The sequence below is a fragment of the Somniosus microcephalus genome, chromosome 4 (assembly GCF_052327205.1).
Source record: "Somniosus microcephalus isolate GS21.2 chromosome 4, FLI_Smic_1.0, whole genome shotgun sequence".
NCBI lineage: Eukaryota > Metazoa > Chordata > Chondrichthyes > Squaliformes > Somniosidae > Somniosus > Somniosus microcephalus.
This window is the reverse complement of record NC_140990.1, coordinates 66,084,374-66,372,731: the sequence shown is the minus strand read 5'-3', so window position 1 is coordinate 66,372,731 and position 288,358 is coordinate 66,084,374. Positions and strand designations below refer to the sequence as shown.

Here is a 288,358-nt window from a genome sequence, read left to right as displayed (position 1 = left end):
GTGACACCCAATCAATGGACCATTTGCACTGTGACACCAAATCTAGAGACCACTTATACAATGAGACCTAATTGATGAAACATTTACACTGAGACACTAAGTCCTGTGACCACTTTCGATCTGATGCCAAACCCAGGGCTAATTTATGATGGGACTATTTGCACTGCAGCACTAAATTCAGGGCCAAAATGTACAGACCCAGGGTTAGAATCCCCATGTACAGTCCCAGGGTTAGAATCTCCATGTACAGTCCCAGGGTTAGAATCCCCATGTACAGTCCCAGGGTTAGAATCCCCATGTACAGTCCCAGGGTTAGAATCCTCATGTACATTCCCAGGGTTAGAATCCCCATGTACAGTCCCAGGGTTAGAATCCCCATGCACAGTCCCAGGGTTAGAATCCCCATGTACAGTCCCAGGGTTAGAATCCCCATGTACAGTCCCAGGGTTGGAATCCCCATGTACAGACCCAGGGTTAAAATCCCCATGTACTGTCCCAGGGTTAGAATCCCCATGTACAGTCCCAGGGTTAGAATCCCCATGTACAGTTCCAGGGTTAGAATCCCCATGTACATCCCAAGGTAAGAATCCCCATGTACAGTCCCAGGGTTAGAATCCCCATGTACAGTCACAGGGTTAGAATCCCCATGTACAGTCCCAGGGTTAGAATCCCCATGTACAGTCCCAGGGTTAGAATCCCCATGTACAGTCCCAGGGTTAGAATCCCCATGTACAGTCCCAGGGTTAGAATCCCCATGGACTGTCCCAGGGTTAGAATCCCTATGTACAGTCCCAGGGTTAGAATCCCCATGTACAGTCCCAGGGTTAGAATCCCCATGTACAGTCCCAGGTTTTGAATCCCCATGTAGAGTCCCAGGGTTAGAATCCCCATGTACAGTCCCAAGGTTAGAATCCCCATGTACAGACCCAGGGTTAGAATCCCCATGTACAGTCCCAGGTTTAGAATCCCCATGTACAGTCGCAGGGTTAGAATCCCAATGTACAGTCCCAGGGTGAGAATCCCCATGTACAGTCCCAGGGTTAGAATCCTCATGTACAGTCCCAGGGTTGAATCCCCAAGTACAGTCCCAGGGTTAGAATCCCCATGTACAGTCCCAGGGTTAGAATCCCCATATACAGCCCCAGGGTTAGAATTCCCATGTACAGTCCCAGGGTTAGAATCCCCATATACAGCCCGAGGGATAGAATCTCCATGTACAGTCCCAGGGTTAGAATCCCCATGTACAGTCCCAGGTTTAGAAACCCCATGTACAGTCCCAGGGTTAGAATCCCCATGTACAGTCCCAGGGTTAGAATCCCCATGTACAGTCCCAGGGTTAGAATCCCCATGTAAAGTCCCAGGGTTAGAATCCCCATATACAGCCCCAGGGTTAGAATCCCCATGTACGGTCCCAGGGTTAGAATCTCCATGTACAGTCCTAGGGTTAGAATCCCCATGTACAGTCCCAGCGTTAGAATCCCCATGTACAGTCCCGGGGTTAGAATCCCCATGTACAGTCCCAGGGTTAGTGTCCCCATGTACAGTCCCAGGGTTAGAATCCCCATGTGCAGTCCCGGGGTTAGAATCCCCATGTACAGTCGCAGGGTTAGAATCCCCATGTACAGTCCCAGGGCTGGAATCCCCATGTACAGTCCCAGGGTTAGAATCCCCATGTACAGTCCCAGGCTTAGAATCCCCATGTACAGTCCCAGGGTTAGAATCCTCATGTACATTCCCAGGGCTAGAATCCCCATGTACAGTCCTAGTGTTGGAATCACCATGTACAGTCACAGGTTTAGAATCCCCATGTACAGTCCCAGGGTTAGAATCCCCATGTACAGTCCCAGGATTAGAATCCCCATGTACAGTCCTAGGGTTAGAATCCCCATGTACAGCCCCAGGGTTGGAATCCCCATGTACAGTCCCAGGGTTAGAATCCCCATGTACAGTCCCAGGGTTAGAATCCCCATGTACAGTCCCAGGATTGGAATCCCCATGTACAGTCCCAGGGTTGGAATCCCCATGTACAGCCCGTGGGTTAGAATCCCCATGTACAGTCCCAGGTTTAGAATCCCCATGTACAGTCCCAGGGCTGGAATCCCCATGTACAGTCCCAGGGTTAGAATCCCCATGTACAGTCCCAGGCTTAGAATCCCCATGTACAGTCCCAGGGTTAGAATCCCCATGTCCAGTCCCAGGGTTAGGATCCCCATGTACAGTCTCGGGGTTAGAATCCCCATGTACAGTCCCAGGGTTAGAATCCCCATGTACAGTCCCAGGTTTAGAATCCCCATGTCCAGTCCCAGGGTTAGAATCCCCATGTCCAGTCCGAGGGTTAGAATCCCCATGTACAACCCCAGGGTTAGAATCCCCATGTACAGTCCCAGGGTTACAATCCCCATGTACAATCCCAGGGTTGGAATCCCCATATACAGTCCCAGGGTTAGAATCCCCATGTACAGCCCCAGTGTTAGAATCCCCATGTACAATCCCAGGGTTGGAATCCCCATATACAGTCCCAGGGTTAGAATCCCCATGTACAGTCCCAGGGTCAGAATCCCCATGTCCAGTCCCAGGGTTGGAATCCCCATGTACAGTCCTGGGGTTAGAATCTCCATGTACAGTCCCAGGGTTAGTAACCCCATGTACAGTCCCAGGGCTGGAATCCCCATGTACAGTCCCAGGGTTAGAAGCCCCATGTACAGTCCCAGGTTTGGAATCCCCATGTGCAGTCCCAGGGTTAGAATCCCCATGTACAGTGTCAGGGCTGAATCCCCATGTACAGTCCCAGGGCTGGAATCCATGCGTTGGCAATGAGCTTGGGTCCCAGCACATGCTCATGGTAAAACCCAGGTCAAGGGCAGGCCCACTGTGCCCACTCTGAACCCGGTTTGCTGCTCTCTCTGTGCCCAGCACTGCCTGCACCCCCGGTGCACAGAAGTGGTATTTCAGCCTCAGTGTTATAAGTTTCACCGGTTGCAGGCTGGAGAGAGGAATAATTCAAACTGACCCAGAGCTGTGTGATTGGTTCAGTGTGTATATCTCTGACGGGCCCTTTTAAATTTGAGTGGTCAGGTATTCAAATTCCCATAAACTCTAATCCCAGATATAAAAAAGGGGAGAGCTGTGTTTAAATCAGAATTCCCTTGGAGATTCTCTGAGCAAAGGAACTGGTCAGCTTGAAATTCAAATCAGAAAAAACAGTGAGAAATTTCCAATTAGCAGATTTTGACCATAGAATCAATGGTTACAGCACAGAAGGAGGCCATTCGGCCCGTCGAGCCTGGGCTGAAACAGCATGGCTCATCAGGACGGGGATTGAACCCGCGACATTGGTGTTATTAGCACCATGCTCGAACCATCTGAGCAAACTGACCAATATCAACTCCCACAGGGATGGGGAATTCTAGAATAAGGAGGAACCGGTCACGATTTGATAGGTATTAAAGTATTCCAGGGGCCCTTACATTTGGGATCTTTCTTTTTGTCCACTCGAGGAGTTAGATAACAGACTTCCTCCTGTGAATGTAGAGCTGGATTATTGGGCCGTGATGTGTTTCCTTGTTGATCTTCTGTTAAATACATTTCCTGAGTTAATTTAAATATAAACCAGGTTCTGAGGCGTGATGTTCTATTCACTCATCGAAGGTGAGAGAGATACTGTGGGTCACACGCTAAGTCCAGTGGCTGAAAGTGATTAACAGACTGGGTTTGTGTTTAGTGATCCCGGGCGTGTTACCGATACCTTCCCTGGACACCAAGGCTGGGAGAGGCACTCTGGAATGTATGGGGAGCTGGGACTTGTCCACGAGAGTAACCGAAGGTATGAGAACTGAAATAATCTAGCGTTAGAAAGGTGAAAAGGCCCAAATCTGCAGCAGTCGGTAACAGGACATCAATTAGTCTCCTGTTCTCTTGGAGACGTCAAGGACTCGGCACACTGTGTGTTGGAAACAAAGCTGATTTATTTGGCATATATCCAGAAGATTAAACTCCAGCCCAGTTAGGGAGTTATTAACATCAGAAACAAACCCCAATTATCAGAATGATCATGGTTCAATCCTGATGGCAGGGGAGTCCAGAACCACGGGTCACCGTCTAAAGATACGGGGTAAGCCATTTAGGACAGAGATGAGGAGGAATTTCTTCACCCAGAGAGTGGTGAACCTGTGGAATTCTCTACCACAAAAGGCAGTTGAGACCAATTCATTAAATATATTCAAGAAGGAGTTAGATATATTTCTTAAGGCTAAAGGGATCAAGGGATATGGGGAGAAAGCAGGGACAGGGTACTGAATTTGGATGATCAGCCATGATCTCATTAAATGGCGGAGCAGGCTCGAGGGGATGAACAGCCTACTCCTGCTCCTATCTTCTATGTTTCTATGTCCTGAATGTGATTAACAGCAGCAATAACAGCAGAATCCAACCCCTGCAGTCAGTTGTGAAGTCGCTTGTGTGTCAGTAGGCTGGATGACTGAGTGAATCTCTTTCCACACACGGAGCAGTTGAATGGTCTCCCCCAGTATGAACTCGCTGGTGTGCCAGCAGCCCATTTTTCCTTTGAAAGGTCTTCTCACAGTCAGAACATTTAAATGGTCTCTTATCAGTGTGAACAGGTTGGTGTGAAGTGAGGTTGGCTGATGAAGTGAATCCCTTCCCACACACAGAGCAAGTGAACGGCCTCTCCCCAGTGTGAACTCGTTGGTGTGTCAGCAGATCCCTTGTGCTTTTGAAGCTCTTCTCACAGTCAGAACATTCTAAAGGTCTCTTTTTGGTGTGAACAAGTTGGTGTGCAGTGAGGTTGGCAGACTCTGTGAATCCCTTCCCACACACGGAACAGGTGAACGGCCTCTCCCCGCTGTGACTCCGTTGGTGTGCCAGCAAGCTGAATGAACGAGCAAATCCCTTTGCACACACGGAGCAGGTGAATGGCCTTTCCTCTGTGTGAGTGCATTGGTGTGCCAGCAAAGAATTTCTGCTTTTAAAGCTCTTCTCACAGTCAGAGCATTTAAAAGATCCATTATCAGTGTGAACAAGCTGGTGTGTAGTTAGGTGGGATGAACGAGTGAATCCCTTCCCATACACAGAGCAGGTGAATGGCCTCTCCCTGGTGTGAATGCGCTGGTGTTCAGTGAGGTTCCATGAACGAGTGAATTCCTTCCCACACACAGAGCAGGTGAACGGCCTCTCCCCAGTGTGACTGCGCCAATGAATTTCCAGCTCAGATGGGCAAGAGAATCCATTCCCACAGTCGCCACATTTCCACGGTTTCTCCGTGGTGCGGGTGTCCTTGTGTCTCTCCAGGTTGGACAATCGGTTGAAGCCTCGTCTGCACACAGGACACATATATGGTTACTCCCCGCTGTGAAAATTTTCCTCACATAACAGATTCTACAAACAAATACCAATTACGATATTCATACAATATTATAGTTGTGTAGTAAAGTTCTTCTGACAGGCAGTGTCCACCAACTGAGCAGACCGATAGTTAGCAGATCTGGGAGGCACCACAAGATGTTCCACCTTGACTGCAGCAGTCAGCTTTCTTATCCCCGGGGTTCGGACTCTCAACCAAGCTGCTAACTGCCCCTCTATTAAGGCCCGAAAAGTAGAGCCTGCGTGATTCTTGTTACATCTGTCAATCAGATACAAAGCTTCAATTCAAGAGTTTCTGGGCAGTTAGCCTTTTAATTCAGAATTTGGCAGCCTCTATGGAAACATACAATAGCAAAATACTGCGAATGCTGGAAATCTGAAATGACAACAGAAAATGCTGGAAACATTCAGCAGGTCATGTGTATGAAATAAAGAAAATCTGTCTTGTGCTTAGAATTTAATTCTAAATCTAATTTAATCGTGACAATATTTTCATTTTAAATCCTAACTTCTAAAACCCTCTTTCCCACACTCGGTCCTTCCCTATAAACTGTCCCTGTGTAATATTTCTCAGTTTAGGCGAAGGACGTTCCCTGACTAGTCTCCATTTCTCCTCCATTTACAGACGCTCCCTGACTAGTCACTATTTCTCCTCCATTTACAGACGCTCCCTGACCAGTTTCCATTTCTCCTCCATTTACAGACACTCCCTGACTAGTCTCCATTTCTCCTTCATTTACAGATGCTCCCTGTCCAGTCTCCATTTCTCCTCCATTTACAGATGCTCCCTGACCAGGACAGCTAATGTAGTACCATTATTCAAGAAGGGTAGTAGGGATAAACCAGGGAATTACAGGCCAGTGAGCCTAACATCAGTGGTTGGGAAATTATTGGAAAAAATTCTGAGGGACAGAATTAGTCTCCACTTGGAGAGGCAAGGATTAATCAGAGATAGTCAGCATGGCTTTGTCAGGGGGAGATCATGTCCAACCAATTTGATTGAATTTTTCGAGGGGGTGACTAGGTGTGTGGATGAGGGTAGTGCAGTTGATGTAGTCTATATGGACTTCAGTAAGGCTTTTGACAAAGTCCCACATCGGAGACTAGTCAAGAAGGTAAGAGCCCATGGGATCCAGGGCAATTTGGCACATTGGATCCCAAATTGGCTTAGTGGCAGGAGGCAGAGGGTGATAGTCGAAGGTTGTTTTTGTGACTGGAAGCTTGTGTCCAGTGGTGTACTGCAGGGATCGGTGCTGGGTCCTTTGCTGTTTGTAGTGTACATTAATGATTTAGATATGAATGTAGTAGGTATGATCAGTAAGTTCGCAGATGACACGAAAATTGGTGGAGTGGTAAATAGTGAAGAAGGAAGTCTCAGGCTACAGGACAATATAGATGGGATGGTTAGATGGGCAGAACAGTGGCAAGTGGAATTTAACCCTGAAAAGTTTGAGGTGATTCATTTTGGGAGGACTAACCAGGCAAGGGAATACACAATGAATGGTAGGACCCTAGGAAAGACAGAGGATCAGAGGGACCTTGGTGTGCATGTACATAGATCCCTGAAGGCAGCAGGACAGGTAGATAAGGTGGTTAAAAAAGCATATGGGATACTTGACTTCATTAGCCGAGGCATAGAATATAAGAGCAGGGAGGTTATGATGGAGCTGTACAAAACGCTGGTTAGGCCACAGCTGGAATACTGTGTGCAGTTCTGGTCACCACACTATAGGAAGGATGTGATGGCATTGGAGAGGGTGCAGAGGAGATTCACCAGGATGTTACCTGGGCAGGAGTGCTTCAGCTGTGAAGAGAGACTGGACAGGCTGGGGTTGTTTTCCTTGGAGCAGAGAAAGCTGAGGGGGGACCTGATTGAGGTGTACAAAATTATGAGGGGCATAGATAGGGTAGATAGAAAGGAACATTTCCCCTTAGTAGAGGGGTCAATAACCAGGAGGCATAGATTCAAGGTAAGGGGCAGGAGGTTTAGAGGGGATTTGAGGGAAAACTTTTTCACCCAGTGGGTGGTTGGAATCTGGAACTCCCTGCCTGAAAGGGTGGTAGAGGCAGGAACCCTCACAACATTCAAGAAGCATTTAGATGAGCACTTGAAACGCCATAGCATACAAGGCTACGGACCAAGTGCTGGAAACTGGGATTAGATTAGACAGGGCCTGATGGCCGGCATGGACACGATGGGCCGAAGGGCCTCTTTCTGTGCTGTATAACTCTATGACTCTATGAGTCACCATTTTTCCTCCATTTCCAGACACTCCCTGACCAGTCACCATTTCTCCTCCATTTACAGATGCTCCCTGACCAGTCCCCATTTCTCCTCCATTAATAGACACTCCCTGACCAGTCCCCATTTCTCCTCCATTTACAGATGCTCCCTGACCAGTCCCCATTTCTCCTCCATTTACAGACGCTCGCTGACTCGCTAGGGATTTCCCAGCACTTCCTGGTTGTCCCGGAGTTTGTGTCTTAAACTGGCGGGTAGTTGTGGGGAGGCGGATAATGTTGAGTGTTTTAATAATGGGGCCTGGGGCCGCACTCGGGGTGTGAGCAGCCCGCGTACCCCTGGGGTTCATGAACCCGCTCCCTGAGCTCGGGGTGTGAGCGGCCCGCGTCCCCCCGGGGTTCATGAACCCGCTCCCTGAGCTCGGGGTGTGAGCGGCCCGCGTCCCCCCGGGGTTCATGCACCCGCTCCCTGAGCTCGGGGTGTGAGCAGCCCGCGTCCCCCCGGGGTTCATGAACCCACTCCCTGAGCTCGGGGTGTGAGCGGCCCGCGTCCCCCCGGGGTTCGTGAACCCGCTCCCTTAGCTCTCTCACCTGATGTGTCAGCAGCTGCTGCCAAGGTCCGCGCATGCTCAGCTCACCTTCTGTTGTTCAGGTTTAACGGTCAAGCCCCGCCCCTCGCACACTCTGATTGGTTGGAGGACCCGCCGCCAGCTTGGTCCTCCAGCCCCGCCCCGCTCTTCCTATTGGCCGGAGCTCCCGTCAATCACCCGGGCAATGTGAGCTGAGCATGCGCGGACCTTGGCAGCAGCCGCTGACACATCAGGTGAGAGATCTCCTCTGACCTTCCCCTCTCTGACCCCGAACGATCAGTCCTCAGCAAAGGCCTGAGCTTCATCCCCTAACGCCCCCACCTCAATGAATTTCGAGCTCGTCAAGTTGTTGAGCTCTTTTTCTGCCGCCTTCGTCTCCGTGCCCACTTCTTTGGCCAGGATTCTTCCCCCCGCACGACTGACCCTTTCTCCCGCTTGCAGAATTCCCATTCTACCTGGACCCCTCCCCCTGGCCTCTTACCCTCTCTAGATCTTTTCATCGCTAACTGCTGCCGTGACATCGGCCGTCTCCATTTCTCTGCCCCCCTCACTCCAACCTACCTCCCTCTGAACTTGCAGCACTCCATTCTCTTAGATCCAACCCTGACATTGTCATTAAACCCGCTGACAAGGGTGGTGCAGTTGTTGTTTGGCGAACTGACCTCTACCTAGCGGAAGCTGAACATCAACTCTCCGACGCCTCCTCCTACCTCCACCTGGACCATGACCCCACTGCCGAACATCAAACCACCGTTTTCAAGACTGTCACTGACCTCATCTCCTCTGGAGAGCTGTCCCCCACGGCCACCAACCTCATAGTTCCCCAACCCCGCAAAGCCCGCTTCTACCTCCCTCCCAAGATCCACAAACAAGACTGCCCTGGTAGATCCATCATTTCAGCCTGTTCTTGCCCCACCGAACTTATCTCTTCCTATCTCGACTCTATCTTTTCTCCCCTTGTCCAGTCTCTTCCCACCTACATCCGCGACTCTTCGGACGCCCTCCGCCACTTTAACAGTTTCCAGTTTCCTGGCCCCAACCGCTTCCTTTTCACCATGGACGTACAATCCCTCTACACCTCCATCCCCCACCAGGATGGCCTGAGGGCGCTCCGCTTCTTCCTTGAACAGAGGCCCGACCAGTCCCCATCCACCACCACCCTCCTCCGCCTGGCTGAACTTGTTCTCACATTGAACAACTTCTCCTTTAACTCCACTCATTTCCTCCAAATCAAAGGTGTTGCTATGGGTACCCGCATGGGTCCTAGCTATGCCTGCCTTTTTGTGGGATATGTGGAACACTCTTTGTTCCAGTCCTACTCAGGTCCCCTCCCTCACCTCTTTTTCCGATACATTGATGACTGTATCGGTGACGTTTCCTGCTCTCGCCCTGAACTAGACAATTTCATTCACTTTGCCTCCAATTTTCACCCTTCCCTCACCTTCACATGGTCCATCTCTGACTCTTCCCTTCCCTTCCTCGACTTCTCCGTCTCCATCTCTGGGGATAGGTTATCGACCAATATTCACTACAAGCCCACTGACTCCCACAGCTACCTGGACTACACTTCCTCCCACCCGCCTCCTGTAAGGACTCTATTCCATTCTCCCAGTTTCTCCGTCTCTGCCGTATCTGCTCCGACGATGCCACCTTCCACACCAGTGCTTCCGACATGTCTTCCTTTTTCCGCAACCGAGGATTACCCTCTACCGTGGTTGACACGGCCCTCGACCATGCCCGTTCTATCTCCCGCACTTCTGCCCTCACCCCAGCCCCTCCCTCCCGGAACCATGATAGGGTTCCCCTTGTCCTCACCTTTCACCCCACCAGCCTGCACATCCAATGGATCATCCTCCGCCATTTCCACTACCTCCAAAGTGATCCCACCACCAAATGCATCTTCCCCTCCCCTCCCCTTTCAGCATTCCGTAGGGACCGCTCCCTCTGAGACACCCTAGTCCACTCCTCTATCACCCCCAACAGCCCTTCCCCTTTGCCTGGCACCTTCCCGTGCAAGCGCAGGAGATGTAACACCTGCCCTTACACCTCCCCCCTTCCCACTGTCCAGGGCCCCAAACACCCCTTCCAGGTGAAACAGCAATTTACTTGTGTAAGCGGGGGGGCTTCTTTTAACTGGTTTATGGTAATTCACCTGGCCAGCAGCCTTTGCCTCTGAGCTCTGACCAATTCCAACCTTTTACCTGGTTTATGGTAATTCACCTGGTCAGCAGGCTTTTGCTGCTGCACTCTAAAAACCAATTTACAAACAGCGGTTTCGAATCGCTACCCTTCCTTCAGTTCTGAGTGGAGGAACTTATAATTAATGATATTAAAACAGAACAAGTGGTTTGGATGAGAGCAAAAAATCAAGCTTTATTAACTAAAAGAAACCATAATCACAATATCAAACTATCCCACATGAGCACAGTAAAATTGTAAAACTATACAGCAAGGGGGGTTGCAGACGGCGAAAACGAGGGATACAATGGCTACAATGTTATTTAAACAATCTTAGCAATTCCCTTAAATCACCATCCCAAACTCCTGCTAGGTTGCCTTGCCGAGGAGTCAGAACACCCTGCTCACCTGTGGTCCAGCAAAGTAAAAAGAGAGAGAGAGAGATAGCTTCTCAGCAGCTATCTTTTATACCTGGTGAGGTCCTGCCGTTCTGCCCTGCAAGGGCTGTGTGCAAAATTCCCCGCCCAAAGGGTCCAATACACAAGAGAAAGCTGTGATTGGCTAACTCAGAGTGGTTGGACTGGGTTAATGTGTCTTCCGGAGCTCCCTGGGCTGAAACAAAAGGGAAATACAACTGCTCTATTGTCCAGAATGCTAGGTGATTTAAGCCCATTCAGTTCTTAAAACGGTTCCCATTCAAGATCCAAAAGTCTCTTCCACAGTTTAGATGTATCCACTCAATATACAAACAAATGCTAATAGCATTCAATTGCTTTGTAAACAAAGCATTGTCCTGTGGTAACGTTTTGTCTCCATTGAACCTTACTTCCAGACACAGAAAGCCCCTTTGTCTTCGGCCATGTGGTATGACAGCCATTTTTATCCCTGGAAATTTAAAAGCACAACACCCAGGGATTCTTTAATCAAAAAAATTAATCTTCAGAACTGTAAATTATTGCGAATTCTTACACTTGTACTTCTTGCAATCTAGTATACTGTATTCGCTGCTCACGATGTGGACTCCTCTACATTGGGGAGACCAAACGTAGATTGGGTGACCGCTTTGCAGAACACCTCCGTTCAGTCCGTAAGGGTGACCCCGAGCTTCCGGTCGCCTGTCATTTTAATTCACTGCTCCATTCCCACTCGGACCTCACCGTCCTTGGCCTCTTGCATTGTTCCATGGAAGCTCAACGTAAACTCGATTAGGCACTTTGCAGCCTTCCGGACTCAATATCGAGTTCAACAATTTCAGATCATAACCTCGGCCCCTATTATATTTTTACTTATTTTTTTTCCCACCCCTTTGTTTTGGATCTTCCCTTCCCCCCACGGCAGCTGTCGCTCATCCTGCCAGTACACTTCACACCTAATCTTGCTGTCTTTTGTCTCCACTTGTCCTATTACCATCTCGTCTGGTTTTGAATACCTCTTAATGTCTCTTTTACTTCTTTTACTTCTTTTGTTCTATCGCAGCCCTGCCTTCGATCTATTTTATTTCCTTTCCAGTTTGAAAAAGGGTTAGACCCGAAACGTTAACTCTAATTTCTCTCCACAGATGTTGCCTGGCCTGCTGAGTTTTTCCAGCATTTTCTGTTGTTATTTCGGATTTCCAGCATCTGCAGTATTTTGCTATCGTCAAGAGAGCTCAGGGAGCGGGTTCATGAACCCCGGGGGGACGCGGGCTGCACACACCCCGAGTGCGGCCCCAGGCCCCATTATTAAAACACTCAACATTATCCGCCCGCCCACAACTACCCGCCAGTTTAAGACACAATCTCCGCGACAACCAGGAAGTGCTGAGAAATCCCCAGGCAGCGTCTGTAAATGGAGGAGAAATGGAGACTTGCCAGGGAGCGTCTGTAAATGGAGGAGAAATGGTGACTGGTCAGGGAGCGTCTGTTAATGGAAGAGAAATGGTGACTGGTCAGGGAGCGTCTGTAAATGAGGGTGAAATGGTGACTGGTCAGGGAGCATCTGTAAATGGAGGAGAAATGGAGACTGGTCAGGGAACTGTAGTGTATGTGCCTTTAAGAGCCCCATGTGTACTGTAATGCTGGTAATGGCCACTCGGGCTATATAAGCCTGTATATTGTGTTGTATCAGTTAGTTCCCCTCCAGACTTTGTTTAGTAAACACCTATGAAACCAACTCCTGTCTTCAGTGTCTCTATCAACACACAGACACAACAGTGGCGACGAATTGGAAACGGACTTACCTGCAATTCGGCAGCACCTCAAGGACATCGATTCCTCTGGCGTCCAAAGTTGAAGAAAAATTAAGAAAAAGAAAAAGCTGTGGTTTCACCAGCGAGCCAAGCTGGTGGCAGGTACTGCAATAATCCTTCCTGGGCGTCGGGCTGGGGCTCCAGCGGCTGGCTCTACAGCTAGGCCAAGCAGCGAAAGCGGAGGCAAGCAGTAACAGACGGGGAGGGAGCAATCAGACGGCCGGCGCTGCAAGCAGGTCGGCGTTCAGACCTAGAGAGAGAGTCCGGCAGGAACGAGTCTCCAACTGTAAATAAATAAATAAAAAGAACGGAAACCGCGGGAAACAGCGTTGTCATCGGCAGCAGCGGCGGGGAAGCGCGGGAAGTGCCATATCTTTTCTGCAGAAAAGAATGAAAAGCGCGGAAAGCGCCATTTTATTTCTAGGATGCCTAAGTCTGGCAATATTGATGCTTTTGATAACGAGAGAGAGGATTGGACCACATATGTGGAAAGAGTGGAAGTATATTGCACCGCAAATGGAATAGAAGATGAAAAAAAATCTTCAGTACTGCTAAATCTAATGGGCGCAAAGACATACGGGCTGTTACGAAATTTAATCACTCCAGCCAAACCAAAGGACAAGAATTTTAAAGAAATTGTTGATACCCTACAAGAGCACTTAAACCCAACTGCTGATAGCAGAACGATTCAAATTATTCAAGAGAAATCAACACAAGAATGAAAGTAACACTGATTACCTCACCGAATTAAGAAAGCTATCAAAACACTGCCAATTCAGGGCAGGACTAGCAGATTATCTTCGAGACAAATTCGTCTGCGGTCTCTTAAGTGAAGGAACACAAAAAAGGCTGCTTTCTGAAAAAGATTTAACACTGGACAAGGCTTTCAGTATGGCTGTATCATACGAAGCAGCCACAAGAGGAGCTGCAGAGATACAACAAAAGACACAGGACTTCGGCACCCATGAAATGACACAGGGTTTCGAGAGATGTTATCGCTGTGGCAGATCCACCCATGACCAGAGGGACTGCTGGTTCAAGGACAAAGCATGCAAGCAATGCGGAAAGATTGGACACATTGCATGGGTATGCCGATCTGGACAAAAAAATCCACAGACAGGAAAAAAAAAATCAATAAAGAAAAGAACAGAAAGGTACAAATGGTGACGGACAGTAGCTCCGAAGACCAGAAGAGCGATAGCGACTTCAAAAACAAGAGACTAAGCTGTCTCAAATTACATAATGTAATTGCCAAAGATGATTACCAGACCATTTGGGTTACCCTCACGATAGCAGGGTCCATAGTTAAAATGGAGCTAGATACAGGATCAGCTCTGACCGTCATAAATCGACGGGATTACAAGCGGCTATTTCCGCATATACCTTTAAAAGACACATCCATTATCTTGAAAACATATACGGGGCAGAAAGTATACCCCAAAGGAAAAATAAGAGTGCCTGTTGTATACAACGGCAAGGAAATACAAAAGTTGTATTTATACATCCTACAAGATGGTGGTCCACCGCTGTTGGGACGTGAATGGATCAGGAAAATACATTTAGACTGGCACTCCATTCAGGCACTGACGGTGACCAGTAAGAAAAATAACAATGATGACGTCATACCTGAACGATTAAAAGACATCTTGGCCAACGCCAAAGAAGTGTTTCAAGAGAAACTAGGAACCTGAAAGGCATCACCGCCTCAATAAAAGTGGAAGATGCAGCAATTCCCAAGTTTTTTAAGGCAAGACCGGTGCCATATGCAATTCGTCCAGCAGTCGAAGCAGAGCTGGAGAATTTGGAAAAGGCAGGCGTATTATCCAAAGTAGATTGGAGTGAGTGGGCAACACCCATCGTGCCAGTCATGAAGAAAGCATTGAATAATGATAAATCTGAAGAGCAGAGAAAAATTCGCATCTGTGGAGACTTCAAGGTGACTGTAAACCCGGTCCTTCACATGGTACAGTATCCTCTTCCGAGGATAGAAGATATTTTTGCCTCACTATCCAGAGGGAAATGTTTCACCAAAATTGACTTGGCACAGGCATATCTACAGATGGAGGTCGAGGAGGCCTCTAAAAAGTATCTCACGATAAACACACACAAAGGCCTGTACCAGTACAATCGACTGGTTTTCGGAGTAGCATCAGTTCCAGCTATCTGGCAAAGAGCTATGGAGCAAGTCCTGCAAGGGATTCCGGGGACTCAATGCTACCTAGACGACATCCTTGTAACAGGAGAAAATGACAACGAGCACCTTGCCAATTTGGAGCAGGTGCTCACTAGGCTGAGAGAACGGGGCCTACGAGCAAATCGCCCCAAGTGCGAATTTTTCCAAAATCAAATATCATATTGTGGCCACATAATTAATAAGGAAGGGTTGCATAAGTCACCTGAAAAAATTGAAGCGGTCGGAAAAGCCCCAGCACCTGAAAATGTTTCACAATTAAGGTCATTACTGGGATTAATAAATTACGATCATAAATTTTTACCGAACTTATCAACTCTTCTACACCCTCTTAATGAACAGCTACAAACAGGAATAATTTGGAAATGGAGCGAAGACTGTAAACGTGCCTTCCATAAATGCAAAGACTTAATCACATCCAAAGAAGTTTTGGCTCATTACAACCCATCACTGCCAATCAGACTGGCGTGCGATGCATCCCCTTATGGCGTGGGAGCAGTATTACCGCCTAAATTCCCTGATGGCTCAGAACGGCCGATAGCTTTTGCGTCACGCTCACTGAACTCAGCTGAGCGTAACTATGCCCAAATCGACAGGGAAGCACTCAGCCTGGTATGGGGAGTGAAGAAATTCAACCATTACCTACACGGACAAAAATTTACCTTGTTGACTGACCATCAACACCTCATCTGCATATTCAACCCTAAAAAGGGTGTTCCAATTATGACAGCGCAAAGGCTACAGAGGTGGTCCCTTTTTCTAGGGGCACACCAATACAACATAGAATACAAAGGATCAAAACAGCATGGGAATGCTGACGGGTTATCGCGCATACCGTTGCCAACGGTAGAAGAAGCACCTACCGTAGACCCAGTGGAGATTTTCCACTCTACCATAGTTGAATGCCTACCAGTAACAAATTCTGCCATTGAAAGTGAAACTAGAAATGACCCGACTCTCTCACGAGTCTACGATTTAACAGTGAAGGGATGGCCAGCACATGGCGAACCACTGTTGCCAGCATTCTTGCAAAGAAGAGAACAGCTGTCAGTGTGCCGAGGAACCTTGATGTGTGGAACCAGAGTGGTGATTCCACCCAAACTCCAGGATAAAGTTCTAAAGGCGCTTCACGAGGGGCATCTGGGTGGAGTGAAAATGAAGAACCTAGCCAGGGCGTTTGTATGGTGGCCAGGTATCGATGGAGACATCGAAGAAATGACCAAGAGCTGCCTAGGATGCCAGAAGGTCCAAAACGCTCCACCCCAAGCCCCTCTACATCCATGGGAGTGGCCCTCATCTCCCTGGCAAAGGGTACACATCGACTTTGCTGGTCCATTTATGGACTCAATGTTCTTAATTGCGGTTGATGCACACTCCAAGTGGCCGGAGGTAATAAAGATGTCCTCCACCACCACGGAAAAAACCATCACAGTATTAAGGACCATCTTTGCCAGGAATGGGCTGCCGGAACAGATCTGTTCAGATAATGGACCGCAATTTGTGTCCGAAGAATTCAGGAAGTTCTTAAAAAACAATGGGGTTAAGCATTACATATCCGCCCCATACCATCCCGCCACCAATGGGTTGGCTGAAAGGTTTGTCCAGACCTTCAAGAAGGCCATAAAGGCCATGGGTAATGAAGACATAAAACTTCAGCACAAGGTGGATAACTTCTTGTTCGCATACAGGAATGCAACACATATGGTTACAAACCAAACTCCCGCCATGATGTTCTTCAATAGAAGCCTAAGATGCTGGCTGGATTTGATCAAGTCCAACATCAGAAGGGACGTGGAGAACCGACAATTTCAAGGCATGAATGAAAGGCCAACTAGAACCTTCCAGATAGGTCAACAAGTTTTGGCCCGGGACTACCGTACCGAGAAATGGCAGCCTGGAACTATCTGCACACGACTAGGACCGCTGATGTATACCGTGGACATCGGAGAAAGCATAATAAGGCACCATGCTGACCAAATCATAGAGTCATCCGAAAAGGGACAACCTACACCACAACTCTATACGCCTAACAATGAAGTAGAGATACCCATATCTACCTCCGATCCGGGGATACTGGAACCCGATGAACCCGACACTGGCATTCAAGCCGAATCAGCCTTGCCAAAAGAACCTACTACACCACCAGAAACTACTACACCACCGAGGCGTTATCCGGACCGAGTCAGGAAGCCTCCAGAGAGACTGACTTATAATTAATTAACTGCAACAATACGTAGATTATTTTTCTTGTAACATGTAATTAATAATTACTTAAAATATTATGTACTGGTTGGCTAAAAGGGGAGGAATTGTAGTGTATGTGCCTTTAAGAGCCCCATGTGTACTGTAATGCCGGTAATGGCCACTCGGGCTATATAAGCCTGTATATTGTGTTGTATCAGTTAGTTCCCCTCCAGACTTTGTTTAGTAAACACCTATGAAACCAACTCCTGTCTTCAGTGTCTCTATCAACACACAGACACAACAGGAACGTCTGTAAATGTAGGAGAAATGGTGACTGGTCAGGGAGCGTCCGTAAATGAATGAAGTAGAAATGGTGACTGGTCAGGGAGCGTCTGTAAATGGAGCAGAAATGGTGACTGGTCAGGGAGCGTCTGTAAATGGAGCAGAAATGGTGACTGGTCAGGGAGCGTCTGTAAATGGAGGAGAAATGGTGACTGGTCAGGGATCATCTGTAAATGGAGGAGAAATGGTGACTGGTCAGGGAGCGTCTGTAAATGGAGGAGAAATGGTGACTGGTCAGGGAGCGTCTGTAAATGGAGGAGAAATGGAGACTGGTCAGGAAGCGTCTGTAAATGGAGAAATGGAGACTGGTCAGGGAACATCTGTAAATGTAGGAGAAATGGTGACTGGTCAGGGAGCATCCGTAAATGAATGAAGTAGAAATGGTGACTGGTCAGGGAGCATCTGTAAATGGAGCAGAAATGGTGACTGGTCAGGGAGCATCTGTAAATGGAGCAGAAATGGTGACTGGTCAGGGAGCGTCTGTAAATGGAGCAGAAATGGTGACTGGCCAGGGAGCGTTTGTAAATGGAGCAGAAATGGTGACTGGTCAGGGAGCATCTGTAAATGGAGGAGAAATGGTGACTGGTCAGGGATCGTCTGTAAATGGAGGAGAAATGGTGACTGGTCAGGGAGTGTCTGTAACTGGAGGAGAAATGGTGACTGGTCAGGGAGCGTCTGTAAATGGAGGAGAAATGGCGACTGGTCAGGGAGCATCTGTAAATGAAGGAGAAATGGACTGGTCAGGGAGCGTCTGTAAATGGAGGAGAAATGGAGACTGGTCAGGGAGCAATAACATCATAAGTATTAAAATAGAAAGGGATTGTCGTCTTGGATAAAATAGGAGATCTGAAATTAGATGGCGCTCCATGTCCAGATGATATCCGCCCAAGGGTGTTTAAAGAGATGGGACGGTGCTCTGTGAACCCCTTGCCCTTATCATCAACAGATCCATAGAGTCAGGGATTGTTCCCTGAGATTGGAAGGTAGCTCACGTCATTCCCATTTTCAAAACAGGGAGAATTAGAGCCTGGAACTATAGGCCCATCAGTGTGATCTCGATCAGAGGGAAGATGCTTGAAGAGATCCTGAGAGATGCTGTTTATGGTCACTGGGACAGGGAAGGATCCATTAGAAATACTCACACAGCTTCTGGAAAGGAAGATCGCGTCCCACAAACTTGCCTTAGTCAGACGTGGGACTTGCCTGTTTACTCTGCTTGATGGATCAATATAAGATACGGTAGAGGACGGAGAATCTGCTCATCTTAAAGTTGTTGACGCTCAACTCTTGGACCTATTAATTAAATAATAAGGCAAGGCGTTAGCTGGAATCTAGCACCCCACTTCTCTCTGCTCCTCTACTCCTCTTAAAGGTTTACTATTTAGACTTTTTAATTGAATTGGGATGTGGACATCGCTGGCAAGGCCAGCATTTATTGCCCATCCCCAGTTGCCATTGAGAAGCTGGTCTTGAGCTGCCTTCTTGAATCGCTACAGTCCGTGTGGTGAAGGTGCTCCCACAGTGCTGTTATAGAGGGAGTTCCAGGATTTGGAACCAGCGACGATGAAGGAACGGCGATATATTTACAAGTCAGGATGGTGTGTGTAACTTGGAGGGGAACTTGCAGGTGGTGGTGTTCCCATGTGCCTGCTGTCCTTGTCCTTCGAGGTGGAACAGGTCGCGGGTTTGGGAGGTGCTGTCGAAGAAGCCTTGGTACAGTGCATCATGTAGATGGTACACCCTGCAGCCACGGTACGCTGGTGGTGGAGGGAGTGAATGTTTAAGGTGGTGGATGGGGAGCCGATCAAGCAGACTGCTTTGTCCTGGATGGTGTTGACCCTCTTGAGTGTTGTTGGAGCTGCACTCATCCAGGCAAGTGGAGAGTATTTCCATCAGGCTCCTGACTTGTGCCTTGTAGATGGTAGAAAGGCTTTGTGGAGTCAGGAGGTGAGACACTTGCCGCAGAATACCCAGCCTCTGACCTGCTCTTGTAGCCACAGTATTTATGTGGCTGGTCCAGTTACGTTTCTGGTCAATGGTAACCCCCCAGGATGTTGATGGTGGGAGATTCAGTGATGGTAATGCCGTTGAATAGCAAGGGTCAGTGGTTAGACTCTATCTTGTTAGAGATAGTCAATGCCTGGCACTTGTGTGGCACAAATGTTACCTGCCACTTATCAGCCCAAACCTGAATGTCATCCAGGTCTTGCTGCATGCAGGCACGAACTACTTCATTAACTGAGGAGTTGTGAATGGAATTGATCACTGTGCGAACATCCCCACTTCTGATCTTATGGTAAGGGAAGGACATTGGTGAAACAGCTGAAGGTGGTTAAGCCTCGGACACTGCCTTGAGGCAAACCTGCAGTGATGTCCTGGGGCTGAGATGATTGAGCGCCAACAACCACAACTCTCTTCCTTTGTGCTAGGTGTAACTCCAGCCAGTGGAGATTTTTCCGCCAGATTCCCATTGGTTTAATTTTTACTAGGGCTCCTTGAGCCACACTCAGTCAAATGCTGCCTTGATGTCAAGAGCAGTCACTCTCACCTCACCTCTGGAATTCAGCTCTTCTGTCTATGTTTGGATCAAGTCTGTAATGAGGTCTGGAGCCGAGTGGTTGTGGTGGAACCCAAACTGAACATCAGTGAGCAGGTTATTGGTGTGTAAGTGCCGCTTGATAGCACTGTCGATGACACCTTCCATCACTTTGCTGATGATTGAGAGCAGAGTGATGGGGCAGTAATTGGCCAGATTGGATTTGTCCTGCTTTTTGTGGAGAGGACATACCTTGGCAATTTTCCACATTGTCTAAAGTCTCCTCCTTTGTCTCGGTGTCAGTTTTTGACTGATTCTGCTCGAGTGAAGCTCCTTGGAAGGTTTTACTACGTTATAGGCACTATGTAAATGAAAGTTGTTGTTGCTGTGCTACCATTGGCTTCAGCTTTGCCAGACAGAATCAGCCAGCGCCTGCGGCTGTGCTGCTCCCCATGGTCGAAATGTTGGCAGCTCGTTGTATCGGCTCACAAACTCAGAATTAGCAATGTACTGGAGGGCAGACAGTGACTGGGGCCGAACCCTACCATCACACAGCACCTTCAGTATAGGCTCACAGCTCAGAATTACCACTTGGTGAGGTACTGGAGGGCAGACAGTGACTGGGGCCGAACCCCACCATCACACAGCACCTTCAGTATAGGCTCACTGCTCAGAATTATCACTTGGTGAGGTACTGGAGGGCAGACAGTGACTGGGGCCGAACCCCACCATCACACAGCACCTTCAGTATAGGCTCACAGCTCAGAATTACCACTTGGTGAGGTACTGGAGGGCAGACAGTGACTGGGGCCTAACCCCACCATCACACAGCACCTTCAGTATAGGCTCACAGCTCAGAATTACCACTCGGTGAGGTACTGGAGGGCAAAAAGTGACTGGGGCCAAACCCCACCATCACACAGCACCTTCAGTATAGGCTCACAGCTCAGAATTACCACTCGGTGAGGTACTGGAGGGCAGACAGTGACTGGGGCCGAACCCCACCATCACACAGCACCTTCAGTGTAGGCTCACAGCTCAGAATTACCACTTGGTGAGGTACTGGGGGACAGACAGTGACTGGGGCAGAACCCCACCATCACACAGCACCTTCAGGAGTGAACTACAGACCTGTTAGCCTCACATCAGTAGTTTGGAAAATGCTGGAATCTATTATAAAGGATGCAATAACTGGGCACTTAGTAACTAATAGTAAGATTGGGCACAGTCGACATGGATTTATGAAAGGAAAGTCCTTTTTGACAAACCTGTTGGAGTTCTTTGAGGATGTAACTAGTGGAGTAGACAAAGGGGAACCGGTAGATGTGGTGTATTTGGATTTTCAGAAGGGCTTCGATAAGGTCCCACACAAGAGGTTGGTGAACAAAATTAGGGCACATGGAATTGGGGGTAATATACTGGCATGGATTGAGAATTGGTTAACAGACAGATAACAAAGAGTAGGAATAAACGGGTCTTTTTCAGGATGGCAGGTTGTGACTAGTGGGGTACTGCAAGGATCAGTGCTTGGGCCCCAGCTATTCACAATCTATATCAATGATGTAACATTTCCAAATTTCCTGATTATACAAAGCTAGGTGGCAGTGGCAGTTGTGAAGAGGATGTGAAGAGGCTTCAAGGGGATCTTGACAGGCTCATTGAGTGGGCGAGAACATGGCAGATGGAATATAATGTGGATAAATGTGAAGTTATCCACTTTGGCAGAAAAAACAGAAAGGCAGAGTATTTCCTAAATGGTGAAAGATTGGGGAATGCAGATGCTCAAAGGGACCTGGGTGTCCTTGTACATGAGTCACTGAAAGTGAATGTGCAGGTGCAGCAAACCATTAGGAAGGCAAATGGTATGCTGGTCTTCATTACAAGAGGATTTGTATACAGGAGTAAAGAAGTCTTACTCCAATTATATAGGGCCTTGGTGAGACCACACCTGGAGTACTGTGTACAATTTTGGTCTCCTTACCTAAGGAAGGATATACTTGCCATAGAGGGAGTGCAATGAAGGTTCATGAGATTGATTCCTGGGATGGCAGGACTGTCATATGAGAAGAAATTGAGTAAACTAGGCCTGTATTCTCTTGAATTCAGAAGAATGAGAGGGGATCTCATTGAAGCATACTAAATTATTACAGGGCTTGATAGGATGGATGCTGGGAGAATGTTTCCCTTGGCTGGGGAGTCTAGAACCAGGGGCCACAGCCTCAATATAAAGGGTAGGCCATTTAGGACTGAGATGAGAAGAAATTTCTTCACACAGAGGGTGGTGAATCTTTGGAATTCTCTACCCCAGAGTGCTGTGGAGGCTCAGTCATTGGGTATATTCAAAACAGAAGTCGATAGATTCCTGACTAGTAAGGGCATCAAGGGATATGGCGATAGGGCCGGTGAATGGAATTGAGGCAGAAGATCAGCCATGATCTCATTGAATGGTGGAGCAGGCTCGAAGGGCTGAATTGCCAACTCCTGCTCCTATTTCTTATGTTCTTATGTTCCTAAATGGAGAAAAATCTGAGCCTGCGATAAATGGGGATTTCAAACAGCGAGGATGAGGCGATGAGAGAGGGTGTGTGTCGAGGGTTTTATAGGCTGAGGGTCCATTGAAAATGTCAAAACTGAGTGTAGTAGATTTTTGTTAGGCAAGAGTACTAAAGGTTACAGAACCGTGGCGGGTAAATGGAGTTAAGATACAGACCAGCCATGATCTAATAGAATGGTGGAACAGGCTTGAGGGGCTCAATGGCCTACTCCTGTTACTATGTTGCTACCTACAGTGATGACATTTGTAAACTTCTTTTACAGGGTGTTAGAAGGGGAGGATTTGTAGACAGGAAACTCAAACCAAACATCATGTCAAGATCTGACAGAGTCACTCGATTCATCAGGACCTGAATATCATCGGCGTTTGAATGTGGATGGAAAAATGTTTGTCTGTTCTGTCTGTGGGAAAAGATTTCAAACATCAGTGTGACTGGAAAAGCACCGAGACACACGCCCGAGAGTGTTCCTGTGCACTGACTGTGGAAAGAGGATTAACCAGTTACACAGCCTGAAAAAACATCGCACCATTCACAGTGGGGAGAAACCATACACGTGTTCTGTGTGTGGACGAGGCTTCAACCGATCGTCCAACCTGGAGAGGCACAAGGGCACCCGCACCACGGAGAAACCCTGGAAATGTGGGGACTGTGGGAAGGGATTCAATTCCCTGTCCAAGTTGGAATCCCATTGGCGCACTCACACCAGGGAGAGGCCATTCATCTGCTCCATGTGTGGGAGGGGATTCACTCAGTCACCCCACCTGCTGAGACACCAGCAAGTTCACACTGGGGAGAGGCCGTTCACCTGCTCCATGTGTGGGAGGGGATTCACTCAGTCACCCCACCTGCTGAGACACCAGCAAGTTCACACTGGGGAGAGGCCGTTCACCTGCTCCGTGTGTGCGAAGGGATTCACTCAGTCATCCCACCTCACTGATCATCAACTTGTTCACACTGATGAGAGACCTTTTAAATGTTCTGACTGTAAGAAGAAATTTAAAAGCAAAAGGAAACTGATACAACACCAATGCACTCACACTAGGGATTGGCTGTTCAGCTGCTCCATGTGTGGGAAGGGATTCCCTCTGTCATCCCACCTGGTGAGACACCAGCGAGTTCACACTGGAGAAAGGCCATTCACCTGCTCCGTGTGTGGGAAGGGATTCACTCGTTCATCCAATCTGCTGACACATCAGCGACTTCACAAGTGACTACAGGGGTTGGATTCTGTTGTTTAAGATGATTAAAGGAGTTATTGCTGCTGTTAATCACATCCAGGACTGAACCATGTTCATTGTGACAGTGGGGGTTTGTTTCTGCTGATGTTAATTACCCCTATAACTGCGCTGGAGTTCAATATTCTGGATAGATGTCAAATAAGCCAGCTTTGTTTTAAACATATTGTTGTAGATTTTCTTCTTTCCCACCTGAGTGTTTAGCATCACCTGGCTGGAGTGCAGAAAGGACAATCTGGAGGAGGATCGTACGGTGGGAACAGAACTCCAGCCTGGACACAGTCCTTCAGGGCCACACTGAGAGGGGCAAATGGCACTTTGGTCTTTCTCGTCTCTCTTCACTGACAGCAAAGTCCCCATGTGGGTTAATCGCGAGGCCTGTAAGAAATGTGTCCCAGCCGCTCCCTTCCATGGTTCAGAGCTCCTAGACACGGAACAGAAGGCTCCTTTACAACTGTGTTTAGAGTTGGGAAGAACAACGGTGAATGCTGGAAATGTGCTGTCAAATCAGAGATTGGTGTCAAACTGAGATCTGTTCATGACTGAAAGTGAAACGGCAGGTTTAAGTTTCCAGTCTAAAAATGACTGGTAATTATTCTATGTAGATTTGACGTGTTTGTGTGACAGTCCTGAGTCTACCATTTTAATGCAGGCATTAATCCATTTAAAATACACCCTTTGAAAATAAATTGGTTAAAGTCCCCATTAAAATAGCAGATGGAGGAGTTCACAGGAGCCTGTTAACTGCTGGTACAATTATACAACAGACTTTTGATCTCCAAATAAAGAAGGACCTGCAGTGTGTTTCCGGGAATTCTCTGTTTTATTGATGTGTGTGTGTTAGTCACCAGGATAGCTAAAAATACACGACCCGGAACATCCACGGGGCTGCGATCCCGACAGTTACTCTGGGATCACTCCTGCTGTGGAACTCCACCACTGACCCTGCTGAAGGTTGTAGGCTCAGGGAGTGGGGCCTCCAGGAGTGGACGGTAAGAAAGCTGGGTTTCAGTATCCTGACAAATATATGGTGAGGATCCAGAGGAATCCTTACTAAGGAACTGTGTGGGGTTTTACCAGCCAGCGTATCTTCTATGTTTCTATGTTTCTAACATAGAATCTAACGGCACAGAAGGAGGTGATTCGGCCCATCGTGTATGTGCCGGCTCTTTGAAAGAGCTGTCCAATTTAGTCCCAAATCCCAGCTTTATCCCCAGAACTCTGCAAACTAGTCCTCTTCAAGTACATGTCCAATTACTGTTTGAAAGTTCCTGTGGAACCTGATTCCAACATCCATTCAGATGGTGCGTTCCAGATCTTAACAACCCTCTGTGTGAAAACAATTCTCCTCATTTCCCCTCTAGTTCTTTTAGCAATTATTTTAAATCTGTGACCTTTGGTTACCGACCCACTTGCCAGAGTGAACAGTTTCTCCCTACTTGCTCAATCAAAACCCCCTCGTAATTTTGAACACCTCTATTAGGTCTCCTCTTAACTTTCTCTGCTCTAAGGGGAACAATCCCAGCTTCTCCAATCTCTCCACATAACTGAAGTCCCTCATCCCTGGTACCATCCTGGTCAACCTCCTCTGTACCCTCTCCAAGGCCTTGACATCCTTCCTAAAGTGTGGTGCCCAGAACTGTACACAAGACTCCAGCTGAGGTCAAAACCCTGCAGCTGTACAAAACCTTGGTTAGACCACACCTGGAGTACTGTGAGCAGTTCTGGGCACCACACCTTAGGAAGGATATATTGGCCTTGGAGGGAGTGCAGCGTAGGTTTACCAGAATGATACTCAGACTTCAAGGGTTAAGTTACGGGGAGAGATTACACAAATTAGGGTTGTATTCCCTAGAATTTTGAAGGTTAAGGGGTGATCTGATCGAAGTTTTCAGGATATTAAGGGGAACAGATAGGGTAGATAGAGAGAAACTATTTCTGCTGGTTGGGGATTCTAGGACTGGGGGCACAGTCTAAAAATTAGAGCCAGACCTTTCAGGAGTGAAATTAGGAAACACTTCTACACACAACGGGTGGTAGAAGTTTGGAACTCTCTTCTGCAAACGGCAATTGATGCGAGATCAATTGTTAATTTTAAATCTGAGATTGATAGGTTTTTGTTACCTAAAGGTATTAAGGGATATGGGCCAAAGGCGGGTGTATGGAGTTAGGTCGCAGATCAGCCATGATCTCATTGAAAGGCGGAACAGGCTCGAGGGGCTGAATGGCCTCCTCCTGTCCTATGTTCCTAACTAGTGATTTGTAAAGGTTTAGTGTAACTTCCTTGTTTTTATATTCAATGGCCCCATTTACAAAGCCAAGTATCCCATACGCTTTCTGAACCGCCTCACCAACTTGCCGTGGCACTTTCAAAGATTTGTGAATATGGACCCCCAGGTCCCTCTGCTCTTGCACCCCCTCAAAATAGTCCCATTTAGATTATACGGCCTCTCCCTGTTGTTTCTCCCAAAGTGCATCACTTCACACTTATCCTCATTTAATTTCATCCGCCTTGTGTCTGCTCATTTCACAGTCTGTCTCTATCCTCCTGAAGTCTGCTACTACTATGCTCACTATTTACTACATTGCCAAGTTTTGTATCATCTGTAAACTTCAAACTTGTACACCTATACCCAAGTCCAGGTCAGTTATATATAACAAGAAAAGCAATGGTCCTAATCCCAACCCCTGGGGGAACCCACTGCATACTTCCCTCCGGTCAGAAAAACATCCCTCAGCACTGCTCACTGCCTCCTCTCCCTTAGCCAATTATATACCCAAATTACCATCAGCCCTTTAATTCCCTGTGCTTCTATTTTCCGAGTAAGTCTCTTATGTGGTACTTTATCAAATGCCTTTTAAAAGTCCATATATCCAACATCTACTGCACTACCTTCATTAACCCTCTGTTACTTCATCAAAAACTCAATCAGGTTAGTCCCATATCCAAGGAGATGTGGTTGGAGCTTCTGCTATCTCCACCCTAGCTTCCCTCAGCAATCTAGGATGCATCCCATCTGGACCGGTGACTTGTTAACTTTCAGTGATGACAACCTATTTAGCACCTCCTTTCTATCAATTTTTATCCAATTTCTCTACTCCCCCCTCCTCTACTGCGAGATTAACTTCATCCTCTTCTTTTGTGAAGACAGATGCTAAGTACTCATTCAGTACCTCAGCCACGCCCTCTGCCTCCATATGATGAGCTCCTATTTGGTCCCTAATCGGCCCCACCATTCCTTTAACTATCCTTTTACTTTTCATACGTTTATAAAAGATTTTTGGGTTCCCTTTTACGTTACCCACTAATCTTTTCTTGTACTCTCTCCCTTGTGTCAGCTGTGGCTCAGTGGGTAGCACACTCGCCTCTGAGTCAGAAGGTTGTGGGTTCTAGTCCCACTCCAGGGACTTGAGCACATAAAGCTAGGCTGACAATCCAGTGCAGTGCTGAGGGAGTGCTGCACTCTCAGAGGTGCCGTCTTTCTGATGAGACTTTAAACTGAGGTCCCATCTGCTCTCTCAGGTAGATGTAAAAGATCCCATGGCACTATTTTGAAGAAGAGTAGGGGAGTTATCCCCGGTGTCCGGGCCAATATTTATCCCTCAACCAACATAACAAGAACAGATTATCTGGTTATTATCACATTGCTGTTTGTGGGAGCTTGCTGAGCACAAATTGGCTGCCGTGTTTCCCACATTACAACAGTGACTCCACTTCAATAAGTACTTCATTGGCTGTAAAGAGCTTTGAGATGTCCGGTGGTTGTGAAAGGCGCTATATAAATGCAAGTCTTTCTTTCATATATCCTTTTTCAATTTCCCCCCACTCTCTGTATTCTTCTGGTTTTTGACTGTATTCTGTACCTGTTTATAATGTTGGAGAATGGCCTCAGGCTCAAATGAGATCCCGCGGCCCGGTCTGTGTTCCGCCGGACGGCAGCGGTGAGGCTTTTTCTCTGTGACAGGCCCAGGTTACGTGCTGCCATCTTGGTGGAGGAAAGACAGACCGGTTCCAGCTGCAACAGGGCGCATGCGTGGCCATCTTGGGCAGTAACAGGGAGTGGGCGGGGCTTCAGGGTCCCAGTGACCAGGAGAGACAATCATTGACTCATTGATTTTATTCTCACTCTGCACACAGCGGGTGTAGAACTGAACTCAACCAGAGTAGAGGGAGGGGGAAACTGGGAGTGGAGGAAAGAAATGTTGGAGATGGTGCGATGGGTTTGGATTTCAGCACAGGGAGGAGGAAGAGTGTGTGGGACGGGGATTTACAGCATTGGGGGAACAAGAGAGGAAGGAATGTTCCATAGAAACTAGAATTGTCTGTTCTGGATTTCTATCCTGCACTTACAGTGATGACTTTTGTAAACTCAATTTTACAGGGTATTAGAAGGGGAGGATTTGCAGATGGGAAACTCAAACCAAACATCACAACAAGATCTGACAGTCACTTCACTCGTCAGGTGCTGAATATCATCGGCTTTTGAATGTGGAAGGACACATCTACTGCACTACCTTCATCAACCTTCTGTTACTTCATCAAAGAACTCAATCAGGTTAGTCAGACATGATTTACCTTCAACAAATCCACACTGGCTGCCCCTTATTAACCCATGCTTCTCCAAGTGAGAATTAATTTTGTCCTTGACAATGGTCACTAGTCATTCACCCACCACTGACATTAGACTGATTGGCCTGTAGTTACCAGGCTTATCCCTCTCCCCTTTTTTGAACAGGGTGTAACATTTGCAATCCTCCAGTCTTCTGTCACCACTCCCATATATCTGAGGGAGATTGAAAGATTGTTGTCGGAGCTTCTGCTATCTCCACCCTAGCTTCCCTCAGCAATCTAGGATGCATCGCATCTGGACCGGGTGACTTGTTAACTTTGAGTGATGACAACCTATTTAGCACCTCCTTTCTATCCATTTTATCCAATTTCTCTACTCCCCCCTCCTCTACTGTGACATTAACTTCATCCTCTTCTTTTGTGAAGACAGATGCTAAGTACTCATTCAGCACCTGAGCCACGCCCTCTGCCTCCGTATGATCATAATACAGTCAAGCAGAGTCAGCATGGTTTTATGAAAGGGAAATCATGTTTGACAAATTTGCTGGGGTTCTTTGAGGATGTAATGAGCAGGGTGGATAAAGGGGAACCAGTGGATGTGGTGCATTTGGATTTCCAGAAGGCATTCGCTAAGGTGCCACATAAAAGGTTACTGCACACGATAAGAGCTCATGGGGTTGGGGGTAATATATTAGCATGGATAGAGGATTGGCTAACTAACAGAAAACAGAGAGTCGGGATAAATGGGTCATTTTCAGATTGGCAAACTGTAAGAAAAATAAAAAAGCAAATTATTATTTAAATGGAGAGAGATTACAAAATGCTACAGTACAGAGGGACCGGGGGGTCCTTGTTCATGAAACACAAAAAGTTAGCATGCAGGTGCAGCAAGTAATCAGGAAGGCAAATGAAATGTTGGCCTTTATTGCAAGGGGGCTGGAGCATAAAAGCAGGGAAATCCTGCTACAACTGTACAGGGTATTGGTGAGACCACACCTGGAGTACTGCGTACAGTTTTGGTCTCCTTATTTAAGGAAGGATATACTTGCATTGGAGGCAGTTCAGAGACGATTCACGAGGTTGATTCTTGAGATGAGAGGGTTGACTTATGAAGAAAGGTTGAGCAGATTGGGCCTGTACTCATTGGAGTTTAGAAGAATGAGAGGTGATCTTATTGAAACATGTAAGATACTGAGGGGCTCGACAAGGTAGATGCAGAGAGGATGTTTCCCCTCGTGGGGAAATCTAGAACTTGGGGGCACAGTTTCAGAATAAAGGGTCGCCCTTTTAAAACTGAGATGAGGAATTTCTTCTCTCAGAGGGTCGTAAATCTGTGGAATTCTCTGCCCCAGAGAGCTGTGGAGGCTGGGTCATTGAATATATTTAAGGTGGAGAGAGAGAGATTTTTGAACAATAAGGGAGTGAAGGGTTATGGGGAGTGGGCAGGGAAATGGAGCTGAGCCCAAGATCAGATCAGCCATGATCTCATTAAATGGCGGAGCAGGCTCGAGGGGCCAAATGGCCGACTCCTGCTCTTATTTCTTATGTTCTTATGATGAGATCCTATTTGGTCGCTAATCGGCCCCACCATTCCTTTAACTATCCTTTTACTTTTCACATGTTTATAGAAGATTTTTAGGTTCTCTTTTATGTTATCGGCTAATCTTTTCTCACATTGTCTCTTTGCCCTTCTTACATCCTATTTCATTTCCCCCGCACTCTCTGTATTCTGCCTGGTTTTTGACTGTATTCTGTACCTGACATTTGTCATAAACCTCCTTTTTCTGTTTTATTCTAACCTCGATATCCTTTGTCATCCAGGGAGCTCGAGCTTTGGACGCTCCATCTTTCCTCCTTATGGGAATATGCTTGGTTTGTACCCGGTGTCAAATTTTGTTTTATAACGTGAAGTGCGTTGGGACATTTTACTACATTAAAGACGCTATATAAATACAAGTTGTTGTTGTCTGAAACTAACAAATTCCACAGAGGATAAATAACAGTATTTTTACTCCCAAATATTAAATATTTTGTTCCGTGAGGTTTAACTGCCTTTATTGATGAATTAAAAAAGTCTCTACTAAAATCTGAGCCAGTGTGTTGTGAAACAAAGAGCCTTGTGTCCAATAAGGGGAATAAAAGCCCACAGCCTCCCCTGGCCCCGGGCCCTGAACAAGGGACTTGAATAGAGGCCCGACCAGTCCCCATCCACCACCACCCTCCTCCGCCTGGCTGAACGTGTTCTCACATTGAACAACTTCTCCTTTAACTGCTCTCATTTCCTCCAAATCAAAGGTGTTGCTATGGGTACCCGCATGGGTCCTAGCTATGCCTGCCTTTTCGTGGGATATGTGGAACACTCTTTGTTCCAATCCTACTCAGGTCCCCTCCCTCACCTCTTTTTCCGATACATTGATGACTGTATCGGTGTCATTTCCTGCTCTCGCCCTGAATTAGACAATTTCATTCACTTTGCCTCCAATTTCCACCCTGCACTCACCTTCACATGGTCCATCTCTGACTCTTCCCTTCCCTTCCTCGACTTCTCCGTCTCCATCTCTGGGGATAGGTTATCGACCAATATTCACTAAAAGCCCACTGGCTCCCACAGCTACCTGGACTACACTTCCTCCATCCCCGCCTCCTGTAAGGACTCTATTCCATTCTCCCAGTTTCTCCGACTCCGCCGCATCTGCTCCGACGATGCCACCTTCCACCCCAGTGCTTCCGACATGTCTTCCTTTTTCCGCAACCGAGGATTCCCCTCTACCGTGGTTGACACGGCCCTCGACTGTGTCCGTTCTATCTCCCGCACTTCTGCCCTCACCCCTGCCCCTCCCTCCCGGAACCACAATAGGGTTCCCCTTGTTCTCACCTTTCACCCTACCAGCCTCCACATTCAACGGATCATCCTCCGCCACTTCCGCCACCTCCAAAGTGATCCCACCACCAAACGCATCTTCCCCCCTGTAATGTATGTACCTTTAAGGGGGGGAACTACTTTTTACAGCTCATGTATACTGTAGTACCGGCAGTGACCACAGCTGTATATAACATTGAGTAGTAATCTGTACAGATCAGTTGCAGTCTGAGCCACGTTGAGTAAACACCGTTTGTACCATTCTCCGCAGTCTGTGTCTGATTATACACGGACGTAACATTGGCGACGAGGCAGGTTCGAACCTACCTGCAACTCTGCATCACCTCCCGGGGATTCGTTCCTGAAGATCAGTGGATTGGAGGTCAAGGCCAGAGACTCGGGCGTCGACCAAGGGCAACCGCCCAGTCATCCAGCAGAGACTCGAGAATTGCGGGGGAGGCTGTCGAGAGCCAGGCTTGGCTTTGCAGTCGAGGTGGTCCAGCAAAACGGGCTGGCAACAGGTAGTGCGCAGACCCTTCCCGGACAGTGGCGGGTTAGAGCCCGACCGAGCGGCACAGCAAAGGGCCAAGCAGCGTTGACAGGGGAGAGAGAGAGAGGGCAGAGCGCACAGGGCACAGCCAGTGTTCAGGGGCCGAGCAGCATCGGAGAGAGGGAGAGAGAGACCCGCAGAAACCCGCGAGGCACCGCCATTGCCACGGGAACCGGCAGCAGCGGGGGAGGAAGGAAAGCGCAGGAGATGCCATTTTAAGCCATTGGGAGACGCCATTTTAAACCACACCCAAAATGCCGAAGAGTGGCAGTATCACCGCATTTGACAATGAAGTCGAAGATTGGACTACATATGTCGAGCGAATAGAGGTGTACTGCAAGTCAAATGAGGTGTCAGATGACAAGAAAGCATCGGTATTGTTGAATTTAATGGGTGCAAAGACATATGGGTTATTGCGAAATCTAGTAACCCCAACGAAGCCAATAGAAAAGAGTTTTGAAGATATAGTAACGATACTAAAGGAACATTTAAACCCCACACCGCTGCTGATAGCAGAAAGATTCAAGTTTCACAAACGGAACCAGCATAAGGATGAAAGCAATGCTGATTATTTAACAGAACTGCGCAAACTATCGAAACACTGCCAGTTTGGAGCGGGACTGGCAGATACCTTAAGGGACAAGTTTGTGTGTGGGCTTCAAAGTGAAGGAACCCAGAAACAGCTTTTATCTGAAAAGGATCTTACGCTGAAAAAGGCTTTCAGCATTATATGAAGCATCATATGAAGCAGCAGCACGGGGCGCTGCAGAGATACAACAGAGACTGCAAGAATATGGCACAAACGAAATGTCATATGGAACAGAGAAGTGCTATCGCTGTGGCAGAACAACGCATGACCAGAATGATTGCTGGTTCAAAGACAAAGTGTGCAGACAGTGTGGAAAAGTAGGACACATAGCACGAGTCTGCAGGTCGGGAAAGAAAACCAGCAATAAGAAACCGACCAAAGGAAAGTACAAGAAGGTACATAAGATAACGGAGAATAGTTCAGACGAACAAAAGAGTGATAACGACTCCAAAAGCAGGGAACTGAGTTGTCTGAAACTACATAATGTGATCACAAAAGAGGATGACCGAACCATTTGGGTCACTCTCAAGATAGCAGGAGTCCAGGTAAAGATGGAATTGGACACAGGATCAGCCCTATCTGCACTGTGGGATTTCTGTGATCTGTGATCTGTGACTACAAGTGGCTATTCTCACACATACCCTTGAGAGACACAAAAATTATTTTGAAGATGTACACGGGGCAAAAAGTCTACCCCAAAGGAAAAATAAGGGTGACCGTTATATATAACGGTAAGGAAACACCAAAACTAGACCTGTATGTATTGCAAGATGGAGGACCACCATTACTGGGACGTGAATGGATCCGGAAAATACAACTGGATTGGCATTCCATACAGGCACTGACTGTGGCTGACAAAAAGGATGACGACGTCACACCTGGGTGACTGTCAAAGATCCTAACTGGCACGAAAGAAGTGTTCCAGCAAGGACTCGGAACACTAAAAGGCATGACAGCGATGATTAAAATTGAAGAAGACGCAAGTCCAAAATTTTTTAAGGCCAGACCGGTACCTTATGCGATCCGCCCAGCCGTCGAAGCAGAGCTGGAGAGTCTGGAACGTTCAGGTGTACTGTCCAAGGTAGACTGGAGCGAGTGGGCTACACCCATCGTTCCTGTGATGAAAAAGTTGTTGAGCAGCACGCCTGGGGAACCAAGGAAGGTTTGCATCTGTGGGGGCTTTAAGGTAACAGTGAATGCGATCCTTCACACCGTACAATATCCACTTCCATGGATAGAAGATATTTTCGCCTCGCTATCTGGAGGGAAACGCTTCACTAAGATTGATCTGGCCCAGGCGTATCTGCAAATGGAGGTAGAAGAAGCATCAAAAAAATACCTCACAATCAACACCCATAAAGGTCTCTACCAATACAACCGGCTGGTATTCGGGGTAGCATCAGCTCCGGCTATTTGGCAGAGGGCAATGGAACAAGTCCTGCAAGAGATCCCAGGGACCCAGTGTTATTTGGATGACATCCTGGTCACGGACGAAAATGACAGTGATCACCTTGCCAACCTGGAGCAGGTGCTCACTAGATTGCAGGAATATGGACTCCGAGCAAACCGCCCCAAATGCGAGTTTTTTAGAAAACAGATCTCGTATTGTGGCCACGTTATCGATAAAGAGGGGTTACATAAGTCCCCAGACAAGATTGAGGCAGTAGTCAAGGCTCCAGCACCGGAAAATGTGTCACAAATGAGGTCGTTCCTCGGGCTGGTAAACTACTACCATAAGTTCTTGCCAAAATTGTCTGCAATACTACACCCACTGAACACCCTACTGCAAACTGGGGTGCCATGGAAGTGGAGTGACGAATGTAGACGAGCTTTGCAGAAGAGCAAAACACTAATCACATCGAAAGAGGTATTGGCCCATTACAACCCGGCATTACCAATTCGGTTGGCATGTGATGCGTCACCCTACGGCATTGGAGCGGTGCTGTCGCACAAATTCTCGGATGGCTCAGAGAGGCCAATAGCCTTTGCGTCACGATCTCTAACCTCAGCCGAGCGTAACTATGCCCAGATTGACAGGGAGGCCCTCAGCCTAGTGTGGGGAGTGAAAAAGTTCAATCACTATCTGCACGGGCAGAAATTCACCTTGCTGACTGATCACCAGCCTCTTGTCTCAATTTTTAGTCCAGAGAAGGGCGTTCCGGTGATGACTGCGCAACGACTGCAAAGATGGTCACTTTTTCTAGGGGCGCACCACTGTGAGATTGAATATAAGGGCACAAAACAGCATGGAAATGCTGATGTGCTATCACGCCTACCACTGCCTGCTGCGGAGGAAGCACCAGCAGTGGATCCTGTCGAAATATTCCATTCGACTATAGTTGAACTAACGCTTGTATCGAAAAGGAAACCCGAAATGACCCGACACTGTCTCGGGTATATGATTTGACGGTGAAGGGATGGCCAGCACATGGCGACTCACTGTTGCCAGCATTCTCGACAAGGAGAGAACAGCTGTCAGTGTGCCGGGGGACCTTGATGTGTGGATCCCGAGTGGTAATTCCACCCAAGTTAAGGGATAGAATGCTCAATGAGCTTCATGAGCGTCATCTGAGAGGGGTAAAAATGAAAAGCCTAGCCAGGGCTTATGTGTGGTGGCCGGGAATCGATAAACAAATCGAGGACCTGACCAAGAGCTGCTCAGGATGCCAGAAAGTCCAAAATGCACCACCACAGGCCCCTCTACACCCATGGGAGTGGCCCTCATCTCCATGGCAACGGGTGCATATTGATTTTGCTGGTCCATTCATGGACTCAATGTTTTTAATAGCCGTGGATGCGCACTCGAAATGGCCTGATGTCATCAAAATGTCCTCCACCACCATGGAGAAAACTATTGCAGTCCTACAGACCATTTTTGCCAGGAATGGCTTGCCAGAACAGATTTGCTCCGACAACGGACCACAGTTTGTGTCCGAAGAGTTCCGGAGGTTCTTGAAAAAGAATGGGGTAAGGCATTACACATCCGCCCCGTATCATCCAGCCACAAATGGATTGGCTGAGAGGTTCGTACAAACCTTTAAGAAGGCAATAAAGGCTATGTACAATGACAACATTCCGCTGCAGCACAAGGTGGACAATTTCCTGTTCGCCTACCGGAATGCGACACATGCAGTCACCAATCAGGCCCCAGCCATGATATTCTTTAACCGAAGGTTAAGATCTCGCCTGGATTTGCTCAGACCAACCGTATAAAGAGATGTTGAGAGTAAGCAATTCCAGCACATCCCTGAGAAGCCAACAAGGAGCTTCAATGTAGGGCAACCAGTCTTGGCCCGCGACTACCGAACAGAAAAATGGCAGCCAGGAACGATATGCACACGGCAGGGCCCCCTAATGTACACAGTGGATGTTGGGGAGAGCATCGTGAGACGCCATGCTGACCAGATCCTAGAGTCACAGGAACAAGTCAACCCCATGCCTCGCCCATACGTACCTGGTGATGAACCCAACGTAAAGGTAGCATCTACCCCAGAAACAGTAGCATCAGAAGTTGATGAACCAACCGACGACAGGGGGCCAGAATCGCCTCCGCACCAAGAGCATGACACTCGGGAAAGGCGCTATCCAGAAAGGATCAGGAAGCCTCCTCAAAGACTGAATTTATAAATAGACTATTTTCAGCTAATGTTGCATGTTAAAAGTGTTAATTGTAATTAGTTTGATATTTAATTGTTAAATGAGTGTTATGGTACTGTTAATCTAAAAGGGGAGGAATCGTAATGTCCCCCGCTTTAAGGGGGGGAACTACTTTTTACAGCTCATGTATACTGTAGTACTGGCAGTGACCACACCTGTATATAACGTTGAGTAGTAATCTGTACAGATCAGTTGCATTCTGAGCCACGTTGAGTAAACACCGTTTGTACCATTCTCCGCAGTCTATGTCTGATTATACACGGACGTAACACCCCCCCTCCCCTTTCAGCATTCCATAGGGATCGCTCCCTCCGAGACACCCTAGTCCACTCCTCTATCACACCCAGCACCCCTTCCCCTTTGCCTGGCACATTCCCGTGCAAGCGCAGGAGATGTAACACCTGCCCTTATACCTCTCCCCTTCCCACTGTCCAGGGCCCCAAACACCCCTTCCAGGTGAAACAGCGATTTACTTGTACTTCTTGTAATCTAGTATATTGTATTCGCAGCTCACGATGCGGTCTCCTCTACACTGGGGAGACCAAACGCAGATTGTGTAGTGTATGTAACTGTTCTACCTTTAAGAGAACTATTGTATGTAACCGTTCACCTTTAAGAGAACTATTTTAGGTGTGGCACTACTTTATCTTGGCTGCTGTATACTGTAATACCGACGGTGACCACACCGGTATATAAGTGCTGTGTCAGGATTTATTGGGCAGATTCGCCCGGACCTTCGAATAGTAAAGTCCTGTTAAAGTTACTCTTGTAGTCTGTGTATTACTTCACTATACAACCCACAGACTTTACAGTGGCGATGAGTTCGATCTTACCCTGCGTGCAGCAATACTTCCGAAGCAGTTAACGAAGCGTCGAGAAGAGGCAACCGCCCTCGTCGTTCTGCTGAGAGAAAACTCGAGTCTGCACAGCAAGAAAGAAGGAAGACTTCAGACACGAAGCCTTCCATCAGCAACAGGCACGGATTGTCCCTTCTGCCACAGTGGTGCTTGAGCCGAGCAGCACGAGAAGCAAGTCGGCCACGGTGACTGTGAGTAAAGGGAAAATAAATAAAATCAACGAAGGAGAAGGGTGGTGAACTCGACCACGGTCTGGGGGGAAAGGAGCCGGACAGAAGTCGGGCCCAGAGGCGCTGAGACGGGGGCAGCGTGGAGCACGGAAGCCACGGTACAAGCGGGCTGGGAGATGCAACGGCATCGTGAGACAGCTAGACCGCGACCGGCGAAAAAGGCTGGGCAGCAACCGAGGCCACGAAGCGCTGCGACCGGGACCGTAAGGCGCGGGAAGATATAAAAACAAATAATCCGCGGAGAACTCAGCCGCAGCCGGGGAGGAAAGCACCGGACTGCGAGAGGCTGGGAGGCGAGTACAAATAAAATTTTTTTTTAAAAAGGGCTGGGCAGTGACCGAGGCCACGAAGCGCTGCGACCGGGATCGTAAGGTGCGGGAAGGTATAAAAATAAATAAATCAGGGAGAACTTAGCCGCAGCCGGGGAGGGAAGCACCGGACTGCGAGAGGGCTGGGAGGCGCGATTGGGAGCCCGAGAGAGCGGGAGAGACAGAGCCCGAGCGAGGAAGACTGAGCGAGATCCAGCCCAGCGGCTGAAACTGTTCGCCGTCAACGGGGTGTACCCAGCGCCGGTTGCCCTGCCGAGAGAAGGGAGCAAGGAATGCGCTGAAGCCGACGCGCAGGCTGCGAACCCCGAAAGCCAGCGGCCGTCGCCCGAGGGAAAAGCTTACCCCTCCCGCCAGGGGAAGAAACGCGGGAAGCCGCCAGTAAGTGGAGAAGAAGACAGAAGCGGGAACCGCCATTTTGAAAGTGGGCGGGGAAAGAAGATAAGCGCGGGAAACCGCGGGAAGCCACCAGTAGGCGGAGAAGAAGACAGAAGCGGGAACCGCCATTTTGAAAAGGGGCGGGGAAAGAAGATAAGCGCGGGAAACCGCCATCTTGAAAAAAAAAGTTAAAGAAATATTTCGTTGTTGTTTATCAGGGAGTGTGAAGATGCCTAAACATGGCAACATCAACGATTTCGATTCCGAGGTAGAAGATTGGGCCACGTATGTAGAACGCATTGAGATATATTGCGAGGCCAATAAAATAGAAGGTATATAACCTTGCTAAACTCGATGGGGGCGAAGACATACGGGCTATTGAAGCATCTTCTAGCACCAGCTAAACCGGCGGATCAAACTTTCGATAATATTGTTGCTGTTCTGAAGGATCACTTGAACCCCACACCGCTGATGTTGGCGGAACGATTCAAATTTTATGCGAGAACGCAACGGAAAGAGGAAAGCAACGCGGAATACTTGGTCGAACTGCGTAGACTAGCAAAATACTGCCAGTTTGGAGGAAATCTGACAGAGGCATTGCGAGACAAGTTTGTGTGCGGGTTGTCGAAGGAAGGAACGCAAAAGCGACTGCTCGAAGAGAACGACCTCACACTTGATAGGGCTGTCCTTATTGCAGCATCGCACGAAGCCGCCGCGAAAGGAACTGCGGAAATGCAGCTAAAGGCAGTGGTACTCAGTGTGGATCAAATTACTTCGGGTACAACGAAATGTTATCGTTGTGGGAAGACAACACACGACCAGAACCAATGCTGGTTTAAAAACCAGGAATGTAGAAAATGTGGCAAACTGGGTCACATCGCTAAAGTATGCCGTTCAGGGAAGAAGACCAACAACCAAAAAAAGCCATCACAGGAAAAGTACAACAAAGTACACAAGGTGGCTGAGAAGAGTTCAGATGAACATAATTCAGATTCAGACCCAAACGGCCAGGAACTGGGTAGTCTGAGAATTCACAATGTGAGTAAGGAAGCTGACCTACAAACTATCTGGGTCATGCTAAAAATAGCCGGAGTCCAAGTGAAAATGGAATTGGACACTGGATCAGCCCTATCAGTCATAAATCGAAGGGATTACAACCGGCTATTCTCACATATACCCTTGAGAGATACCAAGTTCGTATTGCAGACATACACGGGGCATAAAGTATACCCCTTGGGAAAGATAAGAGTCAAGGTGAGAGACAGGGGCAAAGAACACCCAGGAATGGACTTATATGTACTACCTGAGGGAGGACCACCACTTCTAGGGCGGGAGTGGATCAAGAAAATAGACATGGAATGGCACTACCTAAAGGCAATAACGAGTGAGGACTCGGGGCAGACAATCAGCTCAGACTCTGAAACGGATGACGATAAGACCAGCCCAAGTATGAAAGACAAGTCTAAAATGGACTTGCTGACTAAGGTTGGAAAAACAAAGGCGTGCATAAATGCTTATGCTCCAGAGGAGAACAAAAGTTCAGAACAGAATTCCACTGAACAACAACAACATAATTTGACAGAGAATTCTGGGTCTGTTCAGTTTACAGACATATACATTACGGAGGAACACCGAGCTCGAACTCAACTTTATGTCAGATTACGACAGCAATTAGAACAATTGAGTTGCCGTCTCGAGCAAGAGATGAAAGCCATGAAAAAGTTCTATGACACCGAATGGGAGAATCTGGAAAGACAACAGAAGCAGCTGAGGGAGAAAAGGGAGCAGGAACACACAAACCGTCTGCGCGAGGAGGCCAAACGAATCAAAGCTGATTCGGCTTCTGAAGGTGTGTGCTCTAATCTGGTGGAACAAGATGTGCAGCAACTGAAGGCGATTGTTAGCAGGTTGCAGGCAGAAAAGGCTGATTTGGTCGACATGACTTCCGAGCTCCTACTGAAGTTGGGTGCAGCATCACCGGACGATTCATTTGTGGAAATTCGAATGGTGGGGGCTGCGGATGATGGCGAAGTAGAAACAGCAAAGGAGCCCCAGGACAAGGTTATAAACAGCCCTGCAGCTAATGGGAAATGGAGGATGGCAGAAGAGTTAACAGTCAGCCAACTCCTCCAGGGCAAGGTTATAAACAGCCCTGCAGCTAATGGGAAAGGGATGATGGCAGAAGAGTCAACAGTCAGCCAACTCCTTCATATGTTGAGGGATAAGACTCTACAATGGAAAAAACATAAACACGAGCCTCAATTGTCAAAGGGAAGGGGTTCGGAGCTCTCAAAAGTTATTGGAAGAGCTGAGGTGGCAACACAGACTGAGAAGACTGCAGCAGAACAGCCTTTGGATGCCGAAAGTACGCTGACGCACGTCAAGGTAGAACAACAGAATGCTGAAACAGCTGCTCCAGTAGAGGGATTGAATAATACAATCAATCAATCTCCGAATGAAGTTGAAGTATTGAAATCACAAATGACGTCATTAGTAAAAGACTTGCAGGAAGCCCAGAAAAAGCTGGATGAAGCTGAACACCTGAAGAAGTCTCTTCAGGAAAGATGTCTGGATTTGGAACAACAGCTGGCTAATGTCCAGCTGGGTATGGAGGAAATAGAAGGCCCTCTCGCTGGCCTAGCTCAGGATGACACCGTATATTACCATGACCTGTTGGACGACATCGAATATTACGATGATCTGTTCTGCCCAGCTTGTGATGAAAACTCCCAAAGTGCAGAAACCATGAAGAATCACAAAAAGTCTAAGGAACATCGGGAGATGGTGGCGCTACTACGGAAAAAGGAGGACGAGAAGGAGGAACTGTGCATGCAGCTGGCAGCTGACAGTGGAGCCCAGAAGGACGAGAAGGAGGAACTGTGCATGCAGCTGGCAGCTGACAATGGAGCCCAGAGAGTCTCCAAGAAGCAGAAAAGGAAAAGACGAAGCAGAAGATGATGATCATCTGGACCATCATCATCACTACTAGATCACGCACGGGGTTCCTGCGAACGGAGCCAAATCAGTTTGGAAGTAGAAAACTTCCCAAGGTACTCAAGTTTTTACAAGCCAACAATGCTGGTTCAGAAGGACGGAAGTTCAAGCTGTTAAGTCCAGTGAAGGACTATTGGATGAGTCACTCCAGCAACGTGAACCGACTACACCACGGGGAACTGCTACACCACTGAGGCGTTGTCAGGACCGAGTCAAGAAGCACGGAAGGCGCATCCACCGAGATTGAATCTGTGAACTGTTTTCCGCAGAGACTGAATCTATGAACTGTTTCCCGCAGAGACTGAATCTGTGAACTGTTTCCGCAGAAACTACATCTGTGAACTGTTTAACATAAAGTTGGATATATGTTAGGATGTTATGTTTAATGGGGAATAAGTATGTTGTAAGCTAAAAAGGGAGGATTGTAGTGTATGTAACTGTTCTACCTTTAAGAGAACTATTGTATGTAACCGTTCACCTTTAAGAGAACTATTTTAGGTGTGGCACTGCTTTATCTTGGCTGCTGTATACTGTAATACTGACGGTGACCACACCGGTATATAAGTGCTGTGTCAGGATTTATTGGGCAGATTCGCCCGGACCTTCGAATAGTAAAGTCCTGTTAAAGTTACTCTTGTAGTCTGTGTATTACTTCGCTATACAACCCACAGACTTTACAGATTGGGTGACCGCTTTGCGGAACACCTCCGTTCAGTCCGTAAGTGTGACCCCGAGCTTCCGGTCACCTGTCATTTTAATTCACCGCTTCATTCCCACTCGGACCTCACCGTGCTCGGCCTCTTGCATTGTTCCACGGAAACCCAGCGTAAGCTCGAGGAACAGCACCTCATCTTCCGATTAGACACTTTACAGCCTTCCGGACTCAATATCGAGTTCAACAATTTCAGATCATAACCTCGGCCCCTATTACATTTTTACTTATTTTTTATTTTTTTTATCCACACCTTTGTTTTGGTTTCCCCCCCCCCCCCACTTTCCTTTTTGTTCTCTCTCTCCCACATGGCAGCTGTCTCCCATTCTGCCAGAACATTTCACACCTAATCTAGAGCTGCCTTTTGTCTCCACTGGCCTATCACCATCTCGTCTCATTTTGGAAACCTCTTAATGTCTCTTCACTTTTGTTCTCTCCCAGCCCGGCCTCTTAATCTATATCATTCCCTGTGCCTCTTTAGTCTTGACAAAGTGTTTCGACCCGAAACGTTGACTCTGTTTTCTCTCCACGGATGTTGCCTGGCCTGCTGAGTTTTTCCAGCATTTTCTGTTGTTATAATGGACTGGAGAAACTCGCTGCCCTGCGGATCAGACAATCAGCCGGTGCTAGTCCCGCCCCTCAGGCTCCCCAATTGGTTGGAGGACCCACCGCCGGCTCGCTCCTCCAGCCCCGCCCCGCTCGCTCCCTATTGGTCCGGAGCTCCCGTAAATCACCTGGGCAGTGTGAGCTGAGCATGCGCGGAACTTGGCAGCTGCCATTGACATATCAGGTGAGAGAGCTCAGGAGCGGGTTCATGAACCCCGGGGGGACGCGGGCCGCTCACACCCCGAGCTCAGGGAGCGGGTTCGTGAACCCCGGGGGGACGCGGGCCGCTCACACCCCGAGCTCAGGGAGCGGGTTCATGAGCCCTGGGGTGACGCGGGCTGCTCACACCCCGAGCTCAGGGAGCGGGTTAATGAACCCCAGGGTGACGCGGGCTGCTCACACCCCGAGTGCAGCCCCAGCCAGGCCCCATTATTAAAACACTCAACATTATCCGCTTCACAAACACCCAGAGTGGGCCTCAGGCCACGAACAAGAGCCTCCGGGCCGGGCGTTTGCCCCAAGCTGGGCGGCAGCTGCGGGGCTTTCTCCCGGTGACAGGCCTGGGTTAATGGCCGCCATCTTGAGAGGCTCAGGGGGCAGTAGGGCGCATGCGCTGCCCCCTTGGCCAGGAACCAGGAGGAGAGAATCTTGTCAATTTCTATCCTGGTCTCACGGTGATGGCTTTTGTAAATTCCTTTTACAGGCTGTGAGAAGGGCAGCATTTACACACCGCAAACTCAAACCAAACATCACATCAAGATCTGACAGAGTCACTCGATTCATCAGGACCTGAATATCATCGGTCTTTGAATGTGGAAGGAGAAATGTTTGTCTGTTCTTTCTGTGGGAAAAGATTTCAAACATCAGTGTGACTGGAAAAGCAGCGAGACACACACACCCGAGTGAGAGTGTTCCAGTGCACTGACTGTGGAAAGAGCTTTAACCAGTTACACAGCCTGAAAAAACATCGCACCGTTCACAGCGGGGAGAAACCGTACATGTGTTCTGTGTGTGGACGAAGCTTCAACTGATCGTCCAACCTGGAGAGACACAAGGACACCCACACCACGGAGAAACCGTGGAAATGTGGGGACTGTGCGAAGGGATTCAATTACCCTTCCCAACTGGAAATTCATCAACGCAGTCATACTGTGGAGAGGCCGTTCACTTGCTCCGTATGTGGGAAGAGATTCAGTCGCTCGTCCATTCTCCAGATACATCAGTGAGTTCACAATGACAAGAGACCATTCAGTTGCACTCACTGTGGGAAGAGATTCAAGCAGTCATCCATCCTCATTCTACATCAGCGAGTTCACACTGGGGAGAGGACATTCACCTGCACCGTGTGTGGGGAGGGCTTCAGTCGATCATCCCACTTGCTGACACACCAGCAAGTTCACACCGGGGAGAGGTCATTCACCTGCTCCGTGTGTGAGAAGGGATTCAGTCTATCATGCAACCTGCTGAAACATCAGCGAGTTCACAAGTGACTGCAAGGGTTGGATTCTGCTTTCACCTGCTCCGTGTGTGAGAAGGGATTCGCCCATTCTTCCGAGCTTCTGACACACCAGCGAAATCACACTGGGGAGAGGCCTTTCACCTGCTCAGTGTGTGAGAAGGGATTTGATCATTCATCCAACCTGCTGACACACCAGCAAATTCACACTGGGGAGAGGCCGTTCCCCTGCTCCTTGTGTGGGAAGGGATTTAATCGTTCATCCTACCTGCTGACACACCAGCGTGTTCACACTGGGGAGAGGGCATTCACCTGCTCCGTGTGTGAGAAGGGATTCAGTCTATCATGCAACCTGCGGAAACATCAGCGAGTTCACAAGTGACTGCAAGGGTTGGATTCTGCTGTTATTGCTGCTGTTAATCACATCCAGGACTGAACCATGTTCATTCTGACAGTTGGGTTTGTTTCTGCTGATGTTAATAACCCCTATAACTGGGCTGGAGTTTAATATTCTGGATATATGGCTGATTGACTTGTTGGGGCTGCAGTGTTCGTTTAAGAACCGCTCTCTGATCTTTCCTCTTAATTTATCATGAGAGTCCTTGAATTGAGTTGAGGAGCAAAAAGAATATGATCACGCTATTGGGGGTATTGTATAGTCATCCAAATAGTGAGAGGGAGGTAGAGGAGCAAATCTTCAGGGAAATTGCAGAGATATGCAAGAGCTAGAGAGTGGTGATATTGGGGGACTTTAATTACCCAACTATCGATTGGGATAATGCTAGGGTAAAGGGAAAGGAGGGGGAGGAATTTCTGAATTGTGTTCAGGAGAATTTCCTTCACCAGTATGTTCTTGGCCCAACTAGGAAGGAGGCATTGCTGGATCTGGTGCTGGGGAATGAGGTGGGCCAGGTCGACCAAGTGTCTGTGGGAGAACACTTGGGTACGAGTGGTCATCGTATCATAAGATTTAGATTAGCAATGGAGAGGAGCAAGGAACAATCTACAGTGGAACTTCTAAACTGGAATAGGGCTAACTTCAATGGGATGCAAAAGGATCTAGCCAGGGTAAAATGGAACCAAAGACTGACAGGAAAAACTATAACGGAACAATGGGTGATCTTTAAGGAGGAGATGTTCCAACTACAGCCTAGGTACATTCCAACAAGAGGGAAGGGTAAGGGAACCAAAGCAAGGGCTCCGTGGATGATGAGGGAGATAGAGAAGATGATGAAACAAAAAAAGAGGGTGTATGATACATTTCAGGTGAATTCTTCAAGGGAGAAGCAGACCAAATACAAAAAGTTGAGGGGATGTGAAGATGAAAATAAGATTGGCAAAGAGAGAATATTAGAGTAGAATGGCAGTTAACATAAAAGGAAACTAAAAATCTTCTACCGGCATGTAAACAGTAAGCGGGTAGTAAGAGGCAGGGTGGGGCCTATTAGAGACAAAGAAGGTGATATATGCTTAGAGGTGCAGGGCAAGGCTAGAATGCTCAACGAGTACTTTGTATCGGTGTTTACTAAGGAGGTGGATGCTGACAAAATATCGGTAGAAGTGGAAATGGTAGAAGCAATGGAAGAGGTGAAAATTGACAGACAGGATGTACTAGAAAGGCTGGGTATGCTTAGAGTGGACAAGTCGCTTGGTCCAAATGGCTTGCATCCCAGGTTGCTAAGGGAATTGGGAGAGGAGATAGTGGAAGTGCTTGCCATAATTTTCCAATCTTCCCTAGATAGAAACATAAACATAGAAACATAGAAGATAGGAGCAGGAGTAGGCCATTCGGCCCTTCGAGCCTGCTCCGCCATTCAATTAGATCATGGCTGATCATCCAAATTCAGTACCCTGTCCCTGCCTTCTCCCCATATCCCTTGACCCCTTTAGCCTCAAGAAATATATCCAACTCTTTCTTGAATATATTTAATGAACTGGCCTCCGCCGCCCTCTGTGGCAGAGAATTCCACAGGTTCACCACTCTCTGGGTGAAGAAATTCCTCCTCATTTCAGTCCTAAATGGCTTACCCCTTATCCTTAGACTATGACCCCTGGTTCTGGACTCCCCGGCCATCAGAAACATCCATCCTGCATCTAGTCTGTCCAGACCTGACAGAATTTTATAGGTTTCGATTAGATCCCCTCTCAATCTTCTAAACTCCAGTGAGTATAAGCCCAATCGACACAATCTCTCCTCATACGTCATTCCTGCCATCCCAGGTATCAGCCTGGTGAATCTTCGCTGCACTCCCTCCATGGCAAGAACGTCCTTCCTCAGGAAAGGTGACCAAAACTGCACACAATACTCAAGGTGTGGTCTCACCAAGGCCCTGTACAACTGTAGCAAGACATCCTCGTTCCTGTACTCGAACCCTCTTGCTACGGAGGCCAACATACCATTTGCCTTCTAAATCGCCTGCTGCACCTGCATGCTTACCTTCAGCGACTGGTGTACAAGGACACCCAGGTCTCTTTGCACTTCCCCTTCTCCCAATCTATTGCCATTCAAATAATAATCTGCCTTCCTGTTTTTGCCACCAAAGTGGATAACCTCACATTTATCCACATTATAGTGCATTTGCCATGTTTCTGCCCAATCACCCAACCTGTCCAAATCGTACTGGAGTTTCACAACATCCTCCTCACAGCTTACTCTCCCACCCAGCTTTGTGTCGTCTGCAAATTTGGAGATATTACATCCAATTCCCTCGTCCAGATCATTAATATATATTGTGAACAGCTGGGGTCCTAGGACCAATCCTTGCGGTACCCCACTAGTCACTGCCTGCCACTCGGAAAACGACCCGTTTATTCCAACTCTTTGCTTTCTGTCCGCCAACCAGTTCTCTATCCTAGTCAATACCTTGCCCCCAATCTCATGTGCCTTAATTTCGCACGCTAATCTCTTATGTGGGACCTTATCGAAAGCCTTCTGAATGTCCAAATACACCACATCCACTGGTTCTCCCTTATCTATTTTACCAGTTACATCCTCAAAAAATTCCAGTAGATGAGTCAAGCATGATTTACCTTTTGTAAATCCATGTTGACTTTGTCCGATCCTGTCACTGCTTTCCAAGTGCTCTGCTATTACATCTTTTATAATAGACTCTAGCATTTTCCCCACTACCGATGTCAGGCTTACCGGTCTATAATTCCCCGCTTTTTCTCTACCACCTTTTTTGAATAGTGGGGTAACATTAGCTACCCTCCAATCCATGGGTACCATTCCAGAGTCTATCGAGTTCTGGAAGATGACCAGCAATGCATCTACTACCTAATTAATCCCTTTGTCCTCCTTTGTTGAATCCTAAACTGCCCCCAATCCTCAGGTTTACTGCTTTTTCTGGCCAATTTATATGTCCTCTCCTTGGATCTTATGCTATCCCTAATTTCCCTTGTTAGCCACGGTTGAGTTGCCTTTTTTGTTTTATTTTTATGCCAAACTGGGATGAACAAATTCTTTAGCTCATCCATTCGGTCTTTGAATGTTTGCCATTGCCTATCCACCGTCAACCATTTGAGTGCCATTCCCCAATCAATCCGACCCAACTCGCTCCTCAGACCATCGTAGTTTCCTTTATTTAAATTGAGGACCCTAGTCTCTGAGTCGACTACTTCATTCTCCATCTTAATGAAGAATTCGATCATAATGGGCCAGAAATTCCAGAACGGGGCTTGCAGCGCGTGCAAGCCCCGTATTTGCACTTACCCCGCGCTCCTGCCGATCAGCTTCTGGGACGCCTGAACTTGGAGAAATAGAAAGCACATTCCCGGGCAGCGTATGACGTCACGCCGCCCAGGAGTGCAGCCAGCGCGGACCCAGGAGCGTGCAGTGTAAGTGAGACATGCCCCTTGAGGTCTCAGTTTCACTGGACACGCCCCCAATGTTTCTGTCAAGCTGCTTTGCTTTTTTACATGCAAAGCAGCAGTTTAAATAGGTTTTTGGAAGTTTTTTGAAGATTTTGGTAACTTTTATAAACTTTTTAAAATGTTTACATTATTTTGAGTAATCTGAAGTAGTTTTAAAGAGAATTAAAGCAATTTAAAGATTTTTAAAAGCCCTAAAAGAATGTTTTTAATTCCATTTATTTATTTAGCAATGTCGTCGTCATACGTGTCTTCACACTGTTCCCTTTGGGGAACTGTATGAAGTGGTGGAAGGATTTATGGCCGTGATTAACGCTCATTCCGTGACCGTAACCATCTTTGAACCAGCCATTAGGGCGGTTAGTCCTATGGTGGGAGGGTTTTACGGGCTCCCACAAGCTATACAAGGAGGGGGGGCCACCCACACCCACGGACGCAAATATCCCACTGGATGTCAACCCAGAATTTACAGCCGGAGCTCCGACTCCACTTGCCGGGACTGTCTGGAGTGGGGTTCGAAACCCTACCCTGATCTGGCCCAGCGGCGGGGATCCTACCGCTATGACAAACGCCCAATCCGATTAGCAACGTGAAATGGCAGCATAGGGCTCCAGTCACGGGGAGGGAAAAGGCGCAGGAAACATATGGGTGTCACCTTTTGTGCGGAGTGGGCCTTTTGCGTAGCAGTAAGCATCCCCGCCGCTGGGCCAGAAGGAGTAGGGTTTTGAACCCCACTCCAGACAGTCCCGGCAAGTGGAGTCGGAGCTCCAACTTTAAATTCTGGGTGGACATCCAGCGGGATACTTGCGTCCGTGGGTGTTGGTGGCCCCCCCCCCCTCAGATGGGTTGTGGGAACCCGTAAAACCCTCCCGCCATAGGACTAACCACCCTAATGGCTGGTTCAAAGATGGTTACGGTCACGGAATGAGCGTTAATCCCGGCCATAAATCCTTCCACCACTTCATACAGTTCCCCAAAGGGAACAGTGTGAGGATACGTCCGATGATGACCTCTTGCGCAATGCGCCTCCTTGGACCCTCAGTCGCAGATGCGAGGGGGCAAGTCGTGCAAGTGTTAAATTTTTTATTTTATTGACATGTAAAATATTGGCCCAATAATTCCCTTCCAAATGCGCTAGTACGGTCGGGGTACTTACGCATCTGGCCGGATGAAATGCCGGTTTTCAGCATGCACAGTGCATGTGGGGAAAACCGGCATTTCCTGTCCTCTGAACGAAGGGGTTCAGAGGCAGAACGCGTGCGACTGCACATGCAGCGCGTGCGCAGTATAATTCGCCGCTTTCATTAATGCTTTCAGTGAGGTCCAGTCATTACAACTTACACATGAAAAAAGCATGGGTACAGTTGCTACAGAGGCTGCGGAGGAAGATATTTCTTATCGTGGAGCTTCTGAAAGTATGTATGTCTGTATATATTCCTTTGCGTGTTATGTATATATTCCTTTACTTATGTGTATGAATGTATTATTTAATTATGACTTTCAGAGAAAGTAACTTATTGGAAAATCATAATTAAAAACATACATTCATAGTAAAGGAATATAAAACATACATACATATACGTAAAGGAATATATGTGGACATACATACATAACTCATTCTCACATTCCATTCACACAGCCACAATTGCTCCTTCTACCTACCGTTCTGAAAACCCTTTAAAAAAAAAAAAATGTTAACTTTAAAACGTACTTAAAATTTCTTAAAATAACTTCCCTCCCTTTCCCAAACAAAAATATTGCATTTCAAAAGCTTCACGATAAAATATATCTTCCTCTGCAGCCAATGAACCACTTTACACTTGCTTTTTTTCAGTGTAACTTCTAAGGACTTAACCTCACGGATTTCATGAATGAAATCCACGAAGTTCACTGCGCAAGCGCTGCCTGTGCAGTCGCACGCGCTCGAGGTCTGGAAATGCCGGCGTTCCCCACATGCGCTGTTCATGCTGAACGCCGGCATTTCCAACAGCCAGAAGCGTGAGTAAGCCGACCGTACTCACGCTTCTGGCCTGGAATTTCTGGCCCATTATGATCGCTCCGACCCAAGGGGCCTCATACAACAAGATTGCTAATTAATCCTTTCTCGTAGGGTAGGTGCCTAGGATTGGAAGGCGGCAAATGTGACACCATTGTTCAAGAAAGGGTGTAAGGACAATCCTAGTAGTCACAGTTTAACATCAGTGGTGGGTAGAGTTTTAGAAACAATAATCAATGAAAAAGTTAACGGGCATTTGAAGAGGTTTAAGCTAATTAAGGAGAGCCAACATGGGTTTGTAAAAGGAAGATCGTGTTTGACTAATCTGATTACATTTTTTGATTAAGTAACAGAGAGGATTGATGAAGGGAATGCAATGGATGTTGTCTTTTTTTGTTGTCTTGTTGCCTCTTTGAAAAAGTGTAACATCCCCACCGACACCTGGGAATCCCTGGCCCAAGACCGCACAAAGTGGAGGAGAAGCATCCGGGAAGGCGCCGAACACCTCGAGTCTCTTCGCCGGGAGTAAGCGGAAGCCAAGCGCAGGTAGCGCAAGGAGCGCACGTCAGCCCAAGCACCCCACCCACCCGCCCCTTCAACCACCGTCTGCCCCACCTGTGACAGAGACTGTAGGTCCCGCATTGGACTCATCAGTCACCTGAGAACTCATTTTAAATGTGGAAGCAAGTCATCCTCGGTTCCGAGGGACTGCCTAAGAAGAAGGATGTTGTCTACATGGATTTTCGGAAGGCGTTTGACAAAGTACCACATAGAAGGCTGGTTAACAAAATTGAGGCTCATAGAAAGGTGGGTCAGTGGCAGCTTGGATAAGGAATTGGCTTAAGGACAGAAAACAGCAAGTTGTGGTAAATGGCTGTTTTGCAGACTGGAGGATTTTCTGTTACTAACTCGCACCTCAGGCCCCGCCCAGTCTGGTTTAATTGCTAAATGTTTTCTAACTCGGGTTCAGGCCTGTCATTCTGAGGGAAACAAGGCCTCATTTATTGGTGTGTCCCACCTGAGTGGCTGTTAATGGCTTTAATAAACTGGCAGCAAGGTTTTTTGTAAAGGAGGAAAGAGGTGAAAAACGCCACTAGCGATGCCTCAAAACTCACGGACAGAGAAATCCACTTCATCAGCGCCCCTGCCACAGGACTCAATATCCACCCCCTCCACCGCTGGTGCACTGTGTCTGCAGTATGTACGGTCTACAAGATGACCACAGTCAGGCCGTGTGGAGTCAAGGGCCAGGCAGCAGAATGGATGGAAAATCGCTAAAAAAACTTCCCTTAACTCCAACCCTCTGATTTCTATTTTGCAGCCATCTTTCCATCCATTCTGCTGCCTGGCCCTTCACTCCACACTGCCTGACCTTGGTCATCTTCTAGATCTTACAAACTGCTATGGATAGCAAGCTGGTTACAAAACAGAAAACAGAGAGTAGGGGTTAAGAGTGGCAAAAGGTGGGAAATGGTGTTCCACAGGGATTGGTGCTGGGACCACTGTTGTTCACCATTTACAGAAACGATTTGGACTCAGGGATCAGAGGTACAAGTCCAAAATTTGTCGATGACACCAAATTGGGAGGTAGAGTTAATACTGAGGAAGACTGTGACAACATGCAAGAAAACATTAATAAACTTGCAGAATGGGAGGGTAATTAGCAAATTAATTTTAAGATAGGTGGTGCATTTTGGTAGGAAGAATAAGGAGGCCACAAACTACTTGGAAAATAGGAATCTAAATGGGGTAGAGGAGCAAAGGGATCTCGGGGTCCAGATACACAAATCACTAAATGTAGCGATGCAGGTTAATGAGGCCATAACAGGAGCAAACAATGGACTGGGGATCATTTCTAGAGGGATAGAATTAAAAAGCAGAAAAGTTATGTTAAACTTGTATAGGACATTGGTTAGACCACACTTGGCGTACAGTGCACAGTTCTGGTCACCATATTATAAAAAGGATATAGAGGCAATAGAGAAGGTGGAAAAAGGCTTTGCAAGGATGATCCCAGAACTGAGAGGATATACTTATCAGGAAAGGCTGAACAGGCTGGGGCTCTTTTCTCTAGAATAAAGAGAAGGCCGATGGGTGACCTGATCGAGGTCTTTAAGATTATTGTTGTGTCCATGTGTTAATGGAGACACGGAATGCAGGAGTTGGTTTAACAGGTGTTTACTGAACAAAGTCTGGAGGTGAACTAAAAGATACAAGACACTATACAGGCTTATATAGCCCGAGTGGTCACAACCGGTATTACAGTAAACAGGGGCTCTTAAAGGTACATACACTACAATTCCTCCCCTTTTAGATAATTAGTACATAACATTTTAAGTAATCATTAATTAACATGTTTACAAGAACAATAACCTACACATTTGCTGCAGTTAATCAATTATAAGTCAGTCTCTCTGGAGGCATCCTGACTCGGTCCGGATAACGCCTCGGTGGTGTAGTAGTTTTCGGTGGTGTAGTAGGTTCTTTTGGCAAGGTCAATTCGGCTTGAATGCCAGTGTCGGGTTCATCTGGTTCCAGTATCACCGGATCGGAGGTAGATACTATGGGTATCTCTGCTTCATCATTAGGCATATAGAGTTGTGGCGTAGGTTGTCCCTTTTCGGATGACTCTATGATCTGGTCAGCATGGCGCCTTATTATGCTTTCTCCAATGTCCACGGTATACATCAGTGGTCCTAGTCATGTGCAAATAGTTCCAGGCTGCCATTTCTCGGTACGGTAGTCCCGGGCCAAAACTTGTTGACCTATCTGGAAGGTTCTAGTTGGCCTTTCATTCATGCCTTGAAATTGTCGGTTCTCTACGTCCCTTCTGATGTTTGGCTTGATCAAATCCAGCCGGCATCTTAGTCTTCTATCGAAAAACATCATGGCGGGAGTTTGGTTTGTAACCACATGTGTTGCATTCCTGTATGCAAACAAGAAGTTATCTACCTTATGTTGTAGATTTATGTCTTCATTACCCATGGCCTTTATGGCCATCTTGAAGGTCTGGACAAACCTTTCAGCTAATCCATTGGTGGCGGGATGGTATGGGGTGGACGTGTAGTGCTTAACCCCATTGTTTTTTAAGAACTTCCTGAATTCTTCGGACACAAATTGCGGTCCATTATCAGAACAGATCTGTTCAGGCAGCCCATTCCTGGCAAATATGGTCCTTAATACTGTGATGGTTTTTTCCGTGGTGGTGGAGGACATCTTTATTACCTCCGGCCACTAGGAGTGTGCATCAACCGCGATTAAAAACATTGAGTCCATAAATGGACCAGCAAAGTCGATGTGTACCCTTTGCCATGGAGATGAGGGCCACTCCCATGGATGTAGAGGGGCTTGTGGTGGGGCATTTTGGATCTTCTGGCATCCGAGACAGCTCTTGGTCATTTCTTCGATGTCTCCATTGATACCTGGCCACCACACAAACGCCCTGGCTAGGTTCTTCATTTTCACTCCACCCAGATGCCCCTCGTGAAGCTCCTTTAGCACTTTATCCTGGAGTTTGGGTGGAATCACCACTCTGGATCCACACATCAAGGTTCCTCGGCACACTGACAGCTGTTCTCTTCTTTGCGAGAATGCTGGAAACAGTGGTTCACCATGTGCTGGCCATCCCTTCACTGTTAAATCGTAGACTCGTGAGAGAGCTGGGTCATTTCTCATTTCCTTTTCAATGGCAGAATTTGTTACTGGTAGACATTCCACTATGGTTAAGTGGAACATCTCCACTGGGTCCACTGTAGGTGCCTCTTCTACCATTGGCAACGGTAGGTGCGATAAACCGTCAGCATTCCCATGCTGTTTTGATCCTTTGTATTCTATGTCATATTGGTGTGCCCCTAGGAAAAGGGACCACCTCTGTAGCCTTTGCGCTGTCATAATGGGAACACCCTTTTTAGGGTTGAATATGGAGACGAGGGGTTGATGGTCAGTCACAAAGGTAAATATTTGTCCGTGTAGGTAATGGTTGAATTTCTTCACTCCCCATACCAGGCTGAGTGCTTCCCTGTCGATCTGGGCATAGTTACGCTCAGCTGAGTTCAATGAGCGTGATGCAAAAGCTATCGGCCGCTCCGAGCCATCAGGGAATCTATGCGATAATACCGCTCCTACGCCGTAAGGGGATGCATCGCACGCCAGTCTGATTGGCAGTGATGGGTTGTAGTGAGCCAAAACTTCCTTGGACGTGATCAAGCCTTTGCTTTTATGGAAGGCATGTTTACAATCTTCGCTCCATTTCCAAATTACTCCCGTTTGTAGCAGTGCGTTAAGTGGGTACAGAACAGTTGACAAGTTTGGTAAAAATTTATGATAGTAATTTATCAATCCCAGGAACGACCTTAGTTGTGAGACATTTCCAGGTGCTGGGGCTTTTATGACCGCTTCAATTTTTTCAGCTGACTTATGCAACCCTTCTTCGTTAATTATATGGTCACAATATGATATTTGTTTCTGGAAAAATTTGCACTTGGGGCGATTTGCTCGTAGGCCCCGTTCTCTCAGCCTAGTGAGCACCTGCTCCAAATTGGCAAGGTGCTCATTGTCATTTTCTCCTGTTACAAGGATGTCGTCTAGGTAGCATTGAGTCCCCGGAATCCCTTGCAGGACTTGCTCCATAGCTCTTTGCCAGATAGCTGGAACTGATGCTACTCCGAAAACCAGTCGATTGTACTGGTACAGGCCTTTGTGTGTGTTTATCGTGAGATACTTTTTAGAGGCCTCCTCGACCTCCATCTGTAGATATGCCTGTGCCAAGTCAATTTTGGTGAAACGTTTCCCTCCGGATAGTGAGGCGAAAATATCTTCTATCCTCGGGAGAGGATACTGTACCGTGTGAAGGACCGGGTTTACAGTCACCTTGAAGTCCCCACAGATGCGAATTTTTCTCTGTTCTTCAGATTTATCATTATTCAATGTTTTCTTCATGACCGGGATGATGGGTGTTGCCCACTCGCTCCAATCTATCTTGGATAACACGCCTGCCTTTTCCAAATTCTCCAGCTCTGCCTCAACTGCTGGACGAATTGCGTATGGCACCGGCCTTGCCTTAAAAAACTTGGGAATTGCCGCATCTTCCACTTTTATTGAGGCGGTGATGCCTTTCAAGGTTCCAAGTTCCTGTTGAAACACTTCTTTGGCATTGGCCAAGATGTCTTTTAATCGTTCAGGTATGACGTCATCATCATTTTTTTTCTTACTGGTCACCGTCAGTGCCTGAATGGAGTGCCAGTCTAAACGTATCTTCCTGATCCATTCACGTCCCAACAGCGGTGGACCACCATCTTGCAGAACGTATAAATACAACTTCTGTATTTCCTTGCCGTTGTATACAACAGGCACCCTTATTTTCCCTCTGGGGTATACTTTCTGCCCCGTATATGTCTTCCAGATAATGGATGTGTCTTTCAAAGGTATATGCGGAAATAGCCGCTCATAATCCCGTCGACTTATGGCGGTCAGAGCTGATCCTGTATCTAGCTCCATTTTAACTGGGGACCCCGCTATCGTGAGGGTAACCCAAATGGTCTGGTAATCTTCTTTGGCAATTACATTATGTAATTTGAGACAGCTTAGTCTCTTGTTTCCGGAGTCACTATCGCTCTTCTGGTCTTCGGAGCTACTGTCCGTCATCATTTGTACCTTTCTGTACTTTTCCTTATTGATTTTTTTTCTGTCAGTGGATTCTTTGTTTACAGATCGGCATACACGTGCAATGTGTCCCATCTTTCCGCATTGCCTGCATGCTTTGTCCTTGAACCAGCAGTCCCTCTGGTCATGGGTGGATCTGCCGCAGCGATAACATCTCTCGAAACCCCGTGTCATTTCATGGGTGCCGAAGTCCTGTGGCTTTTGCTGTATCTCTGCAGCTCCTCTTGCGGCTGCTTCGTATGATACAGCCACACTGAAAGCCTTGTCCAGTGTCAAATCTTTCTCAGAAAGTAGCCTTTTCTGTGTTCCTTCACTTAGGAGACCGCAGACGAATTTGTCTCGCAGAGAATCTGCCTGTCCTGCCCCGAAATGGCAGTGCTTTGACAGCTTTCTTAATTCGGTGAGGTAATCAGCGTTACTTTCATTCTTGTGCTGATTCCTCCTGAAGAATTTGAATCGTTCCGCTATCAGCAGCGGTGTTGGGTTTAAGTGCTCCTGTAGGGTCTCAACAATCTCCTTAAAATTCTTGTCCATCGGTTTGGCTGGAGTGATTACGTTTCGGAACAGCCCGTATGTCCTTGCGCCCATCAGATTTAGAAGTACCGATGCCTTTTTATCATCCTCTACTTCATTCGCTGTGCAATATACCTCCACTCTTTCCACATATGTGGTCCAATCCTCTATATCACTATCGAAAGCAGTAATATTGCCAGTCTTAGGCATCCTGAAAATCAAAAATGGCTCCTCCCGTGCTTTCCCGCCACTGCCGCTGCTGACAACGCTGTTCTCCGCGGTTTTTTATTTACACAGATATTTTTAATAGTTGGAGACTCATTCCCGCCGGACTCTCTGGGACTTTTCCCTCCCTCTGCTTGGTCCGAACGCCGACCTGCTTTGCAGCGCCGGCCGTCTCCCGAGTGCTCCACCCTCCGTCTCTGTTTGCCTCCGCCTTCTGACTCGCTGCTCGGCCCCGCTGCAGAGCCACCCGATCGAGCTCCAGCCCGCCGCCCAGGAAGGATTAGTGCAGTACCTGCCACCAGCCTGGCTAGCTGGTGAAACCACAGGTTTTTTTTTTCTTTTTTTTTTTCTTCGACCTTCGTCTGAGGAATCGATCTCCTTGAGGTGCTGCCGAATTGCAGGTAAGTCCATTTCCAATTCGTCGCCACTGTTGTGTCCGTGTGTTAATGGAGACACGGAATGCAGGAGTTGGTTTAACAGGTGTTTACTGAACAAAGTCTGGAGGTGAACTAAAAGATACAAGGCACTATACAGGCTTATATAGCCTGAGTGGTCACTACCGGTATTACAGTACACAGGGGCTCTTAAAGGTACATACACTACAATTATGAAAAGGTTGTATCGGGTGGACCTGGAGAAAACGTTTCCACTTGTGGGGGAGTCCAAAACTACAGGTCATAAATATAACACAGTCTCTAATAAATCCAATGGGGAATTCAGGAGAAACTTCTTTACCCAAAGAGAGATAAGAATGAAGAAATAAGAAAAAAGGAACAGAGAGCGGTGAGTGCGGCAGACCTGTGGGAGACTCGGCAGAGTGGTGAGTTTAAAAGAGCGCCAGAGACCAGGTAGGCCCCAGAGCGGCGGCGGAAATCTCGGAGGAGCGGTGATATAAAGAGGCCCCAGAGACCAGGTAGGCCCCAGAGCGTACTAATCTCCGAACTCAGAGGGAGGGAGAGAAGTAAAAAGTAATTGAAGTGTGATGTCACCAGAAAGCAGGTAAGTGATTGGTTGGGAGTATTTCTCTCTTTTTAAACTTTAACTCTGTGGTTTATAGTTTTTAAGGTTTCTGTGGTGTAGCGGGGACTGTTGGTAAACCAGGGCCCTTAAATATACCATTTAACTGTAGTGTAATTGGTGGGATTGATTTGATTTAATTTAATTTCAATTAATTAAAGGGTAAGTCATGACATGAGAGCCCGGCCCCATGGTATGCTCCTCCTGTGCTATGTGGGAACTCAGGGACACTTCCTGTGTCCCTGACAACTATGTGTGCAGGAAGTGTGTCCAGCTGCAGCTACTGGCAGACCGCATTGTGGCGCTGGAGCTGCGATTGGATACATACTGGATCATTCGCGATGCTGAGGACATCGTGGATATCACGTTTAAGCAGTTGGTCACACCGCAGGCAAAGGTTGGACAGGCAGAAAGGGAAGGGGTGACCAACAGACAGAGTAGTAGGCGCAGGCAGGTAGTTCAGGGGTCCCCTGTGGACATCCCCCTCTCAAACAGATATACCACTTTGAATACTGTTCGGGGGGATGGCTTATCAGAGGAAGGCAGCAGCAGCCAACTTCCTGGCACCAGGGGTGGCTTTGCTGCACAGGACAGGAGGAAAAAGAGGGGTAGAGCTACAGGAATAGGGGATTCTATTGTAAAGGGAATAGATAGGCGTTTCTGCAGCCGCAAACAAGACTCCAGGATGGTGTGTTGCCTCCCTGGTGTAAGGGTCAAGGATGTCTCAGAGTGGCTGCAGAACATTTTGGAAGGGGAGGGTGAACAGCCAGTTGTCATGGTGCATATAGTTACCAACGATATAGGTAAAAAACGGGATGAGGTCCTAAAAGCTGAAAATAGGGCGTTAGGAGGTAAATTTAAAAATAGGACCTCAAAGGTAGTAATCTCAGGATTGCTACCAGTGCCACGTGCTAGTCAGAGTAGAAATAGAAGGATATTTCAGATGAATATGTGGCTAGAGGAATGGTGCAAGGGGGAGGGATTCAAATTCCTGGGACATTGGAACCAGTTCTGGGGGAGGTGGGACCAGTTCAAGCCGGACGGTTTGCACCTGGGCAGGGCCGGGACTGATGTCCTAGGGGGAGTGCTTGCAAGTACTCTGGGGTGGGTTTAAACTAAAATGGCAGGGGGTTGGGAACCTGAGTAGGGAGACAGAGGAAAGGGAAACAAGGATAAAAGCAAAAGATAGGAAGGAGAAAAACAAGTGGCAGTCAGAGAAATCAATGGTTTAAATCAAACATGGCCACAGTAAATAATAATTCTAATAGGTCTAAGAGCGTTAAAAAAAACAAGCCTGAAGGCTTTGTGTCTTAATGCGAGGAGCATTCGTAATAAGGTGGATGAATTAGCTGCGCAAATAGAGGTAAACGAAGATGATTTGATTGGGATTACGGAAACATGGCTCCAGGGTGGCCAAGGCTGGGAACTCAACATCCAGAGGTATTCAATATTCAGGAAAGATAGGCAAAAAGGAAAGGGAGGTGGGTAGCATTGCTGGTTAAAGGGATTAACACAATTGTAAGGAAGGATATTTGCTCTGATGATGTGGAATCTGTATGGGTAGAACTGAGAAATGCCAAGGGGCAGAAAACGTTAGTGGAACTGGTATATAGACCTCCAAACAGTAATGCGGAGGTTGGGGATGGCATTAAAAGGGAAATTAGAGAAGTGTGCAATAAGGGCACAGCAGTCATCATGGGTGGCTTTAATCTACATATAGATTGGGCTAACCAAATTAGTTACAATACTGTGGAGGAGGAATTCCTGGAGTGTTTACGGGATGGTTTCCTGGACCAATATGTCAAGGAACCAGCCAGAGATCAGGCTATCTTAGACTGGGTATTATGTAACGAGAAAGGATTAATTAGCAATCTTGTTGTACGAGACCCCTTGGGTCGGAGTGATCGTAATATGATAGAATTCTTCATTAAGATGGAGAATGAAGTAGTTGACTCAGTGACTAGGGTCCTGAATTGAAATAAAGGAAACTACGATGGTCTGAGGTGCGAATTGGGTAGGATTGATTGGGGAATCTCACTCAAAGGGTTGATGGTGGATAGGCAATGGCAAACATTCAAAGACCGCATGGATGAACTACAGAATTTGTTCATCCCAGTTTGGCATAAAAATAAAACAAAAAAGGTGACTCAACCGTGGCTAACAAGGGAAATTAGGGATAGCATAAGATCCAAGGAGAGGACATATAAATTGGCAAAAAAGCAGTAAACCTGAGGATTGGGAGCAGTTTAGGATTCAACAAAGGAGGACAAAGGGATTAATTAAGAAGGGGAAAATAGAATATGAGAGTAAGCTTGCAGGGAACATAAAAGCTGACTGTAAAAGCTTTTACAGATATGTGAAGAGAAAAGATTGGTGAAGTCAAGCATAGGTCCCTTGCAGTCAGAATCAGGGGAATTTATAATGGGGAACAAAGAAATGGCAGACCAATTAAATACATATTTTGGTTCTGTCTTCACAAAGGAGGACACAAATAACCTCCCAGAGATATCGGGGAACATAGGGTCTGATGAAAGGGAGGAACTGAAAGAGATCAGTATTTGTAGGGAAATGGTGTTAGGGAAATTGATGGGATTGAAGGCCGATAAATCCCCAGGGCCTGATAATCTACATCCTAGGGTATTAAGGAAGTGGCCCTAGAAATAGTAAATGCATTGCTGATCATCTCCCAACATTTGATGGAATCTGGAACAGTACCCATGGATTGGAGGGTAGCTAATGTTACCCCACTATTCAAAAAAGGTGGTAGAGAGAAAACGGGGAATTATAGACCGGTAAGCCTGACATCGGTAGTGGGGAAAATGCTAGAGTCCATTATAAAAGATGTAATAGCAGAGCACTTGGAAAATAGTGACAGGATCGGACAAAGTCAATATGGATTTACAAAAGGTAAATCGTGCTTGACTAATCTACTGGAATTTTTTGAGGATGTAACTGGTAAAATAGATAAGGGAGAACCAGTGGATGTGGTGTATTTGGACTTTCAGAAGGCTTTCGATAAAGTCCCGCATAAGAGATTAGCGTGTAAAATTAAGGCACATGATATTGGGGGCAAGCTACTGACTTGGATAGAGAACTGGTTGGCAGAAAGAAAGCAAAGAGTTGGAATAAACGGGTCTTTTTCCGAGTGGCAGGCAGTGACTAGTGGGGTACCGCAAGGATCAGTCCTTGGACCCCAGCTATTAACAATATATATTAATGATCTAGACAAGGGAACTAGATGTAATATCTCCAAATTTGCAGATGACACAAAGCCGGGTGGGCGTGTGTGCTGTGAGGAGGATGCCGAGAAACTCCAGGATGATTTGGACAGGTTGGGTGATTGGGCAGAAGCATGGCAGATGCAATATAACGTGGATAAATGTGAGGTTATCCACTTTGGTGGCAAAAACAGCAAGGCAGATTATTATCTGAATGGCAATAGATTGGGAGAAGGGGAAGTGCAACGAGACCTGGGTGTCCTTGTGCACCAGTCACTGAAGGTAAGCATGCAGGTGCAGCAGGCGGTTAAGAAGGCAAATGATATGTTGGCCTTCATAGCGAGAAGGTTTGAGTACAGGAACAAGGATGTCTTGCTGCAGTTGTACAGGGCCTTGGTGAGACCATATCTTGAGTATTGTGTGCAGTTTTGGTTGCCTTATCTGAGGAAGGACGTTCTTGCCATGGAGGGAGTGCAGCGAAGATTCACCAGGCTGATAGCTGGGATGGCAGGAATGACATATGAGGAGAGATTGGGTCGACTGGGCTTATACTCGCTGGAGTTTAGAAGAATGAGAGGTGATCTCAATGAAACTTATAAAATTCTGAGAGGACTAGACAGACTAGATGCAGGAAGGATGTTCCCGATGGTCGGGGAATCCAGAACCAGAGGTCACAGTCTAAAGATATGGGGTAGGCCTTTTAGGACAGAAATGAGGAGGAATTTCTTCACCCAGAGAGTGGTGAACCTGTGGAATTCTCTACCACAGAAGGCAGTAGAGGCCAATACATTAAATATATTCAAGAAGGAGTTAGATATATTTCTTAAGGCTAAAGGGATCAAGGGGTATGGGGAGAAAGCAGGGACCGGGTACTGAATTTGGATGATCAGCCATGACCGCATTGAATGGCGGAGCAGGCTCGAGGGGCCGAATGGCCAACTCCTGCTCCTATCTTCTATGTTTCTATATTTCTATGTGGAACGTGCTACCACAAGGTGTAGTTGAGACAAATAGCACAGATACATTCATGGGGAAGCTAGATAAGCACATGAGGGAGATAGGAATAGAAGGATATGCCAATAGGGTTAGATGAAGAGTGGTGGGAGGAGACTCGTGTGGAGCAGAAACACCGGCATTGACCAGTTGGGCCAAATGGCCTTTTCCTATGCTGTAGACTCTGTAATTCTATGTAATTCTGTGTAACTGTGTCTTCTGACGAAGCTGGAAAAGCTTTTGCTATTATTACCATAATTGAGCACCATCTTCATTTCCAAAGATCTCTGAGCTTCTCTAATGGCTGCTTTTGCCTCCCTCAATTGTGGGTGATATTTGTCCCTATTCTCCTGTAAACTGTATTCATCTTGTTCCAAACTGGGTTCAATGTAAGACAGTTCGGGGAGTCAGGAGACTTTCACCCCTAGACCTACGCTGGCCGGTAAAACCCCAGACGGTTCCTCAGTAAGGATTCCTCTGGTTCCTCGGTGTATATTTGTCAGGATACCGAAACCCAGCTTTCTTACCGTCCACTCCTGGAGGCCCCACTCCCTGAACCTACAGCCTTCAGCAGGGTCAGTGGTGGAGTTCCACAGCGGGAGTGATCCCAGCGTAACTGTCGGGATCGCACCCCCGTGGATGTTCCGGGTCGTGTATTTTCAGTTATCCTGGTGTCTAACACACACATCAATAAAACAGGGAATTCCTGGAAACACGCTGCAGGTCCTTCTTTATCTGGAGATCAAATGTCTGTTGTATAATTGTACCAGCAGTTAACAGGCTCCTGTGAACTCCTCCATCTGCTATTTTAATGCAGACTTTAACCAATTTATATTAAACAGATTTATTTCAAATGAATTAATGCCTGCCTTAAAATGGTAGAGTCAGGACTGTCACACAAACATGTTAAATCTTCATAGAATAATTACCAGTCATTTTTTGACTGGAAACTTAAACCTGCCATTTCACGTTCAGTCAGGAACAGATCACAGTTTGACACCAATCTCTGATTTGACAGCACGTTTCCAGCATTCACCGTTGTTCTTCCTGACTCTAAACACAGTTGTAAAGGATCCTTCTGTTCCATGCCTAGGAGCTCTGACCCATGGCAGAGAGCGGCTGGGACACGTTTCTCACATGCCTCGAGATTAACCCGCATGGGGACTTTGCTGTCAGTGAAGAGAGACGAGAAAGACCAAAGTGCTGTTTGCCCCTCTCAGTGTGGCCCTGAAGGACTGTGTCCAGGCTGAAGTTCTGTTCCCGCTGTACGATCCTCCCCCAGATTGTCCTTTCTGAGCTCCAGCCAGGTGATGCTATACACCCAGATGGGAAAGATGATAAACTACAACAATGTGTTAAAAGAAAAGCTGATTTATCCAGAATATTAAACTCCAGCCCAGTTACAGGGTTTATTGACATCAGCAGAAACAAACACAAACTGTCAGAATGAACATGTTTCAGTTCTGGAAGTGTTTAACAACAGCAGAATCCAACCCCTGCAGTCACATGTGAACTTGCTGGTGTGTCAGTAGGCTGGATGATCGATTAAATCCCTTCCCACAAACAGAGCAAGTGAACGGCCTCTCCCCAGTGTGAGTCCATTGGTGTGTCAGCAGATCTTTTGCACGTTTAAAGCTCTTCCCACAGTCAGAACATTTAAAAGGTCTCTTATTGGTGTGAACAAGTTGGTGAGCCAGTAGATGTGGTGACTGAGTGAATCCCTTCCCACACAATGAGCAGGTGAATGGCCTCTCCCCAGTGTGAACTCGCTGGTGTGTCACAAGGCCGGATGACTCAGTGAATCCCTTCCCACACTCGGAGCAGGTGAATGGCCTCTCCCCAGTGTGAACTCGCTGGTGGACGGTGAGTTCAGATGACCGCCTGAACCCAGTCCCGCAGTGAGACCACCTGAACGGTATCTCATCAGTGTGAACACGTTGATGGCACATCAGTTCCCTAGAACTTTTGTAGCTCTTCCCGCAGTTCAGGCATTTAAAAGGTCTCTCATCAGTGTGATCTCGCCTGTGCTTCAGCAGATTGGATGACTGAGTGAATTCCTTCCCACATTCGGGGCAGGTGAACGGCCTCTCCCCAGTGTGAACTCGCTGGTGTGTCAGCAGGTCGTGTGATCGCCCGAACCTCTTCCCGCAGTGAGAGCAGCTGAACGGTGTGTAACCGGCGTGAATGTACTGGTGCTCCATCAGTGCCTCAGGGTGTTTAAAGCTCTTCTCACAGTTGGAGCATTTAAAGTCTCTCTCATCAGTGTGAACCCGTTGGTGTCTCAGCAGGGCAGAGAAATGAGTGAATCCCTTCCCACACACAGAGCAGGTGAACAGCTTCTCCTTGGTGTGAATGCACTGGTGTGTCAGCAGGGCAGATGACTAAGTGAATCTCTTCCCACACACGGAGCAGGTGAACGGCCTCTCCTCGGTGTGACTGCGCCGATGAGTTTCCAGCTCGGACGGGCAATTGAATCCTTTCCTACAGTCCCAACATTTCCACGGTTTCTCCCCAGTGTGAGTGCACTTGTGTCTCGACAGGCTAGATGATCGACTGAAGCCTCGTCCACACACAGAACACGTGTATGGTTTCTCCCCGCTGTGAACGGTGCATTTTACTTCCATGTTCAAACAACAATGATATTCAGGACCTGATGAATCGAGTGACTTTGTCAGATCTTGATTCGATGTTTGGCTTGAGCTTCCTGTCCACAAATTCTTCACTCCTCATACCCTGTAAGATGAAATTAAAACAGGAAAAAGAGAGCGTGAGAGAGAACCCACAAAAAAAATAAAGGCAGTCTGTGAAATTGAGCTCAATGAATCTGGTCATTTGTGGGGCCGGCAGCAGAAAACGTGACCATGAAAGCTGCCAGATTGTCACAAAATCCCAACTGGTTCACTGATGTCCTTCAGGGAAGGGAATCCGCCACCTGGTCTGGGCCTACACACGACTCTAGCCTCTATGGGAGGAGAGAGGTGGGAGAGAAAGGGAGGGAAGGAGAGGGACTTTATATATCTGCAACTCGACAAGAACTTTGACAGAACCTCCTAAACCCGCGACCTCTACCACCTTGAAGGACAAGGCACATGGGAACACCATCACCTCCAAGTTCCCCACCAAGGCACACACCATCATGACTTGGACATCTATCGCTGTTCCTTCATTGTCGCTGGGTGAAAATCCTGGATCTCCTTACCTGGCAGCATTGTGGGAATACCTTCACCACACGGACTGCACTGGTTCAAGAAGAAGGCTCACCACCACCTTCTCAACGGGAAACTGGGGATTGGCAACATATGCTGGCCTTGCCAGTGACGCCCACAACACACGAATGAATTCAAAAAATCTGCATATGTAAACTGATCCAGAGACATGAATTCAAATCCCACCATGGAAGCTGTGGAATTTAAATTCAGTTAATGAAATAAATCTGGAATAAAAAGCTAGTATCTGTAATGGTAACCATGAAACTATCGAGTTGTTGTAAAAACCCATCTGGTTCATTAATGTCCTTTAGGGGAGGAAATCTGCTGTCCTTAGCCAGTCTGGCCTATATGTGACTCCAGACCCACAGCAACTCGGTTAACTCTGAACTGCCCTCTGTGGTTCAAGAAAGTGACTCACCATCACCTCCTCAAGGGCAATTAGGGATCAGCAATAAATGTTGGCCATGCCAGCGATGCCCACATCCCATGAATTAATTTTTTAAAAACGGGATTAAAACCTCTACAGAAATACTTGTTCCTAAAACAATAGTCTTTTACATTGTAGGGACAGTGTCTGTTTAACAACCGAATCTCCCCCAGAATCCACCTCCCTTGACAGTCCCACATTGGAAATTGTTGGGTCCTCCTGGGCTCAGAAGTACTGGGGGTTAAACCCAGCAGCTTCTCTTCCATCTCCACTCCAGCACAAACTGAAGCAACAAAAAGACCTACACAGATGGCCAGGGACCGACTTCCGCATCCAGCACCCACCCTCATACAAGCCAGCTCTGGATTGGCGGCTCTGCTGTGTCGATCCAGTTGTGGTTTCTCCTGTCTGGTCACTTCCTGCATGCTCAGCTCACACTGCCCAGGTGATTGATGGGAGCTCCCGACCAATAGGAAGAGGGGGCGGGGCTGGAGGAGTGGCTGCGGGTCCTCCAACCAATTGGAGTGTATGAGGGGCAGGGCTTGACCTTTAAACCGGAACAACAGAAGGTGAGCTGAGCATGCGCGGACCTTGGCAGCAGCCACTGACACATCAGGTGAGAGAGCTCAGGGAGCAGGTTCATGAACCCCGGGGGGCACGGGCTGCTCACACCCCGAGCTCAGGGAGTGGGTTAATGAACCCTGGGGGGACACGGGCTGCTCACACCCCGAGCTCAGGAAGCGGATTAATGAACACCAGGGGAGGCTGCGAGATTCTCTGCAGGTCAGCTCTGCTCGGTGCTGTGTGAACGGGCTGCTCCACACCCCGGCTGCTCATGGGGAATGCCAGTGCGGAGGGCCCAGTGCAGAAGACCCAGGGTGGAAGACTCAGAGGAGAGTGTCCTAGGCGGGAGGCCCAGCACGGAGGACCCTGTACGGATAACCGTAGCTGTCATAAAGACAGCGCGGGTTTGATTGACAGCTGGTTGATGGCTGATGCCATATCCGGGGGCGGGATCTGACGCCATCTTGGCCATGCTTCAGACTACTGGCAGACACAGTGTCAGGACTGAATAAATGGCTCTCCTCAACAACTGCTTGTGAGACTCGTACTTACGTTATTAAGATAACATTACATGGTACCAGGATTTATAGAACTCACGATAAGGACATACTACAACAATGGAAGGAATAAAGCCTCTGGCTAACCTGCAACTAGAAGGAAATGTGGATGAAAATTGGCGTGTCTTCAAGCAACGCTTTCTTCTCTACCTCACAGCGATTGACGCTTCGACTAGCTTTGTTGCTAACAGTGGCTGGCTCGCAGGCAATCAAGCTGTTTAACACATTTACGTTTGCAGCCGAAGATGATAAAAATGATCTGGACAAGGTGATAGAACGGTTCGACGAATACTGCACTCCAAAAAAGAATGAAACATATGAGAGATTCGTGTTTTGCTCCCGCGTGCAAAAGCAAGGAGAAGCCTTTGATGTTTTTTTGATGGACTTGAAAATAAAAGCACAAACATGCAACTTTAAGGACCTGAAGGAATCGATGATACACGATCAAGTCATTTTTGGAATACTCGACAAGAAGGTGAGGGAGAGAATGCTTAGAAACATAGAAACATAGAAGATAGGAGCAGGAGTAGGCCATTCGGCCCTGCTCTGCCATTCAACGAGATCATGGCTGATCTTCCAAACCCTAGCACCCGGTCCCTACACCGACAGCCATCCCACCCAAACCCTATCCCCGTAACCCCGCGTATTTAATCCCCCCTAACACTAAGGGCCAATTTTTATCATGGCCAAGCAACCTAACCCGCACATCTTTGGACTGTGGGAGGAAACTGGAGCACCCGGAGGAAACTCACGCAAACATGGGGAGAATGTGCAAACTCCACACAGGCAGTCACCCGAGGCCGGATTTGAACCCGGGTCCCTGGCGCTGTGAGGCAACAGTGCTAACCACTATGCCACCGAGACAATGACCGAAATTTGGATGCAGCACTGAAAATTTGTCTGGCTAGTGAACTCTCCGCCATGCACACGAAAACTTTCGAAGGGAGCAGCACAGCAGAAGGGGGCACCCTGGGGCTGAAAAACCTGCCGGTGGATGTGGTACACAAAAGGGACACAAGAGGGCCCACGGAGTTCAAGACGATGATGCCTTATGAATGGAGATGGTGCAGTAATAAACACGTGGCCAGACAGTGTCCTGCTTATGGGAAGAACTGCGCAAAATGTAAAGGCAGGACTCACTTTGCCAAGATGTGTTTTTTGGAAGAGAAAACTGAAGGTAAAAAGACAGTGCATGCTATTGCGATGGAAGAGACAGGAGCAGAGACTTTGTTTGTTGGAATGGTGCAAAATGAGTCAAAACAGGGCAAAAATGCTAATGAAGTGCACTCTGTAGGACCAAAGACTGAAGTTTGGATAGCTCCCTTGCTGGTAAATGGCACCATTGTTCCCTTTAAGCTAGATACAGGTGCTAAGGCAAACCTCATAAGTTGGAGTGATGCACGGAATCTCAAAGTGCGACCTAAAATACTGAACAAGACAGTGTCTTTGAAGGCATACAATGGACAAAGCATTGAAACAAAAGGAACGTGTAGGCTGAATGTTAAGGTAAAAAATCACATTCACCCTTTGACCTTTGTTATAGTGCCTGAAGGACATGAGTCACTGTTGGGGGATAAGGCCTGTGTGGATTTGGGCTTGGTAAAACGAATCTATACTATCAATGAACGGAACTGTGTGCAGAGTGCCCCCCAAGATAGTACAAATCTGACTCATGAGACTTTAGCACACAAATATGCAGATGTCTTTCAGGGTTTCGGAGCACTGCCCTTTACATACTCCATCAAACTGAGAGAGGATGCACAACCTGTGATTCACACGCCCAGGAGAGTTCCACTGGCTCTCCGTGAAAAACTGAGGAAAGAGCTAGACCGCATGGAGGGACTAGCTGTCATAAAGAAGATTGAGGAACCAACTGACTGGGTAAATTCCATGGTCTGCGTTAATTCAAAGAAAACTGATAAATTGCGTGTCTGCATGGATCCCAAGGACCTTAACGCCAATATCAAAAGAGAGCACTACCAAATTCCAAAGAGAGAGGAAATAGTCAGCGAAATGACAGAAGCGAAAGTCTTCTCCAAAATGGATGCCTTGCATGGTTTCTGGCAGTTGAAACTTGATGAAGAAAGTGCTGAGCTGTGCACTTTTAACACCCCGTTTGGTCGATACTCCTACCAGCGTCTGCCCTTTGGTATTAGCTCCACCCCAGAAATCTTTCACAGAGCAATGGAGCAAATCATCGAGGGCCTGGAGGGAGTGCGGGTGTACATGGATGATCTGGTAGTTTGGGGCTCCACTCAGGGGGAGCACGACACCAGACTGGAGAAAACACTTCAGAGGATACAGCAGTATGGACTCAAACAAAATAAAGACAAATGTCAGTTCAGTGTCAATGAAATCACATTCCTCGGAGACAAGATCTCTACAGAGGGGATTCAGCCAGACAAGTCAAAGGTAAAGGCTATACATGACATGGAGAAACCAAAGGACAAGAAAGGGGTTCAGCGGGCCCTTGGCATGGTTAACTACCTAGGAAAATTCATTCCAAATCTAGCAGTGAAAACTGTTCATCTGAGAAAACTGCTGCACCAAGAGACAGAGTTCCAATGGGGACATGAACATGAGAGAGAATGGAAGGGGCTGCTACACATTCTAGCAAGTGAACCCCTACTGAAGTTCTTCTGCCCTAAAAAGAGGACAAAAGTGTCCACAGATGCCTCTAAGGATGGATTAGGGGCTGTCCTTCTACAGGAAGATGAAGGAGAATGGCAACCAGTGGCATATTCGTCACGCTCCATGACGGCTACAGAGTGCCGGTACGCGCAAATCGAGAAGGAGTGCCTTGGCTTGGCATTTGGGTGTGAAAAATGTCATACCTACATCTATGGTCTTCCCAAGGCTATCCTAGAAATGGACCATAAGCCACTGCTAGGGATCGCAAAGAAGAATCTGTGTGACATGTCACCATGGATACAACGCCTGATGATGAGACTTCAACATTACGATTTTGAGCTAACATACGTGCCAGGGACACAAATGTTCATTGCAGACATACTATCCAGGGCTGCACCTTACGACACACAAAACAGTGAATCAGAAGAGGATGTGGCTCTTCATGTGGATATGGTCTACGCAGCATTGCCCGCCACACAGGAACAATTATCAGTGATAGTCACAGAGACATCTAAGGACCCAGTCCTGAGTAAAGTAATGAGAAATCTTCAAGAGGGCTGGAAGAAAGGGTCATGTAAACAATATTATCACATTCAGTCTGAGCTCTCTGTGGTCAATGGACTATTGCTTAAGTGTGACAGGATAGTAGTGCCCACCTCTATGCGATGAGAAATGCTCAACAGGATACATGAAGGGCACCTGGGTGCAGAAAAGTCGAAAAGGAGAGCACATGAGGCACTCTACTGGCCAAACATGAACTCTGATATTGACCAGTTGATCAGCAAGTGTGCTACATGTCAGGAGTATCACTACAAGCAAACAAAAGAGCCCCTCATTACCACAGAGCTCCCATCACAACCTTGGGAAAAGGTCGGAACTGATATATTTCACTATGAAGGAAAAGACTATTTGTTAGTTATTGATTATTATTCCAATTATCCGGAGATTGCTCTCTTGTCCAGTACCACATCAAGAGCTGTGATAACTCACCTGAAGTCAATCTTTGCCAGGCAGGGCATCCCTCTAACCCTGGTCTCTGATAATGGCCCTCCCTATGCCAGTCATGAGTTCCAGTCATTTGCTTCAGAGTATGAGTTTATTCATGTAACCTCCAGTCTGCTCTATCCTCAGGCTAATGGAAAAGCGGAGAAGGGGGTACAGATTGTGAAAAGACTATTAAAGAAAGCAGCACACAGCAACACTGACCCATATCTGGCCCTGATGTTGTACAGGGTGGGCCCGCTAGCAAGTGGCAAGTCTCCAGCTGAGCTCTTACTGGGTCGGAAAATCCGTACACAACTTCCCAGTTATGTCACACCTGACCACAGAGATGAGGTGTGGGCAGGCAAGGCTCGGAAGCTACAACAGAAACAAAAACTCTTCATGACCGCACAGCCACTACACTAGTGCCTCTACAGGAGAAGGATATAGTTCGCATTGAAGGGCCTGTGGCATGGCCTACAAGAGCCACCGTTCTACAACAGGTCACCCCCAGGTCATACAGTGTCATGACAGAGAACGGCAATGTGTTTCGCAGAAACAGGAGGCACCTACTGAAAACCACAGAGACCTTTCAGCCTCAGGAGGACAGAGAGGATGACGAGGTGAGGGAAACGCCACAAAGAGACGAGATGAGGGAAATGCCACAAAGCGACGAAGGACACAATAGTGATAATGTGGCAAGGGACCTGTGTGGTACAGACATGAGCTTAAGGGCAACAACTGGGGTGGTTCAGCAAACACCCGTTCAGCCATGCAGGTCACAGTGCACCAGAAAGCCTGTAGTTAAACTTGACCTGTAGACAGGGAGTGATAAGACTGTAAACAGTTAATGGACTCATGGGTGTGGGTAAGGTTTATACCTACCTGCAATTAGTTCAATGGTGTAGTTACACTGACTGGTTCTATATGATGTTAACATGTGTTATGTTATGTTATGTTGTTACTGTGTTATGTCTTCATTGAAGGGGGAAGATGTACGGATAACCGTAGCTGTCGTAAAGACAGCGCGGGTTTGATTGACAGCTGGTTGACGGCTGATGTCATATCTGGGGGCGGGGTCCGACGCCATCTTGGCCATGCTTCAGACTGTACTGGCAGACACAGTGTCAGGACTGAATAAATGGCTCTCCTCAACAACTGCTTGTGAGACTCGTAATTACGTTATTAAGATAACATTACAGACCCCAGGCGGGGGGCCTGGGATGGAGCGGCTGGTTGACAGAAGCGGAGTCGGGAGATGCTGTGGGTGAGCATGCTGTACAGTTTCTACAGGTCGAAGAACAGTCTCGGCCCGAATGAGTTCCAGCGGCCCCGCCTGTGCTCCATCTGGTGGCAGCTGTGAGGCTTTGTTTTGGTGATGGGATCGGGTTTGTGCGCTGCCATTTGGTGGAGGAAAGACAGACTGTTCCTATCTATAGTATGGTGCTTGAACAGCCATAAGATGGGAAAAGAGAACAGGATAAAAGGAAAAAAGGAAAATAAAAGACAAAACAAGGTGTATCAGCAAGGAATAACGAATGTCTTGATGGCTGGGTCCTGTGAGTGATAACAGCAAGAAGAAGGGAATTTGAGTAGTCGTTTTCCTCTTTTACGGGATTTGAGAAAGTGGTCGGCTTCTTTTCTGCGGAAAGGTTGAAGACTGTGGATAAGGATTATGACATTATATGGTTGGATAACATCAAGTGAAGACGAGGAGTTATCAGAGTGCCCATAGGACTGGTGCTGAACTGGTATTACTTGTTTTTGAAGAAGTTTCGGCTTCTGGTTAAAAGTAGTTTACTTGAAGTCTTAAGTGATTTTTTTTTATATGGTTGTGGGATTTTCTATATTGTGGTGTTATTTAGTGTTAAAGCCTTCCTTAATTGAATGAACGAACGCTCTAGTGAACGCACGCACGCATACACAATGGAACTTACGTTTGACCGAATGAAGGGCCCGCTCTCCAGGATGGGGGTCACTCGGTGAGTGTGAGGCCTGCCGGACAGATGAATGAACGCACGCATGCACACAGGTAGACAAATGATATGCACGCTTACACATTGGAACTTACGTTCGACCGAATGAATGGCCCTTGCTCCCCAGGTGAAAGTCGGCTTGGTGAGCGTGAAGCCTGCCGGACAAATGAACGAACACATAGGCATGCACGCAGATAGAAACGGCACACATGTACGCAGTCATGCACAATGGAACTTACGCTTGAGCGAATGAACGGACGAATGGAGGAATGAATGACTGAATGATTGAACAATGCCAGTTGGACTGGCGTGTACGGATTCTTGGTTTATTAAATAGTTGCAGTTTGTACTGTAAAGATTATTGATTTACCTGTAAAATTTATTGTTGTATTTATATTGTTGACCATAATTGGTCAATGAATGCAATGGATTTACTATGTAACTGTTGAGTTGTATAAGTACTGGTGTACTTGAATGTTTAAATTTCAATAAAAGGACAACAGGTTATACCAAGCAAAAATGAAGAGTTACTAGATTGCCAGTAGGACTGGTATGTATTGTTTTTTACTATGGGTACCTGTATTGTTGACACTGGTTTTGTCTGCAAAAATTTATTATTGTATTTGTACTGTTAATCCTAAAGCTGTTTCTTCTAAGGCTTAGCCTTATTGTGGTTAATGAATGTAATCGATTTATCATGTAATTGATGAATTGTAACAAGTACTACCAGATTTAAATAAAAGATTAATGAACCCTGGGGGGACATGGGCTGCACACACCCCGAGTGCGGCCCCAGCCCCATTATTAAAACACTCAACATTATCCGCCCGCCGCTTCCCGGTTTCTCCCGATTCGCTCAGCAAAGGGGCTCCGCGCCAAACTCCGGGACAGACAGGAAATCAGGGAGCGTCTGTAAATGGAGGAGAAATGGAGACTGGTCAGGGAGCGTCTGTAAATGGAGGAGAAATGGAGACTGGTCAGGGAGTGTCTGTAAATGGAGGAGAAATGGAGACTGGTCAGGGAGTGTCTGTAAATGGAGGAGAAATGGAGAATGGTCAGGGAGCGTCTGTAAATGGAGGAGAAATGGATACTGGCCAGGGAGCGTCTGTAAATGGAGGAGAAATGGTGACTGGTCAGGGAGCAACTGTAAATGGAGGAGAAATGGAGACTGGTCAGGGAGTGTCTGTAAATGGAGGAGAAATGGTGATATTGGGCAGGGAGCATCTGTAAATGGAGGAGAAATAGTGACTGGTCAGGGAGCGTCTGTAAATGAGGAGAAATGGTGACAGATCAGGGAGCGTCTGTAAATGTAGGAGAAATGCTGACTGGTCAGTGAGTGTCTGTAAATGGAGGAGAAATGGAAAGTGGTCAAGGAGCATCTGTAAATGGAGGAGAAATGGTGGTGAGTCAGGGAGTATCTGTATATGAAGGAGAAATGATGACTGGTTAGCGAGTGTCTGTAAATGAAGGAGAAATGGTGACTAGTCAGAGAGCGTCTGTAAATAAAGGAGAAATTATTCCTTATTTTGGGGCTTGGTTTGTGTGAATAAATATATCACTAATTTAAATTAGACTCTTTTCCGTGACCCAGCTCCTGTAAATACTGGCTGGAAAGGGGCCGGACTCTCAGGAGGCTCGACACCGCTGGCTGCTCCTGCATAAGTGATCTCCCATCAGATTAATGTGTGTCTGCTGTGTGTGTGTTTAACAAAGTGCCCGAAGCAGTTCATAAGGTGGGGAACCAGTGAGTGTAGAACTAAACCCAGCCAGAGTCAGCACCTTCAGGGGAGGAGAGGGAGGGGAACCAATGAGTGTAGAACTGAACTCAGCCAGAGTCAACACCTTCAGGGGAGGAGAGGGAGGGGAACCAGTGAGTGTAGAACTGAACCCAGCCAGAGTCAGCACTGTTGTGTCTGTGTATAATAAGACACAGACTGCAGGAGGACGGTACAACAGGTGTTTACTTAATGTGGCTCACCCTGGAACTGATCTGTACAGATTACTACTCAGTGCTATATACAGGTGTGGTCACTGCCGGTACTGCAGTATACATGAGCTGTAAAAGATAGTTCCCCCCTTAAAGGTATATACATTACAATTCCTCCCCTTTTAGATTAACAGTACCATAACATTCATGTAACAATTAAATATCAAACTAATTACAATTAACACTTTTAACATGCAACATTAGCTGAAAATAGTCTATTTATATATTCAGTCTTTGGGGAGGCTTCCTGATCCTTTCTGGATAGCGCCTTTCCCGAGTGTCTTGCTCTTGGTGCGGAGGCGATTCGGGCCCCCTGTCGTCGGTTGGTTCATCAGCTTCCGATGCTACTGTTTCTGGGGTAGATGCGACCTGTACGTCGGGTTCATCACCAGGTACGTATGGGCGAGGCATGGGGTTGACTTGTTCCTGTGACTCTAGGATCTGGTCAGCATGGCATCTCACGATGCTCTCCCCAACATCCACTGTGTACATTAGGGGGCCCTGCCATGTGCATCTCAATCCTGGCTGCCATTTTTCTGTTCGGTAGTCGCGGGCCAAGACTGGTTGTCCTACATTGAAGCTCCTTGTTGGCTTCTCATGGATGTGCTGGAATTGCTTACTCTCAACATCTCTTCATACGTTTGGTCTGAGCAAATCCAGGCGAGATCTTAACCTTCGGTTAAAGAACATCATGGCTGGGGCCTGGTTGGTGACTGCATGTGTCGCATTCCGGTAGGCGAACAGGAAATTGTCCACCTTGTGCTGCAGTGGAATGTTGTCATTGTACATAGCCTTTATTGCCTTCTTAAAGGTTTGTACGAACCTCTCAGCCAATCCATTTGTGGCTGGATGATACGGGGCGGATGTGTAATGCCTTACCCCATTCTTTTTCAAGAACCTCCGGAACTCTTCGGACACAAACTGTGGTCCGTTGTCGGAGCAAATCTGTTCTGGCAAGCCATTCCTGTCAAAAATGGTCCGTAGGACTGCAATAGTTTTCTCCGTGGTGGTGGAGGACATTTTGATGACCTCAGGCCATTTCGAGTGCGCATCCACGGCTATTAAAAACATTGAGTCCATGAATGGACCAGCAAAATCAATATGCACCCGTTTCCATGGAGATGAGGGCCACTTCCATGGGTGTAGAGGGGCCTGTGGTGGTGCATTTTGGACTTTCTGGCATCCTGAGCAGCTCTTGGCCAGGTCCTCGATTTGTTTATCAATTCCCAGCCACCACACATAAGCCCTGGCTAGGCTTTTCATTTTTACCCCTCCCAGATGACCCTCATGAAGCTCATTGAACACTCTATCCCTTAATTTGGGTGGAATTACCACTCGGGATCCACACATCAAGGTCCCCCGGCATACTGACAGCTGTTCTCTCCTTGTCGAGAATGCTGGCAACAGTGAGTCACCATGTGCTGGCCATCCCTTCACCGTCAAATCATATACCCGAGACAGTGTCGGGTCATTTCGGGTTTCCTTTTCGATACAAGCGTTAGTTACTGGTAGGTATTCAACTATAGTCAAATGGAATATTTCGACAGGATCCACTGCTGGTGCTTCCTCCGCAGTAGGCAGTGGCAGGCGTGATAGCCCATCACCATTTCCATGCACTTTCGTGCCCTTATATTCAATCTCATAGTGGTGCGCCCCTAGAAAAAGTGACCATCTTTGTAGTCGTTGCGCAGTCATCACCGGAACGCCCTTCTTCGGATTAACAATGGAGACAAGAGGCTGGTGATCAGTCAGCAAGGTGAATTTCTGCCCGTGCAGATAGTGATTGAACTTTTTCACTCCCCACATCAGGCTGAGGGCCTCCCTGTCAATCTGGGCATAGTTACGCTCGGCTGAGGTTAGTGATCGTGACGCAAAGGCTATTGGCCTCTCTGAGCCGTCCGAGAATTTGTGCGACAGCACCGCTCCAATGCCGTAGGGTGACGCATCACATGCCAACCGAATTGGCAATGCCGGGTTGTAATGGGCCAATACCTCTTTTGATGTGATTCGAGTTTTGCTCTTCTGGAAAGCTCATCTACATTCGTCACTCCACTTCCATGGCACCCCAGTTTGCGGTAGGGTGTTCAGTGGGTGTAGTATTGTAGAGAAATTTGGCAAGAACTTATGGTAGTAGTTTACCAGCCCGAGGAACGACCTCAGTTGTGACACATTTTCCGGTGCTGGAGCCTTGACTACTGCCTCAATCTTCTCTTGGGACTCATGTAACCCCTCTTTATTGATAACGTGGCCACAATACGAGATCTGTTTCCTAAAAAACTCGCATTTGGGGCGGTTAGCTCGGAGTCCATATTCCTGCAATCTAGTGAGCACCTGCTCCAGGTTGGCAAGGTGATCACTGTCATTTTCACCTGTGACCAGGATGTCGTCCAAATAACACTGGGTCCCTGGGATCCCTTGCAGGACTTGTTCCATTGCCCTCTGCCAAATAGCCGGAGCTGATGCTACCCCGAATCCAAGCCGATTGTATTGGTAGAGACATTTATGGGTGTTGATTGTGAGGTATTTTTTTGATGCTTCTTCTACCTCCATTTGCAGATACGCCTGGGCCAGATCAATCTTAGTGAAGCGTTTCCCTCCAGATAGCGAGGCGAAAATATTTTCAATCCGCTGAAGTGGATATTGTACGGTGTGAAGGACCGGGTTCACTGTTACCTTAAAGTCCCTACAGATGCGAACCTTCCTTGGTTCCCCAGGCGTGCTGCTCAACGACTTTTTCATCACAGGGATGATGGGTATAGCCCACTCGCTCCAGTCTACCTTGGACAGTACACCTGAATGTTCCAGACTCTCCAGCTCTGCTTCGACGGCTGGGTGGATCGCATAAGGTACCGGTCTGGCCTTAAAAAATTTTGGGCTTGCGTTTTCTTCAATTTTAATCGTCGCTGTCATGCCTTTTAGTGTTCCGAGTCCTTGCTGGAACATTTCTTTCGCGTCAGTTAGGATCTTTGACAGTCACCCAGGTGTGACGTCGTCATCCTTTTTGTCAGCCACAGTCAGTGCCTGTATGGAATGCCAATCCAGTTGTATTTTCCGGATCCATTCACATCCCAGTAATGGTGGTCCTCCATCTTGCAATACATACAGGTCTAGTTTTGGTGTTTCCTTACCGTTATATATAACGGATACCTTTATTTTTCCTTTGGGGTAGACTTTTTGCCCCGTGTACATCTTCAAAATAATTTTTGTGTCTCTCAAGGGTATGTGTGAGAATAGCCGCTTGTAGTCCCGTCGGTTTATGACTGTTAGGGCTGATCCTGTGTCCAATTCCATCTTTACCTGGACTCCTGCTATCTTGAGTGACCCAAATGGTTCGGTGATCCTCCGTTGTGATCACATTATGTAGTTTCAGACAACTCAGTTCCCTGCTTTCGGAGTCGTTATCACTCTTTTATTCGTCTGAACTATTCTCCGTCATCTTATGTACCTTCTTGTACTTTCCTTTGGTAGGTTTCTTATTGCTGGTTTTCTTTCCCGCACTGCAGACTCGTGCTATGTGTCCTACTTTTCCACACTGTCTGCACACTTTGTCTTTGAACCAGCAATCATTCTGGTCATGTGTTGTTCTGCCGCAGCGATAGCACTTCTCTGTTCTATATGACATTTTGTTTGTGCCATATTCTTGCAGTCTCTGTTGTATCTCTGCAGTGCCCCGTGCTGCTGCTTCATATGATACCGCAGTGCTGAAAGCCTTTTCCAGCGTAAGGTCCTTTTCAGATAAAAGCCATTTCTGGGTTCCTTCACTTTGAAACCCACACGCAAACTTGTCCCTTAAGGTATCTGCCAGTCCCGCTCCAAACTCGCAGCGTTACGATAGTTTGTGCAGTTCTGTTAAATAATCAGCATTGCTTTCATCCTTATGCTGGTTCCGTTTGTGAAACTTGAATCTTTCTGCTATCAGCAGCGGTGTGGGGTTTAAATGTTCCTGTAGTATCGTTGCTATGTCTTCAAAACTCTTTTCCATTGGCTTCGTTGGGGTTACTAGATTTCGTAATAACCCATACGTCTTTGCACCCATTGATGCGCTATCAATTACTCATAAAAGATGGAGAGTTAGGAGAGTAACTAAAGGCTTTAATTAGCAAAGAACAGAGCATGCCTCTCGTGGTTGACTGGGTTCCAAGAAGGCAGGGGGCTGCAGGGCAATCACCTTTATACCTGGGCCTGTGGGTGGAGCCAGGGGCGGAGCCAGCAGAGACATGCTGAGGCATGCATAGGTACAACAGTGTGCAACAACAACAACGGTGAACAACAATAACAGTGGTTTACCACATTCACCCCTTGTTTAAAATTGAGTCCGGCGGGGTGAAGTGTACTAAAGGTTTGTGTAAGTAAGTCGATCAGGTGGCCTTGTATGCCGTCCTGATCGTCGTGGTGGCGGCGGTGATGGTGCAGCATCCAACATTGAATCTGGCGTCTCATTGAGTGGTTGGGTGGTCAATGACGGGTCCTGGGGCTGCGGCATGCCGTCTAGCGGGGTTGGGTTGTGGGTAGTGGTGGCTGGCAATGGTAATGTTTCAGGGGCACCCGAAGGTGCGAGATCTCGTGTGGGGGCTGTGTCCTCCCGCCCGTTCGGGTACGCTACGTAAGCGTACAGGGGGTAGGCGTGGGTAGTGGTGGGTGGCGAGGGAGGTGTTTTGGGAGCACCCGAAGGTGCGAGGTCTCGTATGGAGACTGTGTCCTCCCGCCCGTCCGGGTACACCACGTAAGCATACTGAGGGTTGGCATGGAGGAGGCTCACCCTCTCGACTAGGGGGTCCGTCTTATGGGACCTCACGTGCTTCCGCAGTAGGACGGGTCCTGGAGAAGTCAGCCATGTCGGTAACGAGATCCCCGATGTGGACTTCCTGGGGAAGGAGAACATTCTCTCGTGAGGGGTAGCATTGGTGGCTGTACAGAGCAGTGACCGAATGGAATGGAGCGCCGCAGGGAGGACTTCCTGCCAGCGAGAGGTCGGAAGGCCCTTAGATTTCAAGTTTAAAAGGACTGCCTTCCAGACCGTCGCATTCTCCCTTTCCACCTGGCCATTCCCCCGGGGGTTGTAGCTGGTGGTCCTGCTTGTAGCAATACCTCTCGAGAGCAGGTACTGCCGAAGTTCGTCGCTCATAAAGGATGAGCCACTGTCGCTATGAATATAGCTAGGGAAACCGAACAAGGCGAAGAGGTCATTCAGACATTTAATGACCGTGGTACTGGTCATGTCTGAGCAAGGGATGGCAAACGGGAAACGGGAGTACTCGTCAATTATGTTGAGGAAGTACACATTGCGGTCGGAGGAGGGGAGGGGCCCTTTAAAATCGACGCTCAGCCATTCAAAGGGGCGCGTGGCTTTGATCAGGCTTGCTCTGTCTGGCCTATAAAAATGCGGTTTGCACTCGGCACAGATTTGGCAGTTCCTGGTCATGGTCCTGGCCTCCTTGATGGAGTAGGGCAGGTTACGGGATTTGATGAAGTGAAAAAACCTGGTGACCCCCGGGTGGCAGAGGTCATTGTGGAGGGTCTTCAGTCTATCGACCTGCGCGTTGGCGCATGTACCACGTGATAGGGCATCCGGGGGCTCATTGAGTTTCCCGGGCCGGTACAAGATATCGTAATTGTAGGTGGAGAGTTCGATTCTCCACCTCAAGATCTTGTCGTTCTTGATTTTGCCCCTCTGCTTATTATTAAACATAAAAGCTACTGAACGCTGGTCAGTGAGCAGGGTAAATCATTTTCCGGCCAGGTAATGCCTCCAATGTCGCACAGCTTCCACAATGGCCTGGGCCTCCTTTTCGACAGAGGAGTGTCGAATCTCGGGGCCCTGGAGGGTCCTTGAGAAAAAGGCCACGGGTCTCCCCGCCTGGTTAAGGGTTGCAGCTAGGGCAAAGTCGGATGCGTCGCTCTCCACTTGGAAAGTGATGGACTCATCCACTGCGTGCATCGTGGCCCTCGCAATCTCTCTTTTTATGAGAGTGAAGGCTGCACAGGCCTCTGCTGCCGGGGGAAGGAGGTGGACTTGATGAGGGGTCTGGCTTTGTCCGCATAGTTGGGCACCCACTGAGCATAGTACGAGAAAAACCCTAAGCATCTCTTCAGTGCTTTTTGGCAGTGGGGGACAGGGAGCTCCATAAGGGGGCGCATCCTGTCGGGGTCGGGGCCGATGACTCCCTTCTCCACTACACAGCCAAGAATGGCAAGGCGCTTGGTATGAAACATACATTTGTCCTTGTTGTATGTTAGGTTCAGCCGTTGGGCCGTACGGAGGAATTTCTCCAGATTAACATCATGGCCCTGCTGGTCGCAGCCGCAGATGGTGACGTTGTCCAGATAGGGGAAAGTGGCCTGGAGCGCGTTCTGGTCAACCATCCGGTCCATCTCCCGTTGGAAGACTGAAACCCCGTTGGTGACGCCGAAGGGAACTCTGAGGAAGTGGTAGAGACGACCGTCAGCTTCAAAAGCTGTGTACTGGTGGTCCTCAGCCCTGATGGGGATCTGGTGGTATGCCGACTTCAGATCAATCGTCGAGAACACCCGGTATTGTGCTATCTGATTGACCATGTCAGATATGTGGGGGAGTGGGTATGCATCTAGCTGGGTGTAGCGATTGATCGTCTGGCTGTAGTCAATAACTAGGCGCTGTTTTTCACCAGTCTTCACTACCACCACTTGTGCTCGCCACGGGCTGGTGCTACTTTCAATAATCCCTTCCTTCAGGAGTCTCGCTACCGCGGATTTAATGAAGCTCCTATCCCCGGTACTGTAACGCCTGCTTTTGGTAGCGATGGGCTTACAGTCGCGGGTGAGGTTAGCGAACAAGGAAGGGGGGGGACTTTAAGGGTGGAGAGGCTGCAAATGGTGCGCGGCGGGCGATTTAAAAGCTGCTGGCTGCAGACTGTGAGTGGGGGGAGGGGTCCATCGTACGCTAATGTGACACTCTTAAGGTGGCACTGAAAATCCAACCCCAGTAGAACGGCAGCGCAGAGATGGGGTAGGACCAGGAGTTTAAAGTTTTTGTATTCTGTGCCCCTTACTGAAAGGGTCACTACACAGTAGCCACCGACGTCCGCTGACTGGGCTTTGGAAGCCAAAGAGATCCGATGGCGCGTCGGCAGGACCGGGAGAGAGTAACTGCGCACCGTGTCGGGGTGGATAAAGCTCTCCGTGCTCCCGCTGTCAAAAAGGCAGGTAGTGGCGCGGCCGTTTACCGTAATGTCCATCATGGACCTGGACAGTTGATGAGGGAGAGATTGGTCCAGCGTCACGGAGGCCAGCGTATGGTCGAGCGAGTCGATGTGGTCGTCAGATGAGGCGGTGGTTGAGTCCGGGTCCCCCGTGGTTGAAGTTGGAGACGTCCAAGATGGCGGACAAAATGGCGGCGCCCATGATCCCGATCCCCACGCGGCTGGGGGAGCCCAAGATGGCGGACAAGATGGCTGCCCCCACGGTTCACACGCGGCGCTGCTGGCGTTAGCGGTTTTACCTTTGCAGGCACTGACATAGTGTCCTTTCTTCCCGCAGCCGGAGCAGGTAGCATTTCTCGCCGGGCAGCGTGCTCTGGGGTGTTTTGCCTGGCCACAAAAATAACATTTCTGTGCCTTGGACATTGCAGCAGCAGTTGAAGGTGGCGGTCCCATGACCCAAGGTTGTGGCGTCCATGTTGCGGAGCGGTTAGGGGAGAAGGCGTCCATATTCCTGTGGGCCGCGTCGAGCGAGAGGGACACTGCCTTTCTTAGGTCCATTTCTCCCTTTTCCAACAGTCTCTGCCGGGAGTAGTCGGACCTTAGGCCCGCAACGAAAGCATCTCGGGTCAGTCCCTCCGTGTGTGCTGCGGCTGATACTTCTTTGCAATCGCAGCCTCGGCCGAGTATCCGTAGTGCCCATAGGAAGGCCTCCACCGATTCCCCGGGCTGCTGTCTGCGGGACCTTAAGAGGTGCTTGGCATAGACCGTATTTACCGGGCGTGCGTATTGCCCTTTTAGCAGATCGATAGCCGCCATGTAGGTCGTCGCGTCCTGGAATATTGTATAAACTTGGTGGCTCACCTTTGAGATCAGGATTTCCAGCTTGTTTTCGTCCAGGGTCACAGTTGAGGCTTGCAGGTAGGCCTCGAAGCAACGCAGCCAATGAGCGAATTTGGTAGCCGAACCCGATTCTTGGGGGTCTAGGTCCAGGCATGTTGGTCTGAGGGCTCGCAGCAGCTCCTGCTGCTCAGCATTTGTTGTCGACATTTTGTTTTTGCTAATAAAATTGATGTGCTATCAATTACTCATAAAAGATGGAGAGTTAGGAGAGTAACTAAAGGCTTTTATTAGCAAAGAACAGAGCATGCCTCTCGTGGTTGACTGGGTTCCAAGAAGGCAGGGGGCTGCAGGGCAATCACCTTTATACCTGGGCCTGTGGGTGGAGCCAGGGGCGGAGCCAGCAGAGACATGCTGAGGCATGCATAGGTACAACAGTGTGCAACAACAACAACAACGGTGAACAACAATAACAGTGGTTTACCACACCCATTAAATTTAACAATACCGACGCTTTCTTGTCATCTGACACCTCATTTGCCTTGCAGTATACCTCTATTCGTTCGACATATGTGGTCCAATCTTCGACTTCATTGTCAAACGCGGTGATACTGCCACTCTTCGGCATTTTGGGTGTGGTTTAAAATGGCGTCTCCCAATGGCTTAAAATGGTGTCTCCCACGCTTTCCTTCCTCCCCCGCTGCTGCCAACGCCGCTCCCGGCGATTCTCATGGCAATGGCGGCGCCCTGTAGGTTTCACGCGCTTCTCCTGCACTGCTGCCAACGCCGCTCCCGGCGATTCTCGTGGCAATGGCGGCGCCCTGTAGGTTTCACGCGCTTCTCCTGCACTGCTGCCAACGCCGCTCTCGGCAGTCCTCGTGGCAATGGTGGCGCCTCACGGGTTTCTGCGCGTCTCTCTCTCCCTCTCTTCGACGCTGCTCGGCCCCTGACCACCGGCTGCGCCCTGTGCGCTCTGCCCTCTCTCTCTCTCCCCCGTCGACGCTGCTCGGTCCTTTGCTGTGCCACTCGGTCGGGCTCTAGCCTGCTGCTGTCCGGGAAGGGTCTGCGCACTACCTGTTGCCAGCCCATTTCGCTGGACCACCTCGACTGGAAAGCCAAGCCTGGCTCTCGACAGCCTCCCCCGCAATTCTCAAATCTCTGCTGGATGACTGGGCGGTTGTCCGTGGTCGACGCCCGAGTCTCTGGCCTTGACCTCCAATCCACTGATCTCCAGGAACGAATCCCCGGGAGGTGATGCAGAGTTGCTGGTAGGTTCGAACTTGCCTTGTCGCCAATGTTGTGTCTGTGTATAATAAGACACAGACTGCAGGAGAACGGTACAACAGGTGTTTACTTAACATGGCTCACCCTGGAACTGATCTGTACAGATTACTACTCAGTGCTATATACAGGTGTGGTCACTGCCGGTACTGCAGTATACATGAGCTGTAAAAGATAGTTCCCCCCTTAAAGGTATATACATTACAAGCACCTACAGAGGAGGAGAGGGAGGGGAACCAGTGATTGTAGAACTGAACCCATCCAGAGTCAGCACCTTCAGGGGAGGAGAGAGAGGGGAACCAGTGAGTGTAGAACTGAACCCAGCCAGAGTCAGCACCTTCAGGGGAGGAGAGGGTGGGGAATCAGTGAGTGTAGAACTGAACCCAGCCAGAGTCAGCACCTTCAGGGGAGGAGAGGGAATGGAACCAGTGAGTGTAGAACTGAACTCAGCCAGAGTCAGCACCTTCAGGGGAGGAGAGAGAGGGGAACCAGTGAGTGTAGAACTGAACCCAGCCAGAGTCAGCACCTTCAGGGGAGGAGAGGGAGGGAAACCAGTGAGTGTAGAACTGAACCCAGCCAGAGTCAGCACCTTCAGGGGAGGAGAGGGAGGGGAACCAGTGAGTGTAGAACTGAACCCAGCCAGATTCAGCACCTTCAGGGTAGGAGAGGGAGGGGAACCAGTGAGTGTAGAACTGAACCCAGCCAGAGTCAGCACCTTCAGGGGAGGAGAGAGAGGGGAACCAGCGAGTGTAGAACTGAACCCAGCCAGAGTCGGCACTTTCAGGGGAGGAGAGAGAGGGGAACCAGTGAGTGTAGAAATGAACCCAGCCAGAGTCGGCACCTTCAGGGGAGGAAGAAAAATGTGTGCAGAGGAAAAAATGTTGGAGATTGTGCGATGGGTTTGGATTTCAGCACAGGGAGGAGGGACAGTGTGTGGGACGGGGATTTACAGCTTTTGGGGAACAAGAGAGGAAAGAATGTTCCAGAGAAACTAGAATTGTCTGTTCTGAATTTCTATCCTGTACTTAGAGATGACTTTTGTAAACTCCTTTTACAGGGTATTAGAAGGGGAGGATTTGCAGACGGGGAACTCAAACCAAACATCACATCAAGATCTGACAGAGACACTCAATTCATCAGGACCTGAATATCATCGCCCTTTGAATGTGGAAGGAGAAATGTTTGTCTGTTCTGTCTGTGGGGAAAGATTTCAATCATCAGTGTGACTGGAAAAGCACCGAGACACACACACCCGAGTGAGAGTGTTCCAGTGCACTGACTGTGGAAAGAGCTTTAACCAGTTACACAGCCTGAAAAAACATCGCACCGTTCACAGCGGGGAGAAACCGTACACGTGTTCTGTGCGTGGACAAGGCTTCAACTGATCGTCCAACCTGGAGAGACACAAGGACACCCTCACCATGGAGAAACCGTGGAAATGTGGGGACTGTAGGAAAGGATTCAATTACCCATCCCAGCTGGAATCTCATTGACGCAGCGCACAGGGGAGAGACCATTCACCTGCTCCGTGTGTGGAAAGGGATTCCATTACCCATCTGAACTGGAAACTCATCGAAGCAGTCACACCGGGGAGAGACCATTCACCTGCTCCATTGGTGGGAAGGGATTCACTAAATTATGCCACCTTCTGACACACTGGCGTATTCACATTGGGGAGAGGCCATTGACCTGTTCCGTGTGTGGGAACGGATTCACTAACTCCTCCAGCCTCACTACACACCAACTTGTTCACTCTAATAAGAGATTGTTTAAATGTTCTGACTGTGAGAAGAGCTTTAAAAGCAGAACGCATCTGATGCAACACCAACGCACTCACACTGGGGAGAGGCCATTCACCTGCTCCGTGTGTAGGAAGGGATTCACTCAGTCATCCACCCTCGCTGTACATCAACTTGTTCACACTGATAAGAGACCATTTAATTGTGCTGACTGTGAGCAGAGCTTTAAAAGCAGACGGGATCTGCTGAAACACCAACGCACTCACACTGGGGAGAAGCCATTCACCTGCTCCATGTGTGGGAAGGGATTCACTCGTTAATCCCATCATCTGACACACCGGCATATTCACACTGGGGAGAGGCCATTTCCCTGCTCCGTGTGTGGGAAGGGATTCACTCAGTCATCTAACCTGCTGAAACACCAGCGAGTTCACAAGTGATTGCAGGGGTTGGATGCTTCATGGGACAGTGCAGAAGGAGCTTTACTCTGTATCTAACCCGCACTGTACCTGCTCTGGGAGTGTTTGATGGGAGTGTGTAGAGGGAGCTTTACTCTGTATCTAACCCATGCTGTACCTGCCCTGGGAGTGTTTGATAGGGCAATGTAGAGGGAGCTTTATTCTCCACCTAACCTGTGCTGTACCAGTCCTGGAAGTGTTTGATGGGGCGGTGTCGAGGGAGCTTTACTCTGTATCTAACCCATGCTGTACCTGCTCTGGAGTGTTTGATGGGAGTGTGTCTAGGGAGCTTTACTCTGTATCCAACCTATGCTGTACCTGCCCTGGGAGTGTTTGATGGGACAGTGTAGAGGGAGCTTTACTCTGTATCTAACCCATGCTGTACCTGCCCTGGGAGTGTTTGATGGGACAGTGTAGAGGGAGCTTTACTCTGTATCTAACGCATGCAGTACCTGCTCTGGGAGTGTTTAATAGGGCAATGTAGAGGGAGCTTTACTCTCCACCTAACCTGTGCTTTACCAGTCCTGGAAGTGTTTGATGGGGCAGTGTCGAGGGAGCCTTACACTGTATCTAACCCATGCTGTACCTGCTCTGGGAGTGTTTGATGGGAGTGTGTCTAGGGAGCTTCACTGTGTATCTAACCTATGCTGTACCTGCCCTGGGAGTGTTTGATGGGACAGTGTAGAGGGAGCTTTACTCTGTATCTAACCCGTGCTGTACCTGCCCTGGGAGTGTTTGATGGGACAGTGTAGAGGGAGCTTTACTCTGTATCTAACCTGTGCTTTACCTATCCTGGGAGTGTTTGATGGGACAGTGTAGAGGGAGCTTTACTCTGTATCTAACACGTGTTGTACCTGCCCTGGCAGTGTTTGATGGGACGGTGTAGAGGGAGCTTAGCTCTGTATCTAACCTGTGCTGTACCTATCCTGGGAGTGTTTGATGGGACATAAGAACATAAGAACATAAGAAATAGGAGCAGGAGTAGGCCAATCGGCCCCTCGGGCCTGCTCCGCCATTCAATAAGATCATGGCTGATCTGATCCTAACCGCCAATCTACTATCACAGAACCATCTCCGGAATCTAACAGAATTAGACACACAAAATAGGAGCAGGATCAGGCTACACGGCCCCTGGGCCCGCTCCGCTACCCACAGGGCCATGTCCGATCCGAACCTAGACTCATGTCCAAATTCCTGCCTGCTCCCCGTAACCCTTAATTCCCTTTACTTCTAGGAAACTGTCTATTTCTGTTTTAAATTTATGTAATGATGTAGCTTCTACAGCTTTTTGAGGCAGCATATTCCATGGACCTACCACCCTCTGAGTGAAGTAGTTTCTCCTCATCTCAGTTTTGAAAGAGCAGCCCCTTATTCTAAGACTATGCCCCCTAGTTCTAGTTTCACCCATCATCGGGAACATCCTCCCCGCATCCACCCGATCCAACACCTTCACAATCTTATATGTTTCAATAAGATCGCCTCTCATTCTTCTGAACTCCAATGAGTAGAGTCCCAATCTACTCAACCTCTCCTCATATGTCCATCCCCTCATCCCCGGGATTAACCGAGTGAACCTTCTTTGTACTGACTCAAGAGCAAGTATGTCCTTTCTTAAGTATGGACACCAAAACTGTATGCAGTATTCCAGGTGTGGTCTCACCAATATCTTGTACAACTGAAGCAATACCTCCCTATTTTTATATTCTATCCCCCTAGCAATGAAAGCCAACATTCCATTGGCCTTCTTAATCACTTGCTGCACCTGCATACTAACCTTTTGAGTTTCGTGCACCAGGACCCCCAGATCCCTTTGTACTTCAGTACTTTCCAGTTTCTTGCCATTAAGATAATAACTTGCTCTACGATTTTTCCTGCCAAAGTGCATAACCTCACACTTTCCAGTATTGTATTCCATCTGCCAAATCTCTGCCCACTTACTTAGCCTGTCTATGTCCCCTTGCAGGTTTTTTATGTCCTCCTCACTCACGACTTTCCCTCCCATCTTAGTGTCATCTGCAAACTTTGATATGTTACACTCGGTCCCCTCCTCCAAATCGTTAATATAGATTGTAAAGAGTTGGGGTCCCAGCACTGACCCCTGCAGAACACCACTAGTTACTGATTGCCAGTCTGAGAATGAACCATTTATCCCAACTCGCTGCCTTCTGTTAGATAGCCAATCCTCTATCCATGCCAGAATATTACCCCCAATCCCGTGATTTATTAACTTAAGCAATAATCTTTTGTGTGGCACCTTGTCAAATGCCTTTTGGAAGTCTAAATACACTACGTCCACTGGTTCCCCTTTATCCACCCTATATGTTACTTCCTCAAAGAACTCCAGCAAATTTGTCAAACATGACTTCCTTCATAAAACCATGCTGGCTTTGTCCTATTAAATTATGATTATCCAAATGTCCTGTTACAGTCTCCTTAATAATGGACTCCAAAATTTTACCTACCACAGGTGTTAGGCTAACCAGTCTATAGTTTCCAGCCTTCTGTCTACTGCCCTTTTTAAATAAGGGTGTTACATTAGCAGTTTTCCAGTCTGCTGGGACCTTTGCTGAGTCCAGGGAGTTTTGGAAAATTATTACTAATGCATCCACAATCCCTGCCGCCACTTCCCTCAAGACCCTAGGATGAAGCCATCAGGTCCAGGTGATTTATCCGCCTTGAGTCCCATTATTTTACCGAGTACCACTTCCTTAGTGATTTTGATCGTGTTTAGCTCCTCCTCCCCATAGCCCCCTGTTTGTCCAGTGTTGGGATATTCTTAGTGTCCTCTACTGTAAAGACTGATGTAAAATATTCATTCAGTGTTTTTGCCATCTCCATATTTCCCACCATTAATTTCCCGGTCTCATCCTCTAAGGGACCAACATTTACTTTAGCCACCCTTTTTCTTTTTATATAACTATAAAAACTCTTACTATCTGTTTTTATATCTTTTGCTAATTTACTTTCATAATCTATCTTCCCTTTCTTAATCAATCTTTTTGTTATTTCTTGCTGTCTTTTAAAGTTTTCCCAATCCTCTATCCTCCCACTAGATTTGGCTACCTTATATGCCCTTGTTTTTAGTCGAATACTATCCTTAATTTCTTTACATAGCTACGGATGGCTGTCTTTTCTTTTACACCCTTTTCTTCTCAGTGGAATATATTTTTTTTGGAAGTTGTAAAATAACTCCTTAAATGTACACCACTGATCATGTATCGTCTTACCCTTTAATCTATTTTCCCAATCGACTCTACTCAATTCCGCTCTCATACCTTCATAGTCTCCTTTATTCAAACTTAGCACGCTTGTTTGAGATCCAACCTTCTCACCCTCTAATTGAATATGGAATTCAACCATGTTATGGTCTCTCATTCCAAGGGGATCCTTTACCAGGACATTTTTAATTTATCCTGTCTCGTTACACAGGACCAGATCTAAGGTTGCTTGCCCCCTGGTCGGTTCAGTTACATACTGCTCAAGAAACCCATCCCTAATACACTCAATGAACTCATCCTCAAGGCAGCCCTGCCCAATTTGATTTGTCCAATTAATATGATAGTTAAAATCCCCCATAATTATAGATGTTCCCTTATTACAAGCCTCAACTATTTCCTGATTGATACTCCATCCAACAGAGTTGCAACTGTTCGGAGGCCTATAGACTACGCCCACTAGTGTTTTTTTCCCCTTATTATTCCTTATCTCCACCCAAACTGTTTCATTATCCTGATCTTTTGACCCAATATCATTTTTTGTATTACAGTGATTCCTTCCTTTATTAACATAGCCACCACACCTCTCCTTCCTTCCTGCCTGTCCTTCCTGATCATTAAATAACCTGGTATGTTTAATTCCCAGGCATTGTCACCCTGCAGCCATGTTTCTGTAATGGCCACAAGATCATACCCATATGTAGTTATTTGTGCCATTAACTCGTCTATTTTGTTACGAATGCTACGTGCATTCAGATAGAGAACTTTCAAATATGTTTTGTGACACTTAGTTCCTGCTTTTGCCCTTTTTATTACTTTACCTTTTACTCCATACCTTCTGCCCCTTCCTGACATGCTCTGGTTTTTAATTTCCCCACTGCTACCTAAGTCTATGACCTTCTCTGTTGTCATTTTTATTATTTGCTCTCTAGGAACCTCCCCCCCACTAGTTAGTTTAAAGCCCTCTCTACAGCCCTAGTTATATGATCCGCCAGGACTCTAGTCCCAGCACTGGCCAAGTGAAGCCCGTCCCAACGGAACAGCTCCCTCCTGCCCCAGTACTGGTGCCAGTTTCCCAGGAAGCAAAACCCATTTCTCCCACACCAGTCTTTGAGCCACGCATTTAACTCTCTAATTTTATTTGTCCTAGCCAAATTCGCTCGTGGCTCAGGTAATAATCCAGAGATTATTACCCTTGAGGTTCTGTTTTTTAATTTGACCCCAAGCTGCTCATACTCCTTTAACAGAACCGGCTTCCTAGTCCTATCTACGTCGTTTGTACCAACATGGACCACGACAACTGGATCCACCCCCTCCCACTGCAAGTTTCTTTCCAGCCCAGAGGAGATGTCCTTAACCCTGGCACCGGGTAGGCAACACAGCCTTCGGGACTCTTGCTCTCGGCTGTAGAGAGCTCTATCTATCCCCCTAATAATACTATCCCCTACCACTACAACATTTCTATTTACTCCCCCCTCTTGAATGGCCCCCCATTCCACGGTGCTGTGGCCAGGTTGCTCATCCTCCCTGCAGTCCCTGCTCCTGTCCCCACAGGGAGTAAGAACCTCGAACCTGTGCAGAGGGAGCTTTACTCTGTATCTAACCCGTGCTGTACCTGCCCTAGGAGTGTTTGATGGGACAGTGTAGAGGGAGCTTTACTCTGTATCTAACCCATGCTGTACCTGCCCTGGGAGTGTTTGATGGGACAGTGTAGAGGGAGCTTTACTCTGTATCTAACCCATGCTGTACCTGCCCTGGGAATGTTTGATGGGACAGTGTAGAGGGAGCTTTACTCTGTATCTAACCTGTGCTGTACCTATCCTGGGAGTGTTTGATGGGACAGTGCAGAGGGAGCTTTACTCTGTATCTAACCCGTGCTGTACCTGCCCTGGGAGTGTTTGATGGGACAGTGTAGAGGGAGCTTTACTCTGTATCTAACCCAGACAGTACCTGCCCTGGGAGTGTTTGATGGGTTGGTGTAGAGGGAGCTTTACTCTGTATCTAACCCGTGCTGTACCTGCCCTGGGAGTGTTTGATGGGGCAGTGTAGAGGGAGCTTTACTCTGTATCTAACGCGTGCTGTACCTGCCCTGGGAGTGTTTCATGGGACAGTGCAGAGGGAGCTTTACTCTGTATCTAACGCGTGCTGTACCTGCCCTGGGAGTGTTTGATGGGACAGTGTAGAGGGAGCTTTACTCTGTATCTAACCCAGACAGTACCTGCCCTGGGAGTGTTTGATCGGTCAGTGTAGAGGGAGCTTTACTCTGTATCTAACCCGTGCTGTACCTGCCCTGGGAGTGTTTGATGGGGCAGTGTAGAGGGAGCTTTACTCTGTATCTAACCTGTGCTGTACCTGCCCTGGGAGTGTTTGATTGGATAGTGTAGAGGGAGCTTTACTCTGTATCTAACCCATGCTGTACCTGCCCTGGGAGTGTTTGATGGGACAGTGTAGAGGGAGCTTTACTCTGTATCTAACCCATGCTGTACCTGCCCTGGGAGTGTTTCCACCATTTTCTGTTTCAGTTTCAGATTTCTAGCGGCTGCTGTATTTTGCCTTTGCCCCATTTACTAACCTGTTTATTCACACTGAAGTCACTTACAGTCCTCTTCACAGTTGGACATGGTCCCTTTTTGGTGTCATCTCAAGATTTTGATCTTGTGCCCCATAAACCCGAGCCCAGATCATTTCTCTCCATTGACAGGAGCCGTTGTCCCAACAACCGCCCGCTCAGTCCTCCGGGCAAATTCAAACTAAACATCACATCGAGATCTAACAGAGTCACTCCATTCATCAGGACCTGAATATCATCGGCCTTTGAATGTGGAAGGAGAAATGTTTGCCTGTTCTGTCTGTGGGAAAAGATTTCAAACATCAGTGTGATTGGAAAAGCACCGAGACACACACACCCGAGTGAGAGTGTTCCAGTGCACTGACTGTGGAAAGAGCTTTAACCAGTTACACAGCCTGAAAAAACATCGCACCATTCACAGCAGGGAGAAACCGTACTCGTGTTCTGTTTGTGGACGAGGCTTCAACTGATCGTCCAACCTGGAGAGACTCAATGACACCCGCATCACGGAGAAACCGTGGAAATGTGGGGACTGTGGGAAGGGATTCCATTACCCATCCCAACTGGAAACTCATCGACACAGTCACACTGGGGAGAGGCCAATCACCTGCTCCGTGTGTGGGAAGGGACTCACTCACTTGTCATTCTCGGGACACATCAGTGAGTTCACACTGACGAGAGACCATTCAGCTGCACTCACTGTGGGAAGAGATTCAAGCAGTCACCCAACCTCATACTACACCAGCGAGTTCACACTGGGGAGAGGCTGTTCACCTGCTCCGTGTGCGGGAAGGGATTCACTCAGTCATGCAACCTGCTGAGACACCATCGAGTTCACAAGTGACTGCAGGGGTTGGATTCTGCTGTTATTGCTGGTGTTCATCACATCCAGGACTGAACCATGTTCATTCTGACAGTTGGGGTTTGTTTCTGCTGATATTAATAACCCCTATAACTGGCTGGAGCTTAATATTCTGGATATGTAGCTGATTGAGTTGTCAGGGCTGCAGTGTTTATTTAAGAACCGCTGTCTGATCTTTCCCCTTAATTTCTGATGAGAGTCCCTGAATTATTTTACAATAAAATTATGAACTTTTACTTCAATCCTAAATTGATCTTTGGTACAAAATCTACAATTCAGTGTCTGAAAAGTTCCACTGATTAACATCTCCAATTAGAAATCGCTGATTAATCGTCGCTGACAATTCTTACTGACTTGCACATTACACACAGTGGCACCTCCATTATCCACCAGAAAGAAGGGGAATGGGAATTGGTGGAGAATCGAGAGTCCTCAAATGTTGCCCCTCCCGTCTGGTACAGCAATCCCCTCGGCACGGGAATGGAGACAAGTCCAGTTATAGTAACCGGATGAGTTAAAGGTATTTACTCAGACGGGCGGAAGGTGAGAAGTGGTGTTCCATGGGGATCGGTGCTGGGACCACTGTTGTTCACCATTTACATGAATGATTTGGACTTGGGAATCAGAAGTACAATTTCAAAATTTGCAGATGACACTAAATTGGGGGATGTAGTTAATACTGAGGAAGACTGCGATAACATCCTTGTAGAATTATTCAGTTGTGTTCAGTAAATAGCAGCATCTTTTAATTTGCTTTGACTGATCATATCACTATATAGTTATGTGAAAAACAGAAATCATTAACAGCTCCCAATTTCAGAATTGTCAGATTCAAACTCAACTTCTTCAAGTACAATCTAACATTTCAAAAATTGTAATGGATGTAGGCGAAATATTAGGACTGTTGTCAAACACAATCCAAACACAGTGACACACAACACAGACAGATGGGCAGGTGTAGCTTCACAGCGAATCCTTTCAAGCCTCACTAAAAAGTGGCAGACTGGCAATCCATTGTTCACTAATGGAATTCTGATCTTTGTAAATTAAGAAAGGAAATGCATGGAAATGTGTCAGAGTTGATTAACAAAGTGGGGCATCATCTCCCTTTGATTTCTATTTCTGACACCGGGCAACAGAAAAAGGTCATTACAACACAACATAAACAGACTCTTTGGGTGTGAGACATCAGACTTCAGAACAACACGTCTGCCAGCTCTGGCCACAAACCTCAGTACAGTCAACCTTTCAGCAGCTGCAGCCCTGATTAAATAACTAGTAGTTTTACATGTCTAGTAGAGCTTTTGTATCAGAATAGAAGAAATCTATTCACAACACACACACAATTAATAATTAAATCACAATGTGATTGTGAGGCTCGATTATCGCCTCTTGATACCTTCCGTGCCCACCAGTCGAGGAAGGTATCAAGTGAACCATTGGACACCGCCTGCTCCCTCTCCAGGGCCACCTGGGCACGGACAAGACCACAGGAGAGAGGCAGGCAGCCAGAGTGACCCCCCATGGGCCCCGCCCATCCTGGGCCTACAAATTGCTGTTTTCGCCAGGCCCAAGAGCAAGTCCAGGAGAAGATCCGCCGACTTACCCACCCGCCTCCACACCGGGCGGGCAAAGATTTGGAGCGTGGGGCTAAAGTGTAACCAAGAGTTGAGGAGCAGCCCCTTCAGGTAACTATACAGGGGCTGCAACCTCTCACACTGAATATATACACGGCCCATGGACTCCTCTAGGCCGCAGAAAACACATCTGGCCTTGGAGTCCGGAAAGGAGTTTAAAAACTGTTGCACACGACAGCTCCCTGCAACAGTCTCCACCCCAGATCCCCAATGGTGCAGGGAAGGACCCCCGCGTAGAGAGCCCTCCATTGGGGAACCTCGCCTCCGCCGGACAGCAAGATGACCCACCAGTCTGATTGAGACTGGGCAATAAACTAAATTAATAAATAAATGATACAGAAACTTACGAGGCCTCATTTTTTTGTGTGACCTACCCGAGAGGCTTTAATAAACTGGCAATAAGATTCTTATTTTAAAAGCAGGAAAGAGGTGAAAAACACCACTAGCGATGCCTCAAAACTCACGGACAGAGAAATCCACTTCATCGGCGCCCCTGCCACAGGACTCAATATCCACCCCCTCCACCACTGGTGCACTGTGTCTGCAGTATGTACGGTCTACAAGCTGACCACGGTCAGGCCGTGTTGAGTCAAAGGTCAGGCAGCAGAATGTTTGGACAGATCGCAACAAACTTCCCTTAACTCCAACCCTCTGATTTCTGTTTTGTAGCCAGCTTTCCATCCATTCTGCTGCCTGGCCCTTCACTCCACACGGCCTGACCTTGGTCATCTTGTCGATCTTACAAACTGTTATGGATTGCAAGCTGGTTACAAAACAGGAAACAGAGAGAAGGGGTTGGGAGTAGCTACTCAGACTGGCAAAAGGTGGGAAGTGGTGTTACACAGGGATCGGTGCTGGGACCACTGTTGTTCACCATTTACATAAACGATTTGGACTCGGGAATTGAAAGTACAATTTTAAAATTTGTCGATGACACCAAATTGGGAGGTAGAGTTAATCCTGAGGAAGACAAAATGCAAGAAGACATCAATAAATTTCAGAATGGGCGTGTAATTGGCAAATGAATTTCACTATAGATCAGTGTGAGGTGGTGTGTTTTAGTGGGAAGAATAAGGAGCCACACACTACTTGGACAAGGGGGTGAAATTGGGTTGCTTTGTGCCTCCTGCGATATTCAGCGGGAGGTTAGCAGCGGCGGTAGCCGGTAGCGCCCCGCGGCACTGCACCGCCGGCAATGACGTCATCGCCATGCGCAGCACCCCGGCTGCAACCTTGGGTTGCGACCCCTGACCTATCGCCGGACGATATGTCTGACGGGGTCAGGGGTCGTTACTGCAGCCACGGCGACGCCACTTAAAGGGCAGGTGTCGGGCGGCAACTTTTATTTTGGCCGACTGCCAGCACCTGCCCCCTTCCCCTTTCTTCTTCGGGGTGCCGGCCATGATCGCTCAGCCCAGCGCTCCTCTTGATCTGACACCCCACTCCCCGGTGGTCCAGCAGGGCCCCGGTGTGCGCAGTGCTAGGCCCCTCCCCTTTAATCAGGGAGGGAGGTCTGCTATGACGCGGTGCTATGTGCCGACGGGCGTGGCACTGTTACACTAAGTGCCATGAAATTCACTGGTAGCCCCTCAAGAGGAAGGGGAGCGCTTCCAGTAGCACCCCGCCTCCTGCCTGGGGCGCTACCACTGAATTTAATGCACAGGGGCGCTAACTTTTTCAGGGCACTAAAATTAGCCCCTGCGACGTTAGCGGCCCAAAGGGGGTGCCACCGAATTATTCCCCGAAAAGTCTAAATGGGCTGGAGGAGCAGAGGGGTCCAGGGATACAGATACACAAATCACTAAAAGTAGCGACACACGTTAATAAGGTCATTAAAAGAAAAGCACTGGGTACATTCCTAAAGGCGCCTTCTGTTCCGTGCCTAGGAGCTCTGAACCATGGCAGAGAGTGACTGGGACACGTTTCTTACACGCCTCAAGATTAACTCACACGGAGACTTTGCCATCAGTGAAGAGAGACGAGAAAGACCAAAGTGCCGTTTGCCTCTCTTAGTGTGGCCCTGAAGGACCGTGTCCAGGCTGAAGTTCTGTTCCCGCCGTACGATCCTCCCCTAGATTGTCCTTTCTGAGCTCCAGCCAGGTGATGCTAAACACTCAGGTAGGAAGGAAGAATATCTGCAACAATGTGTTTAAAATAAAGCTGGTTTATTTGACATCTATCCAGAATATTAAATTCCAGCCCAGTTATAGGGGTTATTAACATCAGCAGAAACAAACCCCAACTGTCAGAATGAACATGGTTCAGTCCTGGATGTGATTAACAGCAGCAATAACAGCGGAATCCAAACCCTGCAGTCACTTGTGAACTCACTGATGTCTGAGCAGGTTGGATGACTGAGTGAATCCCTTCCCACACATGGAGCAGGTGTACGGCCTCTCCCCAGCAGGAGTGCGCTGGTGGACAGTGAGGTCAGGTGACTGCCTAAACCCAGTCCCGCAGTGAGAGCACTTCAATGGTCTCTCGTCAGTGTGAACACGTTGATGACATGTCAGTTCCCTGGAACTTTTAAAGAACTTCCCACAGTCCGAGCAGTTAAAAGGTCTTTCATCAGTGTGAGCGCGCTGGTGATTCAGCAGGTTGGATGACTCAGTGAATCCCTTCCCACACACAGAGCAGGTGAACGGCCTCTCCCCAGTGTGAACTCGCTGGTGTCTCAATAGGTAGGATGAATTAGTGAATCCCTTCCCACACTCAGAGCAGGTAAATGGCCTCTCCACGGTGTGACTGTGCTCGTGTTTCACCAGGCCAGAGGATTGGCTGAAGCCTCGTCCACACACAGAACACGTGTATGGTTTCTCCCCGCTGTGAACGGTGCTTTTTGCTTCCATGTTCAGAGGCCGGTGATATTCAGATCCGATGAATCGAGTGACTCTGTCAGATCTTGACGTGATGTTTGGTTTGAGCTTACCGTCTGCAAATCCTTCCAATACCCTGTAAAATTAATATAAAACAGGGAGCGTGAGAGAGAACCCACAAGAAAACAAAGGCAGGTTGTGCAATTGAGCTCAATGAATCTGGTCATTTGTGGGGCCGGCACTAGGAAAAAATGACCATGAAAGCTGCTGGATTGTCGTAAAAACCCAACTGGTTCACTAATGTCCTTCAGGGAAGGGAATTCGCCACCCGGTCTGGGCCTACACAAGACTCTGACCTCCATGGGAGGAGCGAGGGAGAGAGGTGGGAGTGGGAGGGGGAGGGGGCGAAGGAAAGGAACTTTATACATTTGCAATTCGACCAGAACTTTGACAGAACATCCAAAATCCGCGACCTCCACCACCTAGAAGGTCAAGGGCAGTGGTTGCATGGGAGCACCATCATCTCCAAGTTCCCCTCCAAGTCACACACCATCCTGACTCAGATATATTCATCGTTACTGGGTCAAAATCCTGGAACTCCTTACCGAACAACACTGTGGGAGTACCTTCACCACACAGACTGCAGCGGTTCAAGAAGGTGGCTCACCACCCCCTTCTCAATGGGCAACTGGGGGTTGGACATATTTGCTGCTCTTGCTAGTGACGCCCACATCCCAAGAATGAATTAAAACAAATCTGTAAATGTAAACTGGATTAAAAGCCTGTACAGAAATACTTGTTCCTAAAACAATACTCTTTTACATTGTGCGGACAGTGTCTGGTTAACAATCTAATCTCCCCAGAATCCACCTCCCTTGACAGTCTCACATTGGAAATTGTTGGGTCCTCCTGGGCTCAGAAGTCCTGGGGGTTAAACCCAGCAGCTTCTCCTCCATCTCCACTCCAGCTCAAACTGAAGCAACAAAAAGACCAACACAGGCGGCCAGGGACCGACTTCCGCATCCAGCGCCCGCCCTGATACAAGCCGGCTCTGGATTGGCGGGTCTGCTGTGTCGATGCCAGTTGTGGTTTCTACTGTCTGGGGGAGGCGCTGCACCCTGGGTTTCCTGGTGCCGGGGCCCTGGCCGCACGTCCGCCGGGCCCGGCCGCGCTGATTCTGATTGAGTTTTTGATGAGGTAACAGAGAGGGTTGATGAGGGCAATGCGGTTAACATGGTGTACATGGATTTCCAAAAGGCGTTTGACAAGTGCCACATAATTGGCTTGCCAGCAAAGTGGAAGCCCATGGAATAAAAGGGACAGTGGCAGCATGGATATGAAATTGGCTAAGTGACAGAAAACAGAGAGTAGTGGTGAACGGTTGTTTTTCAGACTGGAGGAAGGTACACAGTGGTGTTCCCCAGGGGTCGGTACTAGGATCAATGCTTTTCTTGATATATATTAATGACTTAGACTTGGGTGTACAGGGCACAGTTTCAAAATTTGTAGATGACACAAAACTTGGAAGTATAGTGAACAGTGAGGAGGATAGTGATAGACTTCAAGAGGACATAGACAGGCTGGTGGAATGGGCGGTCATGTGGCAGATTAAATTTAATGCAGAAAAGTGTGAAGTGATACATTTTGTTAGGAAGAACGAGGAGAGGCAATATAAACTAAAGGGTACAATTCTAAAGTGGGTGCATGAAGAGAGACCTGGGGGTATGTGTGCACAAATCGTTGAAGGTGGCAGGGCAGGTTGAGAAAGGGTTAAAAAAGCATGCGGGATCCTGGGCTTTATAAATAGAGGCATAGAGTCCAAAAGCAAGGAAGTTATGATGAACCTTTATAAAACACTGGTTCGGCCTCAACTGGAGTATTGTGTCCAATTCTGGGCACCGCACTTTATGAAGGATGTCAAGGCCTTAGAGAAGGTGCAGAATAGATTTACAAGAATGGTTCCAGGGATGAGGGATGAGGTACTTCAGTTACATGGATAGACTGGAGAAGCTGGGGTTGTTCTCCTTAGAGCAGAGAAGGTTGGGAGGAGATTTGATAGAGGTGTTCAAAATCATGAGGGGTCTAGACAGAGTAGATAGAGAGAAACTGTTCCATTGGCGGAAGGGTCGAGAACCAGAGGACACAGATTTAAGGTGATTGGCAGAAGAACCAAAGGCGACATGAGGAAAAACTTTTTTACGCAGCGAGTGGTTAGGATCTGGAATGCACTGCCTGAAAGGGTGGTGGAGGCAGATTCAATCACGGTTTTCAAAAGGGAATTGGATAAGTGCCTGAAGTAAAGAAATTTGCAGGGTTACGGGGAAAGGGCGGGGAGTGGGACTAGCTGAAGTGATCTTACAGAGTGCCAGCATGGGCTCGATGGGCCGAATGGCCTCCTTCTGTGCTGTAACCATTCTATGATTCTATAAAATATTTGAAAGTTTGTTCCACAGAAGCACGAGGTTTATCTGCTTTTATTATTGATGAATTTAAAAAGTCTCTATTAAAACCTGAGCCAGTGTGTTCTGAGACAAAGAGCCTTGTGTCCAATAAGGGGAATAAAGGCCCACAGCCTCCCCTGGCCCCGGGCCCTGAACAAGGGACTGGAGAAACTCGCTGCCCTGCGGATCAGACAATCAGCCGGCGCTAGTCCCGCCCCTCGCGCTCCCTGATTGGTTGGAGGACCCGCCGTCGGCTCGCACCTCCAGTCCCGCCCCGCTCGCTCCCTATTGGTCGGAAGCTCCCGTCAATCAGGCCGTGGGGCTGGGTCACGTGTCCCCGAGGAGATCAAGTGTCACCGTCCAACTGACGCCGCTCTGTCCGGGGCCTCGCGGACTCTCAGGTTTTCCTATTTCTCTTTATTCTCTCCCGATCCACCCCTCCCCCCGACCTCGCGCGATTCTCCACCCAATCGGAGCGGAGAAAACTCACTTTGCGTCACCGATCGCGACTCTGTAACCGACACCAAGGCCTTTCCCGGAATGCCCCACGCCGACTCCGTCCGACACGATCCGAATGCGCAGGCGCAGCTCCGAGTGGGGGAGGGGGGTTGGTCTCCTCTGGGCATGCGCGGTTATTACCCTTAGCGACCGGGAGGGGTCGCTGTGCTGGACTCGGCCCAAACCGCCGTCTCGCGTGCGCATGCGCAGACTCTCGTCTGTCAATCAACCAACAGCCAGAAGAGGTCGCTGGTGAGGCCAGTGAAGAAAGAAAGACTTGCATTTATATAGCGCCTTTCACCACCACCAGACGTTCCAAAGTGCTTTACAGTCAATGAAGTAATGTTTGAAGTGTAGCCACTGTTGGAATGTAGGAAACGCGGAAGTCAATTAGCACACAGCAAGCTCCCACAAACAGCAATCTGATAATGACCAGATAATTTATCGTTTTGTTATGTTAATTGAGGGATAAACATTGGCTAGGACACCGGGGATAATTCCCCTGCTCTTTCCCACATTACAACAGTGACTACACCTCAAAAGTACTTCATTGGCTGTAAAGCACTTCAAGACGTCTGGTGGTCCTGAAAGGCACTATATAAATGCAAGTCTTTCTTCCTCGAAATAGTGTCATGGGATAATGCTGGAAAAACTCAGCAGGCCAGGCAACTTTCATGGAGAGAGAAATAGAGTCAACGTTTTGGGTCGAAACCCTTCAACAGAAGTTGTGTAGAAGGGTTTCGACCCGAAACGTTGACTCTATTTCTCTCTCCATGGATGTTGCCTGGCCTGCTGAGTTTTTCCAGCGTTTTCTGTTGTTATTTCAGATTTCCAGCATCCGCAGTATTTTGCTATCATATTAGTGTATTAGTGTCATGGGCTCTTATACATCCACCTGAGAGAGCAGATGGGGCCTCAGTTTAACATCTCATCCAAAAAACAGCACTTCTGCCAGTGCTGCCCTCCCTCAGCACTGCACTGGAGTGTCAGCCTGGATTTTGGTGCTGAAGTCTCTGGAGTGGGACTTGAACCCACAACTTTCTGACTCAGAGGCGAGATTGCTACCAACTGAGTCACAGCTGACACTAAAGAACAAGCAGTTCTGACGACAGGTCATCGACCTGAAACGTTAACTCTGTTTCTGCCTCCACAGATGCTGCCTGACTTGCTGAGTATTTCCAGCATTTTCTGTTTTTATTAAAGAAACGAGGGAGTGATTGCTGACAGGAAGAATGTTGGGTTGTCCTGCGCATGCGCACCTCCCTGGTGGCTGAGGCGAAACACCGACTCGCCCCCACCTGAGCCATGCACGCGTACCAGATGTTGTGGCTCCGCATGCGCACCCGATGTTCCAACCACGGGGTTTTGTGTGCTGAGCATGCACGTTGTGGACAGATTGGAACAGGCGATTGTGGAGCAGGAGGGAGAGCACGGGGGCCATGAGCACATGCGCGGGACTCAGTGTCAACAGAGCGCTTTCTGGAGCATCGGGGCTTGTGGGTATTACAGCTGCCATTACTGCTGATCCTTTCAACCAACCTGTGCAGCAGCTGGGGCCTGAAAATCAGCTTCACTGCCCCTAGGTTCAGAAAGGGGAAAATTAAACAACAGTTTGCCTCTGATTGTTTTCTGAACTCATTTTACAGGGTTATAGAAGTGGAGCAGTTACAGGCGGGAAGCTCACACCAAACATCACGTCAAGATCTGACAGAGTCGCTCGATTCATCAGGACCTGAATATCATCAGCCTTTGCACATGGAAGGAGAAAGCAGCGATCGCAGCGATGACAAACCGCACATGTGTTCAGTGTGTGGACGCGGATTCAGCCGATCGCCTGACCTGGTGAGACACGTGCACAGTCACACCGGGGAGAAACCGGGTAAAGGTGGGGATGGCGGGAAGGGCTTCAGTTCCTCGTCTGCATTGGAAGTTCAATGGCGCAGTCGCAACAGGGACAGTCCGTTCATCTGCTCCGTGTGTGGAAAGGGATTTGTTTGTTCATCCCACCTGCAAACACACCAGCGAGTTCACACTGACGGGAGACCATTTCAGTGTTCTGACTGTGGGAAGAGCTTTAAAAGCCCCAGACATCTGAAGCAACACCAGCTTGTTCACACTGATGAGAGACCATTTAACTGTCCTGACTGTGGGAAGAGTTTTAAAAGCCCCGGGGAGCTGAAGAGACACCAGCGAGCTCACACTGATGAGAGACCCTTTAAATGTTCTGAGTGTGGGAAGAGTTTTAAAATCCCCTGGGAACTCAAGCAACACCAGCGAGTTCACACTGGGGAGAGGCTGTTCACCTGCTTCGTGTGTGGGAAGGGATTCGTTCGGTCCTCCAACCTGATGAAACACCAGCGAGTTCACACTGGAGAGAACCCCTTTAAATGTTCTGACTGTGGGAAGAGATTTAAACGCTCCGGGGATCTGAAGAGACACCGGCTCCTCCACACTGGGGAGAGGCCGTTCACCTGCTCCGAGTGTGGGAAGGGATTCACTCAGTCATCCCACCTGCTGGCACACCAGCGCCTCCACACTGGGGAGGGGAAATTCATCTGCTCCGTGTGTGGGAAGGGATTCACTGAATCATCCAACCTGCAGAGACACCAGCGAGTTCACACTGACGAGAGATCCTTTAAATGTTCTGACTGTGGGAAGACCTTTAAAAGATCCGGGGATCTGAAGGGACACCAGCTTGTTCACACTAACGAGAGACCCTTTAAATGTTCTGAGTGTGGGAAGAGTTTTAAAAGCTCCGGGGATCTGAAGAAACACCGGCTCCTCCACACTGGGGAGTGGCCGTTCACCTGCTCCGTGTGTGGGAAGGGATTCGCTCGGTCCTCCAAACTGCTGACACATCAGCGAGTTCACACTGGAGAGAGACCTTTCAAATGTTCTGACTGTGGGAAGAGATTTAAACGCTCCGGGGATCTGAAGCGACACCGGCTCCTCCACACTGGTGAGAGGCCGTTCATCTGCTCCGTGTGTGGGAAGGGATTCACTGAGTCATCCACCCTCCTGTCACACCAGCTTGTTCACACTGATGAGAGACCTTTTAAATGTTCTGACTGTGGGAAGAGCTTTAAAAGCTCTAAGAACCTTAAGAGACACCAGCGTCTTCACACTGATCATAGAATCTAACAGCACAGAAGGAGGTGATTCGGCCCATCGTGTCTGTGCCGGCTCTTTGAAAGAGCTGCCCAATTTAGTCCCAAACCCCAGCTTTATCCCCAGAACTCTGCAAACTAGTCCTCTTCAAGGACATGTCCAATTACCGTTTGAAAGTTCCTGTGGAACCTGATTCCAGCATCCTTTCAGATGGTGCGTTCCAGACCTTAACAACCCTCTGTGTGAAAACAATACTCCTCATTTCCCCTCTAGTTCTTTTAGCAACTATTTTAAATCTGTGACCTTTGGTTACCGACCCACTTGCCAGAGTGAACAGTTTCTCCCTACTTGCTCGATCAAAACCCCTCATCATTTTGAACACCTCTATTAGGTCTCCTCTTAACCTTCTCTGCTCTAAGGGGAACAATCCCAGCTTCTCCAATCTCTCCACATAACTGAAGTCCCTCATCCCTGGTACCATCCTGGTCAACCTCCTCTGCACCCTCTCCAAGGTCTTGACATCCTTCCTAAAGTGTGGTGCCCAGAACTGTACACAAGACTCCAGCTGAGGCCAAAACCCTGCAGCTGTGCAAAACCCTGGTTAGGCCACACCTGGAGTACTGTGAGCAGTTCTGGGCACCACACCTTAGGAAGGATATATTGGCCTTGGAGGGAGTGCAGCGTAGGTTTACCAGAATGATACCCAGACTTTAAGGGTTAAGTTACGGGGAGAGATTACACAAATTAGGGTTGTATTCCCTGGAATTTAGAAGGTTAAGGTGTGATCTGATCGAAGTTTTCAGGATATTAAGGGGAACAGATAGGGTAGATAGAGAGAAACTATTTCCGCTGGTTGGGGATTCTAGGACTGGGGGCATAGTCTAAAAATTAGAGGCAGACCTTTCAGGAGTGAAATTAGGAAACACTTCTACACACAAAGGGTGGTAGAAGTTTGGAACTCTCTTCCGCAAACGGCAATTGATGCGAGATCAATTGTTAATTTTAAATCTGAGATTGATAGGTTTTTGTTAACCAAAGGTATTAAGGGATATGGGCCAAAGGCGGGTGTATGGAGTTAGGTCGCAGATCAGCCATGATCTCATTGAATGGCAGAACAGGCTCGAGGGGCTGAATGGCCTCCTCCTGTCCTATGTTCCTCACTAGTGATTTGTAAAGGTTTAGTGTAACTTCCTTGTTTTTGTATTCAATGGCCCTATTTACAAAGCCAAGTATCCCATATGCTTTCTGAACCGTCTCACCAACTTGCCGTGGCACTTTCAAAGATTTGTGAATATGGACCCCCAGGTCCCTCTGCTCTTGCACCCCCTCAAAATAGTCCCATTTAGATTATACGGCCTCTGTTGTTTCTCCCAAAGTGCATCACTTCACACTTATCCTCATTTAATTTCATCTGCCTTGTGTCTGCTCATTTCACAGTCTGTCTTTTTTTTAATTCAATGATGGGATGTGGGCGTCGCTGGCTGGCTAGGCCTGCATTTAGTGCCCATCCCTAATTGCCCTTGAGAAAATGGTGGTGAGCCGCCTTCTTGAACCGCTGCAGTCCATATGGTGTAGGTACACCCACAATGCTGTTAGGAAGGGAGTTCCAGGTTTTTGGCCCAGCGACAGTGAAGGAACGGCGATACAGGTCCAAGTCAGGATGGTGTGTGGCTTGGAGGGGTACTTGGAGGTGGTGATGTTCCCATGCGTCTGCTGCCCTTGTCCTTCTAAGTGGTAGAGGTCGCGGGTTTGGAAGGTGCTGTTGAAGGAGCTTTGGTGAGTTGATGCAGTGCATCTTGTAGATGGTACACACTGCAGCCACAGTGCGCCGGTGGTGGAGGGAGTGAATGTTGAAGGTGGTGGATGGCGTGCCAATCAAGCGGGCTGCTTTATCCTGAATGGTGTCGAGCTTCTTGAGTGTTGTTGGAGCTGCACTCATCCAGGCAGGTGGAGAGTATTCCATCACACTCCTGACTTGTGCCTTGTAGATGGTGGAAAGGCTTTGGGGAGTCAGGAGGTGAGACACTCGCCGCAGAATTCCCAGCCTCTGGCCTGCTCTTGTAGCCACAGTATTTATATGGCTGGTCCAGTTCAGTTTCTGATCAATGGTAACCCCCAGGATGTTGACAGTAGGGGATTCAGCGATGGTAATGCCATTGAATGTCAAAGGGAGATGGTTAGAGTCTCGCTTGTTGGAGATGGTCATTGCCTGGCACTTGTGTGGTGCGAATGTTACTTGTCTCTGTCCTCCTGAAGTCTGCTACTACTATGCTCACTATTTACTACGTTGCCAAGTTTTGTATCATCCGTAAACTTCAAAATTGTACACCTATACCCAAGTCCAGGTCAGTTATATATAACAAGAAAAGCAGTGGCCCTAATCCTGACCCCTGGGGGAGCCCACTGCATACTTCCCTCCAGTCAGAAAAACATCCCTCAGCACTGCTCACTGTCTCCTCTCCCTTAGCCAATTATACCCAAATTACCATCAGCCCTTTAATTCCCTGTGCTTCTATTTTCCGAGTAAGTCTCTTATGTGGTATTTTATCAAATGCCTTTTGAAAGTCCATATAAACATCTGCTGCACTACCTTCATCAACCCTCTGTTACTTCATCAAAGAACTCAATCAGTTTAGTCAGACACGATTTACCTTTAACAAATCCATACTGGCTGCCCCTTATTAACCCATGCTTCTCCAAGTGAGAATTAATTTTGTCCTTGACAATGGTCTCTAGTCGTTCACCCACCACTGACATTAGACTGATTGGCCTGTAGTTACCAGGTTTATCCCTCTCCCCCTTTTTAAACAGGGGTGTAACATTTGCAATCCTCCAGTCCTCTGGCACCACTCCCATATATCTGAGGGAGATTGAAAGATTGTGGTCAGAGCTTCTGCTATCTCCACCCTAGCTTCCCTCAGCAACCTAGGATGTATCGCATCTGGACCGGGTGACTTGTTAACTTTGAGTGATGACAACCTATTTAGCACCTCCTTTCGATCCATTTTTAACCAATTTCTCTACTCCCCCCTCCTCTACTGCGACATTAACTTCATCCTCTTCTTTTGTGGAGACAGATGCTAAGTACTCATTCAGTACCTCAGCCACGCCCTCTGCCTCCGTATGATGAGCTCCTATTTGGTCCCTAATCGGCCCCACCATTCCTTTAACTATCCTTTTACTTTTCATACGTTTATAAAAGATTTTTGGGTTCCCTTTTACGTTACCCACTAATCTTTTCTCATATTCTCTCCCTGGTGTCAGCTGTGGCTCAGTGGGTAGCACACTCGCCTCTGAGTCAGAAGGTTGTGGGTTCTAGTCCCACTCCAGGGACTTGAGCACATAAAGCTAGGCTGACACTCCAGTGCAGTGCTGAGGGAGTGTGGCACTGTTGGAGGTGCTGTCTTTCTGACGAGACTTTAAACTGAGGCCCCGTCTGCTCTCTCAGGTGGATGTAAAAGATCCCGTGGCACTATTTTGAAGAAGAGTAGGGGAGTTATCCCCGGTGTCTTGGCCAATATTTATCTCACAACCAACATAACAAAAACATTATCTGGTTATTATCACATTGCTGTTTGTGGGAGCTTGCTGAGCACAAATTGGCTGCTGCGTTTCCCACATTACAACAGTGACTCCACTTCAAAGTACTTCATTGGCTGTAAAGAGCTTTGAGATGTCCGGTGGTCGTGAAAGGCGCTATATAAATGCAAGTCTTTCTTTCGTATATCCTTTTTCAATTTCCCCCCACTCTCTGTATTCTCCTGATTTTTGACTGTATTCTGTACCTGACATTTGTTGTAAACCTCCTTTTTCTGTTTTATTCTAACCTCTACATCCTTTGTCATCCAGGGAGCTCGAGCTTTGGACGCCCCATCTTTCCTCCTTATAGGAATATGCTTGGTTTGTACTCGGTGCCATATTTTGTTTTATAACGTGAAGTGTGTTGGGACATTTTACTACATTAAAGACGTTATATAAATACAAGTTGTTGTTATTATCTGAAACTAACAAATTCCACAGAGGAAAAATAACAGTAATTTTACTCCCAAATATTAAATATTTTGTTCCACGAGGTTTATCTGCTTTTATTCATGAATTTAAAAAGTCTCTATTAAAATCTGAGCCAGTGTGTTATGAGACAAAGAGCCTTGTGTCCAATAAGGGGAATAAAGGCCCACAGCCTCCCCTGGCCCCGGGCCCTGAACAAGGGATTGGAGAAACTCGCTGCCCTGCGGATCAGACAATCAGCCGGCGCTAGTCCCGCCCCTCGGGCTCGACAATTGATTGGAGGACCCGCCGCCGGCTCGCCCCTCCAGCCCCGCTCGCTCCCTATTGGTCGGAAGCGCCCGTCAATCAGGCCGTGGGCCTGGGTCACGTGTCCCTCGCCGAATTTACAAAGAAAGCATCGCGCGGTCGCCGGGCGGACCTGCAGGTCGGCGGGAGCGGGGTCGGGAGATTAATAAACTGCGGGTAGGCCACGCCGCAGGGTTTATAAAGTCGGAGAGAGTGATTTATAATGGTTCCGCCATTCAATAAGATCATGGCTGATCATCCAAGTTCAGTACCCTGTCCCTGCTTTCTCCCCATACCCCTGGATCCCTTTAGCCTTAAGAAATATATCCAACTCCTTCTTGAATATATTTAATGAATTGGCCTCAACTGCCTCCTGTGGTAGAGAATTCCACAGGTTCACCACTCTCTGGGTGAAGAAATTCCTCCTCATCTCTGTCTTAAATGGCTCACCCCTTATCCTTAGACTGTGACCCCTGGTTTGGACTCCCCGACCATCGGGAACATCCTTCCTGCATCTAGTCTGTCTAGTCCTGTTAGGATTTTATAAGTTTCAATGAGATCCCCTCTCATTCTTCGAAACTCCAGCGAGTATAAGCCCAATCAACCCAATCTCTCCTCATACGCCATTCCTGCCATCCCAGGTATCAGCCTGGTGAATCTTCGCTGCACTCCTTCCATGGCAAGAACATCCTTCCTCAGATAAGGCGACCAAAACTGCACACAATACTCAAGATGTGGTCTCACCAAGGCCCTGTACAACTGCAGCAAGACATCCTTGTTCCTGTACTCAAACCCTCTCACTACGAAGGCCAACATACCATTTGCTTTCTAAACCGCCTGCTGCAGCTGCATGCTTACCTTCAGCAACTGGTGCACAAGGACACACAGGTCTCGTTGCACTTCCCCTTCTCCCAATCTATTGCCATTCAGATAATAATCTGCCTTCCTGTTTTTGACACCAAAGTGGATAACCTCACATTTATCCACGTTATATTGCATCTGCCATGCTTCTGCCCAATCACCCAACCTGTCCAAATCCTACTGGAGTTTCTCGGCATCCTCCTCACAGCACACACGCCCACCCAACTTTGTGTCGTCTGCAAACTTGGAGATATTACATCTAGTTCCCTCGTCCAGATAATTAATATATATTGTGAATAGCTGGGATCCTAGGACCGATCCCTGCGGTACCCCACTAGACACTGCCTGCCACTCGGAAAAAGAGCCGTTTATTCCAACTCTATGCTTTCTGTCTGCCAACCAGTTCTCTGTCCAAGTCAATACCTTGCCCCCAATCCCATGTGCCTTAACTTTACACGCTAGTCTCTTATGCGGGACATTATCGAAAGCCTTTTGAAAGACTTAATCGTCAAATAACTATTTATTTCAAAATATAAAGCAGTGATTTGAAATGGAAAGACTTGCATTTATAGAGAGGATACTGTAATCTCAGGATGTCGCAAAGCGCTCTACAGCCAATGAATACTTGTGTTGTGTTACAGGGGGTCCGGGGAATTTTTATAACACAGGAGGGGCCTCAGAGAACCCCTGATCTACACTGTCCCATCAAACACTCCCAGGGCAGGTACAGCATGGGTTAGATATAGAGTAAAGCTCCACCTACACTGTCCCATCAAACACTCCCAGGGCAGGTACAGCACGGGCTAGATACAGAGTAAAGCTCCCTCTACACTGGCTCATCAAACGTACAGCACGGGTTAGATACAGAGTAAAGCTCCCTCTACACTGTCCCATCAATCACTCCCAGGGCAGGTACAGCACGGGCTAGATACAGAGTAAAGATCCCTCTACACTGGCTCATCAAACACTCCCAGGGCAGGTACAGCATGGGTTAGATACAGAGTAAAGCTTCTGCTACACTGTCCCATCAAACATTCCCAGGGCAGGTATAGCACGGGTTAGATACAGAGTAAAGCTCCCTCTACACTGTCCCATCAAACACTCCCAGGGCAGGTACAGCACAGGTTAGATACAGAGTAATGCTCCCTCTACACTGTCCCATCAAACACTCCCAGGGCAGGTACAGCATGGGTTAGATACAGAGTAAATCTCCCTCTACGCTCTCCCATCAAACACTCCCAGGGCAGCTACAGCATGGGTTAGATACATAGTAAAGCTCCCTCTACACTGTCCCATCAAACACTCCCAGGGCAGGTACAGCATGGGTTAGATACAGAGTAAAGATCCATCTACACTGTCCCATCAAACACTCCCAGGGCAGATAAAGCATGGGTTAGATACAGAGTAAAGCTCCCTCTACACTGTCCCATCAAACACTCCCAGGGCAGGTACAGCATGGGTTAGATACAGAGTAAAGCTCCCTCTACACTGTCCCATCAAACACTCCCAGGGCAGGTACAGCATGGGTTAGATACAGAGTAAAGCTCCCTCTACACTGTCCCATCAAACACTCCCAGGGCAGGTACAGCACGGGTTAGATACAGAGTAAAGCTCCCTCTGCACTGTCCCATCAAACACTCCCAGGGCAGGTACAGCACGGGTTAGATACAGAGTAAAGCTCCCTCTGCACTGTCCCATCAAACACTCCCAGGGCAGGTACAGCATGGGTTAGATACAGAGTAAAGCTCCCTCTGCACTGTCCCATCAAACACTCCCAGGGCAGGTACAGGGGCGTGTTATCGATACCTCCCCTGGATACCAAGGCTAGGAGAGGCACTCTGGATTGTTGTGTATGTAATATGTATGCTACTTTAACCCTATGGCCAGGGCAGCACTACTTTGTAGGGCGTAGTGATACCGTAGTACCACTCCTGGCCATAGGGGTATAAATAGTACTGTGGGTACTGATCTCCCCTCAGTTCCCGCCTGTGGGTATGAAGTAAAGACCTAAGTTAAACCCTTCCAAGCTGTCTCTTCCTTTTTGTATCAAGTAGATGCGCATACTTTACACTGGCGACTAGGAACGTTCGAACTCACCAGTACAAGGTGCAACAAAGGATCGGTAGCAGTACGGGGAGAGAAGCTTCTTACCAGCCTGCAGAGTCCAGCGTCGACCGAAGGAGGCCACCCAGTTCAGGAGGAGCGGCAGAACGGAGCGAGAGAGAGAGGTTCCAGCGGAGGCTGCGGCAGCTGAGAGAAGAGGCTGAACGGGCGTTCCAGCCACGGGGCAAAAGTCCACCCAGGGTCAGGTAAACTGCAATCCTTCCTGGGGAACGCGAGCTGCAAGGGCCAGAACGGGCAGGCGATCTGGGGAATAAACGGAGCCACGAGGACTAGCGGGCCACGAGAGGGGAAGGTCGTTGTAATAGCGGCGGTGGCAATAACGGGAGCTGCAAGAAAAAAAATAACGAACCTGGAGAGACGTCGTTGACAGCAGAGGGAGAAAAGGCGGGAAAAGCGCCATCTAGTGGACAAAGGGGAAAAGTTTTTCTCTTCAGCAGTTTAAAATGAACAGCGCCATCTAGTGGACAAAAGGGGGAAAGTTTTTCTCTTAGAAAAAAAATAACAGCGCCATCTAGTGGAAAAAGGCGGGAAAACCTCTTCAGTAGTTTTAAAAATGGCTAAAGAGGCTCGATTGTCAGAATTTGTTGCCGACATAGAAGATTGGGACGCATATGTAGAAAGGCATGAACTTTATTGCATAGTAAACAAGGTGAAAGATGACGAAAAGGCAGCAACCTTATTAAATTCTATGGGGGCAAAAACATACGGTCTGCTGAGGAATCTTCTTACTCCAGAAAAGCCAGCAGACAAAACGTATGCCCAAATTGTTGATACGTTAAAGGAACATTTAAACCCTAAGCCACCATTTATAGCGGAAAGGTACCGCTTTTACAGACGCGACCAAAGGAATGATGAGTCGCAGGCAGCCTATTTGGCTGAGCTCAGACGGTTGTCCAAACATTGCCAGTTTGGAGCCTTTTTGGCGGAAGCGATCAGAGACAGATTTGTCTGTGGCATGTTAAATGAGAGTACACGAAAACGGTTGCTGGCCAAGAAACAGCTCAGCCTAGATCAGGCGATAGAAATAGCATTGGCACATGAAGCAGCAGCACAGGGTGCTGCCCAAATACGACAAAATACAACCGGCTCTGACACCCATGAGGTGACCTTTCACAAAGGTAAATGCTACCGTTGTGGCAAAACCACCCACGACCAAAGTAATTGTTGGTTTCGTGATAAAATATGCCGGCAGTGTGGGAAAAAGGGGCATATAGCGAAAGTTTGTCGGTCGGGTACGAAACCCAATAGTGGGGGCAATCCGAGCAGTACCAAGGCAAGGACAAAAATACATAAGATATCTGACAGTAGCTCAGACGAGTCACAGGAAGGCACAAAAGCAGAGCCTAAAGGTCTGGGATGTCTCAAGTTATATGGTGTAGACAAAATGGAGGACCACAGCACAATGTGGGTTAAAATGAAGGTAGCAGGCGTCGAAGTTAATATGGAGCTGGACACGGGTTCAGCCCTATCAGTAATTAATGAACAAGATTATAACAGGCTGTTCAAACACATTCCCTTAAAGGATACCGAAATCAAATTAAAAACATATACGGGACAAAAAGTTTACCCGAAGGGAAAAATGCAAGTAACAGTTAAATACAACGGCAGAAAAGTGCCAGGACTTTATTTATACGTCCTACCAAACGGCGGACCACCACTTTTGGGTAGGGAATGGATAAGAAAAATCCATTTCGACTGGAAGTCGATACACGAGATAAAAGTAGAGACCACCAAGGATGATACAACCATTACAAACAGGCTGTCGAAAATATTGGCAAAAACGCCAGAGGTGTTCCAACAAGGGCTGGGGACCTTAAAGGACATTAGAGCAAAAATAACTATTGCTCAAGACGCAAACCCCAAGTTTTGTAAGGCCAGACCGGTGCCTTACGCCATCCGGCCAGCTGTGGAAGCAGAACTGGATGCCTTAGAGAGTGCAGGTGTCCTTACAAAGATTGAGTGGAGTGAGTGGGCCACGCCCATCGTCCCAGTTATAAAGAAATCTGCAAATAACACACCGGGGGAACCAAAGAAGGTTCGCATTTGCGGGGATTTTAAGATAACTATTAACCCAGTCCTGCACACGGTACAGTATCCGCTGCCGCGGATAGAGGACATAATTCGCATCGTTAGCTGGGGGTAGACACTTTACGAAGATTGACCTTTGTCAAGCTTATTTACAGATGGAGGTGGAGCAGGACTCGAAAAAGCTCCTAACGATTAACACCCACAAGGGATTGTACCAGTACAATCGCCTGGTATTTGGTGTGGCGTCCGCCCCAGCCATATGGCAGAGGACCATGGAACAGGTCCTACAGGGCATTCCAGGAACGCAGTGCTACCTGGATGACATCCTGGTGACAGGACAAACGGATAACGACCACCTCGCTAACCTGGAGCGAGTACTTCTGCGGTTGCAACAATACGGACTCAGGGCGAACAAGCAGAAATGTGAGTTTTTCCAGGAACGTATCTCATACTGTGGTCACATTATAGACAAGGAAGGCCTGCATAAGTCCCCAGAAAAGATCGAGGCAGTAGTGAAGGCCCCGCCCCCTGAGAATGTATCTCAGTTACGATCATTCTTAGGCCTTATAAACTATTACCATAAGTTCCTCCCGAACTTATCGTCCATTTTACATCCACTAAATTCATTGCTGCAAAAGGGAGTCTCCTGGAATTGGGACGAAGCGTGTGAGGCTGCTTTTAAAAAGGGTAAACAACTCATTACATCAAAGGAAGTGCTCGCACACTTTGACCCAAAAATGCCAATGAGGTTGGCATGTGACGCCTCCCCGTACGGTATAGGGGCAGTGTTGTCACACAAATTTCCCAATGGGACGGAGAGGCCAATAGCATTTGCCTCAAGGTCGTTAACTACACCCGAAAGAAACTATGCGCAAATCGACAGGGAGGCCCTCAGTCTGGTGTGGGGTGTAAAAAAATTCCACCACTATCTACATGGACAACGTTTCACACTACTGACGGATCATCAACCGTTGGTGTCCATATTTAATCCAACAAAAGGGGTGCCCCTGATGACGGCCCAAAGGCTACAGAGATGGTCACTGTTCTTAGGAGCACACCAGTACCTTATCGAATATAAGGGTACCAAACAGCATGGCAATGCGGATGGCCTGTCGCGGCTACCATTGCCTGCAGAGATCGAAGAGATAGTACAGGACCCCGTGGAAATATATCATACGGCGGTTATGGAACACTTGCCCATCACCAGCCAATGTATCGAGCGGGAAACACAGAATGACCCGACACTGGCAAGGGTTTATGAATTGACCGTGAAAGGCTGGCCGGCGCAGGGTGACGCATCATTGCCGGCGTTTTCGGCAAGGAAGGACCAGTTGTCCGTATGCCGGGGCACATTGATGTGCGGAGCCAGGGTGGTGGTCCCTCAAAAATTACAACATAAAGTGTTGCAGGACTTACACGAAGGTCATCTGGGGGGGTGTCAAAATGAAAAGCCTCGCCAGAGCCTACGTCTGGTGGCCCGGCATTGACAGGGACATCGAGGAAGTAGCAAAAGCCTGCCAAGGGTGCCAGATGGTGCAGAACGTACCACCCCAAGCCCCACTACATCCGTGGGAGTGGCCCTCAACGCCGTGGCAAAGGATCCACGTGGACTTCGCTGGGCCCTTCATGGATGCGATGTTCCTTATTGTAGTGGACGCCCACTCAAAATGGCCGGAGGTCATAAAGATGTCATCAACGACAGCCAAAAAGACGGTCGCAGCCTTAAGGACCATTTTTGCCCGAAACGGGGTGCCCGAGCAAGTCTGTTCGGACAATGGGCCACAATTTGTGGCAGAAGAATTTCAAGCATTCCTAAAAAGGAATGGAGTGCGACATTATACGTCCGCACCATATCATCCGGCTACAAATGGGCTGGCAGAGCGATTTGTACAGACTTTTAAAAAGGCCATCAAGGCGATGGGGGAGGAAAGGTTGCCACTACAACACAAGGTGGACAATTTCCTATTCGCGTACCGTAATGCTGCACATACGGTGACCAACCAGGCCCCCGCCGTCATGTTCTTTAATAGAAGGTTAAGGTCTCGCCTCGAATTGCTCAGACCAAACATCCGGAGAGATGTGGAAAACTGAGTATTTCGTAGGGCTCCTGACAGACAGACACGGAGCTTCGAGGTGGGGCAGCAAGTGTTGGCCCGTGATTATAGAAATGAAAAGTGGCGGTCTGGTACGATAAAGGCCCACCAGGGACCTTTGATGTACACAGTGGATACTGGGGACGGCATAATCAGACGACATGCTGATCAACTTGTGGAGTCCAGAAACCCAACTGATTCACTACCTCAAACGTCTCAGCACATTGTTCCAGCGGAATCACGGCCCAGCTCGTCGCTACAGAAGTCTCAGGATGGCGAGGAGTTCAGCACTCCAGTGAGCTCCACGGCACAGGATGTGCCATCAGACACCGACGACTCCAGCGATGAAGGGGTGACGGAAGTACTGCCGCCTACACCGAGACCGACTAGAGAAAGACGTTATCCTAGTCGAGACAGGAGGCCTCCTCAGAGACTGAATCTATAACATGTTTCTTTTTATATATATATAGGTAGACAACTCTGATGTAAATATGTTATGTATGTTGTGTTACCAAATGTTATTAGCCCTAGTTATGGTGCATCTGTTGACTTAATTGCACGGGTACGTTTTAATTAAAAGGGGAGGAATGTTGTGTATGTAATATGTATGCTACTTTAACCCTATGGCCAGGGCAGCACTACTTTGTAGGGCGCAGTGATACCGTAGTACCACTCCTGGCCATAGGGGTATAAATAGTACTGCGGGTACTGATCTCCCCTCAGTTCCCGCCTGTGGGTATGAAGTAAAGACCTAAGTTAAACCCTTCCAAGCTGTCTCTTCCTTTTTGTATCAAGTAGATGCGCATACTTTACATGGATGATATGGGGAGCTGGGACTTGTCCGTGACTGAAGGTATGAGAACTGAAATAGTCCAGAGCAATGATCGTGTGTTAGTCGTGTCTCAGTGGGAACACTCTCTCTCTCTCTCCAATTCCAATTCCAATTAAAATGCTTTATTGGCATGAAAGTTTACAGAGAACCATATTGCCAAAGCTAACATAGCAAAAAGGTACAGTTTTCCAACATTCTGTAGGTGTCAATCGATTTGACATTTGTTGGGTACATACAATATTACTTTTAAACAATATTAATTTTAAACAGTCTTTGTACTTCATTTGGTACGTTCAATATTAATTTTAAACAGTCTTAATTTTAAACAGTCCTCAGGTTGTGACATGTTGTTACATATTTGGCCCCAAGGTATGGTCTGTCTCCTTCTCCTAGGACTAATCTCAATTTTGACAGATCATCCAATTCCTTGAAATCTGGGGTTGTTTGGCTTAGCTTGTTGAATAATATGTTTCTTGATGTGTTGAATTTTTCGCATTTTAGGAGGAAATGCATTTCTGTTTCAACCTCGCCAGCCAGACATTGATCGCATATTCTATTCTCTCTAGGCTGCCAGGATTTCTTGTATCTGCCTTTTTCAATTTCCAGTTGGTGGTCGCTTAGTCTGTACCTGGTGAGGGTCTGTCTCTGTTTTGTGTCTCTGATGGTCGTGAGGTAGTCTGCCAGTTTATATTCTCTTTTTAGGGCCCGGTAACATTCTAATCTGCTTTGGCTTTCGGTTATTTTGTTCCAATGTTCCAGGTAGGTTTCTTTGCATTTTTTAATGATTTGGTTCACTCGGATTGGTGTTTGGACGGCTGTGTTGGTCTGGGGCTGGTCAGGGTCCGGCTGAGTACTTAGTTTCCGTAGCAGCTGACTCAGGGGACTCTTTTCTGGGTTTAGCTCTTGGGTCTGAAAGGCTTTGAAATGAAGGGTGTCTGGGGAGCTAGATTTGAGGTGATTTAGGAAGTTTAGTGCTCGTTTTTGGATGTTTATTATCAGTGGGTATCTGCCTAGTTCGGCTCTGCATGCATTTGTTGGCGTTTTTCTTTGGGTGCGAAGGATGCTTCGGCAGAATTCTGCATGTAGGGCTTCTATTGTATGTTTTTCCCATTTAGTGTAGCTTTGGTGATTTAGCGGGCCCCATACTTCACTACCGTACAGTGCAATGGGCAGGATTATGCTGTCAAATATTTTGAGCCAGATTTTGATTGGGATTTGGATGTTGTAGAATTTTCTTTTTATTGCATATAGGGCTCTTCGGGCTTTTTCTTTTAGTGCATTCACTGCTATGCTGAAGCTCCCTGATGCTGTAATAGTTAGACCAAGGTAGGTGTAGCTCATAGTGTGTCCTATAGTGATATCACTGAGGGTAAACTGGTATTTGTTTTCCTGACATCTGGGCCTTTTTTGAAAAATCATGATGTTGGTTTTCTTTAGATTTACTGTTAGAGCCCAATTTTGGCAGTATTTGTCGAGTAGGTCTAGTTGTTGCTGTAATCCCTGTTCTGTGGGAGACAGCAGAACCAGGTCGTCCGCATAGAACAGGGATTTCACTTCTCCATCCAGGAGACGGAGACCTGGTGACTCGCTTTGCTCCAGCATGTCTGCTAATTCATTTATGTATATGTTGAACAGGGTCGGGCTCAAATTGCAGCCCTGCCGGACGCCTCTTCTCTGGGTGAAGAAATCGGTGCGTTTGTCTCCAATTTTGACCCCGCATTTGTTTTTCAGATACATTGATTTAATAAGGTCATAGACTTTGCCCCCTATTCCACATTGAAGAAGTTTATAATAGAGCCCTTCGTGCCATATAGAGTCAAAGGCTTTCTTGAAGTCGATGAAACAGGCGAATATTTTCCCATTTTTTGTTTGGTGTATATGTTTTTCAATGAGGGTGTGAAGGGTATAGATATGGTCGGCGGTGCGGTGTTTTGGAAGAAAGCCTATTTGGTTTTTTTCTGAGGATATTATGTTTGTTAAGAAAATCAAGTAATCTACTATTTAGAATACTGCAGAATAACTTCCCTAGACAACTGTTGACACAGATGCCGCGGTAGTTATTTGGGTCTGATTTGTTTCCGCCTTTTATATATGGGGGAGATTAGTCCTTGGCACCAGATATCGGGCACCAGATCTCTCTCTCTCTGTGTCTCAGTGGGAGCACTCTCTCTCTCTCTCTCTCTCTCTCTGTGTCTCAGTGGGAGCACTCTCTCTCTCTCTCTCTCTCTCTCTGTGTCTCAGTGGGAGCACTCTCTCTCTCTCTCTCTCTCTCTCTCTGTGTCTCAGTGGGTGCACTCTCTCTCTCTCTCTCTCTCTCTCTCTCTCTGTCTCAGTGGGAGCACTCTCTCTCTCTCTCTCTCTCTCTGTCTCAGTGGGAGCACTCTCCCTCTCTCTCTCTCTCTCTGTCTCAGTGGGAGCACTCTCTCTCTCTCTCTCTCTCTCTCTCTCTCTGTCTCAGTGGGAGCACTCTCTCCTCTCTCTCTCTCTCTCTCTCTCTGTGTCTCAGTGGGTGCACTCTCTCTCTCTCTCTCTCTCTGTGTCTCAGTGGGAGCACTCTCTCTCTCTCTCTCTCTCTCTCTCTGTCTCAGTGGGAGCTCCTCTCTCTCTCTGTGTCTCAGTGGGTGCACTCTCTCTCTCGTCTCTCTCTCTCTCTCTGTCTCAGTGGGAGCTCTCTCTCTCTCTCTCTCTCTCTCTGTGTCTCAGTGGGTGCACTCTCTCTCTCTCTCTCTCTCTGTCTCAGTGGGAGCACTCTCTCTCTCTCTGTCTCAGTGGGAGCACTCTCCTCTCTCTCTCTCTCTGTGTCTCAGTGGGAGCACTCTCTCTCTCTCTCTCTCTCTCTCTCTCTGTCCTCAGTGGGAGCACTCTCTCTTCTCTCTCTCTCCTCTCTCTCTGTGTCTCAGTGGGAGCACTCTCTCTCTCTCTCTCTCTCGTCTCCCTCTCTCTCTGTGTCTCAGTGGGGAGCACTCTCTCTCTCCTCTCTCTCTCTCTCTCTCTCTGTGTCTCAGTGGGAGCACTCTCTCTCTCTCTCTCTCTCTCTGTGTCTCAGTGGGAGCACTCTCTCTCTCTCTCTCTCTCTCTGTGTCTCAGTGGGAGCACTCTCTCTCTCTCTCTCCTCTCTCTGTGTCTCAGTGGGTGCACTCTCTCTCTCTGCTCTCTCTCTCTCTCTCTGTCTCAGTGGGAACTCTCTCTCTCTCTCTCTCTCTCTCTCTCTCTCTGTCTCAGTGGGAGCACTCTCTCTCTCTCTCTCTCTCTCTCTGTCTCAGTGGGAGCACTCTCTCTCTCTCTCTCTCTCTCTCTGTCTCAGTGGGAGCTCTCTCTCTCTCTCTCTCTCTCCCTCTGTCTCAGTGGGAGCACTCTCTCTCTCTCTCTCTCTCCTCTCTGTGTCTCAGTGGGAGCACTCTCTCTCTCTCTCTCTCTCTCTCTGTGTCTCAGTGGGAGCACTCTCTCTCTCTCTCTCTCTCTCTCTGTGTCTCAGTGGGAGCACTCTCTCTCTCTCTCTCTCTCTCTGTGTCTCAGTGGGAGCACTCTCTCTCTCTCTTGTCTCTGAGTCAGGAGGTTGTGGGGTCAAGTCCACCTCCAGAGACTTGAGAACACAATCTAGGCCGACACTCCAATGCAGTACTGAGGGAGTGCGGCACTGTCAGAGGTGCTGCCTTCGGACGAGATGTTCAAGCGAGGCCCCCTCTGCCCTCTCAAGTCGACATAAAAGATCCCATGATGTTATTTCGAAGAGCAGGGGAGTTCTCCCTGGAGTCCTGGCCAACATTTCTCCCTGAACCAACATCACTAAAACAGATCATCTGGTCATTATCACAGTGCTGTCTGTGGGATCTTGCTGTGCGCAAATTGGCTGCTGCATTTCCTACATTACAACAGTGACTGCTCTTCAATAGTATTTCATTGGCTGTAAAGTGCTTTGGGATGTCCTGAAGTTGTGAAAGGTGCTGTATGAATACAAGTCTTTCTTTAACAAAGGAGAAAAGGCCCCAAAATGGAACAGTCGGTAGCAGGACATCAATTAGTCTCCTCTTATCTGAGAGACATCAAGGACTCGATACAAAGTGTGTTTGAAACAAAGCAGATTTATTTGACTCAAATGAGAGAAAAGGTCATCGCGTGTCTGGGTTTCTTCCTGCACAATGGACCTCCAGTTTGTTCCCATTGGCTCACTGCATGTGAAGAGATCATTGCTTTGCTGTCAGATCACAGGCCAAATGTCAGAATTAAAGCAATTGTGGTGATAAGAGTAGCTGGAACATTATTAAGGATCAGAACCAAACTATTGTCAGGAGAAATTTGCTTGGGTTGTGTTTGGAAACAGCAGGGGGTGATTTTAACCTCACACACCCGGTGGGAAACTAATGCGATCAGATCGGCCGCTTGTTTTACACCCCGCCCGATTTCACTTTCGACTGAAATCATTGGAGAGCAAAATCGGGGAAGGTGTAAAACGGGCAGGAAATTCAATCCCGTCAGGTGGGGGAGGTTCAAATTACCCCCAGCATATCTGAACTAGAAGGACAACGACTAAAAATGGCCAAAAGGACAATAAAATAACTATGGAAACAGCCTGAACAGTTCCGCAGCAACACAAATCCTCAAATGGGAAACTTTCTGCTTTTTAACCTCGTACATTATTTATCTACAAAGTACATCTCTAATTATCATCAACAGCAAGCTGCAATATCACTTATTGGAATATGGTTGTTTGACTAAGTAAGAGTTTAGCTAAAGAACTACCTGCAGTTATTTTACAAATATAATATTTTCTTACTTTAAGGAAACCCTTTGAAGTTTTCTTTTGCCTTTTACTTTTTGTTGTGTGTGTTTTTCTCTTTAGGTCCCTGCACACAACCAAAGCATTCTCAGCTGAGGGAACAGGTGGGCAGCTTGCTCTGACCCTGCCGTTCTACTGTGACCCGTGGGGTCTCACCCTCCAAATGGACTTCCTTGTGGGGACACGCTCACTTTCTGTTGACCCCCTTTCTTCCCGACAGTCCAGTGGAGATTAAGGATTTGCAGTGTGAGGGAGAATGGGCATAAACCCACATCCCACCATTCTTTGGTGCCATTTGTTGAGCTGGCATGCTGTGCCCGTCTCCGTTAATGACTTCTGATGTCCTTCAGTTTCTTGAAGCAGAAACAGTGTCCACAAAGAGCTACTTGTGTTTCAAAAGACTCGAGCCGCTTGGCCAAACAGCCACGTGGACTTTCAGTCCAACATATAATCCATCGATCGATCGGTCACTCATTTCATTCATTTAGTAACGGCAGATTTTACTATCTTACACCACATTCTGTGTATTTAAGATCTGAGGACTATCTGAATTTATGTTGATAAATTATTGGGAGGGCAGAAGTGGTACGATGCTCAACACTAAGAGTCGGACTGTTTCCGATTCATCAACTGAACACTTTGCTCTCACCAACGTGCGTGGTCCCTTTAAATGTGCTGCGCGGTTTCTCTCCCAGCGGCAGGTGCTGGTGAGCGGCCTGCGTGGGGCCTCGCCATTGCTGCGCCACCGTGCAGCCGTGCACCTTAGGGGCAACATTGGTGTGCGGCCCTCAGCAGCTCACCACAACTTGTTAAGTGGCCCTCCAGCCCAAATCACTGCCCACCCCTGCCCGAAACCATCTTTAACGGGATTCTGCCTCCTGACGGAGCTGGGAAAGATTTTGCCATTTTTACCACAATTGAGCACCATCTTCTTTTCCAAAGATCTCTGAGCTTCTCTAATGCCTGTTTTTGTCTCCCTCAACTGTGGGTGATATTTCTCTCTATTCTCCTGTAAACTAAACTCACCTTGATCGGAACTGGGTTCAATGTAAGATAGTTCAGGGAGTCAGGCATCATTCACCCCTAGACCTACGCTGGCCGGTAAAACCCCATTCATTTCCTTAGTAAGGATTCCTCTGGTTCCTCACCATATATTTGTCAGGATACCGAAACCCAGCTTTCTTACCGTCCACTCCTGGAGGCCCCACTCCCTGAGCCTACAACCTTCAGCAGGGTCAGTGGTGGAGTTCAACAGCAGGAGTGAACCCAACTGTCAGAATGAACAGGGTTCAGTCCTGGATGTGATTAACAGCAGCAATAACAGCAGAATCACTTGTGAACTCGCTGGTGTCTCAGCAGGTTGGAGCTCTGAGTGAATCCCTTCCCACACTCGGAACAGATGAACGGCTTCTCCCCAGAGTGAACACACTGGTGTGTCTGAAGGTGGGAAGTACTGTTGAATCCATTCCCACACACGGAACAGTTGAACGGCCAATCCCCAGTGTGAGTGCGTTGGTGTGCCAACAGATCCCTCTTGCTTTTAAAGCTCTTCTCACAGTCATAACATTTAAAAGGTCTCTCCTCAGTGTGAACAAGCTGGTGTCTCAGCAGGGTGGATGAACAAGTGAATCCCTTCCCACACTCGGAGTAGGTGAACGGCCTCTCCCCAGTGTGAACTTGCTGGTGTCTCGGTAGATCCGTTTTGCCTTTAAAGCTCTTCTCACAGTCAAAATATTTAAAAGGTCTCACATCGGTGTAAACAAGTTGGTGTGTCAGCAGGTGAGATGAAGAAGTGAATCCCTTCCCACACACGGAGCAGGTGAACGTCTTCTCCCCAGTGCGAACTCGCTGGTGTGTCAGCAGATCCTTTTTGCTTTTAAAGCTCTTCTCACAGTTAGAAGATTTAAAAGGTCTCACATTGGTGTGAACAAGTTGGTGTCTCAGCAGGGTGAATGACTGAGTGAATCCCTTTCCACACATGGAGCAGGTGAATGGCCTCTCCCCAGTGTGAACTCGCTGGTGTGTCAGCAGGTCACATGACTGAGTGAATCCCTTCCTACAGACAGAGCAGGTGAACGGCCTCTCACCAGTGTGACTGCGTCGATGAATTTCCAGCTCAGACGGGTAATTGAATCCTTTCCCACAGTCCCTACATTTCCACGGTTTCTCCCCGGTGTGACTGCGCTTGTGTTTTGCCAGGCCAGAGGATCGACTGAATCCTCGTCCACACACAGAACACGTGTACGGTTTCTCCCCGCTGTGAACGGTGCTTTTTGCTTCCATGTTATGTTTGATGATATTGAGGTCCCGATGAACTGAGTGACTCTGTCAGATCTTGATGTGATGTTTGAGTTACATTTCCTGTCTACAAATCCTCCCCTTCTAATACCCTGTAAAATGAATATAAAACAAGAAAATGGAAGCATGAGAGAGAACCCACAAAAACACAAAGGCAGGTTGTGAAATTGAGCTCAATGAATCTGGGAATTTGTGGGGCCGGTACTAGAAAAAAAGTAACGATGAAAGCTGCTGGATTGTCGTAAAATCCCAACTGGTTCATTAATGTCCCTCAGGGATATGGGGATCAGGCGGGAAAGTCAGGTTGAGGTCGAAGATCAGCCATGATCTTATTGAATGGCGGAGCAGGCTCGAGGGGCCGAATGGCCCACTCCTGCTCCTAATTCTTGTGTTCTTATGGAAGGGAACCTGCCACCCTACCTGTCCCACGACTTCTACCGCCTAAAAGGAAAAGAGCAGCAGGTGCATAGGAACACCATCATCTGCAAGTCACACACCATCCTGACTTAGACATAGATTATCATTCCTTCATCGTCGCTGGGTCAAAAATAATCTGCCTTCCTGTTTTTGCCACCAAAGTGGATAACCTCACATTTATCCACATTATAGTGCATTTGCCATGTTTCTGCCCAATCACCCAACCTGTCCAAATCGTACTGGAGTTTCACGACATCCTCCTCACAGCTTACCCTCCCACCCAGCTTTGTGTCGTCTGCAAATTTGGAGATATTACATCCAATTCCCTCGTCAGACACTTCAGTGCCAAGTGGACCAGGTGCTTAAAGCTCATTCATTTCCCTCGCTCCATGTCGCCGTTAGTTAAAGGTACAGAGATTGATTTCCCTTATTGTGCATCTGTTTGTGATATTTAGAGAATGAAAGACTTGCATTTCTATAGCGCCTTTCACGACCACTGGACGTCCCAAAGCGCTTTACAACCAGTGAAGTACTTTTTGAAGTGTAGCCATTGTTGTAATGTGGGAAACGTAGCAGCCAATTTGCGCACAGCAAGCTCCCACAAACAGCAATATGACAATGACCAGATAATCTGTTTCTGTGATGTTGGTTGAGGGATAAATATTGGCCAGGACACTGGGAAGAACTCCCCTGCTCTTCTTCAAAATAGTGCCCTGGGATCCTTTACATCCACCCAAAAGAGCAGACGGGACCTCGGTTTAACATCTCATCCAAAAGGCAGCACCTGTGACAGTGCAGCACTCCCTCAGTACCGCACTGGAGTGCCAGTCTACATTTTTGAGCTCAAGTCTCTGGAGTTGGATTTTAACCCACAATCCTTCTGACTCAGAGGTGAGGGTGCTACCAACTGAGCCACAGCCTGACACAAGGGCAATGGCTCACCTCTCTGTACCTATAGTAGTTAAAGTAACATCCTTCCTGTTAGTAGTGAGTCACATTCTGTACTGGGGGGGACTGCTTTCTATTTTGGTGGCTTCAGCCTTTCAAATTCTCATCTTCCAACCTTACAACCCAAGAGACCCCTGCACTCCTCCAACTCTGGCCTCTTGTGCAACCCCCACTTCCTTTGCTCCACCATTGGTGACCATTCCTACAGTTGCCGAGGCCCTAAGATCTTTGACCAAGCTTTTAGGCACCAGTTCGAATGTCTCCTTCTCTGGCTCGGTGTCAATCTTTGTCTGATTCCGCTCTTGTGAAGCACCTTGGAACATTTTACTGCATTAAAGGCGCTATGTAAATGCAAGTTGTTGATGCTGTGCTACCATTGGCCTCAACTTTGCCAGACAGAGTCAGCCAGGGATGGCGGCTGTGCTGCACCCCATGGTCGAAATGCTGGCAGCTCACTGTATCGGCTCACAGCTCAGAATTACCACTTGGTGAGGTACTGGAGGGCAGACACTGACTGGGGCCGAACCCCACCATCACACAGCACCTTCAGTATAGGCTCACAGCTCAGAATTACCACTTGGTGAGGTACTGGGGGGCAGACAGTGACTGGGGCCGAACCCCACCATCACACAGCACCTTCAGTACAGGCTCACAGCTCAGAATTACCACTTGGTGAGGTACTGGGGGGCAGACAGTGACTGGGGCCGAACCCCACCATCACACAGCACCTTCAGTACAGGCTCACAGCTCAGAATTACCACTTGGTGAGGTACTGGAGGGCAGACAGTGACTGGGGCCGAACCCTACCATCACACAGCACCTTCAGTATTGGCTCACAGCTCAGAATTACCACTCGGTGAGGTACTGGAGGGCAGACAGTGACTGGGGCCAAACCCCACCATCACACAGCACCTTCAGTATAGGCTCACAGCTCAGAATTACCACTTGGTGAGGTACTGGGGGGCAGACAGTGACTGGGGCCGAACCCCACCATCACACAGCACCTTCAGTATAGGCTCACAGCTCAGAATTACCACTCGGTGAGGTACTGGAGGGCAGACAGTGACTGGGGCCGAACCCCACCATCACACAGCACCTTCAGTATAGGCTCACAGCTCAGAATTACCACTTGGTGAGGTACTGGAGGGCAAACAGTGACTGGGGCCAAACCCCACCATCACACAGCACCTTCAGTATAGGCTCACAGCTCAGAATTACCACTTGGTGAGGTACTGGGGGGCAGACAGTGACTGGGGCCAAACCCCACCATCACACAGCACCTTCAGTATAGGCTCACAGCTCAGAATTACCACTTGGTGAGGTACTGGGGGGCAGACAGTGACTGGGGCCAAACCCCACCATCACACAGCACCTTCAGTAAAGGCTCACAGCTCAGAATTACCACTTGGTGAGGTACTGGAGGGCAGACAATGACTGGGGCCGAACCCCACCATCACACAGCACCTTCAGTATAGGCTCACAGCTCAGAATTACCACTCGGTGAGGTACTGGGGGGCAGACAGTGACTGGGGCCGAACCCTACCATCACACAGCACCTTCAGTATAGGCTCACAGCTCAGAATTACCACTTGGTGAGGTACTGGAGGGCAGACAGTGACTGGGGCCGAACCCCACCATCACACAGCACCTTCAGTATAGGCTCACAGCTCAGAATTACCACTCGGTGAGGTACTGGAGGGCAAACAGTGACTGGGGCCGAACCCCACCATCACACAGCACCTTCAGTATAGGCTCACAGCTCAGAATTACCACTCGGTGAGGTACTGGAGGCCAGACAGTGACTGGGGCCGAACCCCACCATCACACAGCACCTTCAGTATAGGCTCACAGCTCAGAATTACCACTCGGTGAGGTACTGGAGGGAAAACAGTGACTGGGGCCGAACCCCACCATCACACAGCACCTTCAGTATAGGCTCACAGCTCAGAATTACCACTTGGTGAGGTACTGGAGGCCAGACAGTGACTGGGGCCGAACCCCACCATCACACAGCACCTTCAGTACAGGCTCACAGCTCAGAATTACCACTCGGCAAGATACTGGAGGGCAAACAGTGACTGGGGCCGAACCCCACCATCACACAGCACCTTCAGTACAGGCTCACAGCACAGAATTACCACTTGGTGAGGTACTGGAGGGCAAACAGTGACTGGGGCCGAACCCTACCATCACACAGCACCTTCAGTATAGGCTCACAGCTCAGAATTACCACTTGGTGAGGTACTGGAGGGCAAACAGTGACTGGGGCCAAACCCCACCATCACACAGCACCTTCAGTATAGGCTCACAGCTCAGAATTACCACTCGGTGAGGTACTGGAGGCCAGACAGTGACTGGGGCCGAACCCCACCATCACACAGCACCTTCAGTACAGGCTCACAGCTCAGAATTACCACTCGGCAAGATACTGGAGGGCAAACAGTGACTGGGGCCGAACCCCACCATCACACAGCACCTTCAGTATAGGCTCACAGCTCAGAATTACTACTCAGTGAGGTACTGGAGGGCAGACAGTGACTGGGGCCGAACCCCACCATCACACAGCACCTTCAGTATAGGCTCACAGCTCAGAATTACCACTCGGCAAGATACTGGAGGGCAAACAGTGACTGGGGCCGAACCCTACCATCACACAGCACCTTCAGTATAGGCTCACAGCTCAGAATTACCACTCAGTGAGGTACTGGAGGGCAGACAGTGACTGGGGCCGAACCCCACCATCACACAGCACCTTCAGTATAGGCTCACAGCTCAGAATTACCACTCAGTGAGGTACTGGAGGGCAGACAGTGACTGGGGCCGAACCCCACCATCACACAGCACCTTCAGTATAGGCTCACAGCTCAGAATTACCACTCAGTGAGGTACTGGAGGGCAAACAGTGACTGGGGCCGAACCCTACCATCACACAGCACCTTCAGGAGAAAAAGGGAAAAAATTCAGAGCCTGCGATGAATCTGGATTTCAAACAGCGAGTCTGTGACGAAGTGGGAGAGTGTGTGGGACGGGGGAGAGTGTTTGGGACGGGGTAGAGTGTGTGGGACGGGGGAGGGTGTGTGGGACGGGGGAGGGTGTGTGGGACGGGGGAGGGTGTGTGGGACGGGGGAGGGTGTGTGGGACGGGGAAGAGTGTGTGGGACGGGGAGAGTGTGTGGGACGGTGGATTTACAGCTTAGGAGGGGCAAGAGAGGAAAGAATGTTCCCGAGAAACTAGAACTCTCTGTTGAGAATTTCTATCCTGTACTTCCAGAGCTGAGATTTGTAAATTATGAGGACAGGCTGCACAGACTGGGCTTGTATTCCCTTGAATATAGAAGATTACGGGGTGATCTAATTGAGGTGTTTAAGATGATTAAAGGAGGTGACAGGGTAGATAGAGAGAAACTATTTCCTCTGATCAGGGAGTCCACAACAAGGGGACACAACCTTGAAATTAGACCCAGGCCATTCAGGAGTGATGTCAGGAAGCACAACTTCACCCCAATGCTGAGAGGCTGTTTCCCCTGGCTGGAGAGTCTAGAACCAGGGGTCACAGTCTCAGGATAAGGGGTCGGCCATTTAGGACTGAGTGGGGCATGTGACTCTTTGGAATTCTCTACCCAGAGGGCTGTGGGTGATCAGTCACTGATAATATTCAAGACTGAGATCGAATTTTGGACACTAAAGGAATCAAGGGATAAGAACATAAGAAATAGGAGCAGGAGTGGCCATTCAGCCCTTCGAGCCTGCTCCGCCATTCACTGAGATCATGGCTGATCTTCTGCCTCAACTCCATTCACCGGCCCTATCGCCATATCCCTTGATGCCCTTACTAGTCAGGAATCTATCGACTTCTGTTTTGAATATACCCAATGACTGAGCATCCACAGCCCTCTGGGGTAGAGAATTCCAAAGATTCACCACCCTCTGTGTGAAGAAATTTCTTCTCATCTCAGTCCTGAATGGCCTACCCTTTATCCTGAGGCTGTGGCCCCTGGTTCTAGACTCCCCAGCCAAGGGAAACATTGTCCCAGCATCCACCCTATCAAGCCCTGTAATAATTTTGTATGCTTCAATGAGATCCCCTCTCATTCTTCTGAATTCAAGAGAGTACAGGCCTAGTTTACTCAATCTCTTCTCATACGACAGTCCCGCCATCCCAGGAATCAATCTTGTGAACCTTCGTTGCACTCCCTCTATGGCAAGTATATCCTTCCTTAGGTAAGGAGACCAAAATTGTACACAGTACTCCAGGTGTGGTCTCACCAAGGCCCTATATAATTGGAGTAAGACTTCTTTACTCCTGTACTCAAATCCTCTTGTAATGAAGGCCAGCATACCATTTGCCTTCCTAATGGCTTGCAACACTTGCACATTCACTTTCAGTGACCCATGTACAAGGACACCCAGGTCCCTTTGAGCATCTGCATTCCCCAATCTTTCACCATTCAGGAAATACTCTGCCTTTCTGTTTTTTCTACCAAAGTGGATAACTTCACATTTATCCACATTATATTCCATCTGCCATGTTCTTTACCACTCACTGAGCCTGTTGAGATCCCCTTGAAGCCTCTTCACATCTTCTTCACAACTGACACTGACACCTAGCTTTGTATCATCAGCAAATTTGGAAATGTTACATTTAGTCCCCTCATCCAAATCACTGATATAGATTGTGAATAGCTGGGGCCCGAGCACCGATCCTTGCGGTACCCCACTAGTCACAGCCTGCCATCCTGAAAAAGACCCATTTATCCCTATTCTTTAATTTCTGTCTATTAACCAATTCTCAATCCATGTTAGTATATTGTCCACAATTCCATGTGCCCTAATTTTGTTCACCAACCTCTTGTGTGGGACCTTATCGAAGGCCTTCTGAAAATCCAAATACACCACATCTACTGGTTCCCCTTTGTCTACTCCACTAGTTACATCCTCAAAGAACTCCAATAAGTTTGTCAAACAGGATTTCCCTTTCATAAATCCATGTTGGATACGGGGATAGGGCGGGAAAGAGCAGGCTCGAGGGGCACTATAGCCGACTCCTACTCCTATTTCCTTTTTCATAAAAGGTAGTGGAAAGCTGGAATTCTCTCCCCCAAAAAACTGCTGAGGTTGGGAACCAATTGAAAATTTCAAAACTATGTGCTAGATTTTTGTTAGGCGAGGATAGTAAGGGTTACAGAATGAAGGTGGGAAGATGGAGTTAAGATACAGATCAGCCATGATCACATTGATTGGCGGAACAGGCTCGAGGGGCTGAATGACTGACTCCTGTTCCTATGTTCCTACTTACTGTGATGACTTTTGTAAACAGTTTTTACCGGGAATTAGATCGGGAGGATACACAGACAATTTATAACTGGGCCCCTCCTGTAACTGTGACTCAGTCGCACTGGGCAGTGCCTTTACCCACTGAGCCATTGCGAGGAGGGTCCAGTGACCCTGCTGGAAAATGCACGTGTGAGGCCTCAGGTGAGGACAGTGGAACAGCCTGTCGACACTCACTGTCGAGGTTCACACATGGAGATTGGGCACATGAGTCACATATTGGAAACTGGTGAGTGTAGAACTGAACCCAGCCAGAGTCAGCACCTTCAGGGGAGGAGAGAGAGGGGAACCAGTGAGAGTAGAACTGAACACAGCCAGAGTCAGCACCTTCAGGGGAGGAGAGGGAGGGGAACCAGTGAGTGTGGAACTGAACACAGCCAGAGTCAGCACCTTCAGGGGAGGAGAGGGAGAGGAACCAGTGAGTGTAGACCTGAACTCAGCCAGAGTCAGCACCTTCAGGGGAGGAGAGGGAGGGGAACAAGTGAGTGTAGAACTGAACCCTGCCAGAGTCAGCACCTTCAGGGGAGGAGAGGGTGGGGAACCAGTGAGTGTAGAACTGAACCCAGCCAGAGTCAGCACCTTCAGGGGAGGAGAGGGAGGGGAACCAGTGAGTGCAGAACTGAACCCAGCCAGAGTCAGCACCTTCAGGGGAGGAGAGGGAGGGGAACCAGTGAGTGTAGAACTGAACCCAGCCAGAGTCAACACCTTCAGGGGAGGGAGAGAAGTCGACCAAAAGGAAAAATGTTGGAGATGGTGCGAAGGGTTTGGATTTCAGCACAGGGAGGAGGGAGAGAGTGTGAGACGGGGATTTACAGAGAAGTAGAGAGGAAATAATGTTGCATTAGAACTAGAATTGTCGGTTCTGAATTTCTATCCTGTGGTTACAGTGATGACTTTTGTTAACTCCTTTTACAGTGTATTAGAAGGGGAGGATTTACAGACGTGAATTTCAAACCAAACATCATGTCAAAATCTGACAGCGTCACTCGATTCATCAGGACCTGAATATCATCGGCCTTTGAATGTGGAAAGAGAAATGTTTGCCTGTGGGAAAGGATTTCAAACATCAGTGTGACTGGAAAAGCACCGAGACACACACACCCAAGTGAGAGTGTTCCAGTGCACTGACTGTGGAAAGAGCTTTAACCAGTGGCACAGCCTGAAAAAACATCGCACCATTCACAGTGGGGAGAAACCGTACACGTGTTGTGTGTGTGGACGAGGCTTCAACTGATCATCCAACCTGGAAAGACACAAGGACACTCGCACCACGGAGAAACTGTGGAAATGTGGGGACTGTGGGAAGGGATTCAATTACCCATCCCAGCTGGAAATTAATCGATGCAGTGACACTGGAGAGAGGCCGTTCACCTGCTCCGAGTGTGGGAAGGGATTTTCTCATTCATCCAGCCTGCTGAGACACCAGCGAGTTCACAAGTGACTGCAGGGGTTCGATTCTTGTTATTGCTGCTGTTAATCACATCCAGGACTGAACCACGTTCATTCTGACAGTTGGGTTTGTTTCAGCTGATGTTAGTAACCCCTATAACTGGGCTGGAATTTAATCTGCATCAATGTCAAATAAATGAGCTTTGTTTCCCAAACACGCCGGCCTAGAAATTGAGTTGGCGCCGCGCCAGGGCTTTAGCGCCGGAAATTTAGCGCCGGCGCTAAGTCCCCCTGCGCGCGCCAAAAATTCAGTAGCGCCGCGCCCAGACGGCTGCCGGCGCTACTGGCGGGCGTGAGCGCCTCCCAATGGGCGCTGACTGCCGCATTGCGGCGCTAATCCGGCGCTGCGGGACCCGATGCGGTGCGGCAGGCTGGGGAAGTGCAGGCCTCCTCCTTCAGTTAAGGAGGAGCTGCCTGCACCCGCCCGCTGTCCGTTCAAATATTGAAAAAAATGAGCCCGGCACCTCGGACAAATGCCGGGCTTGCAGGCCAGACGCATCTGTTCCACGGTGGGGTGGTGGAGGAGTCCGGGGAGGGAGGTGCGGGCAGGCGGCCGGCGGGAAAGCGGCCGGCCGCCGCGCGACCTTAATGCGCCGGCGCTAACTCGGGGAAGACTCGGTTGAAAAAATCTTAGTTGCGGCTGCCACGGGCGAGGCGGCCGCAACTCAATTTCGGCGCTGGGGCCCGTCACCACGGCAACCGGGACGCTGCGCACACCGATGACGTCATCGGTGCCGGCGCAGCGTTACCGGTCTACCGCCGATTCTAGGGCCCCAGGGAATTTCTAAACTGGCCATAACTCCGGCGCTAGGCCCTCTAGCGCCTCAAATGCGGCGCTAAGGCTACTCAATTTCTAGGCCGCAGTGTGTCGAGTCCTTGATGTCTCGACAATAAGACGAGCTGATTGAGGACTTGTTACAAACTGAGTGGAATCCATCTGAGAACTGAGATCCCACAACTTTTTAAAAGATGGGTCTACAAGATGTCCAAGTCTGACAGGACAGAAAATTCTATTATATCACAGGGTCCACTTCAACCCTCCAGGGCAGTGAGCCCCTGTAATATTGGATTTTAACCTATGGGAAATAGTCTGATAATCTGTTATTGTCACGGGGCAAAGCAGCCTTGTTACTTTAACATCGCTTTAATCAGACTCAATGGGCAATCCGATCTCCAAAGGGAAACGTCTCCTTAAAGCTGACGGTGTCGGCAGTTCTGCAGCTCATTTCTCAGTGTGAGAGTGTCAGAATGAAAAGCTTTAACAACAGCCAATGTTTCACAAAGGGAGACCTCACCAGACCAAAGGCCATTGGTGGAGTTTAATGGGCTGTTTGTGTCACTGGGCTACAGGAGGCCATTTTTAACCGAAGGAAAACTGGTCACAGCAAACAGAGAGCTTAACAGACTGTCCCTGGTCCACTCGAACCCCCACCTTCTCTCTCTCACTATTTATGGGCACTGCTGCAGTAATTGCTCCTCTGACCTTTCCTCTCTTGTCCCTCCTACACCCCTAGTACACGGCCCGACACAATCTCCCTCCCCCGACATCCTCACTGTGCTGGAATCCACACCAGTCTCCCCATCTGCTCCTTGTTCTCTCCCTGGATCCTAAAACTACTGAACTCACTCTTCCCCTCCTGAAGGCTACAGGCTCTAAAACTGAAGCTTGGTGTCCCTCAGTCCCGACTCCTTGATTTTCCTCCCCTTCTCCCCTCCTCTTTCCCCCTTGGTTGTGTTCCACACTCTGGGCCTTGGGCCTTCCCCGGGGATTCTCAGTATGAACAGGTGGGATGTGTTTGGAGACAGGGTGTCCCGGCTCTCCACCTTTAAAGGGACAAGGAGACGACCAGCTGGGCTGAATGGCCCTGCTTTATGACATCACTGCAGTGCCTAGCAACCAGCCTCCCTGGGCCCTGCTCATTATGGGCTGGGTTTAGCTCAGTGCTGTTACAGGAAGGGAAACAGGAGCAGGATTCGCCCCGTGTGGAGCCCAGGATTAATGGGGAGAGGTACAGGATCAATTTATACCTTATTGAGTGAGAAATGTCATTGTCCGGACACTCCCTGCCCCTCGGTATCTGTGTCCGGAGCGGCTGATGGGTTTACTCTGTATCTAACCCATGCTGCACCCGACTGGAGAGTGTTTGATGCTGACACTAGGGGCTCAGCTCCACGAGCACAACATTTAACCCAAAGATGATCTGATAAACCCATCAGCTTCTCCCCTGGACACAGGTCCTGAAGGACAGGGAGTGTCTCTGATATTTTGGTCGGTGTCGTTGATCAAGTTTAAACACCTCGCTCACATCTCCTCTCACCCTGCTTTGTTCTAATGAGAAGTGCCCCAGTTTCTCTCGTCTCTCCTCCTGGGAAAGAGAAGTTCGCCTCAGTTAGAAACTCAAACAGGCGCTTCACCGCAGACAGGCCATCATGAGGAAACATTTCTTTACCCAGTGAGTTATTATGATCTGAAATGCACTGCCTGAAAGGGTGGTGGAAGCAGATTCAAGAGTAACTTTCAAAAGGGAATTGGATAAATATTTGAAGGGAAAACATTTACCGGGATATGGGGAAAGAGCAAGGGAGTGAGATTAATTGGATAGCTCTCCCAAAGAGCTGGCACAAGCATGATGGGCCGAATGGCTGCCTTTTGTGCTGTTTCATTCTCTGATTCCCTGACAACTAAAGCCTCTCATCCGTGGTATAACCTCAGTGAATTTATTCTGCAGCCTCTCTGTGGCCCCGACATCCTTCCTAGTGTAAGATGCCCAAAACTTATTCTAACTGCAGCCGAACCGATGATTTTATTTTCTACGCCCCATTTATAAAAAACCTCGGGTAACATTTTTAAACCACTTTATACACTTGTCCTCCAACTTTTAAAGATTTGTGTATCTGATCTCCCTGTAGATTTTTAGAGATATTAACATAACACGGTTAAAATACATTGAGGTAAAATGTCTGATATAATGTTTATTATGGGAAAGAGAAGTTTAGTCTGAGTTAGAAACTCAAACAGGCGTTTCACTGTAGACAGGTTGCCATGGCAACACTGATAAGACATTCCATTCACTGAATCGACTGGTTGGAATCTGTAATCAGATCCGGGGAAAAACAGGTTTTGTCTGTTATTAACCACAATATAAGCTTAGAATCATAGAATGGTTACAGCACAGAAGGCCATTCAGCCTGTCGAGCCCGTGCCAGCTCGCTGCAAGAGCACTTCAGCTAGTCCCACTCCCCCGCCCTTTCCCTGTAGCCCTGCAAATGTTTTTCTTTCAGATACTTATCCAATTCCCTTTTGAAAGCCGTGATTGAATCTGCCTCCACCACCCTTACAGGCAGTGCATTCCAGATCCTAACCACTCGCTGTGTATGCAGTAACCAAATTAATATTATACTTTAGTTTATGTTAGAATATGTATAATGTAGCACCAATGTACAGGGTGGAGGTAGCGAATTAATTCATACCCTGAGTTAAAATGGTATATAGGTCTGTACTTATTGTATTTATCCAGCTAAGCTAAGGATTAATTGACTGAGAGGCCCGTGGGAAGATTGGGGAGGATGTCTGTTCAGCCAGGCGAGGCAGCACATATACAAGATAACATACATAAGAATTTGTTTGTTTGTAAACCCACAACAGGGTTCCATTACATCAAAGTCTGGTGGGACTAATTATAATGTGCTTGCTTTGCAGAAGTAACATGAGACAAGGTCAGAATCTGTGCTTTGCAGAGATTGAACAAGGACTGTTATCTTAAGAAAGTATGTTAACGAACAAACCACCTGGCTAGAGACAAAGGACGGTTGTAAAGCAATAGATTAAGATGAGGCCGCAGTCACAGAAGGCCACGGGATCAACTGATAACAGAACTGCGATTTGTAAGCGGCTGGAAGGATGAAATGTCACGGTTTATAATTGCCATTCAGCAATAACTCTGTATATGCTGATAAGCTTTGCACCTGCCGCTAGGGCAGGGGTTTGATTTTTGCATAATTGTGAACGTTGCTAGGATATCGGAGGAGGCGGATCTGAGAGGGATCTCAGAAGGTTCTCCCCAGGCCTGTGAATAAAGACCGTTTTGAACCTCCAATCGAAGTCTGTCATCCATACATAGCTGAGCGTCGACTTTGTATATCACTTAGTCCGCTCTGCAGGGGAAAGGGTTAAGTGTCGACTTGGCATATCACCAGGTCCACTTTTCGGATACATCAATTGGCGTAGCCGGCAGGATCGCAGACTCTGACCGGTCCACGGGAACGTTGATCTAAGAAGGGTGAGTACGTTTTAAATTACCACCCATAAATTAGAAAGCTCAGAATGTACTGTGAGATCTGGTAAGGCTGTGATTAAAAGGACATAGGGAGACAGACTCAAGAAAGGGTTGGCAATCAGTAACTAGTGGTGTTCCGCAGGGGTCAGTGCTGGGATCCCAACTCTTTACAATTGATATTAACAATTTGGAGGAAGGGACCGAGTGCAACGTATCCAAGTTTGCCGACGATACAAAGATGGGAGGGAAAGCAGTGAGTGAGGAGGACATAAAAAACCTGCAAAAGGACATAGACAGGCTAAGAGAGTGGGCAGAAATTTGGCAGATGGAACATGATGTTGGAAAGTGTGAGGTTATGCACTTTGGCAGAAAAAATCAAAGAGCAAGTTATTATCTAAATGGAGAGAAACTGCAAAGTGCTACAGTACAAAGGGATCTGGGGGTCCTGGTGCATGAAACACAGAAGGTTAGTATGCAGGTACAGCAGGTGATCAGGAAGGCCAATGGAATCTTGGCTTTTATTGCAAGGGGGATGGAGTATAAAAGCAGGGAAGTCTTGCTTCAGTTATACAGGGTACTGGTGAGGCCACACCTGGAATAGTGCATACAGTTTTGGTTTCCATATTTAAGAAAATATATACTTACTCTCGAGGCAGTTCAGAGAAGGTTCACTCAGTTGATTCCGGAGATGAGGGGGTTGACTTATGAGGAAAGGTTGAGTAGGTTGGGCCTCTACTCATTGGAATTCAGAAGAATGAGAGGCGATCTTATCGAAACATATAAGATTGTGAGGGGGCTTGATCGGGTGGATGCGGGGAGGATGTTTCCACTGATGGGTGAGACTAGAACTAGGGGGCATAATCTTAGAATAAGGGGCTGCCGTTTCAAAACTGAGATGAGGAGAAACTTCTTCACTCAGAGGGCAGTAAATCGATGGAATTTGCTACCTCAGAGAGCTGTGGAAGCTGCGACATTAAATAAATTTAAAACGGAGATAGACAGTTTCCTAGCTGATAAGGGAATTAGGGGTTACGGGGAGAGGCAGGGAAGTGGACGTGAGTCTAGGTTCAGATCAGCCATGATCCTATTGAATGGCGGAGCAGGCCCGAGGGGCCGTATGGCCTACTCCTGCTCCTACTTCTTATGTTCTTATAAATGGGGGGCCACACACGGTTTGGCAGTAGTATCCGAGAACGGAGAAACAGTCGCAAAGGGAGGACTTGAAGGAGGAACCTCAGCGCGGGTAGCAGAACTAGTGGTTTTCACGGAAGCATTGAAATAAGCAAAGGGAAAACGAGTAAATATATATACAGACAGTAGGTATGCATTTGGGGTAATGCATGATTATATGATAGCGTGGAATAGGAGAGGATATGTAACCTCTGGAGGAGGACAAATACAGCATGAGGAGGTAGTGAGAGACCTAGTAGAAGCGGTAAAAGGAGCAGAAGAGGCAGCAGTGATTAAAATAAAGGCACACCGCAAGATAGTGAGCGAGCAACAAAAAGGAAATATGCTAGCTGATCAGGCAGCAAGAGCAGCAGGTAGAATAACAGCAGAGGAAGTGAACATTAAAAGAATCCAAGAGGAGGCCGAAATGGAGGAGCAGGAGCAGTGGACAAACAGAGGCGCAGCCAAAGGTAGAGATGGAATATGGAAAAAGGATTACAGGGTGGTAGCCCCTCGCTGTATTCAGGAGAATTTGTTGAAAATATACCATGAGCCAGACCATGGGGGGCGGAATGGCATGATAGGTAGGCTAAGTATAGATTGGTGGTGGAGTGGAATGGGACAAGATGTGGCAAGATACTACAGACGCTGCATCATCTGTGGACAACACAACCCAGGTAGGCCCAGCACGGTGGCATAGTGGTTAGCACTGTTGCCTTACAGCGCCAGGGACCCGGGTTCAAATCCGGCCTCGGGTGACTGTCTGTGTGGAGTTTGCACATTCTCCCCGTGTTTGCGTGGGTTTTCTCCGGGTGCTCCGGTTTCCTCCCACAGTCCAAAGATGTGCGGGTTAGGTTGATTGGCCATGATAAAAAATTGGCCCTTAGTGTTAGGGGGGATTAAATACGTGGGGTTACGGGGTTACGGGGATAGGGCTTGTGTGGGATGGCTGTCGGTGTAGGGACCGGGTGCTAGGGTTTGGATGATCAGCCATGATCTCGTTGAATGGCGGAGCAGGCTCGAAGGGCCGAATGGCCTACTCCTGCTCCTATCTTCTATGTTTCTATGTTTAAAGGTTAGAATGGCCCACCAGCCACGACCCAAAGGCCCCTGGGAAAACCTCCAGATAGACTTTACTGGACCCCTAGAGGGAAGAAATACTGTTTAGTGATCATAGACCAGTTTACAAGGTGGGTGGAAGCATTCCCCACCAGAGACTGTAGTGCTCAGACTATGGCCCGAATATTTGCATACGACATGATACCGAGATGGGGGGTCCCATTGCAAATAGATTCAGATCAAGGTACCCACTTTACAGGAAAGGTAATGAAAGAAGCTTGTAAGCTACTAGGAGTAAGACAGAAGTTCCATATCCCCTATCATCCGCAAAGCTCAGGCATGGTAGAGCGAATGAACAGAACCCTGAAAACAGCCTTAAGTAAGGCCATAGCCAAAACCAGACAGGGATGGGTGGATGTCCTTCCGTGTATCCTGATGAGGCTGAGAGCCACCCCAAACAGGGTGACCGGACTGACACCATACGAACTCATGACTGGACGAGCAATGTGTCTGCCGGAAGGAGTAGCATCTGGTAGTGAGGGACTAGGACCCTTAAAAGATAAAATTAGGAAATACGTACAAACATTGGATAATCAATTGAAGGAGCACAAACAAGAAGTTAAAGAACAACAAGACATCAGAGATAAAAATACACAAAAGCAGAGGGCCTCGGAGCCCCTACCCAAGGTGGGCGAGCAGGTATTTGTTAAAATATTGCCAGAGTGATCGGGATTCTCACCTAGATGGACCGGACCATTTGAGGTTATCATGACCAGCGATACGTGCGCATGTATAGATATGGGGGGAAAGGGTAGATGGAAACATTGGACCCAATTAAAACGATATAGCAATAACCCATCTGATCTTAAATCCCACAGGAACAATGGAATAAACACCGGAGATAAACTAACCTCTGGTGACGGACAGACCTCTGTTTACATTACAGATAAAAATGGATCCCCTAAAATGGATTATCACAACTACCCTGATGACAGCATTTATAAGTCCAAATAATGGGCTGGAAGAAATGGACTGCAAGTTAAGATCCCCTAATGGCGACTTCACGGGAGGTTTCATCATATCACACAGTTACGAGTGTGAAAAACAAGGAAAAGGATGTTACAGGTGTAACGGTACCTGGGTGAACTTGGATCAACAACCATGCAGACCCTGTAGGATGACAAATGCCAGCAATATGGTAAGATGAAATAGATACTGGCAGATGTTGGGTCAAGTAGGGGGAGGATATGTCCTGAGCTGCGCAGACAATGTTATAAGATGGACTATTGTACACGGTGTTACAACACCTCACCCGACAACAACAAGGATCACACCACAAGGAGTAACCCTAGAACCAACAACACCCCCAATCACAATGACACCTGAAGAACGAAGGTGTCCGAAATTGACGCCTGGACCTGAAAATGGACTGGTGCTATTTACTGAGGGAGAACAATTGTATGATAACATGAGACACAAAATTGTACCGGTACTAATGAACTTAACCATTTTACAATGGCCAGGATATTGTGAAAGGTTTACTAAAACTAGAGAATTGTATGCATATATGATGGACATGCTGCATTCTACCAAAGGATTAAGAGGAGCTTAGGAACCGATATACTCACGGGAATAAACATGGGGACATCATTCATTAATGCCCTAGATATACAAGGAGTCCAAAGTAGTGTGGAATGACTACAAAGGGTAATACAGCAGATTTTAGAGAAGGAAACTAGGATCAGAGTTGGGAGGAAATACGATAAGGAAATTACTTGAGGGAATCAAGGTTATAGAGGACCATGCTAGCATTATCAACAAACTAAACCATAGAGATGAGGAACAGGCAAAAGATGGGGTAGGGAGAGGCTTGTGCCATGCCTATGGCCAATGGCTCACTGGACAGTTATAACATAATCTGGCACAGATACAGCGAGGCAAGGTACCAGACTGGATTAACAGCACACAGCTCTATGGCCTGAGCCATAATCCAGGCCCTCTGAGTGCTTGTACCTTCAAAGGGATGACCAGAGTATATCCAGTGATACAAAAATGTAAAGCAGAAGTGACAGCAATGATAGGCATGGTGCTCCTTATACCAGTGGTGGGACTAGGCATGACTCCATACCCACAGTACCAGGTAACAAACATAGGCATAGTGAGGGGTGAGACATACCTCCAATACTATCCAATTGATACCAATGCCATCAGAAAGAATGGTACTATGAAAGGAGTCTCCCTAAACGGATGCCACGGGAAAGGCACGCTTACAATATGCCCACATCCGGTAGGAGAAGGCCCTAAGGATGAGTGCGGCTATAATAAGACAGAGGGGTGTGTGTTGGAATTATCACATGTTGATCATGTAAAGTCTGTGGGTTGTGCAGTTAATAAATACACAGACTTCAGAAATAACAACAAACAGGTCTTTACTATTCGAAGGTCCGGGCGAATCTGCCCCAGCAATCCTGCTACAACACTTATATACTGGTGTGGTCACTATCGGTATTACAGTATACAGAAGCCAAACAAATAGTGCCACACCTAAAGTAGTTCCCTTAAAGGTGAACGGTTACATTCAATAGTTCCCTTAAAGATAGACGGGTACATACACTACAATCCTCCATTTTTAGCTTATTACTTACAGAGTCCCCGTTAAACATACATATCTTCAACTTCCTATAAAACAAATTACAGATATAATCTCGGTGGAGTCAATGTCATATAAAACAATTTACAAATATAATCTCGGTGGAAACAGTTCACAGGTTCAGTCTCTGCGGAAACAGTTCATGGATTCAGTCTCTGATCTTGACTCATTCCGAACAACATTTCTTTGGTGTAGCCGGATTACCTGGCTAGCGTGACTCCTCCATAGCCTTTTTCTTGACGTAACAGCTTGAACCTTCGTCCTGTTGAACCAGCAGTGCGGACTTTTACAACCAACTGGCTGTCTTGACATTTTCCAGTTTTTCAACTAATTTAGCTCCTTTCGTAATGTCCTGCCTGGAATGGTAGAAGTGCTAATATTTTAGACAGTTATTATCTTCTGCTTCTTCTTTTTCTTTTCTGCCTTTTTGAAACTCTCGGAGCTCCTTTCTCGGCTGCCAGCTGTAGCGCCACCAACTCTCTATGTTCCTTAGACCTTAAGTGCTTCCTCCGGATTTCAGCACTTTGAGAGTTTTCATCACAAGCTGGGCAGACCACATCCTCGTAATATTCAGTGTCACTCAACAGGTCATGGTAATATTCGGGTTCGTCCTGAGTTAGGCCAGCGAGAGAGACTTCTTCTTCCTCCTCACCCGTCTGGACGTTAGCTGACGGTGGTTCCTTCCCTAAACATCTTTCTTGAAAAGCCTTCTTCATGCATTCATATTCATCCCGCTCTTCCTGGGTTATCTGCCATTCCTTCACGACGGACCTCATTTGTGAGTTCAATACCTTCCCTTCCATCGGTAATTGCGTTATCAGGCTATTTAACCCTTCTACTGAAGTAACGGTTTCCACATTCTTCTGTTCACCTTGACGTGATTCAACGTACTTTTGGCATCCTTGTAAAATTTGTGTTGCCACCTCAGCTATCTCCGTGACCTTTGAGAGCTCCGAACTCGTTCCCCCTGAAGATTGAAGCTCGTGTTCAGATTGTTCCCCTTGCAGTCTTGTCCTTCAGCATATGAAGGAGTTGGCTGACCGTTAACTCTTCCCTGGGAACACGGTGGATCAGAGTCTTCTCCATTTCCTCCACCTCTTTCTCCAATACTTCCACCTTACGTTCCTCTTGAACTTTGGCTTTCAGCGCTCGGAAAAGTTGCGCCCTGATGCTCTCTAGTTCATGTTCAGGGACCATTCTTACGGTGTCCTGTTCTTCCACTGAAAGGATTCCCAGTTGAATCTGTTCTTCAAGTTGTTGAACCTCGGTCATTGCCGCCTCATATTTGTCTTGGGTGTCCTTCAATGTTTTTATAAGTTCTTGGACATCCTGTTTTTCATGCTCTGCCATGAATTTCACCTCAAATTTCTCATCTGTGGATGTAGCTCCTACCGATGAGTCTGTCTTGGCCTTGAGCTCATCAAGAATTTCCTGCAGCCTTTGGACTTCTTGCTCATGTTCAACCTTTAGTTGTTCATATGCTTCTACTGAAACTAGCTTTTCGGAGGCTGCCGAGTTAACCCCCTCCAGAATTGTAGCCTGGGCCTGTTCATACTGTTCTTTCAACTTCTCACACTCTGCTTGTAAGGAGTCGTAGAGAAGAACTGGAATAAAATCCTGGCTCCCTGAAGATTCCTCTTCCTTTGGTTCATTCTGTAAATATTCTAGTTCCTGAACAGCATCAGGGGAATGTGATTGGTATTTGACCACGATGGCTCTATGGTCGCTCTCTGCTTGAGCTAGCTGTCTCTGTAGTCTTTCCAGGTTCTCCCATTCGGTGTCCCAGAACCTTTCCATATTTTTCATCTCTTGTACGAGACGGTCACTCAACTGTTCTAATTGTTGTCGTACTTTGACATAAGTTTGCGTCCGAGCTCGGTGTTCTTCCGTCATGGATGAATCCTTTGCTTGAACAGGCTCAGAATTCTCTGTCAACCTGGAGTTCTGCTCTGCAGCTTTATTCTTCTTGGTACCATAAGTCCTTCTGCATGTCTTCGTTTTCTTTCCCATCGTCGGCAAGTCCCTTTTAGCCTTGTCTTCCATATTCGACTTGGTCTTATCATCATCCATTTCAGAATCTGAGCTAATAGCTTGCACCGAGTCCTCCCTCATTATGGCTTTTAGGTAATGCCATTCCATGTCTATTTTCTTAATCCACTCCCATCCTAGAAGTGGTGGTCCTCCCTCAGGTAATACGTACAAGTTCATTCTTGGGTGTTCTTTACCCCTATCTCTCACCTTGACTCTTATTTTCCCCACGGGGTATACGTTATGCCCCGTGTATGTCTGTAATACGAACTTGGTATTTCTTAAAGGTATGTGAGAGAATAGCCGGTGGTAGTCCCTTCGGTTGATGACTGATAGAGCTGATCCAGTGTCCAGCTCCATTCTTACTTGGACTCCAGCTATTTTTAGTATGACCCAGATGGCCTGTAGATCCGTTTCTTTACCCACATTGTGGATTCTCAGCCTACCCAGCTCCTGGTTGTTTGGGTCTGAGTCTGAATTCTGTTCGTCTGAACTCTTCTCAGCCACCTTGTGTACCTTGTTGTACTTTTCTTGTGGTGGCTTCCTTTGATTATTGGTCTTTTTCCCGGACCGGCATACCTTCGCGATGTGACCCAGTTTGCCACATTTCCTACACTCTTGGTTCTTAAACCAGCATTGATTCTGGTCATGCGTTGTCTTCCCACAACGGTAGCATTTTGTTGTGCTTGAAGTAATTTGGTCCACCCCGAGTGCCGCCGCCTTTAGTTGCATTTCCGCCGTTCCTTTCGCTGCGGCTTTGTGCGATGCAGCTATAAGGACAGCCCTGTCCAGTGTGAGGTCGTTCTCTTCCAGTAGTCGCTTCTGCGTCCCTTCTTTGGACAATCCGCATACGAACTTGTCCCGCAGCGCTTCTGTCAGATTCCCTCCGAACTGGCAGTATTTCGCTAGCCTACGCAGTTCGACCAAGTATTCCGCATTGCTTTCGTCTTTCTTCTGCGTTCTTGCGTAGAATTTGAATCGTTCAGCCAGCATCAGCGGTGTGGGGTTCAAGTGGTCCTTCAGCACAGCCACAATCTCTTCGAAGGTCTGATCCGCTGGTTTATTTGGTGCTATTAGATGCTTCAAGAGCCCGTATGTTTTTGCCCCCATCGAGTTTAGCAATGTTATCGCCTTGTCGTCTTCCTCTATTTTGTTGGCTTCGCAATAGATCTCTATGCGTTCCACGTACGTGACCCAGTCTTCTATTTCAGAATTAAAGTCGTTAATATTCCCTCGCTTAGGCATCTTTCTTCCCTTGGGAGCAGCACCAGTATTTCTTTAAGTATTCTTATTTATTTGTTTGTTTCTAAGATGGCGGTTTTCCCGCGAAATCGGCGGTTTCCCGCTCTTTCCTTCTCGCCCCGCCCACTTCAATGGCGGTTTCCCGCTTCTGGCGTCTTCTCCGCCTAATGGCGGCTTCCCGCGTTTCTTCCCGGTGGAAGGGGTACGCTTCCCCCACAGCGGACAGGTTCAGCCGCTGGCTGGCTTCCGCACAGCTCCCCTTACTCGGCTATGTCTTTTCCTCCCGCCCGCACGGCTCTACCGGCGCTGGGTACACCCCGTTAATGGAGGACAGTTCAGCCGCTGGACTGGCTCTCGCGCAGTCTCTCTCTCCGTACCCGGCTCTGTCGCTCTCTCACCCGCACGTTCGGTGCTACCGGCCCTGGGTACCCCGTTGGTGGAGAACAGTTCAGCCGCTGGACTGGCTCTCGCGCAGTCTCTCACCCCGTTTTCAGCTGTGTCTCTCACCCACTCCGGCACGTTCGGTTTTGCCGGCTCTGAGTACCCCGTTGGTGGAGAACAGCTCAGCCGCTGGACTGGCTCCTCGCAGTCTCTCTCTCCGCACCCGGCTCTCACCCGCACGGTTCCCGTTCACCTCCCCAGCCCTCTCGCAGACCGGTGTTTCCCTCCCCGGCTGCGGCTGGGTTTCTCCTCCCGCGCCTACTCGCAGGCTCAGCGCTTCGTGGCTGCGGTCGCTGCCCGGATTTTTCCCGCCGATCACGGTCCGGCTGTCACCCGACGCCGTTGGACCTGACTTTTGACCGGCTCAGCTCCCCCTCGACCGAGGTCGAGTGCTCTGCCCTTATCCTCCGGATATTCTCTACACCTTCCCCTACTCACAGTCTCTTCGGCCGCCTTGTTCCCAGCTGATTGGCTCACTCCGCACCGTGGTAGAAGGGTAGTCAGTGCCTGTTGCTAATGGAAGCTTTTGTTGCTAAAGTCTTCCACCTTTCTCCTGCTGCAGCCTCGTGTTTTCTTCCAGCAGCACGACGAGGGCGGTTGCCTCTCTTCGACGCTCTTCTTGCTTTGGTAATCTTGCCGCAGGGTACGATCGGACTCGTCGCCACTGTAAAGTCTGTGGGTTGTGCAGTTAATAAATACACAGACTTCAGAAATAACAACAAACAGGTCTTTACTATTCGAAGGTCCGGGCGAATCTGCCCCAGCAATCCTGCTACAACACTTATATACTGGTGTGGTCACTATCGGTATTACAGTATACAGAAGCCAAACAAATAGTGCCACACCTAAAGTAGTTCCCTTAAAGGTGAACGGTTACATTCAATAGTTCCCTTAAAGATAGACGGGTACATACACTACAGATCACCATCACACCTGCTCGGGATATAGAGGCGAAGGGGAGTATTGTATAGCCACCACAGAGACTGAGTACCAATATAGTAACCTTGTATGTGCAATCACAATGCCTAACTTTTGCTTTACACCAAAGATCCCTGTGACAATTGGACACACCAGATTGGTGTATGTACATTCAAGGGAGGAGATAAAACTAAATGTGCCAGATAGTCTAAAGGACGAGTTGGTTAATTATGAAGATCCGGTCGGGGCCCCAATACCCGCCTGCAAGAGGATCTGCAAGAAATGAAAGAGGATTTAAGTAAGATGGTGAAACAATACATCATGTTGCAAAGGAATCTTGGGGAATTAGAAAGGGACATAGAGGTAGAGCTACAGGAAGTCCCGTGGTATGAGAAGCTGTGGGATTGGGGAATGAATGTCAACATACACATGGATCCGCATCATTTCTCATATATTAGTGATAGTACAGTTAGTCATGGCTATAGGATGGGGAATAGCAGCATGCACCGCTTGTAAAAAGAAACGGACCAAACAAAGAGCTAAAGCGATTTGGAAAGAGCTGGAAAATACAAGTTTGCTCTAAACATGATGGGTATGCACGACCTCCCGAACCAGCGCCTGATCACCGCATGGGGCAGGAGGCACAGCGATGATTATACATGTGGTTTAACTTGGGCAAGGGCCAAGTACCAAAAGGGGGGATTGCAGTGGGGAAAGAGTTAAACTGACATCGCTGGCAGTTTCACTGAATTGTGTAAGGACAGGGACTAACATGAAAGACCACATCCATAAAGATGCGGTCAAAGATAGCTGACCTTTGGAGAGATATAAAACAATTAAATGGAGACTGGATGTCCAGCATTTCAGCTGCCTGTAAGAACTTTATTACCTAGGTTACATTCCAAGGTATCTTTTAATTAGTATCCAGCAGTTTGAGTGATTGATTGAAGAGGCAGCTTATACATGTTTATATTAAGATTCGTAACATAAGAACATAAGAAATAGGAGCAGGAGTAGGCCAATCGGCTCCTCGAGCCTGCTCCGCCATTCAATAAGATCATGGCTGATCTGATCCTAACCGCCAATCCACTATCACAGAACCATCTCCTGAATCTAACAGAATTAGACACACGAAATAGGAGCAGGATCAGGCTACACGGCCCCTGGGCCCGCTCCGCTACCCACAGGGCCATGACCGATCCGAACCTAGACTCATGTCCAAATTCCTGCCCTCTCCCCGTAACCTTTAATTCCCTTTACTTCTAGGAAACTGTCTATTTCTGTTTAAAATTTATGTAATGATGTAGCTTCTACAACTTTTTGGGGCAGCATATTCCATGGACTGACCACCCTCTGAGTGAAGTAGTTCCTCCTCATCTCAGTTTTGAAAGAGCAGCCCCTTATTCTAAGACTATGCCCCCTAGTTCTAGTTTCACCCATCATCGGGAACATCTTCCCCGCATCCACCCGATCCAACCCCTTCACAATCTTATATGTTTCAATAAGATCGCCTCTCATTCTTCTGAACTCCAATGAGTAGAGTCCCAATCTACTCAACCTCTCCTCATATGTCCATCCCCTCATCCCCGGGATTAACCGAGTGAACCTTCTTTGTACTGACTCGAGAGCAAGTATGTCCTTTCTTAAGTATGGACACCAAAACTGTATGCAGTATTCCAGGTGCGGTCTCACCAATACCTTGTACAACTGAAGCAATACCTCCCTATTTTTATATTCTATCCCCCTAGCAATGAAAGCCAACATTCCATTGGCCTTCTTAATCATTTGCTGCACCTGCATACTAACCTTTTGAGTTTCGTGCACCAGGACCCCCAGATCCCTTTGTACTTCAGTACTTTCCAGTTTCTTGCCATTAAGATAATAACTTGCTCTACGATTTTTCCTGCCAAAGTGCATAACCTCACACTTTCCAGTATTGTATTCCATCTGCCAAATCTCTGCCCACTTACTTAGCCTGTCGATGTCCCCTTGCAGGTTTTTTATGTCCTCCTCACTCACTACTTTCCCTCCCATCTTAGTATCATCTGCAAACTTTGATATGTTACACTCGGTCCCCTCCTCCAAATCGTTAATATAGATTGTAAAGAGTTGGGGACCCAGCACTGACCCCTGCGGAACACCACTAGTTACTGATTGCCAGTCTGAGAATGAACCATTTATCCCAACTCTCTGCCTTCTGTTAGATAGCCAATCCTCTATCCATGCCAGAATATTACCCCCAATCCCATGATTTTTTATCTTAAGCAATAATCTTTTGTGTGGCACCTTGTCAAATGCCTTTTGGAAGTCTAAATACACTACGTCCACTGGTTCCCCTTTATCCACCTTATACGTTACTTCCTCAAAGAACTCCAGCAAATTTGTCAAACATGACTTCCCCTTCATAAAACCATGCTGGCTTTGTCCTATTAAATTATGATTATCCAAATGTCCTGTTACTGTCTCCTTAATAATGGACTCCAAAATTTTACCTACCACAGATGTTAGGCTAACTGGTCTATAGTTTCCAGCCTTCTGTCTACTGCCCTTTTTAAATAAGGGTGTTACATTAGCAGTTTTCCAGTCTGCCGGGACCTTTGCCGAGTCCAGGGAGTTTTGGAAAATTATTACCAATGCATCCACAATCCCTACCGCCACTTCCCTCAAGACCCTAGGATGTAAGCCATCAGGTCCAGGTGATTTATCCGCCTTGAGTCCCATTATTTTACCGAGTAGCACTTCCTTAGTGATTTTGATCGTGTTTAGCTCCTCCCCCCCTATAGCCCCTTGTTTGTCCAGTGTTGGGATATTCTTAGTGTCCTCTACTGTAAAGACTGATGTAAAATATTCATTCAGTGTTTTTGCCATCTCCATATTGCCCACCATTAATTTCCCGGTCTCATCCTCTAAGGGACCAACATTTACTTTAGCCACCCTTTTTCTTTTTATATAACTATAAAAACTCTTACTATCTGTTTTTATATTTTTTGCTAATTTACTTTCATAATCTATCTTCCCTTTCTTAATCAATCTTTTTGTTATTTTTTGCTGTCTTTTAAAGTTTTCCCAATCCTCTATCCTCCCACTAGATTTGGCTACCTTATATGCCCTTGTTTTTAGTCGAATACTATCCTTAATTTCTTTACTTAGCCACGGATGGCTGTCTTTTCTTTTACACCCTTTTCTTCTCAGTGGAATATATATTTTTTGGAAGTTGTAAAATAACTCCTTAAACGTACACCACTGATCATGTATCGTCTTACCCTTTAATCTATTTTCCTAATCCACTCTACTCAATTCCGCTCTCATACCTTCATAGTCTCCTTTATTCAAGCTTAGCACGCTTGTTTGAGATCCAACCTTCTCACCCTCTAATTGAATATGAAATTCAACCATGTTATGGTCACTCATTCCAAGGGGATCCTTTACTAGGTCCGTGAAGGTGCATGCAGGCCAAGGTCCAATCAGGTGGCAGGAATGAATTTAACATGAGATGGCCATGTGTATTGTAATGTATAAAAATGTAGTGTTTGCTGTACCTATTTGGAAAGGTCTGGCTAAGACAGAGCAGACTGTTTCCCCACCGGTGCAATAAAGACGACTTGACTATCGAACTAAAACCTTGTGTCGAGTGTTGGTTTAAAATACTCCACAACAAATCTAACCAAATAGATCCTGTTTTTGACCTCTCACATAGAATGGTTACAGCACAGAAGGAGGCCATTTGGCCCGTCGAGCCCAGGCCAGCTCTCTGCAAGACCACTTCAGTTAATCCCACTTCCCCGCCCTTTCCCCGTAGCCCTGGAAAAAAAATTCCTTCAGGTACTTATCTAATTCCCTTTTGAAAGCCACGATATAATCTGCCTCCACCACCCTTTCAGGCCGTGCATTCCAGATCCTAACCACTCGCTGCGCAATAAGTTTTTCCTCATGTCGCCTTTGGTTCTTCTGCCAATCACCTTAAATCTGGGTCCTCTGGTTCTCGACACTTCCGCCAATGGGAACAGTTTCTCTCTCTCTACTCTGTCTAGAACCCTCGTGATTTTGAACACCTCCATCAAATCTCCTCTCAACCTTCTCTGCTCTAAGGAGAACAACCCCAGCTTCTCCAGTCTATCCACGTAACTGAAGTCCCTCATCCCTGGAACCATTATTGTAAATAATTTCTGCACCCTCTCTAAGGCTTTCACCTCCTTCCTAAAGTGCGGTGCCCAGAATTGGACACAATACTCCAGTTGAGGCCAAACCGATGTTTTATAAAGTTTCATCATAACTTCCTTGCTTTTGGACTCTATGCCTCTATTTATAAAGCCCAGGATCCCGCATGCTTTTTTAACCCTTTCTCAACCTGCCCTGCCACCTTCAACGATTTGTGCACACATACCCCCAGGTCTCTCTGTTCATGCACCCCCTTTAGAAATGTACCCTTTAGTTTATATTGCCTCTCCTCATTATTTCTACCAAAATGTATCACTTCGCACCTTTCTGCATTAAATTTCATCTGCTACGTGTCTGCCTATTCCACCAGCCTGTCTATGTCCTCTTGAAGTCTATCACTATCCTCCTCACTGTTCACTGTACTTCCAAGTTTTGTGTCATCTGCAAATTTTGAAATTGTGCCCTGTACAGCCAAGTCCAAGTCCTTAATATATATCAAGAAAAGCAGTGGTCCTAGTCCCTCTCCAGTGCTATAATAGTTTATTTGATCAATACTGCACCCTTCCTTTTTTCCTTTCTATCTTTCCTGAATACCTTGTAGCCAGGAATATCGAGTTCCCAATCCACCCCTTGTTTGAGCCAGCTCTCTGTTATTGCCACTATATCATAGTCCCATGTGGGTATTGTGCCTGCAGTTCACCAATGTTATGTACCACATCCCGTGCATTTACACACATGCACTCCAACTCCATCTTAGACTGCCTCAAATCTGGCCCCTGTCTGATCCCTCCTATGTCTAAATATTAAAAGTTAATTATATTAATTTTGTTTATTGCTCCTCCGGCCCCAATTTCAATGGGATGACAAAAAATCTGTTCCCTAATTGGGGCTTTAAATGGTGGTGAATTAACCCAGAATCCCCCGCTCGATGGAAAGTGCCCTATCAATGACGACAGGAGCTCAGTGCGCCGGCGCAGTATCTGGGTGTGCTCTGAGCATGCGCAGTGCGTCTGGTGGCGATGGATTGAGCAGAACAGGTGGGTCTGCGGTCGGGAGGCGGAAGGAGATTGTGGGCACAGCGGATGGATTGAACCCGCGGGTCAGTTTAAAAGCTTCATAAACACCCGGTGTAGGCCTGAGGCTGTGAATAAGAGCCACAGGCCCCGTGTTTCCCTGGTTACAGGCCCGGTCAGTGGGTGTAGAACTGAACCCAACCAGAGCAGAGGGAGGGGGAAAACTGGGAGTGGAGGAAAGAAATGTTGGAGATGGTGCGATGGGTTTGGATTTCAGCACAGGGAGGAGGGAGAGTGTGTGGGACGGGGATTTACAGCTTTGGGGGAACAGGAGTGGAAAGAATGTTCCATAGAAACTAGAATTGTCTGTTCTGAATTTCTATCCTCTACTTACAGTGATGTCTTTTGTAAACTCCTTTTACAGGGTATTAGAAGGGGAAAATATGCAAATAGGAAACTCAAACCAAACATCACGTGAAGAGTTGACAGAGTCACTCAATTCATCAGGACCTGAATATCATCGTGCTTTGAATGTGGAAGGAGAAATGTTTGCTGTCAGTGGGAAAAGATTTCAAACATCAGTGTGACTGGAAAAGCACCGAGACACACACACCCGAGTGAGAGTGTTCCAGTGCACTGACTGTGGAAAGAGCTTTAACCAGTTACGCAGCCTGAAAAAATATTCGCACCATTCACAGCGGGGAGGAACTGTACACGTGTTCTGTGTGTGGAAGAGGCTTCAACTGATCGTCCAACCTGGAGAGACACAAGGACAGCCTCGCCATGGAGAAACTATGGAAATGTGAGGACTGTGGGAAGGGATTCAATTAACTGTCCCAGCTGGAGACTGGGGAGAGGCTGTTCACCTGCTCTCTCTCGGAAGGGATTTACTCAATTGTCTAGCATGCTAACACGCCAGCGAGCTCGCAATAGGGAGAGGCCATTCTCCTGCTCCGTGTGTGGGAAGGGATTCACTTGTTCATCCCACCTCTTGGTACACCAGCGTGTTCAGACTGGGGAGAGGCCATTTACCTGCTCCGTGTGTGGGAAGAGATTCGCTCAGTCATCCACCCTGATGGCACACCAGCAAGTTCACTCTGATAAGAGACCTTTTAAATGTTCTGACTGTGAGAAGAGCTTTAAAAGAAGTAATGCTCTGCTGACACACCAACGCACTCACACTGGGGAGAATCTGTTCACCTGCTCTGTGTGTCAGAAGGGATTTACTGATTCATCCTACCTGCTGAGACACCAGCGAGTTCACACCGGGGAGAGGCCGTTCACCTGCTTCGTGTGTGGGAAGAGATTCATTGAATCATCCCACCTACTGAGACACCAGCGCACTCACACTGAGGAGAGGCTGTTCACCTGCTCCGAGTGTGGGAAGGGATTCACTCAGTCATCCGACCTGCTGGCACACCAGCGAATTCACACTGGGGAGAGACCGTTCACCTGCTCCGAGTGTGGGAAGGGATTCACTCAGTCATCCCACCTACTAAGACACCAGCGCACTCACACTGAGGAGAGGCCGTTCACTTGCTCCGAGTGTGGGAAGGGATTCCGTCTATCATCCAGCCACCAGAGACACCAACTCAGTCACACTGGTGAGAGACTGTTCACCTGCTCCGAGTGTGGGAAGGGATTCACTCAGTCATCCGACCTGCTGGCACACCAGCGAATTCACACTGTGTAGAGGCCGTTCACCTGCTCCGAGTGTGGGAAGGGATTCACTCAGTCATCCCACCTATTGAGACACCAGCGCACTCACACTGAGGAGAGGCCGTTCACTTGCTCCGAGTGTGGGAAGGGATTCCGTCTGTCATCCAGCCACCAGAGACACCAACTCAGTCACACTGGTGAGAGGCCGTTCACCTGCTCCGTGTGTGGGAAGGGATTCAGTCTGCTATCCAGCTGCCAGAGACACCAACTCACTCACACTGGTAAGAGGCCGTTCACCTGCTCCGTGTGTGGGAAGGGATTCACTTGTTCATCCAGCCTCACTAGGCACCAGCAAGTTCACACTGGTGAGAGACCGTTCACCTGCTCCGTGTGTGGGAAGAGATTCGCTCAGTCATCAACCCTTCTGAAACACCAGCAAGTTCACTCTCATAAGAGACCGTTTAAATGTTCTGACTGTGAGAAGACCTTTAAAAGCAGCAATGATCTGCTGAGACACCAATGCACTCACACTGGGGAGAATCCGTTCACCTGCTCCGTGTGTCAGAAGGGATTCCCTGATTCATCCCACCTACTGAGCCACCAGTGCACTCACATTGGGGAGAGGCCATTCACCTGCTCCGTGTGTCGGAAGAGATTCAGTGAATCATCCCATCTAAAGATACACCAGCGAATTCACACTGGGGAGAGGCCATTCACCTGCTCCGTGTGTGGGAAGGGATTCATTCAGGCATCCAACCTACGGACACACCAGCGAGTTCACACATTACTGCCGAAATTGGATTCTGCTGTTATTGCTGCAGATAATCACATCCAGGGCTGAACCATGTTCATTCTGACAGTTGTGGTTTGTTTCTGCTGATGTTAATAACCCTATAACTGGGCTGGAGATTAATATTCTGGATCAATGCCAAATAAATTGGCATTGTTTCAAACACACTGTGTGTCGAGTATTTGTTTCCTCCAAGATAAGAGACTAATTGATGTCCTGGTACTGACTGTTCCATTTTTGGGCCTGTTCTCCTTTCTAACTCTAGATTATTTCAGTTCTCATACCTTCGGTTACTCTCATGGACAAGTCCCAGCTCCCCATACCTTCCAGAGTGCCTCTCCTAGCCTTGGTATCCAGGGAAGGTATCGGTAACACGCCTGGGATTACTAAACACAAAACCCAGTCTGTTAATCACTTTCAGCTACTGGACTTAGCGTGTGAACCACAGCATCTCTCTCACCTTCGATGTGTGAAGAGAGCATCACACCTGCAAACCTGGTTTTAAATGTAAATGCACTCAGCAAATGTACTGAACAAGAGATGAACAAGTAAACAGATCATGGCCCAATCCTCCAGCTCTATATTGTAGGCCGATGAGACTCTGTTAAGGTGCCATGTGCTGCTGGACCGCTCTGCATTTTGCCTGTAATGGAAAATAACTGAAGATTTGTCCCAGTGTAACCTTTGCTGTAATGAAATGAGCGTGTCTTTTAATGAGCCTCACGTCCTTGCTCAAGTTGGCTGCAATTGTCAAATCTCAGAGAGGCCGTAATCGTGACCATCTTTAAGAAAGGTGACAAGTCCGATTGCGGTAATTACAGAGGAGTTTCCCTGCTGTCTTCCACAGGAAATGTCATTACAAGAATCCTCCTCAATCGCCTTCTCCCAGTGGCTAGAGAGCTCCTCCCAGAGTCGCAATGCGGATTCCGCTCACTAAGGGGCACAATGGACATGATCTTCACCGCGCGTCAACTACAAGAGAAATGCAGGGAACAGCACCAACCGCTGTACATGGCCTTCTTTGATCTCACAAAGGCCTTCGGCACTGTCAATCATGAGGGATTATGGAGTGTCCTCCTCCAATTCGGCTGCCCTAAAAAGTTTGTCAAAATCCTCCGCCTGCTTCACAATGACATGCAAGCCGTGATCCTGACCAATGGATCCACCACAGACCCAATTCATGTATGGACCGGGGTCAAGCAAGGCTGTGTCATCGCACCAACACACTTCTCGGTCTTCCTTGCTGCAATGCTCCATCTCACCCTCGGTAAGCTCCCCGCTGGTGTGGAAACATAGAAGATAGGAGCAGGAGTAGGCCATTCGGCCCTTCGAGCCTGCTCCGCCATTCAATGAGATCATGGCTGATCATCCAAATTCAGTACCCTGTCCCTGCCTTCTCCCCATATCCCTTGATCCCTTTAGCCTTAAGAAATATATCCAACTCTTTCTTGAATATATTTAATGAACTGGCCTCCACCGCCCTCTGTGGCAGAGAATTCCACAGGTTCACCACTCTCTGGGTGAAGAAATTCCTCCTCATTTCAGTCCTAAATGGCTTACCCCTTATCCTTAGACTATGACCCCTGGTTCTGGACTCCCCAGCCATCAGAAACATCTTTCCTGCATCTAGTCTGTCCAGGCCTGACAGAATTTTATAGGTTACAATGAGATCCCCTCTCAATCTTCTATACTCCAGTGAGTATAAGCCCAATCGACACAATGGAGCTAATCTACAGAACAAACAGGAAACTGTTCAATCTCCATCACCTCCAGTCCAGATCCAAGGTCGTACCATCCTCTGTCATTGAATTACAGTATGCAGACGACACTTGTGTCTGCGCACACTCGCTGGTCACACTCCAAACCATCGCCAACACCTTCACCAAAGCGAACGAGAGCATAGGCCTTACACTAAACACCCGTAAGACAAAGGTCCTCTACCAACCTGCCCCCGCCACACAATACTGCCTCCCGATTATCAAAATCCACGATGAGGCCTTGGACAACGTGGACCACTTTCCATACCTTGGGAGCCTACTGTCATCAAGGGCAGACGTCGATGACGAAGTCCAACACCGCCTTCAGTGTGCCAGTGCAGCCTTCGGTCGCCTGAGGAAGAGAGTGTTTGAAGACCAGGACCTCAAACCCGGCACCAAGCTCATTGTCTACAGAGCAGTAGTAATACCCGCCCTCCTGTATGCCTCAGAGACATGGACCATGTACAGCAGGCACCTCCAAGCACTGGAGAGGTACCACCAACGCTGCCTCCGCAAGATCCTGCAAATCCATTGGCAGGATAGGCACACCAACGTCAGTGTTCTTGCTCAGGCCAACATCCCCAGCATCGAAGCTTTGACCACGCTTGATCAGCTCCGATGGAGGGGCTACATCGTTCGCATGTCCGATACAAGATTCCCAAAACAAGCGCTCTACTCGGAGCTCTGACACGGCAAGAGAGCCCCAGGTGATAAGAGGAAACGCTTCAAGGACACCTCCAAAGCCTCCTTGAAAAAGTGTAATATCCCCACTGACACCTGGGAATCCCTGGCCCAAGACCGCTCAAAGTGGAGGAGGAGCATCCGGGAAGGCGCCGAACACCTCGAGTCCCTTCGCCGGGAGCAAGCGGAAGCCAAGCACAAACAGCGGAACAAGCGCATGTCAACCCAAGCACCCCACCCACCCGCCCCTTTAACCACTGTCTGCCCCACTTGTGACAGAGTCTGTAGGTCCCGCACTGGACTCAGCAGTTACCTGAGAACTCATTGTTAGTGTGGAAGCAAGTCATCCACGGTTCCAAGGGGCTGCCTAAGAAGAAGATGATTTTGCCTGTAATGAAAATAACTGAACATTTGTCCCAGTGTAACCTTTGCTGTCATGAAATGAGTGTGTCTTTTAAGGAGCCTCACGTCCTTGCTCATGTCGGCTGCAATTGTGTAGAAAGGGGATGTGTAAAGAGATGGTCTGTGTATGGAGATGTGAAACAAGGAAACGGTGTGTGTGTGTGATAGTGACACAGCCTTGTGGTCACAGTCAGAACAATGCACAGATATCCTTGTGGTTATGGTTTGGGCAGGGCCAGGTCAATAATGTACTAAACAAGTTAAATATAAATATCACCAGTGTAGTCGCAGCTTGTTAGAACAGACCTGGGGAGAAGAGAGCTCTGAATCCACTGTATTATCTCTGTTCTCCAGATCGGGTAACTATACTCTGTATGTTTGTAGCGCTGTTAATAAAGTTAATAAAAGATAATCTGTTGTTGTGAGCTTGATTATCTGGTGTCTGAAACCACAAGACTAAATTTTTAGTGTCAACAAGATGAACAAGTAAACATATCATGACCCAATACTCCAGCTATATATTCACAGGATAAAGTCTGTTATCACACTCCTCGAGTGGACAGAATAAAGAAAGATCCCACCTTGAAAAAGCTCTAGAATCATTTGTAAATATATTTTACATTCTGACAGGTTCCAACTGTCAGTTTCCATTACAGTGAAGTCAATGGAAGACGAGAGAATGGTTGAGAGGAGTGGAAAAGGAGTTGGAGTGAGGAGGTTGGAGAGTAGGGGTGAAAGAGGCGTTGGAGTGAGGAGGTTGGAGAGTAGGGGTGTAAGAGGAGTTGGGGTGAGGGGTGTTGGGGAGTGGGGTGAAAGAGGAGTTGGGGTGAGGGTGTTGGAGGGTTGGGGTGAAAGAGGAGTTGGGGTGAGAATTGGTGAGTAGGGGTGAAAGAGGAGCTGGGGTGAGGAGGTTGGGGTGTAGGGGTGAAAGAAAAGTTGGGGTGAGGGGGGTTGGAGAGTAGGGGTGAAAGAGGAGTTGGGGTGAGGGGGTTGGAGGGTTGGGGTGAAAGAGGAGTTGGGGTGAGGAGGTTGGGGAGTAGGGGTGAAAGAGGAGTTGGGGTGAGAGGTTGGGGAGTAGGGGGTGAAAGAGGGGTTGGGTGAGGGGGTTGGAGAGTAGGGGTGAAAGAGAAGTTGGGGTGAGGGGGGTTGCAGAGTTGGGGTGAGGGGGGTTGGAGAGTTGGGGTGAAAGGAGTTGGGGAGAGGGTTGGAGAGTGGGGTGAAAGAGGAGTTGGGGTGAGGGGGTTGGAGAGTAGGGGTGAAAGAGAAGTTGGGGTGAAGGGGGTTGGAGAGTTGGGGTGAGGATTGGTGAGTAGGGGTGAAAGAGGAGTTGGGGTGAGGGGTTTGGAGAGTATGAGTGAAAGAGGAGTTGGGGTGAGGGGGGTTTGGAGAGTAGGGGTGAAAGAGGAGTTGGGGTGAGGGGGTTGGGGAGTAGGGGTGAAAGAGGAGTTGGGGTGAGGGTTGGAGAGTTGGGGTGAAAGGAGTTGGGGTGAGGGGTGTTGGAGAGTAGGGGTGAAAGAGGAGTTGGGGTGAGGGGGGTTTGGAGAGTAGGGGTGAAAGAGGAGTTGGGGTGAGGGGGTTGGGGAGTAGGGGTGAAAGAGGAGTTGGGGTGAGGGTTGGAGAGTAGGGGTGAAAGAGGAGTTGGGGTGAGGGTTGGAGAGTTGGGGTGAAAGGAGTTGGGGTGAGGGGGTTGGAGAGTAGGGGTGAAAGCGGAGTTGGGGTGAGGGGGGTTTGGAGAGTATGAGTGAAAGAGGAGTTGGGGTGATGGGGGTTTTGAGAGTAGGGGTGAAAGAGGAGTTGGGGTGAGGGGGTTGGAGAGTAGCGGTGAAAGAGGAGTTGGGGTGAGGGGGTTGGAGAGTAGGGGTGAAAGAGGAGTTGGGGTGAGGGGTTGGAGAGTCGGGGTGAAAGAGGAGTTGGGGTGAGGGGCTTGGAGAGTAGGGGTGAAAGCGGAGTTGGTGTCGGGGGTTTGGAGAGTAGGGGTGAAAGGAGTTGGGGTGAGGGGTTGGAGAGTAGGGGTGAAGGAGGAGTTGGGGTGAGGGGGGTTGGAGAGTAGGGGTGAAAGAGGAGTTGGGGTGAGGGGGTTGGAGAGTAGGGGTGAAAGAGGAGTTGGGGTGAGGGAGGTTGGAGAGTCGGGGTGAAAGAGGAGTTGGGGTGAGGGGGGTTGGAGAGTAGGGGTGAAAGAGGAGTTGGGGTGAGGGGGTTGGAGAGTAGGGGTGAAAGACGATTTGGGGTGAGGGGGGTGGAGAGTAGGGGTGAAAGGGGAGTTGGGGTGCGGGGGTTGGAGAGTAGGGGTGAAAGAGGAGTTGGGGTGAGGGGGTTGGAGAGTAGGGGTGAAAGAGGAGTTGGGGTGCGGGGGTTGGAGAGCAGGGGTGAAAGAGGAGTTGGGGTGAGGGGGGTGGAGAGTAGGGGTGAAAGAGGAGTTGGGGTGAGGGGGTTGGAGAGTAGGGGTGAAAGACGATTTGGGGTGAGGGGGGTGGAGAGTAGGGGTGAAAGGGGAGTTGGGGTGAGGGGGGTTGGAGAGTAGGGGTGAAAGAGGAGTTGGGGTGAGGGGGTTGGAGAGTAGGGGTGAAAGAGGAGTTGGGGTGGGGGGTTGGAGAGTAGGGGTGAAAGAGAAGTTGGGGAGGGGCTTGGAGAGTAGGGGTGAAAGAGGAGTTGCGGTGAGGGGCTTGGAGAGTAGGGGTGAAAGAGAAGTTGGGGTGAGGGGGGTTGGAGAGTAGGGGGGAAAGAGGAGTTGGCGTGAGGGGGTTGGAGAGTAGGGGGGAAAGAGAAGTTGGGGAGGGGCTTGGAGAGTAGGGGTGAAAGAGAAGTTGGGGTGAGGGGCTTGGAGAGTAGGGGTGAAAGAGGAGTTGCGGTGAGGGGCTTGGAGAGTAGGGGGGAAAGAGGAGTTGGCCTTAAGCTCTGGAATACCCGCTGTGAAACTCTACGTCTCCCCCCTTTCCTCTTTTAAGATGCTCCTTAAAACCTACCTCTTTGATAAAGCTTTTGGTCATCTTTCCTGCTATCCCCTTCTGTTGCTCGGTGTTAAATATATTTTTTTTGATATTGCTCTTGTTGAGCGCCTTGGGGTGTTTTACTATGTTAAATGTGCTAAATAAATGTAAGTTGTTGTTGTGAATCCTGAATCTAGGGACCACTTACAATGTGACACCAGATCCAGGGACCACATACACCATGACACCAAATCCAGGGACCACATACACCGTGATAACAAATCCAGGGACCACTTACACTGTGACACAAGCATCCAAGAACCGCTTACAGTGTGACACCAAATCAAGGGACCATTTACACTTTGACCGCAAATCCAGAAACCACTTAAATGATGACAACAAATTGAGGAACCATTTACACTGACACACTAAATCCTGCGACAATTTACACCATGACACCAAACACAGGGCCGATTTATGATGGGACAAAAACCCAGGGACCACTTGAACTGCGACACTAAATCCAGGGGCCACGTGTACAGTCCCAGGTTTAGAATCCCATGTACAGTCCCAGGGTTGGAATCCCCATGTACAGTCCCAGGGTTAGAAACCCCATGTACAGTCCCAGAGTTAGAATCCCCATGTACAGTCCCAGGGTTACATTTCCCATGTACAGTCCCAGGGTCAGAATCCCCATGTACAGTCCCAGGGTTAGAACCCCCATGGACAGCCACAGGGTAAGAATCCCCATGTACAGTCCCAGGGTTAGAAACCCCATGTACAGTCCCAGGGTTAGAATCCCCATGTACAGTCCCAGGGTTAGAATCCCCATGTACAGTCCCAGGGTTAGAAGCCCCATGTACAGTCCCTGGGCTAGAATCCCCATGTACAGTCCCAGGGTTAGAATCCCCATGTACAGTCCCAGGGTTAGAATCCCCATGTACAGTCCCAGGGTTAGAATCCCCATGTACAGTCCCAGGGTCAGAATCCCCAGGTACAGTCCCAGGGTTAGAATCCCCGTGTACAGTCCCAGGGTTAGAATCCCCATGTACAGTCCCAGGGTTAGAATCCCCATGTACAGTCCCAGGGTTAGAATCCCCAGGTACAGTCCCAGGGTTAGAATCCCCATTTACAGTCCCAGGGTTAGAATCCCCATGTACAGTCCCAGGGTTAGAATCCCCATGTACAGTCCAAGGGTTAGAATACCCATGTACATTCCCAGGGTTAGAATCGCCATGTACAGTCCCAGGGTTCGAATCCCCATGTACATTCGCAGGGTTAGAATCCCCATGTACATTCGCAGGGTTAGAATCCCCATGGACAGTCCCAGGGTTAGAATCCCCATGCACAGTCCCAGGGTTAGAATCCCCATGTACAGTTCCAGGGTTAGAATCCCCATGTACAGTCCCAGGGTGAGAATCCCCATGTACAGTCCCAGGGTTAGAATCCCCGTGTACATTCCCAGGGTTGGAATCCCCATGTACAGTCGCAGGGTTAGAATCCCCATGTACAGTCCCAGGGTTAAAATCCCCATGTACAGTCCCAGGGTTAGAATCCCCATGTACAGACCCAGGGTTAGAATCCCCGTGTACAGTCCCAGGGTTAGAATCCCCATGTACAGTCCCAGGGTTAGAATCCCCATGTACAGTCCCAGGGTTAGAATCCCCATGTACAGTCCCAGGGTCAGAATCCCCATGTACAGACCCAGAGTTAGAATCCCCATGTACAGTCCCTGGGTTAGAATCCCCATATACAGTCCCAGCGTCAGAATCCCCATGTACAGTCCCAGGGTTAGAATCAACATGTACAGTCCCAAGGTTAGAATCCCCATGCACAGTTCCAGCTTTAGAATCCCCATTTACAGTCCCAGGGTTAGAAGCCCCATGTACAGTCTTAGGGATGGAAGCCCCATGTAGAGTCTTAGGGTTAGAAGCCCCATGTACAGTCCCAAGGTTAGAATCCCCATGTACAGTCTTAGGGATGGAAGCCCCATGTAGAGTCTTAGGGTTAGAAGCCCCATGTACAGTCCCAAGGTTAGAATCCCCATGTACAGTCCCAGGGTTAGAATGCCCATGTACAGTCCCAGAGTGAGAATCCCCATGTACAGTTCCAGGGTTAGAATTCCCATGTACAGTCCCAGGGTTGGAATCCCCATGTACAGTCCCAGGGTTAGAATCCCCATGTACAGTCCCAGGGTCAGTATCCCCATGTACAGTCCAGGGTTAGAATCCCCATGTACAGTCCCAGGGTTGGTATCCCCATGTACAGTCCAAGGATTAGAATCCCCATGTACACTCCCAGGGTTAGAATCCCCATGTACAGTCCCAGGGTTAGAATCCCCATGTACAGTCCCAGGGTCAGAATCTCCATGTACAGTCCCAGGGTTAGAATCCCCATATACAGTCCCAGGTTTAGAATCCCCATGTACAGTCCCAGGGTTAGAATCGCCATTTACAATCCCAGGGTTAGAATCCCCATGTACAGTCCCAGAGTTAGAATCCCCATATACAGTCCCAGGGTTAGAATCCACATGTAGAGTCGCACGGATAGAATCCCCATGTGCAGTCCCAGGCTTAGAATCCCCATGTGCAGTCCCAGGGGTGGAATCCCCATGTACAGTCCCAGGGTTAGAATCCCCACGTACAGTCCCAGGGTTAGAATCCCCACGTACAGTCCCAGGGTTAGAATCACCACGTACAGTCCCAGGGTTAGAATCCCCATGTACAGTCCCAGGGTTGGAATCCCCAGGTACAGTCCCAGGGTTGGAATCCCCATGTACAGTCCCAGGGTTAGAATCCCCATGTACAGTACCAGGGTTAGAATCCCCATGCACAGTCCCAGGGTTAGAATCCCCATGTACAGTCCCAGGGTTAGAATCCCCATGTACAGTCCCAGGGTTAGAATCCCCATGTACAGTCCCAGGGTTAGAATCCCCATGTACTGTCCCATGGTTAGAATCCCCATGTACAATCCCAGGGTTCGAATCCCCATGTACAGTCCCAGGGTTGGAATCCCCATGTACAGTCCCAGGGTTAGAATCCCCATGTACAGTCCCAGGGTTAGAATCCCCATGTACAGTCCCAGGGTTAGAATCCTCATGTACAGTCCCAGGGTTAGAATCCCCATGTACAGCCACAGGGTTAGAATCCCCATGTACAGTCCCCGGGTTAGAATCCCCATGTACAGTCCATGGGTTAGAATCCACATGTACAGTCCCAGGGTTAGAATCCCCATGTACAGTCTCAGTGTGAGAATCCCCATGTACAGTCCCAGGTTTAGAATCCCCATATACTGTCCCAGGGTTAGAATCCCCATGTACAGTCCCAGGGTTAGAATCCCCATGTACAGTCCCAGGGTTAGAAACCCCATGTACAGTCCCAGGGTTAGAATCCCCATGTACAGTCCCAGGGTTAGAATCCCCATGTACAGTCCCAGGGTTAGAATCCCCATGTACAGTCCCAGGGTTAGAATCCCCATGTACAGTCCCAGGGTTAGAATCCCCATGTACAGTCCCAGGGTTAGAGTCCCCATGTACAGTCCCAGGGTTAGAATCCCCATGTACTGTCCCAGGGTTAGAATCCCCATGTACAGTCCCAGGGTTAGAATCCCCACGTACGGTCCCAGTGTTAGAATCCCCATGTACAGTCCCAGGGTTAGAATCCCCGTGTACAGTCCCAGGGTTAGAATCCCCATGTACAGTCCCAGGGTTAGAATCCCCATGTACAGTCCCAGGGTTAGAATCCCCATGTACAGTCCCAGGGTTAGAATCCCCATGTACAGTCCCAGGGTTAGAATCCCCATGTACAGTCCCAGGGTTAGAGTCCCCATGTACAGTCCCAGGGTTAGAATCCCCATGTACTGTCCCAGGGTTAGAATCCCCATGTACAGTCCCAGGGTTAGAATCCCCATGTACAGTCCCAGGGTTAGAATCCCCATGTACAGTCCCAGGGTTAGAATCCCCATGTACAGTCCCAGGGTTAGAATCCCCATGTACAGTCCCAGGGTTAGAATCCCCATGTACAGTCCCAGGGTTAGAATCCCCATGTACAGTCCCAGGGTTAGAGTCCCCATGTACAGTCCCAGGGTTAGAATCCCCATGTAGAGTCCCAGGGTTAGAATCCCCATGTACTGTCCCAGGGTTAGAATCCCCATGTACTGTCCCAGGGTTAGAATCCCCATGTACAATCCCAGGGTTGGAATCCCCATGTACAGTCCCAGGGTTAGAATCCATGCGTTGGCAATGAGCTTGGGCCCCCAGCACATGCTCACCGTTAAACCCAGGTCAAGGGCAGGCCCACTGTGCCCACTCTGAACCCGGTTTGCTGCCCACTCTGTGCCCAGCACTGCGTGCACCCCCGGCGCACGGATGTGGAATTTCAGCCTCAATGTTACAAGTTTCATTGCTTACAGGCTGGAGAGAGGAATAATTCAAACTAACGCAGAGCTGTGTGATTTGTTCAGTCTGTATATCACTGACGGGCCTTTTTAAATTTGAGTGGTCAGGTCTTCAAATTCCCGTTAACTCTAATCCTGGATATAACAGAGGGGAGAGCTGTGTTTAAATCAAAGAGTCTCCTTGGAGATTCTTTGAGTGAAGGAACTGGTCAGCTTGAAATTCGAATCAGAAAAATCAGTGAGAAATTTCCAATTTGTAGTTTTTGACCAATATCGACTCGCCCGGGGATGGGGAATTCTAGAATAAGGCAGGAAAAGTTCAGGATTTGAAATTTATTTTAAATGAATTTGAGGGACTCTTACATTTGGATCTTTCTTTATTTTGTCCACTCGAGCAGTTATATAACATAATTCCTCCTGTGAATGTAGAGCTGGATTATTGGGTCGTGATCTGCATCCTTGTTAGTATTTTGTTAAATCCATTTCCTGAGTGGATTTAAATTTAAAACCAGGTCTGCAGGCGTGATGCTCTATTCACATGTCGAAGATGAGAGAGATGCTGTGGGGAACACACTTAGTCCAGTAGCTGAAAGTAATTAACAGTTTGGGTTTTGTGTTCAGTGATCCCAGACATCTTAGCGATACCTTCCCTGGATACCAAGGCTAGGAGAGGCACTCTGGAAGGTTTGGGAAGCTGGGAATTGTCCATGAGAGTAACCAAAAGTATGAGAACTAAAATAATCTAGAGTTAGAAAAGAGAACAGGCCCAAAAATGGAGCAGTCAGTAACAGGACATCAAATAGTCTCCTCTTATCTTGCAGACATCAAATACTCGACACACTGTGTATTTGAAGCAAAGCTGATTTACTCGACAGATATCCAGAATGTTAATAATCTTGTAACTGGGCTGGAGTTTAACATCAGCAAAAACAAACCCCAATCATCAGAATTAACATGGTTCAGTCCTGGATGTGATTAACAGCAGCAATGACAGCAGAATCCAAACCCCTGCAGTCATTTGTGAACTCACTGGTGTCTCAGCAGGTTGGCTGAACAAGTGAATCCCTTCCCACACACGGAGCAGGTGAATGGCCTCTCTCCAGTGTGAACTTGCTTTGTTTCAGCAAGCTGGCCGACTGAGTTAATCCCTTTCCAGACACGGGGCAGGTGAATGGCTTCTCCCCAGTGTGAGTGCATTGATGGGTCACCAGTTGCTTTGTGCTTTTAAATCTCTTCCCACAGTCAGAACATTCAAAAGGTCTATCATCAGTGTGAACTTGCTGGTGTGTCAACAGAGTGGATGAGTGAGTGAAACTCTTCTCACACACGGAGCAGGTGAATGGCCTCTCCCCAGTGAGAACTCGCTGGTGTGTCAGAAGGTTGAATGATTTAGTGAATCCCTTCCCACACATGGAGCAGGTGAACGGTTTCTCCCCCATGTGACTGCGCCGATGAGTTTCCAGCTGGGATGGGGAAATGAATCCCTTCCCACAGTCTCCACATTTTCATGGTTTCTCCGTGGTGCGGGTGTCCTTGTGTCTCTCCAGGTTGGACGATCAGTTGAAGCCTCGTGCATACACAGAACACGTGTACGGTTTCTCCCCACTGTGAACGGTGTGATGTTTTTTCAGGCTATGTAACTGGTTAAAGCTCTTTCCACAGTCAGTGCACTGGAACACTCTCACTCGGGTGTGTGTGTCTCGGTGCTTTTCCAGTCACACTGAGCTTTGAAATTTTTTCCCACAGGCAGGGCAGACAAACATTTCTCCTTCCACATTCAAAGGCTGATGATATTCAGGTCCTGATGAATTGAGTGACTCTGTCAGATCTTGATGAGATGTTTGGTTTGAGTTTCTCGCCTGTAAAACGTGCCCTTCTAAAACCCTGTAAAAGGAGTTTACTAAAGTTATCACTGTAAGTGTTGTGTCTGTGTATAATAAGACACAGACTGCAGGAGAACAGTACAACAGGTGTTTACTCAACGTGGCTCACACTGGAACTGATCTGTACAGATTACTACTCAGTGCTATATAGAGGTGTGGTCACTGCCGGTACTGCAGTATACATGAGCTGTAAAAGATAGTTCCCCCCTTAAAGGTATATACATTACAATTCCTCCCCTTTTAGATTAACAGTACCATAACACTCATTTAACAATTAAATATCAAACTAATTACAATTAACACTTTTAACATGCAACATTAGCTGAAAATAGTCTATTTATATATTCAGTCTTTGAGGAGGCTTCCTGATCCTTTCTGGATAGCGCCTTTCCCGAGTGTCTTGCTCTTGGTGCGGAGGCGATTCTGGCCCCCTGTCGTCGGTTGGTTCATCAGCTTCCGATGCTACTGTTTCTGGGGTAGATGCGACCTGTACGTCGGGTTCATCACCAGGTACGTATGGGCGAGGCATGGGGTTGACTTGTTCCTGTGACTCTAGGATCTGGTCAGCATGGCGTCTCACGATGCTCTCCCCAACGTCCACTGTGAACATTAGTGGGCCCTGCCGTGTGCATAACGTTCCTGGCTGCCATTTTTCTGTTCGGTAGTCACGGGCCAAGACTGGTTGCCCTACATTGAAGCTCCTTGTTGGCTTCTCATGGATGTGCTGGAATTGCTTACTCTCAACATCTCTTCGTACGTTTGGTCTGAGCAAATCCAGGCGAGATCTTAACCTTCGGTTAAATAACATCATGGCTGGGGCCTGGTTGGTGACTGCATGTGTCGCATTCCGGTAGGCGAACAGGAAATTGTCCACCTTGTGCTGCAGCGGAATGTTGTCATTGTACATAGCCTTTATTGCCTTCTTAAAGGTTTGTACGAACCTCTCAGCCAATCCATTTGTGGCTGGATGATACGGGGCGGATGTGTAATGCCTTACCCCATTCTTTTTCAAGAACCTCCGGAACTCTTCGGACACAAACTGTGGTCCGTTGTCGGAGCAAATCTGTTCTGGCAAGCCATTCCTGGCAAAAATGGTCCGTAGGACGGCAATGGTTTTCTCCGTGGTGGTGGAGGACATTTTGATGACCTCAGGCCATTTCGAGTGCGCATCCACGGCTATTAAAAACATTGGCCTAGAAATTCAGTAAGGCGCTGCCAGCTTTGCGGCCAGTTACCGCCCAAAGAGGGCTTCTGTGCCAATAGAGGAGGTTGCGCTGATATTGAGCTCGGCGGTAATGGCGGCGGTAGCCGGTAGCGCTGCACCGGCACCGATGACGTCATCGGTGTGCGCAGTGCCCCGTTTCCGCCCCGATGCCGGCCCGACGCCCATATTCAGTTGCCGCCGCCTCCTCCGTGGCGGCCGCTACTAACATCCGGAGACCAGGGCCTTACTGCAGCCTTAGTGGGGCGCATAAAGGTGGAGGTGCAGCCGCGGCCGCATGCCCGCACCTCCTTCCCCGGCCTCCTCCACCACCGCCCCCCCCCCCCCGCGGCATTGCCGGCTGCTTTCCGCGAGCCCGGCACTTCTCCGTGGTGCCGGGCTCATTTGCCGGCACAATCCAGCGGCGATCTCCCCGTTGCAGGCACCTCCACCTTAAGAGAAGGAGGAGGCCTGCAGTACCACAGCCTGCCGCACCGCATCGGGTGTCGCAGCGGCACCTAGAGCGCTGAAATTCAGTTTCAGCACCCCAAGCGGGGGCGGGCACACCCTGGAATAGCGCCCGGTTCCGACTTGGGGCGCAAAAACTGAATATCTGACGGTCGCAACTGGCTCCGCGCCCAGCGCTAACTTTTGGGCGCTAGCCAGCTGGCGGGGCCATAGTGAATTTCTAGGCCATTGAGTCCATGAATGGACCAGCAAAATCAATATGCACCCGTTGCCATGGAGATGAGGGCCACTCCCATGGGTGTAGAGCGGCCTGTGGTGGTGCATTTTGGACTTTCTGGCATCCTGAGCAGCTCTTGGTCAGGTCCTCTATTTGTTTATCGATTCCCGGCCACCACACATAAGCCCTGGCTAGGCTTTTCACTTTTTCCCCTCCCAGATGACCCTCATGAAGCTCATTGAGCACTCTATCCCTTAACTTGGGTGGAATTACCACTCGGGATCCACACATCAAGGTCCCCCGGCACACTGACAGCTGTTCTCTCCTTGTCGAGAATGCTGGCAACAGTGAGTCGCCATGTGCTGGCCATCCCTTCACCGTCAAATCATATACCCGAGACAGTGTCGGGTCATTTCGGGTTTCCTTTTCGATACAAGCGTTAGTTACCGGTAGGTATTCAACAGGATCCACTGCTGGTGCTTCCTCCGCAGTAGGCAGTGGCAGGCATGATAGCCCATCAGCATTTCCATGCTGTTTCGTGCCCTTATATTCAATCTCATAGTGGTGCGCCCCTAGAAAAAGTGACCATCTTTGTAGTCATTGCGCAGTCATCACCGGAACGCCCATCTTCAGATTAAAAATGGAGACCAGAGGCTGGTGATCAGTCAGCAAGGTGAATTTCTGCCCGTGCAGAAAGTGATTGAACGTTTTCACTCCCCACACTAGGCTGAGGGCCTCCCTGTCAATCTGGGCGTAGTTACGCTCAGCTGAGGTTAGTGATTGTGAAGCAAAGGCTACTGGCCTCTCCGAGCCGTCCGAGAATTTGTGCAACAGCACCGCTCCAATGCCATGGTGGTAATGGGCCAATACCTCTTTTGATGTGATTAGTGTTTTGCTCTTCTGGAAAGCTCATCTACATTCGTCACTCCACTTCCATGGCACCCCAGTTTGCAGTAGGGTGTTCAGTGGGTGTAGTAGTGTAGACAAATTTGGCAAGAACTTATGGTAGTAGTTTACCAGCCCGAGGAACGACCTCAGTTGTGACACATTTTCCGGTGCTGGAGCCTTGACTACTGCCTCAATCTTCTCTGGGGACTTATGTAACCCCTCTTTGTCGATAACGTGGCCACAATACGAGATCTGTTTTCTAAAAAACTCGCATTTGGGGCGGTTAGCTCGGAGCCCATATTCCTGCAATCTAGTGAGCACCTGCTCCAGGTTGGCAAGGTGATCACTGTCATTTTCGCCCGTGACCAGGATGTCGTCCAAATAACACTGGGTCCCTGGGATCCCTTGCAGGACTTGTTCCATTGCCCTCTGCCAAATAGCCGGAGCTGATGCTACCCCGAATACCGGCCGGTTGTATTGGTAGAGACCTTTATGGGTGTTGATTGTGAGGTATTTTTTTGATGCTTCTTCTACCTCCATTTGCAGATACGCCTGGGCCAGATCAATCTTAGTGAAGCGTTTCCCTCCAGATAGCGAGGCGAAAATATCTTCAATCCGCGGAAGTGGATATTGTACGGTGTGAAGGACCGGGTTCACGGTTACTTTAAAGTCCCCACAGATGCGAACCTTCCTTGGTTCCCCAGGCGTGCTGCTCAACGACTTTTTCATCACAGGGACGATGGGTGTAGCCCACTCGCTCCAGTCTACCTTGGACAGTACCCTTGAACGTTCCAGACTCTCCAGCTCTGCTTCGAAGGCTGGGCGGATCGCATAAGGTACCGGTCTGGCCTTAAAAAATTTTGGGCTTGCGTTTTCTTCAATTTTAATCGTCCGAGTCCTTGCTGGAACACTTCTTTCGCGTCAGTTAGGATCTTTGACAGTCGCCCAGGTGTGACGTCATCATCCTTTTTGTCAGCCACAGTCAGTGCTTGTATGGAATGCCAATCCAGTTGTATTTTCCGGATCCATTCACGTCCCAGTAATGGTGGTCCTCCATCTTGCAATACATACAGGTCTAGTTTTGGTGTTTCCTTACCGTTATATATAACGGTCACCCTTATTTTTCCTTTGGGGTAGACTTTTTTGCCCCACGTACATCTTCAAAATAATTTTTGTGTCTCTCAAGGGTATGTGTGAGAATAGCCGCTCGTAGTCCCGTCGGTTTATGACTGTTAGGGCTGATCCTGTGTCCAATTCCATCTTTACCTGGACTCCTGCTATCTTGAGAGTGACCCAAATGGTTCGATGATCCTCCGTTGTGATCACATTATGTAGTTTCAGACAACTCAGTTCCCTGCTTTCGGAGTCGTTATCACTCTTTTGTTCATCTGAACTTTTCTCCGTCATCTTATGTACCTTCTTGTACTTTTGTTTGGTAGATTTCTTATTGCTGGTTTTCTTTCCTGACCTGCAGACTCGTGCTATGTGTCCTACTTTTCCACACTGTCTGCACACTTTGTCTTTGAACCAGCAATCATTCTGGTTGTGTGTTTTTCTGCCGCAGCGATAGCACTTCTCTGTTCTATATGACATTTCGTTTGTGCCATATTCTTGCGGTCTCTGTTGTATCTCTGCAGCGCCCCGTGCTGCTGCTTCATATGATACCGCAATGCTGAAAGCCTTTTCCAGCGTAAGGTCCTTTTCAGATAAAAGCCATTTCTGGGTTCCTTCACTTTGAAGCCCACACACAAACTTGTCCCTGAAGGTATCTGCCAGTCCCGCTCCAAACTGGCAGTGTTTCGATAGTTTGCGCAGTTCTGTTAAATAATCAGCATTGCTTTCATCCTTATGCTGGTTCCATTTGTGAAACTTGAATCTTTCTGCTATCAGCAGCGGTGTGGGGTTTAAATGTTCCTGTAGTATCGTTACTATGTCTTCAAAACTCTTTTCCATTGGCTTCGTTGGGGTTACTAAATTTCGTAATAAACCATACGTCTTTGCACCCATTAAATTTAACAATACCAACGTTTTCTTGTCATCTGACACCTCATTTGCCTTGCAGTATACCTCTATTCGTTCGACATATGTAGTCCAATCTTTGACTTCATTGTCAAACGCGGTGATACTGCCACTCTTCGGCATTTTGGGTGTGGTTTAAAATGGCATCTCCCAATGGCTTAAAATGGCATCTCCCGCTCTTTCCTTCCTCCCCCACTGCTGCCAACGCCGCTCCCGGCGGTTCTCGTGGCAATGGCGGCGCCCTGTAGGTTTCGCGCGCTTCTCCTGCGCTGCTGCCAACGCCGCTCTCGGCGGTCCTCGTGGCAATGGCGGTGCCTCGCGGGTTTCTGCGCGTCTCTCTCTCCCTCTTCGACGCTGTTCGGCCCCTGATCACCGGCTGCGCCCTGTGCGCTCTGCCCTCTCTCTCTCTCCGTCGACGCTGCTCGGCCCTTTGCTGTGCCGCTCGGTCGGGCTCTAGCCCGCTGCTGTCCGGGAAGGGTCTGTGCACTACCTGTTGCCAGCCCGTTTCGCTGGACCACCTCGACTGGAAAGCCAAGCCTGGCTCTCGACAGCCTCCCCCGCAATTCTTGAGTCTCTGCTGGATGACTGGGCGGTTGCCCGTGGTCAACGCCCGAGTCTCTGGCCTTGACCTCCAATCCACTGATCTCCAGGAACGAATCCCCGGGAGGTGATGCAGAGTTGCAGGTAGGTTTGAACTTGCCTTGTCGCCAATGTTGTGTCTGTGTATAATAAGACACAGACTGCAGGAGAACGGTGCAACAGGTGTTTACTCAATGTGGCTCACACTGGAACTGATCTGTACAGATTACTACTCAGTGCTATATACAGGTGTGGTCACTGCCGGTACTGCAGTATACATGAGCTGTAAAAGATGGTTCCCCCCTTAAAGGTATATACATTACAGTAAGTAGAGGCTAGAAATTCAAAACAGACAATTCTAGTTTCTATGGAACATTTTTTCCTCTCTTGTTCCCCCAAAGCTGTAAATCCCCGTCCCACACACTCTCCCTCCTCCCTGTGCTGAAATCCAAACCCATCGCACCATCTGCAACATTTCTTTCCTCCACTCCCAGTTTTCCCCCTCCCTCTACTCTGTTTGGGTTCAGTTCTACACCCGCTGTGTGCAGAGTGAGAATAAAATCAATGAGTCAATGATTGTCTCTCCTGGTCACTGGGACCCTGAAGCCCCGCCCACTGTCTGTCCTGTACCAAGACGGCCACGCATGCGGCCTGCTGCATGTGGAACCGGTCTGTCTTTCCTCCACCAAGATGGCAACGCGTAACCTGGGCCTATCACTGAGAAAAAGCCTCACAGCTGCTGTCCGGCGGAACACAGACTGGGCCGCTGGATCACATTTGAGCCTGAGGCCGTTCTCCAACTTTATAAACCCTGCAGTGCGGCCTATCCACAGTTCATTAATCTCCCGACCCCACTCCCGCCGACCTGCAGCTCCGCCCGGCGACCGCACAGAGCCTGTCCCGCGACTGCGCGCTGGGATCCTGACATCCTCCCCAGAAAATCTGAAAGAGGAATCTGGATTGTCCCCGTCACTCATTCTTAAAGAGACAGCACCCTGTGTCTGGGTGGCTGCTGTTAAAGGCACAGACACAGCTTCACCCTTCTCTATTATAAATAAAAACAGAAAATACTCAGCAGGTCAGGCAGTATCTGTGCAGAGAGAATCAGCGTTAATAGATAGATCTTGCCTAACCAACTTCTTAGATTTATTTTGAAAGAGGTGACATCCCAAATTAAATGGGGCATATCCCAAATTAAATGGTGTCCTGTACCTGGACATCCAAAAGGCCTGTGATGAAGTATCGCATGAGAGACTTCTTTACAAACCAAGGTCAGTAGGTTTCAAGGTGAACATAAGAACATAAGAAATAAGAGCAGGAATAGGCCATACGGCCCCTTGAGCCTGGTCCGCCATTCAATAAGATCAAACTTGGAAACATTACACTCGGTCCCTTCATTTAGGTCATTAATATAGATTGTAAATAGCTGAGGCCCCAACACTGATCCTTGCGGCACCCCACCAGTTACAGCCTGCCAACCTGAAAAAGATCTGTTTATCCCTACTCTCAGTTTTCTGTCCGTTAACCAATCCTCTATCCATGCTACTATATTACCCCCAACCCCATGATCCCTAATCTTGTGTAATAATCTTTTATGTGGCACCTTATCGAATGCCTTTTGGAAATCCAAATATACTAATTCCACTGGTTCCCCTCTATCTACTCTGCTAGTTACATCCTCAAAAAACTCGAATAAATTTGTCAAACACGATTTCCCTCTCATAAAACCATGTTGACTCTGCCTAATCATGTTATGATTTTATAATTGCCCTGATACCACTTCCTTAACAATGGATTCCAGCGTTTTCCTGACGACTGATGTCAGGCTAACTGGCCTGTAGTTCCCTGTTTTTCCTCTCCCTCCTTTCTTGAATAGTAGTGTTACATTTGTGACCTTCCAATCCACTGGGACCATTCCAGAATCTAGGGAATTTTGGAAGATCAAAACCAATGCATCCACTATCTCTTCAGCCACCTCTTTCAGAACCCTAGGATGTAGGCCGTCAGGTCCAGGGGATTTGTCGGCTTTTAGTCCCATTTGTTTCTCTAGTACTTTTTCTCTACTTATATTAATTATGTTAAGCTCCTCACCCTCATTAGACCCTTGGTTCCCCACTATTTTTGGTAAGCTTTTTGTATCTTCTACTGTGAAGACAGATACAAAATATTTGTTTAACATTTCTGCCATTTCCTTGCATATTGATTAATTACTGTCGAGGTGAAGCTGGGTTGCAAAGGAAGGATACTGAGTGGGTTACCCCAGGGGTCCGTGCTGGGAATCCCTCCTGGTCTTGGTCTACAAAGGTGACCTGGAATCATCATAATACAAAACAGTTACATTTGGAGATGACACCAAGCTAGGAAAGAATGTGAATTCAGACAAGGCAACTAGGATCTTACAAAGGGAGCTTTCAAAGAATGACCATTGGCAGATGAAACTCAAGATAGAAAAAGGCAAGATACTGCTTATTGGGGAAAATAGAAATGGGTGGGATAGAACTTGTCAAGTGGGAAGTTGAGACAAACCTTAGGGTGTTAGATGAGTCACCACTCATCATTCCTAAAAGGTGTGGCTCATCAATAAACAAAGGAAGTAGCATGCTGGATCATATTGTCCAATTAGTTCAGTTCAAATACCTAGAGCTAATGCCAAAGCTGCCCTGGTCACATTGCACTTGGTATGCTGCATATAGTCCTGGTCACCGTGATATTATGGGAGCCATCCAGGTCTTACTGGCAATCCAGAAGAAAGCACCAAGCCCTGATCCATGGTGTTAGAGGGAAGAGTTATGATGTACAACTTGATCAGCAAGTCCTCTTCTTCAACCCCAAGAAGACAGGTCTTAGAAGCAACATTAATAGAGGAATATAAATACTTACCTGGATAGAGAAAGTAAATCTGTAACAATACTTTCAGATACATCTGGGCAGCAGGACATGAGGGCACAGGGTTCATGGGTGTGAAGAGCAAATTTAGGATAGACGGCAGGAAATCTTTCTTTACTCAGAGGGTGATCAACAGCTGAAATGGGTTGGCAGCAGGGTGGTTTATGCCTGGACACTGGAGTAATTTCTATGATTCCTATGATTCTATTACCGTTTCATGTCAATGAACATTCGTCAGAACTGGAAAAAGTTAGAGATGTAACAGGTTTTATGAAATTACAGAGGCAGGGAAAGGGGAGGAAAGAACAAAACGGAAGGTCTGAGATAGGATGGAAGACAGGAGAGATTAAATGACAAAAGGGATGTTGGTGCAAGGCAAAAGGAGATGGTAATGGGACAAGTAAAGAAACAAAAGATGAGTCTAGAGGACGTGTAAATGGGAATATCGGAATCATCAGCAACAACTGCCATCCGAAAAAATGGGGGCAGAGGTTATGATCTGAGATTGTTGAACTCAATGTTGAGTCTGGAAGGCTGTAGAGTGCCTGATAGAAAGATGACGTTGAGCTTCATTGGAACAGTGCAGGAGGCAGAGGACGGAGAGTTCACCATTATAGTGGGGTGGAGAATTAACCCTTCTCTATGTTGTGTGTTTTTTGGGTAAAGGTAGAGTGCCTCTGCTTGCCTGTGGGGTTGAGGTCGTTTTTTAAAGAGACAGTGTGTGGGAAGCAATTCACTCAGTCACGCACCAATGTTTGCACATTGATAGACCAGCTGGTTCACACTGGTGATAGACCTTTTAAATGTCCGGACTGTGAGAAGAGCTTCAAAAGCAAAAACAATCTGCAGACACACCAACACACTCACACAGGGGAGAGGCCGTTCACCTGCTCCATGTGTGGGAAATAAATTACTCGTTCATCCAACCTGCTGACGCACCAGCAAGTTCACATGTGACGGCAGGGGTTGGAAGCTGCTGTTATTGCTGCTCTTAATCAAATCTCGGACTGAACCGCGTTCATTCTGGCAGTTGAGGTATGTTTCTGCTGATATTAATAACCCCTATAACTGGGCTGGAGTTTAATATTCTGCGTATATATCAAATTAATCAAAGGGTGAAGGGTCAGGTAAAAATTCTGCTGATTGTGTTTGCCTTCAATGGAGTTTATTTTTACTTTTTCCAAACACTTCATGCTTTAAAGGACTTTCTTCAAATACTGACAACGACCACAATGCAGCTACTATCAGACTCACCGATAAATGGAAAGTTTCTCCTTCTCCACGGTTTCGAACCCTGACATAATTTTAAAGACCTCGAACAGGTCTCCTCTTAGTCTTCTCTTTACCAGAGTAAAGGGCCCCAGCTTGCTCAATCTTGTTTACTAGTTGCATCCTCTCTGGTGACACCTTTGTAAATCTATTCTGCACTTTCTTCAGTGCTTCAATATCCTGTTATATGGAGACCAGAATTGCCCACAGCACTTCAAGTGTGGTCTAACCAAGGTTCTATATAAATCTAACATTACCTCCCTGCATTGTTATTATATTCCTCTAGAAATGAACCCCAGTGTTTTCTTTCCACGCTTTATGGCCTTATCAACTTGCGTTACTACTTTTAGCTATTTATGTGTATTTCCAGATCTCTTTGCTACTTTACTCCATTTAGTTTCTTACCTTCTTAGGAATAGGTGGCCTCCTTATTCCTCCCACCAAAATGAACCACCTCACATTTCACTATATTGAATTTCATTTCCCATTTATCTGCACAGTCTGAAAGCCTGTTTATGTATTCCTGTATTTCTGTGCAGTCAAAATTATTAGCTTTTTATCACCCAATTTGGCGTCATCTTCAAATTGCGACAATATACCTCCAATTTCTGAGTGCAGTTTATGGTAAACAAATATTTACAATTGGGGCTTTCCATAGTGGGGCATTTACCCAGAATCCCCCGCGCGGCAGACTGTGCCCCATCAATGACCACAGGAGCTCAGTGCGCAGGCGCAAGACAGGCTGTGCTCTGAGCATGTGCAGGGCCAGTGGAGGCTTTGGGCTGATGAGGAAGACACGGTTCCTGGAGGCGGTAGGAGATTGTGGGCTCGGGGTGCAATTGGACCTGCGGCTGGGCTGGAAAGCTTCATAAACACCCGGTGTAGGCCTCAGGCCCCGAATAAGAGCCCACAGGCCCCGTGTTTGCCCCGCGGTGACAGGCCCAGCCGCCCGGGTCAGCGGGGTCACTGGCCGCCATCTTGGGCAGGGCGGGGTCACTGCGCATGCGCGGCCATCTTGGCCAGGAACAGTGAGTGGGCGGGGCTTCAGGGACCCAGTGACCAGGAGAGACAATCATTGACTCATTGATTTTATTCTCACTCTGCACACAGCGGGTGTAGAACTGACCCCAACCAGAGTAGAGGGAGGGGGAAAACTGGGAGTGGAGGAAAGAAATGTTGGAGATGGTGCGATGGGTTTGGATTTCAGCACAGGGAGGAGGGAGAGTGTGTGGGATGGGGATTTACAGCTTTGGGGTTAAAATGTGTTATTTTGGTCATATTTCTAGAATTGCCATTTTCTGCCCACAGGGCAATCACAGGGCACTGACCAACACCTCAGTTTGTCAGAATAGGGCAGGTGGAACCGAGCCAGAGGCAGCTCTGGGACTTCATCTTCTGAGCATTGGGTTGGGAAACAAGAATGCCATTGTTTATTGGGCCCTGGCGAGCACTGCCCTCCCTCCCACAATTTTAATATTTTGATGCATCTGTCTATTTATATACTAGGAATCTTTTAATTGCTTTCACATCAAAATTCATTTATTATTAAACCTTCACAGAAGACAACTGTGGTAACAATTGAATAAAACTCAGAGAGTTGTCGGGATCTGGAACGCTCTACCTGAAAAGGTCATGAGCTGATTCCATCAATGATTTTAAAAGGGAGTTGGGCGGGTACTTGAGGATGAGGATCTTACAGGGTTACGGACAACAAGCAGGGATGTGGGACTAAGCACGAGTGCTCATTCTAAGAGCCAGCACAGGCCCGATGGGCCAAATGGCCTCCTTCGTGCTGTACGTTTCAATGATTCGATGAAAACTAACAGAACCAAACAAAGAAATGATCTTCCTTGGTTATTGATCATTTCACTAAATTTCAACACTCTATACACCAACAACAACTTGTATTTATATAGAGCTTTTAAAACATCTCATGGCACTTTACAGTAGCGCAGTCAGACAATAATTGACACACATACTTTGTTTGTGGTCCAGTGCACTGACACAAAGTTCCTTCACAACTGTAACAATTTTATTGTGGTTGCTGTGAAGGCTGCGCTCACTCTGCTCGTACACCTGGTCTCCAAAGGATGCAAAACAGGACTAATGCTGCCGAGCTCAGCTCTTTTTGATCAGAAAATATCAACTGTTTCGCCTCGCCAGGAAATGTACAAAAGAGGCAGCAGTGCTGATTGGCTGCCCAGGAAAGTCCTATTTAGATTAAACTCCTTCACCCAGAGAGTGCTGAGAATGTGGAACTTGCTGCCACAGGGAGTAGTTGATGCGAAGAGCGTGGATGCATTTAAGGGGAAGCTGGATAAACACATGGGAGAAAGGAATATGAGATGCTGATAGGGTGAGATGAAGAGAGATGGGAGGAGGCTCGTGTGGAGCATAAACACCGCATGGGCCAGTTGGGCCGATTGGCCTGTTTCTGTGCTGTACAATCTATGTAATTTTATGTAATAAGAGAGGAAAGAATGTTCCATAGAAACTAGAATTATCTTCTGCATTTTAATCCTGAACTTACAGTGATGACTTTTGTAAACTGCCTTTACAGGGAATATCATCAGCCTTTGAATGTGGAAGGAGAAATGTTTGTCTGTTTTGTCTGTGGGAAAAGATTTCAAAGCTCAGTGTGACTGGAAAAGCACCGAGACACACAGACCCGAGTGAGAGTGTTCCAGTGCACTGACTGTGGAAAGAGCTTTAACCAGTTACACAGCCTGAAAAAACATCGCACCATTCACAGCGGGGAGAAACTGGACACATGTTCTATGTGTGGACGAGGCTTCAACCGATTGTCCAACCTGGAGAGACACAAGGACACCCACACCATGGAGAAACCGTGGAAATGTGGGGACTATGGGAAGGGATTCAATTACCCATCTGAGCTGGAAACTCATCGACACAGTCACACCGAGGAGAGGCCAGTCACCTGCTCCAAGTGTGGGAAGGGATTCAGTAAGTCATCCAACCTGCTGGCACACCAGCGAGTTCACACCGGGGAGAGACCGTTCACCTGCTCCGAGTGTGGGAAGGGATTCAGTCAGTCATCCCACCTTCTGACACACCAGCGAGTTCACACAGAGGAAAGACCATTCAGTTGCTCTCACTGTGGGAAAAGGTTCAGGCAGTCATCTCACCTCATTGAGCACCAGTGCATTCACACTGGGGAGAGACCGTTCACCTGCCCTGTGTGTGGGAAGGGATTCACGAATTCATTCGCCCTGCTGATACACCAGCACATTCACACTGTAGAGAGGCCATTCACCTGCTCTGTGTGTGGGAAGGGATTCACTAATTCATCCACCCTGCTGATACACCAGCACATTCACACTGCAGAGAGGCCGTTCACCTGCTCCGTGTGTGGGAAGGGATTCACTAATTCCTCCGACCTTCTGAGACACCAGCGCATTCACACTGGGGAGAGGCCGTTCACCTGCTCCGTGTGTGGGAAAGGATTCATTCGGTCATCCCACCTGCTGACACACTAGCGAGTTCACACTGGGGAGATGCCATTCACCTGCTCCGTGTGTGGGAAGGGATTCACTCAGTCATCCAACCTGCTGAGACACCAGCGAGTTCACAAGTGACTACAGGGGTTGGATTCTGCTGTTATTGCTGCTGCTAATCACATCCAGGACTGAACCATGTTCATTCTGACAATCGGAGTTTGTTTCTGCTGATGTTAATAACCCCCACAACTGGGCTTGAGTTTAATATTTTGGATATATAGCTGATTGACTTGTCGGAGCTGCAGTGTTCGTTTGAGAACCGCTGTCTGATCTTCCCCATAATAGTCCCTGAATTATTTTACAATAAAATTATGAACTTTTATTTCAATCGTATATTAATCTTAGGTATAAAATCTACAATTCAGTGTCTGAAAGGTTCCACTGATTAACATCTCATCTCCAGTTAGAAAGTGCAGATTAATCCTTGCTGACAATTCTTACTGACTTGCACATTACACACAGTGGCACCTCCATTATCCACCAGAAAGAAGGGGAATGGGAATTGGTGGAGACTTGAGAATCCCCAAATGTTGCCCCTCCCGTCTGGTACAGCAATCCCCTCGGCACGGGAATGGAGACATAGAGTCATAGAGTTACGCAGCACAGAAAGAGGCCCTTCGGCCCATCGTGTCCGTGCCGGCCATCAGGCCCTGTCTATTCTAATCCCATTTTCCAGCACTTGGTCCGTAGCCTTGTATGCTATGGCATTTCAAGTGCTCATCTAAATGCTTCTTGAACGTTGTGAGGGTTCCTGCCTCTACCACCCTTTCAGGCAGTGAGTTCCAGATTCCAAACACCCTCTGGGTAAAAAAGTTTTTCCTCAAATCCCCTCTAAACCTCCTGCCCCTTACCTTGAAACTATGCCCGCTGGTTATTGACCCCTCTACTAAGGGGTATAGTTGCTTTCTATCTACCCTATCTATGCCTCTCATAATTTTGTACACCTCAATCAGGTCCCCCTCAGCCTTCTCTGCTCTAAGGAAAACAACCCCAGCCTGTCCAGTCTCTCTTCACAGCTGAAACCATAGCTCCAGCCCAGGTAACATCCTGGTGAATCTCCTCTGCACCCTCTCCAATGCAATCACATCCTTCCTACAGTGTGGCAACCAGAACTGCACACAGTATTCCAGCTGTGGCCTAACTAGTGTTTTCTACAGCTCCATCATAACCTCCCTGCTCTTATATTCTATACCTTGGCTAATGAAGGCAAGTATCCCATATGCCTTTTTAACTACCTTATCTATCTGTCCTGCTGCCTTCAGTGATCTATGTACATGCACACCAAGGTCCCTCTGATCCTCTGTCCTTCCTAGGGTCTTACCATTCATTGTGTATTCCCTTGCCTTGTTAGTCCTCCCAAAATGCATCACCTCACACTTTTCAGGGTTAAATTCCATTTGCCACTGTTCTGCCCATCTAACTAACCCATCTATATCATCCTGTAGCCTGAGGCTTCCCTCCTCGCTATTTACCACTCCACCAATTTTCGTGTAATCTGTGAGCTTACTGATCATACCTCCTACATTCATATCTAAATCATTAATGTACACTACAAACAGCAAAGGACCCAGCGCCAATCCCTGTGGTACACCACTGGACACAGGCTTCCAGTCACAAAAACAACCTTCGACCATCACCCTCTGCCTCCTGCCACTAAGCCAATTTTGGATCCAATGTGCCAAATTGCCCTGGATCCCATGGGCTCTTACCTTCTTGACCAGTCTCCCATGCGGGACTTTGTCAAAAGCCTTACTGAAGTCCATGTAGACTACATCAACTGCAGTACCCTCATCCACAGACCTAGTCACCCCCTCGAAAAATTCAATCAAATTGGTTAGACATGATCTCCCCTTGACAAAGCCATGCTGACTATCCTTGATTAATCCTTGCCTCGCCAAGTGGAGATGAATTCTGCCCCTCAGAATTTTTTCCAATAATTTCCCTACCACTGATGTTAGGCTCACTGGCCTGTAATTCTCTGGTTTATTCCTTCTTGAATAATGGTACTACGTTAGCTGTCCTCCAGTCCTCTGGCACCTCCCCTGTGGCCAGAGAGGTTCTGAAAATTTGTGTCAGAGCCCCTGCAATCTCCTCCCTTGCCTCACACAGCAGCCTGGGATACATCTCATCTGGGCCTGGGGATTTATCCACTTTTAAACCCGCTAAAACCGCTAGTACCTCCTCCCTCTCAATACTAAGTTGTTAAAGTATATCACAATCCCCCTGCCTGATTTCTATGCCTACATCGTCCTTCTCCATCGTGAACACAGATGCAAAATATTCATTTAAAACCTCACATCTTCCGGCTCTACACACAGATTGCCACTTTGGTCCCTAATGGGCCCTACTCTTTCCCTGGTTATCCTCTTGCCCTTAATATACTTATAAAACACCTTGGGATTTTCCTTTATTTTGCCTGCCAGTGTTTCTTCATGCCCCCTCTTCGCTCTCCTAATTTCCTTTTTAAGTACCCCCCTGCACTTTCTATACTCCTCTAGGGCTTCCACTGTTTTTAGTCCTTTGTATCTGCCAAAAGCCTCCCTTTTTTTCCTAATCCATTCTTGTATATCCCTTGACATCCAGGGTTCCCTGGGCTTGTTGGTCCCACCCTTGACCTTTATGGGAACATATTGGCGTTGTACTCTCTCTATTTCCTTTCTGAAAGACTCCCACTGCTCTGATGTGGATTTTCCTACAAGTAGCTGATCCCAATCCACTTTGGCCAGATCCTGCCTTATCATATTAAAATTGGCATTCCCCCAATTTAGTACCTTTATTTCCAGTCCATCTTTGTCCTTTTCCATGACCTTAAATCTCACCGAATTATGGTCACTGTCACCAAAATGCCCTCCTACTGACACTTCTACCACTTGCCCGGCTACATTCCCTAGAATTATGTCCAGTACCGCCCCCTCTCTTGTAGGACTTTCTACATGCTGGCTCAAAAAGCTCTCCTGGATGCACTTTAAGAATTCCGCACCCTCTAAGCCTTTCACACTCTGACTATCCCAGTTAATATTGGGGAAGTTGAAATCTCCTACTATTATTACCCTATTATTTCTACACTTCACTGAGATTTGCCTACATGTCTGTTCCTCTATTTCCCTCTGACTGTTTGGGGGCCTATACTACACTCCCAGCAAAGTGCTTGCCCCCTTTCTGTTTTTAAGTTCTACCCATATGGCCTCATTAGAGGAACCTGCTAAGATATCATCCCTCCTTACAGCAGTAATTGACGCCTTGATTAATATTGCGACATCCCCTCCTCTTTTACACCCCCCTCTGTCTCGCCTGAAGATTCTATACCCCGGAATAATGAGCTGCCCCTCCCTCAACCTCTGTGATAGCAACAATAGCATGCTCCCATGTGTTCATCAACACCTTCAATTCATCTGCCTTACTCGCAAGACTCCTTGCATTAAAATAAATGCCATCCAGCCTTGCCATACTCCCTTGTGCCGTTACATATTTGCGCTGACTTGTTTTTTCCTCTATATTTGGTTGTGCATCACCCCCTACTATAGCTCCACTCCATATCCCATCCCCCTGCCAAGTTAGTTTAAACCCCCCCAACAGTACTAGCAAACCTCCCCGCAAGGATGTTGGTCCCGTTCCGGTTCAGGTGCAACCCGTCCGGCTTGTACAGGTCCCACCTTCCCCAGAAGCAGACCCAGTGATCCAGGTAACTAAAGCCCTCCCTCCTGCACCAACTCTTTAGCCATGCATTCATCTGCTCTATCCTCCTATTCCTATACTCACTGGCACGTGGTACCGGGAGTAATCCAGAGATTACAACCTTTGAGGTCCTGTTTTTTAATCTGCTACCTAGCTCCCTAAATTCTTGTTGCAGGACCTCATCCCTCTTTCTACCCATGTCATTGGTACCAATGTGAACCACGACCTCTGACAGTTTGCCCTCCCCCTTCAGAATGCCCTGCAGCTGTTCAGTGACATCCGTGACCCTGGCACCAGGGAGACAACATACCGTCCTGTAGTCATGTCTGCGGCCACAGAAACGTCTATCTGTTCCCCTAATGATAGAATCCCCTATCACTATTGCTCTCCCACTCTTTTTCCTCCCCTCCTGTGCAGCTGAGCCACTCGTAGTGCCACGGACTTGGTTCTTGCTGCATTCCCCTGAGAAACCATCTCCCCCAGCAGTGTCCAAAACAAAATCTGTCAGAGAGGGAGATGGACCCAGGGGACTCCTGCACTACCTTCCTAGTTCTTTTACTCTGTCTGGCGGTCACCCATTTCCTGTCTGCCTGTGCACTCTTTACCTGCGGTGTGACCATCTCGTTAAACGTGCTATCCACGAAGTTCACAGCTTTGCGGATGCTCCACAGTGACCCCAGCTGCAGCTCCAGCTCCGAAATGCGGCTTTCAAGTAGCTGCAGCTGGAGACACTTCCTGCACATGTGTTCGCCCTGGACACCGAAAGTGTCCCTGACTTTCCACATAGCACAGGAGGAGCACGCCACGCTGCTGAGCTGCCCTGCCATGTCCTACCCTTAGTTTACTCCCTTTAAATTAAAGAATATTAAATACACTAGGGACCTTACTTCCCTTTAAACACTACTTACTCTAAACTAGAGTCCTTACTTTCACATTAACGACTGGACTGTAGAAATACTCACCAGGTCCTACTTACCAATCAGCTCCTTCCCTGGTTGTGACGTCACGTTAGCGGTTTCGCAGCTGTTGTTGTTTGACTGCTCCCGCTCTCGGACTCTTTCCTTGGTGTAAAGTAAGAACCAATTCCTACAGGGTGAAAAGTTAGGAAAAACAAAGGTGAGACAACTCCAGTTATAGTAACGGGATGAGTTAAAGGTATTTACTCAGACGGGCGGAAGGTGGGAAGTGGTGTTCCACGGGGATCAGTGCTGGGACCACTGTTGTTCACCATTTACATGAATGATTTGGACTCGGGAATCAGAAGTACAATTTCAAAATTTGCTGATGACACTAAATTGGGGGGTGTAGTTAATACTGAGGAAGACAGCGATAACATCCTTGTAGAATTATTCAGTTGTGTTCAGTAAATAGCAGCATCTTTTAATTTGCTTTGACTGATCACATCACTATATAGTTATGTGAAAAACAGAAATCATTAACAGCTCCCAATTTCAGAATTGTCAGATTCAAACTCAACTTCTTCCAAGTACAATCTAACATTTCAATATTAGGACTGTTGTCTAACACAATCCAAACACAGTGACACACAGACAGATGGGCAGGTGTAGCTTCACAGCGAATCCTTTCAAGCCTCACTAAAAAGTGGCAGGCTGGCAATCCATTGTTCACGAATGGAGTTCTGATCTTTGTAAATTAAGAAAGGAAATGCGTGGAAATGTGTCAAAGAGTTGATTAACAGAGTGGGGCATCATCTCCCTTTGATTTCTATTTCTGACACCAGGCAACAGAAAAAGGTCATTACAACACGACATAAACAGACTCTTCAGGTGTGAGACATCAGACTTCAGAACAACACGTCTGCCAGCTCTGGCCACAAACCTCAGTACAGTCAACCTTTCAGCAGCTGCAGCCTGGATTAAATAACTAGTAGTTTAACATGCCTAGTAGAGCTTTTGTGTCAAAATAGAAGAAATGTATTTGTGACACACACACAATTAATAATTACATCACAATGTGATTGTGAGGATCGATTATTGCCTCTTGATACCTTCCGTGCCCACCAGTCGAGGAAGGTATCAAGTGAACCAGTGGCCACCACCTGCTCCCTCTCCGGGGCCAGCCGGGCAGGGACAAGACTACGGGAGAGAGGCAGGCAACCAGAGTGATCCCCCATGGGCCCCGCCCATCCTGGGCCTACAAATTGCTGTTTTCGACAGGCCCAAGAGCAGGTCCAAGAGAAGATCCTCTGACTTACCCACCCCCCTCCACACCGGGCGGCCAAAGATTAGGAGCGTGGGGCTAAAGTGTAACCAAGAGTTGAGGAGCAGCCCCTTCAGGTAACTATACAGGGGCTGCAACCTCTCACACTGAATATATACACGGCCCATGGACTCCTCTAGGCCGCAAAAACACAACTGGCCTTGGAGTCCGGAAAGGAGTTTAAAAACTGTTGCACATGACAGCTCCTTGCAACAGTCTCCACCCCAGATCCCCAATGGTGCAGGGAAGGACCCCCGCGTAAAGAGCCCTCCATTGGGGAACCTCACCTCCGCCGGACAGCCAGATGACCCGCCAGTCTGAATGCGATTGGGCAATAAACAAAATGAATCAATAAATGATACAGAAACCCGAGTCCCCGGGTCCTCAGCCCTGGTGTGAAGTACGCTGGCCACCAATTTTCCATTACTAACTCGCACCTCAGGCCCTGCCCAGTCTGGTTTAATTACTAAATGTTTTCTAACTCAGGTCCAGGCCTGTTATTCTGAGGGAAACTTACAAGGCCTCATTTATTGGTGTGTCCCACCCGAGTGGCTGTTAATGGCTTTAATAAACTGGCAGCAAGGTTTATTTAAAGGTGGAAAGAGGTGAAAAACGCCACTAGCGATGCCTCAAAACTCACGGACAGAGAAATCCACTTCATCAGCGCCCCTGCCACAGGACTCAATATCCACCCCCTCCACCACTGGTGCGCTGTGTCTGCAGTATGTACGGTCTACAAGATGACCACGGTCAGGCCGTGTGGAGTCAAAGGCCAGGCAGCAGAATGGATGGAAAGATCGCAACAAACTTCCCTTAACTCCAACCCTCTGATTTCTGTTTTGTAGCCATCTTTCCATCCATTCTGCTGCCTGGCCCTTCACTCCACACGGCCTGACCTGGGTCATCTTGTCGATCTTACAAACTGTTATGGATAGCAAGCTGGTTAGAAAACAGAAAACAGAGAGTAGGGGTTAAGAGTGGCAAAAGGTGGGAAGTGGTGTTCCACAGGGATTGGTGCTGGGACCACTGTTGTTCACCATTTACAGAAACGATTTGGACTCGGGAATCAGAGGTACAAGTCCAAAATTTATCCATGACACCAAATTGAGAGGTAGAGTTAATACTGAGGAAGACTGACAACATGCAAGAAAACATTAATAAACTTACAGAATGGGAGGGTAATTAGCAAATTAATGTTAAGAAAGGTGGTGCATTTTGGTAGGAAGAATAAGAAGGCCACAAACTACTTGGAAAATAAGAGTCTAAATGGGGTGGAAGAGCAAAGGGATCTCGGGGTCCAGATACACAAATCACTAAAAGTAGCGACGCAGGTTAATGAGGCCATAACAGGAGCAAACAATGGACTGGGGATCATTTCTAGAGGGATAGAATTGAAAAGCAGAAAAGTTATTTTAAACTTGTATCGAACCTTGGTTAGACCACACTTGGCGTACAGTGAACAGTTCTGGTCTCCATATTATAAAAAGGATATAGAGGCACTGGAGAAGGTGGAAAAAGGCTTTGCAAGGATGATCCCAGAACTGAGAGGATATACTTATCAGGAAAGGCTGAACAGGCTGGGGCTCTTTTCTCTAGAATAAAGAGAAGGCCGATGGGTGACCTGATCGAGGTCTTTAAGATTATGAAAAGGTTATATCGGGTGGACCTGGAGAAAATGTTTCCACTTGTGGGGAGTCCAAAACTACAGGTCATAAATATAACACAGTCTCTAATAAATCCAATGGGGAATTCAGGGGAAAGTTCTTTACCCACAGAGGTCAGAATGTGGAACGTGCTACCACAAGGAGTAGTTGAGGCGAATAGCACAGATACATTCATGGGGAAGGTAGATAAGCCCATGAGGGAGAAAGGAATAGAAGGATATGCTAATAGGGTTAGATAAAGAGTGGGGGGAGGAGACTCGTGTGGAGCAGAAACACCGGCATTGACCAGTTGGGCCGAATGGCCTGTCCTGTGCTGTAGACTCTGTAATTCTATGTAACTCTGTGTAACTATGTCTTCTGACGAAGCTGAAAAAGCTTTTGCTATTATTACCATAATTGTGCAGCATCTTCTTTTTCAAAGATCTCTGAACTTCTCTAATGGCTGCTTTTGACTCCCTCAATTCTGGGTGATATTTGTCTCTATTCTCCTGTAAACTGAACTCACCTTGATCTGAACTGGGTTCAATGTAAGACAGTTCAGCGAGTCAGGAGTCATTCACCCCTAGACCTACGCTGGCAGGTAAAACCCTAGACGGTTCCTTAGAAAGGAATCATAAGAACATAAGAAATAGGAGAAGGAATAGGCCACTTGGCCCCTCGAGCCTGCTCCGCCATTCAGTAAGATCATGGCTGATCTGATCTTGGGCTGAAAGCCACTTCGCCGCCCGCTCCCCATAACCCTTCACTCCCTTATCTTGCAAAAATCTGTCTATCTCCACCTTAAATGTATTTAATGACCCAGCCTCCACAGCTCGCTGGGGCAGAGAATTCCACAGATTTATGACCCTCTGAGAGAAGAAATTCCTCCTCATCTCAGTTTTAAATGGCCGACCCATTATTCTGAAACTATGCCCCCGAGTTCTAGATTTCCCCACGAGGGGAATCATCCTCTCTGCATCTACCTTGTCGAGCCTCCTCAGTCTCTTATATGTTTCAATAAGATCACCTCTCATTCTTCTAAACTTCAATGCGTATAACCTGTTCAACCTTTCTTCATAAGTCAACCCCCTCATCTCTGGAATTAACCTAGTGAATCGTCTCTGAACTGCCTCCATTGCAAGTATATCCTTCCTTAAATAAGGAGACCAAAACTGTACGCAGTACTCCAGGTGTGGGCTCACCAATACCCTGTACAGTTGTAGCAGGACTTCCCTGCTTTTATACTCCAACCCCCTTGAAATAAAGGCCAACATTCCATTAGCCTTTTTGATTACTTGCTGTACCTGCAGGCTAACTTTTTGTGTTTCATGCACAAGGACCCCCAGGTCCCTCTGAACTGTAGCATTTTGTAATCTCTCTCCATTTAAATAATCATTTGCTTTTTTATTTTTCCTGCCGAAGTGTATAACCTCGCACTTTCCCACATTATACTCCATCTGCCAAATGTTTGCCCATTCACTTAGCCTGTCTATATCCCTTTGCAGGTTCTTTGAGTCCTCTGCACACCTGGCTTTCTCACCCATCTTTGTATCATCCGCAAACTTGGCTACATTACACTCGGTCCCTTCATCAAGTCATTAATGTAGATTGTGAATAGTTGGGGCCCCAGCACCGATCCCTGTGGCAACCTGTTGCCAACCGGAAAATGACCCATTTACCCTGACTCTCTGCTTTCTGTTAGTTAGCCAATCCTTTATCCATGCTAATATATTACCCCCAACTCCGTGAGCTCTTACGTTATGCAGTAACCTTTTATGTCGAATGCCTTCTGGAAATCCAAATACACCACATCCACTGGCTCACCTTTGTCCACCCTACTCGTTACATCCTCAAAGAACTCCAACAAATTTGTTAAACATGATTTCCCTGACTCTGCTTGACTGCATTATGATTTTCCAAATGCCCTGCTACTGCTTCCTTAATGAAGGACTCCAACATTTTCCCAACGACAGATGTTGGGCTAACTGGTCTATAGTTTCCTGCTTTCTGTCTCCCTCCTTTCTTAAATAGTTGTGTTACATTTGCGGTTTTCCAATCCGCTGGGACCTCTCCAGAGTCCAGGGAATTTTGGTATATTGCAACCAATGCATCCACTATCTCTGCAGCCACTTCTTTTAAGACCCTGGGATGCAGGCCATCTGGTCCAGGGGACTTGTCGTCTTTTAGTCCCATTATTTTACCAAGTACTATTTCTTTAGTGCTAGTGATTGTCTTTAGTTCCCCCTCCCTGTGGCCCCTTGATTATCCATTATTGGGATGTTGTTAGTGTCTTCTACTGTGAAGACAGATACAAAATATTTGTTCAGTCTCTACCATTTCCCCGTTCCCCATTATTAATTCCCCAGTCTCATCCTCTAAGGGACCAACATTTAGTTTAGAATCCTCTGGTTCCTCAGAATATATTTGTCAGGATACTGAAGCCCAGCTTTCTTACCGTCCACTCCTGGAGGCCCCACTCCCTGAGTCTACAACCTTCAGCAGGGTCAGTGGTGGAGTTCTACAGCGGGAGTGATCCCAGAGTAACTGTCGGGATCGCACCCCGTGGATGTTCCGGGTCGTGTATTTTTAGTTATCCTGGTGTCTAACACACACACATCAATAAAACAGGGAATTCCTGGAAACACGCTGCAGGTCCTTCTTTATCTGGAGATCAAATGTCTGTTGTATAATTGTACCAGCAGTTAACAGGCTCCTGTGAACTCCTCCATCTGCTATTTTAATGCAGACTTTAACCAATTTATTTTAAACAGGTTTATTTTAAATGGGTTAGTGCCTGCCTTAAAATGTTGGACTCAGGACTGTCACACACACATATTAAATCGTCGCAGAATAATTACCAGTCATTTTTAGACTGGAAATTTAAACCTGCCGTTTCATTTTCAGTCAGGAACAGATCTCAGTTTGACACCAATCTCTGATTTGACAGCACGTTTCCAGCATTCACCGTTGTTCTTCCTGACTCTAAACACAGTTGTAAAGGAGCCTTCTGTTCCATGCCTAGGAGCTCTGAACCATGGCAGAGAGCGGCTGCGACACATTTCTCACACGCCTCGAGATTAACCCACACGGAGACTTTGCTGTCAGTGAAGAGAGACGAGAAAGACCAAAGTGCCATTTGCCCCTCTCAGTGTGGCCCTGAAGGACTGTGTCCAGGCTAAAGTTCTGTTCCCGCCGTACGATCCTACCCCAGATTGTCCTTTCTGAGCTCCAGCCAGGTGATGCTAAACACTCAGGTGAGAAAGACAAAAATCTACAACAATGTGTTGAAAACAAAGCTGATTTATTTGACATCCATCCAAAATATTAAACTCCAGCCCAGTTAGGGAGTTATTATCATCAGAAACAAACCCCAACTGTCAGAATGAACATGGTTCAGTCCTGGATGTGATTAACAGCAGCAATAACAGCAGAATCCAACCCCTGCAGTCACTTGTGAACTCTCTGGTGTCTCAGCAGGTTTGATTTCTGAATGAATTCCTTCCCACACTCAGAGCAGGTGAACGGCCTCTCCCCAGTGTGAACTCGCTGGTGTCCCAGCAGATCCTTTTTGCTTTTAAATCTCTTCTCACAGTCAGAACATGTAAAAGGTCTATCATCGGTGTGAACTCGCTGGTGTGCCAGCAGTGTGTATGACCGAATGAATCCCTTCCCACACACAGGACAGGTGAACGGCCTCTCGCCAGTGTGAGTGCGCTGGTGTACAGTGAGGTCAAATGATCGCCTGAACCCAGTCCCACAGTGAGAGCACCTGAACGGCCTCTCGTCAGTGTGAACAGTTTGATGGCATGTCAGCTCCCAGGAACTTTTATAGCACTTCCCGCAGTCCGAGCATTTAAAAGGTCTCTCGTCAGTGTGAACTCGCCCGTGCTTCAGCAGAGTGGATGAATTAATAAATCCTTTCCCACACTCGGAGCAGGTGAAGGGTCTCGCCCCAGAGTTACTGCGCTGGTGTCTCTGCAGATCACTTCTGCTTTTAAATCTCTTCTCACAATCAGAACATTTAAAAGGTCTCTTATCAGTGTGGACAAGTTGGTGTGTCAGCAGGTGGGGTGACTGAGTGAATCCCTTCCCACACACGGAGCAGGTGAACGGCCTCTCCCCCGTGTGAACTCGCTGGTGTGTCAGCAGAGTGGATGAACGAGTGAATCCCTTCCCACACACGGAGCAGGTGAACGGTCTCTCCCCAGTGTGAACAAGTTGATGTGTCAGCAGGGTGGATGAACGAGTGAATTCCTTCCCACACTTGGAGCAGGTGAACGGCATCTCCCTGGTGTGAACTCGTGCGATGATGCCCTGAACCTCTTCCCACAGTGAGAGCAGTTGAACAACGTGCAAGCGCTGTGAATGTGCTGGTGCTCTCTCAGTGTCTCAGGGCGTTTAAAGCTCTTCTCCCACTCGATGCATTTAAACTCACTCTTGTTAGTGTGAATCCACTGATGTATCAGCAGGGCAGAGAAATAAGTGCATCTCTTGCCACACACGGAGCAGGTGAATAGCCTCTCCCCGGTGTGATTGCACCGTTGAGTTTCCAGCTCAAATGGATATTTGAATCCCTTCTCACAATCCCCACATTTACTCCGTTTCTCCCCGGTGTGACTGCACTTGTGTCTCGACAGGCCACAGGATTGGCTGAAGCCTCGTCCACACACAGAGCACGTGTACGGTTTCTCCCCGCTGTGAACGGTGCTTTTTGCTTCCACGTTCAAAGGCCGATGATATTCAGATCCGATGAGTCGAGTGACTGTCAGATCTTGACGTGATGTTTGGTTTGAGTTTCCTGTCTGCTAATCCTCCTCTTCTAATATCCTGTAAAATGAATTTAAAACAGGAAAAAGGGAGCGTGAGAGAGAACCCACAAAAAAACAAAGGCAGGTTGTGAAATTGAGCTCAATGAATCTGGTCATTTGTGGGGCCGACAGCAGAAAAAAGTGACCATGAAAGCTGCTGGATTGTCATAAAAACCCAACTGGTTCACTGATGTCCCTCAGGGAAGGGAATCCGCCACCTGGTCTGGGCCTACACACGACTCTAGCCTCTATGGGAGGAGAGAGAGAGAGAGAGTGAGGTGGGAGGGGGAGGGGTCGAAAGAGAGGAACTTTATACATCTGCAACTCGACCAGAACTTTGACATAACCTCCAAAACCCACAACCTCCAGCACCTAGAAGGACAAAGGCAGCAGGTGTAGGGGAGCAACATCACCTCCCAGTTCTCCTCTAAGTCACACACCATCCTGACAGCACTGTGGGAGCACCTTCACCACATGGTGGTCCATGATGAAGGCCCACCATCACCTTCTCAAGGGGCAACTAGGGATGGGCAATAAATGCTGGCCTTACTAGTGACGCCCACACCCCAAGAATGAAACAAATCTGTATATGTAAAATGGATTAAATGCCTTTACAGAAATACTTGTACCTAAAACAATACTCTTTTACATTGTTGGGACAGTGTCTGTTTAACAACCTAATCTCCCCCAGAATCCACCTCCCTTGACAGTCCCACATTGGAAATTGTTGGGTCCTCCTGGGCTCAGAAGTACTGGGGGTTAAACCCAGCAGCTTCACTTCCATCTCCACTCCAGCTCAAACTGAAGCAACAAAAAGACCTACACAGGCGGCCAGGGACCGACTTCCGCATCCAGCGCCCGCCCTGATACAAGCCGGCTCTGGATTGGCGGCTCTGCTGTGTCGATCCAGTTGTGGTTTCTCCTGTCTGGGGGAGGCGCTGCACCCTGGGTTTCCTGGGGAAGGTAGATAAGCACATGAGGGAGAAAGGAATAGAAGGATATGCTAATAGGGTTAGATGAAGAGTGGTGGGAGGAGACTCGTGTGGAGCAGAAACACCGGCATTGACCAGTTGGGCCGAATGGCCTGTTCCTGTGCTGTAGACTCTGTAATTCTACAACAACAACAACTTGTATTTATATAGCACCTTTAACGCAGTAAAACTTCCCAAGGTGCTTCACAGCAGTGTTATAAGACAAAACATTTGACACCGAGCCACATAAGGATAAATTAGGGCAGGTGACCAAAAGCTTGGTCAAAGAGGTAGGTTTTAAGGAGCGTCTTAAAGGAGGAGATGTAGCGAGGCAGACAGGTTTAGGCAGGGAATTCCAGTGCTTAGGACCTAGGCAACAGAAGGCACGGCCACCAATGGTTGAGAGATTATAATCAGGGATGCTCAAGAGGGCAGAATTAGAGGAACGCAGATATCTCGGGGGGGGGGGGGGGTGGCGGAGATTACAGAGATAGGGAGAGGCGAGGCCATGGAGGGATTTGAAAACAAGGATGAGAATTTTGAAATCGAGGCGCTGCTTAACCAGAAGCCAATGTAGGTCAGCGAGCACAGGGGTGATGGGCGAACGGGACTTGGTGCGAGTTAGGACACGGGCAGCCGAGTTTTGGATTACCTCAAGTTTATGTAGGGTAGAATGAGGGAATGAGGAGTGCATTGGAATAGTGAAGTTTAGAGGTAACAAAGGCATGGATGAGGGTTTCAGCAGCGGATGAGCTGAGGCAAGGGCCGAGACGGGCGATGTTACGGAGGTGGAAATAGGCAGTCCCTGTTATGCTGTGGATATGTGGTCGGAAGCTCATTTCAGGGTCAAATATGACACCAAGGTTGCAAACAGTGTGGTTCAGCCTCAGACAGATGTTAGGGAGAGGGATGGAGGCTAGGGAACGGAGTTTGTGGCGGGGACCGAAAACAATGGCTTCGGTCTTCCCAATATTTAATTGGAGAAAAGTTTTGCTCATCCAGAACTGTATGTCGGACAATCAGTCTGACAATTTAGAGACCGTGGAGGGGTCGAGAGAAGATGTAGTGAGGCAGAGCTGGGTGTCATCAGCGTACACGTGGAAACTAACGCTGTGTTTTTGGATGATGTCACCGAGGGGCAACATGTAGATGAGAAATAGGAGGCGGCCAAACATAGATCCTTGGGGGACACCAGAGGTAACGATGCGGGAGCGGGAAGAGAAGCCATTGCAGGTGATTCTCTGGCTACGATTAGATAGATAAGAATGGAACCAGGCGAGTGCAGTCCCGCCCAGCTGGGCTACGGTGGAGAGGCATTGGAGGAGGATGGAGTGGTCAACCATGTCAAAGGCTGCAGACAAGTCAAGAAGGACGAGGAGGGATAGTTTACTTTTGTCACAGTCACAAAGGATGTCATTTGCGACATTGATGAGAGCCATTTCGGTACTGTGGCAAGAGCGGAATCCTGATTGGAGGGATTCAAACTTGGAATTGCAGGAAAGAGGGCACGGATTTGGGAATCTATGTAACTATGTCTTCTGCCTCCTGACATAGCTGGAAAAGCTTTTACTATTATTACCACAATTGTGCACCATCTTCATTTCCAAATATCTCTTAGCCTCTCAAATGGCTGCTTTTGACTCCCTCAATTGTGGGTGATATTTGTCCCTATTCTCCTATAAACTGAACTCACCTTGATCTGAAGTGGGTTCAATTTAAGTTCGTTCGGGGAGTCCGGGATCATTCACCCCTAGACCTACGCTGGCCGGTAAAACCCCAGACGGTTCCTCAGTAAGGATTCCTCTGGTTCCTCGCCATATATTTGTCAGGATACTGAAGCCCAGCTTCCTTACACTTCACTCCTGGAGGCCCCACTCCCTGAGCCTACAACCTTCAGCAGGGTCAGTGCTGGAGTTCCGCAGCGGGAGTGATCCCAGAGTAACTGTCGGGATCGCACCCCGTGGATGTTCCGGGTCATGTATTTTTAGTTATCCTGGTGTCTAACACGCACACATCAATAAAACAGGGAATTCCTGGAAACACGCTGCAGGTCCTTCTTTATCTGGAGATCAAATGTCTGTTGTATAATTGTACCAGCAGTTAACAGGCTCCTGTGAACTCCTCCCTCTGCTATTGTAGTGCAGAATTTAACCAATTTATTTTAACCTGCCTTAAAGTGATAGACTCAGGACAGTCACACAAACATGTTAAATCTTCATAAAATAATTACCAGTAATTTTTAGACTGGAATCTTAAACCTGCCGTTTCACTTTCAGTCAGGAACAGATCGCAGTTTGACACCAATCTCTGATTTGACAGCACGTTTCCAGCATTCTCAATTGTTCTTCCTGACTCTTAACACAGTTGTAAAGGAGCCTTCTGTTCCGTGCCTAGGAGCTCTGAACCATGGAAGAGAGCGGCTGCGACACATTTCTTACACGCCTCAAGATTAACCCTCACGGCGACTTTGCTGTCAATGAAGAGAGACGAGAAAGACCAAAGTGCTGTTTGCCCCTCTCAGTGTGGACCTGAAGGACTGTGTCCAGGCTGAAGTTCTGTTCCCGCCGTACGATCCTCCCCCAGATTGTCCTTTCTGAGCTCCAGCCAGGTGATGTTAAACACTCAGGTGGGAAAGACAAAAATCTACAACAATGTGTTTAACACAAAGCTGATTTATTTGACATATATCCAGGATCTTAAACTGCAGCCCAGTTATTGGGGTTATTAACATCAGCAGAAACAAATTCCAACTGTTGAAATGAACATGGTTCAGTCTTGGATGTGATTAACAGCAGCAATAACAGCAGAATCCAACCCCTACAGTCACTTGTGAACTCGCTGGTGAGTCACCAGGTTAGATGAACGTGTGAATCCTTTCTTACACATGGAGCAGGTGAATGGCCTCTCCCCAGTGTGAAGTCGTTGGTGTGCCAGCAGGCTGGATCTTTGAGTGAATCCCTTCCCACACACAGAGCAGGTAAACGGCCTCTCCCCGGTGTGAACTCGCTGGTGTATCAACAGGTGGGATGAATGGGTGAATCCCTTCCCACACACTGAGCAGGTGAACGCCTTCTCCCCGGTGTGAACTCGCTGGTGTTCCACCAGGTTGGATGACTGAGTGAATCTTTTCTCACACACTGAGCAGGTGAACGGCCTCTCCCCAGTGTGAACTCTCTGGTGTTTCCGCAGGGTGGATGTCTGAGTGAATCCCTTCCCACACTCGGAGCAGGTGAACGGCCTCTCCCCAGTGTGAGTGCATTGATGTGTCAGAACTTCACTTCTGCTTTTAAAACTCTTCTCACACTCAGAACATTTAAAAGGTCTCTCCTCAGTGTGAACTCGCTGGTGTGTCAGCAGGGTGGATAACTGAGCGAATCCCTTCCCACAGACGGAGCAGGGGAATGGCCTCTCCCCGGTGTGAATTCGCATGTGCATATGAAGCTTGGATAACTCTGTGAATCCCTTGCCACACATGGGGCAGGAGAACGGCCTCTCTCCAGTGTGAATTCGCCGATGAATTTTCAGCTGGGATGGGTAATTGAATCCCTTCCCACAGTCCCCACATTTACATGGCTTCTCTCCAGTGTGACTGCGTCGATGAGTTTCCAGCTCAGACGGGTAATTAAATCCCTTCCCACAGTCCTCACATTTCCACAGTTTCTCCGTGGTGCGGGTGTCCTTGTGTGTCTCCAGGTTGGACAATCAGTTGAAGCCTCGTCCACACACAGAACACGTGTACGGTTTCTCCCCGCTGTGAATGTTGCGATGTTTTTTCAGGCTGTGTAACTGGTTAAAGCTCTTTCCACAGTCAGTGCACTGGAACACTCTCACTCGGGTGTGTGTGTCTCGGTGCTTTTCCAGTCACACTGATGTTTGAAATCTTTTTGAGAATGGTGAGACAGCTGCTGTGTGCAGTGAGAATAAAATCAATGAGTCAATGATGGTCTCTCCTGGTCACTGGGACCCTGAAGCCCCGCCCACTCTCTGTTCCAGGCTGATGGCTGCGCATGCGCCGTGACCCCGTCCTGTCCAAGATGGCGGCCAGTGACCCCGCTGACCCGGGCGGCCGGGCCTGTCACCGCGGGACAAACACGGGGCCTGTGGGCTCTTATTCGGGGCCTGAGGCCTACATTTATGAAGCTTCCCAGTCCACTCGCGGGTCCAATTCCTCCCCGAGCGCACAACCTCCTACCACCTCCCGGGAGCGTCTCTTCCGCCACAGACCGCCTCCCGCACTGCGCATGCTCAGAGCACAGCCCGGTTCCGCGCCTGCGCACTGGGCTCCAGTGATCATTGATGGGGCACATTCTGCCGCGCGGAGGATTCAGGGTAAACGTCATCGCATCAAGATTGGGGCCGGAAGGGCAATAAACAAAATTAATCTTTAAATTATTCAGTAACCCAAATGCCCGGGCTCTCCGCCATCGTGCAAAGTAAACTGGCTGCCACTTTTACTTTACTAACTCACACCTCAGGCCCCGCCCAGTCTGGTTTAATTGCTGAATGTTTCCTAACTGTTTTCTAATTCAAATTCAGTCCTGTTATTCTGAGGAAAACTGATGAGGCTTCATGTTTTGTGTGTCCGACATGTTTAAGGGTTAAATAAGCTGGTGACATTTTTTTTAACGGTGCAAAGATGTGAAAAACGCCACTAGCGATGCCTCGAACCACACGGGACAGTGAAGTCCACTTCATCAGCGCCCCTGCCAGAGGACTCAATATCCTCCCCCTCCACCACTGGTGCACTGTGTCTGCAGTATGTGCGGTCTACAAGATGCCCAAGGTGGAGTCAAGGGCGAGGCAGCAGAATGGATGGAAAGATGGCTACAAAACAGAAATCAGAGGTTCGAAGTTGAAGAACGTTTCTCGGGCTGGCAGAGAGTGAGATGTGGTGTCACACAGCGGTCTGTGCTGCTGGGACCAATTTTGTTTGCGATGATTTGGACTCAGAATTTGAAGATGACACCAAATTGGGTGGTATAACTAATAATATGGGGACTGCACCATAATGCAGGAAGACATAAACTGGGCAGATAAGTGGGCAACAAAATTAAATGTAGTGAAAGGTGAGCTGGTTCATTTTAGCAGGAGGAATAAGAAAGGCACTTGCACCTTAGAAGGTAAGAAAATAAATGGGGCAGAGGAGCAAAGAGATCTGGGAATACAGACACATAAATCACTAAAAGTAGCAACACAAGTTGAACAGGCCACAAAGAGTGGAAAGAAAGGACTGGGGTTCATTTCTAGAGGAATATAATACAAGAGCAGGGAGGTAATGATCAATTTATATTGAACCTTCGTGAGGCCACAGTTGGAGCACTGTGAGCGGTTCATTTCTAGAGGAATATAATACAAGAGCAGGGAGGTAATGATCAATTTATATTGAACCTTGGTGAGACCACAGTTGGAGCACTGTGAGCAGTTCTGGTCTCCACTCTACAAAAGGATATTGAAGCACTGGAGAAAATGCTGAAAAGATTTACAAGAACGTTACCTGAATTGAGAGGATGCAACTCTCGGGCACGATTGAGCAGGTTTGGGCTCTTTTCTCTGGGAAAGAGAAGACTGAGAGGAGTCCTGATTGATACGAGGGGGTTTACAGGGTAGATGTGGAGAAACTGTTTCCACCTCTGGGTGAGTCAGGACAAGAGGGCAGCAATATACGATCGCCACTAACAGATGAAACGAAGAATTTAGGAGCGATTTCTTTACTCAGAGGGTGTTGAGAATGTGGAACTCACTGCCAGGCCGAGTGCTGGAAGCTGACAGCAACAATACTTTCTGTCTTACAGCCAAGGAGCTCTCCATTCTGCCATTTGTCCCCTGACTCCACAGGCTCTGACCTTATTCATTAGCCTATTAGGTGGGACCTTATCGAAGGCCTTTTGGAAATCAAGATAAATTATATCTACTGCATTACCCTTGTCTACTCTCTCTGTTACCTCTTCAAATAATTCAATGAGGTTAGTCAAGCAAGACTTTCCCTTCACAGAAATCACAGAATCACAGAAACCCCACAGTGCAGATAGAGGCCATTTCGGCCCATCGAGCCTGCACCGACGCATATCCCACCCGATCCCCGTAACCCCTACACCAACACATATCCCACCCTATCCCCGTAACCCCACGTATTTAATCCCCCTAACACTAAGGGTCAATTTATCATAGCCAATCAACCTAACCCGCACATCTTTGGACTGTGGGAGGAAACCGGAGCACCCGGAGGAAACCCACGCAAACACGGGGAGAATGTGCAAACTCCACACAGACAGTCACCCGAGGCCGGATTCGAACCCGGGTCCCTGGCGCTGTGAGGCAACAGTGTTAACCACTATGCCACCGTGCTGCCCTATGCCACCGTGCTGCCCCTTCTGAAATCCATGCCGACTATTCATTATTCTAGATTTTTTCTATTTTCTCCTATAGTAGGTATTCCATTATTTTTCCTACCACCGATGTTAAGCTGACTAGTCTATAGGAAGAGGAGGAGGCCATTCAGCCCCTCGAGCCATTCAATGCAATCATGGCTGATCTGTGACCTAACTCCATACACCCGCCTTTGGCCCATATCCCTTAATACCTTTGGGTAACAAAAACCTATCAATCTCAGATTTAAAATTAACAATTGATCTCGCATCAATTGCCATTTGCGGAAGAGAGTTCCAAACTTCTACCACCCTTTGTGTCGAAGTGTTTCCTAATTTCACTCCTGAAAGGTCTGGCTCTAATTTTTAGACTATGCCCCCAGTCCTAGAATCCCCAACCAGCGGAAATAGTTTCTCTCTATCTACCCTATCTGTTCCCCTTAATATCCTGAAAACTTCGATCAGATCACCCCTTAACCTTCTAAATTCTAGGGAATACAACCCTAATTTGTGTAATCTCTCCCCGTAACTTAACCCTTGAAGTCCGGGTATCATTCTGGTAAACCTACGCTGCACTCCCTCCAAGGCCAATATATCCTTCCTAAGGTGTGGTGCCCAGAACTGCTCACAGTACTCCAGGTGTGGTCTAACCAGGGCTTTGTACAGCTGTAGTGTAACTTCTACCCCCTTGTATTCTAGTCCTCGAGATCTAAAGGCCAGCATTCCATTAGCCTTTTTGATTATTTTCTGTACCTGTTCATGACATTTTAATGATCTATGTACCTGGATCCCCAAGTCTCGTTGGACCTCCACTGTTTCTAGCTTTTCACCATTTAGAAAGTACTCTGTTCTATCCTTTTTAGGTCCAAAGTGGATGACCTCACATTTGCCTACACTGAAATCCATTTGCCACAGTTTTGCCCATTCACTTTATCTGTCGATATCTCTTTGTAATTTTATGCTTCCATCTACACTGCCCACAATGCCCCTGTCATTGTGTCATCGGCAAATCTGGATATATGACTTTCTTTACCTTCATCTAAGTCGTTAATAAATACTGTGAATAGTTGAGGCCCCAACACAGACCCCTGCGGGACAGCACTAGTCACCTCCTGCCCATTTCAGTACCTGCCCATTATCCCCACTGCCTGTCTCCTGCCGCTCAGCCAATTTCCTAACCAGGTCAATAATTTGCCCTCAATTCCTCTACTGTAAATACTGATGCAAAGTAATTATTCAACATGTCCGCCATTTCCTTATTATCATTGACAATATCACATTGACAAGGGCTGTGGAAGCTGAGTCGTTGAGTATATTCTAGGCTGAGACAGATAGATTTTTGGACTCTAGGGGAATCGAGGGATATGGAGATCGGGCAGGACAGTGGAGTTGAGGTCGAAGATCAGCCATGCTGTTATTGAATTGTGAAGCAGGCTCCAAGGGCTGTATGGCCAACTCCTGCTCCTAATTCTTATGTTCTTATGTAATTCGAGTCCCTGCCCATTATCCCCACTCTCTGTCTCCTGCCACTCAGCCAATTTCCTAACCCGGTCAATAATTTGCCTTCAATTCCATGGGCTTCTACCTTAGATAACAGTCTCTTACGTGGGACTTGATCAAATGCCTTCTGGATGTCCATATAAATAACATCCATCGACATTCCCCTGTCCACTACTTTAGTCACCTCCTCAAAAAAATCAATCAGGTTTGTCAGACATGACCGACCTTTCACAAATCCATGCTGGCTCTCTGATCAACTGAACATTTCCGAGGTGTTCAGTCACCCTCTCCTTAATTATAGACTCTAGGAATTTCCCAACAACAGATGTTAGGATAACTGGTCTATAATTCCCTGGTTTCCCTCTCTCGCCATTCTTAAATAGTGGGGAGACATGTGTAATTTTCCAATCTAAAGGAACGGTTCCTGAATCGGGAGAACTTTGGAAGATTATAGTTAAGACATCTGCAATGTGCTCACCTTCTTCCTTTAAAACCCAGGTGAGAGTGACTGCCTTTGACATCAAGGCAGTTTTTGACCAAGTGTGGCACCAAGGAATCCGAGTACAGTTGAAGTCAATGGGAATCGGGGGGGGGAAACTCTCCACTGGCTGGAGTCATACCGAGCACAAAGGAAGATGGTTGGAGGCCAATCATCTGAGCCCCAGGACATCGCTGCTGGAGTTCCTCAGGGCAGTGTCCTCGGCCCAACCATCTTCAGCTGCTTCATCAATGACCTTCACTCCATCAGAAGGTCAGAAGTGGGGATGTTCACTGATGACTGCACAGTGTTCAGTGCCATTCACAACTCCTCAGATAATGAACCAGTCCATGCCTACATGCAGAGAGACCTGAACGACATTCAGGCTTAGTCTGATAAGTGGCAAGTAACATACGTGCCACACAAATGCCAGGCAATGACCATCTCCAACAAGAGAAAGTCTAACCACTGGCCCTTGACATTCAATGGCATTACCATTGTTGAATCCCTTATCAACAACAAGCTGGGGGGGGTCACCATTGACCAGAAACTTAACTGGACCAGCCACATAAATACTGTGGCTACAAGAGCAGGTCAGAGGCTAGGTATTCTGCGGTGAGTGTCTCACCTCCTGACTCCCCAAAGCCTTTCCACCATCTACAAGGCACAAGTAAGGAGTGTGATGAAATATTCTCCACTTGCCTGGATGAGTGCAGCTCCAGTAACACTCAAGAAGCTCAACACCATCCACGGCAAAGCAGCCCACTTGATTGGCACCCCATCCACCACCTTAAACATTCACTCCCTCCAACACCAGTGTACCATGGCTGCAGTGTGTACCATCTACAAGATGCACTGCAAAAACTCGCCAAGGCTTCTTCGACAACACAGGGCTCAGTGCTAGGTCCCTTGCTTTTTGTGGTATATATCAATGATCTAGACTTGAATATAGGGGGTATGATTAAGAAGTTTGCAGATGATACTAAAATCGACTGTGTGGTTGATACTGAAGAAGGAAGCTGCAGGCTGCAGGAAGATATCAATAAATTGGTCAGGTGGGCAGAACAGTGGCAAATGGAATTCAGTCCGGAGAAGTGTGAGGCAATGCATTTGGGGAAGGCTAACAAGGAAAGGGAATACACATTAAATGGTAGGACACTACGACCTTGGAGTGCCTGTCCACAGATCCCTGAAGGTATCAGGCCAGGTAGATAAGGTTGTTAAAAAGGCATACGAAATGCTTGCCTTTATTAGCCATGGCATAGAATACAAGAGCAGGGGGGTTATGCTTCAACTGTATAAAACACTAGTTAGGCCTCAGCTAGAGTACTGCATGCAGTTCTGGTCACCACATTACAGGAAAGATGTGATTGCACTAGCGAGGGTACAGAGGAGATTTACAAGGATGTTGCCGGGAGTAGAGAATCTTCGCTATGAGGAAAGACTGGATAGGCTGGGTCTGTTTTCCTTGGAACAGAGGAGGCTGAGGGGAGACCTTATTGAGGTGTATAAAATTATGAGGGGCCCAGATAAAGTGGATAGAAAGGACCTATTTCCCTTAGCAGAGGGGTCAAAAACCAAGGGGGCACAGATTTAAAATAATTGGTGGAAGGTTTAGAGGGGATTTGAGGGGAAATTTCTTCACCCAGAGGGTTGTGGGGGTCTGGAACTCACTGCCTGAAAGGGTGGTAGAGGCAGGAACCCTAACCACGTTTAAAAAGTACTTGGATCTGCACTTGGGATGCTCTAACCTGCAGGGCTACGGACCAAGAGCTGGGAAGTGGGATTAGGCTGGATAGCTCTTTGTTGGCCGGCACGGACACGATGGGCCGAAATGGCCTCCTTCCGTGCTGTAACTTTCTATGATTCTACACTGTCCCATCAAACACTCCCAGGGCAGGTACAGCCCGGGTTAGATACAGAGTAAAGCTCCCTCTACACTGTCCCATCAAACACTCCCAGGGCAGGTACAGCACAGGTTAGATACAGAGTAAAGCTCCCTCTACACTGTCCCATCAAACACTCCCAGGGCAGGTACAGCACGGGTTAGATACAGAGTAAAGCTCCCTCTACACTGTCCCATCAAACACTCCCAGGGCAGGTACAGCACAGGTTAGATACAGAGTAAAGCTCCCTCTACACTGTCTCATCAAACACTCCCAGGGCAGGTACAGCACGGGTTAGATACAGAGTAAAGCTCCCTCTACATTGTCCCATCAAACACTCCCAGGACAGGTACAGCACGGGTTAGATACAGAGTAAAGCTCCCTCTACATTGTCCCATCAAACACTCCCAGGGCAGGTACAGCACGGATTAGATACAGAGTAAAGCTCCCTCTACACTGCCCCATCAAACACTCCCAGGGCAGGTACAGCACGGGTTAGATACAGAGTAAAGCTCCCTCTACACCAACCCATCAAACACTCCCAGGGCAGGTACTGTCTGGGTTAGATACAGAGTAAAGCTCCCTCTACACTGTCCCATCAAACACTCCCAGGGCAGGTACAGCACGGGTTAGATACAGAGTAAAGCTCCCTCTGCACTGTCCCATCAAACACTCCCAGGATAGGTACAGCACAGGTTAGATACAGAGTAAAGCTCCCTCTACACTGTCCCATCAAACATTCCCAGGGCAGGTACAGCATGGGTTAGATACAGAGTAAAGCTCCCTCTACACTGTCCCATCAAACACTCCCAGGGCAGGTACAGCATGGGTTAGATACAGAGTAAAGCTCCCTCTACACCAACCCATCAAACACTCCCAGGGCAGGTACTGTCTGGGTTAGATACAGAGTAAAGCTCCCTCTACACTGTCCCATCAAACACTCCCAGGGCAGGTACAGCACGGGTTAGATACAGAGTAAAGCTCCCTCTACACTGTCCCATCAAACACTGCCAGCCCATAATGAGCAGGGCTCAGGGAGGTTGGTTGCTAGGCACTGCAGTGATGTCATAAAGCAGGGCCATTCAGCCCAGCTGGTCGTCTCCTTGTCCCTTTAAAGGTGGAGAGCCGGGACACCCTGTCTCCAAACACATCCCACCTGTTCATACTGAGAATCCCCGGGGAAGGCCCAAGGGCCAGAGTGTGGAACACAACCAAGGGGGAAAGAGGAGGAGAGATGGTGCAGTGTGGGAGGTGAGGGAGGAGTCTGCTCATTCCGGGGGCAGATCAGACAAAGTGCTTTGAGTGGTGGGTCCAGCAGTGAAACTGAAACCAAACCAAACCAAAGTTAGGCCTCAGCTGGAGTACTGCGTGCAGTTCTGGTCACCACATTACAGGAAAGATGTGATTGCACTGGAGAGGGTACAGAGGAGATTTACAAGGATGTTGCCGGGAGTAGAGAATCTTAGCTACGAGGAAAGACTGGATAGGCTGGGTTTGTTTTCCTTGGAACAGAGGAGGCTGAGGGGAGATTTATTGAGGTGTATAAAATTATGAGGGGCTTAGATAAAGTGGACAGAAAGGACCTATTTCCCTTAGCAGAGGGGTCAAAAACCAGGGGGCACAAATTTAAAGTAATTGGGGGAAGATTTAGATGGGATTTGAGGGGAAATGTCTTCACCCAGAGGGCTGTGGGGGTCTGGAACTCACTGCCTGAAAGGGTGGTAGAGGCAGGAACCCTAACCACGTTTAAAAAGTACTTGGATGTGCACTTGGGATGTTCTAACCTGCAGGGCTACGGACCAAGAGCTGGAAAGTGGGATTAGGCTGGATAGCTCTTTGTTGGCCGGCACAGACAGGATGGGCCGAAATGGCCTCCTTCCGTGCTGTAACTTTCTATGATTCTACGACCTCCACCACCTAGAGGGATGAGGGCAGCAGGCGCAGGGGAACACCACCACCTCCAAGCTCCCCTCCAAGTCACACACCATCCTGACTTGGAAATATATCGCCGATCCTTCATCGTCGCTGGGTCTTAATCCTGGAACTCCCTCCTTAACAACACTGTGGGAACACCTTCACCACACGGACTGCAGCGGTTTAAGAAGGCGGTTCACCACCCCTTTCTCAAGAGTAACTAGAGATGGGGAATAAATGTTGCCAATGCCCATGTCCCATAAAGAATAAATCAATTGAAAAAAGCACATTAATCTGATGGGAGATCACTTACACACAAGCAGCCAGCGGTGTGGAGCCTCCCGAGAGTCCAGTCCCTTTCCAGCCAGTATTTACAGGAGCTGGGACACAGAAAAGAGTCTAATTCAAATCAGTGATATATCTGTTCACACAAACCAACAGCCACAAAACACAGACAGATCATCAGGCCAATCTGAGGCATTTCAGGCTGGATTATGTCCAGAATACTGTCTGTATCTGTACTGATGTTAATCCAGCTCCCTCACACTGTCACTCGGTAACCCCTCTCCCCCAGCACCGTGTGTTGCTGACTGTATCTCTACTGATGTTAATCCAGCTCCCTCACACTGTCACCCAGAAACCCCTCCCCCAGCACCCTGTGTTACTGACTGTATCTCGACTGATGTTAATCCAGCTCCCTCACAGTCACCCCTCCCCCAGCGCCCTGTTACTGACTGTATCTCTACTGATGTTAATCCAGCGCCCTCACACTGTCACTCACTAACCCCTCTCCCAGCACCGTGTTACTGACTGTATCTCTACTTATGTTAATCCAGCTCCCTCAGTCACTCAGTAACCCCTCCCCCAGCACCCTGTGTTACTGACTGTATCTGTACTGATGTTAATCCAGCTCCCTCACACTGTCACTAAGTAACCTCTTCCCCCAGCACCCTGTGTTACTGACTGTATCTCAACTGATGTTAATCCAGCTCCCCCACACTGTCACTCAGTAACCTCTCCCCCCAGCACCCTGTATTACTGACTGTATCTCTACTGATGTTAATCCAGCTCCCGCACAGTCACTCAGTAACCCCTCCCCCAGCGCCCTGTGTTACTGACTGCATCTCTACTGATGTTAATACAGCTCCCTCACCCTGTCACTCAATAACCCCTCCCCCAGCACCCTGTGTTACTGACTGTATCTGTACTGATGTTAATCCAGCGCCCTCACACTGTCAATCAGTAACCCCTCCACCAGCACCCTGTGTTACTGACTCTATCTCTACTGATGTTAATCCAGCTCCCTCACACTGTCACTCAGTCACCCCTCTCCCAGCACCCTGTGTTACTGACGTTAATCCAGCTCCCTCACCCTGTCACTCAGTAACCCCTCCCCCAGCACCCTGTGTTACTGACTGTATCTCTACTGATGTTAATCCAGCTCCCTCACCCTGTCACTCAGTAACCCCTCTCCCCAGCACCCTGTGTTACTGACTGTATCTCTACTGATGTTAATCCAGCTCCCTCATACTGTCATTCAGTAACCCCTCCCCCAGCGCCCTGTGTTACTGACTGTATCTCTACTGATTACGTTTCACAGCGAAGGATGGACAATAAATGATGACCTTGCCAGCGAGAATGAATAACAAAACAAAGTTTGGTTGTTTCCAGAATGCGGCCTGGAATTCACCGCAGAATCAGAGGCTGAATTCTGGCTGTGAAACGTAATCAGAAAATATTTTACTGATAGAATCATCGAGGACAGAAGGCGGCCATTCGGCCCATCGTGCCTGTGTTGGCTCTTTGGTCGAGCTCTCCAATTAGTCCCACTCCCCCGCTCTCCCCCCACAGCCCGGTAATCTTCTCCTTTTCAAGTATTTATCCAATTCCCTTTTGAATGTTACTATTGAATCTGCTCCCACCACCTTCCAGATCAGAATCATTCTGTGCATTAAAACATTCTCCTCATCTCCCCCCTAGTTCTTTTATCAAGTATCTTAAATCTGTGCACTTTTGTTACCAGCCCTCCTGGCAGTGTCACCATTCCCGTAAATCTCCTCTGCACCCTCTCCAAGGCCTGGATATCCTTTCTAAAGCCTGGTGCCCAGAATTGGACACAATACTCCAGCTGAGGCCTAACCAGTGACTCATAAATGTTTAGCATAACTTCCTTGCTTTCTGTGCCTCTGTTTATAAAGCCCAGGATCCCAAATGCTTTTTAAAGCAGCCTTATAATCGTGTCCTGCCGCCTTCAAAGACAAAGTGCTTTGAGTGGTGGGTCCAGCAGTGAAACTGAACCCAATCCAAGGGAACAAGCAAGGGGACAATGGGAAGAAACCACAACTGGCCCAAAAGTGGGATAACCTCCCCAAAAGGTCGGTGCGGACAGTTAGAAACTCCTCCTGGTGACTGTGTGATTGCAGGACTCGGCTTCACTCCGGTATTTAAACGCACAGAGCGCTGACCTCACACCCAGGGGGCAATGTGTGGGAATTCCAGGGGCAGTGAGGACATGCCCAGAAATAGTGAAAGCCCACTGGGCCCAGGACAAGCTCATCAGAAAACCCAGGGCAAGGGCAAACCCAGCGTGCCCACTCTGAACCCGGTTTGCTGCTCCCTCTGTGCCCAGCACTGCCTGTACCCCCGGCACACGGCAGTGGAATTTCAGCCTCAGTGTTACAAGTTTCATCGGTTACAGGCTGGAGAGAGGAATAATTCAAACTGACACCGAGCTGTGTGATTGGTTCAGTCTGTAGAGGGCTGACGGGTCCTTTTAAATTTGAGTGGTCAGGTATTCAAATTCCCGTAAACTCTAATCCCGGATATAAAAGACGGGAGAGCCGTGTTTAAATCACAGAGTCTCCTTGGAGTTTCTCTGAGTGAAGGACCTGGTCAGCTTGAAACACCTGAAAGAGAAAAATCAGTTAAAAATTTCCAATTTGTAGTTTTTGACCAATATTGACTCCCACAGGGATGGGGAATTCTAGAATAAGGAAGGAACCGGTCAGGATTTGAAAGGTATTTAGAATAGAGTAATGGAATTCTTACATTTGGGGTCTTTCTTGATCTTGTACACTCGAGGAGTTAGATAACAGTCTTTCTCTTGTGAATACAGAGCTGAATTATTGGGCTGTGATGTGTTTCCTTGTTCAGCTTCTGTTAAATACACTTCCTGAGTGGACAAATAAAGCTGATTTATTTGACATTTATCCAGAATATTAATAACGCTATAACTGGGCTGGAGTTTAACGTCAGCAGAAACAAACCCCAACTGTCAGAATGAACATGGTTCAATCCTGGATGTCATCAACAGCAGCAATAACAGCAGAATCCAACCCCTGCAGTCACTTGTGAATTCGCTGGTGTGACAGTAGATGGAAGGACTGAGAGAATCCCTTCCCACACACAGAGCAAGTGAACGGCCTCTCCCCACTGTGAATTTGCTGGTGTTTCAACAGGTTGGATGATTCTTTGAAAGTCTTCAGGCAGTGAGAGCAAATGAACAGCCTCTCCCCAGTGTGACTGCGTCGTTGACTTTTCAGCTAGAAAGGGTAACTGAATCCCTTCCCACAGTCCCCACATTTACACGGTTTCTCCGTGCTGCAGGTGTCCTTGTGTCTCTCCAGGTTGGATAATCAGTTGAAGCCTCGTCCACATACACACACAACACGTGTACGGTTTCTCCCCGTAGTGAACGGTGCGATGTTTTTTCAGGCTATGTAACTGGTTAAAGCTCTTTCCACAGTCAGTGCACTGGAACACTCGCACTCAGGTGTGTCTGTCTCGCTGCTTTCCAAGTCACACTGATGACTGAAATCTTTTCCCACAGATAGATCAGACACTCATTCCTCTTTCCACATTCAAAGGCCGATCATATTCAGGTTCTGCTGAATTTAGTGACTCTGTCAGATCTTGACATGATGTTTGGTTTGAGCTTCCTGTCTGTAAATCCTCCTCTTCTAACCCATAAAAGAAGTTTACAAAAGTCATCACTGTAAGTGCAGGATAGAAATTCAGAACAGACAATTCTAGTTTCTATGGAACATTCTTTCCTCTCTTGTTCCCCTAAAGCTGTAAATCCCTGTCCCACACACTCTCCCTCCCCCTCTGTGCTGAAATCCAAACCCATCGCACCATCTCTAACATTTCTTTCCTCCACTCCCAGTTTTCCCCCTCCCTCTACTGTGGTTGGGTTCAGTTCTACACCCGCTGTGTGCAGAGTGAGAATAAAATCAATGAGCTGCTGATTTTCTCTGCTGGTCACTGGGCCTTTTTGGATGGACCAATAGGGTGAGACTGGGTTGCCCCAGGGTCACCAAACAAGAATCAGCCCAACAAGGCTCCCTTTCAGGGGCCGCTAATATGGGAGAAACATGTGGACCAATCAAAATGACAGAGACCCTGAAGCCCCGCCCACTCTTTGTTCCTGCCCACGGTACCGCGCATGCGCCGTGAGACCCGCCCTGTCCAAGATGGCGGCCGGTGACCCGGATCACCCGGGCGGTCACTGACCGGGCCTGTAACCGGGGAAACACGGGGCCTATGGGCTTTTATTCCCGGCCTCAGGCCTACACCAGGTGTTTATAAAGTTTTTAACCCACCCGCGGGTTCAATCCATCCCCTGCTCCCACAATCTTCTCCCGGCCACTGACCCGCTGGTTCCGCTCAGTCCATCTCCGACTCTCGCACGGCGCATGCGCATTGTACGTGTAGACCCGCACTGGCTCCTGTCGTCATTGATAGGGCGCGGGGGATTCTGGGTGAATGCACTGCCATTGAAATCCCCAATTGGTGGATAAACATTCATTTTTTTCTCATCCGATTGAGATGGGCCTTTTTTGACTACAGGTAGGGGCGACACTAAGTAGTCCCACTGTCACCAGACGGGAACAAAAACCGTTTAGGCAAGAGCCCTAGTGCACCAAAAATATGAAACAAACAGTAATAACTATGTAGTGTACAGCGACACACACAAATACGATGGAAAGATGGCTACAAACTTCCCTTAACTCCAATCCTCTGATTTCTGTTTTGTAATCATCTTTCCATCCATTCTGCTGCCTGGCCCTTCACTCCACAAGGCCTGACCTTAGTCATCTTCTAAATCTTACATTTTTGTTATGGATAGCAAGCTGGTTATAAAATAGGAAACAGAGATGGGGTTAGGAGTAGCTACTCAGACTGGCAAAAGGTGAAAAGTGGTGTTCCACAGGGATTGCTGCTGGGACCGTTGTTGTTCACATTTACATAAATGATTTGGACTCGGGAATCGGAAGTACAATTTCAAAATTTGTCGATGACACCAAATTGGGATGTGTGGATAATACTGAGGAAGACTGTGAGAAAATGCAAGGAGACATGAATAAATTTGCAGAATGGACGTGTAATTAGCAAATGAATTTTAATGTAGATAAGTGTGAGGTAGTGCATTTTGGTAGGAAGAATAAGGAGGCCACACACTTCTTGGAAATTATTTGGACTCAATGGGGTAGAGCAGGAAAGGGCTATAGGGGTACAGATATACAAATTACTAAAAGTAGGGATGCAGATTAAGGCCATAAAAGAAGCAATCCAAGCACTGGGGTTCATTTCTAGAGGGATAGAATTGAAAAGCAGAAAAGTTATGTTAAACTTGTATAGAACCTTGCTTGGACTACATGTGGAATACTATAAAAAGTATTATTAAAAGGATATAGAGGCACTGGAGAAAGTGCGAAAAGTATTTGCAAGGATGATCCAAGAACTGAGAGGATATAGTTATCAGGAAAGGCTGAACAGGCTGGGGCTCTTTTCTCTAGAATAAAGAGAAGGCCAATGGGTGACCTGATCGAGGTCTTTAAAGTTATGAAAAGGTTATATAGGGTGGACCTGGAGAAAATGTTTCCACTGCAGGAGTCCAAAACTAGAAGCCATAATTATAAGATAGTCACTAATAAATCCAATAAGGAATTCAGGGGAAACTTCTTTACCCAAAGAGAGGTAAGAATGTGGAACGTGCAACCACAAGGAGTAGTTGAGGCGAATAGCACAGATGCAAGGAATAGAAAGTTATGCTAATAGGTTTAGATGAAGAGGGTGGGAGGAGACTCGTGTGGAGCATACACCACCAGAGACCAGTTGGGCCGAATGGCCTGTTCCTGTGCTGTAGACTCTCTGTAGACTCTGTAACTCTGTGTAACTATGTCTTCTGACTCCTGACATAGCTGGAAAAGCTTTTACTATTCTTACCACAATTCTGGACCATTTTCTTTTCCAAAGAACTCTGAGCTTCTCTAATGGCTGCTTTTGTCTCCCTTAATTGTGGGTAATATTTGTCCCTATTCTTCTGTAAACTGAATTCATCTTGTTACAAACTGGGTTCAAATTTCGGCAAGTCAGGCATCATTCACCCCGAGACCTACGCAGGCAGGTAAGAGCCCAGATGGTTCCTTAGTAAGGATTCCTCTGGTTCCTTGGCATATATTTGTCAGGATACTGAAACCCAGCTTTCTTACGGTCCACTCCTGGAGGCCCCACTCCCTGAGCCTACAACCTTCAGCAGGGTCAGTGGTGGAGTTCCACAGCGGGAGTGATCCCAGAGTAACTGTCGGGATCGCACCCCCGTGGATGTTACGGGTACGTCAATAAAACAGGGAATTCCTGGAAACACGCTGCAGGTCCTTCTTTATCTGGAGATCAAATGTCTGTTGTATAATTGTACCAGCAGTTAACAGGCTCCTGTGAACTCCTCCATCTGCTTTTTAATGCAGACTTTAACCAATTTATTTTAAATGTGTTTATTTTAAATGAGTTAATGCCTGCCTTAAAATGGTAGACTCAGGACTGTCCCACAAACACGTTAATCTTCATGGAATACTTACCAGTCATTTTTGGACTGGAAACTTAAACCTGTTTCACTTTCAGTCAGGAACAGATCGCATTTTGACACCAATCTCTGATTTGACAGCACGTTTCCAGCATTCACCGTTGTTCTTCCTGACTCTAAACACAATTGTAAAGGAGCCTTCTGTTCCGTGCCTAGGAGCTCTGAACCATGGAAGAGAGCAGCTAGGACGCATTTCTTACAGGCCTCAAGATTAACCCTCACAGCGACTTTGCTGTCAGTGAACAGAGATGAGAAAGACCAAAGTGCCATTTGCCCCTCTCAGTGTGGCCCTGAGGGACTGTGTCCAGGCTGAAGTTCTGTTCCCACCATATGATCCTCCCCCAGGTTGTCCTTTCTGAGCTCCAGCCAGGTGATGCTAAACACTCAGGTGGGAAAGAAAAAATCTACAATGTGTGACAGGTATCCAGGATATTGAACACCAGCCCAGTTATAGGGGTTATTAACATCAGCAGAAACCCCAACTGTCAGAATGAGCATGGTTCAGTCCTGGATCTGATTAACAGCAGCAATAACAGCATAATCCAAACCCAGCAGTCATGTGTGAACTCGCTGGTGTGTCAGAAGGTGGGATGACTGAGTGAATCCCTTCCCACACATGGAGCAGGTGAACGGTCTCTCCCCAGTGTGAACTTGCTGGTGTCTCAGCAGGTGGGATGAACAGGTGAATCCCCTCCCACACACGGAGCAGGTGAACGGCCTCTCCCCGGTGTGAGTATGTTGGTGTTTCAGCAGATTGGATGAATCAGTGAATCCCTTCCCACACTCAGAGCAGGTGAACGGTCTCGCCCCAGAATGAACTCGCTGGTGTCTCAGCAGATCCTTTTCACTTTTAAATCTGTTCTCACAGTCAGAACATGTAAAAGGTCTCTTAACTGTGTGAACATGCTGGTGTGCCAGTAGGTGGGATGACTGAGTGAATCTCTTCTCACACACAGGGCAGGTGAATGGCCTCTCCCCAGTGTGAATTCGCTGGTGTGTCAGCAGGTAGGATAACTGAGTGAATCCCTTCCCACACTCAGGGCAGGTGAACGGCCTCTCCCCGGTGTGAACTAGCTGATGTGTCAGCAGGTGGGATGATCGAGAGAATCCTTTCCCACAGTCAGAGCAGGTGAATGGTCTCTCCCCAGTGTGACTATACTGGTGTGTCAGCAGATCATTTCTGCTTTTAAAGCTCTTCTCACAGTCAGAACATTGAAAAGGTCTCTTATCAGAGTGAACAAGTTGGTGTGCAGTGAGGTGGGATGAACAAGTGAATCCCTTCCCACACACGGAGCAGGTGAAAGGTCTCTCCCCAGTGTGAGTGCGCTGGTGTACAGTGAGCTCAGATGATCGCCTGAACCCAGTCCCGCAGTGAGAGCAGCTGAACGGTCTCTCCCCAGTGTGAACACGTTGATGGCATGTCAGTTCCCCAGAACTTTTATAGCACTTCCCACAGGCATTTAAAAGGTCTCTCATCAGTGTGAACTCGCCCGTGCTTCAGCAGATTGGATGAATTAATAAATCCTTTCCCACACTCGGAGCAGGTGAACGGCCTCTCCCCAGAGTGAACACGCTGGTGTCTCAGCAGATCCTTTTTGCTTTTAAATCTCTTCTCACAGTCAGAACATTTAAAAAGCCTCATATCAGTGTGAACTCACTGGTGTGTCAGTAGGTGGGATGACTGCATGAATCGCTTTTCACACACAGGACAGGTGAGCGGTTTCTCCCCTGTGTGAACTCGCTGGTGTCTCAATAGATGGGATTAATCAGTAAATCCCCTCCCACACTCGGAGCAGGTAAATGGCCTCTCCCTGGTGTGAACTCGCTGGTGTGTCAGTAGGTGGGATGATCTCCTGAACCTCTTCCCACAGTGACAGCAGCTGAACGGTGTGTAACCGGTGTGAATGTGCTGGTGCTCCATCAGTGCCTCGGGGCATTTAAAACACTTTTCGCAGTCGAAGCATTTGAACTCTCATCAGTGTGAACTCGCTGGTGTCTCAGCAGGGCAGATGACTGAGTGAATCCCTTCTCACACACAGGACAGGTGAACGGCCTCTCCCCGGTGTGAATTCACCTATGAATTTCCAGAACAAACAGGTAATTGAATGGTGCTTTTTGCTTCCATATTCAGATGCTGATGATATTCAGGTCCCAATAAATCGAGTCGCTCTGTCAGATCTTGAAGTGATGTTTGGTTTGAGCTTCCCCTCTGCAAATCCTCCCCTTCTAACATCCTGTAAAATGAATTTAAAACAGAAAAAAGGGAGTGTGAGAGAGAACCCACAGAAAAACAAAGGCAAATTATGAAATTCAGCTTAATGAATCTGGTCATTTGCGGGGCACGCACTAGAAAAACGTGATTATGAAAGCTGCCAGATTATCATAAACACCCAACTGGTTCACTAATATCCATCACAAGACCCTGGCCTCTATTGGAGGAGAGGAGGGATAGAGGTGGGCAGGGGCGAAGGAGAGGGAATCTGTAAATCTGCAACTCGACAAGAACTTTGACAAAACCTCCCAAACCCGCGACCTCCACCACCGAGAAGGACCAGGGCGGCAGGTGCATGGGAAAACCATCAACCCCAAGTTCCCCTCCTGACTTGGAAATATATCGCTGTTTCTTCATCGTCACTGGGGCAAAATCCTGGAACTCCCTCCCTAACAGCACTGTGGGAGTACCTTCACCACACGGACTGCAGCGGTTCAAGAAGGTGGCTCACCACCACCTTCTCGAGGGCAATTAGGGATGGACAATATAAGCTGGTCTTCCCAGCGATAGCCACATCCCAAGAATGAAGTTAAAAAAATCTGTATATCTATCTATATATATAAAGCGGCTCTTCTGTCTGTCCCGATGTCTGTCTGTCCGGATGTCTGTCTGTCTGTCCGTGTTCTATACGTTTGAAAGTTATAGAGCGTACCGACGCGTGCATCGCCTCAAAAGAAAGCTTGCGATTCCGGACCAGCCATAGGCGTATTTACCTTTCGGCCGGACAAAAATCGCGCCCGCGGTATCCGAAAAACGTTCAGCGTTCCGCTCATTAGCATCTCATTAGCGACCGTGTGACGTCGAGGTCGACCAATTGGACGGCGGGTTCCTGGCGCGTGCCATCCTACAGTTGAGTGTCGAGTGACTCGACGATTGACCAATCCGACGCTTCGGTGACCTGACCGGTCGACCAATCAGTGCGTGTGTGGGCAGGCCTTATCCTTCTGAACCGAGGTGAGTGGCCGCCATCTTGCTTCCATTCTTTTTCCTGTTTTCTGCGTCTTTCTTTTCAAATATACATTTCCAGCAAAATAAAATTGAATTTATTAAATTGTTTTAAAAAAAACTTCATTCATTTGTAAATATTTTTTCTAAACTGAACATTCTTTTTCCTACCTTTTCCCGTTTTTTTGTTAGGCCTGAAAGCCTGGGACTTTCTTGCCCAGCCAGGCCCGAGCTAGGGCTTCTGCTAAGCTCCTCACCCCGCCCCCCCCATCACCGTTACCCGGGGCAACGGCGTCAGCCACGAGGGTCAGGGTGCGCGCGCAGCAGGAGCAGGTGAGACGCGGCGTCGGATCTCGGCCTTGGTGAGCGGGAAGGGTTACCCCGGCAACCGGCAAACTTCAAGCCGGCTCGGCTGGGGGGGGGGCGGGGCTCTCAGCCGCAATCGGCGATCTGGAGGGCGGGGCTCCGGAGAGCGGGAGGGCGGTGCTCCGGAGAGTGGGACGCCGCTGCTCGGGAGGGCGGGGGGCGGGATCTCGGCCTTGGTGAGCGGGAAGGGTAACCCGGCAACCAGCAAACTTCAAGCCGGCTCGGCCGGGGGGTGGGGGCGGGCTCGGAGTGCGGGAGGGCGGGGCTGCGGAGAGTGGGACGCCGCTGCTCAGGAGGGTGGGGGGCGGGGCTCGGGCCATCGGGGGTCGGGAGGCGGGACATCGGGGGTCGGGAGGCGGGACATCGGGGGGCGGGACATCGGGAGATCGCGGGGCGGGACATCAGGAGATCGCGGGCCCGGATTACAGATCGGGGGGGCGGGGCTCGGGAGATCAGGGGGCCACCCTCAGGGGGGGCGGGGCTCCGGAGATCGGGGGCGGGGCTCCGGAGATCGGGGGGGCGGGGCTCAGGGGGGACAGGGCTCGGGGGCGGGGCTCCGGAGATCGGGGCTCCGGGGGGGGCAGGGCTCGGGAGATCGGGGGGGGTGCCGTGCTCCTGAGATGGGGGGGGCGGGGCTCGGGAGATCAGGGGGCGGGGCTCGGGATATTGGGGGGGGGCGGGGGCTCGGGTGATTGGGGGGGGCGGGGCTCAGGGACTCTCCCCCTTCCCTCCCCCTCTCCCCACTCCGTCCCCCCCTCCCCCTCCCCTTCCCCCTCCTCCCCCTCCCCTCCCAATCTCTCTCTCACACTCCCAATCTCTCTCTCTCTCACACTCCCAATCTCTCTCTCTCTCACTCCCAATCTCTCTCTCTCTCACACTCCCAATCTCTCTCTCTCACACGCCCAAAATCTCTCTTTCACACTCCCAATCTCTCTCTCTCACTCCCAATCTCTCTCTCTCTCACACTCCCAATCTCTCTCTCTCTCTCACACTCCCAATCTCTCTCTCTCACACTCCCAATCTCTCTCTCTCACACTCCCAATCTCTCTCTCTCTCACACTCCCAATCTCTCTCTCTCACACTCCCAATCTCTCTCTCTCACACTCCCAATCTCTCTCTCTCTCACACTCCCAATCTCTCTCTCTCACACTCCCAATCTCTCTCTCTCTCACACTCCCAGTCGCTCTCTCTTCCCCCCGTCTCTCTCTCTCCCCCCTCAGTCGCACTCTCTTCCCCCCCAGTCGCTCTCTCTTCCCCCCCAGTCGCTCTCTCTTCCCCCCGTCTCTCTCTCTCCCCCCTCAGTTGCACTCTCTCTCCCAGTCTCTCTCTCTCCCCCCCAGTCTCTCTCTCTCCCCCCCAGTCTCTCTCTCTCCCCCCCAGTCTCTCCCTCTCCCTCCCAGTCTCTCTTTCCCCCAGTCGCTCTCTCTCCCCCCCAGTCGCTCTCTCTCCCCCCCAGTCGCTCTCTCTCCCCCCTAGTCGCTCTCTCTCTTCCCCCCAGTCGCTCTCTCTCTTCCCCCCCGTCGCTCTCTCTCCTCCCCCCCAGTCGCTCTCTCTCCCCCCCAGTCGCTCTCTCTCTTCCCCCCAGTCGCTCTCTCTCTTCCCCCCAGTCGCTCTCTCTCTTCCCCCCCAGTCGCTCTCTCTCTTCCCCCCCAGTCGCTCTCTCTTCCCCCCCAGTCGCTCTCTCTTCACCCCGTCTCTCTCTCTCCCCCCTCAGTCGCACTCTCTTCCCCCCAGTCGCTCTCTCTTCCCCCCCAGTCGCTCTCTCTTCCCCCCCAGTTGCTCTCTCTTCCCCCCCAGTCGCTCTCTCTTCCCCCCGTCTCTCTCTCTCCCCCCTCAGTCGCACTCTCTTCCCCCCCAGTCGCTCTCTCTCCCTCCCCAGTCGCTCTCTCTTCCCCCCCAGTTGCTCTCTCTTCCCCCCCAGTCGCTCTCCCTTCCCCCCAGTCGCTCTCTCTTCCCCCCCAGTCGCTCTCTCTTCCCCCTCTCTCTCTCTCACACTCCCAATCTCTCTCTCTCTCACACTCCCAATCTCTCTCTCTCACACTCCCAATCTCTCACACTCCCAAACTCTCTCTCTCTCACTCCCAATCTTTCTCTCTCTCACGCTCCCAATCTCTCTCTCTCACACTCCCAATCTCTCTCTCTCACACTCCCAATCTCTCTCTCTCTCACACTCCCGGTCTCTCTCTCTCACACTCCCAATCTCTCTCTCTCTCACACTCCCAATCTCTCTCTCTCACACTCCCAATCTCTCTCTCTCTCACACTCCCAATCTCTCTCTCTCACACTCCCTATCTCTCTCTCTCTCACTCCCAATCTCTCTCTCTCACACTCCCAATCTCTCTCTCTCACACTCCCAATCTCTCTCTCTCTCACACTCCCAATCTCTCTCTCTCTCTCTCACTCCCAATCTCTCTCTCTCACACTCCCATATCTCTCTCTCTCTCACACTCCCAATCTCTCTCTCTCTCTCCTTCCCTCTCTCTCTCTCTCTCTCTCTCCTTCCCTCTCTCTCTCTCTCCTTCCCTCTCTCTCTCTGTCTCTCTCTCCTTCCCTCTCTTTCTCTCTCCTTCCCTCTCTCTCCTTCCCTCTCTCTCTCTCCTTCATTCTCTCTCTCTCTTTCCTTCCATCTCTCTCTCTCTCTCCTTCCCCCTCTCTCTCTCTCTCTCCTTCTCCCTCTCTCTCTCCTTCCCTCTCTCTCTCTCCTTCTCCCTCTCTCTCTCCTTCCCTCTCTCTCTCTCCTTCCCTCTCTCTCTCTCTCTCCTTCCCTCTCACTCATTCCCTCTCTCTCTCTCTCCTTCCCTCTCTCTCTTCCCCCCAGTCGCTCCCTCTCTCTCTTCCAACAACAACATGCCCTCAAAAAGCCTCAGCACCGCCGGGCTCCCTCAGCTAGTCTTCTATATATATAAATCGGTACCTCTGTCTGTCTGTCATTCTGTCTGTCTGTCATCGCGTGTGCGTCTGTCGGGTATGCGCTCGAAAGTTACAGGGCGTACCTACGAGCGCGTTACCTCCAAAGAAAGCTTACACTTCCGAGACGGTTTTAAGCGTATTTACGTTTCGGCCGGGCTAAAATCGCGCCCGCGGTATCCCAAAAACCTTAACATTCTGCTGATTAGCATCTCATTATCCGCTCATTAGCGACAGAGTGACCTCGAGCTCGACCAATCGTACGCCGGGTTGCTGGCGTGTGCTGCCGGGCCAATCGGTGCGTGTGTGGCCGGGCCTTATCGTTCTGAACCGAGGTGAGTCGCCGCCATCTTGATTCCAAACTTTTCCTTTCTTTTTCCCGCTTTCTGCGTCTTTAAAAAAAACGTTGCTTTTAAAACACATATTGTTTTTAAATAAAATGATTTAGAAACGAATTTACTTATCTAATCTCATTAATTTTCCTACCTTTCCCCGTTTTTCCAGGTAGGCCTCGAAGCCTCGGCTTCTCCTTCGCACCCACACGCGAGCTAGGCACCTCCTGGCCCCACTCGAAGGCTGGAGGGCCGAGCCTCAGCCCAGCGCCGCTAGGGTGCGCGCGCAGCAGGAGCTGAGATGCAGCGTCTCTCTCTGACTCGGCCGGGGGGTGGGGCTTGCTGAGTGTCAAGCGTCACCCTGGCAACCGGCCCCCCGGCCGTCTCGCACAGCCGCAATCGGCGGTCTTCACCTCGGGGGGGGCCGCGACCCTCGGGGGGGGGCCGCGTCCCTCGGGGGGGGCTGCGACCCTCGGGGGGGCGCGACCCTCGGGGGGGGCGCGACCCACGGTGGGGCCGCGACCCTCTGGGGGGGGCCGCAACCATTGGGGGGGGCACGACCCTCAGGGGGGGCCGCCAAGCGTCACCCTGGCAACCGGCCCCCCGGCCGTCTCGCACAGCCGCAATCGGCGGTCTTCACCTCGGGGGGGGGCGCGACCCTCGGGGGGGGCCGTGACCCTCGTGGAGGGCCGTGACCCTCTGCGGGGGCCGTGACCCTCGGGGGGGCACCCCGCCCTCCCCCCCGCGCCTCCCCTCCCTCCCCCACCCCCCCCTCCCCCCCTGCGCCTCCCCTCCCTCCCCCGCCCCCCTCCCCCTCCCCTTCCCCCCCTTCCCTTCCCCCCTTCCCCCTCCTCTTCCCCCCTCCCCCCTTCCCTTCCCCCCCTCCCCCTTCCCTTGCCTCCCTCCCCCCCTCCTCTCTCCCTCCCCCCCCAGTCGCTCTCTCTCTCTTCCAACAACAACATGCCCTCGAAAAAGCCTCGGCACCGCCGGGCACTTCAGCTAGTATATATATATATAAAGGAGTTGGTTGGTCGGTCTGTCTGTCTGTCTGTGTGTCTGCTATACACTCAAAAGTTATAGAGCGTACCTACACATATGTTATATCAAAAGAAAGCTGATGATCAGGGGAGTGTCACAGGTGTATTTACTTTTTGGTCAGACAGAAATTGTTCAGACAGTGTACAAAAAACGTTCAAAAATCCGCTCATTAGCGCTTGACCAATCCTACCGCTCATTAGCGTTGAGTGACGTGATGGTTGACCAATCCTACAGTTCAGTGACCTGATGGTTGACCAATCATGGGCGGGACCTAATCCTGCAGCCTCCCGAAACTTTGCCACCATTTTTTCCCCTGCTTTTCCTCAATAGCGACCGGGGCAACTGCGTCGGTCCGTCGGAGCGGGAGGTGAGTTGGGGTCACTCGGGCCAGGCCTCACAACCGCTCGGCCTGAGACACAGAATGGGGGAGCGGCAGCAGCCCGCCGTGAACCGCGCAGCCTGAGACACAGAGCGGGGGAGCAGCCGGCCGGCCGTAAACCGCGCAGCCCAAAAAAGCCCTGGCAACACCGGGCCCCCCCAGCTGGTATTATATATATAAAGCAGTTGGGCTGTCTGTCTGTCTGCATGTCCTATGTCCGCTATACACTCAAAAGTTATAGAGCGTACCTACACATATGTTATATCAAAAGAAAGCTGATGATTAGGGGAGTGTCATAGGTGTATTTACTTTTTGGTCAGGCAAAAATTGCTCGGACAGTATACAAAAAACATTCAAAAATCCGCTCATTAGCGGTTGACCAATCCTACCACTCATTAGTGTTGAGTGACGTGATGGTTGACCAATTGGGGGGCATTTCATGGCGTTTGTGGGCAGGGCCTAATCCTTCAAACTACCGAGCGGGAGCTGAACTGAGGTGAGTGGCGGCCATTAAAGACCAGCCGGGCCTGAAGCGCTGGCGGCCACCGTTCTTCACCTGCAAAATCTCCCTCCGGCTCTCACCTTTTAGCGGGGGAGAGGCTGCTTTAAATTAGATCATTCACTCAGTCGCGTCTCTCTTCATCTCTTTTGTTTTTCTTCTCTCTGGCCGGCTGCGCGGAAAAACAGAGAACCATGCGGCCCGAGAGACAGCGAGCAGGGGAGCAGTGGCGAGGACTCCGGCTCAGTGGATCGGGCGCTCATCAGGGGTCGGCCTGCAACACATCGACCGGAGGAGCAGCGGCTGTCTCTCTCCTTCCCCCCCTCTCTCTCTCTCTCCCGCCGACCTCACAAAATGGCGGCCGCCCTTCTTCACCCGCCGGGCTCTCGGGCACGGGAGTCCGGAGCAAAAGGCCTTCGACTGCCGCCCGGCCTACCGGGTCCAAAGGCCCACCTGGTTAAACATGAGGAACCCCGGGCTCGCTTCTGATCGATGGGCACCCAACCTCCCGGTGTTGGACTGACTCCGTTCTGGTACCGAGGTGAGTCGGAGAGAGAGGGAGAGAGAGCGAGAGAGAGAGAGAGCGGGGAGGGAGGGAGAGAGAGAGGGGCAGGGAGAGAGAGGGGGGGAGAGAGAGCGGCAGGGAGGGGGAGGGGGGAGAGAGAGAGGGGAGAGTGAGAGTGGCAGGCAGAGAGAGCGGGAGGGAGGGAGACAGGGTGAGGGAGGGAAAGTGTGAAGGGGTGGGAGAGGGAGGGAGAGCTTGCCTTCTTCCTTCCTTCGGCCGCCGCAATTCAAACTTACTGCCGACCTCACAAAATGGCGGCCGCCCTTCTTCACCCGCCGGGCTCTGAGTCCAGCCCCTTCCCCGGGGTGTCTTTCTCTCTTCTCTATCTCCTTCCCTCACTCTCTCCTTCCCTCCCCTTCTCTCTCTCTCTCTCGCTCCTTCCCTCTCTCTCTCTCGCTCCTTCCCTCTCTCTCTCTCTCCCTCCCTCTCTCTCTCTCCCTCCCTCTCTCTCTCCTTCCCTCTCTCTCTCTGTCTCTCTCTCCTTCCCTCTCTCTCTGTCTCTCTCTCTCTCCTTCCCTCTCTCTCTGCCTCTCTCCTTCCCTCTCTCTCCTTCCCTCTCTCTCCCTCCTTCCCTCTCTCTCTCTCTCCTTCCCTCTCTCTCTCTCTCCTTCCCTCTCTCTGTCCTTCCCTCTCTCTCTCCTTCCCTCTCTCTCTCTCCTTCCCTCTCTGTCTCTCTCTCCTTCCCTCTCTCTTTCTGTCTCTCTCTCCTTCCTTCCCTCTCTCTCTTCCTTCCTTCCCTCTCTCTCTCTCTCTCCTTCCCTCTCTCACTCTCCCTCCTTCCCTCTCTCTCTCTCTCCTTCCCTCTCTCTCTCTCTCTCCTTCCCTCTCTCTCTCCTTCCCTCTCTCTCTCTCTCCTTCCCTCTCTCTCTCTGTCTCCTTCCCCCTCTCTCTCTCTCTCCTTCCCTCTTTCTCTCTGTTTCCTTCCCTCTCTGTTTCCTTCCCTCTTTCTCTCCTTCACGCTCTCTCTCCTTCCCTCTCTCTCTCTCTCTCCTTCCCCCTCTCTCTCTCTCTCCTTCCCTCTCTCTCTCTCCTTCCCTCTCTCTCTCTCCTCTTCCCTCTCTCGTTCTCCTTCCCTCTCTCTCTCTCCTCTTCCCTCTCTCTCTCTCTCTCCTCTTCCCTCTCTCTCTCCCCTCTTCCCTCTCTCTCTCTCTCTCTTTCCCTCTCTCTCTCTCTCCTTCCCACACAGTCAGACAGACAGACAGACAAACTCATTTATATGCCCTCAAAAAACCCTCGGCACCGCCGGGCACTCCACCTATTGTAAAATAGATTAAAAGCCTCTACAGAAATACTTGTTCCTAAAACAATATTCTTTTACATTGTACGGACAGTGCCTGTTTAACAACCTAATCTCCCCCAGAATCCACCTCCCTTGACAGTCTCACATTGGAAATTGTTGGGTCCTCCTGGGCTCAGAAGTACTGGGGGTTAAACCCAGCAGCTTCTCCTCCATCTCCACTCCAGCTCAAACTGAAGCAACAAAAAGACCTACACAGGCGGCCAGGGACCGACTTCCACATCCAGCGCCCGCCCTGATACAACCCGGCTCTGGATTGGTCGCTCTGTGTTTCCAGGCTAGGTTCTGTGAGCAACGCGAGCAATAAAACAAAAACAAAATACCGCGGATGCTGGAAATGTGAAGTAAAGAGAGAAAATGCTGGAAATCCTCAGCAGATCAGGTGGCATCTGTGGAGAGTGAAACAGGGTTAACAGTTCAGGGCACTGACCTGAAAAAGATTGGTGAAGTCAAGCGTAGGTCCCTTGCAGTCAGAATCAGGGGAATTTATAATGGGGAACAAAGAAATGGCAGACCAATTAAATACATACTTTGGTTCTGTCTTCACAAAGGAGGACACAAATAACCTCCCAGAGATGTTGGGGAACATAGGGTCTAATGAGAGGGAGGAACTGAAAGAAATCAGTATTTGTAGGGAAATGGTGTTAGGGAAATTGACGGGATTGAAGGCCGATAAATCCCCAGGGCCTGATAATCTACATCCTAGGGTACTTAAGGAAGTGGCCCTAGAAATAGTAGATGCATTGCTGGTCATCTTCCAAAATTCGATAGACTCTGGAACAGTTCTCATGGATTGGAGGGTAGCTAATGTTACCCCACTATTCAAAAAAGGTGGTAGAGAGAAAACGGGGAATTATAGACTGGTAAGCCTGACATCGGTAGTGGGGAAAATGCTAGAGTCCATTATAAAAGATGTAATAGCAGAGCACTTGGAAAACAGTGACAAGATCGGACAAAGTTAACATGGATTTACAAAAGGTAAATCGTGCTTGACTAATCTATTGGAATTTTTTGAGGATGTAACTGGTAAAATAGATAAGGGAGAACCAGTGGATGTGGTATATTTGGAGTTTCAGAAGGCTTTTGATAAGGTCCCGCATAACAGATTAGCATGTAAAGCTAAGGCACATGGGATTGGGGGCAAGGTACTGACTTGGATAAAGAACTGGTTGGCAGACAGGAAGCAAAGAGTTGGAATAAATGGGTCTTTTTCTGAGTGGCAGGCAATGACTAGTAGGGTACCGCAGGGATCGGTGCTAGGACTCCAGCTATTCACAATATATATTAATGATCTAGACGAGGGAACGAGATGTAATATCTCCAAGTTTGCAGACGACACAAACCTGGGTGGGCGTGTGTGCTGTGAGGAGGATGCCGAGAAACTCCAGGATGATTTGGACAGTTTGGGTGATTGGGCAGAAAAATGGCAGGTGCTGTATAATGTGGATAAATGCGAGGTTATCCACTTTGGTGGCAAAAACAGGAAGCCAGATTATTATCTGAATGGCAATAGATTGGGAGAAGGGGAAGTGCAACGAGACCTGGGTGTCCTTGTGCACCAGTCGCTGACGGTAAGCATGCAGGTGCAGCAGGCAGTGAAGAAGGCAAATGGTATGTTGGCCTTCATAGCGAGAGGGTTTGAGTACAGGAACAAGGATGTCTTGCTGCAGTTGTACAGGGCCTTGGTGAGACCACACCTTGAGTATTGTGTGCAGTTTTGGTCGCCTTATCTGAGGAAGGATGTTCTTGCCATGGAGGGTGTGATAATAATAATAACTTCCAGGAAGTTATGTGTCACTTCCTGTGAACTGTGAACTGTGAACTTTATACATACATCACTTCCTGTCATACGTCACTTCCTGTTGGACTGGTATAAATACTGAACTGCTCAGTATTGTAAAGGGGCTTCTACCAGAGGCATGGTGAAGACCTCTCTTGTATATCGTGTGATTATAAGTTGCTTAAAGCTTACTTTAAAGTTACTTGATGTGTGAGACTCCTTTTTCTTACATCAATTTAAGCAACTTAGTATTTACACTCACAAATACTAGGCCTTCGGACAAACTCGGAGTTAAGGATCCAGTGAACCACCCATCATGGAAAACATCCTTAAACCTACTCGTCTGGACTTGGACCCAAACACACCAGCAGCTGGCAGGGTATGGAAGCATTGGTACCGTACTTTTGAGAATTTTCTTGATGAATGTAAAGTGAATGCTCCTACTAAACTGAGGATACTTATCAACTATGTGACCCCAACAGTGTTTGAATGTGTTGATGAATGGGATAATTACGATGAGGTGATTCGGGCACTTAAAAAACTGTATGCCAAGACTCCAAATGAGGTCTATGCTAGACATCTACTGGCCACAGCCCGACAAGGGCCAGGGGAATCGATTAACGAATTCCTTCAAGAACTTTGCAGGCTCAGCGTAGATTGTAACTTTCAGGCAGCCTCAGCTGAGCTGTACCGCGAAGAAATGATTCGTGATGCTTTCATCTGCGGGATTGCCTCTCCATTTATACGCCAGCGTCTACTAGAAAGTAAAACACTTGAGCTTCAAAAGGCTTTTGACCTAGCTTGTTCTCTGGATTTGGCAAAGAGAAATGCAGACCTCTATCAGTTGCCCAGACCTCGATCTGCTGCTGTAACTGCAACCAGACAATGCAAGTGGTCTCAGGTGAACCCTATCATGGAGGAATCTAATCCTGAAAATTCTGATGAAGAGGAGGATGACCCCACTTTAGCAGCCTCTTGGCAATCTAGGAAGGAATGCTTCTTTTGTGGAGATTCTTTTCACCCTAGGAAATTCTGCCCTGCTCGCAATGCGATCTGCAGTCATTGCGATAAAAAGGGACACTTTGCTAAAGTTTGCCAATCAAGAGCCTCCACGAGGGCCTATCCAGCTAAGGCCTACCGAACTGCCCCAATTAGGGCCTATCAAGATGCTCCAGCTAGGACCTATCAAGCTTCCTCTCGAGCTCTCTCCCGAAGAAGCACACCGAGAGTTTCAGCCACTCTCTGTGCAACGACACCAATTGCAGCTGCTTGCCCACAGAACCTGTTTCATGCAGCTACAAAAGTTTCAATTAAAGGTCATATCTTAGATGCCTTAATTGACTCAGGAAGTACTGATAGTTTCATTACAGAACAGATTGTTGCAAAATTGAAACTACATGTCTTCCCATCAGACCAGGCAATTGCGATGGCTCAGTCATCACTTAATACCAGAACCTCCGGCTTTTGTGTTGTTGATATGACACTTAATGGTCACCTGTATCCCTCCACCCGACTTTCGGTGCTTAAGGACTTATGTAGTGATCTCATCTTAGGGCTGGATTTTCAAAAACAGCATAAGAAACTCACCATTGAGTTCGGCGGATCCAAACCTGGACTTACTATTTCTAATATACTGTCTAAATTACCGTTTTGTGCATTATCAGCAGCTTCACTTGATGAACCCTCATTATTTGCCAGTATTCCTCCTCGATGCAAACCAATAATAACGAAATCGCGGCACTTTAGTCAGGAAGACCAATCTTTTATTGAGGCTGAAATCTCTCGACTTTTAGCAGAGGATATCATCGAACCATGTTCGTCGCCCTGGCGGGCTCAAATCGCCATCGTCAAGAACCCTCTAAAACCTCACAAACAACGACTATGCATTGATTATTCGCAAACCATCAATCAATATACTGACTTGGACGCCTACCCATTGCCACGCATTGATGATATGGTTAATAACTGGCCGAATACAAAGTGTTCTCAACTTACGATTTAAAAAGTGCCTATCATCAGGTACCCTTGAAGGTCTCAGATAAGCAGTACACGGCCTTTGAGGCTAATGGACGGCTGTACCAATTTCGTCGCCTCCCATTCGGGGTTACTAATGGAGTGGCTGTCTTCCAACGGGCAATGGATGGCCTGGTTAAACAGGAAAACCTAAGGGACACTTTTCCCTATCTTGATAACATTACTATTGCAGGTCACGATCAACAGGAACACGACGCCAACCTCCAAAAATTTCGGGATGCCCTCCATTGCCGTAACTTAACCTTGAATGAATCTAAGCCTGTTGAGTCGCAACCGACCATCAACATCCTTGGCTACTGCGTAGGCAATGGTATCATTAAGCCAGACCCAGAAAGACTTCGCCCGCTCCAAGAGCTCCCGTCACCTAAGAATCCGACTTCTTTACGTCGGGCTCTCGGTCTGTTTGCATACTACGCTAAATGGATTCCTAATTTTTCAGACAAAATCCAACCCTTGCTGCATGCTAGATCATTTCCATTGGAAACAGCGGCTGTTGCAGCCTTTAACCTTCTCAAAAAACAGTTGGAGAAAGCGGCTCTTCACTCCATCGATGAGAATCTCCCTTTCATAGTCGAATGTGATGCCTCGGAGGTGGCGATCTCGGCTACTCTAAATCAGGAAGGTCGTCCTGTAGCATTTATGTCCAGGACCTTACAAGGTGCCGAACTACATTATCCTCCGGTTGAGAAGGAAGCCACAGCCATCATAGAGGCAGTACGGAAGTGGAACCATTTTCTAGCTTGCCAACACTTTACATTAATCACGGACCAGCGATCAGTCGCCTTCATGCTCGATAATCGAAAACGAACCAAAATTAAGAATAATAAAATACAACTTTGGAGGATGGAACTGGCCTCTTTTGGTTATACCATTCACTATCGACCTGGCAAGGAGAATGTGGCCCCGGACACCCTCACACGGGCATTCTGCTCCGCTATGTCATCCTCTACTCTCATAGATGTCCATAATGGATTGTGTCATCCTGGCGTTACGCGCATGCTACATTTCGTACGATCACGGAATCTCCCTTTTTCTACTGGAGATGTAAAGAAAATATGCTCAGAATGCCGGCTTTGTGCAGAATTAAAACCTCAGTTCTTCCGCCCCTCAGATGGTATGCTCATACACGCAACCCAACCGATGCAACGACTTAGCATCGATTTTAAGGGCCCAGTGCCCTCTTCCACTCGGAACACATATTTGCTCACCATGATTGATGAATATTCACATTTTCCGTTTGCCTTCCCCTGCTCCAATATGCTGGCGTCCGCAGTAATCTGCTGCCTTGAGCAGGTATTTTCTCTCTGTGGCATGCCGGCTTATATTCACTCAGATTGGGGTCCATCCTTTATGTCAAGGGAACTCAAGGACTACCTCTCAGAATGGGGAGTTGCTACAAGCAAAACAACACCATACCATCCCATCGGAAATGGGCAGGTAGAGAGGTATAACGGTATCATCTGGAATTCCGTACGTCTTGCTTTAAGATCTCGGGGCCTACCAGACCAGCAATGGGAAGCAGTGCTTCCGGATGCATTGCACTCTATACGGTCCCTTCTTTCTACAGCCACAAATACTACACCTCATGAGCGGTTTTTTGGATTCCAGCGTCGCTCATCTCATGGGACATCACTCCCGTCATGGCTAACTACTCCTGGACCTGTTCTACTCCGAAGATACGTTCGGACGTCTAAAAATGACCCTCTCGTAGACGAGGTCGAACTAACCGATGCCAACCCCACCTATGCAAACATACGATATCCCGACGGCCGAGAATCTACCGTATCATTACGGGATCTGGCTCCCTGCCCACCAGAACCTAGTGGGACATCGGGTGATGGTATTTTACCAGGAAACTCTTGGAACCTATCGGGTACCCCTCTCCAGGATCCTGATCGGACACCAACTAGCTTGGTGCCGGTAGAACCCCGTACTCAAAGTTGCGACCCTCCCAGTACCGCGCACGAAAGTACTGATCCGCCACAGACCAGCTCTGCACCTCCCTCTGAACAGAGGCAGACCGACTTTGAACCTATTGGGGCTCGTACACGAAGCCATGATCTCCCCGACCCTTCACAGGGTAATCCAGGCCACACAGACTCTGACCAATGGCCAACCGCATGTACGCGTACCAGCGACCCTCTACGACGGGAACCCAAACGGGTGCGACTCTTCCTCGTTCGGCGGCTGCGGAACAAAAGGAAGACAACAGCCTTCTAATCCTGCAGGAGGGAAGAATGTGATAATAATAATAACTTCCAGGAAGTTATGTGTCACTTCCTGTGAACTGTGAACTTTGTACATACATCACTTCCTGTCATACGTCACTTCCTGTTGGACTGGTATAAATACTGAACTGCTCAGTATTGTAAAGGGGCTTCTACCAGAGGCATGGTGAAGACCTCTCTTGTATATAGTGTGATTATAAGTTGCTTAAAGCTTACTTTAAAGTTACTTGATGTGTGAGACTCCTTTTTCTTACATCAGAGGGAGTGCAGCGAAGATTCACCAGACTGATACCTGGGATGGCAGGAATGACGTATGAGGAGAGATTGGGTCAATTAGGCTTGTACTCACTGGAGTTTAGAAGAATGAGAGGGGATCTCATTGAAACTTATAAAATTCTAACAGGACTAGACAGACTAGATGCAGGAAGGATGTTCCCAATGGCCGGGGAGTCCAGAACCAGGGGTCACAGTCTAAGGATAAGGGGTAAGCCATTTAGGACAGAGATGAGGAGGAATTTCTTCACCCAGAGTGGTGAGCCTGTGGAATTCTCTACCAGAGAAGGCAGTGGGGGCCAATTCATTAAATATATTCAAGAAGGAGTTAGATATATTTCTTAAGGCTAAAGGGATCAAGGGATATGGGGAGAAGGCAGGGACAGGGTACTGAATTTGGATGATCAGCCATGATCTCATTGAATGGCGGAGCAGGCTCGAGGGGCCAAATGGCCTACTCCTGCTCCTATCTTCTATGTTTCTATGACCTTCCGTCAGCCTGCAATAAAATTCTTCCCCACAGCCGCTGACGAATGGCGGCCGCAGCACCCACAATTCCCCGCGCCCCAGAAACCGCTCTATCCAATGCGCTGATTTTCCCGCTGAGAGTGCGCATGCTCCCCGGGGCCACGGGCCATTCTGGGAGCCTGGCTCTTTCCTTTGTCCCGAGTCGGAGTCGGTGGAACCGGCTGAACAAACTGGGAAGCGGCGGCTTGGATGGGGGTGGCGCTGCACCCTGGGTTTCCTAGTGCCGGGGCCCTGGCCGCACATCCTGTGTCAGACTCAGTGGAAAATGGTGAAGATTCCCCTCTCTCTCCTCCCCTAAAGGTGCTAACACTGGCTCTACCCCCTTTCCAATACTCTGTCCTTCCCTACAAGCTTTCCCTCTGTAATATCTCCCAATTTTGACGAGGGGTACTCCCTGACCAATCACCATTTCTCCTCCATTTACAGATGCTCCCTGACCAGTCTCCATTTCTCCTCCATTTACAGACACTCCCTGACCAGTCACCATTTCTCCTCCATTTACAGACGCTCCCTGACCGCTCACCATTTCTCCTCCATTTACAGATGCTCCCTGACCAGTCTCCATTTCTCCCTTATTTACAGATGCTTCCTGACTCACTTCCTGTCTGTCCTGGAGTTTGGTGCTTTGTTGAGATTCGGGCCGGAACGAAACGGCAACCTGCGGGTGGGGGCGGATAATGTTCATTGCTCTTATAATCGGGCCTGGGGCTGCACTCAGGGTTTATTAACCCGCCTCCCTCTGACCTGCTGCAGCCTCGCCACCCGCGCATGCTCATCTCACACTGTCCAACAATCAGCCTCTCCCACGCATGCTCAGCTCAAACTGCTGAATCATCCCATTGTCATTTCATCTCTATGATAGCAAAATACTGCGGATGCTGGAAATCTGAAATAACAACAGAAAATGCTGGAAAAACTCAGCAGGCCAGGCAACATCTGTGGAGAGAGAAATAGAGTAAACGTTTCGAGTCAAACTCTTTGTCGAGACAAAGAGTTTGACTCAAAACGTCGACTCTATTTTCTCTCCATGGATGTTGCCTGGCCTGCTGAGTTTTTCCAGCATTTTCTGTTGTTATTTGTCATTTCATCTCTCCTGCCTTCCACCCGATCACAGACCTGCCCTTTTGTCCTTTCCTCCTCTCTCCCCTCTTTCTCTGCCTCTGTACTTGCTGAAAACTTGTTACCAGTTCTGATGCACCGTCATTGACCTGAAACATTGGGGTATAAATTAATCTCTGGCAGTGGAACAAAACATTGCATTGACTGCAATGGAGCGGAATATCGGGCGCTGCGTATAACGGGTGGCCGATCCCATACCGCACGCTTTGTCCCACTGTCCGAGACACATTTCTAGGCCTTTACACTCTGTTTCTCCACAGATGCTGCCTGACCTGCTGAGTGTTTCCAGTATTTTCTGTTTTTGTTTCAGATTTCCAGCATCCGCGGTATTTTCTTTTTGCATTAATGTTTAATTCACTGCCACTTCTCTTCCAGGAATGCCTACCTTGAAGAAGTTCTGCTCTTCTCTCCGACGGGATTTACAAAGTATTCACAGCACAAACGCAGGCCATTCAGCCCAACAGGTCCACACGAGCCTCCTGCTACCCGCTTCATCTAACCCCACTATCATATCCTTTTAGTCCTTTCTTCCTCATGTGCTTATCTAGCTTTTCCTCAAATGCATCGATACTATTCACCTGAACCACTCCCTGTGGTAGCGAGTTCCACATTCTCACCACTCTCTGGGTAAAGATGTTCCTCCTGAATTCCCTGTTGTATTTATTAGTGCCTGTCTTACATTTATGGCCCCTAGTTCTGGTCTTGCCCACAAGTGGAAACATCTTCCAAGCAGTAATTCACCCCTTATTCCTATTTGCCAAGTTGCAAAGCTGAATGTAAAGACCTGCTGTCTGATGAAGCCATTCCAGGGCTCTCCAGAAGGATTTATTAGTGACTATCTTCTATGTATGGCCCTTAGTTTTGGTCCTTCCCACAAGTGGAAACATCTTCTCTACAACAACTCTATAAACGCCTTTCATAATCTTAAAAACCTCCATCAGGTCACTTCTCAGCCTTCTCTCTTCCAGAGAAAAGTGCCCCAGCCTGTTCAATCTTCCCTGATAGGTATTACCTCTCAGTTCTGGTATCATTCTACTAAATCTTTTTTGCACCTTTGCCAGTGCCTCTATATCCATTTATAATATGGGGACCAGAACAGTTCACAGTAGTCCAAGTGTGGTCTAACAGGGGTCCTGTACAAGTTTAACATAACTGCTGTGCTTTTGAACTCTAATTGCTGTTTGCGATTCCTGCGCCATGTGGGAACTTCCGGACACTTCACGTGTCTTGGGGGATCATGTGTGTCGGAAGTGTTTCCAGCTGCTTGAGCTCGAGCTCAGGGTTTCCGAGCTTGAGGGGCAGCTGGAGTCACTGCGGAGCATCAGGGAGGCTAAGAGTTTCCTGGACCGTACGTTCCAGGAGGTGGCCACCCCACAGGCAGAGAGAGTTCAGGATAGTAAATGGGTGGCCATCCAGAAGAGTAGGAAGAGGCAGGAAGTGCAGGAGTCTTCAGGGGGGTCACTCTCAAACCGGTACGCAACATTGGGGACTGCTGGGAGTGACGACACCTTGAAGGAGTGCAGTCCAGACCATGGCACCAATGGGCAAGGGATGGCACAAGGGGGAACAGCAAAGAGTAGAAATACCATCGTTATAGAAGTCATAGGCCTAGAAATTCGGTAGGCTTAGCGCCGCATTTGAGGCGCTAGAGGGCCTAGCGCCGGAGTTATGGTCAGTTGAGAAATTCCCTGGGGCCCTAAATCGGCGTTGCACCGGTAGCGCTGCGCCGGCACCGATGACGTCATCGGTGTGCGCAGCGTCCCGGTTGCCGTGGTAACCCGGCCCCAAGCCGAAATTCAGTTGCGCCCGCCTCGCCCGTGGCAGGCGCAACTAAGACTCTGGCAACAGAGTCTTCCCCCAGTGTGCGCCGGCGCATAAAGGTGGAGCGGCGGCCGGCCGCATTCCCGGCGGCTGCCTGCCCGCACCTCCCTTCCCGGACTCCTGCATTCCCCCCCCGCGGCCCTGATCAGTGTCTGATGCGAGCCCGGCACTTCCCCGAGGTGCCGGGCTCAGATGTCGGGTCAATCCGCCGGACAGTTGTCGGCTGCAGGCAGCTCCTCCTTAACAGGAGGAGGAGGCCTGCAGTTCCCCCACCTGCCGCGCCGCATCGGGTGCCGCAGCGGGGGATTAGCGCCGGGAAACCCAAGTTCACGCCCGTTTTGAGGCGCTAAAGGAGGGTTTTAGCGCCCGCCACCATCTGGGCCCGGCGCACCCGAATTTTCGTCGCGCGCTGCCGCATTACCGCTGGCGCAAACTTTCTGGCGCTACAGCCCTGGCAAGACCAGAACCCAATTTCTAGGCCCTAGAGTCATAACGGCACAGAAGGAGGCCATTCAGCCCATCAAGTCCGTGCCGGCACTCTGTAGAGCAATCCAGTCAGTCCCATTCCCCCGCTCTATCCCCGTAGCCCTGCAAGTTTATTTCCCTCAAGTGCCTATCCATTCTCCCCTTGAAAACATTGAGTGTCTCCGCTTCCACCACTTCCGTCGGCAGCGACTTCCAGGTCATCACCACTTGCTGCATAAAAAAGTTTTTCCTCACATCCCCCTGTATCTCTTGTCCAAAACCTTAAATCTGTGTCCCCTAGTCCTTGTACCATCAACTAGTGGGAACAGCCTTTATCTGTCTAGCCTATCCAAACCCGTCATAATCTTGTACACTTCTATTAGACCACCCCTCAACCTCCTTTGCTCTAATGAAAATCAATCCAGCTTCTCCAACCTGTCCTTGTAGCTAAGATCCCCCATCCCCGGAACCATTCTGGTAAATCTCCTCTGCACCCTCTCAAGGGCCTTCACATCTTTCCTAAAGCGTGGTGACCAGAACTGGACGCAATACTCCAGTTGTGGCCTAACCAGTGCTTTATAAAGGTTCAGCATAACTTCTCTACTTTTGTACTCAATACCTCTATTTATGAAGCCCAAGATCCCATATGCTGAATTAACCACTCTCTCAATATGTCCTGCCACCTTCAGGGACCTATGCACATTAACTCCCAGGTCCCTCTGTCCCTGCACACTCTTTAAAACTGTGCCATTAAGTGTATATTGCCTCTCCCTGTTCCTTCTGCCAAAATGCATCACCTCACACTTCTCTGTATTAAATTCCATCTGCCACTTGTCTGCGCATTCTACTAGCCTTTCTATCTCCCGTTGCAGTCGATTGGTATCATCATCACTGTTTGCCATATACCCAACTTTGGTGTTATCGGCAAATTTAGAAATTCTACGCTGTATTCCAATATCCAGGTCATTTATATATATCAAAAAAAGCAGTGGCCCCAGCACTGACCCTTGGGGAACACCACTGTCTACCATCCTCCAGTCTGAAAAACAGCCATTTACCACAACTCGCTGTTTTCTGTCCTTAAGCCAATTCCTTATTCAAGCTGCCACTGACCCACCTCTTCCAAGAGCCTCAATTTTGTTAACCAGCCTTCTATGTGGTACTTTGTCAAACGCCTTCCAAAAATCCGTGTAGACAACATCCATTGCATCCCTTCATCAATCCTGTCTATTAGTTCATCAAAAAATTTAATTAGATTAGTCAAACACGATCTGCCTTTTACAAGTCCGTGTTGGCGCTCCTTAATTAGCTTAAACCTCTCCAAGTGCCCGTTAATTTTTTTCTTGGTTATTGTTTCTAAACCTTTACCCACCATTGATGTTAAACTGACCGGCCTGTAGTTACTAGGATTGTCCTTACACCCTTTCTTGAACAATGGTGTCACATTTGCCACTTTCCAATCCTCAGACACCTCCCCTGCATCTAGGGAAGATTGGAAAATTATGGCAAGCACTTCCGCTATCTCCTCCCCCAATTCCCTTAGCATCCTGGGATACAAACCATCTGGACCAGGCGACTTGTCCACTCTAAGCATACCCAGCCTTTCTAGTACATCCTGTCTACTAATTTTCACCCCTTCCATTCCTTCTACCTTTTCCACTTCTACCGATATTTTGTCAGCATCCACCTCCTTAGTAAACACCGATACAAAGTACTCATTGTGTATTCTAACCTTGCCCTTTGCCTCTAAGCATATATCACCTTCTTTGTCTCTAATAGGCCCCACCCCGCCTCTTACTACCCGCTTACTGTTTAAATGCCAGTCGAAGATTTTTGGGTTCCCTTTTATGTTAACTGCCATTCTACTCTAATATTCTCTCTTTGCCAATCTTATTTTCATCTTCACATCCCCTCTCAACTTATTGTATTTGGTCTGGTTCTCCCTTGAAGAATTCACCTGACATGCATCATACACCCTCTTTTTTTGTTTCATCATCTTCTCTATCTCCCTCATCATCCAAGGAGCCCTTGCTTTGGTTCCCTTACCCTTCCCTCTTGTTGGAATGTACCTAGCCTGTACTTGGAACATCTCCTCCTTAAAGATCACCCATTGTTCTGTTGCAGTTTTTCCTGTCAGACTTTGGTTCCATTTTATCCTGGCTAGATCCTTTCGCATCCCATTGAAGTTAGCCCTATTCCAGTTTAGAAGTTCCACTCTAGATTGTTCCTTGCTCCTCTCGATTGTTAATATAAATCTTATGATACGATGATCACTCGTACCCAAATGTTCCCTCACAGACACTTGGTCGACCTGGCCCACCTCATTCTCCAGCACCAGATCCAGTAATGCCTCCTTCCTAGTTGGGCCAAGAACATATTGGTCAAGGAAATTCTCCTGAACACATTTCAGAAATTCCTCCCCTCCTTTCCCTTTACCCTTGCATTATCCCAATCGATATTTGGGTAATTAAAGTCCCCCAATATCACCACTGTATAGCTCTTGCATACCTCTGTGATTTCCCTGCAGATTTGCTCCTCTACCTCCCTCTCACTATTTGGAGGCCAAAAGAATACCCCTAATAGCGTGATCATACCCTTTTTGCTCCTCAACTCTAACCAAATGGATTCTGTCCTTTTCCCCTCGAGAACATCCTCCCTTTCCAACACTACAATCAGCACTGCTTCCCACCTCCCTTTCTTCCTTCCCTATCTTTTCTGAACACCCCTATCTTTCCTGAACAGCATGTGCCCTTGAATATTAGGCACCCAGTCCTCACCGTTTTTAAGCCACGTTTCTGTTATTGCCACAACATCATATTGGCCCAGTAATTCCGTTCCAGACGCGTGAGTACGGTCGGGGTACTCACGCGTCTGGCCGGTGGAAATGCTGGTTTTCAGCATGCACAGCGCATGTGGAGAAAACCGGCATTTCCTGTCCTCTGAACGAAGGGGTTCAGAGGCACAGCGCGTGCGACTGCACAGGCAGCGCGTGCGCAGTGAACTTCGTTGATTTCATTCATGGATTCAGTGAGGTAAAGCCCTTACAACTTACACATGAAAAAAGCATGTGTAAAGTTGCTCCAGAGGCTGCGGAGGAAGATATATTTTATCGTGGAGCTTCTGAAAGGCAATATTTTTGTTTGGGAAAGGGAGGAAAGTTATTTTAAGAAATGATGAGGTAAGTTTTAAAGTTTAATTATTTTTTTTAAAACGGGAGCAATTGTGGCTGTGTGAATTGAATTTGCTGTGTTTATTAAATGTGAAAATGACTGTTCTAAAATGAATAATGTAACATTTGCAACATTTTTAAGAAAGAAACTGTTCATCAGTAATATATTCTTTTAAGTAATTTTGTATGTATGTCCGTATATATTCCTTTACGTATATGTATATATTCCTTTACTTATGTGTATGAATGGATGTATTTAATTATGATTTTCCAATAAGTTACTTTCTCTGAAAGTCATAATTAAATACATACATTCATACACATAAGTAAAGGAATATATACATACATATACACAAAGGAATATATACAGACGTACATACATAATTACTTAAAAGAATATATTACTGATGAAAAGTTTCTTTCTGAAAAATGTTGGAGTCATTTTCACATTTAATAAACACAGCAAATTCAATTCACATAGCCACAATTGCTCCTTCTACCTACAGTACTGAAAACCCGGTTTAAGAAACAAAAATAAACTTTAAAACTTACCTCAGCATTTCTTAAAATAACTTTCCTCCCTTTCCCAAACAAAAATATTGCCTTTCAGAAGCTCCACAATAAAATATATCTTCCTCTGCAGCCTCTGGAGCAACTGCACTCATGCTTTTATCATGTGTAAGTTGTAAAGACTTAACCTCACTGAAAGCATGAATGAAACCAGCGAATTTTACTGTGCACACGCTGCCTGTGCAGTCGCACGCGTTCTGCCTCTGAACCCCTTCGTTCAGAGGACAGGAAATGCCGGTTTTCCCCGCATGCGCTGTGCATGCTGAAAACCGGCATTTCCTCCGGCCAGACGCGTGAGTACCCCGACCGTACTCACGCGTTTGGAACGGAATTACTGGGCCAATATTTTACATGTCAATAAAATGAAAAATTTAACAATTGCACGATTTGCCCCCTCGCATCTGCGACTGAGGGTCCAAGGAGGTGCATTGTGCAAGAGTTCATCGTCGTACGTATCCTCACACTGTTCCCTTTCGGGAACTGTATGCAGTGGTGGAAGGATTTCTGGCCACGTTAACGCTCCTTCCGTGACCATAACCATCTTCATACCAGCCATTAGGGTAGTTAGTCCTATGGCATGAGGGTTTTACGGGCTCCCACAACCCATCTGAGGGGGGGGCCACCCACACCCGCGGACGCAAGTATCCCGCTGGATGTCCACCCAGAATTTATAGTTGGAGCTCCGACTCCACTTGCCGGGACTGTCTGGAGCGGGGCTCGAAACCCTACTCCTTCTGGCCCAGCGGTGGGGATGCTTACCGCTACGCAAAAGGCCCACTCCGCGCAAAAGGTGACACCCATACATTTCCTGCGCCTTTTCCCTCCCCGTGACTGGAGCCCTATGCTGCCACTTGAAAGACCAAGCTATCATCTGTCCTTTTTGCGGCGCCTTGGACTTCTCATTACCAATGATGAGCAGGCGCTGCGCCTCCACCTCGTTGAGGAGATTGCTGAGGTCATCATCAGTTCAATTGTGAGTTTTTTTAATGCCGTGAATTGTGCTCATTCCAGCCATTTCACGTTGCTAATCTGAGTGGGCCTTTGGCGTAGCGGTAGCACCCCCGCCGCTGGGCCACACGGCGTAGGGTTTCTAACCCCGCTCCAGACAGTCCCGGCAAGTGGAGTCGGAGCTCCGGCTCTAAATTCTGGGTAGACATCCAGTGGGATATTTGCGTCCGTGGGTGTGGGTGGCCCCCCCTCCTTGTATAGGTTGTGGGAGCCCGTAAAACCCTCCCGCCATAGGACTAACCACCCTAATGGCTGGTACAAAGATGGTTACGGTCACGGAAGGAGCGTTAATCACGGCCAGAAATCCTTCCACCACTTCATACAGTTCCCCAAAGGGAACAGTGTGAAGACACGTATGACGATGACGTTGCTAATTAAATAAATGGAATGAAAAAAATGCTTTCAGAGCTTTTAAAAGTCTTTAAATCACTTTAATTCTGTTTAAAACTACTTCAGATTCTTCAAAATAATGTAAAGGTTTTTAAAAGTTTATAAAAGTTACCAAAAGCTTCTTAAAAATACCAAAAACCTATTTAAAATGCTGCTCTACATGTAAAAATGCTTAGCAGCTTGTGAGAAACATTGGGGGCGTGTCCTTTTAAACTGAGACCTCAAGGGGCGTGTCTCACTTGCACTGCGCACTCCAGGCTTCGCGCTGGCTGCACTCCTGAGCGGCGTGACGTCAGACGCTGCCCGGGAGTCAACATTTTAAAACAGGAATTCCAGGCGTCCCTGAAGCTCAACGGCCGGCGTGTCGGGTAAGTGCAGATCGGGGGCTTGCACACGCGGCAAGCCCCCGACCCGAATTTCTGCCTCATTGCCACACAGCTAATTGTGCTTGTAGCTCACCAACCTTATTCACCACACTTTGTGCATTTACGTACATGCATTCTAAACCCATTTTTGAATTTTTCGTAGTCTTTCTAAGTCTGCTCCTATCTATTCTGATACTACTTCTGCCTCTAGTACTCGCCAACACACTCACTCACAAGGATGGATGGAAATTCTGCTACAAAAGTAAATCAGTGGGTAGGAGTTACGGGAAGTTTCTTGAAGTGGCAGAAAGTGAGAAGTGGTGTCTGTTGTGTATGTACCTTTAAGAGAATAACTGGTCTCAGACTGCAGTACCGGTAGTGACCACCCCTGTATAAAAGGCGCTAGAGAGCCTCTGTTGTTTTAGATTCGTTATGGACTTCCACCAGTAAACATCTGTTGTTTTCACTCCTGCTAGTCCATGTCTAAATCATTCACGGACTTAACACTGGCGACGAGTAAAGAAACGAACTTACCTGCAACTCAGCAGCAGCTCCGACGACGTTGTTGAAGGTCGGGGCCAGAAGAAAAAAAAAAATAGAGGCCATTGAAACTCGAGAAACGGGCGTCGACCGTCAATCATCGGGTTCAAGGCTTTGCAGGAGCGACTTTCCAGAGCCAGGCTGGGTTCCTCGGTCCGTGGTTTCCCAGCTAATCGGGCTGGTGGCAGGTAGTGCTCTGATCCTTCCTGGGCTGCGGCGGGCTGAAGCTCGATCGGGTGGCCTTTCAACGGGGCCGGGCAGCGAGTCGGGAAGCAAAGAGAGAGAGAGAGGGTGGAGCACACAGGGCGCAGCCGGTGTTTCGAAGCTGGGCAGCGTTCGGACCTCAGAAGAGGGAGGGAAGTGTCCCAGAGGGTCCGCTCCACGACGGGAAAATAATAAAAGAAAAAGAATACGCGCAAGAAACTGTGGAAAGCAGCGCTAACAAAAGCGGGGAAGAAGACAAAGCGCGGGAGGCGCCATTTTGTTAAATCGGAGAAGAAGGCAAAGCGCGGGAGGTGCCATTTTAGATTTGCAAGATGCCGAAGACTGGCTGTATCACTGCTTTTAATAATACATTAGAGGACTGGACCACGTATGTGGAAAGAGTCGAGGTATATCTCGAGGCAAACGATATAGCGGAGGGGAAAAAGGCATCGATATTGTTAAACTTAATGGGCGCTAGAACGTACGGCCTATTGCGGGATCTGATTACTCCAGCCAAACCGAAGGCGAAGAGTTTTAACGAAATTGTTGCTGTTCTACAGGAGCACTTAAACCCTGCACCGCTGTTGATAGCAGAAAGATTTAAATTCCACAGGAGAACTCAGCACAAAGATGAGAGCAATGCTGAGTATCTTACGGAACTGCGCAAGCTATCAAAGCACTGCCAGTTCGGAGCAGGACTGGCAGATACCCTACGGGACAAATTTGTCTGTGGACTCCTGAGTGAAGGAACACAGAAGAAGTTACTCGCAGAAAAAGAGCTGACGCTAGATCAGGCTTTCAGCGTGGCAGTATCGTATGAAGCAGCAGCCAGGGAAGCTGCAGAAATTCAACAAAAACCACAGGAATACGGCACCCACAAAATGACACGGGGATTTGCAAAATGTTATCGCTGCGGCAGAACTAACCATGACCAGAAGGACTGCTGGTCCAAAGACAAAATATGCAGAAAATGCGGGAAGATTGGACACATTGCACGAGTTTGTAGGTCTGGGAAGAAGACCAGTGACAACAAAAAGGCTACTAAGGAACCGTACAAGAAAGTACAAAAGATGACAGACAGTAGTTCCAAAGACCAGATGAGCGATAGTGAATCTGGAAACAGGAGACTAAGCTGTCTCAAACTTCACAATGTAATCGCAAAAGAGGATCACCGAACCATTTGGGTCACTCTCACGATAGCAGGGTCCCAAGTTAAAATGGAATTGGATACAGGATCAGCGCTAACCGTCATGAATCGACGAGACTACGAGTGGTTATTTTCACACATACCCTTGAGAGAGACATCCATCATCTTGACGACATATACGGGGAAAAAAGTATACCCCAGAGGAAAAATAAGGGTGCCTGTCGAATACAATGGCAAGAAAATTCAGAAATTGTATCTCTACATACTGCCAAATGGTGGACCACCGTTATTGGGACGGGAATGGATCAGGAAGATAAACTTGGATTGGCATTCCATTCATGCAATGATGGTGGACAGTAAAAAAGATGATGACGTCACTCCTGGACGATTGTCAACAATCTTAGCTAACGCCAAAGAAGTATTTCAACAAGAACTGGGCACGTTTAAAGGCGTAACCGCCTCGTTAAAAATAGAAGAGAATGCAGTTCCCAAGTTTTTCAAAGCGAGACCGGTACCATATGCAATTCGCCCAGCCGTCAAGGTAGAGCTGGAGAATCTGGAGAAGGCGGGTGTGTTGTCTAAGGTCGACTGGAGCGAGTGGGCGACACCCATCATTCCTGTCATGAAGAAAACGTTAAGCAATAAGTCCGGAGAGCCAAGGAAGATTCGCATCTGTGGGGATTTCAAGGTGACGGTGAACCCTGTCCTTCACACAGTACAATATCCTCTTCCAAGGATAGAAGACATCTTCACCTCACTGTCTGGAGGGAAGCGTTTTACAAAAATTGACCTAGCACAAGCATATTTGCAGATGGAGGTTGAAGAGTCCTCTAGGAAGTATCTCACGATAAACACTCACAAAGGTCTTTACCAGTATCATCGATTGGTATTCGGAGTAGCATCGGCTCCGGTGATATGGCAAAGAGCGATGGAACAAGTCCTGCAAGGGATTCCGGGGACTCAGTGTTACTTGGACGACATCCTTGTAACAGGTGAAGATGAGAGTGAACACCTTAACAACCTAGAACAGGTGCTCACTAGACTACGGGAACATGGGCTGCGAGCCAACCGCCCCAAGTGCGAATTTTTTAAGAAACAGATATCGTATTGTGGCCACGTGATTGATGAAGAGGGGTTACATAAGTCCCCTGACAAAATTGAAGCGGTTGTTAAGGCCCCAGCGCCTGAAAATGTGTCGCAACTGAGGTCATTCCTCGGGTTGGTGCATTACTATCATAAGTTTTTGCCGAATTTGTCGACAATTCTGCACCCACTGAATGCCCTGCTACGAACGGGGGTAGCATGGAAATGGAGCGATGATTGTAAACGTGCTTTTCAGAGGAGTAAGGACTTAATCACTTCAAAGGAAGTATTGGCTCACTACAACCCAGCACTGCCAATCAGGCTGGCGTGTGATGCGTCTCCCTACGTCATTGGGGCGGTACTGTCACAAAAATTCCTTGATGGTTTGGAGAGGCCGATAGCTTTTGCGTCACGCTCGTTAACTTCTGCCGAGCGTAACTACGCCCAGATTGACAGAGAGGCCCTCAGCCTAGTGTGGGGGGGTGAAGAAGTTCAATCACTATCTGCACGGTCAAAAATTTACTCTACTAACCGATCATCAACCTCTTGTCTCCATTTTCAACCCTCAGAAGGGCGTACCGATAATGACAGCACAACGGCTGCAGAGATGGTCCCTTTTCCTAGGGGCACACCAATATGACATCGAGTACAAAGGAACTAAACAGCATGGAAATGCTGATGGATTGTCATGTCTACCGTTGCCGACGGTGGAAGAAGAAGACCTTGCAGTGGATCCAATGGAGTTATTCCACTCGACCATAGTCGAATGTCTCCCTGTGACGAATGCAAACATAGAAAAGGAAACACGGAATGACCCGACACTATCACGGGTCAATGATTTAACGGTGAAGGGATGGCCAACACATGGCGAACCACTGCTGCCAGCATTTTCGTCAAGAAGAGAACAGCTGTCAGTGTGCAGAGGAACCTTGATGTGTGGATCCAGAGTAGTAATTCCACCTAAGTTGACGGATAGAGTGCTCAATGAGCTTCATGAGGGTCATCTGGGTGGGGTAAAAATGAAGAGCTTAGCCAGAGCGGTTGTGTGGTGGCCGGGAATCGATAGAGAAATCAAAGAGATGACCAAGAGCTGTGCAGGATGCCAGAAGTTTCAAAATGCCCCACCACAAGCTCCTCTGCATCCATGGGAGTGGCCCTCATCTCCATGGCAAAGGGTGCACATTGATTTTGCTGGTCCCTTCATGGACTCGATGTTTTTAATTGCGGTGGATGCACATTCAAAGTGGCCAGAGGTAATAAAAATGTCCTCTACCACCACGGAAAAAACTATCACAGTTTTACGAACAATATTCGCCAGGAATGGGCTGCCTGAACAGATTTGCTCTGACAATGGACCACAGTTTGTGTCTGAAGAGTTCCGGAGGTTCTTAAAGAACAATGGTGTTAAGCATTACACATCTGCCCCATATCATCCAGCCACTAATGGATTGGCCGAGAGGTTTGTCCAAACATTCAAGAAGGCTATCAAGGCAATGTGTAATGAAGATATACCCCTACAACACAAGGTGGACAACTTCTTGTTTGCCTACCGGAATGCGACACATGCGGTTACCAACCAAACTCCAGCCATGATGTTCTTCAATCGAAGACTACGATGCCGCTTGGATTTGGTTAAGCCAAACGTCCGAAGAGATGTGGAGAACAGGCAGTTTCAGAATATGAATGAAAGGCCGACCAGGAGTTTTAAGATAGGTCAACCAGTTTTGGCCCGGGACTACCGCACTGAGAAATGGCAGCCAGGAACGATTTGTACACGACAAGGACCTCTCATGTATACCGTGGACGTTGGGGAGAGCATTGTAAGACGCCATGCTGACCAGATTCTAGAGTCACTGGAAAACGTCAACTCCACAGCACGATCTGATACACCTGGTAATGAAATCGACGTTCCAATTGCAGCTACCACAGAACCGGTAATATTGGAAGCAGATGAACCAAACAACGACATTGATTCCGACTCAACATTGCCAGAAGAACCTGATACTCCAAAGAGGCATTATCCAGACAGAATCAGGAAGCCTCCTCAAAGACTGAACTTATAATTGCTTAAACTTAACCAATGTATCTAGCAACAGTAATTGTGATTGTAATTCGTTATCATTAGTTGTTAAATGAATGTTATGTACTGTTTATCTAAAAGGGGAGGAATTGTTGTGCATGTACCTTTAAGAGAATAACTGGTCTCAGACTGCAGTACCGGCAGTGACCACCCCTGTATAAAAGGCGCTAGAGAGCCTCTGTTGTTTTAGATTCGTTATGGACTTCCACCAGTAAACATCTGTTGTTTTCACTTCTGCTAGTCCGTGTCTAAATCATTCACGGACTTAACAGTGTCCTGCAGAGATTCTTGCTCGGAACAAGGCGCACAGAAGACTGGGAGAGGCAAACAGCAGCAGAGTAAAGAACCGTTCAGAAATAGGAGGGATCAGACAGGGGCCAGATTTGAGGCAGTCTAAGATGGAGTTGGAGTGCATGTATGGAAATGCACGAAGCGTGGTAAATAACATTGGTGAACTGCAGGCACAAGTAGCCACATGGGACTGTGATACAGTGGCAATAACAGAGAGCTGGCTCACCTGTTCCTGGGACTAGGGACAGGGTCACTGGCAAGGCTTGGAAGCTAAGCAGAACCAGGCCTGCTTAGTACCTGGAGGGGTGACCATCAGGGAAAACCAGGTGCAGAAGGTCACAGAAAGAGCCCCGAGGGAGGGGCAGTTGGTGAGAAGGTCACGGAAGGAGCCCCGGGAGGGGCAGCTGGTGAGCAGGCCCGGGCGTTGGGCTGAAGATTGTCGGACAGGAGGAATGGTGGAAATGGAATGGCGGCGCGCACAGACGCAGCGGCTTTGCTTCTCCCAGGACGGTGCTATTTACGTTTAATGTTAATGTTATTTGTACTGGACTCATGGGAGCTTGCAAGATCACATTTTGTTGTTCATGTACTTGTGCATTGTACAATGACAATAAAGTTGAATTATTATTAAAGGTGAGGATTGGGAACTCGATATTCCTGGCTACAAGGTATTCAGGAAAGATAGGAAAAGGAGGTGGCAATATTGATCAAAGAAAGTATTAAAAAGAAAAAAAAACCTTGCATTTATATAGCGCCTTTCACGACCACCGGACGTCCCAAAGCGCTTTACAGCCAATGAAGTACTTTTTGGAGTGTAGTCACTGTTGTAATGTGGGAAATGTGGCAGCCAATTTGCGCACAGCAAGCTCCCACAGACAGCAACGTGATAATAACCAGATAATCTGTTTTAGCGATGTTGATTGAGAGATAAATATTGGCTAGGACACCTGGGATAACTCCCCTGCTCTTCTTCGAAATAGTGCCCTGGGATCGTTTACGTCCACCTAAGACGTCCACTCAGTTTAACATCTCATCAGAAAGATGGCACCTCCGACAGTGCAGCACTCCCTCAGCACTGCACTGGAGTGTCCGCCTAGATTTATGTGCTCAAGTCCCTGGAGTGGGACTTGAACCCACAACCTTCTGACTCAGAGAGGAGGGTGCTGGCCACTGAGCCACAGTGACACCAGAACTGGAGGATTGGGCCGTGATGTCTTTACTTGTTCATCTTGTTGACTCTGAATTGGAGTCTTGTGTTTTCAGACACCAGATAATTAATAGATTGTCTTTTACTGACTTTATTAACAGCACTGCAAAAATACAGAGAGAGTATAGTTACCCGATCCAGAGAACAGGGATAATACAGTGGATTCAGAGCTCTCTTCTCCACAGGTCTGTTCTAACAAGCTGCGACTACTAACTTGTTTACTACATTATTGACCTGGCCCTGCCCAAACCATAACCACAAGGATATCTGTGCATTGTTCTGACTGTGACCACAAGGCTGTGTCACTATCACACACACACACCGTTTCCTTCTTTCACATCTCCTTACACAGACCATCTCTTTACACATCCCCTTCCAGCCTCAATCAACATCATTGAAAGACACATGATATGGTCAATACTACATTGCTGTTTGTGGGAGCTTGCTGTGTGCAATTTGGCTGCTGCTTTTCCTACATTAGAACAGTGACTACACTTCAAAAGTGCTTCCTTGTCTGTAAAGCACTTTGGGACGTCCTGAGGTTGTGAAAGGTGCGATAGGAATACAAGCCTTTTTCCTTAGATAACAGCAACAGTTACACTGGGATAAATCTTCAGTCATTTTCTATTACAGGCTCTCTGGAAGGTGTGGGGAGCTGGGACTAGAGAGTAACTGAAGGTGTTAGAACTGAGATAATCTGGAGTTAGAAAGGAGAAGAGGCCCAAAAATGGAACATAGAATCATAGAAAGTTACAGCACGGAAGGAGGCCATTTCGGTCCATCGTGTCCGTGCCGGCCAACAAAGAGCTATCCAGCCTAATCCCACTTCCCAGCTCTTGGTCCGTAGCCCTGCAGGTTAGAGCATCCCAAGTGCTCATCCAAGCACTTTTTAAATGTGGTTCGGGTTCCTGCCTCTACCACCCTTTCAGGCAGTGAGTTCCAGACCCCCACAACCCTCTGGGTGAAGAAATTTCCCCTCAAATCCCCTCTAAACCTTCCACCAATTACTTTAAATCTGTGCCCCCTGGTTTTTGACCCCACTACTAAGGGAAATAGGTCCTTTCTATCCACTTTATCTAGGCCCCTCATAATTTTATACACCTCAATAGGTCTCCCCTCAGCCTCCTCTGTTCCAAGGAAAACAGACCCAGCCTATCCAGTCTTTCCTCATAGCTAAGATTCTCTACTCCCGGCAACATCCTTGTAAATCTCCTCTGTACCCTCTCTAGTGCAATCACATCTTTCCTGTAATGTGGTGACCAGAACTGCACGCAGTACTCTAGCTGAGGCCTAACTAGTGTTTTATACAGTTGAAGCATAACCCCCCTGCTCTTGTATTCTATACCATGGCTAATAAAGGCAAGCATTCCGTATGCCTTCTTAACCACCTTATCTACCTGGCCTGCTACCTTCAGGGATCTGTGGACATGCACTCCAAGGTCCCTTTGTTCCTCTACATACATTTAATGTGTATCCCCTTTCCTTGTTAGCCCTCCCCAAATGCATTACCTCACACTTCTCCGGATTGAATTCCATTTGCCACTGTTCTGCCCACCTGACCAATTTATTGATATCTTCCTGCAGTCTACAGCTTCCTTCTTCAGTATCAACCCCACAGCTGATTTTAGTATCATCTGCAAACTTCTTATTCAAGTCAAGATCGTTGATATATACCACAAAAAGCAAGGGACCTAGTACCGAGCCCTGCGGAACCCCACTGGAACCAGCCTTCCAGTCACCAATACACCCATCAACCATTACCCTCTGCTTCCTGTCTCCGAGCCAGTTTTGAATCCAAAACTTGACACTTTGCCCTGGATCCCATGGGCTTTTAACTTCGTGACCAGTCTGCCATGTGGAACCTTATCAAAAGCCTTGCTAAAGTCCATATACACTACATCAAATGCACTATCCTCATCTACCCTCCTTGTTAACTCCTCAAAAAATTCAATCAAGTTTGTCAGACACAACCTTCCCTTAACAAATCAGTGCTGACTATCCTTGATTAATCCGTGTCTTTCTAAATGAAGATTTATCCTGTCCTTCAGAATTCTTTCCAATAATTTTCCCACCACTGACTGGCCTGTAATTACTCGGTCTATCCTTTTCTCCCTTTTTAAACAAGGGTGCCACATTAGCAGTCCTCCAGTACTCCGGCACCACACCTGAAGCCAGAGAGGATTGAAAAATGATGGTCAGGAACAGTCGGTAACAGGACATCAATCAATCTCCTCTTATCTAAGAGACATCAAGCACTCGATCCACCGAGTGTTTGAAACAAAGCTGATTTATTTGACATTTGTCCAGAATATTAATCTCCAGCTCAGTTATAGGAGTTATATACATCAGAAACAAACCCAACTGTCAGAATGAACATGGTTCAGTCCTGGATGTGATTAACAGCAGCAAAAACAGCAGAATCCAGCCCCGCCATCACTTGTGAACTCGCTGGTGTCTCAGCAGGTTGGATGACTGACAGAATCCCTTCCACACACTGAGTAGGTGAATGGCCTCTCCTAAATGTGAACACGCTAGTGTCTCAGCAGATCAGATGAACGACTGAATCCTTTCCCACACACGGAGCAGGTGAACGGCCTCTCGCCAGTGTGAGCATGCTGGTGTGTCAGCAAGGTAGATGAATGAGTGAATCCCTTCCCACACATGGAGCAGGTGAATGGCCTCTCCCTGGTGTGCACTCGCTGATGTGTCAACAGGTGGGATGATTGAGTGAATTCCTGCCCACAGCCGGAGCAGGTGAACGTCCTCTCCCTGCTGTGAACTCGCTGGTGTTTGATGAGTTGGGATGAGGAAGTAAATCCCTTTCCACACATAGAACAGGTGAATGGCCTCTCCCCAGTGTGAATCCGCTGGTGTGTCGGCAGTTGCGATGACTGAGCAAATCCCTTCCCACACATGGAGCAGGCGAACGGCCTCTCCCCAGTGTGACTGCGTCGATGAGTTTCAAGCAGAGACGGGTAATTGAATCCCTTCCCACAGTCCCCACATTTCCACGGTTTCTCCATGGTGCGGGTGTCCTCGTGTCTCTCCAGGTTGGACGATCAGTTGAAGCCTCGTCCACACACAGAACACGTGTATGGTTTCTCCCCGCTGTGACTGGTGTGCTGTTTTTTCAGGCTGTGTAACTGGTTAAAGCTCTTTCCACAGTCAGTGCACTGGAACACTCTCACTCGGGTGTGGGTGTCTCGGTGCTTTTCCAATCACACTGACGTTTGAAATTTTATCACACAGCCACAACAGCCAAACATTCTCCGTCCACATTCAAAGGCCGATGATATTCCCGTCCTGATGAATGGAGTGACTCTGTCAGATCTTGAAGTAATGTTTGGTTTGAGTTTCCTGTCTCTAAATCCTCCCCTTCTAATACCCTGTAAAGGGAGTTTACAAAAGTCATCACAGTAAGTGCAGGATAGAAATTCAGAACAGACAATTCTAGTTTCTATGGAACATTCTTGTCTCTCTTGTTCCCCCAAAGCTGTAAATCCCCATCCCACACACTCTTCCCTCCTCCCTGTGCTGAAATCCAAACCCATCGCACCATCTCCAACATTTCTTTCCTCCACTCCCAGTTTTCTCCCTCCCTCTGCTCTGGTTGGGTTCAGTTCTCCACCCGCTGTGTGCAGAGTGAGAATAAAATCAATGAGTCAATGATTGACAACTCTCCGACACCTCCTCCTACCTCCGCCTGGACCATGACCCCCCTACCGAACATCAAGCCATTGTTTCCAAGACTGTCACTGACCCCATCTCCTCTGGAGATCTTCCCTTCATGGCCGCCAACCTCATAGTTCCCCAACCCCGCACAGCCCACTTCTACCTCCTTCCCAAGATCCACAAACAGGACTGCCCTGGTACACCCATCGTTTCAGCCTGTTCTTGCCCCACGGAACTTATCTCTTCCTATCTCGACTCTATCTTTTCTCCCCTTGCCCAGTCTCTTCCAACCTACATCCGCGACTCTTCAGACGCCCTCCGCCACTTTAAGTTTCCAGTTTCCTGGCCCCAACCATCTCCTTTTCACTGGATGTCCAATCCCTCTACACCTCCATCCCCCACCAGGATGGCCTGAGGGCGCTTCACTTCTTCCTAGAACAGAGGCCCGACCAGTTCCCATCCACCACCACCCTTCTCCGCCTGGCTGAATTTGTTCTCACATTGAACAACTTCTCCTTTGACTCCACTCACTTTCTCCAAATTAAAGGTGTTGCTATGGGAACCCGCATTCCCACTCTCCAGGGCCCCAAATACTCCTTCCAGGTGAAACAGCAATTTACTTGTACTTCTTGCAATCTAGTATACTGTATTCGCTGCTCACGATGCGGTCTCCTCTACACTGGGGAGACCAAACGCAGATTGGGTGACCGCGTTGCGGAACACCTCCGTTCAGTCTGTAAGGGTGACCCCGAGCTTCCGGTCGCCTGTCACTTTAATTCACCGCTGCACTCTGACACTGATCTCTCTGTCCTCGGCCTCTTGCACTGTTCCAATGAAGCTCAACGTAAGCTCGAGGAACAGCACCTCACAGACCAGGGTTCCTGGGGACAGACCCCACAGACCCATCTCCGTTATCCTGTAACAGACCAGGGTTCCTGGGGACAGACCCCACAGACCCATCTCCCTTATCCGGTAACAGACCAGGGTTCCTGGGGACAGACCCCACAGACCCATCTCCCTTATCCGGTAACAGACCAGGGTTCCTGGGGACAGACCCCACAGACCCATCTCCCTTATCCTGTAACGGACCAGGGTTCCTGGGGACAGACCCCACAGACCCATCTCCCTTATCCTGTAACAGACCAGGGTTCCTGGGGACAGACCCCACAGACCCATCTCCCTTATCCTGTAACAGACCAGGGTTCCTGGGGACAGACCCCACAGACCCATCTCCCTTATCCTGTAACAGATCAGGGTTCCTGGGGACAGACCCACCTCCCCTCTCAATGGTGATTCAAAGATATTGTGTAAACCTTCACCTGAATGGGTCTGATTCGCCGATCCCCACCTGATCAGACAGACTCTGTCTGAAGGAGACTCAGATAAAGTCCGATCTTTTTTCGTATGATAGTAGCAAAGCAAATCCAATGTCAATATCTAAGTCAGATATCCAGGTCAAAGCTTCCTGTGTAACAGTGTGGATATCTTGTCGGCTGCCTGTGAATTTCCTCTGAGGGCAGTGCTCAATGATGGGCTCCAGGGTCTGATCAGGAGCTCCAGTCACATGATGGGGATGCTTTAATCTTCCATCTATGGAGAAGGTGGCAGCATCTACCATGACCGTTTCTGAGGCGGTTGAAGGTTGTCCACTGTTTGCGAGGAAGGTTTGATCCGATGACTATTAAACGCTCCCCAGGCTGCAGGTTCTGTGGCAGATCCCAGCCCTTGCCCTCTCCGTTCGTTCTCAGAAGACTTTGTCCCGAGCTGAGAGTCTCTCTGGAGATGGTGCTGGAGTCAATGGGGTTTGAAACATTCACTCAGTGGGTCTCCTCACTGTGCTCTCACCCTCCACCTTTAATGATCACCAATGGGATTGGGTCGGTCCATTTTGAACCGTTCAGGGCTCTGGGCAGGGGCTCCATTGCTCCCCTGGTGTTTCCATTGACTGTCGAACCCTTAGCTGTGAGTCTGTGCACTTCCCCAGATATCTGAGGGATTCGAATGGTGGGAGAGAACACAAGGAGTCTCTTTATACAGACGGTGTCCTTCTTTGACCCGACTGGGCTTCAAGGGGTGGAGGAGGTGAACCCGGGGTGGGGGGCTGATGCTGATCTGGACTTGTGTGGAGGGAGTGAGATATCGGGGCTGAAACTCCACTCCTGGTCCATCGCTGCCACTGGTACATTTCACCCGGTGAATACGGCGGACTCCCCGGGTTTACACTCTCCCCTCATTTAAACATAGATGGTGCAGTGTGGGAGGTGAGGGAGGAGTCTGCTCTATATTTCCTAAGGAGGCTGAAGGGATGTAACCTGTCACCCCTGATCCTCTCTAACTTTTATCGCTGCACAATAGAGAGCATCCTGACAAACTGTATCACAGTATGGTATGGCAGCTGTAGCTACTATGACCGGAAAGCCCTGCAGCGGGTAGTCAAAACTGCCCAACGCATTACCGGTACCCGGCTACCGACCATAGAGCACATATACCAGAAACGCTGTTTACGGAGGTCGCGGTCGATCATCAAAGACCCTACCGACCCCAGCCACAGTCTGTTCGCCCTCCTGCCATCTGGGAGACGCTGCAGATGCATTCGCACCCGTACGACCAGATTTAGGAACAGCTTCTTTCCCAGGGCTTTCATCCTACTGAACTCCACAAATAAACTCTAAAGCCTGCACATCTGCCAATACACTTTATTATGGTTATGTTTATGTTAATGTACTACAAGCCAAATGTATGTTGAATGTTTAAATGTCTTAATCTAAATGTACACTCTCGGGAGCCGCAAGCCTACATTTCGTTGTACTGCACTTGTGCACTAACAATGACAATAAAGTTGATTATGATGATGATTATGATTCCCGGGGCAGATCAGACAAAATGCTTTGAGTGGTGGGTCCAGCAGTGAAACTGAAACCAAACCAAAGGGAACAAATAAAGATCCAATCCAAGGGAACAAGCAACGGGACAATGGGAAGAAACCACAACCGGCCCAAAAGTGGGATAATCTCCCCAAAAGGTCGGTGCGGACGGTTAGAAACTCCTCCTGGTGACTGTGTGCCTGCAGGACTCAGCTTCACTCCAGTGTTTAAAGGCAGAGAGCGCTGGCCTCACACCCAGGGGGCAATGTGTGGGAATTCCAGGGGCAGCGAGGACATGCCCGGAAATACCCCGGAGCAGTGAAAGCCAACTGGGCCCCAGGACAAGCTCATCGGAAAACCCAGGACAAGGGCAAATTCAAAACGCAGTTTGCAGGTGTGATGCTCTCTTCACACATCGAAGGTGAGAGAGATGCATGAAATTTATACTAAATCATCACTTAGCATTATAGAAAATAGTGTTTCCACACTCATCCCACAAAATAGGTCCATTTTATTTCGTTTTATTGAACTATATAAATGCGTTCTTTCCACATAAGCTGCTGGAATATCCAGGGCCTCCGCTCCTCAACTTTTGGGATGAAGAGTACAGACCCTGAATTCCTAAAAGCTATAAAAGACATTGATATAATTGTGTTAACAGAAACATGGTGCCAAAAGGACATGCCGACCCACTGTCCTCCAATGTACCATGAAATCATTGTGCCCTCAGTAAAGAACACTAAAACACGCAAGGGCAGAACCTCCGGGGGAATATTGGTGTGGTATAAGGGAGAACTGGACAAACACATCTCACCGGTAAAACAGGGGAAATCACACGTATGGCTAAAACTAGATAAAAATATAGGAATAGCAAAAAAAGATGTTTACTTATGTGCGATCTACATACCTCCAATAGATTCGCCATATTTCGAAGAGGAGTTATTTGTTACTCTCCACATGGAAATCAGCCATTTCCAGGCCCAAGGAAAGGTGATAATATGTGGGGACCTAAATGCAAGGACCGGTTGTGAACCTGACTTCATAGACCCACAGGGAAACAACCATGTGTTTGGCCAGACCCCTTTAGATGTCACACCAGCCATCGCAAATCGGAACAACCTTGATCGTGAAATAAATAAAAGCGGTAGGGAGGTAGTGCAACTCTGCCGAGCCTTAGGCCTGTACATAGTTAATGGTAGGTTCAGAGGGGACTCCCTAGGGAGACTCACATACTCCTCAACTCTTGGGTCTAGTGTGGTGGACTATACAATCACTGACCTGGACCCCTGCGATATCAACGCATTCACTGTCAGGCAGCAATCCCCCCTCTCAGACCATAACCAAATAAATGTGTACCTTAAACTTTCTGCCCAAACTACAGACACAAAAAAGGAACACAGTAAGCTACATAAAATAAACCAGACATACAGATGGGCCCCAGACAGTGGAGATAAATTCATCACAGCACTAAATTCACCTGATCTCACAAGTAAAATTTCAAAATTTAAAGAAAATCTATATGAGATCACCAGAGATGGTGTAAACACGGCCATAGAGGATATAAATATGATCTTCCATGAGGCAGCTGTAAAAGCCGACCTCGTGAAACAGAAGAGGAAGCATCACAAAAGACAAAATAAAAATATGAAATGGTTTGACCACGAATGCAAAAATACCAGAAAAGACCTGAGAAAAATATCAAACCAAAAGCATCGGCAACCAAACAATCCGGACCTACGTACTAGATACAATGAAACCCTCAAAAGATATAAACACACCATTAGGAACAAAACACAAAACTATACCCACAAAATACTCGAAGAAATTGAAAACTCCACCAATCCAAAACAATTCTGGGAAATGTGGAATAACCTGAGTACAACACAATTGCAAGCATTACCAATCCAAGATGGCGACATCTGGAGAACACATTTTGAAAACCTCTACAAAGACATCCCAAAAAACAAAACAAACCCAAGTCAACATCAGGTCACAGAAAAACTCCACACATTAGAAGCAACAATTAAAGACAACCAAAACCCTCTAGACTCCCCAATCACATGGAAAGAACTGGCCACAAAAACAAAATCTCTCCACCTAAAGAAAGCCTGTGGCCCAGACAACATCAAAAATGAAATGCTAAAGTTCAGCAATATGGAGATGCAGGGTGCGATACTCAAACTATTCAACATCATATTACGCTCAGGCTGTTTTCCCGATATCTGGTGCCAAGGACTAATCTCCCCCATATATAAAAGTGGAAACAAATCAGACCCAAATAACTACCGCGGCATCTGTGTCAACAGTTGTCTAGGGAAGTTATTCTGCAGTATTCTAAATAGTAGATTACTTGATTTTCTTAACAAACATAATATCCTCAGAAAAAACCAAATAGGCTTTCTTCCAAAACACCGCACCGCCGACCATATCTATACCCTTCACACCCTCATTGAAAAACATAAACACCAAACAAAAAATGGGAAAATATTCGCCTGTTTCATCGACTTCAAGAAAGCCTTTGACTCTATATGGCACGAAGGGCTCTATTATAAACTTCTTCAGTGTGGAATAGGGGGCAAAGTCTATGACCTTATTAAATCAATGTATCTGAAAAACAAATGCGGGGTCAAAATTGGAGACAAACGCACCGATTTCTTCACCCAGAGAAGAGGCGTCCGGCAGGGCTGCAATTTGAGCCCGACCCTGTTCAACATATACATAAATGAATTAGCAGACATGCTGGAGCAAAGCGAGTCACCAGGTCTCCGTCTCCTGGATGGAGAAGTGAAGTCCCTGTTCTATGCGGACGACCTGGTTCTGCTGTCTCCCACAGAACAGGGATTACAGCAACAACTAGACCTACTCGACAAATACTGCCAAAATTGGGCTCTAACAGTAAATCTAAAGAAAACCAACATCATGATTTTTCAGAAAAGACCCAGATGTCAGGAAAACAAATACCAGTTTACCCTCAGTGATACCACTATAGGACACAGTATGAGCTACACCTACCTTGGTCTAACTATTACAGCATCAGGGAGCTTCAGCATAGCAGTGAATGCACTAAAAGAAAAAGCCCGAAGAGCCCTATATGCAATAAAAAGAAAATTCTACAACATCCAAATCCCAATCAAAATCTGGCTCAAAATTTTTGACAGCATAATCCTGCCCATTGCACTGTACGGTAGTGAAGTATGGGGCCCGCTAAATCACCAAAGCTACACTAAATGGGAAAAACACACAATAGAAGCCCTACATGCAGAATTCTGCCGAAGCATCCTTCGCACCCAAAGAAAAACGCCAACAAATGCATGCAGAGCCGAACTAGGCAGATACCCACTGATAATAAACATCCAAAAACGAGCACTAGACTTCCTAAATCACCTCAAATCTAGCTCCCCAGACACCCTTCATTTCAAAGCCTTTCAGACCCAAGAGCTAAACCCAGAAAAGAGTCCCCTGAGTCAGCTGCTACTGAAACTAAGTACTCAGCCGGACCCTGACCAGCCCCAGACCAACACAGCCGTCCAAACACCAATCCGAGTGAACCAAATCATTAAAAAATGCAAAGAAACCTACCTGGAACATTGGAACAAAATAACCGAAAGCCAAAGCAGATTAGAATGTTACCGGGCCCTAAAAAGAGAATATAAACTGGCAGACTACCTCACGACCATCAGAGACACAAAACAGAGACAGACCCTCACCAGGTACAGACTAAGCGACCACCAACTGGAAATTGAAAAAGGCAGATACAAGAAATCCTGGCAGCCTAGAGAGAATAGAATATGCGATCAATGTCTGGCTGGCGAGGTTGAAACAGAAATGCATTTCCTCCTAAAATGCGAAAAATTCAACACATCAAGAAACATATTATTCAACAAGCTAAGCCAAACAACCCCAGATTTCAAGGAATTGGATGATCTGTCAAAATTGAGATTAGTCCTAGGAGAAGGAGACAGACCATACCTTGGGGCTAAATATGTAACAACATGTCACAACCTGAGGACTGTTTAAAAGTAAGACTGTTTAAAATTAATATTGAACGTACCAAATGAAGTAGAAAGACTGTTTAAAATTAATATTGTTTAAAAGTAATATTGTATATACCCAACAAATGTCAAATCGATTGACACCTACAGAATGTTGGAAAACTGTACCTTTTTGCTATGTAAGCTTTGGCAATATGGTTCTCTGTAAACTTTCATGCCAATAAAGCATTTGAACTGAACTGAACTGAACTGCTGTGGGTCACACACTAAGCCCAGTAGCTGAAAGTGATTAACAGACTGGGTTTGTGTTTAGTGATCCCGGGCATGTTACCGATACCTTCCCTGGATATCAAGGCTGGGAAAGGCACTCTGGAATGGATGGCGAGCTGGGACTTGTCCATGAGATTAACTGAAGGTATGAGAACTGAAATAATCTAGAGTTAGGAAGGAGAAACGGCCCAAAAATGGAGTAGGTAACAGGACATCAATTAGTCTCCTCTTATCTTGGAGAAATCAAATACACGACACACTGTGTATTTGAAGCGAAGCTGATTTATTCGACAGGTAATCAGAATATTAAACTCCAACCCAGTTATTGGGGTTATTAACATCAGCAGAAACAAACCCCAAATGTCACAATGAACATGGTTCAGTCCTGGATGTGATTAATAGCAGCAATAACAGCAGAATCCAACCCCTGCAGGCACTTGTGAACTCGCTGGTGTCTCAGCAGGCTGGATGAACGAGTGACTCCCTTCCCACACACACAGCAGGTGAACGGCCTCTCCCCAGTGTGAACAGACTGGTGTCTCAGCAGGGTGGATGACTGAGTGAATCCCTTCCCACACACGGAGCAGGTGAACGCCCTCTCCCCAGTGTGAGTGCGTTGGTGTCTGAACAGATACTTTTTGCTTTTAAAGCTCTTCTCACAGTCAGAACATTTAAATAGTCTCTTATCAGTGTGAACAAGTTGGTGTTCAGTGAGGCTGGAGGAGTTAGTGAATCCCTTCCCACACACGGAGCAGGTGAACGGCCTCTCCCCAGTGTAAACGCCCTCATGTTTAATCAGTTCCTCAGAGCTTTTAAAGCTGTTCCCACAGCCAGAACATTTAAACAGACTCTCGTCAGTGTGAACTTGCTGGTATTTCGGCAGGTTAGGCGATTGAGTGAATTCATTCCCACACACGGAGCTATTAAACTGTGTGGCAACAGTGTGAACACCTTGGTGTCTGAGCATGTTATATAACAGACTGAATCCCTTCCCACACACGGAGCAGGTGAATGGCCTCTCCCCAGTGTGACTGCGTTGATGAGTTTCCAGCTCAGACGGGTAATTGAATCCCTTCCCACGGTTTCTCCATGGTGCGGGTGTCCTTGTGTCTTTCCAGGTTGGATGATCAGTTGAAGCCTCGTCCACACACAGAACACGTGTACGGTTTCTCCCTGCTGTGAATGGGGCGATGTTTCTTCAGGCTGTGTAACTGGTTAAAGCTCTTTCCACAGTCAGTGCACTGGAACACTCTCACTCGGGTGTGTGTGTCTCGGTGCTTTTCCAGTCACACTGATGTTTGAAATCTTTTCCTAGACAGAACAGAGAAACATTTCTCCTTCCATATTCAAAGGCCGATGATATTCAGGTCCTGATGAATGGAGTGACCCTGTCAGATCTTGATGTGATGTTTGGTTTGAGTTTCCCGTCTGTAAATCCTCCCCTTCTAATACCCTGTAAAAGGAGTTTACAAAAGTCATCACTGTAAGTACAGGATAGAAATTCAGAACAGACAATTCTAGTTTCTATGGAACATTCTTTCCTCTCTTGTCCCCCCAAACATGTGGTCCAATCAAACTAAAAGAAGCCAAAATAAGCAGCAGAATTCCCTCCAACAGCAAAGGGAACCTTCCCAACTAAACCAGAATGTTGTTCCCAGTGTCTGAGAGACACTCTGTACCCTGAGGTACCCACCGGTCGAGGAAGGTATCCAGTGGACCGGTGGACACCGCCTGCTCCCTCTCCAGGGCCACCCGGGCAGGGACAAGACCACGGGAGAGAGGCAGGCAGCCAGAGTGACGACGTCCCCATGGGCTCCGCCCATCCTGGACCTACAAATTGCTGTTATCGCCAGGCCCAAGAGCAGGTCCAGGAGAAGATCCTCCGACTTACCCACCCCCCTCCGCACCGGGCGGCCAAAGATTAGGAGCGTGGGGCTAAAGTGTAACCAAGAGTTGAGAAGCAGCCCCTTCAGGTAACTATACAGGGGCTGCAACCTCTCACACTGAATATATACACGGCCCATGGACTCCTCTAGGCCGCAAACATCACATGCAGCCTGAGAGTGGGTGAAGGTGATTAAAAACCTGTTGCCCAGGATGCTCCATCTCCTGGGCACTGGGACCCGGTTGGGAACAGAGACCTTGATGCCCCGCCCACTCTTTGTTCCTGCCCAAGATGGCCACGCATGCGCCGTGACCCTGCCCTGTCCAAGATGGCGGCCAGTGACCCCACTGACCCGGGCAGCCGGGCCTGTCACCACGGGGCAAACACGGGGCCTGAGGCCTACACCGGGTATTTACGGAGCTTCCCAGCCCACCCGCGGGTCCAATTCCTCCCCGAGCCCACAATCTCCTACCGCCTCCTGGAACCATCTCTTCCACTTCAGACCATCGCCACCACTGGCACTGCACATGCTCAGAGCACAGCCCTGTCCCGCGCCTGCGCACTGGGCTCCTGTGGTCATTCTGCCGCGCGAGGGATTTTTGCTCTTATTTAACCCAGTGGTACTGAGGCCAATTATAGACCCTGAGCTGTCTTGGCTGAGATCAACAAACAGCACAGACTAAGGATTGAACTTGGGACCTTCCCAGTGAGTTGTGCAGAGTGTTTTAAAATTTGGGGGAGGGTTAGAACAGAATATTTTGAAAGGAATGTTACTCCACCTTTAAAGGAAACCTTCATTAAACTGCAAAATTCTGACGTCTTTCAAAATTGCACAAGCAAAAAGTAGACAGACATTTTAGAAAGGCTCAAGTCACTAAAATAGACAGGTTTACAATCACTGCATGAGTACAGAAGGGAGCGACTGTTAAAAGGAGCTCTGTCAGTGAAGTGCTCCGACACTCCAAGATAAACCAGACTGTCCTTTTAAGTATAAATATGCAAAGTAAAGGGGTCACGGTCCATTTAAATATCTGCCCCATTTCCCCAGGCAGTGGGAGGAGGAACAGCGCGCGGTCACTTTATAACCTGACCCAGCGGGCCACATGAGGAAACCCACTCAATGTGGGGCGGGGCCTTGAGAACCAGCTCTATGGGGGATCACTTACATAGAGACACCAAATCCAGGGACCAATTACTAGGGTTGCAAAATTCTGGGAATTTTTAAAAGAGGAAACTTTCCATGGGAATTTTCGGGAATTTTGAGTTTTCTTGCACACTGATGGTTTTTGTCTCTGACCCTTATATTATCTTTGTTGTCAAAATAGACATACTGTTCCATACAAATAAAAACAGGCTTTCAAAACTTTATTTAGGTTATAATTTTGAACTTTATTGAACCCCCACAAAAAAGACCCATCTAAAATAAAATAAAAAGAGCGTCAGCTTATTTAGCCTGTAATTTGTCCTTATTTTGTCCCTTTGAGTCTTCTACTCGTGAGTCTTCTGAGTCTTCTACTCCTCATTGCTCCTCCTGATTCTCTGACTCTGGCTCTGACGTGTCCATTTCCTCCTCTGTGTCAGTGTCTAGCTGTGTGGTGGACACTTCTATATCTGGCTCAATAAGTTGTAGGTTCGTCCGGATAGCCACCAGTTTCTCCACTCTCTTGTTAGTCAGCCTGTTGCGCACCTTTGTATGCGTATTCCCAAAAAGTGACCAGTTTCATTCATGATGAAGGTGGGATTTGGAGTATCACCGATGCAATAGGTGACAGGGCCTCAGATGCACAAAGTCCCTTCCACCAGGTATGTGCACTAATATGCTTGTATGATTCCCATATCCCATCCCCATTCCAAAGACCTTGCTTGGTAGAGAACTTTGCCAGACTTCCCAGAACTTTGCCCACATCCAGATTGAGATGGTGTGAGAGGGTAGAAATCACACTGTAAGCGCTGTTGATCTGTTCTCCAGAAAGTATTGGTCTCCCAACATGCTTTGGGTCCAGCATGTATGCTGCAGCATGAATCAGCTTGACACAAAATTCTTGACGCGTCTGTATGAATTGAACAATTGCCTTCTCCTCTGCTTTGAGCAGCAGGGATGTGGGTAGGGCAATGCTGATTTGCTCTTTTAAATCAGTAAAAAGCCTGAGGACATCTGACAAGACAGCGTCATCTCCTTCAATCTGAGCAATTGCAGATGCTACTGGTGAGAGTAGTTTAAGGCTGCTAACCACTCTCTCCCAAAACACATCATCCAGCAGTATTTTCTTGATGGTGGTTTCCATATCCCCAGACTGGGATATTGCCATTTCTTGCAGCGACTCCTTACCCTCCAGAAGGCTGTTGCACATTATGACAACACCACCCCATCTAGTGTTGTTGGGCAGCTTCAGTGTGGTGTTCTTGTTTTTTGTCATTTGCTTGGAGTTGTAGGTTGCTGCAACTACCTGTTTTCCCCTGACATACTTAACAACTTGCTTTGCTCTCTTGTACAGTGCTTCCATGGTTCTCAAACCCATGATGTCCTTGAGGAGCAGGTTAAGCCCATGAGCTGTGATGTAAGAAAAAGGAGTCTTACCATCAAGTAACTTTAAAGTAAGCTTTAAGTAACTTATAAACACACTATATACAAGAGAGGTCTTTACCATGCCTCTGGTAGAAGACTCTTACAATACTGAACAGACCAGTATTTATACCAGTCCAACAGGAAGTGACATGACAGGAAGTGAGGTATGTACACAGTTCATAGTTCATAGTTCACAGTAAGTGATGACATAACTTCCCGGAAGTTATTATTATTATCACATTCTTCCCTCCTGCAGGATTAGGAGGCTGTGGTCTACCTTTTGGTCCGCAGCCGCCGAACAAGGAAGAGTCGCACCCGTTTGGATTCCCGTCGTAGAGGGTCGCTGGTCCGCTTACATGCGGTTGGCCATTGGTCAGAGTCTGTGTGGCCTGGATTGCCCTGTGAAGGGTCGGGGAGATCATGGCTTCGAGTACGAGCCCCAATAGGTTCAAAGTCGGACTGCCTCTGTTCAGAGGGAGGTGCAGAGCTGGTCTGTGGCGGATCAGTACTTTCATGCGCGGTACTGGGAGGGTCGCAACCTTGAGTACGGGGTTCTACCGGCACCAAGCTAGTTGGTGTCCGATCAGGATCCTGGAGAGGGGTACCCGATAGGTCCCAAGAGTTTCCTGGTGAAATGCCATCACCCGATGTCCCACTAGGTCCTGGTGGGCAGGGAGCCAGATCCCGTAATGATACGGTAGATTCTCGGCCGTCGGAATATCGTATGTTTGCATAGGTGGGGTTGGCATCGGCTAGTTCGACCTCGTCTACGAGAGGGTCATTTTTAGATGTCCGAACGTATCTTTGGAGTAATACAGGTCCAGGAGTAGTTAGCCATGACGGGAGTGATGTCCCATGAGATGAGCGATGCTGGAATCCAAAGAACCGCTCATGAGGTGTAGTATTTGTGGCTGTAGAAAGCAGGGACCGTATAGAGTGCAATGCATCCGGAAGCACTGTTTCCCATTGCTGGTCTGGTAGGCCCCGAGATCTTAAAGCGAGACGTACGGAATTCCAGATGATACCGTTATACCTCTCTACCTGCCCATTTCTGATGGGATGGTATGGTGTTGTTTTGCTTGTAGCAATTCCCCGTTCTGAGAGGTAGTCCTTGAGTTCCCTTGACATAAAGGATGGACCCCGATCTGAGTGAATATAAGCTGGCATGCCACAGAGAGAAAATACCTGCTCAAGGCAGCAGATTACTGTGGACGCCAGCATATTGGAGCAGGGGAAGGCAAACGGAAAACGTGAATATTCGTCGATCATGGTGAGCAAATATGTGTTCCGAGTTGAAGAGGGCACTGGGCCCTTAAAATCGATGCTAAGTCATTGCATCGGTTGGGTTGCATGTATGAGTATACCATCTGAGGGGCGGAAGAACTGAGGTTTTAATTCCGCACAAAGCCGGCATTCTGAGCATATTTTCTTTACATCTCCAGTGGAAAAAGGGAGATTCTGTGATCGTACGAAATGTAGCATGCGCGTAACGCCAGGATGACACAATCCATTGTGGACATCCATGAGAGTAGAGGATGACATAGTGGAGCAGAATGCCCGTGTGAGGGTGTCTGGGGCCACATTCTCCTTGCCAGGCCGATAGAGAATGGTATAACCAAAAGAGGCCAGTTCCATCCTCCAAAGTTGTATTTTATTATTCTTAATTTTGGTTCGTTTTCGATTATCGAGCATGAAGGCGACTGATCGTTGGTCCGTGATCAATGTAAAGTGCTGGCGAGCTAGAAAATGGTTCCACTTCCGTACTGCCTCTATGATGGCTGTGGCTTCTTTCTCAACCGGAGGATAATGTAGCTCGGCACCTTGTAAGGTCCTGGACATAAATGCTACAGGACGACCTTCCTGATTCAGAGTAGCCGAGATCGCCACCTCCGAGGCATCACATTCAACCACGAAAGGGAGATTCTCATCGATGGAGTGAAGAGCCACTTTCTCCAACTGTTTTTTGAGAAGATTAAAGGCTGCAACAGCCGCTGTTCCCAGTGGAAATGATCTAGCATGCAGCAAGGGTTGGATTTTGTCCGAAAAATGAGGAATCCATTTAGCGTAGTATGCAAACAGACCGAGAGCCCGACGTAAAGAAGCCGGATTCTTAGGTGACGGGAGCTCTTGGAGCGGGCGAAGTCTTTCTGGGTCTGGCTTAATGATACCATTGCCTACGCAGTAGCCAAGGATGTTGATGGTCGGTTGCGACTCAACAGATTTGGATTCATTCAGGGTCAAATTACGGTGATGGAGGGCATCCCGAAATTTTTGGAGGTTGGCGTCGTGTTCCTGTTGATCGTGACCTGCAATGGTAATGTTATCAAGATAGGGAAAAGTGTCCCTTAGGTTTTCCTGCTTAACCAGGCCATCCATTGCCCGTTGGAAGACAGCCACTCCATTAGTAACCCCGAATGGGAGGTGACGAAATTGGTACAGCCGTCCATTAGCCTCAAAGGCCGTGTACTGCTTATCTGAGACCTTCAAGGGTACCTGATGATAGGCACTTTTTAAATCGTAAGTTGAGAACACTTTGTATTCGGCCAGTTTATTAACCATATCATCAATGCGTGGCAATGGATAGGTGTCCACGTCAGTATATTGATTGATGGTTTGCGAATAATCGATGCATAGTCGCTGTTTGTGAGGTTTTAGAGGGTTTTTGACAATGACGACTTGAGCCCGCCAGGGCGACGAACATGGTTCGATGATATCCTCTGCTAGAAGTCGAGAGATTTCAGCCGCAATAAAAGATTGGTCTTCCTGATTAAAGCGCCACGATTTCATTATTATTGGTTTGCATTGAGGCGGAATACTGGCAAATAATGAGGGTTCATCAAGTGAAGCTGCTGACAATGCACAAAACGGTAATTTAGACGGTATATTAGAAATAGTAAGTCCGGGTTTGGATCCACCAAACTCAATGGTGAGTTTCTTATGCTGTTTTTGGAAGTCCAGCCCTAAGAGGAGATCACTACATAAGTCCTTGAGCACCGAAGGTCGGGTGGAGGGATACATACGACCATGAAGTGTCATATCAACAACACAAAAGCCGGAGATTCTGGTATTAAGTGATGACTGAGCCATCGCAATTGCCTGGTCCGATGGGAAGACATGTAGTTTCAATTTCGCAACAATCTGTTCCTTAATGAAACTATCAGTACTTCCTGAGTCAATTAAGGCATCTAAGGTATGCCCTTTAATTGAAATTTTTGTGGCTGCATGAGACAGGTTCTGTGGGCAAGCAGCTGTAATTGGTGTCGTTGCACAGAGAGTGGCTAAAACTCTCGGTGTGCTTCTTCGGGAGAGAGCTCGAGAGGAAGCTTGATAGGTCCTAGCTGGAGCATCTTGATAGGCCCTAATTGGGGCAGTTCGGTAGGCCTTAGCTGGATTGGCCCTCGTAGAGGCCCTTGATAGGCAAACTTTAGCAAAGTGTCCTTTTTTTTTGCAATAACTGCAGATTGCATTGCGAGCAGGGCAGGTTTTCCTAGGGTGAAAAGCATCTCCACAAAAGAAGCACTCCTTCCTAGATTGCCAAGAGGCTGCTAAAGTGGGGTCATCCTCCTCTTCTTCATCAGAATTATCAGAATTAGATTCCCCCATGATAGGGTTCACCTGAGACCGCTTGAATTGTCTGGTTGCAGCTACAGCAGCAGATCGAGATCTGGGCAGCTGATAGAGGTCTGCATTTCTCTTTGCCAAATCCAGAGAACAAGTTAGGTCAAAAGCTTTTTGTAGCTCAAGTGTTTTACTTTCTAGTAGACGCTGGCGTATAAATGGAGAGGCAATCCCGCAGATGAAAGCATCACGAATCATTTCATTGCGGTACAGCTCAGCTGAGGCTGCCTGAAAGTTACAATCTATGCTGAGCCTGCGAAGTTCTTGCAGGAATTCGTCAATTGATTCCCCTGGCCCTTGTTGGGCTGTGGCCAGTAGATGTCTAGCATAGACCTCATTTGGGGTCTTGGCATACAGTTTCTTAAGTGCCCGAATCACCTCATCGTAATTATCCCATTCATCAACATATTCGAACACTTTTGGGGTCACATAATTGATAAGTATCCTCAATCTAGCAGGAGCATCTGCTTCACATACATCCAGAAAATTCTCAAAAGCACGGTACCAATGCTTCCATACCCTGCCAGCTGCTGGTGTATTCGGGTCCAAGTCCAGACGAATAGGTCTAAGGATTCTCTCCATGATGGGTGGTTCCCTGGATCCTTAACTCCGAGTTTGTCCGAAGGTTTAGTATTTGAGAGTGTAAATACTAAGTTACTTAAATTGATGTAAGAAAAAGGAGTCTTACCATCAAGTAACTTTAAAGTAAGCTTTAAGTAACTTATAAACACACTATATACAAGAGAGGTCTTTACCATGCCTCTGGTAGAAGACTCTTACAATACTGAACAGACCAGTATTTATACCAGTCCAACAGGAAGTGACATGACAGGAAGTGAGGTATGTACACAGTTCATAGTTCATAGTTCACAGTAAGTGATGACATAACTTCCCGGAAGTTATTATTATTATCACATTCTTCCCTCCTGCAGGATTAGGAGGCTGTGGTCTACCTTTTGGTCCGCAGCCGCCGAACAAGGAAGAGTCGCACCCGTTTGGATTCCCGTCGTAGAGGGTCGCTGGTCCGCTTACATGCGGTTGGCCATTGGTCAGAGTCTGTGTGGCCTGGATTGCCCTGTGAAGGGTCGGGGAGATCATGGCTTCGAGTACGAGCCCCAATAGGTTCAAAGTCGGACTGCCTCTGTTCAGAGGGAGGTGCAGAGCTGGTCTGTGGCGGATCAGTACTTTCATGCGCGGTACTGGGAGGGTCGCAACCTTGAGTACGGGGTTCTACCGGCACCAAGCTAGTTGGTGTCCGATCAGGATCCTGGAGAGGGGTACCCAATAGGTCCCAAGAGTTTCCTGGTGAAATGCCATCACCCGATGTCCCACTAGGTCCTGGTGGGCAGGGAGCCAGATCCCGTAATGATACGGTAGATTCTCGGCCGTCGGAATATCGTATGTTTGCATAGGTGGGGTTGGCATCGGCTAGTTCGACCTCGTCTACGAGAGGGTCATTTTTAGATGTCCGAACGTATCTTTGGAGTAATACAGGTCCAGGAGTAGTTAGCCATGACGGGAGTGATGTCCCATGAGATGAGCGATGCTGGAATCCAAAGAACCGCTCATGAGGTGTAGTATTTGTGGCTGTAGAAAGCAGGGACCGTATAGAGTGCAATGCATCCGGAAGCACTGTTTCCCATTGCTGGTCTGGTAGGCCCCGAGATCTTAAAGCGAGACGTACGGAATTCCAGATGATACCGTTATACCTCTCTACCTGCCCATTTCTGATGGGATGGTATGGTGTTGTTTTGCTTGTAGCAATTCCCCGTTCTGAGAGGTAGTCCTTGAGTTCCCTTGACATAAAGGATGGACCCCGATCTGAGTGAATATAAGCTGGCATGCCACAGAGAGAAAATACCTGCTCAAGGCAGCAGATTACTGTGGACGCCAGCATATTGGAGCAGGGGAAGGCAAACGGAAAACGTGAATATTCGTCGATCATGGTGAGCAAATATGTGTTCCGAGTTGAAGAGGGCACTGGGCCCTTAAAATCGATGCTAAGTCATTGCATCGGTTGGGTTGCATGTATGAGTATACCATCTGAGGGGCGGAAGAACTGAGGTTTTAATTCCGCACAAAGCCGGCATTCTGAGCATATTTTCTTTACATCTCCAGTGGAAAAAGGGAGATTCCGTGATCGTACGAAATGTAGCATGCGCGTAACGCCAGGATGACACAATCCATTGTGGACATCCATGAGAGTAGAGGATGACATAGTGGAGCAGAATGCCCGTGTGAGGGTGTCTGGGGCCACATTCTCCTTGCCAGGCCGATAGAGAATGGTATAACCAAAAGAGGCCAGTTCCATCCTCCAAAGTTGTATTTTATTATTCTTAATTTTGGTTCGTTTTCGATTATCGAGCATGAAGGCGACTGATCGTTGGTCCGTGATCAATGTAAAGTGCTGGCGAGCTAGAAAATGGTTCCACTTCCGTACTGCCTCTATGATGGCTGTGGCTTCTTTCTCAACCGGAGGATAATGTAGCTCGGCACCTTGTAAGGTCCTGGACATAAATGCTACAGGACGACCTTCCTGATTCAGAGTAGCCGAGATCGCCACCTCCGAGGCATCACATTCAACCACGAAAGGGAGATTCTCATCGATGGAGTGAAGAGCCACTTTCTCCAACTGTTTTTTGAGAAGATTAAAGGCTGCAACAGCCGCTGTTCCCAGTGGAAATGATCTAGCATGCAGCAAGGGTTGGATTTTGTCCGAAAAATGAGGAATCCATTTAGCGTAGTATGCAAACAGACCGAGAGCCCGACGTAAAGAAGCCGGATTCTTAGGTGACGGGAGCTCTTGGAGCGGGCGAAGTCTTTCTGGGTCTGGCTTAATGATACCATTGCCTACGCAGTAGCCAAGGATGTTGATGGTCGGTTGCGACTCAACAGATTTGGATTCATTCAGGGTCAAATTACGGTGATGGAGGGCATCCCGAAATTTTTGGAGGTTGGCGTCGTGTTCCTGTTGATCGTGACCTGCAATGGTAATGTTATCAAGATAGGGAAAAGTGTCCCTTAGGTTTTCCTGCTTAACCAGGCCATCCATTGCCCGTTGGAAGACAGCCACTCCATTAGTAACCCCGAATGGGAGGCGACGAAATTGGTACAGCCGTCCATTAGCCTCAAAGGCCGTGTACTGCTTATCTGAGACCTTCAAGGGTACCTGATGATAGGCACTTTTTAAATCGTAAGTTGAGAACACTTTGTATTCGGCCAGTTTATTAACCATATCATCAATGCGTGGCAATGGGTAGGTGTCCACGTCAGTATATTGATTGATGGTTTGCGAATAATCGATGCATAGTCGCTGTTTGTGAGGTTTTAGAGGGTTTTTGACAATGACGACTTGAGCCCGCCAGGGCGACGAACATGGTTCGATGATATCCTCTGCTAGAAGTCGAGAGATTTCAGCCGCAATAAAAGATTGGTCTTCCTGATTAAAGCGCCACGATTTCATTATTATTGGTTTGCATTGAGGCGGAATACTGGCAAATAATGAGGGTTCATCAAGTGAAGCTGCTGACAATGCACAAAACGGTAATTTAGACGGTATATTAGAAATAGTAAGTCCGGGTTTGGATCCACCAAACTCAATGGTGAGTTTCTTATGCTGTTTTTGGAAGTCCAGCCCTAAGAGGAGATCACTACATAAGTCCTTGAGCACCGAAGGTCGGGTGGAGGGATACATACGACCATGAAGTGTCATATCAACAACACAAAAGCCGGAGATTCTGGCATTAAGTGATGACTGAGCCATCGCAATTGCCTGGTCCGATGGGAAGACATGTAGTTTCAATTTCGCAACAATCTGTTCCTTAATGAAACTATCAGTACTTCCTGAGTCAATTAAGGCATCTAAGGTATGCCCTTTAATTGAAATTTTTGTGGTTGCATGAGACAGGTTCTGTGGGCAAGCAGCTGTAATTGGTGTCGTTGCACAGAGAGTGGCTAAAACTCTCGGTGTGCTTCTTCGGGAGAGAGCTCGAGAGGACGCTTGATAGGTCCTAGCTGGAGCATCTTGATAGGCCCTAATTGGGGCAGTTCGGTAGGCCTTAGCTGGATTGGCCCTCGTAGAGGCCCTTGATAGGCAAACTTTAGCAAAGTGTCCTTTTTTTTTGCAATAACTGCAGATTGCATTGCGAGCAGGGCAGGTTTTCCTAGGGTGAAAAGCATCTCCACAAAAGAAGCACTCCTTCCTAGATTGCCAAGAGGCTGCTAAAGTGGGGTCATCCTCCTCTTCTTCATCAGAATTATCAGAATTAGATTCCCCCATGATAGGGTTCACCTGAGACCGCTTGAATTGTCTGGTTGCAGCTACAGCAGCAGATCGAGATCTGGGCAGCTGATAGAGGTCTGCATTTCTCTTTGCCAAATCCAGAGAACAAGTTAGGTCAAAAGCTTTTTGTAGCTCAAGTGTTTTACTTTCTAGTAGACGCTGGCGTATAAATGGAGAGGCAATCCCGCAGATGAAAGCATCACGAATCATTTCATTGCGGTACAGCTCAGCTGAGGCTGCCTGAAAGTTACAATCTATGCTGAGCCTGCGAAGTTCTTGCAGGAATTCGTCAATTGATTCCCCTGGCCCTTGTTGGGCTGTGGCCAGTAGATGTCTAGCATAGACCTCATTTGGGGTCTTGGCATACAGTTTCTTAAGTGCCCGAATCACCTCATCGTAATTATCCCATTCATCAACATATTCGAACACTTTTGGGGTCACATAATTGATAAGTATCCTCAATCTAGCAGGAGCATCTGCTTCACATACATCCAGAAAATTCTCAAAAGCACGGTACCAATGCTTCCATACCCTGCCAGCTGCTGGTGTATTCGGGTCCAAGTCCAGACGAATAGGTCTAAGGATTCTCTCCATGATGGGTGGTTCCCTGGATCCTTAACTCCGAGTTTGTCCGAAGGTTTAGTATTTGAGAGTGTAAATACTAAGTTACTTAAATTGATGTAAGAAAAAGGAGTCTTACCATCAAGTAACTTTAAAGTAAGCTTTAAGTAACTTATAAACACACTATATACAAGAGAGGTCTTTACCATGCCTCTGGTAGAAGACTCTTACAATACTGAACAGACCAGTATTTATACCAGTCCAACAGGAAGTGACATGACAGGAAGTGAGGTATGTACACAGTTCATAGTTCATAGTTCACAGTAAGTGATGACATAACTTCCCGGAAGTTATTATTATTATCACAAGCTGCACACCCAATAGACGTAATATGAGGGTAGGCCTCCTCCACTTGAGCCCAAGCAGCCTTCATATTCGCAGCATTGTCAGTAACTACTGCAAAGACCTTTTGTGATCCAAGATCGTTGATGACCGCTTTCAGCTCATCAGCAATGTATGTGCCTGTGTGTCTGTTGTCCTTCGTGTCTGTGCTCTTGAAGAACACTGGGAGAGGAGTGGAGACGATGTAGTTTATGATGCCCTCCCCTCGTACATTTGACCACCCATCTGAGATAACTGCACCACAGTCTGCCATCGCTATCGTTTCTTTGAGCTTTCCTTGGACTCTGTTATACTCAGCCTCCAGCAAATAAGTAGACAAAGCATGTCTGGTGGGAGGACAGTATGCAGGGCGAATAACATTGAAAAATCTCTTCCAGTACACATTGGCTGTGAGCATGAGGGGTGAGCCTGTTGCATATATAGTTTGAGCAAGGCACTCATCTGCATTCTTCTGGCTATGGTTATCCATTGTATCAAAGAACCTTCCAAGTGGGCCAGGAGTTGCTGATGATAAGGAGCCTGATGCTGAATGAGAACCATCATCTTCTTGAATGGAAGCAGGGGAACTCTGGGCTGACTGCTGTGAGCTTTGAGTGAAGTTGTTGCATTTGGATAAATGCTGCTGCATCTTTGTGGCATTCTTTACATATGGCTTTCTACAGTGTTTGCACATGTACACAGTCTTTCCATCTTTAATGCCTGGGGTAAAATGCTTCCACACATCCAACGGTAAACGTGGCATTGTTCTATGCAGAGAAGTAAAGGGCATTCATCTCTGTGTCGAACTGCGGTCGATCAGCACGATTGCAACAGGGTGAGTACATTTTTGCTGATGCTCCATGTGATGGAAGCATGACCTGTACACACACGATGCGACATCACCAATAGTGTATTATTTTGTATATTTTAAATTGAAGGACAACAGAGTTCAACAAGTAACTGGTTTATTTGGTATAAAGTCTGATTTACTTACTGCATCATCACAACATCAGCAGAAAACAAAATGACTTCCCTCAGGACCCCTAACCTGGATCTTAAAAAAACTATAGCAGTCTTACAGATGCCTGCAGGCCAATCACAATTCGATATGCAAATATTACAAATAGAGGGAGCTAATCGCTCATCCACTCATCCAACCAATCAGGACACATTTGTTCACAGTCACACACAAAACTTGTAATTATTAAAACAAGCCAAGTAAGAAGATAAACATATATTGATTAAGAAATTCCTTAATAATTAAGATTCCATCTCTGTTAGTAATTTTAAGAGAGGACCTATGGAAAAAAAAAGAAATACAAAAAAAACAATATTATGCTAGCATGTGCTTTTTTGGGCAAAATTCCCAAGCTAAACTTCCCGTGGAAAATTTCTGGAAATTTACCGGAAATTTACCGGAAACTTTCCACCCCTTTGCAACCCTACCAATTACACAGAGACACCAAATCCAGGGACCAATTACACAGAGACACCAAATCCAGGGACCACTTACACTGAGACACCAAATCCAGGGACCACTTACACTGAGACACCAAATCCAGGGACCACTTACACTGAGACACCAAATCCAGGGACCACTTACACTGAGACACCAAATCCAGGGACCACTTACACTGAGACACCAAATCCAGGGACCACTTACACTGAGACACCAAATCCAGGGACCACTTACACTGAGACACCAAATCCAGGGACCACTTACACTGAGACACCAAATCCAGGGACCACTTACACTGAGACACCAAATCCAGGGACCACTTACACTGAGACACCAAATCCAGGGACCACTTACACTGAGACACCAAATCCAGGGACCACTTACACTGAGACACCAAATCCAGGGACCACTTACACTGAGACACCAAATCCAGGGACCACTTACACTGAGACACCAAATCCAAGGACCACTTACAATGAGAAAAGAAATCCAGGGACCACTTACATTGCGACACCAAATGAAAAAGGACACATTCAGTGACATTGGCATCATCAATAATTATTTTTATCCCTAATCCTAACCCGTAAGCATAACCACTCACCTCTAATCCTAACCACTAACCCGTAACCACCAGTAACTCCTAAGTGTAACACCTGCCCCGAACCCCAAGACCCCAACCACTAACCCTAAATTGTTCAGTGTCATTAGTCATTGTGATGTCACCGGTGATGCAGGTTGGCCGTGTTGTCAATAGTCATTGTGATGTCACTGGTGATGCAGGTCGGTCGTGTTGTCAATAGTGATTGTGATGTCACTGGTGATGCAGATCGACCGCATTGTCAATAGTCATTGTGATGTCACTGGTGATGCAGGTCGGCCGTGTTGTCAATAGTCATTGTGATGTCACTGGTGATGCACGTCGGCCGTGTTGTCAATAGTCATTGTGATGTCACTGGTGATGTAGGTCGGTCGCGTTGTCAATAGTCATTGTGATGTCACCGATGATGCAGGTCGGCCGTGTTGTCGATAGTCATTGTGATGTCACTGGTGATGCAGGTCGGATTAGTTGGTTTTTAGAATACTTGCTTTACTATCTTATAATCATCAGTAATGGATTTATCATCATGTGTAGGAATTAAATATAAAAGTCTGTAATCATCAACTGCATGCAATGGTAACCTGAATTATGTATAACATGTGACCCTTTTTATGCTTAAAAGTCTGTGAGTAAGCTGTAACCAGACAACCTGGGGTGAGGAAGAGATTGCCGTGGTCGATTAGACTGCAGTTAGCCTGGGAACCAAGGTGAGCTGCAGTTACCACTGTGTGGAATGTTATCACATCCACAGTGAATTAAACACATCGGCCAAGTTCAAGGGCCGTATCACAACCAATGAGACATGTTCCTTTCATATCGCCATAACTACCCCAGATATGAGTCTTGATGGTCAGAAGCAGATGATGGAAGATGTTATCAGACTAAAGCATTTAGATGAGCACTTGAAACGCCATAGCATGCAAGGCTACGGACCAAGTGCTGGAAAATGGGATTAGTTTAGATAGGGCTTGATGGCCAGCGCGGACACGATGGGTTGAAAGGCCTCTTTCTGTGCTGTATAACTCTATGTGCCCACTCACTCAACTTGTCTAAATCGCCTTGAAGCCTCTTTGCATCCTCCTCACAACTCACAATCCCACCTAGTTTCGTGTCGTCAGCAAACTTGGAAATATTACATTTGGTTCCCTCATCCAAATCATCATTGATATGTATTGCGAATAGCTGGGGCCCAAGCACTGATCCCTGCGGTATCCCACTAGTCACCACCTGCCACTCTGAAAAAGACCCATTTATTCCTACTCTCTGTTTCCTGTCTGTTAACCAATTTTAATCCATTCCAATATATTACCCCCAATCTCATGAGCTTTAATTTTGCACACTACCCTCTTATGTGGGACTTTAATCAAAGGCCTTCTGAAAATCCAAATACACCACATCTACTGGTTCTCCCTTATCTATTCTACCAGTTACATCCTCAAAAAACTCCAGCAGGTTTGTCAAACATGCTTTCCCTTTCATAAATCCATGTTGACTGTGTCTAATCCCGTTGATATTTTCTAAGTGTTGTGTTATCACATCCTTTATAATAGAGTCTAGCATTTTCCCTACTACTGATGTTAGGCTAACCGGTCTGTAGTTCCCCATTTTTTAAATAGCCACCCTCCAATCTGCAGGAACTGTTCCATAATCTATAGAATTTTGGAATTGCTGTTTGTGGGAGCTTACTGAGCGCAAATTGGCTGCCGCTTTTCCTACATTACAACAGTGACTACACTTCATTGGCTGTAAAGCGCTTTGGGACGTCCGATGGTCATGAAAGGCGCTATATAAATGCAAGTCTTTCTTTTCTTTCTTTGTTCTTTGTTTCTCTTTTTCACTCCATTTTGACCCAGACTGTCTAGCAATGGAGGGGTTATCATAGAATCACAGAAATTTAGGGCACAGAAGGAGGCCATTCGGCCCATCGTGCCTGAGCCGGCCAAAAAACAGCTTTCCAGCCTAATCTCCCTTTCCAGCTCTTGGTCCGTAGCCCTGCAGGTTACAGCACTTCATGTGCATATCCAAGTACTTTTCAACTGAGATGAGGGTTTCTGCCTCTACCACCCTTTCAGGCAAAAAGTTCCAGACCCCGACCACCCTCCGAGTGAAAAAAGTTCTCAACTCCCCTGTAATCCTTCTACCAATTACTTTAAATCAATGGTCCCTGGTTATTGACCTCGCTGCTAAGGAAAATAGGTTCTTCCTACCCACTCCATCCAGGTCCCTCATAATTTTATACACCTCAATCAAGTCTCCCTCAGTTCCAAAGAGCAGTTAGTAACAGAGATTGGAGAAGTTTGGGGCTTTTTTTTGCACTGAAGCAGTGAAGGATGAGGGCCAGCCTGACGGAGGTCCTCAAGACCATGAGGGTTATTGATCAAAGGCAAATGACTGATTCCTCTCCAGGCACCTCAAAGTCCGCATGCACCGCTCTTGGGGTTTAGAACGCGCATGCTCAGGGGCCCAGAGTCCCAGGACCAGCTGCTAGTGAGCATGCTCAGGGGCAGCAGAGTTCCAGAACCAGCTGCTGGTGCGCATGCTCAGGGACAGCAGAGTCCCAGGACCAGCTGCTAGTGGGCATGCTCAGGGGCAGAGTCCCAGGACCAGCTGCTAGTGGGCATGCTCAGGGGCAGAGTCCCAGGACCAGCTGCTAGTGGGCATGCTCAGGGGCAGAGTCCCAGGACCAGCTGCTAGTGGGCATGCTCAGGGGCAGAGTCCCAGGACCAGCTGCTAGTGGGCATGCTCAGGGGCAGAGTCCCAGGACCAGCTGCTAGTGGGCATGCTCAGGGGCCCAGAGTCCCAAGACCAGCTGCTAGTGCGCATGCTCAGGGGCCCAGAGTCCCAGACCCAGCTGCTAGTGCGCATGCTCAGGGGTAGAGTCCCAGGACCAGCAGCTAGTGCGCATGCTCAGGGGTAGAGTCCCAGGACCAGCAGCTAGTGCGCATGCTCAAGGGCAGTGGAGTCCCAAAACCAGCAGCTAGTGCGCATGCTCAAGGGCAGTGGAGTCCCAAAACCAGCTGCTAGTGGGCATGCTCAAGGGCAGTGGAGTCCCAAAACCAGCTGCTAGTGGGCATGCTCAAGGCAGAGTCCCAGGACCAGCTGCTAGTGGGCATACTCAGGGGCAGCAGATTCCCAGGACCGGCTGCTAGTGGGCATGCTCAGGGGCCCAGAGTCCCAGGACCAGCTGCTAGTGGGCATGCTCAGGGGCAGCAGTGTCCCAGGACCAGCTGCTAGTGGGCATGCTCAGGGGCAGCAGTGTCCCAGGACCAGCTGCTAGTGGGCATGCTCAGGGGAAGTGGAGTCCCAGAACCAGCTGCTAGTGGGCATGCTCAAGGCAGAGTCCCAGGACCAGCTGCTAGTGCGCATGCTCAGGGGCAGCAGTGTCCCAGGACCAGCTGCTAGTGGGCATGCTCAGGGGCAGAGTCCCAGGACCAGCTGCTAGTGCGCATGCTCAGGGGTAGCAGAGTCCCAGGACCAGCTGCTAGTGGGCATGCTCAAGGGCAGAGTCCCAGGACCAGCTGCTGGTGGGCATGCTCAGGGGTAGCAGAGTCCCAGGACCAGCTGCTAGTGCACATGCTCAGGGGCAGCAGTGTCCCAGGACCAGCTGCTAGTGGGCATGCTCAGGGGCAGAGTCCCAGGACCAGCTGCTAGTGCGCATGCTCAAGGGTAGCAGAGTCCCAGGACCAGCTGCTAGTGGGCATGCTCAAGGGCAGAGTCCCAGGACCAGCTGCTGGTGGGCATGCTCAGGGGTAGCAGAGTCCCAGGACCAGCTGCTAGTGCGCATGCTCAGGGGCAGAGTCCCAGGACCAGCTGCTAGTGGGCATGCTCAGGGGCAGAGTCCCAGGACCAGCTGCAAGTGGGCATGCTCAGGGGCAGCAGAGTCCCAGGGCTAGCTGCTAGTGAGCATGCTCAGGGGGCAGCAGAGTCCCAGGACTAGCTGCTAGTGGGCATGCTCAGGGGTAGCAGAGTCCTAGGACCAGCTGCTAGTGGGCATGCTCAGGGCCCAGAGTCCCAGGACCAGCTGCTAGTGCGCATGCTCAGGAGTAGCAGAGGCCCAGGACCAGCTGATAGTGGGCATGCTCAGGGGCAGAGTCCCAGGACAAGCTGCTAGTGGGCTTGTCGTAAGACGATACATGATCAGCGGTGTACATTTAAGGAGTTATTTTACAACTTCCAAAAAATATATATTCCACTGAGAAGAAAAGGGTGTAAAAGAAAAGACAGCCATCTGTGGCAAAGTAAAGAAATTAAGGATAGTATTCGACTAAAAACAAGGGCATATAAGGTAGCCAAATCTAGTGGGAGGATAGAGGATTGGGAAAACTTTAAAAGACAGCAAAAAATAACAACAAGATTGATTAAGAAAGGGAAGATAGATTATGAAAGTAAATTAGCAAAAAATATAAAAACAGATAGTAAGAGTTTTTATAGTTATATAAAAAGAAAAAGGGTGGCTAAAGTAAATGTTGGTCCCTTAGAGGATGAGACCGGGAAATTAATGGTGGGAAATATGGAGATGGCAAAAACACAATGAATATTTTGTATCAGTCTTTACAGTAGAGGACACTAAGAATATCCCAACACTGCACAAGCAGGGGGCTTTAGGGGGGGAGGAGATAAACACGATCAAAATCACTAAGGAAGTGGTACTCGGTAAAATAATGGGACTCAAGGCGGATAAATCACCTGGACCTGATGGCTTACATCCTAGGGTCTTGAGGGAAGTGGCGGTAGGGATTGTGGATGCATTGGTAATAATCTTCCAAAACTCCCTGGACTCAGCAAAGGTCCCGGCAGACTGGAAAACTGCTAATGTAACACCCTTTCTTAAAAAGGGCAGTAGACAGAAGGCTGGAAACTATAGACCGGTAAGCCTAACATCTGTGGTAGGTAAAATTTTGGAGTCCATTATCAAGGAGACAGTAACAGGACATTTGGATAATCATAATTTAATAAGACAAAGTCAGCATGGTTTTATGAAGGGGAAGTCATGTTTGACAAATTTGCTGGAGTTCTTTGAGGAAGTAACATATAGGGTGGATAAAGGTGAACCAGTGGACGTAGTGTATTTAGACTTCCAAAAGGCATTTGACAAGGTGCCACACAAAAGATTATTGCTTAAGATAAAAAATCACGGGATTGGGGGTAATATTCTGGCATGGATAGAGGATTGGCTATCTAACAGAAGGCAGAGAGTTGGGATAAATGGTTCATTCTCAGACTGGTAATCAGTAACCAGTGGTGTTCCGCAGGGGTCAGTGCTGGGTCCCCAACTCTTTACAATCTATATTAACGATTTGGAGGAGGGGACCGAGTGTAACATATCAAAGTTTGCAGGTGATACTAAGATGGGAGGGAAAGTAGTGAGTGAGGAGGACATAAAAAACCTGCAAAGGGACATAGACAGGCTAAGTAAGTGGGCAGAGATTTGGCAGATGGAATACAATACTGGAAAGTGTGAGGTTATGCACTTTGGCAGGAAAAATCGTAGAGCAAGTTATTATCTTAATGGCAAGAAACTTGAAAGTACTGAAGTACAAAGGGATCTGGGGGTCCTGGTGCACGAAACTCAAAAGGTTAGTATGCAGGTGCAGCAAGTGATTAAGAAGGCCAATGGAATGTTGGCTTTCATTGCTAGGGGGATAGAATATAACAATAGGGAGGTATTGCTTCAGTTGTACAAGGTATTGGTGAGACCGCACCTGGAATACTGCATACAGTTTTGGTGTCCATACTTAAGAAAAGACATACTTGCTCTCGAGTCAGTACAAAGAAGGTTCACTCGGTTAATCCCGGGGATGAGGGGATGGACATATGAGGAGAGGTTGAGTAGATTGGGACTCTACTCATTGGAGTTCAGAAGAATGAGAGGTGATCTTATTGAAACATATAAGATTGTGAAGGGGTTGGATCGGGTGGATGCGGGGAGGATGTTCCCGATGATGGGTGAAACTAGAACTAGGGGGCATAGTCTTAGAATAAGGGGCTGCTCTTTCAAAACTGAGATGAGGAGGAACTACTTCACTCAGAGGGTGGTAGGTCCATGGAATATGCTGCCCCAAAAAGCTGTAGAAGCTACATCATTACATAAATTTAAAACAGAAATAGACAGTTTCCTAGAAGTAAAGGGAATTAAGGGTTACGGGGAGCGGGCAGGAATTTGGACATGAGTCTAGGTTCGGATCGGTCATGGCCCTGTGGGTAGCGGAGCGGGCCCAGGGGCCGTGTAGCCTGATCCTGCTCCTATTTCGTGTGCCTAATTCTGTTAGATTCAGGAGATGGTTCTGTGATAGTAGATTGGCGGTTAGGATCAGATCATCCATGATCTTATTGAATGGCGGAGCAGGCTCGAGGGGCCGATTGGCCTACTCCTGCTCCTATTTCTTATGTTCTTATGCCCCTCGAAAAAGTGACCATCTTTGCAGCCGTTGCGCCGTCATCACCGGAACGCCCTTCTTTGGGTTAAAAATGGAGACCAGGGGCTGATGATCAGTCAGTAGTGTGAATTTCTGCCCGTGCAGATAGTGATTGAACTTCTTCACCCCCCACACCAGGCTGAGGGCCTCCCCGTCAATCTGGGCATAGTTATGCACGGCTGAGGTTAACGAGCGCGACGCAAAGGCTATTGGCCTCTCTGAACCGTCAAGGAATTTGTGTGACAGCACAGCTCCGATGCCATAGGGAGACGCATCACATGCTAACCGAATCGGTAGTGTTGGATTGTAGTGGGCCAATACTTCTTTTGAAGTGATTAGGCATTTACATTTCTGAAAGGCACGCTTACACTCATCACTCCATTTGCATGTTACTCCAGTTTGCAGCAGGGCGTTCAGTGGGTGCAGAATTGTAGATAAATTCGGCAAGAACTTATGGTAGTAGTTCACCAACCCGAGGAACTACCTCAGTTGCGACACATTTTCCGGTGCTGGAGCCTTGACTTCAGCCTCAATCTTGTCTGGCGACTTATGCAACCCTTCCTCATCAATCATGTGGCCACAATACGAGATTTGTCTCCTGAAGAACTCGCATTTGGGGCGGTTGGCTCGTAGCCCATATTCCTGTAATCCCGTGAGCACCTGCTCCAGGTTGGCAAGGTGTTCACTGTCATTTTCGCCCGTAACCAGGATGTCGTCCAAATAACACTGGGTCCCCGGGATCCCTTGCAGGACTTGTTCCATCACCCTCTGCCAAATAGCCGGGGCTGATGCTACCCCAAATACCATTCGATTGTACTGGTAAAGGCCTTTGTGAGTGTTTATCGTGAGGTATTTCCTAGATGCTTCTTCCACCTCCATTTGTAGATACACTTGGGCCAGATCAATCTTTGTAAAGCGTTTCCCTCCACATAGTGAGGCAAAAATATCTTCTATCCGTGGAAGTGGATGTTGTACTGTGTGCAGGACTGGGTTCACAGTTACCTTGAAGGCCCCACAGATGCGAACCTTCTTCGGTTCCCCAGGCGTGCTGCTCAATGATTTCTTCATTACAGGAACGATGGGTGTGGCCCACTCGCTCCAGTCCACCTTGGACAGCACACCCGACCGCTCCAGACTCTCCAGCTCTGCTTCAACGGCTGGGCGGATCGCATAAGGTACCGGTCTAGCCTTAAAAAATTTGGGGTTTGCGTTATCTTCGATTTTTATCGTTGCCGTTACTCCTTTTAGAGTCCCAAGTCCTTGTTGGAACACCTCTTTCGCATCAGTTAGAATCTTTGACAGTCATCCAGGTGTGACGTCATCATTCTTTTTATCAGTCACAGTTAGCGCCTGAATGGAATGCCAATCCAATTGTATTTTTCGGATCCATTCACATCCCAATAATGGTGGTCCTCCATCTGGTAGTATATATAGATACAGTTCCTGTGTTTCCTTGCCGTTGTATTCAACTGGCACCCTTATTTTTCCTCTGGGGTAGACTTTTTGCCCCGTGTATGTCTTCAATACAATGGACGTGTCCTTCAACGGTATGTGTGGGAATAGCCGCTCATAGTCTCGTCGATTCATGACAGTTAGGGCTGATCCTGTGTCCAATTCCATCTTTACTGGGGACCCTGCTATCATGAGGGTGACCCAAATGGTTCGGTGATCCTCCTTTGCGATCACGTTGTGTAACTTTAGACAACTTAGTCTCCTGCTCCCGGAGTCCTTATCACTCTCCTGATCTTCCGAGCTATTGTCTGTCAATTTCTTTACTTTCTTGTACTTTTCCTTAGTAGTTCTTGTAGTGTTGGTTTTCTTTCCCGACCTGCAGACTCTTGCTATGTGTCCCATTTTCCCACATTGCCTGCATACTTTGTCCTTAACCCAGCAGTCCTTCTGATCATGGGTTGTTCTGCCGCAGCGATAGCACTTTTCTGCTCCATACGCCATTTCTTTAGCGCTGTATTCTTGTGTATTCTGTTGTATTTCCGCAGCTCCCCGTGCTGCTGCTTCATAGGATACTGCCACGCTGAAAGCCTGTTCTAGCGTCAGGTCCTTTTCCGAAAGTAGTCGTTTCTGGGTTCCTTCACTCTGGAGCCCGCAGACAAACTTATCCCGTAAGGTGTCTGCCAGTCCTGCTCCGAACTGGCAGTGCTTCGATAACTTGCGTAGTTCCGTCAGATAGTCAGCATTGTTCTCATCTTTGTGCTGGTTTCTTTTATGGAACTTGAATCTTTCTGCTATCAGCAGCGGTGTAGGGTTTAGGTGTTCCTGTAAGGTATTAACAATCTCTTCAAAACTTTTCTCCATTGGTTTAGCTGGGGTAATTAAATTCCGCAATAGGCCGTACGTTCTCGCGCCCATCAAATTTAATAATACCGACGCCTTCTTTCCATCGGCCACCTCATTTGCCTTGCAGTAAACTTCAATTCTTTCCACATACGTGGTCCAGTCTGCTACCTCGTTGTCGAAAGCAGTGATACTGCCACTTTTTGGCATCTTGGGTGATTTAAAATGGCGCCTCCCGCGCTTTTTCTTCTTTACCAATGGATTAAAATGGCACCTCCCGCGCTTTTCCTTCTTCCCCAATGGAATAAAATGGCGCCTCCCGCACTTTTCCTTCTTCCCCTTGCTGCCACGCTGCTCCTAGCGTTCTGCAGGGTAATGGCGGTGACCCGCGGCTTCGGCGTGTCTCACTTTTCCTTCCCCTTGTTTTATTTTCGCTACACCCGCGCCCTGTGCGCTCCACCCTCTCTCTCTCTCTTTTCCTCCTGATGACGCTGCACGGCCCCTTTGCAGAGCCGCTCGATCGAGCTCGAGCCCGCCGCAGTCCGGAAGGGTCAGTGCACTACCTGCTACCAGCACGATTTGCTGGAACACCTTGACTGGGGAGCCAAGCCCAGCTCTCCACAGCCTCTCCTGCAACTCTCCGAACTCCGATGGATCCTTGGGCGGTTGCCCGCGGTCGACGCCTGTTGTTCTGACTTCGACCTCCAAAAGCTTCTTCTCAGGGAAAGATCCCCGTCAGGTGAGTTTGAACCTGTTCGTCGCCAATGTACTGTCCGAGTATATAAATAATACATGGACTGCAGGAGAACAATAATAACAGGTATTTACTGAACAGAGGGTACTCTTTTATTTGGACCCAAAAAAAAACCCAATTCAACTGTAAATAAACAAAAGTTCAACTGAAGCTTAACAAATCAAATTAAAATTTGGTTTTCTGTGTTGATGATGCACTCCAGTCCCCGCGGCGCCCATCGGTCACGGAAATACTCAAGCGCACCGGCGGACACCGCGTGCTCCATCTCCAGGGCCACCCGGGCGCGAACATGGCTGCGGAAGAGATGCAGGCAATCCGGCTGGACGACCCCCTCGACCGCCCGCTGCCTGGACCAATTGATGGCTTTTTTAGCCAGGCCCAGGAGCAGGCCCACAAGGAGGTCCTCCAACCTGTCCGCTCCCCTCCGCACCGGGTGACCGTAGATCAAGAGCGTGGGACTGAAGTGCAACCAAAAATCGAGGAGCAGCCCCTTCAAGTAGTGAAAGAGGGGCTGCAACCTCTCACAATCCATATAAATGTGAAACACGGACTCCTCCAGGCCGCAAAAAATGCAGGCGGCCTGGGAGTCCGTGAACCTACTTAAAACCTTATTGCACGGGACCGCTCCGTGCAACACCCTCCAGGCCAAGTCCCCGATGGAACAAGGGAGGACTCCCGCATAGAGAGCCCTCCATTGGGGACCTCCGCTACCGCCGGTCGGCAAAACGCCACGCCAAGGCGTGTCCGGACGGTAGACGAAGATGGCAAAGTGGAGAGTGTGCAGGAGCAGCCCGTACAGGAAACCCCTCCGCGCGGAATGAAAAGGCACGGAGGGTATTTCCTCGAGACGGCTCAAGTTGTGAGGCGCCGGTTCCCGAGGGGAGTTTCGGGGCCAGGCGCCGATGAGGAATTCCGTCCGAATGGGGGTAAGCTCGGACGGGATCGCCCCACGTGCTTGAGCCGCCTCGATACACCTAGTGGAGTCGGGGCCCAGTGCCGCTTTTACTGATTCGATGGTTTCGACCGCGAGCCGGACGTTGGCCCAGGACAGGCGCCGCGCCAGCTCCTCCGGCGCCATCCAGCCCGCTCCTCCGCCATCGAGCAGGTCCCCGACTCTGGTCACCTTGCCAGCCACAGCCCTACCCTCCGCCAGCCGCCCGAACCCGTGTTCGTGGAGGTGCGGATTCCTGAGCAGCGGCTCCCGAAGGAGAGCCACCGCTCCTGATGGGGGAGAGCTCCGCCTGGAAGCGACGTAGTTCCAAACCCATAGTAGTTCCTGGTAGAAGACAGGCAGCTCCCGCAGGCCGGCACGCCTGCTGCCCACTTTCGCAAACAGGAGCTGCGTGTCGTAATTGAGGCCATGCAGCTGGCGGAAGAAAAACGTCGCCAGCGCACACCATCTCGGAGGATTCTCGACGTACAGGTATCTCTGCAGCGTCTGAAGACGGAAAGTCGCAGCCTGGGTGCGAAGGCACACCAGCGCCTGACCGCCCTCCCTAAGCGGGAGACACAGAACCGCGGCAGAGACCCAGTGCTTCCTTTTGTCCCAGAAGAAGTCGATGAGCTTCTTCTGAATCTTGGCGACAAACGCAGGGGGAGGGATCAAAGTGACCAACCGGTACCACAACATGGCGGCCACCAGCTGGTTTATGACCAGCGCTCGACCACTGTAGGACAACACTCGGAGCAGTCCTGTCCAGCGTCCTAGGCGAGCGGTGACTTTGGCCTCCAGCTCTTGCCAGTTCGCCGGCCAAGCATCCTCGGCAGGGCTAAGGTAGACTCCCAAATAGAGGAGGTGCGTGGTGCTCCAGGCGAAAGGCCTGAACTCCTCCGGCAGGGAGCCCACCCGCCACTGACCCACCAGGAGTCCGGAACATTTCTCCCAGTTGATCTTGGCGGAGGATGCGTCCGAGTAAATCTGCTGGCATTCCCGCATCCTCCGCAAGTCAGCGGGATCCGTGACCATGAGGAGCACGTCATCGGCGTAAGCCGAGAGGACCACCTCCACGCCCGGCCCTTGCAGAGCCAGTCCCGTCAACCTCTTCCGCAAGAGGCGCAGGAAAGGCTCCACGCAAATGGCATATAACTGACCGGACATGGGGCATCCCTGACGCACCCCCCTCCCGAAGCGAAGGGGCGCCGTCAAGGACCTGTTAACTTTAATCAGACACTCCGCGGCGGCGTACAGAAGTCGGATCCGGGCGACGAAATGCGTCCCGAACCCGAATGCGCGCAGAGTCCCGAAGAGATACTCGTGATCCACCCTGTCGAACGCCTTCTCCTGATCCAGGGAAAGGAAGGCGACCGACAGACCAGCCCTCTGGGAGTGGTGGACCAGGTCCCGGACCAGATGGATGTTATCGTGGATGGTCCGGCCCGGGACCGTGTAGGACTGGTCGGGGTGGATCATGTGGGCCAGCACGGTGCCAAGGCGAGCAGACATGGCCCTGGCAAAGATTTTATAGTCCGTGCTGAGGAGGGAGACCGGGCGCCAGTTCTTAATGAGACGGAGATCGCCCTTCTTAGGCAGCAGGACAAAGACCGCCCTGCGCCAAGAGAGGGGCATCTCCCCAGTCGCCAAACTTTCCCCCAGGACCCGCGCGTAGTCGCCCCCCAAGACGTCCCAGAACACCCTGTGGAACTCCACGGTCAGCCCGTCCAGCCCCGGGGACTTTCCCCTAGAGAGCTGGCGGAGGGCGCCGGTCAGCTCCGCCAGACTTAGCGGAGCGTCCAATTTTTCGGCGCCCTCCAGGCCAACCTTCGTCAGGTCCTCCCACAAAACTCTGCGCGCATCCTCGCTGGACGGATCCGGAGAGAACAGAGCCCCGTAACAGGCGCGGGTCTCCGCGCTGATTCCCTCCGGATCCGAGACCAGAGATCCGTCGTCGGCCAGCAGCCCCAAGAGCTGCTTACGGACCCCCCGTCTTTTTTCCAGCGAGTAGAAGAAGGGGGAGCCGCGGTCCAGGTCCCGCAGGAGCTGGATCCGTGACCTCATGTACGCGCCTCGGGACCCGACGAGCTGCAGGTCCTTCAGCGCGCCCTTCTTCTCTTCGTACACCTTCCGCAGGGCCGGGTCCTCGACGACCTGACCGAGACGGGACTCCAGGTCGAGCACCTCCTTCTCCAACCGCCCGACCCGGGCCTCCCGCCTCTTGGTCGACCCCTTCGCGTACTCCTGACAGAAGAGACGGATGTGAGCCTTGCCCACATCCCACCATAGCCTCAAGGAGGGGAAGCCCCCCTGCTTCCTTCTCCAGTCGGCCCAGAATCGACGAAACGAATCCCGGAACCGTGCGTCCTCCAGCAGCAGGTTGTTAAAATGCCAGCATACGGACCCCCCCCGCACGCGCAGCGGAGCGAGCTCCGCCCACACCAGGTGGTGGTCCGTGCACGGCACCGGCCGCATGGAAGCTGCCGGAACGCAGGAGACGTACGCCCGGGAAATGTAGAGGCGGTCGATTCTGGACCTTCCTCCCCCAGACCTCACGCTAGTGAAGGCGCTGGAGTCGGGGTGGAGATTTCGCCAGACGTCCACCAAGTCGAAGGACCCAACCAGGTCCCTCAACTTCTCCATCGCCGCCGGGCTTCGCGGGGGACCCGAACGGTCCCTCGCCTCGAGGGTGCAGTTAAAATCCCCCCCGAGGATGACGCACTCGCCCACGTCGATGGAGCCCAAGAGAGCGGACACTTCTTCGAAGAAGCGCACTTGCTGCGCTCTGGTCTGAGGGGCGTACACGTTCACTAGACGGAGCGGCACGCCCCCCAGGCGAACAGTGACCTGGAGCAAGCGGCCCGGCACGTGCTCCTTGACCCCCAAGATCTCCGGCTGAAAATGCGGGGCCAGCAAGATAGCCACCCCGCTGGAATTGTTGGAGAGGTGACTCATGCTGACCCCTCCTTGCCACTCCAGGAGCCACGTGGCTTCATCTCCCGGAACGGTGTGGGTTTCTTGCAGGAAGCACACCGCATACTTCCCGTCCCGAAGGACCGAGAAGTTATTGAATCTGCGGCGCGCCTCCCTGCTGCCGTTGATGTTGAGGCTGGCTATGGTTATCTTCATGTCAGAAGCATAGTGCAACCTCTACCTACACCTAACAGGGGTAGGAAGCGCAGCCGCTGGTCAGCCGCCACTTCCTCAGCAGCCCAGTGAGAAACGTTGTGAGCCGACGCAGCTCGAGCGGGTTCACACCCTCGTCCGCGCCCATGATCTTAACGGCGGCGCGGACGGAATCGGTGAGCAGCGCCAGCTCCGACCACCTGTCGAGGGCCAGCCGGACCTTATTGCGCTGACCCAGGCACGTGGCCATAAAATCCCGGAGTTCCCTTACGGAAATGAGGGGAGACTCGGCAAGGGGCACGAGGTCATCCATCGCCACGTCGGCGCTGGAGTCCGAATCGTCCTCCGTGCCCATCACCGAGTCCCCATCCTCCTCCAGGGGGTCGTCACCAGCGGCCGACCCGTCCGCCGCGCAGTGCGAAGCGAACGACTCGGCCGCGCCAGCCAGCCCCGCCTCCGCCCGGATCCCACCCCCAGGATCGGCGGCAGAGGATTTCTCCCTGGGCTCCTCTAGGGGTGCCGGGCCAGAAGATGGCGGCGGTTCAGAGCTCCCCTCCGCCTCAGACGCCGGAACGACCGGAGAAACCGGGGAGAGAACAATTTCCAGCTCCTCCAGTACGTCCGGCACCAGAGACGCAGCCAGGGGGCCATCCTCCTCCCCGCCACCAACCTCCGACCCAGCGGACGGGGGGTTTTGAATTACAAGCTCTACCAGGACGAGCATCCCCTGGGAGACGTCCGGGTCGCATTGGGCGAGCTCATTATCCTCGAGCTCGCCCGACCCAGCCCCCAGGCTGCCCGACCCGGCGAGGGGTAACGGCACCGATAAAAGGTCAATTTCAATTACTGCCGCGGGTTGTTCCGCAACCCCCCCCATGGGCAGGGTCTCATCCCCATCCCCGGGAGGCACGTGCTGGACAGACACATCTGCCTCAGCCTCCCGAGGGACAGGCGACCCCTGCCGATCGCTGGTGATGACGACAGCGCTGGGGGAGGGATGGGGGGCGCAGTACCCGCGGCGGGCGACGACTCCCCCTGCTCGGAGGGACCTTCCTCCTCCCGGTCCTCCTCCTCATCCAGGGGGTCGCGCCTTCTTTTTAGCACAGAGGGAGCGAGGGAGACCTCCATGTCTGCAAAGGCCTCCTCCTCGACTCCCTCCGGCGGAGCAGGTTTGTCGGGTTCCTCGGGCCCGAGCCCGGCCGCAGGTATTGGCATTACCGCTGCGGCGGTTGCGGCCACAGGCTCGGGCACGAGGCCCCTCCCGCTCACATCTGCCCTGATCAACTCCGCGAGGAGCGCGGGTGTAAGGGGCTCAAGGGGCAAGGGCTCGCCATCCACGGGGGGACCCGCCCTAAGGTGCTTCTTTTTTCCCCGCGCCTTCTTTCCGGCCGGACACGCTCCCTCCCCCCCGCCGGAGGCCTTGGTGGCATCGGCCCCCGACGTCAACCGCGCATCAGACGTACTTGACGCGCGGGCAGATCCGGGGGGAAGGGCGGCGGCGGCGGCGCCGCCAGCCTCGGCCGCACGAGATGATCCGGCGGCCTTGGAGGCAGGGCAGTTCCTCCTGATGTGCCCCACCTCCCTGCAGGCATGGCACCTCACACCGTCCGACGTCCAAAAGGCGCGGTAGGCGGTCCCCTCGTGGAGGACGATGAACGCCCCGTCAGTGTCCTCCTCCCGCGCCAGCTGGATAAACAGCTGGCGCCAGAAGGAGAAGACGTGGCGAAGGCTGGCCTCCCGGAAGCCGAGCGGGATGGGTGTGATCCCCGACCTCACCTCCCCAAGTTGTCGCAAATGGGGAAGGAGGAGCTCACCAGGAACATAGGGCGGGACGTTGGAAATAATGATCCTCTGCGCGGTGGCCTCGAGAGGATCCACCGGCAGGAAGGTCCCGCCCACGGTGAGCCCCTTGGCGACAGCCAGGGACACCGCCCGCTCCGACCCCAGGAAGAACACAGCCTTCCCATACATTTTCGAGGCCGCGACGATGGCTGAGGGGCCGACAACCCCAGCCATGGCCTTGACGCAGGCCTCGATGGTCATAGTGGGGTGAATGTAGCTCTTCACCCCAAGCTTTTTTGTTATTAATCGAAAAGGTGACGGGGCAGCAGGAACAGCGGGAGCAGCTGTGGCTGTGGCTACCACTCTCACATAGGCCCCGGCTGGCCCCGCCACCGGCGAAGACGCAGTCGCCATTCTGGGGTGCTTTTTTTAAGGGCTACACTCACCCCAAGTCACAGGCCTGAAGGTGTTAATGGCCTCGGTGTATATATATATTTTTTGTCCTCTATTGAGCAGAGGGAGCTGATTAAAATGAGGACACACCTCTCTCCTTACTGATTTAAATTGGGAGAGGGGCCCTCTCCCCTCTGCTCAATTGGCAATTAATAGAATAGATGAAACTAAGGTGCCTTAGAAAGACAGGCAGAGAGAGACAAAGAGAGAGAGAGAGGTGGGGGGGTGGGAAGGAGGGAGGCCGCAAAGGGCAGTGTTGCCACTCAGGATGGTGGGTGGGTGTTGGCAGGGTTGCACTCTCCGATGGAAAAAGTCTTTGGTGGTGGTGGTCTTCTGGCAGGGGGAGAAGACGTCTTCACCTGGAAAAGCTGGAGAAGCCTTTTATTTTCAGGCTCAGTCCTGCAACAGGTCTTAACGATGTAATTAAATTAAATTAAGGACTTCACCTTGGGCAGCTCCAAGCTCTCCCAGGGCAGGCAATAGAAGGGATGCTAATTAGTGGTGTGTGTGGCCTAGCTTTTAACAAGAGACACACACTACACCCCTTGATGATCCGGCCTTGCTTCTTCTTTTCTCCCCCCACCTAAAATACAAAGTCTTGGGCGAGTGCCCCAAATAACACCCACCTGTAGATGTTCCGGATGAAGTTTTCTTCCCTCCTTTCAAGCAGTTGGTTTCTCTCCCCTCTCTCTCTCCTGAAGTGGAGGCCAATTTGGGGAGGCAGTGATAGAAAAGGCCTCTCCCCTGGTTGATGTTGATGTAGGCCTCCTTTCTCCTTCTCCTCCTCTGTCCACTCTCTCCAGGCACCTCAGTTGATGTAATGATGGTGGAGTTGGTGGTGGTGGTGGTCCAACGTTCTCCTCCTCTTCCTGGTCAGGGGACCACCACTTTAATCCACTCTCCAAAGTCTGGCTGCTCCCTCTGCTCGTGCTTGCAGCTGAACAGAGGGCAACTTAAGACTGAAATACAGAAGCCTGCTATGGCTTTACATACAGGGGTGGTCACTGCCGGTACTGCAGTATAGAATCAGTTCTTCTCTTAAAGGTACATACACAACACCAGGAACGCTGGTCTGTTACAGGATAAGGGAGATGGGTCTGTGGGGTCTGTCCCCAGGAACCCTGGTCTGTTACAGGATAAGGGAGATGGGTCTGTGGGGTCTGTCCCCAGGAACCCTGGTCTGTTACAGGATAAGGGAGGTGGGTCTGTGGGGCCTGTCCCCAGGAACCCTGGTCTGTTGCAGGATAAGGGAGATGGGTCTGTGGGGTCTGTCCCCAGGAACCCTGGTCTGGTACAGGATAAGGGAGATGGGTCTGTGGGGTCTGTCCCCAGGAACCCTGGTCTGTTACAGGATAAAGGAGATGGGTCTGTGGGGTCTGTCCACAGGAACCCTGGTCTGTTACAGGATAAGGGAGATGGGTCTGTCCCCAGGAACCCTGGTCTGTTACAGGGTAAGGGAGATGGGTCTGTCCCCAGGAACCCAGGTCTGTTACAGAAATAGGGAGGTGGGTCTGTGGTGTCTGTCGCCAGGAACCCTGATCTGTTACAGGAAAAGGGAGATGGGTCTGAGGGGTCTGTCCCCAGGAACCCTGGTCTGTTACAGGAAAAGGGAGATGGGTCTGTGGGGTCTGTCCCCAGGAACCCTGGTCTGTTACAGGGTAAGGGAGATGGGTCTGTGGGGTCTGTCCCCAGGAACCCTGGTCTGTTACAGGATAAGGGAGATGGGTCTGTGGGTCTGTCCCCAGGAACCCTGGTCTGTTACAGGATAAGGGAGATGGGTCTGTGGGGTGTGCCCCCAGGAACTCTGCTCCGTTACAGGATAAGGGAGATGGGTGTGTGGGGTCTATCCCCAGGAACCCTGGTCTGTTAGGGATAAGGGAGATGGGTCTGTGGGGTCTGTCCCCAGGAACCCTGGTCTGTTACAGGATAAGGGAGATGGGTCTGTGGGTCTGTCCCCAGGAACCCTGGTCTGTTACAGGATAAGGGAGATGGGTCTGTGGGGTCTGTCCCCATGAACCCTGGTCTGTTACAGGATAAGGGAGATGGGTCTGTGGGGTCTGTCCCCAGGAACCTTGGTCTTTTACAGGATAAGGGAGATGGGTCTGTGGGGTCTGTCCCCAGGAACCCTGGTCTGTTACAGGATAAGGGAGATGGTTCTGTGGGTCTGTCCCCAGGAACCCTGGTCTGTTACAGGATAAGGGAGATGGGTCTGTGGGGTCTGTCCCCAGGAACCCTGGTCTGTTACCGGATAAGGGAGATGGGTCTGTGGTGCCTGTTGCCAGGAACCCTGGTCTGTTACAGGATAAGGGAGATGGGTCTGTAGGATCTGATCCCAGGAACCCAGGTCTGTTGCATCAGGGGTTCTCAACTGGGGGTCTGTGGCCTCCTAGGAGTCTGCGTGAATGTTTCAAGGTGTCCACCACTGGACCCTTTGAAACTTTCTCATGGACCCCTAGCTGACACAGCCCTCCACCAAGCACCACCTATTTTTACTGACTGGCAGTGATGCCCTTATTTATCGCAGGAGTGCTGTGGGAAAACAGATCAGTGCAACCAATAAGGATTGAGGGCAAGCAGCACAGAGCCTATCAGATGTTGGGAGTATAAGAACATTAACATAAGAATTAGGAGCAGGAGTCAGCCATACGGTCCTCGAGTCTGCTCCGCCATTCAATAAGATCATGGCTGATCTTCGACCTCAACTCCACTTTCCCGCCTGATCTCCATCTCCCTTGATTCCCCTAGAATCCAAAAATGTTTCTATCGCAGCCTTGAATATACTCAAAGACTCAGCAATCACAGCCCTTCTGGGGCAGAGAATTTCAATGATGCACAACCCTCTGAGTGAAGAAATTCCTCCTCATCTCAGTCCTAAATGGCTTACCCCTTATCCTTAGACTCTGACCTTTGGTTCTGGACTCCCCCGCCATCGGGAACATCCTTCCTGCATCTAGTCTGTCTAGTCCTGTTAGAAGTTTATAAGTTTCAATGAGATCCTCTCTCATTCTTCTAAGCTCCAGCGAATATAGCCCTAATCGACCCAATCTCTCCTCATATGTCATTCCTGCCATCCCAGGTATCAGTCTGGTGCATCTTCGCTGAACTCTCTCCATGGCAAGAACATCCTTCCTCAGATAAGGTGACCAAAACTGCACACAATACTCAAGGTGTGGTCTCACCAAGGCCCTGTACAACTGAAGCAAGACACCCTTGCTCCTGTGCTCGAATCCTCTCGCTATGAAGGCCAACATACCATTTGCCTTCTTAACTGCCTGCTGCACCTGCATGCTTACCTTCAGCGACTGGTGCACAAGGACACCCAGGTCTCGTTGCACTTCCCATTTTCCCAATCTATTGCCATTCAGATAATAATCTGCCTTCCTATTTTTGCCACCGAGGTGGACAACCTCGCATTAATCCACATTATACTGCATTTGCCATGCATCTGCCCAATCACCCAACCTGTCCAAATCATACTGGAGTTTCTCTGCATTCTCCTCACAGCACACATGCCCACCCAGCTTTGTGTCATCTCAGTCCTAAATGGCCGACCCCTTATCCTGAGACTATGCTTCCTAGTTCTAGACTCTCCAGCCAGGGGAAACAATCTCTCAGCATCTACCCTGTCAATCCCCCTCAGAATGTTTTAATGAGATCACCTCTCATTCTTCTAAACTCCAGAGAGTATCGGCCCAATCTACACAATCTCTCATCATAGGACAGCCCTCTCATCCCAGGAATCAATCTAGTGAACCTTTGTTGCACCGCCTCCAAGGCAAGTATATCCTTCCTTAGATAAGGAGACCAAAACTGTGCACAGTACTCCAGGTGTGGTCTCACCAAGGCCCTGTACAATTGGAGCAAGACTTCCTTACTCTTATACTCCAACCCCCTTGCAATAAAGGCCAACATGCCATTTGCCTTCCTTATTGCTTGCTGTACCTGCATGCTAACTCGCTGTGTTTCGTGCACAAGGACACCCAAATCTCTCTGAACACCAATAATTAATAGTTTCTCACATATTCTATTTTCCTTTTCTTTCTACCAAAGTGAATAACCTCATATTTCCCTACATTACACTCTATCTGCCACCTTACTGCCCACTCACTTAGTCTATCTATCTCCCTTTGCAGACTCTGTGTGTTCTCCTCACAGCTTACTGTCCCACCGAGCTTTGTATCATCAACAAACTTGGATACATTACACTCGGTCCCTTCATCTAGGTCATTAATATAGATTGTAAATAGCTGAGGCCCCAACACTGATCCTTGCGGCACCCCACTAGTTACAGCCTGCCAACCTGAAAAAGGTCCGTTTATCCATAATCTCTGTTTTCTGCCCGTTAACCAATCCTCTATCCATGCTACTATATTACCCCCAACCCCATGAGCCCTAATCTTGTGTAATAACCTTTTATGTGGCACCTTACCGAATGCCTTTTGGAAATCCAAATATACTACATCCACTGGTTCCCCTTTATCTACCCTGCTAGTTACATCCTCAAAAAACTCAACAAATTTTTCAAACACGATTTCCCTTTCATAAAACCATGTTGACTCTGCCTAATCATATTATCATTTTCTAAGTGCCCTGTTCCACTTCCTTAATAATGGATTCCAGCATTTTCCTGAGGACTGATGTCAGGCTAACTGGCCTGTAGATCCCTGTTTTCCCTCTCCCTCCTTTCTTGAATAGCGGGGTTACATTTGCTACTTTCCATTCCACGAGGACCTTTCCAGAATCTAGTGAATTTTGGAAGATCACGACCAATGCATCCACTATCTCCGCAGCCACCTCTTTTAGAACCCTAGGATGTCGGCCGTCAGGTCCAGGGGATTTGTCGGCTTTTAGTCCTGTTAGTTTCTCAAGTACTTTTTCTCGACTGATATGAATTACTTTAAGTTCCTCACTCTCATTAGTCCCTTGGTTCCCCACTATTTCTGGAATCTCAACCTTCTCCAGTGTAGCTCACGCGGCTCCAGCTCATGCAGCCTAAGCCCGGGCTGTCCGCAGTGCGGCCGCAACATGCCCGTAGACTTGTACGAGTGGTCGGGACCTCTCGCCCTGACCGAGGTGGACGAGAAGCCTGCGCAGCCCCTCCGTGTCAAATATGACAACGTGGACATAGATGTGCTGGGTAAAGTGCTGACCTGGCCCAGGTACTGACTGCAGCTGAGAGCTGAACACACAGGAACCGCTTCAGTTTCTGGAGCCAGCAACAAGAGGCAACAAAAGCAAGGAAGTTATGATGAACCTTTATAAAACACTGGTTCGGCCTCAGCTGGAGCATTGTGTCCAATTCTGGGCCCCGCACATTAGGAAGGATGTGAAGGCCTTAGAGAGGGTGTAGAAAAGATTTACAAGAATGATTCCAGGG

General features: G+C 48.5%; 1 protein-coding gene and 4 pseudogenes across 6 annotated transcripts; 1 reads left to right on the top strand and 4 right to left on the bottom strand.

Annotated features, from left to right (window-relative positions):
- Window positions 1–4,438: 4,438 nt before the first annotated feature.
- On the bottom strand, window positions 4,439–5,349 carry LOC147119107 (uncharacterized; annotated as a pseudogene).
- Window positions 5,350–24,239: 18,890 nt separating this feature from the next.
- On the top strand, window positions 24,240–43,825 carry LOC147119106 (uncharacterized; annotated as a pseudogene).
- Window positions 43,826–62,341: 18,516 nt separating this feature from the next.
- On the bottom strand, window positions 62,342–187,680 carry LOC147119105 (uncharacterized; annotated as a pseudogene). Its single transcript, XR_015077874.1, has 6 exons — window positions 186,850–187,680; window positions 120,269–121,240; window positions 98,792–99,000; window positions 95,372–95,996; window positions 71,377–71,436; window positions 62,342–63,653 (listed from the first exon to the last, which is right to left on the bottom strand). The product of XR_015077874.1 is annotated as an uncharacterized LOC147119105 (transcript).
- Window positions 187,681–188,094: 414 nt separating this feature from the next.
- LOC147119104 (uncharacterized) lies at window positions 188,095–206,072 on the bottom strand. Of its 5 annotated transcripts, none has more exons than XR_015077988.1 (4): window positions 205,914–206,052; window positions 204,361–204,484; window positions 201,626–201,692; window positions 188,095–188,217 (listed from the first exon to the last, which is right to left on the bottom strand). XR_015077988.1 is itself a non-coding variant. In XM_085984797.1 (2 exons), the coding sequence occupies exon 1, from the start codon at window positions 192,641–192,643 to the stop codon at window positions 191,993–191,995; it is 651 nt and encodes a 216-aa protein (XP_085840923.1). In that variant the 5' UTR covers window positions 192,644–192,882; the 3' UTR covers window positions 188,095–188,217; window positions 191,400–191,992. The 5 variants fall into 5 exon arrangements, 1 of the variants encoding a protein (XP_085840923.1); XR_015077989.1 differs by lacking the exon at window positions 188,095–188,217 and adding an exon at window positions 192,936–193,074 and having other exon boundaries at window positions 205,914–206,061; XR_015077990.1 differs by lacking the exon at window positions 204,361–204,484 and having other exon boundaries at window positions 205,914–206,072.
- Window positions 206,073–208,186: 2,114 nt separating this feature from the next.
- LOC147119103 (uncharacterized) lies at window positions 208,187–246,673 on the bottom strand (annotated as a pseudogene).
- Between the last annotated feature and the right edge of the window lie 41,685 nt (window positions 246,674–288,358).

Coding starts and splice junctions, on each gene's coding strand:
- LOC147119104 (XM_085984797.1), bottom strand. CDS start 192,643: ATGTGTGGCAAGGGATTCACAGAGTTATCCAAGCTTCATATGCACATG.